Source organism: Lepisosteus oculatus, chromosome 11, assembly GCF_040954835.1.
Source record: "Lepisosteus oculatus isolate fLepOcu1 chromosome 11, fLepOcu1.hap2, whole genome shotgun sequence".
Taxonomy (NCBI): Eukaryota; Metazoa; Chordata; class Actinopteri; order Semionotiformes; family Lepisosteidae; genus Lepisosteus; species Lepisosteus oculatus.
In genome coordinates, this window is record NC_090706.1 from 5,154,225 (window position 1) to 5,442,582 (window position 288,358).

The window sequence follows — 288,358 nt, forward strand, 5'->3', positions numbered from 1 at the left end:
ACTTTTTCTGCCTTTTATTTCATATAGCCCTGTTACAAACACTGGAGAGAATTAGTTTCTTTTTTTTTTAAAAAATGAAAACTTGAAAACCCTTTTAATTGACTTAAGGTTCCCACCCATAAGATTACAACATAAAATTATCCTAAGCTTTGTTAGAAATGCAAAATTTTTAGTTAGAAAAGCAAATTTAGCATCAATTTTGTTCCAGATTAAAAGTATACATAAAACAGCTTAAAACAACATTTCATATTTCGAATGTAATCCTTTGAGTAAAAATAATTTAATTACTTATACCATCAGTTCTTTAATGTTGTAAGATCTTATGAAAAAATATGCGTATTTGAAATGGCAATTGAAGATTTGCCATAAGACACACCTTCAAAGATGTGTGTTAGAGGTTTGAATCTGCTTTTTGTGCTAATAGGATTATTTTGAAATATTTCCTTTAATTTATCCTTTACATGCTGACATGCATGGTGGCATTGTCAGAGTCATTCGTGTAGGAGGACTCTTTTCAAATAAAACTTCCAACTAAGCCTGACCACTGACAGAGAAGACACAGTATCCAAAGACTGACGGTTTTCTGGAATACCAAGAGTGATTATACCAAACAGTGGACTCTAGGTGGGATTTGGGGACAGAAGGTGTAGGAGGGGTTTTTGTTCTTGGAAATATCTGATTATATGTTTGAGGACCATGATGCCTTAAACTGTTATCATGACTAGGAAACTGCTTTCAATCTAGTCCCGGAGTTGTACTTAACGCCTGCTAAGGATGTGTTCAGCAGGATTCAGCCACATTATTTATTGCCTTGTTGGAAACAAGCTACTGTATAAAGTAAAACATTTCTCCTTTACACTAAGTACAAGAAATGAATTAAAACATCTTCAACAAAATTAAATTGGACAGTTCAGTGTCAAAAGGTTGTGTGCATCATACTTGGTACAAATATATGAAACAGCATTAAAAAGTGAATTGAATATAAAATAATATCTAAGAAAGGCACAGGGGAATACATCTTTGGCAAAATACTGTAGTTCAATCCTGGGTTTAAAATATTTCTCATCTTTAAGGAACACAAGGAAGAATTTGCTAATCTACAGTATGTGTGTCTATTAATCATGTACAAATGTGCCCCAAAAATATGTGGGGTACTCAATAAGCACACAGAAGGACTCAAAGTTTCAATTTAGATTAGATCTACAGATCTAATGATGCACCGCCATCCTTCATAATATGGAAAAGTTCACGTACTGTACAGGGTCATGCAATAAATGAAGGAAATTTTGTAAATGAGGCAAATTGAATATTCTGCTGAATTTGCGAGTTAACTGTAACTCATTGATTGCGTGAAATTTGTTTACGACTACAGAAAGAAGGTGTAACTTTGTTAATCACGTTACTTCTCCAGCATGATGTAGAAGATATTGATCTGCACAATGGTAGCTGTAGTTTCAGCAAGCGTTTTCTCTTCTAGGATCACCATATTCCATTTTAATGAGCAGCAATTTGTTCCTACTCAGCTAGCAAAGTAAAAACAAAATGACAAAGCTCCTTGTGTTCAGAGATTGCATTCTTTTCTGGTGCTTATATTGCTGTTAACCTTACATTTTCTACCATCAGGTTAATTTCGGCCAACTGCGGCAGCAGGATATGGCATATTGCAATCTGCGTTTTGCTGTGCTCTGTCCATGGTGCTGAATGCCTTGTTAAGACTTACACACATATTTCCTCGCCAGCAAAGAGTCCTTTCGCATTACTAATTTTTACAGGTTCTAGATGCAGTCCACTTCACAGATTTTATTTTGGTTCCACATGCATAGGAACAGAAATGATGCATGTCTTTAAATGTGCAGGTCTGTGATGCTAACCAATAATAATCAACACTATGGAAAATTCACAGCAGCGAAATTTTCAGAAACAGCTGCAGCAGCCTGAAAATGAGCAATATGGACTGGCTGTTTGGTAAAGGCTTCAGATTAATTTTACAAAATATTCAACTTACTGCTGTTCACATATAAATAAATGCAAGTATGTGTTGTTTCTGAATGTATTTGCTTTAGAAGCCTACAGTGGTCACCCCATGTAACTGTGATTTTTTGTAGCTGTAATAGACCTAACCTCATCTCCAGAGCAGAATTATAGCCAGGTACATGTACTCTACCAGAGCTCAGCAAGTGGAAATTTAGAAATCTCAAGATGCACTTTTGCTGTTTGGACTACAGATGACTATTATACAGCACAAGAGAAGTGTGCCAAAGATGAGATCAGAAATTGAATGTGTAAGAAGGACCTGCAAAACAAAGAGGAGGGTAAGGAACAAGTCATTAAATACTTTTTTTTTTTCAAAAAGGGAACATGAATCAGTTTATTTTATTGTTTAATGCATTTACTTTTTTGGTAAGTTAAAGTTTTTTTTTTTATTCATGGTGCATTACAATTTATACAGAAATTAAAACTGAAATTCCCCATCTTAAATGCTGAATAAAATACTCAAAAACATGTTTCATATAAGAAGACTATCCTATACCTTTGAGGGCTAGTCAGTGGAGGTGTAACAGAGTTCGTGGGACTGATCTGGTTACATAAATAAAGTCACCTTCCTGTGAAACATAGTGCAAAACTGTGCTTTGGCAGGGGACCTGATCATTGGTTGACAGAGAAATGTCCACTGTCTGGGAAGTGAGAGTTGTGCATCCCCATAGCCCACAAACCGAAGTCAGTGCCCCCTGGTAATCACACTGCCTCCATCTGGAATCTGTACTGTAGACTATGCAAATCCTGGTTCTGGATGTCTGGTGTGTCTGCAGGTTTTCAAAGTCTTTTTAAAGCGATGGCTGAAAAACTTGGAGAGGTTGAATGGTAAAATTCTCGTTTAACTCGTTGAGGTGGAATGAAGAATCACACTGGCCCACCAGAGCCCCTGCTTTAGGATCTCTAAAATAATCTCTTGTAACAGTCTCAGCTCGAAGACTGTTTAAGAAATGTTTTTGCTGCTGGCACCAGTGCTGGGCAGTGTGGTATAACATTTGGAAAAGCACTGCAATTCTGCCTACAGCCAAACCAAATCTGTAAGAGTCACATCTTAAACTTTTCTTATCCTTCTCCAGATTGACTCATTTCTGAGTCATTGAGAAATGAAATTAGAAATTAAATCAAATTAGTCCAATAAATGTCAGATACTTATTAATGCAAGCTAAAGAAGGTATTTTCAAACAGAAGGTATGGCATCCATTTTAACTTAATCACTTAATCACCTTAGATGTCAAGAATCCCATTTTTTGATTACATTGAAGGTCTGTAAAGCTCTAGCTACTTAAAAAAATATTAATTTCTTCTGACTTTGTAAAAAAGAATTTTGAGAGCATCATTTATTGAAACAAACACTGCTCTTCAAAATCGAATGTAATTACCTTTGAATGTGTGTAAATTAGAAACCAATAATATCAGCTGCTTAATCCCAGCTGCCTTCACTTCTGATTTTATCTTACATTTCCTCCCTCTGAAGTATCTGTGTTGAATTAATTAGTCATTTGTTACTGATTCCTAATAATTCACTAACATGTTTTACATATGGTGAAAGCTGTGGCAATACAATAAAACCATAGTACAAAATGAATCCATCTGATAACTTATATATATATATACAGATGGGAAAAAGAAACACAACATTTTCTGGAATGATAATACTATAGTTATAGCTTATGTACTTTCACAAGAATTTTTCCAAAAGCCCTCTGACCAGCAAAACATCTTGTGCAGGGAGGCATTGCGACTTGCCAATCACACAAAAGTTTGTCAGGTGCATTTTTACCCAACGAGGTCCAGGTGGAACAATGCCTGATCAGGTCACTTTTAAAAAGGCCTTAATTCAAAGCTTAGGTCACTGCAAGAAAAAAGCCACACACAGTTGGTTTTCTGTGCATTCTGTAATGGCTCGAATGTCACCAGAAGCAAGGGAGAGGGACATTGCATTGCTGCAGGTTGCCAGACACTACGGAGTAATCCGCTTCACTGTGTCCCGACTGCAGAGAAGGTTTCAGCAGACCGGCAGGACAGATGACCGTCCAAGACCCAGTCGCCCTCGAGTGACCACACCAGAGCAGGACCGACACATCAGACTGGTCCGCCTGAGAGATCGTTTCAGATCCGCCACCCGTACTGCTGCCGAAACTTAAATGCAATGCCCTCATCAGTGACAGGACAGTGAGGCTCCATGCTGCTGGCCTTGGAGCAAGGCGGCCAGAGGCCCTCTGCTCACACCTCCTAGATGTCACACCGACTGACTTGGGCCAAACAGACGCTGCGATGGACTCGTCAGCGGTGGCATCAAGTCCTCTTCTTTAAATGTATTTCTTATGATTTTAAGGTCACACTCAGTTGAAGTTTACAACACGATGAGCTACAGCACCTCACATATGATACAATATACAGAACAGTAGCAAGTCAATTTTGAAGAGGTTTAATGTCTGCAGTGGGCTATGGTAAGGTTTTTTGGGAAACTTTCTGGCTACTGTACAGTTGGATCTTCAACATTTAACTGTTAGCAAAGCTTTCAAAAACCTCAAGAAGCACATTTTCATTGTAGTATCAACTTAACTTAATATGACATGTATAGAATAGAAAAAGATTTACTGTATACTGCACATGTACAGCAAAACAGATTTAAGCCTTTCTAATCTGCTCTTTGGCTGTGGAATTTCAATATCCTGTTTAGAATTTAGTATATTTACTCTTAAAGAATGCCATTTACAAAACTGACAAAGCCCAAATTGAATTCCAGGATCTGTTGTAGCAATGACAGCTACAGAAAATGAAAATCATAACACAAAATTGCAAGCACTGCATTTTGGAGAACTATTCCCCTTGCCGTTCACCTTACCAAGACAGGACCTTCTAGTATTAAAGGCTAACAAGAATGGTGTGCCAATCTTCTGTTTGCTGGAGAGTGGTATGGTACTGTATATGTTTACAGTATGTGACTTAAAGTAGGTCCTGATTTCGTTAATCAGCCTGCGTGTTTATATTGACAAACAATAATAAAACAAACAAACAAAACAAAAAATGACAGCTATAGAATGGAAAAATATTTATACTGCACCGAAAAATATTTTGAGTGTGTACTTGCTACACAGAAACTGAAGATATTTGTTCAGCTGTAAATAAAAACAAGCCACTAAAAAACGGGTTTACTCTTGTTATTTTTTTTTTAATAAAGCAGGAACTATAGATAGAAAATCGGAAAATAATAGGAAAAAAATAGGAGCAAAATTTGAACATTTAACACATTAAAAATGAATAAGTTCCTTTTCAACTCGAAAAACAAGTTCTGCTGGCTTGTTCAGTCAGTGCTGTATTCTTAAGCTGAGTAGTAGTTTACAAGCTGTAATATCTGAAACACAGTACAGACCTGTCAGGTGGCAGAAGTCTGGATAAAGAAAAAGAATAGAAGCACTTATCTTAGCCTCATAGTTCTCCATAAATACAAAGCTGAACTATTGTGTAGAAGCATATAAAAAAACTTGGTAAGAGCTGGACGATAGATAGACAGCAATCCGATGATATAGATAGGGGAGATGAACTCCTTTTGTTTAAAGCCCTTCTTATATTCTTAGATGCTTGACAGCACAATGTTTTTGATGGCATACTTGATAAGGAAATGAATAGATTTAAAATGCTTGGCAATCCACTCAGTATTCATTAGGAATTGTGCGGTGATAGCGATCATCATCTGATTTTGCTGCAGGAATTTAGTCTAAACTCTTCATTCTGACAATTCTGAAGCTGAAAACAATATATAGCCAAGGCACCCTGCAAAGAGTGTCAATGATAGTTCTCTGTAAGAGTTACAGATACTGTAACTTAAATGAACTGCTAAAATGACTTGCATTTTATGTTGCGGCGTAGATCCAGCTATATCCCATGTGTGTGGTTTTCCAAAGAAAGGCTTTTATTCTCTTAATACCTTGTTACCGATGGTGAAATAAATAAGAATCTGCAGATATGGTTTAACTAATGCATTTTTTTTTGCTGGAAAAGTGCAGTATCAACAGAAAAGGCCCAAAGATTGCTTTGGGAGGGTGGGTTGGGAATAAACTGAAATGAATTAGTATTTATAGCAGTTAATAAACTTCATAACTAAAATATCCTACAGATGCATGCTGCACTTTGATGTTCTGTAGTTAAAAAAAATCACAGCAGTAAGTGTATGTTCTGCTGGACACAAAAAAGGCAAAACTGAGGAGTTGTCTTCTCTTTGTTTGAAATTCAAATACTGTCAGCAACAGTCCTGATGATGAAAATGAAAAAAAAGCCAAATAATTCACATTCATTAATTTCTGAAATGTAACTTGTTATGTGTTGTAAAAACACTGACTCTGCAACTCTAAAAATGTAATGTATGCACTTTTTATTGTTGTTCCTCGAGACCCAGCTGAATCAAAAAAAATGTCTACATTACATTTGCAAGAACGAAATGGCTGTCGACTTCATGAAAATACAGTTATTACAAAGGAGGTGTTTTAAACAAACACATTAGGGACATTCCTGGCTTCAGAGTTAAGAGGCTACTGTAACTGGATCTATGGAAGTTGTCAGAGGAAGTTGTGGTTCAGATTACAGCTTTACAGGAATGTGACACGCTTGTAAGATTCAGTAGTCATCGAAATGATACATGACTATATAAATGACTGCTGAAGTCCACAGCTTCTTTTAATTACTTATTAACCTTACTTTGCTGTTTGTCCTTTATGATTTATGTACAAATTACTCACCTCTTAACCACTGAAAGAGGGGGACAAAAACAAACACTTTCAGCAACAAGCACCAAGATTTATTCATTAACCTTTACACAAGTATAGTATATAACCGTGTAATACTCAGGGCCTTGATTTTCTGATATAACCCACTTGAAGACTGCCATATGTTTTTTTTTTCAATCCATTTCACTTTAGTGTCAACAAAACGGCGATAAGATTATGACTTCTGAAGAGTGAGTGATGACTCATTGCGATTTGGCTGAGTTATCTGCAGCATATGTGGAACAAAACAACAATCATACCACTAGCAGAACCAAATTAGAAGTAAAGTCCACAGGAATCCCCCCTACTGAGAAACAAAAAGCTTTCCCTTTTTATTATTTGCATACACACAAATTGTGTGGTCACAACAAAGAAAGGGATTATGATAAGAGATGACTGTGAAAAAGGTTGACATATTACAGTACATTCATCATAGAATTCTTGTCCTTAAAACACACCATGTTGAAAAGCCGACACTACAAATCTGTGCTCAATGTCATCACCAAGCTACTATGTGCAAGTTTTAATAAAGCATGTCCTGTTCACCATCATGTGAAATAAAATGTGTCTCAAATGAAAATCAACTGTAAATAGAAGAGCATAAAAGCATTAATAAGCATTTACAATGAGAGGCAATACGCTTCACAGAGACAACATTGGATTTACAAGAAGTAATTGCTAATTTAATTTAAGGTGACGTGCACGTCTGTGGTACTATGCAGTTTGTCAGAAAGAATACATTGAATGAATTCAATGCTAAAATGGAAATTTGGTGTATGCATGACCTGAGGTGGGATGTTTTCTATATTTTCAAAGTAGAAGAAACATTTTGCTTACTCTGATTTCAGTCAACTGATCCATGAAAAATGTCAAGGAGACAATCCATGATGCATTTTTCAATTTGTATGTTTCTCTGATTGGGCAGAAATCTTAGACACCCTGTGAATTTTGAATTCCATCCACCAAAAATGGGAATTGTGAATAAATATAATACATACTGTACAATACAATAGTTATGAAGAATAAATACATGTATAACACATTATACATGACGACACACAAGTCGTCTGATAATTCTTTGCTGCATGAAGGTTTCCTCAAGGTTTCTCAAGAACGTCTGTCTTCAGATATCTTCATCGAGATTATTTAATAACTAAAGACAGATTTCATAAAGTAGTTTCAGTAGACTCCAGACAGTGTGAAATATCTACACTGGTTTAGTGTTCCAGAATGTGCGTGTGATATGGAGAATGGGGACAATCTCATGTATTTAGTGTTTATTTAACTGTGACACTTGGAACTGTGACTTTTCCCCTGTCTTTATGAAACCTGGTTCCCAAGAAACAAAAGAGCATGGCCTCAGTTTTCCAAATAAAATGATAATTTTCAGATGCTAATTTATACAGCATTATACTTCCTTTTGAATGCCCACTGAACTCTTCAACTGCCTGATCAAAGGATTATTGTAAAGTTCCAGCATAAAGGTCCTTTCAACAACTTGGCATGTTTTGATTCATGTCTGACAGTGTAGATTTGTAACAATAAGTTTTGAACATTTGTTTGGAACAGGATGAAAAGGGAGCAGCTAAGACATTAATTGAGCTTTTGATGTTTTAATTAACTACATTATCAACGCTGCACATGCATATCATTTTCATTGAAAATGATAATTGCAACAACTTTCTTATTTGATGTCAGAAAAAAAAAGCATATGAAAAGAAGAAATCAAAGAGTTGACGTAGACTCCATTACTGAAAAACCTAGAGTATCCTTCTTTATACTGCTGTGTATCATACAGGATAAGAAAGTAGGTAAGCCACTTATTTCAAAATGAAAATAAACAAATGCCTCCCGAGGTGAGAAATATGGGCTTCATGACTAGTGCTATAGACACAGAAGTGTTCTGTTGCAGATGTCTGGCACATATTGCTAATATAGCTACTACACACTGCTGTTATTATTCAGATGTAGTCTAAGGGATTGTGTAGACCTTCAAAAGTAGCTAGGTATAGCTGACTCATTCTATAGCACCTTCCTTTAGTACTATGAATATAATTGCAGTCCTTTCTAACTGCTGTTGTCAAGTAAGGCATTCTGAATTTATACTAACCTAAGACAATTTTAAGTTTGAATGTTGTGCGAAGATTTATCTAGCAACACTGTTTTAGAGCATCATTTTGAAAAGGTGAGGTACTGGAGTGCAGCAAATAGCTATGTTCTATTATTTAGTACACAGAACATTTGCAAATCAGCCTAAACAATGTGCTAACACATTTTCCTGACTTGGGTTAGAGGGAATGTCACCACCTGACTTTTTTTATTCCATACTATTTCTTCATTCTGACAGATCATTTAATCCCTTATTTTTAGTAAACTTGTCAACACACACAGATTGTGAAGGTACTCTACTCACTGAAATGCGTGACATGGCAGTTGTATGCAAAAACATCCACATACTCTCACACTGGCCTTGTCTGGGGTCCCAGAGGGAACTCATTATGGTGCTTCACTTGCAAACATTAATAATGTCAAGACTGATTGTTTTTTAATAGTGCATGCATTTTCTCTGATTGAATATTTAACAATATGGAAGCTGTTTCCAAGAATGCTTATCCTTAAAAAACAGCTGTGAATAGAAGAATAAGATTAGAAGATACTTGTCCTGGCTGTAGTATTGATAAATTAAGTTTTTATTATAATAACAGTTCACATGCATTGAAAGAAAGTAGCTGTGTTGTTTTGTTTAACTCTAAAGTCTGTAAGTGGCTTTTTACATTGTCTCGATTCCACTTGTGTTTATTCAAATGTGTTTAATGGTCATTGTGACCATATTGTTTACCACAATAACACAATAAATATGGTGTTGCAGTTCCTTACATTGAGATTCTTGCACAGAGGGATGAAGAGTAATTCTCAGTTTAAATAGTGCAACAGATTTTGACTGTGAAAGGTAAGCAAGTGTTGATACAGGAAATTATTCTACAATTAATTAAAATATTCAAGTACTGTACATTTTGTTAAATGGTTTTTGATTTTTCTGCTGTAAGGGACAAGCTATAATTCTGCTCTCCCTGTGTTCTCATTTTGTTTCTTAAAAGAAGAGAAATGTCTGTGTAGGGGGGTGGGAGTGAAAAATCTTAAAAAAAGATAAGATTCTATTATTTTCCCTAGTATATGAAGTGGAAAAAAGATAACAATAGAAATGCCTACAGTATTTGACAGCTAATGAAATATTTACAAATACTGCTCTGTATAGTAAATACTTAATTGTAAAAAAGATCACACACACTTGACAAGCTCAACAATCTATCTCCCATTTAGAAATGTATAAAAGATTACATGCGTTATTAGCAATATATTCTGCCTTTTACCAGTGTTTGCTTAAAGGGATTTAGTTGCTCTTAGTAATAAATCCCAGAGTAACATGAAGATAAACCACAAGATTTAAATATTGAATTACTTTCTGAATCTGTATAATAGGGTAGCTCAAACACCTTGTAACACTGGTCTATGGTACTTAATTACTTAGTGTAGTAAATCATCACATAGAAAGCCACTTCAGATTCTTTAGAACAGGGGTGGGGAACCTTTTTTCTGCCAAGGGCCATTTGGATATATATAACATCATTCGCGGGCCATACAAAATTATCAATTTAAAAATTAGCCTGCTATATTTGGTCAAACATTTAATTAACTCACCCCTAATGTGATGGCTGGAACTGCCTCTCTTTGGTGACAGGTTTTCCCTTCACCTCCATGAACTGCTTGACTTCATCCCGCAGTTCGTAAAACACAGTGTGTTAACGCTTTCGCAACGTGTACACTCCCAGCCTGCCTGGCACTGACTGCCGTCCGAGTCACCGCAATACAGGCAGACGGGCCGCAGGGCAGCCGGCGAGAAGCATGCGTGTCTGTCCCGTCATGGACTCGTGTGCGTCCTGTCTGTCCCGCAATTAACGTTCCTAGCTTGTCCCTCAAAATTAACGTTATTATTATGATTCACTTAATATAAATTTATGTTGCTATGAATAAAGCTCCTAGATTTATTGAATTTCAAGTCCCGCCTGCGTAGGGCTGGGCGATATGGCCAAAAACATTATCACGATAAAAAATTTCATTTCAGTTGATATCGATAATTATCACGATAAATGTCAAATCATTATTTCTTTCAAGTTTAAGGGCAGATTTTCACGCGTAAAGCATGAACATTTGTCGAACTTTTGTTAAAATTATATCGAGGAAAATTATATCGCGATAATTATCGTTATCGAATTATTGCCAGGCTCTACGCCTGCGGTTGCCTTGGCAGGGCCAGACCAAATGATTTCAGGGGCCGGACGTTCCCCACCCCTGCTTTAGAATGTGTAATGTATATTTGTTTTCAATCTTTGTTGCACTTCCTGTGACACATTCTGTCAATATGTGATCTCTGTACTTCAGCCTTCCTGATTCCAGGATTAAGCTGGGCTGTTTTAAGCATTAACAGTACTTGACAAATAAACCACTAACGAGATAGTTATCAGAGGGCTTGACTCCAAAAGCAGGCTGCTGCCTGGCAGCACTTGATAATCTCTTCAGTTTGTTTCTCATGTTTCTCTTTAATCTGACTTCACATAATCCTGAAAGCTTTTCTGATCAAGTAGCTGCTTAATTATATCTAATTAATTCCATCCAGGATTGGGGTAAACAAAACTATTAGACAGCATCTTCTTTCAGTGACAATATCACTTTACAGCAGTAAGGTACAAAAAGCAGTATGTTAAAAATGTTTTTTTTTTTACTGGTAAGCGTTTCATCTGCTCACTGTGTTAAGTAAACACTTAATAACTTGGAACTTGTTGCAAAAATTCCAGGCAGTCTAAAAGATGAAAACTGTGCCCACGTTATTTGCCAGACTTCAGAAGCATGATTTTAGATACCCCTCATCCCATATTATCTCTAGTACGAGCGAGAGAAATCCAACAGCTTCTAAAGTATAATCAGTACTAGCTGAAGGACGTTCTTTCAAGTAAACATTCAGTATTTGAGATTTACTCAAGGGTAGACAGCCAACTCATACAATAAGTCGAGCACACTGCTGATGCTCTTCAGAAAATGTGCCATGAATATTCTGAGATTCTTATTTCTTAAACCTCTGTAATTTAATTGCAATTCTACGCAAAGTAAAATGATCCCCTATTCAGCTCATGATGAAGGATTATGAAGGTATGTTACATTTTTCTATTTTAATACCATTAATCACAATGAACTTATCATGAGTAGGTAATTATTATGAAGCATTATCAATACCTCCATGCTAGTTTCAAGGATGATGGAACAGTTTTCTCCATGATGGCATGCTAACATTTGTTAAGGAAGGACAGGACTAGAAGGAAATTAAAGTACCTGGATGGGAGACCATCCATCAGTACCTGGATGGGAGACCTCCTGGGAAAAACTAAGGTTGCTGCTGGAAGAGGTGTTAGTGGGGCCAGCAGGGGGCGCTCACCCTGTGGTCCATGTGGGTCCTAATGCCCCAGTATAGTGATGGGGACACTATACTGTAAACAGGTGCCGTCCTTCGGATGAGACGTAAAACCGAGGTCCTGACTCTCTGTGGTCATTAAAAATCCCAGGGCGTTTCTCGAAAAGAGTAGGGGTGTAACCCCGGCGTCCTGGCCAAATTTCCCATTGGCCTTAACCAATCATGGCCTCCTAATAATCCCCATCTATGAATTGGCTTCATTACTCTCTGCTCTCCTCCCCACTAATAGCTGATGTGTGGTGAGCGTTCTGGCGCACTATGGCTGTCGTCGCATCATCCAGGTGGATGCTGCACATTGGTGGTGGTGGAGGGGAGACCCCATTACCTGTAAAGCGCTTTGAGTGGAGTGTCCAGAAAAGCGCTATATAAGTGTAAGCAATTATTATTATTATTATTATTATTATTATTAAAGGTTAGACTATACAATACATTACTGGTGAAACATGCAAAAATACCTTGACAAAAAATATACACAGGGGATTTCTAAAAAACATGCTTTAGGAAACCCAACAACCCTTGTGGTATTTGTTTAATTTGTGTAAAAATAAAAAGCACACCAACTAGAAAGAACTTTTTGATAACTTTTCTGGTGCGGGGTGCCTAGGCAGTATGTTATACTGTTAAAACCAGCTCATTGGTTTCAAGAAGTAGCACCTATTTTCACTCAAACGCCATGTGGAATGTAATGTGCCATTATATACAGTAGAAGTCTTTTTTAGCATGGCCACATTTATTTGCAATGTTATACATATGGCCAAAGGTTCCAGTCTAATAGAATAAAAACGTTAAAAGCTACAGATTCTAGTTGATCAGTAAAAACACACACAATATTAAGACAGTAAAGGCAGAATACATGTACTGTACCATACACTGACCATTACCTTTTTCTAGGTGAGATTTACAATGAAGTATGAATTATATTACTAACCATTCTAAGCACAGGGAGTCTAAGCAAGGCAATGAACTTGCAAAACTGCAACCCTGGCATACAACCTTATAGAGACTCCTGGGTACTGTCTGTCCATACGTACATATAAAATGTAAGACATTGCTTTTGATTTTGTTTCCTAAGTCTAACAATAGATTAAATAATTCTTTTCCTTAAGTGCATCATAGCTCAAAGCGGTAAATCTCAGAGGGCTGACTTAAGAAGTCTTTTAAATTAGCATTATAATACTTCAACAAAGCTCTTATTAACACTAAATACTCTTAATGGGAAAGAAGTGAGGAATGGTAATGCTTAGCCTGTGGTTATATGACGAGACAGTTTCTAAAATGAGGGATTTGGTGCAACATTGGATCCCATTTTTGATATAAACAGTACACATGTAACACAAAGCCAAGAAAGGAAAAAATACTGAACACTTTAGGCTATATACTGTAACGTTATTTGAACAGTGACTAACAGAGTAAAGAAATTGATATGAGTTTGTCTCCGAGTTGGAGATTTTGTGGCTAGGCACTTCAGCCTCAGTTTGTTTAATGTGACATTTTTACACTCAGTTTTAATAATGTATTTACATAGAGTCAGATTAATTATATTACTCTACCAACCTCAGCTCAATAAAATCTCTTGGCTAACTCATTACCATTCCTATTCATTTTATATGCCCCCCAGGAATTCTAAATGTACAGTATACTGTTGCTTTTTTCTTTTTTATTCATATTTTGTCGTACTGTATATCACATGTAGTAAAATCCTACATGTAACTACTCAATTAAAATTTTATTTCACAATCTTTCTTGAAGGTTCTGTTCAATAGAACTGAGCACTAACTATATCAGTATCTTTGGATTTAACAATAATAATGAACAGCTTTGAAGGTCATCTGTGTTTAACATAAAAATAAAGCTATATTGTCGATCAAGCCCTCATGTGACAGTGTCCCACAAGTCATTTTTCCACTACCAAACAACAGCTGTGCCACACTAAATCTTTTACTATTGTGCTTATTAATGCTTTTTGCAAGACAGATGTTGAATATCTAGTGTTATAATTGTGCACCTGCCTGGTTTCAGTACACAGAAGGGATTGTGGCCTGAACTGAGAGGAATGAGACCAGCTCAGTCGAAACAAGGTGGTCAGACACACCACTTACCTTGGCATCTGAGGATCTCCTCTTCAGTTTTTCCATTAATTAATTAATTAATTAATCAGTCTGCAAACTGCTTATTCTATGTATTACAGTCATTTGTTACTTTATCCAGAGCTACTTACTGTTGTACTTGTTTTTGAAGCCGGGCATTTTACTTTAACAATTCAGGGGTGTGAGTTCTCACATGGGATTTGAGACCCCACCTTCCAATTACAAGGCTAAATCCCTAAACACAGCTCCACACTACTGCAGCCTAAGAAAAAATGGACAGCAGTATTCCTGATTAGGGTCACAAGAATCTAGGGCTTATTCTGGAAGCACAGGACAGCTCAAGGAAGAACTACATTTTGGACAGGACACTAGTCCATATGACAGTACTCAACAGAGACAACTGAGAGACTTCCATTCACTTAACCAATACATCTTCTTGAGGCAGACAGAACTCGTGGCATTAAAATTACAGACAGAAAGTACAGCAGTGTGGAATATAGAATGTATGACTGCGAGATCATTTTTGGATGAAGTTGCTTGGAACTCATGCTCATGAAAGTTGGATGGAGGGAAAGAAGCATCAGGTATTCTTAATAGGGAATGTTTTGTCCTGCTTAATTAAAAGCCTTTGATGAAAAAATCCAAGCATCCTGGGCTTGGATCATGTATCTAGGCATGTTATGCTGAGGCTAGCGTAACCCAGGAAGACAAGACCAAAGACAATTAACAGATTTAATTAATGAACAGAATCTTGCACCACCCTTTAAGGTTTCAAAGCAAAAGTCTAAGTCTAAAGTAACAAAATGCAGTTTCAAAGGACAAAAAGAATCAGATTTTCGAACAGTTTTTCCTGAAGTTCTAAGCGGGCCACAGAAATCCAGTGAATTGCACACGGTAGTTGGTGGTAGCATGCTAATTAAAGCAATAAACTAGTAATGTAGTTAAGCTACCAAATTCTCCCAGTGTACAGTACTGTACTGTTTTAATGTTTGGGCTTCCCATTCTGTTAATATACAGCAGCAACATTTTTAGTTGTACCATAGCAATTAACCATAGATTTTTATCAACTCATAATAAGGTTTCCAAACGAGAAGAGGGTAGTTGACCTGAAAGGCTTGTTTGGTAATTAATAGTTTGTTGATCAATACAACCATTATTTGAAAGAAGCCAAGATATCGGCCTGAACGACATTTCCATATAACTTGTTCCGGACACCCATGGTCATTTGCATAACGATGCGCCTGCTATTTTCGGTTTTAAATGCATTTCAGCATGCTCTCATGCACTTCCATGTCTGCCGTAAGCAAAATAAGGTTTTAGCCGATCTGTGTATTTCAAACCAACTCCACAGCTGGTGCTAATGTCTTTAGTTTTCCTTCATTAAGGAAAGAGATCCTTTGGGTGACATAATGCCTGCACTAGTCAGGACACTGATGTGTAGAGGAAAGAACGAAACAGGGGGAAAAAACTAACCAAATCACTTTTATTCCATGTCTGAGACTTGTAAGATATTTACAACAAATTACAGAATTGCAGAGGTAATTCTTTTTTCTTTAAAGGCTGGGTGATTTGTTTTGGCACCTTTGAATGGTTCCCTTAATGAGCTGACAGGAGAGCCATTCATTTGTAGGGAACCCTTCATGTGTTGCAGTTCAAATGTTAATCTCTTGGGCTACTTTGGCAAATTGATAGTACTCTATTGAGAGCTGTGCTCTGTGAATACGTCCACACTCCACAAAGCCAGGCTGTGTTTTCACGGAATGTTGGACAACAGAAAGAAAGCTTGAGCTCCATTTCAGCCCTTCAATAGATTTCTTTTTTTTGGTAACTCATAAATATAAAAGACTAAGTTTCTGATGAAATTGAAAATAATATCCCCAAAGACTTTTGCTGGAGCTACAGTATCATCTGCAACAGAAAAGGTTGCATCAGGGAGCTCTCTATCATTATGTCAGCCTCCATTCAAAGCTATGTCTGCTGGGCTTGTTGCAGAACAAGAGAGGTTTGTTCAGTCTTACTGTCAACTCATCGCATTGCATTGGAGGCTCATTTTAACAAATAACCTTAAAATATATGTGGAAGCTAAAGTCAGTGTTCTGAATCCATCAGAATAAGCTTGCAGGTTGAGAATTGTCATGCATTGTTCCATACTGGACCATTTGGTATTTTACTGTATACCTCTGAAAATATATGTACAGTATAAGCAAATATAGATTACGCAAAACAAAACTGGGCAGATTCACACATTTATTAGTAACATCCACATGGACCCAGTCCTTTACAAACATACTCTAGACTGTTGAGTCCAGCTTTATTTATTTCATATTCCTACAACATTTATTTAATACACAATCCTGATACTCACAGTTTACAATCTGCAAACCCTTTAAAGCTGTTCCTCCTTGACCTAAACTGGATCATCCCAGGATATGTGTGCCTAGCGGGACATACAGTACCTCTTTTTAAGTCAACAAAAATAAGGCATTTAGTTTTTTGTAGCATTTATCTGCTGGAAGCACAAATAATTCACTCTCTCTCATACATGGTCCATTTAGGTTATTCCGTTTCTTTCCAAAGGCTACCATGTGAAGCCTGCCACTTTTAACAATGGCTTTATGCCAGGGTAGAGCCCTAAATGTTCATAATGACCTGAAGCTGCTCTGCTCTCAATAGGCAGCTGAGAAGTTGCAGTTATATGAAACACTTCCTACTGCTAGGCCTAATGATTACTTTGCAAATGACATTTGTGTGCTTTGGGGTTTAAAAAACAAACCACAATTCTTAGAGCAGAAGAAGGAAAATTCTAAAGGAAAGTCTACTTTGCATTTGTTAATATAAAATATTTTTAAAAAACAACAGAAGTGCGTCAAGATCATGTACTGTAAATATACCACTACAGCCACATTAAAACGAGTATTGTTTTTGTTGATCCTGAAGATCTCTGTACATCTTTTCACAGATTTTGAAGAGTATTTGATCTGAAGACTAAAAGGAAGGCACTGGAGCTATCAGTTAAATGTAGTGTTTTCACTTAATTTGGAACATTGGGAAACATTCTTTGAATAATGAGTGCTTTGAAAAAAACCAAGTCTAGATAAATTGGAATGAACACAACAGCAGTAAAAATCAAAACTGATTGCCAGTGTAAATAGCCTGCCAGCATCTAATTTTAAGATAATAACAAATTAAAGAAAAGCTCACGTTAAGATTGTTTAGATGAATGTTGCAGTGTGGTAATGTAAATTGTACATGTACACTTTCAACAACATATAGAACACAGAAAAGGATGAAGGTTTGTTTTGAGAAAATGTACAGGAACATCATTCCACAAGCAAGAAAAAAAGACAACAGCAATATGAAATATCCATTATATCTGCTATTAGTAAAGTACTCGATCTGCTTTAAATGGAATAAAAACTATTCTAGCCTTGGACTCAATAGATTTCGCAAATCTCTATTTGTTTTTCACTTATGATTGCAACACTTGAGACTCCCCTCCATTCTCTGTCAGCAATGTTTTCTCTAAGCTCTTTTAGGCAAATGCAATACTACCAGGAAAATCACGTTTTCTAAAATGCTGAGAAAGCAATAACAGAAGTCCAGCTCTTGCAAGAAAAATGTCAACTCTTATATTCAGCATGAAAAGGGCAATTCCAACAAGAGGCAAGCTCGTTTTGTAACTAATTCTGTAAACAAAGTTTACCATAATGGGACAGCCCTCAGACAAATTTAATTTTAGAATTTTGTTTTGCTGACTTCAAGATCCACCTGGAGCAGTTACATACAGTATATGTCTCACAAAAAGAATCATTTGTTTGGAGTTAAAATAAGATAAATGCTACAAGGGTGTGGGTCAACATACTGTAGTACAGTATGCCAATTGTAAAATTTAATATACAGAACTGTACTGTATAAAAGAGATTCTGAAGAGCAACCATCTCTTGAAGCCTTTGTTTGACTTCATTTTACTCTCAAAAATCTTTTTTTTAAATCACTTATTATTAATGATTCTTAGTCATAAAATATAGAAATCCATCCATCCATTTTCTAACCACTTTATTCAAGACAGAGTTGCAGAGGAGCAAGATCTTATTCCGGCAAAGCAACCGATGCAAGACCGTCCGTCACTGGACACACACTGGACACAATCATGCTCACTCACATCAGGGCCACATTTCCCTCAGATATGTAGTTTAAATGAAACAGACTGGTGTCGATTTAATTAAAAACGGGCCACCCACGGGGGCCAAAAGCAATATGCAATTTCGTCACCAGGTAACTGTCATCTTTAGTCTAATACGTGCTGGTAATCAGAGTCTGTGAAGTTCCTGTTGCAAGGGAACTTGCAGCATTGTCAGTAAGGGAAGCCTACAGTCCATCATTGAGTGCTAACTGAACTGTGAGGGTCGCAGTGAAAAGTGTGGGGTGGGTCAGCAGGGAGTGTTAAGAGTGTGCTTAAATGAGATCTTAACATATGCTGGTAGTAAAGTAGAGGCACTAGTAGGCAATGGTTATAGCACTGAGCCTTTGTGATACAGAACTGGCAAATCTAAATTAATGAAGCAAACTGCCAATCCTATTTAACAAAATGATGAGCCAAGACTAAGTAAAGCTTAATTATTAGTGAACCTGCCATGTCAGGGAGTTGAAATAAATATCTTGTCAAATCTGAAACCAGTTTCTAGGTGGTAAAGTAACTCTGTTGACAATTGAAACACCTTAGAGTCCCATAATGTGTATAATCAAAATTGAAGCTAATGATAATCTAACAACATATGCTGGCAAGGCACAGAATAGGAACTTAAAGTACAGTAGGTATCTGTATTAGCATGCAATACTTTCTGCACCAAAATCCACTTCAATGAGCATAATTTAAAAATACATTTTTCTAACTTTTTCTAACCAGTTGCTTATTATGAAATTCATGGGTTGTATACATTGAACACAACACAAAAAAACAATAGGCTACAGTTTGAAATATATAATTATGCACTGTACAGTGCTTCTCTGTGTGGGAGGGTATAATGTAATAAATTATTACCAGAGTGATACATCAGTATTGAAGGTTGACAGCCCATGATTACAACGGCACTCTTACTATTCAAGAAAGGCTTCATGCAGTCACCTACAGACATCAAAATTGTTTCTGCTCAATTAAATGATCTTGTTAACAAAACCAAGGGGTGTGGCTCAGATTTAATAGCTTATTTTGTCTGGCAGCATATTTTATTAACTAGCTTTGAAATAACAAGGTTTAAAGGGCAAGGAGATTTTGACATGTTTTAATCACAGTGTTGTTTGCGTTCTCTCTTTCTTCATAATCAACACTCAGAGAATATTAACTGTTACATTTGCCTGTCAGACTGCTGACCCTTGGTTCATTAGTTTCAAGGTCAGGTTGTTTGCTGAATGTTTAATGGGGACTTCACAGATGCTAAAGTAGACTTAATTGCTCAAACATTGCTTCAGAAACAAACTTTGTCAAGTTATCTAGAATATATTACAGAACACCTACAGTAGGAACAGGAGAAACTGGAACTGTTGCAATTCGTTTGATAGAATATTTTATCACTTAGACACCCTTTTATTGAAAATAATTTAAATGATTTTAAAACAGAATTTGTGAATGAGAGTTGTTGACACTTTCACACACATATTATTATAATATGAACAGCAAATACTAAATCCCATGACAGAAATATGGATTTTAAACAATCTAAAATGTAAGACACCATAAATCTATAATTATTATACTTTTTAACTGAAAAACATTGTATAGGAAGAAAGGTAAGAAAAGTAAAACTATTAAACTGGAAAGCAAATGCATCAGAAAGAAAATCATGTGTCTTACCGATTCTTCATGCTGTATTTAATTCTCATTAACTACAAGAGACATCTCTGATGTCTTTAGATGCAAGTTAACTGGCAGAAATTGTTGTATAAAAGCAATTGAAAACATTGTCCTACTCCTCCAGATTTTTACATGTTTTCCGGGGTGAGAAGGCGTTTTTCTCAAAAGGTCAACACAGAATATTGCACAGATGTCCACATGTTTAAGTCTATGTCCACAGGTTTAATTTTGGCCAGAGAATGAATGCAAACTCAGTTTGCTGTTTGAAAGAATGAGAAAAAGAAAATAGCAGTTACTTACAAAAGTGGAACCTCACTGAAGGGTCAGTTGCCAGACATCATTATGTGACTTTAAAGAACACATACGGTGAAACCTATAAGGTGAGATCACTTTATTGGCCATATACAATTTCTTGCATTAGGAGTTTGTCTTTTCACATACCCCAGTTTGCTCTCCATGAGACACACAGACAGGGAGAGAAGCTTGGGGTCAGAACACATGGTCAGCCATTGTACAGCACCCCTGGAACATCTGGGGTTAAGAGCTTTGCTCAGGAACCCAACAGAGTAGGATCCCTCTACCAACTGCAGGATTTGAACCATCAACCTCCCAGCCACAGGCACAGATCCTTAGCCACAGAGACACTGCTCCACCCTAAATGTGATGAGGATGGGATCAAACCCACTCTTCTAGAGCACAATGGATTAATAATCCAGCGTCTCTTAACCACTCGGCCACCTCCTCTCTAGTTTGCAACAGGGCTTTTACTGTATGGAGGAACTATAAACAGTGTGTACTGGAACATACAAAAATGGCAGGGAAACAAGAACTTGCAGAGATTTGATGGAAACAGAAAAATGGGCTGCTAAAACACCCCAAAATTACCCTTTGTGCAGTATATGGGTATATGACCACATACCAGCATTGTTACTGCATAGTTTTTGAAAACCATATGGCTTACAGACCCAACCATGAAATTAAATGGTACTTTTTGTTTGTTTCCATAATCTGCCACTAAAATGTATGGAATTCCTTCTCTTGAGCCATCCAGATGGCAAGGTTATGGTTATGCTCCTGACACAACAGATGTGGCTGGATCTGTATTTTTTTTAATGAGCTCCCACACCTTTGTATAGGCAGAATCGTTTATTGCATTCTAGCAGACACCTTTATGGAGATTTGTGTGGCACTGTGCATCTGTTGTTTATTTCATTTAGCTATCTGGATACTCATTTCTTTCCATCAGAGATGCTGGAAAGACTGATATTTTCAGAGGCCAAATCCAAGCTAGACGAGATAAAGTGTACGTTAATATCTTTCCTCTTTCTTTGGCAATAAAAAGAAAGAGAGAAAGTGTATAAAAATGATTTTAAATTGTTCCCTTCACCACCACAACCTATATACTGTAAATTTTCAATAAAAATTCCAATTCAGTCCCAATAGATGTTAAATCCTATGCTGATGGTTTCATTACAAGAGTTACTAAACAAGTCTGGACATTTGCTTATTTCTGTAAAAATAAAAATTGCTTCACAAAACACTTTAGTGCATATTCACATCTTTCATTATTCTTTTCATTTATAAATGGATGGATATAATAGAAATAGTATATTATAAGCCTTCCCAGGCTGATCATCAGATCCCCGTTATATAATGGTCATTCCAGCTGAGTTGCAAGTTTCTTAATTTGTCCTTTAACTGACCTTGTGATTTAATTATGCCTTTTTCTCGTTCACGTCTTCAACAGCCGTAGATTTCAACATCACAATTACATCTAACATGCAACTTCACAGCTGCATTTTTAAGAGCTAAAATATGTCAAAAATGTCTTTATCCCATAATGATTAATTTTAACTAGCATCTTAGGGTTCAGTTAAGAAACCCTACAATTAGTTCATATATAGTGGTACAGTTAAGTATACTACACAAATACAATTTTTGACATTTATAGGATGGCAGGTTCAGACAAGATGGCAGGTCATGTCTGAACTACATTCCCCAGAAGGCTGTGTGGAATGACCTATTGACCCTTTTCAAATGACCAACCGGAAGAAGGCAGCTTTTCAGGTGATGATTTAAAAACCAGGAGGTTGAGGCTTCCAGTGTCATTACATACAGTATCTGCCATCTGAAGACAGAGGGAAGATCTTCTGTAAACTGTAAAATAAGGTTTATGAGAAGACCTCAGTGAGACACTTATTGTCACACCCAGTACACCTAGAGGGTGCTCTACTTCTCTCCTGTTCCTAGTTCCCTGTGATTATTCATGTCCTTCTGGTGTGTCTTGTTGTGTAGCCTATTTACTTCATGCTTCTGCTCTGCTCCTCGCTCAGCATTGACGTTCAGATGTCCTGAGACCCGCCTAGCATCCAGGTCGCCCCACGTCCGCTGCCTGAGGGTATTGGTTTCTATTCGACTCCTGAACTGCTGAGCCCTGGCTAATCCCCTATTCCGCCTCTACGCATAGGGTCTTTTTCCGCTCTCCTGCCTCTCCATGGTTCGTCCCTTCCGACATCCATGACACTTATAATGTTTACTGTGGAACAGTTGAACAGCTTTGCTGGCCCAGTTAGTTGTAAAGACAGAATCTGTGAAGAAGTGCAATTAGAGCTTGAAAGAAGAGTCAGACTTTAGTTTTTTTTATTTGGTTTTTTTTTCTGTTTCTGGTGTCCATTCCAGGGTGTAGCTCTGCCTTATGCCCGTTTGCTTAGTCTCCAGCTCAACATAAAGATAAAGTGGGCACTGAAAATGGATGGATAGCTGAAACATGCATCTTATTGAAATAACCATATTAGCAAAATTGTAAAAGCATCTCCAATTACTTTATTCCTGTTCTTGTCTGTGTGTAACATGTCAGGAAAAAATAATGCAGTGCTAAGCAGTCCCTTATTCTACCTACATACTGCTCATGTTGTGATTTATGGCTGTAATTAGTGAAGAAGACTATTTTTATTGTATGATGTATAAAAACAGACCAAATCCTGCAAGAGAGCCATTAAATCTTATTTATGATCTAATAAAGCTTTTTCATTTACATTTACTACAGATGGAATTGTTTTGTAAACATTTTGAATTTATATTGTATCACTCATACCTAATTGAATGTACTCATTTCTATAAATTATAAATAGTGCAATTGAATAAGCTCTGTATATTATTTGATAATGCTTTTCCAGACTAAGAGATTAAGTTTTCTACACATACATGATTTATTTGAGCTGTGGGCTTTCGTCAGTCCAAGGATGATGGACATTGGAGATACCGGCTGTTTGTCATGGCAAGGAATCATAAAGAAGCATGAAAAAATGTAATGTCAGTCATTAGTCAGGCTGCATTTATAGAAAAGCTGAATTCCATTATAAAATAAAATTGAAAGCTCAAAATGAAAATATTTAAACAGAAAGTGAAAACTAAATTATCTAATTAGACAAAAATAAACCAGATAAGCTTTCAACTGCTTTTGCAGCCTCATATTAAATTGTGTTCAAATTTAAATCCTATGTTGTAAAGCCAAGAGCAGATTTTCATTCCAGGATCTCAAGATTTTGATGAAGAACTTAGTGGCTCCATATTGAAATTGTGTTTTGTGATAATGGGTCACATTGTGACAATATACTGGAGGACATCACTGGTGACACTTGACTGTGTGTTACCCTATTTTAAGAAAAAAATACATCCTAGTACCGTACTGTATATCGTTGTGTAACCTGGAACTAAAACATTTGTACTCCTTTGCAAAAAGATGATTTTCTGAATATTGAATTGAAAATATTTAAATATCATTCACCTTGTTTGTACTGTAAATATTCACTGCTAGTGTAGAGATGGAAGTTTTTATGAGTAACTATGCTCTGCTTTCAGCTCCATGTAGAGAAAACTACTGTACTGTACATTAGAATATCAAAAATAACACTTGTCTCCTGGGACCAATAAAATTGTAGTGCATGGCCTTTGGCTTCAAGCGAATATAAGAGTATACAGAATATAATTTATTCTTAAAGATTGATAAATGTGTGAGGATTTCCCTTCCCAAAACCATATTATTAGAGAAACAATTAAAAATATTCAACTGATTTAAATTATAAATTTTAAACTGCAAAATAATACTTAAAATTCAACAGCCTTGTCTGTACTCATTAGTAAAAGCCTTAAATGGCTCATGCAAATAAGGCTCTGTGTGTGTCTGTACATATATTTAATTGGTTCTGAATTTTAGCCATTACAGCCCATTCATTAGCATTATGATTAATGTCTGGTGCTATAATTTAGATTAATTTATACCTGGGGGAAAGTGATACCAGACTGTCTCCCATAAGCATCAATTAAGTTAATACAAGCTTAAGTTCCATTATTGAGACACAGGCAGAAGGAAGACTGAAAAAAATCTGGAAAGTATAAAAGGTCAAACATGTCCAGGGTTAATATGCAAGAATAGACCATTTTAATTATGCAATCTATGTATTCGTATGAGACAATGTAAATAGATTCTATTCCCTAACTAACCATTGTATAATAGGTTCCCATTAAGCAATTCCACTATGATTTCCTTTTTTTTTGTACAGCAAATGGTTTTGCTGTTGGAATCGTGTGCAACTGTATACAACCCTGATGGACATTTTCACAGCTTGAAAATGGAAATGTTTTAATAATGTCATCATTACTGGTTATGCAGTATGATTGATATGTAAATGGAATATATCCACATATGTTTCTTAAATGCATTTCTTTCTAGTCATTAAAATTCAATTTCGACGAATGGAGTGACATATTTTGGCATTTTTAAAAGGGCAGAATACTTTACCTTTTTCTCACTGTGAAAGTAATCGGCAGATATTTTCTAGTTTTCTTTAGGTCTTTCATAGAGCTTAAGAGAAACATTCATTTCTCTTATTCTCTTATTCTCTTATTCTCTTATTCATAAAGTATTTATCTAGTACATGAAACATTCACATTATTCACGTAATGCAAAACAATTATACAAACCTTTCATAATGGAAATCTGAGAATTCCATTGTTTAGTACTGTATATATGTTTCTTTTGTTCTTCGTCATCCTAAACTTCATCTCTCCAACAGAGAAGTAAAAGTACCTAACTTACCTTACTTACTTATTGTGTCATACCTGGATATCAGGAAACTTTAGATAAAAATAAACTGTTATAAGTCATTATTTCTATTATAGTTTAAGGACAACTTTGAGCTCAGCTGTGCAATTTGCAGACATTCACACAACACTGCCATGCCCTGTACTTCACAGATCACTTTTCTTTTCATATTGTATGGATTTTGGTTTAACATCTCTAAAGGTGTTTGGGTAGTCATTCATTCTAGGACATGTCTATAGCAAATAAGGAAATCTGAGAATTAAGACACAGTAAGCATGTACAGTGATACTGTAAATGGGGATTGTTGTTCCCCCAAAACATTCTTAAGTGGATGTAAAAAAATACCTGGTATTGGGAAAGTGAGCTGGGTGACAGGCAGGACAATTAATCCTTATTGCAAAAAATAAATATGTTATTGCCAAGTTTAAAAATAAAACACTTACAGTAAGTCAGATATGCTGGTAAGTACAGAAAGTGTTTTTTTTTCCCAAGATCACTTGCTTTTGACACAACTTGAAACAACTGACCTTCTCTAAATGAAAAAAGTCAAGGAAAGCACAGTCAGTGCTTCATCTTGATCCCTTTCCAAGCCCTTCCTCCAAGTACATTTATAAAATATTAATTTAAGGATAAGCCTCCTCTTCATTTTAAGTGTTGGTGATCATTACTGAATCAGTCTCAAAACCGCAAGGAAACTCCACAGATTTTCCAGACAAAAAAAAAAGAAAAATGATTTTGTCATGAACCTGAATGGCAGCTGTCAGCTGTCCTGCAGGGACCGATGTTTGTTTAATTTGTTGGCGGAAATGAGAAACTCTTTTAGCGACATTTAACAAGCTTCATAAGGCTAAGGCCATGGTTTTCTAAGGCACTAAAGAGAAAAATCTTCAATGCTAGTCCCTTATGGCAAGCTGGGGATATACTGTAGCTAGATAAACATCAAAAACACAACTGCTACAGAAAGGTCATGAGAAAATGTTTTTTTAAGTGGCATTTACCAAATGAAGAGAATGAGTGCAGAAATGTTAAGGCATTCATTTAAAAAAAGACATGACAATTCCAATTCCAGCCATCACAAATATTTATTCCTGTTAACCCAACAAATTTTCATGACTGCTTGAATTTCGATAGTGTCAAGTGTTAAGTTCTAATATGTTAACTGAAGGAAAAAACTGCATCCAGCTTTGAAAGGAAAACAATTTGTGCATGTGGAACAATGGGTACCTACTAACAGAATACCAGAAGTCCAAAAATAATAAAACATTAAATAAAAGAGAGCTTTGAGAAGACAAAGACATTTGCACTTTCAATGGAATGTTTAAGTTAGTGTGTGCTACCTGTCTTAACACATTAAGTTTTAGCCTTGAAGTTTTATCACAAAAATGATATCAGGAAGTATAGACGAACCAAAGCAGCTTGCTTACAATTACAAGAAGAAAAAGAAAGAAGAACCTTTTAGAATATAAACAAGAACATGTTACACCATTGTAACATGAGTGAAGAGACTGACAGCAACTGACTGGACACATTGAATTTACAGATGAATCTTGGCAAATTAAGCACACAATCAATTGGTACATCCCTAAATTGAACACATCTGGATGTGTTACCATGTAGAATGGCACTGTTACTATTGAGGTTGAGAATGACAAAAGAAAGACATCGTAAAAAAAGTGTTGATGCAAATAATACACACAAGGCAAGTAATATCAATACTAAGGCAGGGGTTGTGCTCTATAAGGGGAACAAAAAAACTTACTTTTATTTCATCTCTACAGTATGTAAAACTCTGCGAAAAGATATAAAATGCTGAAACAGAATAAATTAAAACAAAACAGAGAGGAGTTCACCAGAAATGCAGAGCTGGAAGGAAATATAGACCCAGAAGAAAGTTGTCTCAAAGGCAACTCTCAAGAAGAGAGTGATCAATAAGGACTAGAAAGGGTAAAACAGTGATAAACACACCAAATGAAACAAGAGCTAAGTAGGTCACTGTCTGACAAGGAGAAATGATTCACAGAGGGGTTAATTTTTAATGCTTGTTATATGTTTTAATATTTATCTTGCTTCAAAAAGTCATGTGTTAGTAAAACTTCCATTTTAAAAGAGCCATATTCCAAATCAGTACAAAACTAACTGCGACCGACCGTAACCCAGTCAGAAGTGAAAACATAGTATAGCAGAAACTGCATACCAGTGTGTGTTGTAGCATTTATCAACAGGGACCTTTTTAAAGCATATGTTTAATTTGACCTCTACCACAACGAGTAAAGAAATTCAATATGTTCAAGCTCAAAAGCGAGACTAGTACTGGCTTGAAAGAGTTTTGACTCTTGGGCAGTAAACATGTTAAAGACATCCTTTTTAAAACAAAATACATAGCAATACATTCAAGCTTCAAAAAGAATTTTGTGTATGCAAGAAATTGTATTCCAGGTCCAGTCTTCACAAAACATTATGTAATTTTTTTTCTAATTGATCAATTTGTCCCAGATTTTAATCCAAGCTAGTAGTCACCTAGAACAAGTTTTTCCAGTTACCTGACAGGCCTAGAATTGAAAATTCTGACTTCTGAGGACCAAAACAACATTTCCACCTGCTCAGATGTTTGTCTTCTGAGTGGACACATTAAGAAATATAAGAAATTTGACTGTTCACAATCAAAGCCAAGGGGGTTAGCTTCACTTTAAGACCTGAACCAGGCTCCTGCTATGTTCTGCTGCAGAGATATAACAAAATGTTTAAGGGGAGGAAATTCCAGGCGGACATCAGTTGAAAGGGTCTTCGCCACTAATTAATTATCAGAAAATGATGTGGGAGATCAGGTGGGTAAGCTGGTTTTTCAACAAATTCAGTAATACTCAGCAACTAATGACATAATAACAATTAGAATTAAATGGTTAGGGGTGTCATTAAGTAAAACAGTTGTGTAGGGCGAAGATCGCATTGGAGTACGTCCAACCTGCACTAAATTGTTTCTTGGCGTTTGGAAGAGACCCTAGGCTGAATAATTTGCCAAGGCAGGGCTCCCTGTGCTAAAAGATTTATTTGTGGGTCCTTAATCCATTTGCCTGCTGTAATTAGCTCTTTCTGCACTTACAAAACGGCATGAAGTGAGGTACACTTGCCACGATGTTATGTTTCTATCTTTGATTTGTTTCAGAAACCCCTCTAATTGTTTAGTGGGAGCTGAAACCCTTTGCTGTCCCCTCCTCCCTGAATGACAATTACTGTACTTATGAGCTCAGGTGGAATGAAACCCACCAGACACAGACACAGTCCAGAACTGAAATACTGTAGCATGTCCTTCAACATGTGTGCTGTGCAAAGCAGCTGATAACATTCCAGTTACGAAAAAAGATATCCATACTAGAGCATTGTTGGGCAAAATGAAGATCTTAGTTTCCTGTTGGTAATTCCCTCAAATTAATTTACTGTGGAGATGAAAATATATATCCACATTTTGCACACGGTGAAACAAAATCAAGCTCAGAGGCTTCTGTTCAACTACTGTACCATTTAAGCCACTGTCTTCCCCAAGAGTCCATATGATCATTCAAAGAGTGCTAAAAAAATCTGAATTGGTTTTCATTGTACTACACACCATTTGCTGCAGAGACTAATATGCCCTCCAAGAAACCATCCTTGCTTACCCTGATGACCGCTAATTCACGGTCATTTTAGATTAATCTTGAAATGACTCAATTTAAGAAGATGATATTTATGAATTGGTTTAAGTTTAAACCTAATGACAAGTAAAGATTTCAAAGTTATTTGTCATTTCCTCTCTGGAACTAATTTCTTTTCCTAGCGGCGAAACATCTTTAAAAAATTCGGAACCACATTCTTTAAGTAGGTGAATGCTCTTCATGCTACAGCTCACCTGGGGACCTGACAAGAACCTGTTTTATGGTTCTGTAAGTCCCTGCTTGTACAACACTTGAGTTAATAGAAGTCTTCATCCCTGACCAACCTCATCAACAGCTTACTGCCAAGAAAATTATCTGTCTAAAAATGGTCACACTGCTTCTGAGAGATGTCAGGCAGGACAGAAGAATATCATTACAAGGTTAGATGAGATGTGATATTAGAAATGGTAATCAGAGTGGTTTCAGGATATAAAGACGGCAAGGAGTACTGAGAAAAAAGTCACAGGTGCCCATATTTTTAGAAATGTAATAAATATACATACATTTTATTATCCCAGTGACAAAATGCATTCAAAATGCCATAATTTGGCCTTTGTATTAGGAAGAAGATATTTAGTTGGCACATAAGCCAAGAAAATATATAAAATTAAGCATAAGTAATTTAAAAATTAAGTGTATTAATACTTGCATCTATGTGAATAATTTCTTTATTAAAATGTACTGCAGCAGCAAGGCTGGACTGAATATAACTTTGAGGAGAACTTACTGCTTTATTTATATCCATTAAAATGCAAAATTCTCCTTTATGTCCAGACCTTGCAGAAAAGATGGAAGCATAGATAGACAGATTGAAACACAATTTTCTCTCCTCAGCCATTCTCCCACACACCATCTGATGGACCAGTCTGAAGTTCAGAGACACACGATGTAACAGACAAAAAGCACGAGCATATGTGCAATAAAATCTATATTAACAAAATTAACGGCTTTTATATGTGAAAAGATGTATCCTTTTTGAGACTTCTTTCGCCCGCAAAGATTTGTATTACAAAAAAATGCAACTCTGCACCTGTCATACCATAGACAAGATGTATTGGTTGGAACAGGACCACACTCGTCCCTAGGCCAGGACCTTGTACTTTTAGTTCTATCTAAGCAAGAAGACACAGTGTGTTCTGTCTTGCTGTGCCTTGGGACACTGTACTTGTGGGGATTCTTTTAGGGACTGACCCATTTGTTTTCAGTTCATTATTTCAGCCAGATTGCACACGCTCACTCCTTTTTTTCTCAGTCAAGTGTGTAAGCATAAATCCTTCAAATGTTATTACAATTGTTGTATGTCCTATCCTACACTTTCATCTTAATATCAGTTTCATTGGAACAACAAATCTACATACTTCAGTACACATGTAGAATCGCCATGCGCTTGTGGATTTAGCAATTACTTCTTTGTTTCAGGAACGAACGTATTCCCCTACTTGTGATATCTGTCTGATATAGTTGAAAACCTTAATGATAAAAACCTTACTGGAAATGTCGTGCTTCAAAATGAGTTGTACTTCTAAGTAAAAACAATCTGCATAGAGATAAATTGTCAGTGCACACTCTCTGTTTGGCTAATGTCTTCTTTAAAAATCTTATTTTATAAGGATCTTTTGAAAACGACATCACTTTCTTTCCCCAGATGTGGATTGTAAATTAAACTTTTTTTGTTTTGGTTTTGGTGAAAGTTTCCTTTACGTGTGAGGTTCAAAGGTTACTCTTTTCTTCTGTAGACTCAAACAATCTTAAAAATTTCAAGCTCAACAAGCAACCAGACCCTTCACTGCAAATTATATTTAGAAGGAACAGCAAATGTGTTGCTCATTCTCTCTCCACAATAAAATCGCCAATTAAATGTTGTTGGGACATTGCAGATTTATCTTACAAAGGATAAAATTGTTTCCAATAGAATCACATTAAAAAGCAATAACATTAACTTGTCTAATAACTATAAAATCAGACTCTAACAGCATCATCATTTTTTACACTCCCACAGTGCAATAACAGCTCTATCAATTCATTGTCTGACCATATGCAATAATATGCCATTTTTATACAATTCACATCAAGTAATGCTGCTTATTCACACTATTATCTGCATTTTCTGATAGTCATAAATAACATGTAAATGCCTCAGGGACTGCTCTGTGGCTCTCTTTGCTAGTGTATTGAAATGCACTTCATTATAACAGATCATCTTTAAAATAATAAGACCTGTTAGGCAATTTAAGAACCTACCAGAGCAGAGAAAATTGAATGCGGCAAAATACTGCATCTCAGTTTGGAAACTTTCATGGTTATCAAACTTTCTCTTACAACACCGGTTTTGAAATTTAACTATTTATCTCAACTGTTTTGGGGTTGCCTGTTGTTGAATCGATGTTTAATTTGGAGTCTGCCAACACAGAATGTAACCCATATAAACCATATGGTGCTCTTTATGAAAGAGATAATGAACTACACTGTGAACTCCAGAGGGATAAAGGTCAATCAAATTATAAATGGAGATGATGGAGATAGGCACTGTTAATTGTAAGTAACTGTGGGTATCTTGTGACTGCTGCGTCTGGGTAGCCATACTGAATGTGTAAATGACTATCGATGCACCAGTGTCTCCCCTTAGTTTGCGTGCCTGAAAACTATTAATTTGCTGTTGCTGATGCACCATGGGAATTCAAACCGATGCGTTTCACAAATTTGTTAATCGCCTTATCTTGGCCACAATAGTGTAATAGCAAACAAGGGAGAGATAAGACAGCAGGAGCAGAGAGAGTGTGCCTGTAGGTGTTTAAGCATTTTACATTCAGGTAGGCACCCTTCATCAAACACAATCAATAAAGATGGGGGCAGCTGCACAGCAGAGCAGTGCTAAAAAAACTCTATGAACACTGAAATGCAATACAAGGGTGACCTTACACACAGACAATTTACTATACCTTTATCATTGAGGCGTCTACAAATTCTTTACCCCCTTAAAGAAAAGCATTATCTCTTTGAGCTAACATAATTCTGTAGTGCTTTTTGCAGTATTACCAAATCATGCAGGAATTTATCTGGGTGACGCTCAGATGGATGAAGATCAATACTCTAACGCATTTTTGGAATGCACCGAAAAATATAAAGTGAAGTTGCTACTAAATATACCATTTAAAGAAAATGCAATTTGTCTTTGGGATTTAGAAGTGTGATTTTTCAGGCATTGGGTTATACAATGCCAACTGTAATATACTGAATACTACGAAATACTGCCAAGAAGTGAAGGGACCCCATACTGCATATTAATAAGGTAAGATATAACTTCAGTAATTAAAGTAACATTAAAATAAAGGCAACTACAGGAAAATATTCATATGATTCCATACTTGGAGTTTCATATATATTTTAATTAAAACAAATGGAATGAAAGCAGCAAAACACTTACCGTAGATTTTGTTTTAAAGGTCATTGATACACAGTGGATTGTGCAGCATAAAACATTCTGTCCTCGGTGCAAAAGATTAATAGGTCCTGCTTATTTACAGTGCATATGTTCTAGAACTGGCCATGAATATCAAAAGACACCAACACTGAAAAAGAGCTCACCTACTGTATATCCCCTGTAAGTAAAGGTTAATTACACTCTGAAAAATCGGACAGAAACTAGATTTCAGCCATTGAGCCTTCTTCATGTGTGAGAGGCTTCATACTGGGAATTAGGACCCACACAGATGGCAGGTTGAGCGCTTCCTACCCGTTCCACTAACAACTCTTACAGCAGCAGCTGTAGCTTTCCCAAGAGGTCTCTCATGCAGGTATTGACTACACTCATACCTGGTTAGGTTCAATAGGTTGCCAGTTGTGAGTTGCCAGGTGATATAGCCTTGGGTGTAATACTGTACAGTAGTTCTCTGCTGAACCCCCAGTAAAGAGAACCCAGGGGATAGTCAGGGCCATAACAAAGTGAGACTGCTGGTCACCAGTGGGGGTGATGGTGATTGTGTTCATAGGCCAGCTTGGTAACAGTCTTGATCTTTCTAGCCAGCTGGTGATTAAAAAGAGCCATACCTCACCTTCAGCCTCTACAGGAGAGACAGAGCTGGTCCAGTGCTTTGAAAGGCGCTGTCCTTCACATAGATATTGAGCACAGCAGATGGAGACTCTGCTGGCACCCAGACACAACCCTGTCTTTTAGGAAATGAAGGACAGGGCTGGGTGATGATGGAGGATTCGACTGCAGAACTTTGATATATGTACCCAGTGGAGGGCCAGTGACAGGGCCACTTTCCAAAGAGATAATGACTGCATTTCTCTTGAAAGGGAGCTAACTGTTTGTTTCTCTATGCTACACACTAATGGGCTATATTTCTAAAATTGGTACTGCTGGTTCCTTATGAATTATGGACTGCATCCCTACACAATATTAAAAAGCAGAGATCCATTATAGTCTTGGTATATTCACAACATGCATTCCTAGTTATTTCGATATAATTCTGGCTGTCTGATTAAAGGAGATACACCTTCAGATAGTGCTTACATGATCAGAAGAGTTCTTAATATAAATTAATTTGACTCTGACATTATACTCGCTATTTTTTCTCCTTCTTTGAAATACTAATTTAGAGTTATACCTTCGAAATTGTTTTTCATCCAATTTGTCTAATAATGTTCCAAGAGAAAATTAGCAATGAGCTCTGAATCATTAAGAACATCCAATTTAAATTTGCAGCTTTTATCTTTTAAAGTTGATTTATATATACACAGCAGTTGTGTGCAGTTAAATATTTTGTTCATCCCCAGAATGCTCTTAGGCATTGAGCACGGGCTAATGGAACCATCACAAAAAATGTTGTAGAATCCAACCATTGAAGTCTTGTAAAAAAACATCACATACAAGCATTTAGCTCAGCTCTCTAGGTTTAACATAGAAAATAACAAGGGCTGAGTAAGTGGATCAAATAAAAATAAGCATTGCATTGAAAAATTTAAATAAGTAATTGATTTTAAAAAATTACTATATTTCTTCATTGCTGCATTCCTTTCTTTTTTCTAATCTTTGAACATGCCTATCAGATTTACAATCCACTGTTTCATTAATCATCTTAATAACTGCTGTAGAGAGCAGTACATTTCTGCTCCAGCATTCATCTACCTGTTTCCTCTTGAGCTTTGAGGTTAATGGAGTGATTTACAATAGACTTACCCCTTGGAAAACCAAGATGAGAAAGCTGGAATTAATAATAAGTACAGTAGTGTTCTCCTGTTATGTTATGCAATGGAATCATTATGAATGAAAGTTTATGTTCTCACATCAGATTGAAGTATTCATGAGTTTTGACCTTGCATTTATCACATTTATGTAGTTTTACAGGAATTAAGTAAAATGGCCAACTTAAGATGAGAAGTTGTTTTTTAAGGTGAATAAGTTAAGATCTCGTATTGTCCCATGGGCTTTAGGATCTTTATGTTGATTACATGCTGCCTGTAAATGGGTACCTTTATTGAAAAAGGTATTTTCATTATGCAAATGTGGCCTTGGTTCTTTATAGTACCTGCTTACCATGATATACAGCCATCAGAAGTCAGCTTCTAAACCACATGCAGAAGTTAAAAAGCATGCTGCCACACTGAATACTCTTTCTCCCAGGGGATGGGGGCATATGGTAGAGAAGGAGCAACTTGTTCCTATAAAAAGGGGTCTCTGAAGACCAGTTACTCTGGAATAAACTGACAAGGTCACATTCTCACAGGCAGTTCACGTGTGAACTTGTTAAAGTTACGGATAGTGTTTTATATCACAGAGATGATCTCATCGCTTAACAGCAATCACACTATTGTCAAAAGAACAAGATACAGTACATTTTCTTTCTTTATAGATCAGCCTGTAGTATAAAAAATTAGATGAACCTTCATTATTTTTAAAAAATGAAAAGATTGTATGCAAACAAAATTATGGGCATAAAGCATAAAGACTACTACAAATGTGGAAGAGAAATTAGAACTTCAAGAAAACTTTTGAAAACTTAACCAGTCTTAACAGAACACAAACATGGTGGGATCAGAAACTAGTATTTTTATTACTGTGTGGAAGTCATCACATTTAAAGAGAGGCTACCAAATATTTAAAACAAATGCACAGAAATATCTTCTACCTGTGAAAACAGAAGTTGGCACACTGTTCCCTAAGTTTTATATATATATACTTACTTACAATACAATATTATTATTCCTCTTGTTTTTGGCACTTTCAGATTGCTTAATTTCATCAGTCTGAGAAAACGTTCTAATACCACCATTATCCATATTAATCTTGATGTGTGGGGAGCGTTCTGGTGCACTGTGGCTGCCGTTGCATCATCCAGGTGGATGCTGCACATTGTGGGTTGTGGAGGGGAGTCCCCATTACCTGTAAAGCACTTTGAGTGGAGTGTCCAGAAAAGCGCTATATATGTGTTAGCAATTATTATTATTATTAATTATTAATCCACAGTATGTAGATGAGTGCCAGGTTGTCATTGATCTTTTGATATCTGGAAGAAATCTTTCATTTTAATTCACTTATCCTTACAATAGAGAATTGGTTCTTTATACTATACAAGTGCAGAGACTTATATTACCAGGGTATCCTGACATTTTGAACAATTTTTATCAGACACATTCTTCACTTCAATCTTGTGAAAAGGAGCTACAGAAATATTCATTTACAAAGCCTCCCAAGCATGGTTATCATTTAGCTGTTTATCATCCACAGACTGTTGAAAAAGAACTTTCAACCTGGGGATGTTAATTACTAAACACAATAAGAGTAAAAAAGTGAGGTCTGTGTGCTGTAAAAGACTTTCTGAAGTGCAAATAGGAAAGAGTACAAGAAGGAACTTCAGTGCTGTGAGAAAGAAAAGGTGCAAATAAAAAGTACTTCAAAAGAAGATGCCTTTCTTATCTGTAAAACCCAGTTAGGACCAAACTTACTTATTTGCACTTCAGCATTAAGGGTTCAAGCAATAAACAGTCTTCAGCTTAATGATTAACATCAGAGCCTATCAGTGAAATGCAAACAGATATCCCCGAATTACCCTGAGTTTAGTACAGACTTTTAATCACAGCCAGCATGAAATCCATTACTTTCTGTCAGTCTACCAGACCTGTGGAAACAGATTGTTATCTGCATTTGAATTTCGTAAGGTTTCTCCTTTTGTCTGAAACTTCCTCAGCCCTGCTCAAACAAAATAACATCAGACTTACAATCTGCTTTATACTGTATATGTGTCTGAAAGTAACCAGAAGAAACCCTGAGGCCCGTGGTTCAACTCTGTTTAAAAAATAGCACCTGGGTTATTCTGTTATGTCTCACACTGCATTGTTTATTTTAAAAGGACACAAATTAATTTTCACTCAGCAATGCCTACTGCTGCGTGTCCTCTCTAACCTCCAGCAGAACACTGTGTTTTGTGAAACAGTCTCAAAACCATGGGTTCACATGTCACTTTCCGTCTTGCTAGCTCCATCATGAGATCATTCTGCCTTCTGGGTTAAAGGATTGGTGCTTAATTATATTAATCTAATAAATTCCTCCATGGCATCCAGGGACATTTTTTATATAGTAAATATGCCTTCTGTATGAAAAATCCTTTTCATCTTACAACAGTGTACAAAATGGGAAAAGTTCATCTTTTATATAATATATATAAAAAAAGGTTTGGCTCTTTCATAAATTGTACATTAGGTTACCTCTCCATTCAGCCTTTGCTGCGCGCTTCTGCACAGGTCACCTTCCCTTCTGGTCCAGCGCTCCTATCACCAGTGCATAGCTGACTTGTTTCTAAGCCCTTGTTGTCTAAAGAACGGGTCAGCTGCCTTCCTTCTCTTGACAAATCTTCCAAGTCACCTCTCGCTGTTTTTTGTCATGCTGAAGCTTGGTGCTGAAAAGCTCGCGGCCGGCTGGGGGGGAAAAGAGCCCACCCACCAGGCACAGAGCCGGGGTGGGAGGGTCAGCAGGCCATGGAGATAAACGACGGCCCGATGGAGATCACCAAGTCCCATGCAGACGAGGGGCGATGACGATGCCGAACAGAGTTGTGCAGACAGAGGTTGACAGAAGAGATGCTTGGGCGAGAAGAGAACTGACCAAACATGCTGGACTGGCTGGCGAGATCAGTACAAAACGCGATATACATGGACTGGAACAGGCAACGCAGACAACAGAGTTCTTGGTATGAGATCAGTCCTTGGAGCACAGGGGAAGTGGCAAGTCGGGATTCATACCTGGCTGGTTGCTTATCTTTAACAAATAAGTTCAAAGGAATTATAAATGAGACACATCACCTCTCCAGACAGGTCTCCAGGGCTGGGCATCTCTGACGAATCCTGTTGCGCCAGAACACGTTGTTGAAAGTCTCTGAGATGAGGTACCTCTCAGCCTCTTAATCACGGGACACATTGAGGTATAATTTCTCCAGGACTGAACTCAAACTTTTTTCTAGGAGTGAAAGACCTACAAGTAAACAGGAGACATTGATTATTTCTTTATCAGTTTGCATAAACACATTTGTAAAATGACATAGTGGAGACATTCAGTGAACAACACCTACAGAGTGACAGTTCTTTATTATCAGTGATTTCTTCAGCAAAAATGACTTTACATGAGAGCATGATACCAGAAAAGCATAAAACATTAAATGCAGGTGACAGAACACATTTAAGACACCAAAACTGGACTTCTTTTTTGTACGAAATTGATGACAGACCATATTGTATTGTTACCATATATATCCACACTTATAATTATGGTTCATGAGCTTTATTACAACCTATAAACCAAGTCAGAAATCAGATTTGCATTTGTCTTCTGCTGAACATACTGACAATTACAACAAGATTCCACACATTCAGACACTGAAGTTCAAACACTGAGAAAATGGAGAAAAAAAACTTTTCCAAAGACATCACCAGGTTGTCAGTGCTGCCACATTTTTGTTTATGCTCTCTCACAGACTATTTTTTGCTTATAGAAAAATCAATAATGCTTGAGTTATCAAACTCTATGTGCAGTGGGCGAAAAGGCACAAAATCAATGCTGAAATATTGCCTTATTTAACAGCTGCTGTAAATAGTTCTGATATGATGTTAAGTATTGGTGAAATTATAAAAAGGACAGCAGAGGTCAAGTAATGTATCACTTTTTTATTTTTCAGGCTATTTTCCAGAAAGAGAGAGCCTGTGTTAATCTATCTTTGCTTTGCAACTTAAATTAAATTTTGTTATTATTATATGATGGCACCTCCGATTATTATTCTGTCTTAGCCTCAGTAATAGCACAAAATGAAAACACCGAGGCGAAAATCAGTATTCCCTAAGTGCAAAGAGCACTATCAATTTATATACATTAGTTAGCGTACATGTACAACGGCGGTCATCTCAAATTTCATGGCTGTAATTTCATGTTGTGATCCAAAAAAGTACATCATGGAGCCTATCCACTTAGCTACCCATCTAATATCCCAGACCCCTCAAGCCATGTGACATAGGGAACAAGACTACACCTTGCATTGGATGCCAGTCCATCACATGGCTTGTACACACACAGACAAGCACCTATTCAGTGGTTTTCAATCTAATTACCTCTTTTGTGAAGGTTTTTTGAGCACGTTTTTTTTGTGTGATCAGCAATTGCTGTTGTAAAAAATATAGTCCAGTGGGAAATTTAATTGGTCCAAAATTAATGTCGCTTTGAGAGAAAAAGATTTAGGAACCATATGGTGCTGTGAAATTGTTATGGTTTGACCTGAAAAAGTATTTTCTGGCAATGATTGATGACATTTCTGTGTCCTTAACAAAACAGGCGCTTTCACTGAATGTGAGTGACTGGCACCACTATAGATTTATAATAACCATTTGATGTTTAATATTAAAGCTTTAACAGCATACTGCCAATAGGATCAGAAACAAATTCAACAGTTTGAATGACACATGCATAGCAGAGGCTGGCTTAAATATTAGTTTTATTATCCAATTATAGGGATTTTTAAATTATTATTTTAAATGATTTTTAAATTTTAGTATCACAGGTGTATAAAAAACTAAGAGTTTGTGTGACTGGTTTTATTAAAATACGATCTCTCACTCTACATTATACTAAAAGTATTGATGATTCAAAAACTGTATAATATTAGAAACAGGGGAAAAGGTAACAAAAGAACAAAGAGAAAGTAAAAGAATGTCAATGAGAAGAAACTGTCAAGTGTCAAGTGCTCAATGAAGAAACTGTCAAGTTCCATCATGCTGAGGACCAATTCATAAAGAAAACGATCAACAACTTGGCTGACTCTTCAAGGAATTCACTGCACATCTAAATGAAATGGTATGGGTGGGTCAAAAGAAAAAGTCCTTATTGTAGAGGACGTGAATAAAATGGTCTTAATGTACTGTATATGGCTTTCATATACTGTAGATACACTAAATACACTTATGTACCTGCTTCATACAGTAAGACAATATATAAAGTAATTTAAAACATTGCCAATTTCTGTCTTTGCAGAATGAGACTTTGTTTTGTATTGCTGTCAGACGACAAATTTAACGAAGGACATTGGTAATTAGAGTCCCAGTTTTCATCAAAGAAATTAATTAGTGCAAATGCAGGTAGTTTACAAAACTGATTCAATTAATGAAGATAACATGTTTTTTTACAGCAAAATGAGAAAAGGCTAAATAGATCTCAGTAAGTAAATAAACTTGTAATCAGCATGATTCATTTCATGTCTTAGGAAAGGATAGATAGATTTATGGTCAAAAACGTGTAATGGATCTGGAGGGACGATATGAGAACCCATTGCACGAAAGAGAAAAAGGATATCTCATCAATTGTATGTACACTGACACAACTATTTAGATAAATATGTGAAATTTCTTTTTAGTGTTGTATCCTAGGGGTTGACAAGCTGCACATTCAAAAAGCACACAGCTTTTGAATGGTGTAGTTTTTTTTACCTTGATTATATCCTTTTTGTTGCAATGAAAGATATCAGTCTACAGTTATTATGAAGTTGAAAAATAATAAACCAATTGCAGGAACAGATGAAGAAGACATCTGAAATTAGAGATGATTTGTTTGTTTGATACATGGCAGCAGTAAAACCAGACCCGGGTTGTATCTTTGATCTCACATTTGAAATCTGTCTCCAAAGATTTTGCTGGCTTCTGATAAAAAAATGGTGGCTGGAATAGATACTGTAGTTTACCAAGCCTGGCCTCAATGCATAACAATCCATCGTCTCCAGCCGCCCATTGCTGTGTATGCCATCTTGGCATAGAAAGAGAGAGATTGTCTCAATCAGAAATCAGCTCACGCTTCGTGTCTGTAATTGCTGCTTAACAAAACATTTTAATCCTTATTTATGAGACAGAAAAAATACTGAACTACTCACTGGCCTACATTAGAATGCAAAGGGGTATAATAAAAATAGCACTTCCATAAATAAATGTTCGAACTCTTGAGAGTCTCGACGACAAAAAAAAAGAGGGGAAAAAATGAAAAATTACTCATGATGTGGCTATTTCCACAAGCCAACTTCCTGACAAGCTCTGCGAGCTACTGAACTAGTGGGTACTGGCAAGAAAAATTGCACCTGTGTATTGGTACTGTTGTTTCCAAGTACAAACTATAATCTGCCAAATACACAAAAGGCCTGTCATTTGGAGAGGAAAATTGAGAACAGCAGCAGAGAAGTAAAAGCTGAGGCTGTTTAATTGTGTGCTGTTTTCTTCAGAAAGTACTGTTAGTAAGAACTACAGTAAGTAAGTCACTGGGACTACAAGCTGTGTTTACCTGAATGTCAAAATAAGATAAATATTTCTTAACATATTTGATTAGGAGAAAAACAGGTACACTGTTCACACCAAGGAATTCTAAATCACTAATACATTTACCTTACACGTTTTCTGATTATTTTTTAAAAGAATTCCAATACCATTGGTTTTGTGAATCAATCTGCTTGAAAATGAGCTGAAAGAGAATATTACAATCTTTGCTGTAGATTTACTTTAATGGTGCCTTAAAATTGCATCAGAGGTATGCTTTCAGAACTCATCCCCTTTTAGCTTTTTAAAAAAGTTTTTTTTTTCCCATCAGAAACTATTGTTTTTCGGATATACTGTATTTATATACACTGCACAGAACAGTAGAAACATTTAAATTGCTTGTAAAATTACTGTAAATACACATACAGTAAGTCTTGATTTAAATAAAAACATATAAAAAGGTCTACTCTATAGCAGTTTATATACTGTAGCAGGTTTGCCAAAATGTTAATTTTGGGTGTATGTTTAGATTTACTGTATGAAAAAGAATTAGCAAGAGATAAGCATATCAAAGATGAAACTTCTTCACAAAAAGAGAATGGGAATGGTCAGTTCACAGTGTGAGGTCAGTCTTCTGCATTTTGTTTACTCTACCATACTAGTACACACTTGAAATTCAGAAAAGGGGTAACATTATGGTCATTAAAGTCATTGCAGGTTTTACTGTCTGCAGCTACTTTTGTTAGGGGAATGATAAATTGAATCCCCAGCCTTTTAAAATAGTGCTGGAATAAGGTGCAACCAATTCATGACTAATATGTCAAGATGAACATGCTGTATATATAAAAGGCAAAAAAATAGAAGTAATTTATAAAGTTTGAAGCAATTACTGACAGCATTGGAGTGAGGTCTATAATATTTGAGCAATTTTGGCTTTAAAATCAAGATTTAAAGCATATTTTGCGAGCCAGTGTCCTCCCTTAGTCATTTCCATAGACAGCTTAAGAAATGGTTGCTACTTTCATGAAACATTCATTTACATTTCTATACACAACAGGCCAAAGTAGAAAAGGAAAAATAAATGGAACGTTTTGCTTCTTCATTAGGTACTAATGTACATTAAAATGTAGTGCCAAGTACTTTCTGTCGCAGTATAATACTTTTTAAAAGCACATTCTGATTTCCATTACTTAAACTCAACTCTATTAATATGTATCTAAAGAATATGTTACAAAAATGTGATTAAGGACAAAGCATGGAAGGATGCTCGCACTGCCCATGGAAGAGGATGTCTTAAGACATTATGGTTTGTGTTGATATCAGCCCCACGTTGTGGATAACTGAAATACTCAGAAAATACTCAGAAGTAAAATACTGTACAGCCATGGAAGAATGTCTGTAAAACAATGAGAAATTTGTTCCGAGCTTTTAGACTTTTGATTGTTCTAAGTGAAAAAATAAGTTCCTTTTCATATTTTTTATTTGTATAAACTATGGAGATCAGTTAAAGAGCCTTGTTGCCTATATAGACTTTACAAAGAAGCTTTATTGTGCCAATATTGTAGTTTATGTAGTCTGACAAAATGTCCAGTGAGGTAATAGTGTAAAACTTGTGTCTTGCATAATGTATCTATGTCAGTTTTTCAGTTAACCAAAACATGAAAACACTGGAGGTTCTGCCTCCAAATACATTCATTTTTGGAATTTAAAATTAATATCTTGTTTATGCAAAGAAACTCTGTCACTTCGTGACATTTGAAATCTCAGAGGAAAGATACTCAAAGGTTGTTCCTACACTTCATTGCAGCTCAACCCTCTTCACTAGTTTCAGGAAATATTATTTACTATGCCAATGAAAATAAAAAAATTTTAGAGGTGGTAGGGAGGAAATTCTGCAAATGTGAAGGTTAGAGCTGAAACTAATTATGCCTCCCAAGAGGCATTTAAGAAGTTTTATTTGAGAAAAAATATGTGCACATCTAGGTCTCAGACCTCCATTAACCTCAGCATACATGAATCTTCTCATACATTACTAATCAGAAGGGTTACTGAAGATGATTCAAGTTATATGTAAGAAAAAAAGAAAAAGCAGGGCACCATTATATTGAAGAAATGATTCTTTTATACACTAGTTTGCTCTTTCCATTGTAAGAAGTATGAGTTTGCTCCATCACATATCCAAAGTACAGGCTTCTTTTGGTACTGAATTATAACAAAATGCACAGCACTGTGCAGGAGGTCACGATGATTACTGAATTACAATGACAATGCATGGTATTACAGATCTCTGCTTTTGCTATATTGCAACTATAATTCAGCACAGACCACTATCATTAAGGAATTACAGCACCAGAACAGTACACTATAGATGAATATAATTTGTCAATTACACCTCCAGTAAAGACAATTACAGGCCAATATCATTACTGAATTACAACTATAATGCATTGTACCACTGTCACAGTAAAATTGTATTGACAATACAGAACCCTATACCACATCACAACTTTTATATGTTATGTTTTGTAGTATATATGTTGTATGCCTTTTTATATATCTCCTTAATGAATTCTCATTATGATGAATGTGATGATGTGAATACATTTTATCTATACATTCCACAAATACTGAATTGATGTAACTACAACTATACAGACTACACAAACCTTTAGGCTTCCCAGTGTTTTTTTGGACACCTCAACAATGTGTTTCTGCATTCAGAGTGAGCACACAAGTACGTGTGATCTAAATCGTTTTCAAAGTTTGTGCTTGCTGAAGTTAATGGCCTTCTCTGCGTCAACAGATGATTCCCTCTTTGAGCAGCTGTTGCAGGTTATTGATGACCTCGTTAGAATACTGCCTGAGGCAGACCGGCACACTTTGAAGGACTTTCCATATGTACCAGTGCGCACCACTGCTGTCGTGCCACTTTAGACTTCTTCCAAACTGTGCTTTAAGCCTGGCATTTCATAGAGAGCACCATCAATACGAAGTATTTAGGAATGTCAAATAAGGAATACAATACAGAAAAAGAGACAAATTTTGTTTGTCAAAATGCAAAAAGTGCATTTTCCATAGCACTGTTTGCAACGTTTTTGTAATATACGGTCAGCTATAGTGGCTAAGTGGACAAGCCCAACACTTGCAAGAACATTGTGCTTGCCAGTCTTTAAAGAAACCTGGTTGTGGAGGGTGTGTTTTGATAGCCTCACACTCATTTTATAGAGGTCCCTGTTAATCATATAATAATATGTCCTTTACTTCCCCTGCTTAATTAACCCAATGCAGCAAATAGGTTACTATCCTCCCAATGTAGTGCAGGCAGGTCTATTTTCAAAACAATTGAAAAAAGTTTCCTACAATTGAAAATGTAATGCTTCAGCCCGTCCAGTTTAGGAAATGGATAAGTCAACCATTTATGCATTTTATAAATAATTATAGATTACACAAGTTACTTTTCTTGAATAGCCCTCCAGTTAGAATTAGGTATATGGTTCAGTATATGATCTGAGTGTAATTTATTGTTCAGAAGTAGAGCTATTTACTTTATGTGATTTCCTTAACAGTATTTTGTCTAAAATGTCACAAGAGTGGTCCTGTCTGCTCTGAGCTGTGATTCCAATAGTTGTTTATGAAGGAAATGATAACTGTTAAAATCCCACTGCAGCATGAGAAATAAACAAGCTGCGACTTCTCATACATTTTAATTCAACCTCAATGCTAATTAAAATAAAGCAGTTAACTGGGGTATAAAGCATCTGGCTTCTGCATTTTTTAAATGCAGATCTGGATTTTTAAAGTTTTTTTCATGAATATGTTCACAATACAATACCAGAGGGTATTTTTGCAGAAAACAAAAACTAAAGAACTTCAAGCAAAAGAACCTTATCTTGCCAGTAAAATAACTAAAAGAAAAGGACAACTGAAAACCTCCACATTTTACACACCAAAAACGAGTACATCTTATTCATAGAAATATCCTACTTTCCCAAATGGAATAGTAATAAAAGCTTAAATGTTACATAGTTGATAAAAATATTAATGAATGGTGTATAAACTAAAACATTCTCCCCTCAGAAAGAGCACAGACATCACATACGTTTAGAATGTTATTTGTAGAACATTTGTAGAAAAAAATTCAAAGCAAACAAGGACTTTTTTAAAAGGACAGATCTAAACACTTTACTCAATATTCCCAATGAAAAATCTCTAAAGTTAATCACAATGATTTGATATATGCCAGCTATGCTTTCATGCAAATTACATTACCTGAAACTATAGTAAAATGACAGAAAACTAATATAATTACTAATCCTGCAAAAATAAGCTATCTGAATAATTATGTATTATCTTCCATGAATGTCACCATATATGACCACAAATGTAATAGCTTTTTGAGTATGATGAATAAACTCATAAGTCTAGTACAAATAGAATCAAAATTAATATGATTATGTTAATTATGTCAGTCTAAGAGGTTTGGAGTGATAAATGTTCTGGGCAGTGGCTTGGATTAAATCAAGAAAACAAATCACTTTTTTCTTCAAAATAATTTAACAATTGTTTGCTTCTATGAACATTATAATGTCATAATAAAAGATTAGCATTAAATCTCAGAAGTATGTGTTGAACACTATATTATCAAGACTAATTAAAGTCTTCAAAGAATGGAAAGGCATCACTGTGTTTTCCTAATGTACTAGTCCATATGATTTTATTAACAACAGTCATGAGATGATGTTTGAATTGGGATTGGGATTTTACTTGAATAACTGAAACAACATTTTTTGAATGCAGAAAATATATAAGCAATTTTATATAAAAAAACAATACATCCTGGATCTTCAACACCACTTATTGAAAAAAACATATATAGTATACAGTATTTACGTTTCCTATGGGTTCCTTCAAAATGTAAAGCATTTTATATTCTTGAAAGGAAGATGCAAACAATGAATGGGATTTTTCAAAAAAACATTTAATGTAATAGCCCTGTAGAAGATTTCCAAGATTAAAGGGACAGTGTTAGCCCACTGATAAACATGCAAAGAGGTGTAAATGGCCTTAAAAGGATAAATGTTTTTAAATTACTGTAGCCTCCATCAGTTCTGAAAGGAGCCCATAATGAAATGTGCCCAGTTGTGTAAGATAAACATTACTTCTCGCAAAATCTGTCTAGGTTTCCTTTGACAACTTGACAGTATTTACAAGTGTTAAGTTTCTAAGAGAACCTAACATTACAAAATATATAAGAAGGATAAGCACTGCAATAATTCAGAAATGAATTCACAAAAGAGCAAAAGTATTATGTTCCATTTAGCTCAATTGCTTGGTAGATGATAATTGATCCAAGCATCTCATTACATCATTGCTGTAAACAACTGGTATTAGCTTCTACATTGTGACCTTGCAAACTCCCACAACTCATTATATAAGGAAGCTGTTCTTGCTTTCAGCATTAAATTCCATATCAATTTCAATTTATGTTCTCCAATTTGGGTTTCACTGTTTTGAAAAAGTCCATAAAGTCAAAAGGACTTAATTAAACCTGGCCTTAATTTCAATATTTTTAAGGTCTGCCTTAGTGCTAGTTACTGTACATTCTATTCCATTTTTAACTCTCTTCAGTATTATCTATTAATTTGATGTCTTTAGGATTTTGAATAATTGAATCAACTCAATGCACATTCCTCTGTATTCAGTACAAAAGTACTTATTTTTGCTTGTCAAAGTAGGACATCCCTTTGAGCTGGGGAATATACTTGTTTGCCATTTGGTGCACTGATTTCCAATTAAGCGATATTCTAAATGAAGTCCTATTTGCTCATTGTACCACATACTGTAGCATCCCTTTATTTCAATTCTAGGCTCTTAACTATATAGATGCTAACGCTGCATTTGTCTACATTAAAGTCATGTGTACAATAACAGACCCCTTGTGAACAGTGCAACATCTTTGCCAAAGAAAGCAAAATGACAGCACCAGCTCCTTCCTTCTTTTAAAGGTGTTAATATCAATGGACCACATTGTACAAAATCTCATCCTTGCATCAACAGCTGAGCTTTTCATGTTCCCTGAAGACACTGCACAGAGCGCCAAAGCCCACCAACTGTCACTTCCTTATGCAATATTAATGAATGATTCACGTTACAAACTGATTGTGTAAAACTCTCTTCCCTTGAGGCAGCGAAGAAGTTGGGCCAAGTCATTTCCATACATAGTCTGTATGTCATTAACAATATTGCTCCCTTAGAAGGGCTGATGTGAACAGATCGAAGTAGTGACACTACAAGCTTGAATGCCGTCTGTGCTTAAATTCAAATTGGCCTTCTCACCTCATACAAATCGCATGCCAAACGGCTCTTTTATCCAGAATTCAAACTACCCTCTCATTGTAAAAAACAAAGATAAAGTCTTTCTAAATCCTAAGCCAATTTACAATTTTGAATTCAATTGTGAGAAATTCAATCCTGATTTAGTGGCATGCCAGCAGTCTCTTTTATATACTGTTTATATTAAGGTAAACAGACAGAAATCTCACAAAATCGTCCCTTAAAATAAGCAATTTGGTGCTGCCATCTGTTGAGCTCAGTACGTCCTAATGACAGCACTTATTTTTTGACAAAATAAAATAAATAGGAAAAATGAGATCAAAAGGCCCAGGAGTTTTCATACTGTAAAAAATAATTCTGGGAGATGAAAACTGTTACCGGCATGCAGTTGCAGGGAGGGAATGGAGTCTAGAGATGCAAGGGTAACATCTCATCACTTTGAAAATGTACTCTTGAGCGTTTTGCAAGTGAAACAGGTAAGAAAAGTCACCTCAATTAAACAAGATCAAAAGCAAGAAGAATAGCATTCAGCAAGTGGAATGACTAGAAGTTAGTTTCAAATTTTTGAAATGTTTTCAAATGCTGCTGTTAATAAGTCAATTTCTCATACCTCTTTATTCAAGTTTGCAAAAGGCTTGGAAATTAAATTGGTCTTTTTGCAAATGATAAAACTCTCTTTAAAACAGTGGGGAAAGCTTTCTTATTTTTAAGCTTAAAGACCATGCTTTATTTTTGGTTCGTAAGAAATACAGTATTGGATTACAACAAATGTGATACCTGCCTTTTGATATTTGTAATTCAACTTTCTTTAGCTTTCTTCTATACATTTAACAACACTTTGTTAAGACATAATTAAAAAAAAATTGGATTACATCTTCAAATTCTTAACAGCAACATTTTTCTAAACTTTTTAATCATTTGTATTGGCAAATAAACGGGTTATGGGCCACACACCATTGCTATTACAAATCCAAATCTAAGCCACCTTTATGAGTTTTGTTTTAAAGATTCTATTACTACAGTATGTAAACTATGGTGGATGCAACGAGTGAGTAACATGGAAAAGAATTGATTCAGCTTGTAAAAGAAATCATGCATATCCTCCAAGAGTACAATCTGATTTATTTTCAAAACATAGATGACACAACAGAAAATGAACATGTGAAAAATGAATGATACACTTTTAATATAATACATGGCAATGTTAAAAGGAAAACATTACAAACGTACTCATGAGTATGATCTCACTGACACAATCCTGATCAACCTCTTTAAAGACTGCTGAGGGTGGCTGTGGCCACAGTGATGCAGTAAATCCAGTTGCATTCATGGTATTCATGGTAGGGAAAAACTATTTTATACAGTTACTTACTGTATGTTGGGTAAGTAGCAAAAAAGTTTCATGATCCTGAGATGCATACTGAATAGATTTAAACAGACTTGCATTTCTGCAATGCCCAAGAACTATCAAGTTAAAAATAGGAACAGAATTCTCAGCACGAAGGTAATGACAAAAACACTGTCTTGTCTAACAAGCGTGATACGAACTCCAAGCTCAAACGGTACAGCAAGTAGAACATGTTAAATTGGCCCTATGCACTGAACTAGCAGCTGTGTTCATTTTGCCTGTGGTTGATTGTCCATCACCATATGCGTGAAATGGTGAGCAGTGTCATTAAGCCTGTGATCAAATCTACCATGGTAATCAATGCTCCAGGTGTCTGATTGCACTGTTCATGCTGAAACATTTCATGCATATGTGTGAGTCAGCTCACATTCAAGCAGCTTCATAAACCTGAGGCCGTGCCTGGTTTCTCCCAGGTTTCTGAGTCTTGGACATTTGCAAGTATTAAAATACACACAAGTGTGTTTTTAAGGATATACTGTACTTGTTATAATCAACATGTACTATGTGGGCAGGGTTTGGAATGTGAAAGACTATGATGTGTGGCAGAGGCACAGCAAGGACATAAAAACAATCATGAAAAGGCAGAGACTAAGACATAAGATGTACAAGACATAAGATTGTTACATTTGTAAAAATGTTGTTGGATGAAAATGAATTAATATACTGTACCCATGGCCTGTCTCTTGCCTCCATAACCCAATACAGCATTAACATGAAATTAAAGACCAGGAAAACAATATCCTTTTGGGAACGTTGTTTTTTCTAAAGTAAAACAAAATGTAGACTTACTATAACAATCAACTTAACAGGCGGAAAAGAACAATTCTATAGTATTCTAAAGTTGCCTGTCAATATTAACAAAAATCAATTTTCCGTTTGTATAATCACTATTTATTTAGCGCCCAATCTTATCTAGAGCAATGTTATCAACATTTTTACATTAAGAGCTGCTATAAAAAATATAAAATAAAAGATCCACTTTATTTCAAATGTCATCTGGTTTAGTTTCATTTTCTTTAAAACTAATGTTGATTTGATGTACTCTGGGTTTTAGAAGTGATGCTTTAGGAAAAATAATATATATATATATAATTCTAATTACAGTACATGCCATCTGGTCTTCAAGAAAGACCTTTGCACAGAACCAGTAAAGCACTGTCTCTGTGAGCCACTCTCAACACCCATCATCAGAAAGATGCTTATTCCCGGAAAAGGTAATATCAACAATGAACCTAATCAAGAAGCACAGTGTACAAGTTACATAGGATCCACGCTTCCTACAGGGAAGACACTGGCAATGTACAGACACCAGTTCAAGCTTGTTTATAGTAGCTGAGAGGAAACTGGAGCCCAGAAGAAAACCCATGTGCAGACTTCACACCGAAGGCACCGTAGTCAGGAATCAAACAAAGCCCAGCCTGAATTTGCATATCTTTTAAAAAATACAGTACATCTTTAAAAGGCACTTCAGAAACTGTTAAGTAGTGTTATCCAAAATACCTTAACAGATATTTGTTTGAGGAATTTGACTTTGTAAGTGCTCGACATAATGCTAAACAGTTGTTAAAAACATCAAGAAATTGCACTCATCTATCGACTTCAAGAAAGTTCTACACATCTATTAATTAAGATATTACTAGCCTCCATTAAAAATACAATCACAATGCTGCACTTTCCTCAGCCCACTTAATTTTTGTCAATGTAAGCTGTATCAGACCTTAAATCTAGAGCATAGTACTACAAATCTTGGTTTAGTTTTACTTGATGTACTTTCAATACTTATTTGTTTGCATTAATATGTTAAATCCATTTTTTCTCTAATGAATGATATTTAGTTTTAAAATGTCAAGTTATTCCACCTCTGATTTTACAATCTCTCTTTGTGGCATTTTTACTGTGGGAGGGACATCAATCAATATTAAAGTTCCTAACTGGCAAGCTGACGCCTGAGCTACTGATGCATTTTCAATGTCAGTTTTCTAATTTTCTGAAAAGCCCTAGAACAGCATTAATTGCCCTTTGAAAAAGGAAAAGAAGTTGGAGGAAACGATGTACAGATTAATTTATACATACAACCATATGGTTTCTGTCAATACGAAAGTGAAACATGTTCAGCTTGACTCATTAGAAAGTAAAAAAATTAAAGTCCCTCCAAGGAACCATTTCTTGATGACTAAAGTGAACAGTAATTAAAGTTACATCAATAAACCCAGCTTGCCACCCTTATTTGAGAAAGCAATCATTACCTTCCTATCCTTTTCTGTTTACTCTGAACTGACAAATCTTTTCTTGAACATCTCTATGATAAACTGCTATTTTCCTACCCTTTCCTTCTGTTGTTCATTTTTGGCCCATTTTTTAATTTGCAATAAGAGAGGTGGAAAAATATTTTCAAATGGGATAAACACAACTACATTCTCTGCACAAAACTCAGCTTGCAAATGTTATTTGAAAGCTGTGCTACTGTGTTTTTCAGAAGACACTAACCTGGGTGTAATTTCTGGATATTAAAATATCAGAATCTGAGCAGTAGGCATTTGAATTATATCAGTCAGGTTTAATTGATTCCATAATCAGACTAATTTTACATCCTTGCTGAATGTCAGTGGTTCAGTTTTTTAAACACTGTTACAATACATTTCACAGTTTGGAGTATTGGTAGTAAATCTGCAATTCCTCACTGACACATTATTTGCAGCTATTGAATTGCAGTGCTAGTTTGGTTTTATTCCCATACTCTCATGACAGTTTTAGATTAGAATACCAATCCTTCCCCTTCGTGTTAGGGCTGTGATGATATAAATGTCATACACTAGAACATTAACTTGCTGATATATAATGCACATCACATATCTTAGACTGTTGTGGCTATGAAGTATTTTTGATGTTAGGTACTTAGCAGCTAAGAGCGCCATGCTGGTTTTATTGGTCATTTACTTTTTTATGTAAAGATTTCTCCAGTGGGAGTACAGTAACTCACTGAGGTGCATCTTACCGTGGAAGTTATTTCACTCCATCTCCTTCTCTCCTGGATTGAACTGCCTGCTGTGTAATTGATCCTCTACTTCTGTCCAGGACTCAGCCATCAACGTAAGCCAAAGAGAAACATCCCAGCTGTGTGAAAAAAGAACACAAAGTTATATGAAGGTCTACCAAAGGCCAGTAGTGTGAGCTCAGCAGGTGTGAGCCTGGCCAGTACCAGGATGGGAGATCTCCCATCTCCCTCTCCCTGTGGTCTGCGTGAGTCCTAATGCCCCAGTATAGTGATGGAGACATTGTGCTGTAAGAAAGGTGGGGTCCTTCAGATGAGACATAAAACCTACTGTAGGTCCTGACATTCTGTGTCATTAAAAATCCCAGAGTATTTGTTGGAAATAGTAGAGGTACAATATAACCCTGGTGTCCTGGTGAGATTTCCCTCAGACATTTTTCATTCGTAGCCTCATAAAAAACCCCCTCTCTGAACTGGTTGATGCTCTCCTCCCCACTGATATCTGGTGTGTGATGAGCATACCAGTGCACTATGGCTGATGTTGTATGTTGTATCATTCAGGTAGGTGCTGCACATTGATGGTGGTGTAACAATTGTACTTATGGAAAAAGTTATGGATATAATATTTTTCTAGTGTAAATACTGTAACAGTGAAGTCAGATGCTTTTGTATTAACTTTATATTTTCATTATTCAGCCCCCTTTTCTCACCCTCCATCTTATTTCATGTGTTGTATTGTCTTTTAGTTCCAAAAACATGCTAAAAAGTTTGTTCAAATCAGTCAAATCAGTATTGCTTTGCTGAGTTTTGGGAGACCTCACATTTTTAACTTCCGTTTCAAGGTTCATATTATAGCACTGATAAAACATTACAGCTCTTTCTTGTGTAAACACATGTTTGGCAGTTCAAAGGCCATAGGCTATTGCTCTTCCCAAAATAACTAAACATGTTAAAGAATGTGACCTTGTGACTTCTAGCACGGATGAGACCAAAACCAACACCTTACACAACACTTTAGCAACAAATTCATGTTTAATAAAAAAACAGAAAAAGATCTTTAGATAGACTACAATGAAAAGCTGGTTGCTTTCTTCCCCTGGCAATATATTATGTATTTCCTAAAGAATTGTCCTTCAGAGGATAAGTGTTGCTTTTCCTTATGTCTAACAATCTTAATTCCAAGGTTTCACATCATGTCTTGGTGTTATTAAGAAGCAATGTTCTTTACTGTTATAGCAGCAGAGAATATGTGAATTTGTGACATGAAACATACAATCATGGATACACAACTCATCAAATCTGTCATCAAACAAAGAGTTTCTCACAGGGTGATAGTGTATACAAATAATCCATTGACTTTACTATTGAACATGAAGCTTCACAAGCAAACATGAGCTAGTGAGGAAATTTCAGACAGTTCCTATCAACAATGGAATAAAATGAATCTTTTACTTTTTACAAAGTTTTGGATCCTCACCACTTTTTGGTTAAATGCAACTAATACCAAACAGCACTGTTTGTAGGTATGTAAAAATAAAAAAATCCCTTTGCATTTTTCAAATAAGGTCCTGCCCTCTCAATCTATAGAGTTGTGAAACTGCTATTTTAGTAATTCCAGTTCTCCAGAAAACAGGAATGATGCATTGCTCTTGTGGCTGTGATTTTCAGGCATAACAACTGCCTTGGATTGCAAAATCAAGGTGTTTAAGAGCAGAGCTTGACCACTGACACACAAGCCACACTCATATGCAATGCAAGATGCTATACTCTGCTCTGGTTAGCAAGATGAATGAACCCACTGCTTTGGCAGACCTTCAACCACTGTGGTGTGACAAATGTTTCTTCAGTCTGCCAGAAAAGAAAAAACACAAGAAAACTTCACAAAAATAAATAAGAAATGCAAGGGATTTACATGTCTAGCCTTACAATTACCCAGTGCAATTTAACTTCAAAAAGGGTAGGCCTCTTTGTGACAGTATACAATAAGATTTCTGGGGCATTCCAGGCACACATTAGGATATAATTAAAAAACAGCTATTTTTGCACACTGAAGGGTGAAGACAAAAGACAAAAACTGTAAAAAAACAACAAAGAAAGGCAGATATTACAGAATTTGTAAACCAATGGATATTTGATAGGACAAGAAAAAAACACTAACAAACTGCAGCAATGAAGTAAAACTTTAAAGGAAGTTTTCAACAATGGTTTTGGAAGAAGGAAAATAAGCAAACTCATTTTTCCAAGAAAACAGTCAAAGGGAAAGTGTAGCTACAATAAATGCGAAAATACATTAAATGCATGGGCACAGGTGTAATTCTGCGATTTAATGAACGTAATCTGAGGCCAGATGTATTTCTAGTTCTGCTACTTTGAAGATTACGTATTCATACATTGAGGTTCGATCTTATGTTTCAGGTTGAAACCTTAACAGAGTAATCTAATTTTCATATTGTACAGGATGTTCCTTTGTATAGAGGGTGTATAATTTGAGGAATATGTTCAGCAAGAAATGTTCATGTCTTATAAGGGGATTAGTTTTCATTGCAATTCTTGCTCCAGCATAACTAAAAAAGATTGTTAAAATGCAGAATGTTCTGCCCCCAAACTGTAAAAAGCTATGACCCAGATTCTCCCTGATTGTTATCTCTGTTAATGTGCTATCATGCCTTCAAGGCCCTATAAATTAAGAAATACAGTCTATCACATTTTTAAATACTTGTGTTACCTTATTCTAGCTTCAAGATAATCCTTAGGGATTAATTGATAATGAAAGATAATAAATCTTCATATTACGAGAAAACTCTGCCTTTAGATTCATTATTCATGCAAGCAGCCTGACTGACAGCTTTGGGGTGCCGCGTTTAGTCAAAGTGATATGATCTTCTGAGTGGCAAGGTTAATATTTCTCCACCATTGTCTCAACTCGTCTTGTAATGATTCATGTTGACAATCTGCTATTAATAGTGAAAGGCACAGCCTTCTCCGCAGAGGAACCAAAATTATAGAAATGGTCTGCTGTGATTTAGTTTGGATTATGATTAGGAGATTCACTCCTAAAATTGTTAAATAATAAAGATACAGGCAAAAGAGAGTTTAATAACCATAAGACAAAGCTGCAATACACCAGGGATTAATTTATTGAGCATGACTCGGATTAATTAATAGTTTTAATGTGAAATGTCATATTTAAATTCACAGAACCCCATTATGTTATCACACACTTTCAGTTGTTGAATACTAAGACTAAGGGCAACCCAATGAAAGTGCACTTTGAAATCCCTTTCTTGTGCCAATTCATTGTGAGGCACTCAGCTTGAAGTGGGACCTTCAGTATCAGAAAGTTAAGTTCCACTTGTGCTTCACTGTTGTTCCTGAAAAACTTTCTATGGACTGATTCCAAAGCAACCATATCTTTTTTTTAACATGGTTAACAAAATTGTGCGATTTTTTAAAAAGATGTCTAACTAGTGCATTGTACAAGTTTATATTAACATCCCTTGATTTAAATACTACACCTTTAAATAATACTACACCTTTTATTTCCATGCTGATTAAAATAAATATTTTTTCATAGATCGCCTCCTGCAACTCAGCCTTTTCAATTTTATGTATATACTGTAGTTTATGTTTTTGTTACCCGCGTGTAATATTGCACACTTGTCTTCATTACACATCTCTACTTTTTCTTGAATTTTAAATTCTTTTCATTTAATTCTGTTGTGGCTTGCATAGTGTTTGTTATTTTTCCTGTTCTGATATCATCTGCAATCTCAACAAGTTTACTAACTATACTATACCAGAATCTAGATCACTTATGTGCATTTGGAGGAAAAGTAGTCAACGGTGAAGGGAAGGGTTCTAATGAAGACACACAGGAGTGCTCAGCACACAGGAGAGCTGACATGCCAGATTACAATTTGACCCCCTTCTAAACTTCTGTTTAACAAATACATTTCTTAATCCAGACATACACATTTCCCTAAATGACTACCACCTGTAACCTCAAGCCTAAAAATCTAAATACACCATCTTCCACACATGCATTGTGTAAGTCCATTACTGTTGTTGCTTGTTCAAAAAATCTAACAAATTTATTAAGCGTGATTTATCTTTAATAAATCCATATTGAATACTCCCTAAAAAATAAACTAAAAATATAATTTCGATTTGTCTTTATTATTTCTACATTATTCACTGATATTGGTTGTAGGTTTCCTTTTTTTAACAAAGATATAAACTACAGCAAATACTTGTGGAAAGTTGTTATATTTCCAGCACAGACAGTAAACACGAAGGTTGTGAGTATAAATAAAGTTCTCTTCAGAAATCATTGTGTGTTCTTCATAATAATCCTAGCTTTCTGACTTTTAAACAGTTTACAGAAATGTTATTCAAATGCTTTATGTGTACATCAACCAATGCAACTAAACTGAAATCAGCTAGTGATCAGACTACGGGCCTAGAAATGGGATCTGTTAAGTGCATGAACTGGATCCATTTTATGTGGAACTACAGTATCACATCTGAAAATATTATCTCTTCTTTAAGGGTACCTTGCAATAAGAGGTTTAAATTACATACATATATGTAATGTTCTTTTGCATTTTGCTACACAAGCCTCTTTGAAGTATCTGTGAAATGCACTTACCTCAATATAAGTATGTTCTTGTATTGAGGAGGAATCTCACTTCAAAGACAGGCACCTTGGGCGAATTGATTCATTGCAGTGGATGACAACAAACATCTTCTGGAGACAGCTCTACAGACATTTTGGTTGAGGAGGTTGAATATTATTTCTGCATTACAAAATAGTGATTTTCTCACATTCTAAAAGGGTGTGGAGTTAATGCCCCAGGCTAACATTGGTTCTGATAAGTTCTGCATACAGATAGGCAGACATTCATTTGGTATAAATATGCTGTGTATAACTACCATACAAATCATAGAAGTAAGACAGAATTTAAGATATCAATTTTCCATTATATATAATGTGAATAAAGTTTGTTTTCTGACTAGAACATAAAATTAAAAATCTAACATTAAATTGCAGTGCTTTTAAACATAAACATTGTTGAGATGAATTAGCAAATAAGGGGGATATAATAGCAAAACATTTGTCCAATTCAATTGTGTTTACATCAGTGCAGTTCATTTGTATACATATTATGCAAATAAATACATAGTAAAAAACCCAAAAGAATCAATACTCTTTCTTGTAACAGGAAGCATGAAAAATGACTAAGTAATGTGTGTCACTTTTAGAAATGAAAACACTAAGAGCCAATCAGCTGCCTTATTTCAACTGATTTCCAATCCTGTATAGGTAAAATATGGTATTCAATTTTATTTATGCAGGTCACAAGCCCCATCTTCACTCATGAGTGCAGCTGTGAAGTTCATGAAAGGGGTCTAGAAACTGCAGGCCTCTTACATATGTGCCTGTAGCTATATACTTTTCCTTATGCACTTTCATGCACTGACAGTCTCAAGAGAACAGAAGAAAAGACTGATTTCAGAATATTGTTTTTATCTGTTTCTACTATTGATCTATTTTTCCATTTAAATTTTTTATCTTTTGGGGGCTACATACCTCAGATTCTTACTTTTTTTATCTCCACTTTATTGCAAGTAAGATTTGGTTTCTTTAACTTATACCACACGTTTTAGGTGCTTAGTCCAGTACCAGTATTGCAATTAAAACCAAGAACAAAGCATTTTACACACTATTTGCTATAGATTAAAAAAAAAGTCTTACTACTGTATGCTGTAAGAACTATGTGTAGAAGAAATTTTGTGAGTCAAACATGATCCAGATACTGTATTTCCCCTAGATCACCATTTAATTGTTTAATTAATTCATATTGTTTGGAATAACACTTTACACCAAGTAGTTTAATTCATTGAAGTTTGGAAAGTCTTATATTGTAAATATGACTTGAGCACATTATGACAAAAATGCTATTCATTCATGTAATTACTCTACACATAAATATACACACATAAATAAAACTATTACTATAAATAATATGTATACTGTATTTTTTTATATATACTGTAGTTCAGGCTTCACATTATCGATTAGCTTTAAATGCATTTGTGGACACGAAAGGCAGAGTACCTACATACACTGTAATTTCAAATTTGTTAACATGCAAGTGAATGATACTTAGAGCCTGATGATACCTTATGTGTTGAATTGCAGGGGATCTCCGTTGTGGCCCACGGGGAACATGCTAACGCAGGTGTTCTGGGTCTCCATAAATAGTCGGCAGCGTTAATCATTAATAATGATGGTTTGTTGAGTGTGGGCGAAATGCTTTTGTTTTGAAATGATCTCTACATTGGTGGTATGGTGAGCACTGGTGAGCATTTCTGCCTCACAACGCTGAGGCCCTGGGTTCAAGGTTGGAACTCAGGTGCTACTTGTGTGGAGTTTGTATGTCCTCCCTTTGTTTGTGTGGGTTTCTTCCGGGTGCTCTGGTATCCTCCCACAGTACAAAAAAAATAAATAACACACTGGTAGGCGAATTGGCTTCTGCAGAAGTTGGCCCTGGTGTGAGTGTGTGTCTGGGTGTGCCTGCAACGGACTGGCGTACTGTCCAGGGTGTACCCCACCTTGCGCCCATTGATTGCTGGGATAGGCTCCGGCTCCTTTGCGACCCTGAATTGGAGGAGGTGATTAGAAAATGGATGGATAATCTATACATTGCTTAATTTATTTCACGATTTGTCCTTAGAAACAGATGGTTTAATGGTGAACTATACAACATACAGTACTGTATTAAAGGCACAAGTAATAGGTTTATTCCATGCTGAAAAAAAGAAGAAAGAGAACAACGTTTCGGCCGTGCAGCCTTCTTCAGGTGTTGACACCTGAAGAAGGCTCCACAGCCGAAACGTTGAAAAAACTAGGATGCCATAAACATATAATGGACAAAATGTAAGTTTCAAAATAAATACTGTTTTCTTTTATAAAAGCAATTTAATATACTCATCCAAACCCCATGTTTTGTCTCGTTATCCACGGTGACCTTTGCTTCTCATTGACCAGCACTCTGAAAATGGATAATATTCTCTTTAATGGGCATGCAGTCCGCAGGAAAACAGTTGACACCTGAAGAAGGCTCCACGGCCGAAACGTTGTGTTCTCTTTCTTCTTTTTTTCAGCATGGAATAAACCTATGACTTGTTCCTTTGCAGCCTACGCATGCTGACGCAGCTACCCACCTGAAGTACTGTATTAAGTCTTGTAAGGGGTTAACAAGACTTCTCAAAATCTTTGATTGTGAACTGATAAGCGGTTCTGACATGACTAATTATAAAGTGCTACCAGGAACTTTTCACCATGAAATACATGCAGGTTAACTTGAACAAAACAAAAACATTCACAGAAGTAAGGCGTTTACAAAGATGGGGATTATTTAAAGACGTAATTTTTCACCATAAACATTATAAATAATAGCCATGTCACTCTCACTTAAAAAAATCAAATTCTGGAAACAGTTATTAAAAAAAGTTTTTTATTTAAAACTTTAAAACCAAATTACCCATACAGCAAACTGTACAATTGAATTCCTCACAGTGTGTTAAAAAGAAAATAATTCATTTTTTCCAACTTGAACTTCAATTAGTCTAAGAGTGGTCAGCAAGTAACACGTACAGTTACTAGGAAAACAAAATTGTTACAAAACATTACAAAAACTATATTTATAGAAATTCTGCATGTCCACAAAGAAAACCCTGATTGGCACAAATATATTTATCTTGTTTGCAAGATGAATTAATAATGCTAAAAAGTGATTGCAAACAATGAAACACGAAAAATTTGAGGATTTTAGCTGCTAAAATAAATTTCAACTGAAGAATTCAGATATAATATTTATTAACCAAATATTTTATACGATTTGCTAAAATAAATATTTAGGCTCTGCAAATGTAAATTATTTTTTCATTTTAAAACACAGGGGGGAAAAGCTTTTGTTTTTTAAACCAGGGGTAATTTATTTTGTTCTAACTTTTATTGTATTTTCATATATCAAGTTTTCTAAATTAAAACAGGTTTTTATCTTTAGTCAGCAACATTTTTTGTGGTCCTGGAGGGGATCTAAAACAAACACTTCATTAAGGAAAGTTGAAACCAAAAAAATGTTTTGTTGGTTTACGCAAACACAGAAGTTGCTTAAGTTAAAATTTTGCATTACTGCTTTTGCCCAAGAGGTAAAACTTTTCAGAATCCATTTCACCTCTTTTTGTTTTGTCAAGAAATGTACATAAGGAGAAAACATTAGGTATATATTTAAAGAAACAGGTGAAGGAGTAAGTTGTCATCAAGTGATTTAAATAAATTATCATTTTTTTTAAGAAAAAACACAATAACAAAGAAATCATAACCAGAGAGCAAATATTGACCTTTCAAACAGCTCTCTTTCCTTTTACCAGTACCCTTATATTTTATTTTCTTAAAATATTACATATACTGAATAGATATAATGTATACATTTGTGTATTAATATATGTAATATATGTTTTTGAGACAGCATTTTTAATGATTCCAAGACTTGATAACAACCTACTTAATCTATTTAAAGGATATGCAGATGGGAAATATTAGGGGGGAAAGAAGATTCATGCATTATAGCAACTGAATTCAATGCTTTCTTTCAGAAATCTTTCTTAGCAAGTGTCAACTTAACAAGTTCAATGTATGAATACCTATTTAGAGATTATTGTACGTGATATATTTGCATTTACAAAAAGAGAGTTGTTCTTTTAAGTCTTAACTGTACCCAGGTAGCACAATAATAAGGGTCAATGCTAATAACACTTGTAATTACAGAAATTATGTTTAACCAGTGGAAAAAAAAAAAGTATTATATAACAAAATATCAATGTTTTTTATACGAGGGCTTTTTAATTACATGAACCTTTTAGAACATTTATACAATAGGATTCTTCTGAACCCGGACTGACATTCAGACGCATGAATATAAAGTACAGTACATGTACAGTAATTATACAGAATATGAAAAATAATTTTCGAAGCTGTCTTAAACCCAAACCTCATAGAGGTATGCTGCCTTTAGAGGCTCCCTACTAAAAAGACAGCTTTATTCTCGAACTTTTAGCATCTCAGAAAAATATGCTAAAAATTTCTCCCCAGTCTCTGTCATACTTGGCATACCCACATTTACCAGTTTCAAGGCAACTTTCCATCCATTCCATGGTTATTAAATTTTTGATTACAGAAAACTTGTCATTGGTTGAAGTACTTTAGTGGGATCTAAAATGAGATACATGTACAATGCTGTTTTGGGAATTCTACAAAACAGTACAGGAATCGTTCAATACACAGAGCTCAACATCTTTTTCTCAGTCCTTATTTACAACATGGGGTTGAATTTCAAAGAATGCAAATCAAGGGGTATTTTGTGATTTTACATAATCAATTGACACAAATGAGCAAGGTATTATCTTTTTGCCACATTTCTTTTGTTGCTAAATCAAAAGAGAAACAAAAGAACTGCACATACTGTATGACATAGGCAGCAGAACAAGAGACACAAAGAAAATAAAGAGAGGTAAGTAAAATGAGTTTACAGTTAAGTTAAAGTGGTGTTACTCTAAGTTGTAACACCATGGCTTCCAAGTGCCTTGCTATTATTGGTCAATAACACTTACCTGTTTCAGCTACTGTACACTACTGTAAAAGTTCACATTGTTTTTTCAAACAGTTTGTGTGAATTCTTCATTTTAGACCCTACCATTTTTGGGGAATTGGCAAATTGGCTTTAATCTCTTGGCTCACAGCAAAGGCTAATGCTCTGGATAGTTGACAAACACCTTCTTTTGACACATGTGAAGCTCCACAATGCCTTATGGGAGAGGTATCACTGATTGAAGAAGCAACATGCCTTGCCAGTTGCGTACCACTGTTTTGGAAATCCTATTACTTTGTCAGGTACTGGTCAGTCTGTAAGTTATCTTGACCTTACTGTGAAATGCATTGTTGGCTGACAGTGTGTAGTTAAGGAAAGGTGCTTTGAAGAGGGATCATTCCAAACTGACAAAAACTGAATGCACGCCATGAGTATACAGCTACTGTACTGTAAGTAACTTTCCATTCTGCGAAGTTTCCTTAAGGTGGCCAGGTACTAAGTGGGTAAGATTGTCTAGTCTTTTCAATGTTACATGGTTTAATGTAAATAATCTGTAGACATTAAAATAAATGTTCCACACTAATATATAATTAGAATGTTATATATGAAGTATTACCAACTATTACAATTATTACAAAAGGCAAATAAAAAGATATAAAAACAAGCTAAACTGCATGTGAAAAAATACAGTTCTGATAGTTGCAGGGTGTCTTCATAGGATAATTATATCTAATTTTATTTATATATAATTTTGTTATGCTGGGTGAATAAAGATCTCAGCTTTGACCATTGACAGTTGATGTAAACTTATTACAGTATATCTAGGTTATCATGATGTGACCAGAGTTATGATCCAAAACAATAATGAATCTGGTTTTCAGAAATATGTGGAAAGTCATAAATATAATGTGCAATTTGAAACTATGACATATAGAATATAGTTTCATGAACATATGTTATGTGTTTGCTTTTTTTAAGTTGCACTTTTGACAGAGGGCTAAAATGCTTTACAAAATGTAAAAATTGGATGGTTGATATGAAAAGATAAATAAAGAATACACTGAAATTAAAACTGCATTTTAGGAAGACCCAAAGTAACTTGAATACTAACTTGATTAAAAACAAAATAAAAAACACGTTAAAAAACAGGAGACATCTTTAATAAGTTTAAAAAGCTATAGATCAGTACAAAGAGAAAAAGTGGCAGGTAGTTCCATAAATCCATTCCTTACTGAGGTAATGAATGTAAAATATTGTGGAAACACAACGTGAGACAAGCATCTTAAAAAATGTCCTCAATAAAAGTATTCACTGGACTTCCAATTAAAGCTTAAAAACAATAGTAAATCACAAATAGATACAGCCTACACTGTTGAATGATACTATGTCAAATTTATGGATTGTTAGTGGACAAAAAACACAGATGTTTATATTGATTTTTTTAACTTCCAATGCTCTATGTTCTAATATTACACACACATTTTTGAGAGGACTGAATATCTGAGCTGCTTGAAGATTTCTTAAAAAGTATTGTATCATGAGTTATACCAGTTGTCAAATTAATACTCTTAACAATAGATCTGTGTCTGTACTGTATAGTTTTCCTTTTCTGCTCAAATACTTGAAAAACATCTCCTGAAGAACGGATACCAGTTACAGTAATACTCCTAGTCCATGGTTTGCAAGAAGAAATGACTTGCAACCTGATAACAGAATTTGAAAATTAATAGTCAAAAACACTAACCGGATTCCACACGGAATGCTTGTATATCAGGGCCACATGTTCAGTATCAGCCACTGAGGCAATATATTAAAATCCAATACAAGGTCAAATCTCTTCAATGATACAAGTAATTAGTAAGGTGAAAAGGAGGGTATGGGAGCTATGAACCTTTAATCATGTTTGCCCTTTAAGGACTGAAATTATAGCTGTTGTGGAACAAAAATGAAATCACCCAATGATCAAAATACAGTAGAGTCCCTGACAGACTAACACATACTGTACATTCAGTTAAACATTCTGTTGAATACGACTTTTGTTCTTGAAGTATAAAGCATGAACATGAGACTTGAGACATGATGGCATCTCGATAAAACTTGATACTGATTTACTCAGCCACTGCTTGTCTTGTTAACCTTTTGAAACAAATCACTCTTGTTTGAACAAAACATGACACACATCAGAGATGTACCTTTTGTGCTTTTAGAGGCAGCTCAGTTGGTACTTTAAGAAGTGAATGACCTGACAGAACATTACTACACTACAAAAATTCTTAGCAGTGTTGACCGGAAAGATCACACTATGGACTAAAATATCATTACTTAAGTAACTAGAAGAATATGAATAATGTAAAAAAGTCAAATGCAGTATTTAAATGTTCCCCAGTAGAATATAAACCACAGCTACTATTTTATTAATAACATTAACCCTTTTATGAATTTAGAATGAGGCCATTTTAAGAATCAAATATGTTAAAATTCTACTGCAGACTACTTAAAAAGAAAACCACATGTGATTAAAATTCATTGGCTATGAAGCCAGAATTCTAATCAGTTTTGACAACCAGTATAAGTCATGATTAGAATGCTCCAAGAATGCAGGTCAAATTCCAAATGTTTTTGCACCTATAAAGAATAGAACATGAATTGACCTTTGAAGACTACTTCTATTTTGCAGACAGATCTTTGGTAATTGTTGAGTCACCTTGTACTGCAATTTACTAATACGTATGAAACATCTGATAGGAAATGATTTAATTGAGCAATTGAACTGCATGTTGATTTTTTATCTTTATTTCTTCCCATAATTATAAAAAAATAAGACAAAGTAAGAAAACATTATTTGTAGTTCTGTTTAGGGCTGGGAAAAAAGTTACTTCCAACAGATGAACCTCAGCACACAGCACTGGCTTGAATTATGTCAACCCTGTCTGATTTGTGCATTCATTTTGTCAAAAAAACATAAACTCCAGAATTTACTCAGACTGCAGATTGCGGTCAAATGCATCTGTGTGAAAGAAGTCTGTTTGTCATGGTCCCGCCGCGCATTATTTCCACTTGTCTATAACCTCCAGAATTTCTTCCTCTTTTTCAGACTAAAACTGGTCAAGTCAGGTATTCCTGAACAGGAAGTCTTCACAGCATTGAGGTAACAGGTCAACTTTGAGTGTCAAAGAATTTCTGCAGCTCTCACTGAAATATTAAATGTGCTATGTGTGACTTCTCTGGTTCCACACTTTCATACCCTTTGACCTTCTGTCTGTAGTTCTTTTATTGCCATGCTTAAAGAAGCTTTTTTAATATATATTCCACATTTTCCTTAGTTTGGGGTCTTTTTTTCCTCTGTGGTGTTTCTTCATTTCCCACTTAATGTGTTTGTATTTTTGCACGTAAACATCAGACTTGGAAACAGATTGTTTGGACACTGACAAGTTGGCTGAATTGTGTTTCAGAAACTGCGGTTTCCTCCCTTCTCACTGCTCTCTGAACTGCACTGTTGTTGTCGTTTCTTGTTGCTACTGTTGTCACTTTTTATGTAATACAGTACCACTGCGAATAACTGAAAACTAATTGGTTCTGGTCAATTGCTTTGTCTCTGAAACAGCCCCAGTTTGTTTTTTTTCCACCACGCACAGTCCTAAGTATTGATCTTGATTCAGAGTCATGTTATGGGAATACAGGCGTCATTCCAGTGTTACAAGTCATGTTGTCTTTTCCCGGTAGCCTTCTGTCATTGAACGTGTGCATGTTGATTACAGCATCCGTCTTCACCATGACTGGGGGCTGAGGTTTGTGTTTTACACGGCGCTCACAGGTAAAAGACAGTCTGATTTCATTGGCCATGGCGCTGCAAAAGGATCTCTGAAAGGCAAGAAGGGGGGTGGGGAATAACATGTAGTTAATTGTATTTATTTTATCTTAAAAGAGATTGTTTTTCCTACAATGAGTTTTGATTTTCAGCTGTCAGTCACAATAGGGAAATGCACTTTTTCCTTGAGCAATCTGAAAGGCCACTGTTGTTTGTTCTTGCATGTTCAGTTCATGTAGATTTGCAGCACTCGCCATGAACTTATTTGTTTAATGAAAATCAAACTTCTTAACTGGTACCTTGAAACTATAACTCAAACCATAACCGGCTGCTATGGTATTTTGACATCATCTATGACTAATAAAGGATAAATCCTACATTTTATGCTCCAATTCTTAATTATGTCAATTTACTGAGACAAAGATTGGATACTGTAATCAAGTAATACAGTATGTGGGATAAGCTCTGCACATTTAGATGAGGATTGAAGTAAACACACGATATGGAGGTAGAATAACTATGAATTATTTGTTCCAGAGCCAGATTGTCATGTATAAGACTCAAAAGCCTTATACAGACCTTCGAGGCAAATATAAGCAGTTCTCCACATATTTACCTTCTTTTTAAAGCCATTTTACTGCTGCCATCGTCACACTCAGAAATTCTAAACCCAGAACCCTGAATGCCAGTGGGCAAGGGGATGTTCGAGATACTCTGAGATCACTCACTTGCAGAAGAGTGGAGGTTTATAATAATGCATGATGGCTTTATCTCAGACACAATGCACAGAAAATAATGTTCAGATTACAAATGACTGAAGAAAGGCCATAAAGCAAAATTGAAAATGACACGTTGAGGCAGACCAAAATGTTATTCAAAGCACCCTTCTTTGTGTGCTTCACAGGTGAAGTTTTCCGCTCCTGTAATGCAATGTATGGGATTATTTCAAGATCTGAAAGGATATTCACTGAGCTGCATGCTAAGCAGCAGCATGAGAAGCATTTGCCAACATGGCTAATGACTGCTATCTGTTAGGCACACAGCAGAATATCTGAATAATCTACAGCATTGTGCTACAGTATATAGGCTTTGAGATACCAGTTACCTTTCATTTTTATTTAAGAGTCACAACAATGGAAACTATTCAGAAGATGACAAACCAATTTTTCTTGCACAGATCCAACTTTTCTTGCACATTCATTTTCCTGTACTAGTCTCTGATCCAATCAGGATGCACACACATGCATTTAGTTTGAAGAACTTTCAAAAAAACTCACAGACCTGTAGGAAGTTTATTACCTGGTGCTTACCTGCTCACGTTCGGCCGTTTTCCTCAGCTTGTAAATAAACTCCCCGATTGCCACGAACACGGAGAGTACCAGTCCTGCTGCAAGCACGATAAAGATCCCTCCAATGTTTTGTATGCCAAGGGCTCTGATTTCCTTTGTGTCATCATCAGGGCAGCCATTGCCTCTCCACCACTTTTCCTTCAGCACATGCAACTTGCCATCTTCTAGCAGATGCAGAATCGCAATGGAAATTTTGTCCCTGTATGGAGAACCTACAATAAAGTGAAACCCACATGGATGTTTTAACAGATATGCATAAAATACAAAACAAAGTTTTCTTATCCCTTTGAAACAGTTACAGTGCATCTCTGGGAAAGCAATGTTAAAACTACAGATCACACTTCATTTCACTCGTGTGCAAAAAAGTGTCTGAGAGTAATAGATACAGTATTTTCATCCAATGTGTTTCCGCTGCATCGTGGGAGATGTACAGGATGATGTGTATGGAGAATAGCCGATTCTGAACAATTACTGTAAATTAATCATGCCATCTTTTTTTTTTTTTTAGATACCTTCTAAAGTGATCCTATGTGGCTCATCCAGAAAAGTATTCCTACCACAATGGGACAAAAGTTGAAGCATTGTGCTGTCATAAGACCTGTATATCTTCTCTGTTGGCTTTTGACTTGTACGAATCCAAATCATAAAGAAGATGTACAGTATTTGCATGGAGCTCAAATAGCTTCAGAATGTCTGCATCTGTAGTAATACATTGCAAACCTCTCGATTAAATATAACTTAAGAATGAAATAATAAATAATAAGTATACATTTACCCTTTCCAACTAAAACTGACAGAAACTGACAAGAAACTGAATTTTATTGAATGGGTAATGTATGTAACATTTTGTACTGCATGGTGATATACTGTAGGTCATACGGTGCGCCAATTATATACTGTAGTTAGATTCATAATGAAGGAATGATAATAATCCTTACCCATGGGAGTACCAATTCCATAGCCCTTGGTATCTATCAAGCCTCCGATTTGGGTCAGATTGCAGTTCCTTTGAGTGACATATTCAATAGTCGTTGATTCCATTAACAAAGCGTAATCTGCTTTCAGTACTCTCTGAATACCTTCCTCATTATTTTTGACAAGAGCTGTGTTTTGCTTGCTGCTCATAAATGCCCACATCTTTTCAAACGTGGAAATTTTTGATTTCTGAAACAGAGACAGCATGAATATTTTTTGTGCCCATTCACCAACACAGAAGCTGTTTCGCACAAAATCAAAAACAAAAAGACAATGCAAATAAACCAAAATAATCATTCCAAATTGCTCCTCTGAATGAAATCCACAAAGGTGTAAATCACAAGAACTATTTTCAATGACGTCTTTGAAATTGCACTTGATTTCTTTTGGTGGCACTCATATTTGTTTTAAAAGAATGCAAGCTATTTTGGTTTGAAAGAACCTTTTTTCCATCGTTTTCTGAGATGCAGACATGTGGAATGATGCCCCTGTGCCAATGTCTACAATTTGACATAACTTATTCCACATTCTCTCTTCATATGCAATGACAAGATAAATATTTCTTGTAAAGAAAGAACAGCCAAACCTGTTTGCTCTCTTTGGCTTTCATAATACACTCACTCTGGAAATTAATTTTAATGGGTGAAACCATTTCTAACGTTTAATATCACACCCCCTGGAATAGTGAAATCACAAGTCTGCAAACAGCACCACAAACGTGCACCTCCGATTACCCATTTTTACTAAACAGCTTCTTACTTTTGACTACTGTACATCATTTTGAAAATGATCAAGTAAATAGATCAATTTCACCCTGAACCTACTACATCCAGTGACTTGTATAGGCAGAAAAAAAACAATCTACTTAGTCCAAGAGAAACCATCTGTTTAACACAAACCACTAGAGGCATGAAATGTGCAATTTCCCATCAAAAAACACTGGATCAACTATGCAAATAAAATACATAATTTTGCACTACAAGCAGTTAATTTTGACAGTCTGTCACTGACCTTGGGGAGAAGTTAAGACCCCCCCGTCTTTGCTACTAATTTTGTTTTCTGGAATCTCACATGATAGAATAGAAAGTGGAAAAAAGATGCTTGTGCCCTGGACCCTGAGTAAATATTCCAAGCAATAAAATAAAATCGCCTTTTTGGATTCTGATATACACAGTAAATAATCTGGGCTGTGGTTTTCACAGCAGTTTACTGGGTCACTGCACAAAGTAACAATACATTATACCATGGAGAACAGAGAGAACAATTTTCAAGCAAAAAAACAATTGTATGGAGTGTGTGTTGTATGTGACTCATGAAAAATGCAAACTCAAGCTCCAGAATGTTAATGCTCCTTGCCTTGGGAGTGTATGTAATTTCTGTTTCTGCTACCTTCAGAGATCTGGAATTATTATGACTTGCCTTTAAAGCTACAGCCCCAACACTTACACTTGATGTACTGTAAAACTTGGCAAACACTGTACGTTTCCTCGGATTAGGACAACAGTTAAGCAAAAACTAAAAATACAGTACCGACTGAGAGAAAGAGAACATGTGGACACAGTCCTCTAGTTCACCTAATGTCACAGCCATTCATTGTTGGACATGCTGCAAGCATACTGTAGAGGACACTTTGCACATTTTAGGAGAGTGCCACATCTCTCACTGTAGGCTTGCAGGGGACAGGCCACAGGAGTCACCATTGCATCTGCAACCAAGAGTACTGTGGGCGACTGGTGGCTACTCTATCTTGGAGGCCCTTGTCCAATTGTGAGCCACAGCTTCAGGAATCCCTATCACAGTCCAGTAATGGCACACCCCAGTACTGCACTGGCAGAGTCTGGTCCGTTGCAATTGACTTGCACTCAGAGCGAGTACCTTTGAAGGTTGAGCCATTCCAAAGGCCCTTGGAGCTGCTAATTCTTATTAACTGTGCTCACCAGAGCAGCACTCATCCTTGGAGAGATGAAGACTATTAATGGCCTTCCTGCACTTGTTCACACTGCGGGGCTCCACAGCACGGACAGGAGAGCTGGAGCGCCAAAGGGAGGGCAGATGGAGCTCACATTGATGACACATTAAAAATTAAGAATTTGTAGGACATCAAGAGTTACCTTTAAAAATACAGTGTACTTTAAACTGGAGTATTTGGACTCCCTAATCCCTCCTTCAACAAGGGTCAGGACAACAGGTTTTGATACAAGACGAAAAGCATATTCTCATGAACATTGCACTTGTGCTTTTGCCTTTCTTGCTGTAAATAAATTTTATGTGCAACCCATCCTGCAGAAATTGATATTTTTCCTCATATACAGTACAGCAAATGCTCACTTCAGTCCACAAAGATATTTTGTGGCTACAAACATAGCCAAATGTGAATTTCAGATTGGTCGATGTAATTTGCTATATCAATTCAATAGACATATTTAAATGATCTCTCTTTAATTTGGTTAAAGGATTTTAGGAGGAGTGAACAAAAAACAACGGTCTCACACTGACACTCAAGACATCTTGTTTAGACATTTAGGAACACTTAAGAGAACTTTTGTTTCCATTCCAATTCCGAACCCTAAAAAACAGGGCACTACTTAGGATGCCTCTTGGTGAAAAAATGCTTTTCAAGGGCTTGATCCATTTTTCCACTACAGATGGCTTTCAATAGGATTAAAGTGGATCTGTACAAACCCCTTCTGTGACACATCACCTTTCTTTACTGACCTGAGTCAACTGCAGCTGTGACTCATCACTTTTCTTTCCTCACCTGTGGGTTACAATGGTGAGCTGAAGATGTTTTATTGCTTTCAAAATAAAAACCTCTTCAAATAACCCTTCTACAAAATGATGGAAACCTTAAAAAACATGGGGCATTTGTGAAGCAATTGAAAATGTCAGGTTACACAGATACAGTATATTAGGCAGTGTACTGTTTATGTCGAACATACAGTAGGTTAATGCAATTTGCTATATCAGTTTAATAGAGATATTTAACATAAAGGTATAAAGGACATAAAGACATAAAGGATCTCTCTTTCATTTGGTTAAAGGATTTTAGGAGGAGTGAATAAAAAATAATGATCTCACACTGACTTGTATTAATAAAAGGAATGAAGATACATACTGTATGTAAAAGTCAGGCAATTAACTGGGCCCAAGATACAGGTCAGCTTTAAGGAATAACAACATTTTCCAGTTGTCTTAATAAAGAAAGAAATTAGTATACACATTATGTCATTACAAAAATGTGAATTGTGATAGTCTCCCACCTAGCTCAGCTAGTCAAGGAGCTTACTTGGAGCATAAGCCTGAGTCACTAGCTGACTATAACTGTGTGAAGCAATAGAACACCAGATAGGCCACAGACAAGGAGAGGCCTTTCATCCAGTTTAGATCTAGAGTGCTATTGGGGTTCAGTAGGAATTGGCTTTCTGTACTTTTAGTGGAATAACAACTCCTGGCATTTAATGGGTACCTTTGGGCCCTCTTGCAAGAATGTCAGCTTGTCTTGTCTTTCTAGAGGGCTAACCCTCCTATAAGGCAGCATTTCAAAAGATGAACAGATGGGTATATGAGAGGCTGATGCCTACAGGTCTTCATTAAACCCATGCAGGTACAGGAATTGTTACAGGGGAGCTGAGTCTTAAGCAGTGACCCCAAATCTGGTGGTCATGCAACGAAGATAATTGCTAATCATAAATTCAGAATACAAAAATGTGGTGTGTTCAACTGCCAATGTGAACAGGTGATCAGCATGGCCTATTTGTGGGACAGAAAATGACAGATTGGCATTTTACTTAACAGAAGGAGACAGAGTGTTCATAACACTGAATACAATACTTAATAATCAAAAGCTAAAGGCTAAAAGAATGATGTTTATCATTCATATAAGGAAATTTAATGTTCTTGCTTCCTCATGATAGCATTGCAATAATTCAGTATGCAAAGATTTAGTCTTCTATTTATATATTAAATCATTTGAAGTTGTAGACTGCTCGTGAAACCTCTCATGTCTCAAAGTGATAGGTTAATCAGTGCAGAGGCAGCAGTCCTATGTCAACCCCTCACTCGGTTCATTCGGTAAACTCCTTTGCATAATTTCTTCCTGCTCATATCAAGATGCTCACCAAGACATTTTGTTAGCCTGTTGATTTGCAGCAGCTGCATCAGTCTTGTTGTTTCAGATAATGACAGTGAGGAACTGACAGCTCTCAAGATAGGCAGAGCTGATGAGATAATTAGTGACACCTGTCTCTTTTTAAATGAAGTAGATTTAATGGCATAATAATATTTGCTTCACTAATTATTTTTCTGTTTGTATGACATGTCCCAGGCATGTTTACATCAAATGGGAAGTCAGAATGTCAGCCCTTCCTTTGCCTTTTGAAGAGCCTAAGGAATGCACGGGAAGCAAATTGTTCACAGTACAGAGAAAGTATTTATATTCATTGTTCATCCTTTTGCTAGAATACTATATTCAATCAAAGTGAGAAGCTGCCTTTGCATTTTGCAGGTTGCTTGTCCAGAGTTATTTCTTTTTTCCTAGAAAAAAATACCACACCCCTGAAACACGTTCACAATTTACAGCATTCAGTGTACACTCTGCAAAGCATCAGTGAAGATCTTTTATTTTTACAAAACAGAAGAATCAAAATGATCAGTACCACAGAAAATAGAGAAAATCTAAATAAAGTTTAAAATTATTTTTACTTCAAGAATCTTTCAAAAAGAGGCCATGCGCCATGTTCTTAGGCTTTGAAAAGCATCAATAAAAACAGAAATAGTCCAAATATTTTTAGAAGCATATTTAACTGCCTCCTGTGATTTGGGATGTGAGCTGGTGATGCCACTTTTCAGTCTTTGATCGTTTAATAGGTTCAGTTTAAAAAGGCAGGTGCGAACGTGAGTTGGGGATTAATACTGTACATAAAACTAAGACAAACACCTACAGTCAGAATGGAGCCTACTAACAATAGATACAAACTGAGCACCAGAGGTTTAAACATTGTATCAGTCATATTTGATTCTAACTTTGGTTCAATTACTTGACTGTTAAGAGACAAACAAATGTGCAGAATCCTGTTAAAACCAAATACATCTTCAAATCTAAGGTGAAAGAAAAGAAAACATACTGTATATAGAAAATCCATTTACCAACATTTCTCAACATAACACAATATTGATGACGTTACAAACTTCATCAACTGAAATTAAAGCATCACAAATAAAGAATGAATAATTAATAATTAAACTAAATAATAGATGCGCAATTTAGAGGAACAATACTTCATTTTTTATATTTTTAAACATTTTATTAGATAGTCATATTCGACATACTCTTACCACTCACAAATCAATGAAACGAGCTAACAGCAGATGATTTCCATATTATACAGGAAATTACTTTGCCATTGCTCTTTAGACCTTTATCGTCCCTGGTGATCTAAGCATGGGCTTTGCCTACAGCACTATCAGGCAGCCTAGAGAAGTCTCTTCTCTTGGCTCAGTTCTAAGAAACAGTAGTAGCGTTAACAACCTCAGTAACACATTGATGGATCTGCTAGGTCATGCAAAGCAGCCCTTTACTGAGATTTTTGTTTATGAGTAGCCAAGGGCAGCGCCCTGTCTCGAAACATCTTAGCATTCAGCCACCAGTTCAGATCAAAGATAAGCTAGAGTCTCATCATCACAGACCCTACATGTCGTGGATCACGGCAAAATGGCTCCATAAAAGCTGTGAATTTCTACACAGCTGCTGTTTAACACCTGGGTAGAAGAAAAAAGGTAGTTAAAAGACAGGCTGAGCCATCTCTCTGAGGAAGCATTTACAGCTGCAGTACCAATCTGGGCCACTGTAGTCATTTGGAACCACACAGAGTGTGACTGTGCTAATGTGCTGTGCCTGCTCAAACTGACGATTATAGATCATGAATTGTAAATATATGGCTTAATACTGGTCAATGTTCCTATTCCTGCTAGAGAGTGTGAAAACAGCAATAAACCTCTTTGGCTAAGACTGCAAAAATCAATAGTGATGCTGAATGATACCAGCCACCTCCCATTAGCTCATCTCACTGGCACTTCATCATCTCAAACAGCAACTAGAAGTTAGGAGAGAAACATTTTGCTGGCGTATATTTTACTTTCTATTATTTTATCCCAACTGGTTCCTGTTTGTTCAAACTATTTGTCCATTAATGGATTCTGAGGAACTGGAAAAAAAGACAACAGCAGAACTAAGGACAACAAAATCAAGACGAAAATCACACTCATCTGTTATTCTGCACAGCAGCACAATCAGGAGAATCATCTGTCTCAAAATAAAAACCCTGCAGCCAAGCTGAAACTTTTTGAACAGAAAATCATTATGGAGGAGCACTTCAAAAGACCTGGTGAAATGGAAGAGCCAGAGAATATGCTTTTGTATTGGGGATAAAGATCTAACTGAAAAAAAGTCCTTTGTGGAATAATATTGATTTTCACACATAGTATAGAAAATGTGAAGTTTTGAAAGCTGACTGCGGCTGAAGTTTAATATCATGCCTGATTTAAGATCCATTATACTCCCCAAATTTCTTTGATTAGAACAGAGGCAATTTATTCTAAGGAAATTAATCAACAGGGTCAAATCAAACTAAATGTATTGACTTCATGATGAAACTTGAACGCTTTTTGGTTTTGTTTAAAAGGTGGTTTCATTCAGTTAAGCTTTATTTAAAATACATTAATTAAAGAAAATAAAAAATAAAAGCTGATACAAAAACAAACAACAAAGTTTGTAGGTTTTCAACGGGTTGTTTATGATCTGCTCACCTTAAAGAAAGTCATGGTGGCTCCATCTTTCACTACTCCATACTCAATCTTAGTTTGTTTGGCCAGATCATCTGCTGTCTCAACAGGGGATTCCATTCGCTCCACTGTGAGGAAAGCTGCTAGGTTGGCAGTATAGGATGATATAATGATAAGAGTGAAAAACCACCAGATCCCACCAATAATTCTTGTAGAGAGGGCCTTTGGCATCAGCTCAGAGCCTGAGGACAATAAGAACAAGAAAAAAATCTGTTAGTCCTGCAGTTCCGGTCACCATCTTAATTGCTTTAAAAATATATACACTCATTATGGAAAATAAAGGAAGGTGCAATTGAATAAGAACAGGCATTTCTTTAAAGGGTTGTAGGAGTCTAGTCTAAGCTACTCAGCAGTGTTGTCAAAACCGATACCCTGGTATCATTCAAGAAGTGGGTGGATGACTTAACTTAGAAAACTTAGCTATTAGCAAACAAAAATGCTTTAAGTGTGAAATGCCCTCCCTTTGCTCATAACATTTCTTATGTTCTTAAAATCTACAGCTGTTCTCAGTCGGTGCTGTTTGCTACACAGCATACCCAGCCTTACAGAATATGAAAAACCCATGCTGAGCTTGGAATCTTGATGCATAAAATATTAAAAACAGAATCATTGTTTCATTGACAAGTGTAAAATGGAGCAGCTGAATCTCAGCATGTTTGTCTAAGCCACTAAAGAATGGCTTAGGGATGCTCTGGGGAAGAAAATAAGTAGGAATTTGTATATTTCAATTAGAGTTCTCTATAAATACTGTAGGTAGAACACACAGGGTGAATTGTTTAGTCTTGGGGTGAGATCAAACTAATCTAGTGTCATGGCAAGACCAATCCAAGTTTCAGATTAGGTTCCAAAGTGGGTCGACTAAGGGTTAGATACCCTAAAACCTAGGCTTTGAAACCATTTTTAATTAAACAGTTTAAAAGGTTCAACTACATCCAGTGAGCTCATTCTGCAAGGACCAGTGCTCAGCTAGGAAAGGAGGATAAAGCTTTCTAATGAATGGATCAAATTCAGCTGCCAGTTCGAGCTGAAGGAATCCCATTAAGATTTGGACCAAGGGGAAACAGGATAGACCAGTAGGTTATAGATCGCATTCTGGCGGGAGGGTGGGAGGGTGGCTTCATCCCACCAGGCCTGGTTTGGTCTCAGCCACGGCTCTAAGGTTCCCCACAGGTCAGGAGGGTAATGTGAGTAGTTCCTCCTCTCTAACGGTTACTGGTTCTTAGTCCTACCAGTTAAGAGGATCCTAAGGCACATTCTTTTCAGACACCACAGCATTTTTGTAAACCATTATTGTGAATGTAACAGTTTACCATAGTGAGAAGCTGGGCTGGGTCTTCTTTGAAGAGTGAAAAAGTTTGCAGTTCACCAACACCCTTTCAGAAAACTGTACAACCTATATTGATTGATAATTATTTATTTGAATTGGGTAAAAGTGAAAACAGAGACAATTTAAAAAAGAAGCACTATCTGTGATGCACGTTAGCTGACACATCTGCTTCCACGATCTAGAGGGTGGCAGAGAGAATGCGTTATTCTATTCTTTCCTTGAACACCAGGCCACATTTTAACACTAAAGTTTCTTACCAAAATCAAACTGTTATTTTTATCTAGCAGTCCACTGTACCATGCATTAATCCACCACCCACTCTCTGCTTCACTACACAGATGTCCAGACATAAAAATCAGTGAGAAGTAATTACTCTTCAGAAGTGACTGAAATTATGTCAGTGTGTCTGGATCCCTGAACCTTAGTATGTTGGTAATGCTTTTACTAGATACATAATTTAGTCAGTTGAGGAATAAGCAACCCAATTTGACTTTTCACCCAAATTTAACTTTATGCCATATCAGATATATAATGTATTTTTTTAAATTCTCAGACATATAAGAAGAACATAAGAAAGGTTCAAATTGAGTGGCCACTCAGCCCAACAAACCGGTTTGGTAGTTAATAGGTAACTGACTCAAGAATCTCAACCAGGCATTTTTACACTTCCACGTACTGTAGTTTCCATTTGTGTCCTCAATTGTGCATTTAGAGAACCTTATGGTGTCCCTCAGGATCTATGTTAGGCCCCCTCTCTCCATTTATAACCTGACCATCCTCTGTTTACATACTGTACTGCATTATACAAAACACATTTATAACTCTATCTGCACTACAAATTAATTTCTCTCCAAATATACAGTAACAATGACTTACATTCAATACTACGTTGTCTTAATAACAACCACTTATGCTTCTAAACAAAACTAGAATTAAAATAGAATTAAAGTATTTTAAACCTCCTTATTAACATTTATCAATACAGCTAACCAACCTCATCCTTTAACAGAAACATACAGATGCTTTGAAGTTCTGTAATTCTCAATTTAACTTTGGCTTCACTCTTTTCCTTTTGTTTCTTGCTTACATTCTTGCCTTTCAACTTTTTCTTACTTCTGTATCTACTCTGCAGGATAGCAGCCCACTTTAAACCAGCCTGCTAGATAAAGCAATGGTCCAATCATGTCTGTATCTTCCTTTGTCTTTAATTGTTGTCTTATTTTCCATGAATGCACAGATACAATGTTAAAACACATAACACAAAGGCTCCATGTGCAGGTGCCTCAGTAGTAGCAGAAGAGATTGGAAATGAATACAGCTGTTGCCAACTGGAGAAGTGGAATTATATTGCAACACAGGAGCAATTTTTAGTCTCATGAGCAAAAACGGTTCTCTAAAGACACAAAGGCAGGTTATCGTCACATTCCTTCCCCCTCACATATCCCAGAGCTCTAGAATGACAAAATATCTGTTGATAACATGTACAGTATATACTGTAATACTGTGCTGCACACACGTTCAAGAATAACCTTTTTACAACCTAACATGACAATATTGACACTCCATCTTATGTCTTTCCAAAAGACTAAACAACAGCTCTAAATGACTACTTATTTCACAGAGCTCCTGCCCTCACAGCTAAAAGAATAACCTCCCTATTGAAGTGAACATTTTATAAACATACAGTACACACATGTAATTTGCTGCAGAATATGATATTCACAGAATTTAAAACTAATTTTAAGATTTTACACATAATTTTAAATTTGATCCAGCATTTCTCCTCCATGGTGCTTTAAAAACAAACACACCAAGGAAATGGTGATTTAAAGATATCTATAGATGCGCTGAGCCACTAACATCATTCTTACCAGAGTAATGAAAAGTAAATTATAGTACATTATTTACAGTGCATTATAGAAACCAAATGCATTTGTGAGAAGAATGTTTAACCTTGAATCTACATCATGAACAAAAAGGTGAATTAAGGTATTAAGACCTCTCGGCATAATGTAATACAATAAATGGTGCACTCATGGAAGCAAAATAAATCTTGAAAAAGTAACATCTTTTAGAAATACAAGACTAGATGGTTAAAGGAACATTTCTGACGCAGCAAACTATTATAAGACATGCAAAGGCATGATAATGTTAAGTCCAAACACCATCAGTTTAGTGTAAGAGAGGTGTTTTGTGCTTAAAGTGCTTGTTCTGTGAGCTTATAATTGCTCATAAAAATGATCTACACCACACTCTTTAAAATAGTCTTGCTCTTGCCAAAAAAGCTCAAATTTCAATACGGTAATGAATTTAAGCCAGAAGAGGCAGCATGGTTTTGAAACCATACAGTATATCAGCTCCTGGGCTACTCTGAAAGCCATAAATATTTTAATTATAACCCAATGCAGCAGTAGTGGACAGAGACTTCAAATAAATTTTGAGGTCAAAGCTAATTTTTCAAAGGGTTTGCCATTATCAGACAACAGAAGAAATACTGTATTTCAAGACTGTTATTTTAACTTTTTATAACGATTACAATGCTAAAAGATTATAACACAAGATAAGGACTAAGAAGATTAAAAATATATATGTCTAGAGGAAGAGAAAAATCAGCTGCACAACTGTTAGTAGCTGCTTTTTTTGTATCCTTTATGTAACCATACTGTATGTGCATTAGTATGCCATTTGAAAATACATTTCCATTCACAGCCACAACCTGGAACATACCCATTTATACAGCATGGGGTTTAGTGGAGAAATCTCTGTAAAGTACTTTGCACAAGGGTACAAAACCCCAACCTATGACCCTGAAGGCCAGAGTCCACAGTCCTAATTACTACTGCCTCACACATCTGAATTGGCCTTTAACCATCAAGAGAAAGACACCTGCTGTTAAGGAACAGAGCAGTTAAAGAGTAGTTAAAATACAGTTAACAAAACAAAGACTGTGAGTAAGAGTACTAACAATGTCAGATATACAGTGTGATCAAGGGACAAATCAAGAGAACCAGTTTGCTCCCCTCTATCTGAGACGTCATCAATTTAATGGCTCGCAACAGATATTTATAATGAAAATCACACCAATGGTTTCGTTTGGGCTAAGTTCCAGCTATCAGTGTAAAACAGCATGGCAGCAGGTTTACTCTGTTCCTACCTCCCATGGCTCTCTCCTTGTCACTGGCCTGTGTTCCCTGCTTCCATTTAGAAGCCAATTGTTTGTATTTGCATGAATCACTTCCTGAACCTTTTTGTGCTAACTTCCATTTTTTTAAACATACAAGCACAATTCAGATGTTTCAGGCATTTTTGCTTGAAAGCTGAATTTGCTCCTCCTTTTCTAAAAGCAGCTCTTAAAAAGTAAATGTTAATCTAGTCAGATAAAATGTTGAATATGAATAAGAGAAAACAAATTACTACTTCCGAATGGTTTGGGGGAAATGAGGTCGCCGGAGTGGGGGAAAGAAGATTTATGTTAGGGAAGAATTTGTGAAAGTGCTCCTATACAGTATATTGGAGTCTAGTGAGTCAATGTCTACAGGCCAATAACTGGGATTAAGCTAAAGGTGAGAAATAGGCATTCACTCAGGCTGTTGATCAGATTAAAGGCAATAGTATGACATGTAACTAGAAAAGCGAGGGAAAAGGACAGGAAAAATTAAAGTAATGTTTCCATGTAATGTTTCATTATTGTGCTCTGTTGCTTAATGAGTAATTTATGATATTCAGTGCAGGAGCGAGACTATTAACTCTCTTGGCAAGATCAACCAATTAATCAATCACACGTGAATTATTCAATTAGGTAATGTGAACTTGCATATCATACACTATTCATGTGTGATTCTGCATTTTTAAGTGTAATTGTAAAGTGAATAAGTACAGTCATGTCCAGTACATCCTTACTGTGAAATGACTACACTGTTTAATGTAGCCAAAGGGAAGCCAGCCCTACCGACCAAGCTGTGGTCTTTCCCACCTGGCGTTACTTTGTGCATGTCATTACAATCAGCAAATGAATATCAGAAAATGTGACTTTCTATACAAAACTGGAACTGGGCCATTTTTCAAACTCTGTGCTGACTCAGCTGATTTAGGTCATTTCATTATGCATTATATTATATAGAAATGTATAATATATAATTGAATATCTATTACATATAAATATAGCTTATATCAATATATCTACTATACCTAGTGTTATGAAAATGAAAATGCTACAGTACACGATTTTAAATTCAGCATTTGACACATACAGTATGCCAAACTGCCTATCTTTTTTTAGTCCAAAGAAGGCTGGAGTACAGTATCTCAGATATTCATTTAATTTGATTTCTTTTGTCTTATTTATGCAATTCATGTACAATCCTTGCAATCCTATGCAATCCTTTCACAACTGCTGAAAATTTGTATTATTTGGTGTTTTTCTTGGTTATACTTTATATATTTTTTCCTGTTTTAAAATGATTTTTTTTCATAGAATGCTTTACATATTACTGTACCTAAAGGCACACATTCAATATTTTATTAAATTCGTCTTTCGTCGTATATATAAATTGTGTTTTTCAAACAAAATACATTTATGTCTTTTAATTTAGCACAATATTTTGCACTAATCTATATTCATTTATGGATGAACCTCCAGTCCAGGATCTAGAAGAATATATTTTTTTCACATTAATTCAGAGTGAAGTTTATGGGTCGTATATAGTAAGCTTTTGCAGCAACTTTCTTCCATCTAATGCATATCTTTAGCTTATCACAGAAAATAAAAACCCTGAAGAAAATTCCATCAAAACCTATTATGTAATTTTATGCAAATACGAACAACAGAGAATAATGTTGCACTTTAAAGAATGAGTTTAGCAGAGCACCAAGACAGAGAAAAATACCCAAGCTTAGGGATTGGGAACATTCTAACAACTCCTTTAAATACAACATTAAACAAGTGTTTTAATGTGATCCTATTATCATGGTTTTAAAAATAAGCAAAATCTACCTACAGTAGGTACCTTCCCCTGTAGCTGTGAAAGAGAGAGTTAGAAGCCCTGTACAGCATCAGTACCGTAAACAAAGGGATAAGCACATCGCTTAGAATTACAAAGCATTAGAGAGTGTGGAAAAGGCAGGGGCAAATTGGAAAGCTTGTTAAAACATAGTGAAAAAATGAACCACATTTATAAGCAGCGACAGGTATTTTCAAGCTTAAGGAAGCATGCTAAAATAAAGCAGTTTCAAGCTTAGGGAAGCATGTCAAAAAGTTCTGTGCAGTCAAACAGCATTTGGCAAAGCATAGTGCAGAAAAATTAGGAGTATTGTGTACAAGCATGGAGGAAAAGATGGATTAAACCCCAGAATCCCAATGCCTTTTCTCACAGGGTACTGCAGCTATATGGGAACAATGAAAATGACTGAGGATCAACACCAGATTTAGGGAGATTTAGCTGATGTGTACTAGACTGGGAGGTACATCAGCGCATATCACATAAAAAAAACGTCATGGCCTAGAATAGAGATGTTCATTTTTGGAGGCAGAATCCTGTAAAAGGCCTGATGTCCGTTACGACTTTAAGAGTTTTCTGCATTATGTACCTAAAGCCTATAGATGGCACTACTATACAGATACAGATACTAATACTGCCCCTGCACAGGGTATACTGTAGGTAGTATAGGTAGTATCGGAACAGTAGTTCCTAATCCTAAGGCTATATTAGAAATGTTTTCACCCAATTCTGAGAGATATCCATGGTAAACACCTACACGTTTTTAACCAGTGCGATGTAATCTAAACTGGTATACTGTGCACCACAATTAACAAGATCTTAAAAAATCTTGATACAAAAACAGTATAACTATATGGTATAACTATATTCATATGGATATGACTCTAAGGTATGAACATTTTTACATATTTGTTTTAATGCTCGATACAAATATGGAGCATGCTGGCTCTAACTAAAGGGGAAATTATGTTACTTCAGTTGAACAGAAGATCTCAACACTTGAAGAACAGCTGCAGCTGTAAATCATTCTCTGCTTTTGTAATGTTGGATTTTCAGCAGTTTAAAAAAAAGGCATTCTGCTGCTTTTTTATTTGGCTCATTTTGTAATGAATTTTGAACTACAAAGCACTGAAATAAAATGTAACATTGTTCAATTCTATTTTAATCCTTGGTCTATTCCTACCCTGCATGTTATATGATGTTCTCAAATCAGCTGCCAGGCTAGACAGAGATCTTTTCACAATAAAAATATTTTTTTAATAAATCTGCTTAAAAAACCTTTCAAAGAAGCACAGCTTCATAATTCCAGGTGGGTAAAGTACTACAAATATTTCCGTTTCAAAGTTGCAAGGACCTATAACTAATGAAAATGTTGAAAGCAACTGATGGCTAAATTAACAGAAAAGTGTGTGAAAAGAGACCTTGAATTCAAGCGTACTGTAAGAACAATTCTCAAGATTGAGATATGTACTGTAGTGTCTGGGATAATTCAACCCATGTGCATTTGATTTAAACCTCGTTTAATTGCATAGCCATGAGCATATGGTACATTGCTCGCAGAACACGACTTTAGGAATGCACAAATGAGAATGAAACCTGCTATGCACAGCTTTAAAATATTAATTATGTTCACCTTGGTTGCATTTGATGATTCTGCTTCTTCTAAAGGAGGCTTTCCATTCTGTGGGCTTTGCCAAAAATTCTGTAATGCTCTTAAAACAGGTCATCCACAACGAACTTTCAATCATGTTTAATTTTTAGCGGGTGACACTTAACACTCTAATGCAAGCTTAACATTCCAACACATCAAAATGCAGAGCTGCTGTAACAGTGTTCGCTGAACATTATCTGCCACAACTTCCCTGCTCTCCTGCTTTTCCAACCTATTTACACAAATGCCATTTAATTGCTCCCTCATGTCAACACATTAGTGCCACAGACCCTGTTCCTAGCTCACAAGAGACCTGACTTTTTCTGGAAATGTGGTAATTTGATATTTAAATGTGTCAGCTCTTCTCAGGTTTTAAACCACTTGTGTCACTTGGTATGTTATCTGGCTAGATTTTTTTTCTTATCCATTCACACAGCAATGAAAAGAAAAAACATGGGCCTAGAAGTAAGCCGGCTAGTTTTAACAGAAATAAAGCAATCACAGACACAGTTTCTTCTAGATCAACCCAATTATTAAAAGTGGAATATTAAAGAGTGTGTAGAAACTGAAAACAAATCCATTTCCATCTGAATATGTTAAAACACAGCATTTGCTTATGTCATTTATCCTTACAAAACTAATATCACAGACTGCAGTTTTTGTTTTGAACAGTTCAACAAAAACCACCCCTTATACCAATCCCTTTATTAAGACAGCCCAGATAAAAGCAATATTTCAATGCCTGTCCCAAGACTTGGTGATCTGTGCAAGAAGCAATGTAGAACTAATAAGATTTTTAATCGATTTTCAAACAAGCAAAGCTTCACAGAGAAATAGATTGGTTTGTTCCACTTGGTTCTGGTAGTAATCCGAACAAAAGCCTTCAACAGGCCTTACTAATATGAACGCGCAGTATTATTGAGATGATGCAAATAGTTTAAAAAAATGGTTTTCCTACCATTCTCTTCAGGTGCCCTTAAAAAGCAACACCTGTTCCCATTTCCATTATGAGTTGCATACAGTACATTAAGCTGTTTACCTTGCTTTACTAAATTCAATATGAATACATTTACTTAATATACTGTACAGTAACATGGCTTAAAACATTGTAAATAATAGTTTTTTTACCAAATATATTATTGACAATGTTACTGTAGATCAGTAGAATAAAAGCAAATTAGAAAAATAATTAACATTTTTAAGACACTCAAGTCATTAAGCCCCTTTTCACAATTTACTGTACAGTACATCAGTTATAGATTGATAGATCACTATGAATATAATTTTTGTTTTACAACCTACTCACAAGGTGAATTTAATTCAGTTTTCGTTAAAACAGATGTTCCTCTGTTCTTCCACAGCTCATATATCTTGCAGACAAAATTGTTTGCAAAATGTCATGTTGTTGAATCAGATAATCTGGCTTCATTCAAGAAACAGCTGGATGAGATCCTTTTATCAATTAGCTACTAACTATCAAATGAGCTGGATGGGTCTAATGGCTTGCTCTTGTTTGTAACTGTTCTGATTTTCAACGCTAAAACAAGTAAACATATCAAGACTCGACATGACAACAGAAATACTGTAACTGAAATGTTCAGAAATAACAATAATTGCTTTTTGTACAAAAAGGATCAATTTCCTTAGAGATGACTTTTTCAATTAAATTCTCACCCTGAATAATCTAAAAGAATTTTAAAAATGTAAAAAATCATACAATATTAACATTATAGTATAATGTAAAATCTTCCCAAAACTGACTATTAATTTGGTATTTATAGACCTATTAAGCACAATCTTCAGATCTACTTACAGTATGTTAAAACAAAGGATACTGTAAGTGAATGAAAGTTCTGTAAAACTGACAGACTATCAAGGCTGCTATACAGTACAAATTGTTTTCTCAGACTGAAGCTCAAATGTCTGAGGGAGGAGCTAGATGCACATGTTGTATTACCTTAGGTATCAGTAAGATGTGAACTGATAGTGTTATAATACAATAATGTTTTATTTATTCCATATCAATTAAGGAGAAGGAGTATCCTTTTTGTAATATGTAGCTGTCAGAGGTACATTATGCTATTTTATTTATTTATTATTTATTATTTTTTTAAGTAGTGATATGACAGTCTGTTGCAGACATGTTTGAAATGAAGTACTGTACTTGAAAAGTTGTTTATGTGACATGACTCTCACATAAACAAATCACATAGGAAACTTGATTAGTTGTTAAAGACTTCATAATCATTGTATAATTATGGTAATATGGATGCACCCAAAACACAGTGAAACCTGACAGCAACAGACACCCTGCCATGCAAGATTTCTGAGGTCACTGAATCAGGATTTCAAGTCTTCATAACATCAACTAGTCTGTTTCAGGCAGTACAGATTTAGTAAACAATTATATCCCAGGGCCTGTTTATTGTCTCCTTCAATATAACTCATGTGCAATGATGATTTTTTTGTCCTTTGAATCAAACATTCTTGTTCTTATGAGAGAAAAATACCTCCCAGATAGAAGATCCATCCTGCTATTGTGGTTAATGAATTGTGCTCTATATTTACTATCCTACAGGCAGGAATCTGACATGCAGTCTCATGCACTGCCTTGTTACAGTACATGAGGTTAAACATTTCAGTATCTACAGATTTTATGTGCAGCATCTTTTCAAAAGTCATTTGCATGTGCCAGCCTTCAAGGAGGCGAAGATGACAAAAGTGCCTCAATGTCTTGTAAAGAACTCTGTCTCATAAGCCGGGGACCCAATTTATAAAACACAGGACATGCTATTGTATGTATTTTAGTAGAGGAGAAGCAAAACCACAAGTCACCTACGTATTTTGAACACAAGTCCTACTGGTAACTAATACCTAATAATCAAGGTAACAGAAGCATGAAAGTGTCAGAAAGTCTGTCTGCTAAGAATTAAGGAATTAGAAATTAGCACAACAAGTATACAGTCGAACTGACACAGATGGATATGGGTAATGGTCTTAAAATTAAGATTGCACCGAACATTGCACACTTTACACAAACATTACTATTATATAAAAGATTAAATACCTCAATATTACACCAACTGCTCGTATCAACATTTGATAAAAAATATATAAAATATATAGAAATTGATTAGGCAAGAACGTCTGCACTAGAAAATAATGATATAAAAGGTAAAATATGGATGATAATTTGGAGATAGCATCCTAGGAGCTTGGAATAAGTTTAGATTACAATTCCAGGACAACCTGACATTTGTTTTCAGTAAAATCACAATTTCATGCATGAATGTACAGAACACTGTAGGAGTAACTGTAGAACCCAGACTGGTGAGATCCATGACTCACCTTATTGTGTTCAAAAGGAAAAAAAAAGAGTTCTCAATAGACACATTTGTTGTGATTTTTGGGAGACAAATGCTTGCATTTTGCACCTGCTGTCAGATTCTGACAGTTCTGTGACATATTTCCTCTTTGCTGTGCTTGTTTTGTATGGTAGAGGGTGACAACGTTATTCTTTGTAATATGTGTCTAAGCTCCACTTGCTCCTGACAAGCACAACACCTTACAAAAAACGTACAGTAGTGCTGTCAAATAAAAAAACAGTCGAGTGAGTGTATGTTGAAAAGCATGGAAGAGACAGCCCTACCTTGCTGCATCAGCGATCCAACACCAAACCAAAAACTGTTCAACAGTGTGAAGTTGTTCTCTACGATATCAGAACCCGGGTTGCAAGGATGGGCGTCATACCATTCATAAGGACTGAACCTGTGAAGCATCACAGAAAAAGTCAGTGTTTAATATCATGTGGATTCACTGAAAGATCAATGTTGTAACAGTTTAAGAAAAACAACCCTGAAATGTCACAAAGTAATTTTTAGTTACATGATAGACATTTCCGACATGTTGGTTGTGTTGCTGCATTGCTGGAGAAAGATAATGAAACAGGAGGCTGGTAAGCTGCTAACAGTGGTACAGAGCTTGCTCGGCTATATAATCCTATATTCCAGCTTTTCTGCTGTTCTTATTTGTGAGCAGATTAATCAGTTAATTCAACAGCCTATGCTTTGTTCACATGGAAATATGTCCAGAAAAACATAGCTAGTTAAAATTGTGAAAATGCAAATTCCTAGCTAAACTAGTCTGAATACACAGCTAATGAGCCAGAGCTGTAAAGCAAACAATAGTTTCATTATTCGGATGTTTCAAACAAGACAAATAGAAAATGTTCTTCTTTTTTGTAAGACACCTTCTTAAGGCAGAAACCCTTCTAAGGGTTAAGGCAGAAAGCTAAAGCTAAATGAGATGTATCTCCAAAGTCTTATGAAGACATGTTCTGCATTTTCCTGTATCAGATCAACTGCAAATGCCATCTTTTGAAGTAAAAATACCACTTTAAAATAAAGATCCCACCATAATTAGAATGCCATTCATTTGAGAAAATAAAACATGAAAGTTGTATTAAATATATGGTTATAAAATATTTATGCTTTAATTTGATTCTCTCACATGCATATGAGACTAACCAAAACAAGTTTATGAAATACGATAGGCCACCACTTTATTCCTCCGCTCCCCTTTCTTTTGTAAAGTGCACAGTAAATAAAATCACTCTGTTGCAGTGACAAATCAGTTGATCACACCACAAGATAAATAAAAAGAGATAAAACATGAAAAATTAGGTTGTTTGCATCTATTTCTGAATTTGATTTGAATAATTCCCTCACAGGGATCAGACGATTTTGATCTGTGCTGCTGGTTCGCCTGCCAAAGGAAGATCAACAACAAATTGAGATGTATCTTATCTGGGTGTCAATTCCTCGGAAAAAAAATGTCAGACATCCTGTAGTGATGTAAAATGAAGAATAAATCCTTTGTTGTCCTTAAAGGCTGACGCAAAAAAAAGCCTATTTTAAAAGCAAATAAAATTAAACAAAGACTTCTAAAAAACTGCTTCAAGCTATCATTTCAAAGTTGTGTCAGGATAACTTATCTTTGATTACTGTGATTTCTGAACAGTATTTCCTACTGTTCGACTATAGAAAATGTATTTTTTTTTTCAAAATTCAGCAATACATCTCTGAATGTGTTTTAACTCTTCTGTCTTAGCTGAACTGTTGGAAAACAGAAAAGGAAAGAGAGTACTAGCCCCTCTGGGAAGTTCTTTTTGTAATATTTTTACACGTGTGTGTATGTCTTCATCATCATATTCTTTTCCAACATGTTTTCTACACTTCTTTGGGGTCTAACAAAAATATTATTTGATAAACTGGTGAGATAATACCCCCAAAACCCAGAAGAAAGTAAAATGTTGTACATGTATGTATATGTAAAAAAATACCAGATAAATAATATGTGATATTTCTGTATCACTGGAGTAGGTTACAGCAAAGGTACTTGATGCAGCACCTCTGAAATTGAAACCTGGCCAGTACTTTGGTTTCCTGGAAGATAACAGCACAACTCTGTTATTACACAGCTGCTGGAGCAGTAGTGCTTATCCATACAGCCATGGAATTGGAGTCTTAAATTTTAATCTGTATTCGATTGCTTTTTTATCAGCTAAATTTCAAATTTATATTTTCCAGATTTCTGAGTAGTTTACTGAAGCAAGAACCTTGGTGGTTTTTCAGTTACAGCCTTAAAGTGATCTTTGGATTTTAGTTGGTAGATAAAACACTATAAACTGTAATGGTATATAGGATATATATATAAATATATTTATATTAAAAGCTTGGTAAGCTATGATTTATCTTCTTTTTATGGTCCTTTGAGTATTCTCGGCAAGGTTTAACATGGCATTGACCTACAATGATGGCTTAAACTATGTCTCTAGTGCATAATACTAAGGCCTTGTATTTCAAAATAAGACATTTTTATATCGGCACACAGCTTTTCTGGTGTGTTCAATGAAACAGAAAATCAAAAGTGGAAACATTGAACTGAAGCATTGAGCCATGTTTGTTGTTCAATCCTTATTAACACAAAAATCACAGATGTAAAGGTCATTCACCTCTGAAAAAAAGATTTTGTGAATAAACGTACACATACTGTATGAATGCCATATAACTTTATAGTATCTTACTTTTGTTTTCTAGAAAACAATGTGTTTAAAAACACTTAACACTAGCCTACTGATAAAATGTCATGCTAAAATAAGTAAATAGGAGAATCTATGCTGTATGTCTGTGATACAACAAGCACAAACTGAGCAGACTACTTCTTTTCATTTGTGCTCTCTGGTTCATGTTTCACTGATGAGTCCAATATGATGACTTTGTCAATATGCTTAAGAATAATACTTAAATCAGATCCCCTGATAGTCTTCTACAGTCAAGATTATTAAGAGAGATTTAGTTCTGTCCGCCTACCAGAGTAGGATATTCCAGTAGAACAGCAATATACTTTTTTGATGTTGTGAACAATGATTGTACACAATATTCAAAACAAAGTCATGCTAGTGCTTGATACAATTTTAAAATCGCTTGGTTTGCGATTTGTTGAAAATATGTCAGAACTCTGATGAATAACTGCATAATTGGTAACAAAAAAGCTAAGTATGACAATCTGCATTTTGCTCCAGGTAGGTCTATAGTATTTTTGACCTAAGACTCAAGAATACAATAGGGTCCCCAAGTTGCTCTAATGGTAAAGACTCTCAATCAGACTATAGGCCAAGCCTCAGAGTCTGAACTACATCTTTAGTTGACTGTGTGTCAAGTGATGGAACGTTTGACTGAGATGATGACTGTGATGGAGAGTTGGCAGAGACTGACTGAGAGTGCAAAGAGTGCTTTGTCAGTGAGAGCAACCACAGTGGTCCAATCAATGCAGGCTCTTCTGTAGCTACTGCAGGACTTAAGATGCAAAATCTGTCAGATGGTTCTGATGGTCCACATTTCATCATTGGTGAGCCTAATTATTCATGCAAAATAAGTTCTACTCTTCAACGGGTGACATTACACCTCATAATTGGTTTGACAGCAATGTGCAAGCTGTGGATCGGAAGAGAAGGCTTTGAGTTAATGTTTGAGTATTATTCTATACTGTGAGCTATGCTGACCTTTCTTTAAGGGACTTCAGTGTGCACCTGCTCCACACTTTCAGCTTCCTTTTGATTCAAATGGCATGAATAGAGCAACACTTAACCATTTTTGGTCTTGTTTCTCACAATTTTTATTGCAATTTGAGTAATTTTAGATTTTTTTTGTTTTTATACGCCAATTGAAAAGCAAAAGGTTTCAAGATACAATGGCGTTTAATGAGTACAGCTGCATCGGCTCTCATACAAAATGTCAAGTGCAAAGTGCCTCTTTCCTCTAAACTTGGAAGAGCACCACTTCACATGTGCGCTATTGACAAAGACAAGGATCAGATGCGATATCAACAATGCCAAGGGAGAAAAATAAGAAACCTGACAAACTCATTCAATCATTTTGATGCAAACATACTTCATAAATGTGTCTTTCGAAGACATGAAACAGGAGGGCTCTTGTGGAAATTTTCCAAACTAATAATTATATCGTTTAAAAATTCCTCAGAAATTAGTAAAGCATGTTTCTTGAATGAACCAATTCAGGACCCATGTGCTGCTGTGAGATATTAATTCATGAACTCTGCATACAAATATAGAACTCACTTTTAATCTCCTTTAGTGTAAGTTGTATACTGTAGAATGGTGTGTCATTCATCAAACTTACAGTACTATATGTACAGTATATTGTATTCTTATATAGAAAAAATTATTCATTGGCCAGCATATAAATAAACGATTTTTTTTAAATGCAGTAACAGCGCTGCTAACATTGTTTATGGATTCTGGATCTGAACTAGCCCTGAAAATAAATCTAAAGTGATACAAAGCAATGCATTTTGACTCAGTCAGGAGTTACCTGGCTATTACAAAGAGAACACAGCTGACTCCCAGATACGCTAAAAGGATATACATCCAGATATCTGGAGAGAGGGGATTCAGAAAGGAGAAAACACCATTGTTGGTTCCGTTGGGTTTCCGGTACAAAATGCTTATTCCCAAAGTCATGAAGGGCTTGGAAAAGTCAATTACTTTCTCTCGTACATAAGAAATAGTCAGCGGAGCAACTGCAAGGTCAGCTTTCTGAAAGAGAAAGAAGAAGTACATTCAGTCTAACAGTATTCTGTTAATAAAATATGTTTTCTTCATCACAGATATATCATAGGGTAAGCAATGGCTAATACAATAAAGTGTCAAGAAACATCAGATCTTGCTTCTCTGTTTTAGAAAAGGCATGAAATAAATATGGGTGAGAACTGGTTTTGGAAATAAATGACAATAACATTAAATAGATATGTTTTAAGCAGTCCATTCTTCATGCTTCATGGTGCAATGTCATGTAATCATCTCCATTGCTCTCATGAGTCGACCACAGGCTTTGAGCCACACATAACAGTTCATGAAGTCATCTACATCTTCCATCCTTTAATCACCAGTAGTTTCAATATTATTTGGAGGTAACCAAGAAACAATTTTGTTTGAGAAGATGGAAATAATGCTTTTTGCTGATGCAGTTTGCTGTTTTTCCATTGCAAACGGACAATAGGCAATAGATAAAGAATTTTGACCATTACCAGTGAAAATTCTGGAAGATAACCAGATGCTCTTTTGGATTAAAAAAAACAACAATACCAAAAATAGTAGATAATAGAAATATGCAAGTACACATTGATACATACAGTACAAATCATTAATACATTCTGGAGTATTTCATACTACCTTTAGTTAGCAAGCAGCTTTGCAGTACAACTGATAGAAAAAATAAACCCAGAAGACATCTTGAAGCAGCTAATGCGATGTCTTACTGAGGGAGTAATTCTCAATTATACACCTTACTGGGTATTTAGAAGGTCACCATTTACATTGCTTCACCCCCGCAACTCTCTCTGGTGCTGAATATGAGGTTAATGAAACCAGCTGCTTTCAATGCCTGGATAACTAATTTTTTACACATTGTAACTCACAAAGGGCCATGTCTAGTTTCTCTACCGCCTCTACAGTAAAAATAAAAATCCTCCCCTGCTAACACTTTAAAATAGAACAATGGCAGCTCTTCTGTGGCAATAGCTATGGTTTAGCGCAGTTATTATGGTCAGCCTCAATTGACAGGCCTGGACCAGTTGACTGATAGATACAACTGGTAGTGCTGATCACAAAAGAACCTGTTCAAGGTGGAAAAACAGCTTATTTTGAAAACCAAATAAAAACTTCTAAGCACTACAACCCCTTTCTCCTGATTTTGTTTTAAATAATGTTAATTTATTAAGTATTATGTATGTATTTCAGCCAGAATTTGTCTATTGACTGCATTGTATATTTGTAAATAAGACTTATTTTACAGTACATGTTAGTTATTGTTCTATTCTATGTTCTTCCCAACAAAGTGGGCAAATATCAATGATTAAATCTGAGAAACAGATGTCTGGCATCTGAAAATAACTCACATGTGTTTCACTAGCTTACCTGCAAGGTGCAAATTACACAGTATACACACTGTCAGTCAAATACATTTATGGCAACCTATCAAGAAAAGACATCTCTTCAAAAACAGTTTTCCAACCACCAACACATACTGTTTACTGTAGAGCAATTTCAATGGATGTTGTTTGTGTTTATTGTCCTTCTTTCATTCATTTGCTTTTTGTCTTTTAGAAAACAGACCTTTAATTGGTAAATTCCTTAAAATGAAAGGAGACATATTTTGTAATTTCACCAGTTTACTGAAATGCATTCATGATTATTCAAATGTTGCTGAGCCTCAAAGTGATATAATAAGTCTCCAGATTTGCAGTAATCACCATAATACCCTTATTATTTTACAGGGAAATATATACATACAGTATCTGTGTCTTATTCCTTACCATAAACCCAAGCTTTCCTGTGTATTGCCATTAATGAAGCCCGGGTTTATTACAATATCATTTGAGTCACAAATAATGCTTCATTTAAATGATGAAACAATGAAGCAATATTGTTCAGTAACCTTCCTTTGTCTGAGATGCAACAAGGATTAATTACCATAAGACAGTAACAAATGAATAGCTTAGCTATTATTAATAACAGCATCGCAGTACGATTAATGGGACCATCTATTGTAACTAATCAAGTTTAACAAGGCCTATTGCTTTCCCACAATGCCCTTTAGCTTTTTAGTGGGCTTTGTATGTGAATGATAGAGCAAAATAAAGTGTTCAGTGCGACATGATAAAAAAGCCCTTTTGAAATTAATCAGTAATGCAGCACATTCATTCACATAAAGAATTCTAATTTAGGTATAAAAGTCCTCTTTCTGATTGAAAAGAAAAGAAAAAAACATATCCTCAAAAAATTATTGGTGATTATTTTTTTACGCATTCTCAGTTGGATCACATTCTCACAAATCAATTCCAGTATACGGTATTTCTCCTGCACCAGGATTGTGATACAGAGAACAGCAAAGAAATCTTGTTATATTTAATAACCCACGTAACTGTGATACAGTTAAACAGACAAGCCAGGCAAAGAGTTTTCGCAATTCAGTAATGAAACGATGATTTATGGAGTACCGATGTGACAGATTTAATATATGGCCCTTTGGTTTAGTGGCACTTTATCAGCTTAGATTCACCAAGGACTAGGACAGCTCAGCTACACAAAGCCAGACCAGACCTGTTTTTTACATGCTGCTGGTAAAACCCATCTATTAATACATACAAGCCTTTTACACCAGGATGAACAGATAATAAAAAATGAAGGGTTCATGGAAAGGTGTAATCAAAATAAACCAAAACATAAATCTGACTATATACAGTATATATATATTAATATGCCTTTGTTTTCTCATTTACAAAACAAACTAATACGAGAAACTTGTGACTACAAGGAAAACACCAGATTTAACATTTTCATTCTGAAGGTTAATTCTTTCCAATGTGATTTAGCAACACTAAATCATCATAATATTTACAATAACAATTTTTTATCCTTATAATCGGTTTGGATTTTTAAAAATTCCCAGAAAACTAGCAATGAGTAGCCAGAAAACTAATGACTGGACGTCAGCCAGATTTAATACCATTCCTGCCACAGATAAGACTAGCAAGTTCATTCATTTAGAAAGAGCCATCTACAGTATCTAAGTTCTTATGGCAATCAGACCAGCCTTTCTTATGTCATGCCCATTAGTTTGCTTTTCAAGGTAACTGACATTAGTTAAGCTTATCTTCATAAACAGAAGGCTTCTGCTGAGATACTGTAAAATAATATACAATAGTGTAAAGCAAGAACTTGCCACTGGTTACTTCAAAAAATAAGTGCATGTGCATACAATATTATATGAGAAGTGTAGGCTAGAAAAAGTAAACTTTCAGACCCTGTCATCTGGTTGTGGGAACCGTGAAAAAAGAATCAAAATAGTATAAATTTTAAGACTCAAAAGTGAAGAACTGATCCACGCCATTTTTTTTCACACGGATGACCAGCAATATTTGGCATAACAATATATTTATTGCCAAAGTGCACATTTGATTATCACACAGTTGGGAGCTTCAGCCAAGAGCAGTTTAATGAATACTGAATCACATTTTATTCAAGGCAATTGATCCTAGAAAAAGAAATAAAAATGCAAATACTTCAAGAACTAACTGAAACAAAAAAAGCAATAGTAATAGTCAGATTTGATGTCTAGCTCGGTGAAACTATAAACTCAAGTCATTCACATGCACTTGAAGAAGGAAAATAAGGTGTCATATTTTATCCACTCTGTTGAAAAGATATACATTAATATGGTTTTCAGTTTGTGCATTTAAATCCACCACATACAATTTATATTATAGTGAACTGCATATTTATTCCTTAAAAACATAAACAAAAAAAAACTTCTCAAAGGTGTTTATTTGGCTGACCTTTATGCGAAGTTTTGACATGCACATGTTCTTATTAATCACAGATCTTTTGTAGAAGCTCTTGACACTCATGATACAGAAAAGAAAGGGCCTTTTTGAATTAAGACAGATGACTGCAAAACACAGTTGTTAAAATACATTACTGGTCGCTCTTCAGAAGCCTTGATCAACTGAGACTTACAAATTACTTGCACTGCTGTAAAGGCGGTAAACTCTAGATTGTGACTGACAGGAAAACTTGGCAGAAAAATGAAAGCTTAAGAGGTATAATCAAAGATCAGAGGATTTTGATTGCACTCTACTGTACTTAATGTCTTTAGACCTACTCCTGATGCCAACAGCTCGTAAAGCATTTTGACACAAAGCAAAGATCATAATGGACTCATTTTAGTTTTAAAAATGTTAAAAATCCATATGTGATATTGCACTTTACCATTCTTCAGCAAGTCTATTTTTTTCTCTTTGATTTTTCTCAGTTATGCCTCTCTTTGAAAAATACATTTTGTGTACAATTAAAAACACATAACACAACATTTCACTATGATCTCATTAGACAAGCAGCCTTTTAAAATCTTACACTTCTCAATCTTTGACGTGCACTTTGAACTAGACATAAAGGTCTTTTGCCTCTGAAGTCAGACATAACATGTTTTGTGGTATTGTAAATACAGAAATGCCTAATTGGATTGTAAAAAAGGAGTCCCTAGCTGTAATTTCTGAAAGCACAACCTAACAGGTTTTCTCAATTTTGAAAAGCTTAAAAATTCCAATTAATCTTAAATGTTAAATTGATTGGTGTTAAGCTTAATTGGACTTATTTGTCTTTTGTCCACAATTTTAAAACAGATTATCATTAACAGAGACCTAGAAAACTAGCAGAACTACAGCCCTTAAGGATCATGACTATAGACATTTTGTGTTAAAGGGGTTTCAATATATTTTGAAAAAAAATACCAATGAGTAGCCCCTGTCCATGTGAAAAACAAAACCAGAATTCTCCAGTATACAGTAAATAATATGCAAGCACCAGCAATTTCCAAAACATTAGAGCATATAAACACAGTATCATCTTTTTACAGCTGAATCTAAGAATCTAAGGAAACTCTTAATGGGATTATTTAACTTCAAACAAGAAAAATAATGAGTTAAATCTTAGTTTTAGTCCCTTAATCCTCCTCTCCTTCTCAAGGTTATTTATATCTGTCCAAATCTTGCTAAAGCTTTGTAAAGATTAAATGCTGCCCCTTAATTCACCTTTACCTGCTCCTCCATTGACATTGATCGTATGACTTCGTTCACTAAATGCCATTTAGGCTATTGCAGCCTTCTTCCAAGACCTGCTTTGTCCCCTAAGGATGTGTTTTGGAAAGAGATACTGCAGGGCCATTCTATAAATGCCAGCATAGCAGCACCATCGCGATAGCTAGTCATCTGCTTCCACAACGTTGATTCTTTAACAGCAATGGCTTCCACATTAGTCACATTAGTACAGAAGAAGCTTTTTACTGCTTTTTTTCCAAATATGGATTACCAGGCAAAGTTACTTTCTGCATTGTCAATGCCTACACTGCTTGGCAAGGCTGCAAACAACATCAATGTGCATCCTCAAAGCTGCAGCAAAGGATATGCATTTTACAAAACATACAGTACATAGTTTTGAAATATCACCAGAGGTTTAATACATAGCATTCATTTATGTGTCCATTAGCCACATGAGGAAAAAATGCTGTAGAACAGAGCCTCAGTCTTGAACTGTCTGACGTTCCCCCATTTGATGTGTGATACTTATGTACAGCCAGAAATACAGTAAATTTACTGATGGGTACTGCCCAAAGATGAGGATAAATGCAGTTTTAGACTGTCTTTCGATTGGTTCCTATGATTATTATGCGGTAAAAGCGGCATACTTATCGCATTATCTCACTTTCAAAAGTGCACAGGATGTAGAAATGACTCATTTCACCAGATTAATAAAGTGCAATGCTTACATGGTCCATTAGTTCTTTCACCATCCCATTCCATTGTCCCTTCTCATCCTGTGATCCATATTTTCCATCAGGCACCAGTCGAATCTCGTACATAAATCCTAGGATGTTTGCCAGTTCTTTAAGAAGGTCAATACAAAACCCCTCAAATCGGTCATTACCAGCGAGCGCCTTGTCAGACTTCTTAAACATGACATATGGCTCCTCCTGCAAAGACACAGAACATCAAATATAAACCACTGGTAAGGTCAGCTTTTCAATTTGTTTTAAACACAAAACCAATTAAAGTTAAGTGATCTACCCTGATAACTCTCGTAAGCATTTACTGCAGCTAAAACCAAGGATGTATATGCCAGCTGATTAAATAAATAAAAATGTGTTTACCTCAAGTGTGTTTCCACAGCACACAGATAGAAACTTTCATGCAGATATAGTTTCGTTTGCACAGCATATTTTATTTTTTTAAACTGATGGCTTGGGGAAAGGCTTATTTTAGAAGGTGGGTTTTCTAATTTAGATTGCCAATGTTATTCTAAAGTGTTTTACACTGCTCAGCATATTCAAATGCTTAGGTATGTTCTCAAATACATCATGTCAACTGATCTTATAAACAGTATAATATCATAACTACCACTGCTATAGTTTGTGTAATTTAGCCTGAAAATCAGAACTAAATAGCTTCAGTATAAACACTTGATGAAAAGTATCTTGTTTAATGAAAATTTAAGTTCAGTTCTTTGATTTAAGCAATGCTACACTCAGCCCCCTGTCCCAGTTTTGTAAAAACATTAGTATAAAGCAATAAGTGAAGGAAATAAAAGTTGTTAAGAACTCAGTTTTTATTCATTTTATATGGATTAATGAGCAGCATTGTACTTCAGGAATCAACTATTTGCAGCAAAGGTTAAAGCATGTATTTTTTTTTCTTCTGGTGAATAATGTAAAAAGTAATAAGTGTTCTTTTATTATAAATGTAAAATCGGAGTTTGGGACCTTGAGGTGACTATGACCCTGTTCTTCCTCTATGATTCTGCATTACTGGTAGAACACCTCAGTGATTCAGTTGAGCTTCAGCTGATGTTACAGTCGCGTTTTCTATTGAGACAATAGCTCAGGCAAAACAAGTGTCTCAAATAAATGTGGTAGTGTATACATTCTTTAAATGTTGAAGAATGTTTTTCATGGACATTAAATAAAACATTGTCCTCTTGTTAAATATACTTACAGTAACTCACATTGTCAGATTCAGCTGCAAATACTCCTTGGATGGGATTTCATCCTGAGGGACACTTTATGACAAGGTAGACCACTTATTCATGCACTATTACACCATTTATTACTTACAATGGTCAGGCATACAATTCACAAACACTTAGCTTGCTAATCGATTTCTCAGTCAAGGTGCCCTCAATTTTATAACTACACAGCCCACATATTGCTATGGGAATGCACTTAAGCGTGTATAAGGTGAAGGAAAGGAGTTGCAATAATATTTCTTCTGTCGTGAAACATTTTAGTTTACACAAAGAGGCTGTCAGCATTCTACAGATTATAGGACTGTCTGCTCGAAACTGTTCCAAGTTTGATTTTCTTAGGGTTTTCTTTTTTAATACCTTTCACTTTTTGCACAGCAAAGATGCCAGGATCTGCCCAGTTTCTCAATGGTGGGGCAGGGGCAGAGATTGTTTTCTGTGTTCTTTCTTTCTAGGGGAGGCACAAATCACAGATTCTAACCCCAAATGTGTAAGATCATCTACTGTAGGTACAGTATATGTTCTTCGTCTAGTATCTCAATTAAATTTAACAGTCAACGGACACAATTATTCAGTCTCATTGGCACCTGCCACCCCTTGCATCGACTTCGGCATTGCCACTGTTTTTGCAGAAAAAAAAAGGAATACAAACATTTTCCAAATACACGTGCAAAAGTACATTTTTTATTTTCATCTGGTGTGCTTTCAGGTCAATAACTTAAGAAGTTCTCAGTGTAGGTCTGCAGTCTGTGTAAAAGTGCCAAACTGTACTGCTAAGTATTTGGCAAAATAGAAAATCTGCATTGACTGTATTTGGACTCAAGGCTGTGATTATCTTTTAATTCTAGCTATTCAAAATTGTATACACTATTTAGATGGTCTTAATTTAGATAATCATGAAACCAGTATGAAGAGACATTTGAATGAGTAGCTCTTTTGGTAAAACTCAATGAAATCTGGTGTAGCGAGATCAGGGTCATCCACAGATTGCAAAAGAAAAAGTCATTCATTTTAGCACTGTATTGAAGACACAAGGACTACACTGAACTGAAGAATGGGCATTTTGTTTTCCTTTGTCGCCCTTGCTGAGTGTAATACAGTAAGTGTCTTGCACATGGGTGATATGATTAAAATGTTGAATTTCAACCCCATGCTTGCTTCTCATATTTAGTCATTTGAATTCTAAGGAGCCCCATGACCATTATTCCTTGAACATAATGAGCTTTTCCTTGCATTAGTGAGATTAAAGGAAAAGGGTCCCCCACACCTTCTTAAGACACTGAAAGCTTTGTCGGAATTTCATTTGGCACTGATCAACACTGTCTTCAGGAGTTTTGTGAGCACTGTGATGTTCTCAGTGCATCTAATTAAAACATAACCATGGGTAGCTATGACTTATGACCTCATATGATTGCAAATGTGCATGGGAATTTGTAATTTTACTATGGTTTTGTTTGAAATTTTGACTTCACTGCTTGTTTGTGCCTGTCCTGTGTTTTGTAACTTTATACCCTTGCATGATACTATGGTAATGCTGACAGTGATTCTATTTAAATATTCAGAAGGTTAATATTGCAATGCCTTTATTGTATAAGAAATAAAGAAAGCTTTGATATAAGCAAAGACACCCTAGAGCTGACCTACAGGAGCCTGGAAGACTGTGTGCTTTTTTTAACATCTCCATTTGGTATGGGACACTTAGTGTCAAGGGTAGAGCCAAGCTCTCATGGAATATAAACATACTATAGGCAGCAAACGTATTGGTCAGAAACAGAACCATCTGAACCACATACAGTATATACTAGGAGTGTTTACAGGAAAGCAGTGTTGATAGTAAAAAATGCCTAAAATCCACTACACTTCCAATTTGAAAAATTACCATCCAGGTAGTGTTTCAGAGTACCAAAAGGTTACAAAAAACATTTTTAAGAAGTCATTAATTCAGAGTGCCATAACGCTTTTAAATCTAATGTACAAGGCCATTCAGTATATTGCACTGACAGCATCCTGTATATATGCATAGTGATCACACTTGAGTCTTATGCACTTTTTACTGAAGTCTTTCCGTACTCTGTAAATACACTGTTTTATTGTTGCCTAGGTGAGGCCAAAGAAAAATTTCTGTATGAGGACAATAAAATGGATTCTGATTCTGATAAGTAAAGCACATTTGTGTATAATGTGGAAGGGCACCATGGTAAAAAAACATTGACTGGGAAAATTGTCAGTAGGTGAGACATTCATTGTAGTTGCCCTCATCTGAAGAAACAGAAGATTGCCTTTCTGCTCTGTGTTTTTTCCTGACAGTTCCTGTTTCTTTTACACTTGATTTAATCAGTAGATGAAGGAACATAAGAGTTTGTGCACACCCACTGTTATTGTTTTAGACTTACAGTACCCAGTATCATATTGAAATTACTCAAGTATCTGCCAGTGGGGAAAAAAGAATATCACCACCAGACTGAATCTACAAGATTTGAATCTATTCCAAATCTTGGCTTCAAACCTTTTCTTAGTATGGGGACTGTACATCTACTGGAGATAAAAACCAGTACAGTAATTTCTTCACCTGGGGCTTTTAAGTCATATGTTTTGTCCTTCTATAAAGTTATTAAGTTACAAGAAGTGACAAATCATGTTGATCAAATGATACTTGGTTGTATTCATGTGATAAGTTTGTTTTTGCATGTACAAAAGAGAAGGCAGATGACTTTACTGTCAGTAACCAGCTTTTTTTTTCTTTTTACTAACAGTTTTCTTTTCGAGCCATGTTATCCAATTCAGGGTCACACAATAGCCAGGGCCTACTGTACCTTGCTGAGCAATGGACACAATGTGGGATGTTAGACCTTTGCAGGGCAGACACACAGACACATGCATTCTCACACCAGGGCCAATTTTTCCACACACCAATTAACCTCCCAGTATGTCTCTGGGAGTATGTGGGAGGAAACTGGAGGAAAGCCACACTAACAAAAGGAGAATATACAAACTCCATTCAGACAGCATCAAAGGTGTGAAATCGAACCCAAGGCAGCAGTGCTGTAAGGCAGTGATGCTAACCACTGTGCAACCCTCAGAAACTTTTTATTTCTTTTAATATAAAGACACTGCTGGGTACTTTGTAAATGTGTGCCTTGGTAGAGAATACATGACTGATTTTTCTCCATGTCCTTCCTTAACAATATCTCACTGACTCAGCAAATGACGGCCTCTTACACACCAGAATTCTCCCTGACAGGAAGCACATTAATCATTCCAGACTGCCTCTTTACCTTGCGGATGTCTTTCACTCCACTTTAAAAACAAAAGACGTAAACTTTTGCCTGGAAAACTAATGAGCTTGTTTGCAGGAGCACATGAATAAAAACGAAACAAAACATATCAATAGATGTTTATATATTTGGACTTTAAAACTGGTTCATGCTCCATTTAACTGCATGTACATCTGTTACAAACCACAGCATAATTTCCCAGCACAGAATTTTGTGGAATTTTCTAGAATGTTAAAGGAATGAAAACATTAATACTAAAATCAAGGCATTGACTGAAAGCAAGTTAGCCTTACCAAAGAACTTAGTACAGGTTGTCCAATTACCTTGATCTGAAAACCACAATTTCTAAAAAATTACCATCTGCTCACAGCCTCCAAGTAGACCAGCTTCCCTAAGGCCTGGTTTAAAATCAGAGTGATCAGCTCCATTCAAATGCATTTCAGTCTAAGACTTCATGGGAGAACAGAAACAAAAGAAAAAAATGTATGGCAATGCTTACAGCCAATGAACTGGAGACAATTAACATGCAGTACATGAAATGCCTTAATCTGTCTTTGGAAAAGAAATACTCATAAACATGAAACTGTCAGGCTTTATCTCATTTATGTGCTCAGAATATCATATAATGCAATGAAACTCATTAAAGCCACAATATGATTTTTTCAGTAACTTGTTGTTTTTATATGTTATTACTCAAGAGATCTGAATTTTGGGGTTCTGCAAAAGGCTGCAATCATCCCCAGAGCACTACACTTTAAATAGGAGAAGTGTAACTGAAGGCTTTAAATGTTGTCCAGGTAGTAATTGTACACATTCCAGGTCTGGTCCCTGGTAACATCACCATCATTTAGAAATCAGACAAGTGCACAATGACACATTTTGTAATAACCTCCTCTCACTTTATAATCAATGTTAATTGTTTGTTAAATTTGATCAATCTAACACTACTAGGTTTTACATTGAGCACTCCTAGACAGACCCGTGCTTTTCAAGGGCTGGGACTTGGCCTCCCAGAAACACTGCTAAAAAAACTGGCCCCCAAAATACACAGAAAGACAACTTAAATTAGCATACTGTGTGGAAAGTAAAAAAAACAACAATCTTAAATTACATGCTGTAGTACTGTTTTATCCATAAACACCTCCCATAAAGGCCCGAAAAGGCAGTAAAATATTCACGCACAAAAACCAGTGACGAATTCAGGTTTGTGATCACACTCCTATAAAAGTTCACATGCCAACTGCCTTCATACTTCACACATGGCCATGATAGTTATTCCATCAGCTCTTACTTCAGTGTAAACTGGCACCCAAGAGGGCTTGATTATAACCCTTTCTGCACATCCCTTGATGATGATTACATGCTTCTATTTCTATCTCCACTTAATTACAGTGTTTTTGTTGATCAGTCATGTACCCTTAGGCAAATGATCCGGTGAAGGCAGTGTGCTGTCGCCATCCCTGTGACAGCTGTACCAGACATGTCCCTGTATTTCCTTGGAGTGGGGATGCCCTGACTGGCTTTGGTGGAGGAAATCAGGGGGGATCTAGACCACTGCTGGTGAATTAGTTGACCGTGGCTGCTGACTGGCTTTTTTAGTGTTCTAAATCGGAATTAGATGGTTCTGCATCCTGCTGCTCTGAAATGGCCTGAGATAATGCTTGCACTCCCTAATTCATAGTGACTAATAGCTTTTACACGACATCATAACCCCGAAAGGTGTTCCTTGTAAGACACATACTATATACGCAAGCTTCACTGGTCAAAACTAGGTATGCAACACTGATGAATGACACCTACAGTTTAAGGGCGCAAGCTAGCCGTGACTGCTAAATTTGATTGTGTATAGGCAAAGCACGATTAGAAGTCTGTTTAAATGGCTCCGCTTTCTAGCATTGTGAAACAGCCAGAGATAATTCATTTTCACATTTTGATCATTTTATTTACCTATCTATCCATCTGACAAGTATTCTGTATATACAGTATTTCAGACCATCACCATCAAACATCATAAAATGACATACTTTAAAATAGAAGGATATAGTTAAATATAGAATATTGGGATTTCTTTGGATGAAGAATGGAATAGATAAACATATTTATCGGTTTTAAAGGATTTATAAAGAAAATAATCTTACTTCATTTAAACCCAAATAAAATACACATTTTCAATTTCTATTTCTAGGGCAGAATAATTGTCAGTAATGTAATATTTAATATGGGATACATACTGTATGAGCCAGGGCCAGGAAAATGGATATGTACATTTATATAAAAGTGAAAGCATATAAGGTTTTACTTCTTTCTCATCTCAATTTGTGTGCATTTTTATTGTCTTGGATACTTTTATTGTACTGCCTGTGAAATACACAAATGAATATCGCCCAACAGTTAGTAAATGTTGGTTTGGAATTACAGTATTAACCTCACCACATGTCAAGTTACAAAAATGCCTCAAAGGAGAAAAAAAAAACCAACATGCAAAAAATTCAACAAAAAATACTATGTCCTTCCTTTTAGTGGATGGTCTTACTTTACTCAAATGTCTCTTACTTTTTTTGTAGTAATTGACACAATTGTCTTTTCTCAAGGAATAAGATAAAGCTGTGTTTCGGGCAACCTAAAACCTGACCAAAAGAATGCCTCTCGTAGGTGATACGCCTTTCTGTTCTGACACACCTGCCCTTCCCTAAAGATACTGTAATATCGACTATCATACCCAACGTAAATGATCTGAAACACAAGGTTTTCAAGACACTGTAATTCTATTAATTAGTTTCCGCAGTGCTGTCTTACCAGAATGACTCCCCCAAACAAAGTTCATGCATTCCAGGTTACTTGGTGACAATGTTTTTAGACTGCATGGCTATATACTGTATAAATATTTATATCACACAGCAAAATACAACAGATCACCTGCCTTATGCCAATAAATGCCAGTGCTTGCAGTTCACGTTGTTCAATAGAATTTCCAATTGCTTGTACAAACTAATTCTGTTTATATTGCCTCTAATGTGGCCTCATGAAGATATTAATAATGCATTTTAGTAATCAAAATGTTGCTCAATAAAAACATCGGCTAAAGGGGTAATAATTTAATATATAACTGGTTTCTCAGTTTACTGTAAGAATTGGACATCAAACAAAAGGAAAATTACAATATGCTGACAAAACAGTCAATATCTATCGGAGGAGCCTGCTTCCATTTCTTTCTTCAGAATTACCAGATAAGCATCGGTACTGCCAAACTCCAGGCATCATGAAGCGTTTAAAATGATTTCTGCATTATTAAAGCTGCATACGAAGAATTGCACACTATTAAGTCAATACAGAAAGAAGTAAGAACAAAGACATGAGCAGATGTATCTATAATACCATAACAAATGTATGGAAAAACAGAAAATCTACATTTATAGAAATACAGAAGTCTACATGTGATAGTTAACATGACAGGACCCTTAAAGACCCATTTAATTCCTCTAAATATTCAGGAGATTGAGGACACTTTCAATTTCTTATAAAGGAAAAGTTTTTTCTAATTTAGTAAATTTGTGTATCTAAAGATTATGAGAGAGGTGATAAAGTTAATCTTCAAACTTTATTGCATGAGCAGGCCACAGTTTAATATTGGTTTCTGTTTTGAAAAAATGACATGAGAATTCATTCGAAAGATGTCTGACTTTGCTTTTTTTTAATTTTCAATTTCGGTTTTTGAGCTTGAGCACTCACAAAATGAATTTTCCCTACACTTTGGGTGGAGAAAATTTACAGAATATTGCTGAGAACATATTGTTTTAACCCTGTATTGCCCACCCCTTGTACCCCCTCATCAGTTGTTCCTGACCAATAAATTGAGTGACCTACCAGAATTGTAGTGATCACTAGCGAGCGGTTTGAAAGGGAGTCTGTGATGTTTACCCCTCTCGGTCTGGGGACCTCAGTAATATTCAGGCCACCTGAGGGACTCCACTTGCCAACCTGTAGAAGGTCAAAAACACATCATTACTGCTTTGTATTTTTCAACACTGACCTTGACTTTCACAGCATTCTGTCCTTTATTATTTTTGGAGGACAACCTAAATCAACTTCAGTAAGACTGAGACGGTTTTATATATTACCATTAGGGAAGACATCATCTGTAAACATTAATGCATGACAGAGCATCTACGTACACTATACAGATAAATCTTTTAGAGACTACTGTATAGTACCTTTAGATTACATGATTTACAGTACATCACTGCATGATACAATGTCGATAGTTCTGTATTAAAATTATTTAAACTAATATATTATCACTACAGGTATATGTAATATAGACTACAGTTCTTTATACCATAGGCTTTTAACTTTGTTGGTGAATTTTGTATAAATATTGTATTGACTGTTCTCTTTTGTTTATTTCATTCTGCATTCTGGTCTTTGCACTTTAAATTTTCTATGTAATTTTGGATAAAGGTGACTGCTAAAGGAATTAATGATAAAGTTAGTCAATAAAATTTTATTTCCAATATCTCCATTTTATCTCATTCTTTTATTGATGCAGACTGGCTAAGTTACTTTGAATGTGCCAAGAATGAATCCATATGAATGTTTTATATGATTGTCTTTAAAACGTAATTTATCCTTTCAAAATTCACAGAAACATTATTTAGAGTTCCTTTATACCAAATGTTTAAATATTCAAGTCATTCTTATTTTTGGAACATCATTTTCCAAAAGTATAATATGGCATTTATACCCTTTTTGAGATGTTGGGATATACAGAGAACTATCTTAACCACACATAATATCCCAGAAGCCATTCATAAACTATTTTCACATATTGATAAAAAATACAGAAAGCTGGAATGCTGTATCTGAAACAAGGTCATTAACAAATTAAATGGAACAAAAGAAAAATCCAAAGATCAGAGAAGACTCTCAGACATTCTGAGACAACTCATTCTGTGTGAAAGAAACACGTTCTGTAGATAAAGGATAGGCATAAAAATCCTGTATTTAAATTGGAATTGTAGGTTTACTCTCCAGCTATTAAAGAAGATAACAGTGCATCTTTAGACTCTCTACAACCTTGATCCAAAGCAAACGCAGTATATGTAAAAAGATTAGCTAAAAAAGGATCATTACTGTTCTGTGAACAGCGAATCAAATTGCAAAACCACTACATTATGCATCAAGCAAGTCCACTAAGGTCAGTTGGAAGATCTGAACAAATAAAGAATTTTTTGCAAGTGAATCCCCTCAGGTATACTCTCTGCAATGAAATACTCCCAAACAAATCATTATTTTGAATACTGCTGTGACTGCCTGTACAGATCTAAATTCCAAACAGAATATCATCGGTACTGAATCTCTATATCATTCCCTAAAGTGATATTCAATATTCATGTAGCAAACATTTGTAATAATCTCCCTCATTATTATATACTGTACACAGTGCAGTAATTACACATTTAAAGTGTGGCAGATTAGCTGAAAGACAAGCCATAGATACTGTGAAAGGCTGTCAGGGAGTGGCATAAGACTGTCTTGATAGCCAGGTTCTAAAAGACTAAGAATGACAACGTAATGATTTTTGCATCAAGGGTTATTGAAAACACGCATTCCCACAAGGAGTTCAGAATGTCACCAAAAAAAGGGTAAGCTAAGGTTAAGATCCTTTAAATGTAAACTCTACCACAAGGCTGCACAGGGTCTGTGTTTTCCAAGATTCTAGCTGTGAACAGATATTTCGGAAAGACTACAGTACATACAACTAGTTACGGACCACAACCGACACTTAATCTCTCCCAGCTCTCAATGCCGATGTGTGGAAAACCTTGAGAGCCCACAATAAATAGTTTTAGCGACAGGGTGAATGTGGAGAGTTCAGTTCAATGTACTACTGATTCTATTCCTCATCACCTACAGGCAAAGTATATGTAAGGTCAAGTGGGTGCACCATTCCAGCAGGGGAGCTGCTGAAAGGCAGAGCAGGTAGGACTACGTGCCACGTGCCACACTGAACACTTAATATGACTGTTATCAAGGGGAAATAATACAGCAGCGCTACAGAAAATAACCACACAGTCTCTGGTTTATGTTCAAAGGCTGGTGAATCATTTACCTAAGGCACCATGTTGTCCTTAACACTGGACATGATATGATCTTTACGCTCCTCTTTGCATATACAGTATGTAGTATAAACTTCATGCCTCATGGGAAATGTACTCCTCATACAAAAATTAAAGAACCTTATTATAGTAGTTATTTTAAAAATTGTAGCACATAATGTTTGTCTGTGCATTGGGTGAGAGTACAGTGTCTTAAAAAAGCCCATAATAGCCTCCACTCTGCATGTTACTCTATTTCACATTAATTGCATGCAATCAACCTGTTCAATTGGTTAAACATGATTATCCAAAGTCGTTTTTAAAGGGTTTTTTTCTCCTTTTGACAGAGCTTTCCAACTTTTTAATGATGCTACAACTGACATTAAGCAACTTCTCCATTCCGAATTTATCACCATTTAATAACAAATTAAACTAACGATAATATTCAATTCACTGGGACTGCTTTGTACTGTAGCTCTCAAGTCTTAAAAAAGCCTGAAGTGACTGCCAACTTATCTTTCTGCTGTAAAAGTCAACTGATGCTATACAATTCCTTTAATTCTCTGACATGAGGAAGCCTGATTAAATGAGTATTAGCCTGATTTTGTCGAAGGCTGCCATGTCTCTTACCTATTTGCTTATTTACAAAACTGAGACAAAGAGAGAAAAGTGACAATGAGGCCTGTTCCCAAGGCTATAATTCATTGTGAATGATGGTTATTGGTTGGAGCTTCGCTTCTGTCCCTCTTGTGCTACAGCAATTTAAAGAATAGCTTGCATCTATCTGACAGTTTAAGCCTAAAGGGATTTCTTCAAATGGCAAAAAGACTTACTTTGAGTTTATGATGTGTTCAGGGTTACAGCCTTTTTCTATCAAATACAGAATTAGGCTCCTAGACAGTGTTCTGTAGTTTGTACAGTAGGCATTCTTATAAAATCTATCCTGTTTATAAATAAGGTTGATTTAAAAACCACAGTAACATATTACACTGTCTTCCTGGATTATATTTTTCTTATCTCCAAAACACAACTGTCCGAAACGGAATGCATTTTAACCATAAGCACCTGCTGGGTCCTTCATATGATCGGCCACTTTTATTGACTTACTGTATATTTAGAAAGACAGTGTTGCCTTTGTACAAAAAAAGTGAGACAAAGTCAACATCAGCACAGCTACAGTAGGTCTCCCTCACTACGGTTCAAATCCAAAACAGCTCAATTATTGGTGTACATGTAAATCTTTCCTCTGTATGAAACTAGTGCAGTTTCTCTTGAGGAAAAGCACAGGGAACATTTGATCTGTTCTCATAAAAATGTTTTTCCCAGTTTTATGTTTTTTAATGTTTCAATTTTTGTATTTCAGGAGGAGACAGGATCTTTACAAATTTACATTGTGACTTGCATGTCTTTTGCTTCTCAGTTAAAGACACAATGCAAACATACTTAAGGCCCTCATTACAACAAAAGCATTAAAGAAATAACCTGAAAACATCATTAACAAAGGCTGCAATTAACACTAAAGTACTTTAATCTAATTTACTTTATGACCCAATAACTAACAGTTTTGTTTAAAGCAGCCCATTAGTTCCTTGTTAGGAGGTAAATTATATTTTCATATGTGGATTACAGAACAACAGAAAGGTACATTAGAACTACAGTATATCTGTGCAATCTTATCAATGAATTCCAATGATGAATATTTATTCAACTGCACAGCAGTAGCACTGAGAAGACACAAGACACAAGATTAATATAAATATTTTTCCTTCCCCTTGACCAAACCACTCAGTCCCTTTAGTACATTGGAAGAGAACCGTACCTTTTCAAGACCATCCTCCTTCAGACTGATGATATCAAGATCAAAATCTGTCCGTAGGCCACTAGTTTTGTTAAACACCAGCCTCCCCGTTAATCCTTCCCAGTGGGACTACAGAGTAAAAACAACGAGACAGCAGTTACCATACACCATTAATCATCACTCAGTACCCCGTTTCATTTTAATTAGATTTAACATTGAAGCAGTTCAAATACTGTCTCCCCCTGGACTGTGATTAATTAACAATCATCGCCATCGTTACTGCTTTGGAGCCACACTCTCATGATTTCTTACAAACCCCACTGTAACCCTCTGTCCTGAATTACAGACAAACCTCCGATGCTGAACAGAGCATTTGTTGCAAGGTATAATAATTGTGGCTGTTACTTTCCTATGCAGAGAAAAAAATAACCCTGGCATCTATGAGTTTGATCCTGCGTGCTGTTCTATTCACAGAACAAGGCTCATTTGTGTTCCGACATGTAGCGAACATCTCAAAACTCCAAAGCTTACTTTTACTGTACAGTATGTGCTAGAGGATTTAAATCACATCCCACACTTCTTAACTGTTACAATCTTCATATGTGGTAGACTAGATCACTAAAAGTCTGTTTGATTCTCTGTGAATGCCTGATGCGGAAGACTAGTTCATGCTTTTATCCCAAATTGATTATTGCAATGCCCTGCAGTATGTTCTCAACAGTAAGAATCTTAACAAAGCTCCAGTCAGCGATGCTTATACTGTAATACTCTTTTCTTGGCATCTTGGCACGGGCTTCCGGTTCAGACCAGAATTAACTTTAAAATCCTGCCTAAAACTTTTAAAGATTTGATTAATCTTTTGAAACTGTCAATTTCTTTTGTAAGTTTCCCCCCACCAAAAGAGGAAAAGAGGGTGCCAAGAGCTGACAAATGCCCTTTGCTTTAAAATAATTACATTGACATTAACAGATCACTTATTTCTGTGGTTATTTGATTTAATCATTAATCATTTTTTGGGACTTCAGATTATATTACAGTACCCCACCTTTGCAGTCAATGTGGCTGGAGTATATTTGTAAACTGTGACAACAGCTCAATACAGATTGAATGGAATGACAAATGGAAGATCACCATTCCTTTGGAAAACAAGAATGCTGATACGCTGAACCACACGAATTCTAACAAACTGGCTGCACATCAATAGCAATAAAATAAGAACGGAAGTTAAACGTGTTCATTTCTGAGCTGCATTTGCAACACTGGAAATCAAGTTTTAACAGCATCACTGTATATCTTACTGGCCTGCCAGGTTCGGCTCATGCTTATACTGTTGCAATCCTCTGCGTCCTTTATTAGACTAAGTGATTATTGAAAATCAATGGACTATTAGTCATCTAAAAAAATGACCTCAAACCATCAATAGAACTTCTTGTGGTGTTACTGCCCTTGATGTTACTCTTGAAAACTCTTTTGTCTTACTATTGGAGGTTGAAATGTTTGAGTTACCTCTTTTATGAAATTCATGAAACGCCCTCCGAACCTCCAAGGTTTGTGGCGGTGGCACTGTAAAGAGTTGACAGTCATCTGAGGGGCTCGCTGATAGGACACTGACACAATATGAACTGCATCATATGTCAGAGCAGCATCTGTCTGGAATAAAGGGGAACATTATTTCAGGAGACAGAAGGTGCTGGAAGGTAGACAGACCTTTTTGTTTCTAAAACGGGCGCCAGATACAGCAGAGGCTTCCTTCTCCAAAGAGAAGGATTACTTTTATTTTTAAATGGTTGAAATTAATGGAAGATCGCCAAACCAAAGAAGCAAACTGGGGAATTGGGACATGTTTTTAAATCAAGGAAATTGTAGCATACTGCATATGGGTTCATAAAATCGCAAAACATAATTCAATGTACAGTATTTAGAAATGAATAACAGGAGATTACAGCTTCCTAAGTACAGTATATTGTCTCAACCACCTAAGTAAAAATGTTGGCACACTGCGTATACTGTATATGTCTGAAAAAATTCTCTTCAACACATACTCAATTCCTGACGATGCACTGTGTGTTTCTCTTAATTATAATTGTTTTAAAAACTGCAATCTGTTTTGCTTGTTGAAGACAGTTTATTTAGTTTTATTATTTTTAATTAATGAAGCACACATTCTTTTTTTAGTTCTTGAAACAACGCATAGGGATTACAGCAAGTATTTCAAATGTGCAAAGAAAAAGTAGTAGGGGTAAAGCACAATAAGGCTTAAGATTTGCTGGTTCTTTGTCTGAATTTGTTTAAGATGCTGGAACGTAAGTGACTGGATTTGTCAAAAATGGATTTAGTGTGATATTTGAAATTCAGATGTGTACCTGAAAAATATGTCTTTAAGGATAATCCCAAATCTCATAAAAAAGCTTCCAAAATTGAGAAAAAAAAACTTTCAATCCCTCATTTGTCCAAACAGTAACACCATTGATTAAAAAAAAAAACTTTATTAACCTTTTTATACACCTCTGTCATTGTGTTGAGGGGAAAATGTAAATACTTCACATCATACTTTGGAATAACCTGGATAGATCCCATTTCTTATCCAGTCAGTTTTGTAGCAGGATTAAAGCAAAGACTAATTCTGCATGCTGGGAAACCACAGGCTTATGAAATTGCTATAGCAGGCCTGAACTGAAGGGAGAGGAGAAAAATGACCTTGTATATTATTTTTATTCTTCAAGCAGGGTTTTTGTGAGCTCTAGAAGAATAACAAGCCTCATCCCTTTTGTTATTACTTCAAACTCAAAACATACCGAGTCCCGAGTCCCCATCTGCTGGTAGTAATGTACTGTATGATCATCATTAATTCCATTAGCAAAACATCACTACAGAGGGGAGGTAGTGGAACTATATTAAGGAATACTACCATGCAGCAATACTGGATAAAAATAGAAACTATCTACATCACCCTAATAAAGTCCATTTCCCTTCTTCCTTGCCTTTCTTTACTTCCCTGCAAGCAGGCTTGTCCTAGGTTTTCCATCAGAAAAGGCTCAGTCATAACTACTGACTGCTAATGAAACTGTGCCCACTAAAAAAGACAAACGATACTGTAAATTGTGTACTGAATATCTGTGATTGGGACACATCAGTTTCATCCACACAGAAGAGAAGCCTTTTTTTCCATCACAGACTCAGCCTATGAAAAAATCATTTAAGCCATTCAGCACTCCACAAACCCGGAAAACAACGGTCGCATATTCAAATGCGCTTGATGGTAATAAATGAAATTAAATAAATATGATTGACTCCCAGCAATATTAACTGGCAGACAAAGAGCCTTTGAAGTTCTAAGTGGATATGTCATTGTGTCCCGTATGCATTACAAGGTACATGCTTATCAGAATCCCTGAATTTCACACAATGTATTGTAAAAAAATAAATTTATAACAAAAAGAAACAACTGCCATACCGTCATAATTCCATCCAGGAGTCCTGATTCTGGCTTTGGGGCAGCTTGAAGTCGTTCCATTGACCATTTTTCTACAATGGAGGCCACCTGGGGGTTGTCAGTATTCAAAATCCGGAAGCCAGTCATATTAACCCCACAGTACCGATACGGCTCTAAATCAAGTGCAAAAAGGTCCTTTGGAAAGAAAAGCTCTAATTTAACACAGGAATTGCATTTCATTGTTGCTGCAAGAAAAGCCTCAAGTCTTTTTGTACTTCTGAAGAAATCCAAGGGGATAATGCTCAGCTACAAGCTCAAGAGCATAGGGGATAAGGCATCTCAGGCCTTGTATTTATAGGCTATGAAAACAGAGCAACATTTTCTATTTGAGGTCTAACTCAAATAGAATTTGAGGTTTGGAAGTATGGAATTGAAACAATAGAATGTAGTTTCAAATGCAGAAAGTGCTCTTCTTGACATCTGACATGAGCAAATATTCTTTCACATACATTCACTATGCTGAACGTCCCCTTATCCACAGCATCCAAACGTGAAAATCCTTTGTCGTATGTAATTTCTGATTCAGTGGATGATAATAATAACAACGAATGCATTAGTATTTTAAAAAATGAATGAATACATGGCTGCTTTTAACAGCAATTTGCAATTTGGCAAAACGTGGAAGTGCTCTTAGCCAAATGTTGACACACACTGCATTCAGAATAGACTGGGGACCTTTTAAAAACATTCAGTATAACATAATAGACTAATTCATTAGCACCCCATGGGTCTGATGCTGCAGAAGCATAAGAGCACAAGACACACGATGGAGAAGGTTTGCCTGCAGAAACAACAAATTGAACCTTTCACCCACCAGCACATAAGGTTTTACTACCTAGTTGCTTTCTTAATGAAATCGCTGGAGAACAAAAAAATCCCTGCAAAGAGTTGTAATAGAAAGTCTGATCACCTCCAGGTTAATTGCACGATTGTCAAAAAGAGGAATGCTTAAGAACAAATTGGTACTTAAAAATGAAATTAAAACTGTTTTTTTCCTTCTCTGTAATAGGAAAATAAAGTTTAAAATGCCTGTGGTTTGGAATTAATGAGATTTTCCCCCTATGGTTTCCTAATGTTCTCAGATGGGAAGAAATGCTGTTTTGTCCTTGTGGAGTAAAGGCAAACCTGTTTTCTTTCCTCAAAAAGAGCATAAATGCTAATACAACTAACAGTTGCGTGAGGAGAAACATGTAGAATGGTTCCTTTTAAATGTAAGTTCACCTATAAGCTTCATGACTATGTAAACTTCTCCAAGGACGGTAAAGGAGAAGAGATGAGGAACAGGATTTGAATTTTTGAAATCCGTGTTGTGCAACATGACTGGCGCAGCTCTGCAACATACTCTGAAACATGCAGTACCATAAGAAATGAAGCAGTAGCATACACACTGTAACATTCTCAAACATGTCAATGCACTGTAAGGCAAGGAGATGAAAGTTTGCTGTTTTCAGCAATGATTCAGCTTTATGCAGAAACCTAGTGCAAAAATACAACATGCCAAATGCCCTTTGTAAGAGTATAACAAGTGCATGTCACTTTGGTATTTGTTCTACAAGTTCTGAAAGATAACCCTGTAGGTGCAGAGGGAAAGCAATGACAGTGTAATTTCAAAAGACAAGGCAGCAATTACCCTCCAACTCTTTGCTGTTGACTTTTTCATGCTCTGATAACTTGGTCAATTTCTTTGTAGATGATAAAATAATACCATTAACACAGAAGCAATATAAGGATGAACACTTCTACAAGAGCCATTTCGTGTAAAGGAATGCAGAACAAAAACCTGATGGTGAAGACTCAAAGGGGAAACGTTTAAAGATCATTATAGTGGTGTATCTTATTTTTGCTAATGAACAATCTTTGATGAAACTATGGTAAAGACCCTTGCTCATGTTAGACTGTTTGTCTCACTGTATGCACTGTAAAGCACTGTTCTACGGTGTACAGTATGTCTCTGTCCATTTCTGGTAGTACTATTTTTCAACATGATTTTGACATCTTTCGTTTTTACAAATTAAACCAACATTTGGGGTAGGTTTCACACATAGAAAACAACATACTTTTCATTTTACATAGCACTCAGCGTTGTCAACTCTAAAAACCTTTTAATTTGCTCAACATGATTACTTTAATAAATGCTTAGGGTCTATAATGAAAAAGCAAATAAATACAAGCATTATCTGCTGCACTGATAAAAGGGGATTACATGAGATGTGTATACAGATTTCTAGGTTTACTTCAACAGTAGTATGTAATGCAGTTAACTTGCAGGATAATGCATTTCTACTCCAGTACAAGTGTGAGATGTTATTAGTTATCCTTGATGTCCTTTTGCCTCAATGCAATCTCTTTGGCTCCAGTGTTTCCTGCTGTTCTCCTACGGGCTGACAGGAATATATGATATAAATTTATGTGATACGGAGGATGCAAGTAGAAGCCTAACAAAATAAAAAGCAGAACAACTTCGGGGGAGGGGAGGATGCAGCAGCAAACCTGCCCTGAGGTGCTGCCCTAGCCTGAAGCTTTATATATGACACTTAAAGCTAGATTAAATTACTGCCGGCTGCCTGAGAATCCTATATATGGAGGCCTAGCACTGTAAGAAGGAGAGAGCTACATTCACTCTAAAGTACTGTGTATGAAACTATCGGGCTAGGCTGAGAACTGAGCATTCAAAACGAATCATATTAAAACAGCTCTCTGTCCGGCACTTTTTTTTTAAGTTTATATTGTTCGTATGTGATCTAATGTCAAAAGGAAAAATAATGAATGGCACTAAGTCTGACATTTTGAGGTGATGAGAATTTGTAATGCAATTCTCATATCCAAATTGACATTTTAAATAATGGTAGCTGCATTAAAAATGGATTTAGAACACTGGTATGACACTGACATGGAAAGCAGAATTCTCCAGTTGAGGTTTGAGAAGAAAATGAAATGTCAACTGCCACTATTGGCTACATATTTAAATGTTGCTATTATCACCAGATTGCCAAAGCTTCATCTATCAGTATTTTATTAGCACACATTAATTTGAGGAATCAAATTGTTTTAAAATCTGTTCCCAATTGCTTTACAAAATGTGTTCAACCAGGTGCTCCATGCTTCTGGAATAAACAAAAATGATTACAGCATGTGATTCCTTATTATACCTCATGACAATGTGGACGTTGACTTTGGAACTGGAACCGTAATTGTGAAATCAACATGTAATTTAATCTAAGGACTCTTGGGTGTATGCATTTGCATGTTCATAGTTATACATCACTGAATGGTGAGATTTTAAGTTTCAAAAAATTGTTTGGATGAGGCAGCTGATTAAAATGACTGGGAAGATTTCAGGCTCCACTGTATACCGCCATCAAAGACCTCATTAAGTTCAATGAGAATGGAAGTATTAACACAAAGATATCAGAAATTGTATTAGGCTTGTATAAGAAATTGATATAATGGATGGGATCCAGAACTATTTACAATCAAAGTCCATTCATCAATGCAAGACAAGAGCAAATTGCATCTCGTTTTACGTAAAGAAGTGAACAGCTTCATTAATACATTACCAGAGTTGTAAAGATGTAGTGGTAGTATTCTGTCATCATACCCATTGCCAGTGCCTAAAAGAAGGAAAAGATAAAAAATGAAATGGTCACTTCCAGGACTAGATATCAATAAGAAAGCAGAAAAGACTTTGGTGCTTTTTTGTGATTTTTTTTTCTCCAAAACACAAATCACTGGTTTTGTCTCATTAGTACCACAAACAAAATACATATTTTAAAAAATCACTATACAATAGACTGTAAAAGCTTGTGCAATTGTGTACTTTTTTTCCATGTGATGACTTTCATCGCTCTGTAATATAGTCTTCTTATTCCATGCCTGGAGTAATCTTCTAACCTCTATTGTTTTATTCAATCTACATTCAAATAGTTTTGCTCCCATGGTAGCGATATTTCATTTTTATTGTACCATCTGTTGCAAAGAATATGCAAGTTTATGTAAATACTGTAGGTGGTGTGTCCAACAGTAGTTTCCCAATTTTAACGTTCCAGAGGAGTCAGTATCCACTGTTTATTTAGGTTATTAAAGAGGGCATGTACTGTATTAAAAAAAAACATTTGACTTTACCCCTCCTCCACACTAACACTTAAAGCCCAGTGGTAATTTAGAAATTGGGCTAAAACTTTCATGTCAATAACAATCAAGTCATCACTAAGTAAGCTGTGTAATAAGTGCAAGCTTTTATTTGAATTTGACTCACCCTCTCTTGCTACAGTAAGTAGTCCAATATAGTGAATTTATGTTTACAATTATTCTGAGTGGTTCTGCATTCCATTGCCTGCACAGTTACTTTTTTCCATACATTTACATTAACCTGTCTTTGACCCTGGGTGAGATCTGAGCAAGGCAATAATTAGTCTTTTTAAATCTTAAGTTAATTTAGCTTCAATTCAGCTTCCCTCCCTCATAAGACTTTCCAATGGAAAATATTAATAACATTTTGTTTTGCTTAATCCTTTGACAGCTACATGTTCATTTATGAATTTGATCCTGGGCTTTTCTCTTTTTTAGGATTTTGCCTGGGCTTTGTGTAATTATCCGCTATTTGTAACTAAAAAAAAGTTGACTTAAAAGTAAATAGTTTTAAACCATCTCAGTCATAAAAACAGCTCTGAATCTGAGAGATTGGACATTCGAAAAGGGCAGCCCTTCAGAATCAAAAGATGTACTTGTAACTCGTTACATAGACTTGCACAATTTCAAGTGAATTCAAAGAAATTTCAGAAAAAAATCATATGGAAAAGTACAGACCTCTGTTGTCAATTGGTGAAGAATTACAGGGTAGAGGATGGATACTGTCTCCACAGCCTTCTGAATGATTGCATACACCATGATCTTAGTGGAGTCCTTCATTATTGTTTTAATGTTAAAATGTACAGAATGGGCTTGTGCTGAAAGCAGTTTACACAGCTCCTATTCTCTTTGTCTTACATATCATATTCTCCTCTCTAATTTCCATCTTTCAGTTTGCTTCTGTAGGATGTGAACTAATACCCAGTTCTCAATAACACAAGGGAACATGTTTGTGACAGGCCCCAACCAAAGTCAGGACAGTCAAGATCTCACCATCAGCTACTAGAACAACCCAGCCACCACTACCAGTGTGAAAAGCCTTTAATATACCAAACATTGCTAACTGACCATTGAGAGAGAATGTGACCTAAAGCCTTCACTGAACATTTAATTATTTAACTAACATTTAATTATTGTACATATGGTAAAGGTCTGAACTGGCCTCTAGTGGCGGGTCACCTGAAAAAATGGGCTTCTCTAAGACTGGATGCCATAATCTTTTTCAAAATACTGTGACACGCATGTACTTATGCATCGCTTATGTCACCCATTACCAGATCTACAAAGTCAGCATCCTATTAAGCATAAAGAACAGTACTAAGGCACATATAAGGAATTCATGGTTCTACATAGTGGAGGCCAAATTGAATGAGACTGGAAGACAGGCTCAGCCTTATGCAGCGTAAGGCTTCTCCCTTGAGTGGTTGACTGACTGATTCCCTGTGCAATAAGAAAGAAGAGAAAAGACTATTTTCATGCCAGTCAACGGGCCAGTCAGAGAGTTCTGGGGAACATTCAGGTCAGCTATTTATTTCATTAATGGAAGAGCAGGTGGTCTCTCTGCCACACCCCAGAACAATGACATGCTGAAGAAATGATTCCTCTGCTATACAAATAACAACCCTTTAAAGTTCAAAACAAAAAATGATTAACACAAAGAACAGCAAAGAGAATTACTTGGCAAAGATGTGTAGCACATATTCTAAGCTGTTACCCACATTCTTTGGTTGTTAATGATGGCACTGCAGATTGCTGCTGCATTTTGACCATGACAACCACCCCTGCAGCCAGAGTGCTCAGTGTGCTTAGAGCAAGCACACAGCGAGGTCCAGAAGTCATGGTGAATCTCACACACAAAGGCCATGAATTCTAAGGGGATCATTATGAATAATTATATCTATCAAAGGCCCTGCACACACATACTGTACATATTATTATTGTTGCTCTTGTTCTTATTATTCTAATTTTAAAAAGAAACACATCACCACATTGCGAGGTTTGTAGCAAGATGATAACGTGTCACTATTTCATTGTCGTGCCATCACTGCAATTCCACTCCTCATGAAGATTAAAACTCACCTGCTTCAGAATCTGAGCCGCCATAGTATGGCTACAGTCAAAGATGATCCGAAACTCTCTTCCTCTCTTCATCTCTTTAAGCAGTGGCCTAGTATCATCTGTATCTAGAGGCAGCTGCCGGATTTTCAACCTGATGTTGTACCTGGAGGGGGCCATTATCAGTTCCTGTAGTCTAATAAGACCTTAAGGGAACAAATGTCAGAGAGCTAATGCTAACTTAGCACAACATAATCACACCATGTGGTTTCACTATATTCAAATACTATTGTGCATTTTTTCTTTTCAAACTTCTCTACTCCAGAAAAAAATTAAATTTCTAATTTAATTAAAGATCCTATCTCTTTACAAGACATTGTAGATTAATGTTTTTAAGGCTGTGTATAAAAAGTGCCTTTTCTTGTAACTAATGGTAACCACATAAAGCTCTTAATATACTGTACAGCATGAACATAACTCATAACCTTGAAAACTCAGCAATAAGATTTGATAGTCACTGTACCAGGGCAGTAAAGGCTTTATACTGTCATTTTCATTATGCAGCTACTACTGCAACATATCTGTATTCCTTCTGCGTATGTCATATTATAATGCAAAGTAGGTGGTGCATTTGAAAATGTGAATTGAAAGCTGTAAGTTCACAAATTCACAAGTTTGTACAATAATTTTAAACTATTGTACAGTTTAAAATTATTGTACAAACACAGCAGTGACCCTTACCTGTGCTATCATCGTATACAACGGTCGCAGTCTTCCACTTCAGAAACTGTACAAGGTCCAGAATGGCATAACTAAGGGAGGAATAGTCAGGGTACAAGTTGGCATAGAATGTGTCCCTGTTGTCCATTGGGTGGTGCTTCCATCTTACTTGTATATGTGGCACTTCCAGGGCGTTACAAATGGACTGAACAGCATTTGACGAAGAACTATGTGATGGGCCAAATATTGCAACTACGCCTAAAGACAGCTGATCGCAGGCTAAAAAAAAGACAAAAATCAGTGCAGATTAATACATTCTTGGCAATGCTTATTGGCGGAAACAATCCAGATCCACTACACTGCATGCCATTGTTTGCTGCCTTGCATAAGACATATGCACAAGCAGCAATGGCTGCAGTATGTAGTGTTAAAATGCAAATATTAAAACAAATGTTAAAAATATGAGCAATACACTTGTTAGCATTAAAAGCTGAGTGTTGGTTTCTCTAGTTTTCGTGACAGTATACAGTATATTGTTGATAGTTATCCCGCATACTTACTCACTTACTCATCAACATTACTGGTTTCACAAATGTTTTTTCATGTTTTCTCTTCATCATTGCTGCAACACATTTCTTTTCACATAAACCGGTTAATAAAAGCTGTTTTGCTTCAGCAGTGGCAAATATAATTTCAGAGAAAATCCCATTCTGGACACATCTGTATCCACATGCAAAGCAAAAACATGTTTTAAGATGGGAAGGAGATTTTCATCAAATTAGTACGTATTGGAGTTCATCTGTACCAGTCATTCTGCATTTAATCCAAGTAAAGACCAAGGAAGATGCAGAGAAAGTTGCCAATGAACACAGACATGCATCTTGAATAGAAAAAATAATTCTTATGCTGGCAGCAAAACCATCACTTTCAATAAACACACAATTCAAAATATATAAACTGTCCTTGTTTGCTTATAAGAAGAAAATGAACAAGTAGCCTATCTTTCCTTTTAAGACTTGAAGTAACAGTTATGGCTCTGTTCCTATTATTGCTGTAAGCCATCTTTCAGGCACATTCATAGTCCACTAGGAACATGTTATGTTATAAAGTAAACCATGCAATGATCTGTGAATTATTGTTTTAAAATGTTAACACTAACATTTCCCCAGACAGCATAAAGGACAAAATGTAATATAAAATAATGAAATAAGTAAATATTGGAGATACTAGTTTTATTGATTTTTCTTGTATTCTTGTATAGTTACAATAATGTGTGTTCTTTAATTCTTTGCTGTACTTCATACTGTACATCTTGGGGAATTTTTTCACCTTCACCTTTTGTCATATATTGCTGTAATCTGTGTAAACCCATGTCTGGAATTACACCATACTGCATCCAGAGACATTCCCGTCCATCTACAGTACTTCCCAGTATTGCATCCTTCACACGTACACAATCAGCTACTTACCTTTTCTTGAGGCTTCAAAACTATCATAGATATTTATCCTTTGAATGTCATATGTTAAGGTGGTATTGGGTAACAATGTCCTATTTCTGTTAATATTATTAACAGCAAATTTAAAGGCTTGTTCCTCTGCGCTTACAACTGGGCCAGGAGAACCCTCCGTTTGTTCAAATATCCCTCCTGTAAAACAAAATACATTAAATGTAGAATCATATGTAAAGCAGACTTGAATGCTCAGCAGGGGTTTGTCATAAGTATAGTACGGCCTGTAGACTGGTTCAGCACACTTCAATGTGTACTTTAGAACCTGCATTGGATTTGCTAAGTAAATAGCAAGTGATGTACAGTCTCATGCTTTTCATAACAAGCACTCTAAATACAAAGAGTGGCTTTGAAATTCCACATCTTAATGGACCATGATGTACCAAAGATGTCTATACCATTACAGCAGTATCTCATTCTTCCACCTTTTCATCTTATTTTATCTTTATTCTGATGAAAAAAAAACTTTTAAAGGTATCTTTTGGACAAATGAAAGATTTCCATTTTCTGCCCCATCACTATAAGGGCATATTACATGTAGAATGCAAACTGAGATAGGGCTGCTGCTATTTAATTCTCCTTCTATACTCTGTTCAATACAGTAGTAGAGTAAGAAATGTAGTCAACTTTTCTTCAAACACTTATTTTAAGTGAGTGTATTAAATATTTTTTTAAAGAGAAACACTAGGATATATCAATTGTCAGTTAATTATTACCATTTAAAATTTCATAATGTTTTATATTTTGGGACTACAGAGAGTCATTTTTAACTGTTACCAAGAAACGTTTCTGGGGAGAAACTGTTCTCCCCAGAAAACAAGTGTCTTTCACTTTTCACAGATTCATGGATTATGCATCTTCAGAAGAGAAGAAAAAAGAACAATAGGGTATTAGTTATCCCATTTTGTCTCTTCATTGAATCTAGCCCTCTTATTTTAGGACTCATGCAGTTAGCCTGAAATCAAACATGACAATTACATTAATAACTACATTGCCAATGTGCAGCTAGCTCTGATGAATGACTGCTTCACATTCACAATGTTTCTGTGTAAATCAGATTCCATTGTCTTTTCTAAGTGGTTTCATTTGCTAACTGACTTCAGAACAAATGGGATCTCGGTTATTAACTTATGATGGTGATCATGAGTGAAAAGTATCTGTTTACATTAACCAAGCACTGCATGGAGGAATGGGGCTAACAGAACATAAATATACAGCATTTCACTCCCAAGCAAGAGACATTAAAGGGTTTTTCAGTCATAATGTCGGAATTCTTAAACTCTATACTTATTTTAAAAAGAAAAAAGTGCTGAGATGTTTTACATTTGTACTAAGCTAAACCGCGGAACAAATAGGTCAACTGTGGGACAGCACTGCACAAACAAAAAGGAAGAATTGTACTAAGACTGTATAGCAATGCTAGGAAAGATGTAAATGTACACCCCTGGTAACGTCACATATACTCCTTGGAGCAAATCTCACCTCAGAGTGCTATCAGAAGATAAAATACAGGAAAATACAGAAAAAAACCCACCAAACATAGTACTGATTGTCCCTGCCTGGCCTGGTACTGTATACTGTGATTATTGTAAGAACATTCACATTGGTTTGAATTGGTTTATGACCACACAGTGATCAAGGCTGACTTTCCAGCTAACGATTGTGCTTGAATCAAGACACCAAGTTGTTTTTCTGCTGTTGGGCACCTTTTAAACTTTAATTATATGTGCTAGTAGCTCACAAACACCATCAGGCACCAAAATATCTTTGACAATGTTCTGGATCTCTTCGTAATTTTGTGGGGAGGGAACTACCAATATTAAAAAATTAAGTATATTGTATGAATAACATGACAAGTGTATTACTATTTTTACTGTGTTCTTTTTTAAGTTATACAGTATATAATCATTTATAATCACCTTCATTTGTTCATTTATGAGTCAACAAATTTGCTAAGGCTCTATTAGCCTTGTTGTCAACATTTAACAGGCATTATATTGTAGAAGGTTATTCTACAACAACTTAGCAATGATTTCCCTGTCTGTCAAATTATTAGAGCAATAACAAATGGTCATGTTTTTAAGGGCATGTAAAAATATGTAAATAAATATAAAAAAGTAATTATAATTATTGTAAATAATACAAATAATCTGAAATAACTGTCAACTGAGAAAAGCACATTGAACCAGTGACTCTTCCATCTAGATCACAGACTTCAGCACAGAATACTTTCCAAGGTCATGAAAGCCACTCATGGCTCTTCTACAATTCAGTTTGGGGAGTGATTGCAATTTTTACGTATTAAACACCTACTGACAGAAATAAATAGAAACAAAATATATTAGTTATGACTCAGTAACTATGGGCCCTGAAATCCTAGGGCCCTAATGCATAAACTCAAGGGAAGAAAGCACATTAAAATAAATTAATCCCGCTGTTTCATGGGGAATCTCATTATAGTACATTAAGTAATTGCTCGAGTATATACTAATTTGACTGTTAAGAGGATAATATGTGTATAGCTCAGAAGCACTTGAACAAATTTAATAAACACGAACTGCTTCTCTCAGGATCCTGGAATAATTTACATTGCTTTTTTCAAAATCCTCTCGTAAGTGTATTACAAGGCTTATTATATATTAGAATTTTTGTCTTAAATCAAACAATGGGGGATCAGCTTTTTTAAACAGGCATCAAAAATACAAACACATATTAAAGCGCTTTAATACTTTAAATTAATTACGTTGAATTTTTTTTTTTCATTTACAGATGAAAAGTGTTCTACCCATTCAGGAAGAAAGGAAAAACGAATCCACAGACTAAATAAAAGAGGAAATGCAAGCTGAAGCTCATTTTGGTTTGTGGTTTTATTTTCGATATCAATCAATTTCTCAGCTAAGTATGTTTCCTGTTCTTTTTGCACATTACAAAGAAAGCTAATTAATCTCTGGTGTTTTATTCTGTTGCGGGGAATAGAAATGCACTAATTAGCACTGCCGCTTTTTATCATTTAGCATGCAGTGGTAAGTTGGCAGTATTTCCTTTTAACCCTTTCACAAGGGGTTGGCACAGACCTGGTTAAACATATTATAAATATGGCATGTTTCACATTGTGAATTAAATGTACAGTACGGGTTATTGTGTCTGCTGCAAGTTACCAGAAAATGAGGGCCTCTGTGTCATTATGATAATTTTGCTGATGTCTTCTCATTCATACAGAATGCTGTCTTTTACATCTTACACAGGTGGTTAACAGGTGATTAATAGCATTAGCAATACTTACATTTAAACCAGGACTGATATACAGTAAATGGTGTAGAAAAGAAGCTGATGTATGTGTCATCTAGCATCACAAACTCCTTTTCCCTTTGTTGCACTGCAGTTAGCTTATTACAGAAGATCTGCTTGTGAAAGGTTAGGGTACAGGTCATCAACAGGAATCCAGTATCTTTATGCTACTTGATGCATTCTCTAAACTAATAACATACTGTATCAGCACATGTTCAGGTTTTTATCATTTTCGTGTTCAAAGATTAGTCTGGAATCAGATTTTCTTAGCAATTAAGGGACAGTGGAGTCAAAGGTTGTTGTTTTTTTTACACCAAATAATTACACAGGTACTGTAGTTTTGACCTTCTGACATCAGACTGATGCTTTAGCAGTTTTCCTTAGTATGACACAGGGTTCAATTACAGTGCTCATTCGTGTGTCATGCACACAGACATTATTCTAAGGCATGGGCTTCAAAGCTACAGAAATAACAATTGTAGTGCCATCAGAATGAAGACGGCTCACAGTATTCAACAATGCCGCCAACCTTCCTGAGCACAAAAAAGTCAACACAATTTAGTGAGGCGAATCAAGAAACACAAAAGCCAAATAAGATAAAATTCCCTCCAAAATATTTCTGTCATTGAAGGCACAGCTGCAAGTTGATGAGGCGACTGTCTCTGTCACACTCCACTTTTTGACACTTTGACCAGTCATAATTGAACTGGAGTAGGGTGGGCTGTTTTGACCCTCGCAACCGGGTCAAAGTGGACCCCAACAAAAGAGATTGTTTTTCACTTTCAGAAAAAAAATAGTTGATTTCATTTAATTATTTAGGTCAGACCACATAAGTAAATTAATTGTCCGAATACACTGTAAAAATGTAATAGTGTACACTGATAGGTGACTCTGACTGAATCATAATGTGGCCTATATCACAGGGAAAACTAAAACCATTGTTAGCTGGTTTTAATTAAACCTGGAAGACATTTTCTGTTTGGAAAAAAGTCTTTGATACAATTTACATAATTTATGTTCCACAATTAATAAAAGAAGCAGAGTAAATACAGTAAAAATAGCTCATACAGCAGTAGAGATGCTGAAAGCATGCAAAGGTGAGGGTAATCTGTTCTTGCCATTGTGCCACCTCAATCTGTCAGTTCACTTGCCAAGAGTAAGCAAGAATACATGTCCTTCCTCAAGCCACAGTCTTCTCTGAAACAGTCCTTTTGATGATATGTGGATGCTATACTCAGCTTGACATTCCTCCTTACTTGCTTAACTCATGCATGTGTGAATTCACATCTTCAGGAGACTCTACTGCAGTTCAAAGAAGCATGCAAAATAATAAATGTTGTGTAGTGTGATGAAACAAATTATTATGGCCCCATTCAGTTTCACTTGTCTGCTGTCAATATTTCTTTCAAGAAGTCCTTGAATTTGAGGGTCATTTACATCACTTGAGGACTTCAGGTTTGTTTGAGCCTTTGAAATAGAAGTCTGAACAACTGGTTCTCAATATGAACATTTTAAAAGGAAAATGTCTGAGTACAACCTCTGGAATATACGCTCTGCAATGCTACAACTGTGTGGAAACCAGTTAAAAACTCAGTGTGGATACAAAAGTCCAATGGGAAGTAAAAAGAGGAACAGACCTGTGATGTGTATCACAGCCCTGGTCTTAAATTTATGGTCGAGCTTGGCCTGTGTTTCGTTCATGGAATATTACTCAATATTTGAGACATCATTGAAGAACGCTCCATAGACAAACTAATAATAAAAATACATAAATATTGAAAAAATATTGAAAATATGTATATATCTATAAATACGATCTTGTGATTTCAGAGGGTGATCTTTTACATGCATAATTCAATATCAAGTGTGTATCAGTGGCTTTCAAGCTTAAACATGTCATATGAATATTTCTTGTGTAATCTAAATTACTGTAAAAATTACCAATGACTCATGGCATGAATCTTCAGCCACAGTCTCCCTGTGCCCCCATGTCTTCCAGTTTTTAATTACTTCATTGAACCCTTAATTCAACTAATAATTTTCCTAATCAGGGAACAGAAATTATTTTTAGCTCTTACACAGAAGGAGCTGTAAGTTAAACATATGTTTTCAGAAGTAAAATATTCAGCTTTATAAAATTAAAAGAGGGTAAAATTAGACACATTTTAATTAAGCCACTGAAGAGTTCAATTAAGAAATTGAGAGCTCAGTTACTGCAGAACCAGAAGGCACAGGCTCATTGCTGGAGCCACAGACAAAAATAAATATATGATATAAAGTATGAAAAAGTTCAAACATATCAGATTCTAACATGTTGCATATAAATTCAGATTCCAGTGCTGGATGTTTGTCTTTCCAGATTTCTGTCTGTAATGTCACAACGAAGGAGTTGGGAATTTGTGTCACATTTTCATGTTTCTCAGCCTGATTCCCAGGAAGCCACCTCTTGCCAGGTTTTGCGTCCGGTGAAAGCATGATCACTTATTTTATAGTTTTCACTGCGTCATACTGCAATTGAAAACACTAATATGTTCTGGGACCTACATCATCTGGTGTACCACCAGTCTATAAAAATAAAGGACTGGGCTGTTTCCCCAGGTAAGAGGGCAATGTACTGTATGGAGGAGAATATTGTACACCTCCTATGATCCTCTCCAAAGTCGAAAAGAGATATTTTCTTTCATACTATTTCAGTGAACTGAAGGTCATTCTCATATCTAGATCAAACCAAGAAGAACATGAGCAGTGTGCAGGGGCAGTGTCACTTGGAGAAAACCCAATCATTTAAAAGTGGTGTTAAAGCGAAGGTGAGTGGTTGATCCAAAGAAAGTCAAGAAAGTCCTCCGCAGGTTTAAAAAGCAGCTTGGGCCCATCAGCAAACCAAGAAAAGAAAAACAAAACACAACTTCACTTCTTTTAATTAACAAAACAGTCGGCTCAATACAGTAAGCCAATGTTGAGCTACAATATGAACCAGGGCCTGTGGGTTGCAGGCATTTTCTACACAAAAGGATCAGATCACAGACGCTAGTCTTCTGAAGATGGGAGCCCTCTTTGATTGAAATTTGGAAGAAAAGTTTGTATTGGCTATTCCACACACAGAGAACAAACAAAATAGGTACAGTAGGTCACAGGTTACATAGTATCTGTTATTCTTAAAACAAATTCCAGAATTGAGACATTTAAATTTCATCTGGATAAAACCTCTTTATTAGTGCATTTTTATTTGAATAACCTTAAAGGCCTGCTATCCATACAGTACAAACACAAATCAAGTCTGCACAATATGCAAGACTTACTGTACCCCAAGATCATCACACTGAAGCATTGAGATCTTCATTTTTCAAAGCTACAGTACTACAGTAGATTAATGATCCAATGATTGCTAGGGTCTTATCTACAAATGTGTTAGAGTTGCAGAAATTACCTTTCCCTGCCCAAAGCAATTACACAAAAATACAAACAGGATTTTTTTTCTTCGCAAATGTACTGTATGTTTACAATTCAGACTAAATAATCTATCTATTTCACCTGTTATGGGTTCTTATTAGACCTTTATAGAGGAGAACAGTATAATTACATTTTCTATGTATAAAAGACATGTGCATTAACCTCTTTTGGTAGAAAAAAAAGTTAAGGTCTGTTATTATGGCATGCCCATTTTATATACATATTCATCTTTAAGATTAATAGTCCTTAACATCAGGCAGAATTAAGTGCCAATGCTTTTTAGTGCAGAACAGCTGATCTGGGAGTATTCTAGTGAATTTTGCCAAACACATTTGCTAAGATCCAAATCTAATCCAAACTATATGCAATAAAAAATAATTAAGTATTTATGTAAATAATGTTATTTAAATAATAAATATTTAAAGCACTGCAAATTATATTGACAATTAATTCAAGATACGAAAGTATTCTCACCACAGAAACGATATACAGTACAATATGAATATAATAATTAGACACAGTTGCAAAAACATAACAAGTTGATTTAAAAAAACATAAGGTAATATTTGCATGATACATCATCTTTAATGCAGCCTAATTATGCAGTTGTCCCTAAAATTATTCAGTATTACTAGGGAGAACTATATTAAAACTATTTCACAGAATACTAGAATACTTATAGCACTTTAACAGGACGTTGTTGCATTATTTCCTCTGGCATACACATCAGCACAAATTTGAATTACTCAGTTATTTGCAAATGTATATTAGTACATTTTTCACATCCACCACAAATATAACAATATTAATTTGTAACAATGCTTTGCAAGGCCGCTTCAGATAAGTGTATTCATTTCTCATTTTGATAGCTGTGTTCTTAAGACAATTGCCTGTACAATATATTACTTAAAGCTTTGCCAGTACAGTTTGTCATGTCATTAGAGTGCTTGTTTCCTTCTGTCTTTCTGTCAATCTGTTATGATCATGTCTTTCTTCCACAGTAAGAGATTTACAAGATTAACATTGTTAATATTAATACTTCAAAACCCTACTAAAAAGCATAGCATTGTCTTAAACATTAATTTAGTTACTACAGTATATATACTGTACTGTATATCTCTAGTGTACTTCTCTACACTGAACAATTTAATATTTTTACATGGAAATATTGATATTATAGAAGGAACCATCTTGTGTTTGTGCTGTACGGTAGAAAAACCAAATATGAAAATATAGCATTTTGAATTATTTCTGTTTGATCTGAATGCTAAAACACAACTTCAGAATCTGCTAGACTATTGTTTCCAGTAATGAAAATCAAAATGTGGTTTCAGATATTTCTCACGCAATTTTATTTTTTGACATCGGTAAGATTTCAGTTTGCTGGGAAATCCTGCATTGCTTCATACATATTTATCATAAGTGCAGAAACACCACAAAAATTTAATGCATCTTTTAAATTATGCTAAGCTCATTTACTGTAACTCCTTATTGCATTGTACTGTACTTAATTTCTTTGAATGCATTATAACAAAATGCTTAATCATGATCAAATAATGTTTTGTCCTTCAACTTTTATATCAAGTATATCCTGGGTACAATACAGTATATTGTATTAACACCACCCCCTTTTAAAAGTGTGCATTGCCTACAACTGTTTCACATGACATTCTACAACTGTCATGTACTGTAACAAGGAATTCGTAAAATCTAATTTTATGCTCAAATGAGTCTGCTTCTGCAATTCATTCTTTCAACTGCTTAGCCTACCTTTATACATTTATCTCATTATCATTCTTAAAGACATTCAGAACATTATCTAACGGTGCTGGCATTACTTCATAAATTCCAAGACATAACATACAATTCGCTAATTAACAGGAGACTCATTTTTCACATACCTGTGCAACAGAGCTTTTCAACTCTGAATGACAAATATTTTGCTTCTTTTGTGCAAGAGAAGGGAAGTGTATGCCTGCTGCCAAAGAATGTTAAGTTCAATTTGAAGAAAAAAAAATAATCTCTCATGCCTTATAACTTACTGTGAGCATTGCATTGTGCACACAGAATAGAATTAATTATCACGCTGAGTTGCATTTCACAGTGGGATACGTTGCTATCTTACTTTAGTAAACTCATACTAATGCATTTAAATGTCAATAAGCCAAGAAAATCATCGGCATTTAGAAGAAAGCTAGGTCTAATGCGTCCTGTGTTGGGTTACCTTATCTATTATCAGTTATCATAATAGCAACTTCCTATGTTTTTCCCCAAGGTCATTGCAAGATAAATTAAAAACAATATATCCACAGCAGTTTCCATAGACGTTGACACAAAGCTGGTCCAAAGCCTCCAGCACAGGACACAATACTCCTATGAACCCACCTGCGCCGTCAGATGGGCTGGGGCCAATTTACAGCTCATGCCAAGCAGTGCTTAGCCCAGAGTGGTGCCAGGCTGGAAGCCTTTTATCCACAGACAGTGGTAGAAGACCGCTGTGTTCCTGCAGCCTGTGCATTTGTGAGGGGACAAAGAAATGCTGGCAACAGAGTGACAGTTTATGCCCGCTCCTGATATCGCAGTCAACAAAAAACTAGGGCAAGTTCACAATAAGAAAGAGGTTCACACATTTCTATAGGAGCCTTAATCACTTTTATGTCAAAGATACAGTAACCTCTGTTTCTGGATTTGTTTTGTCTAGGAGCTAAAGACATATTGTCCTGATATATAAAAGCAATATATTATTAATAATAGCAATAAGCTAAAAAGTTGAGAATCTAGTATTTACCATTTGTTATTCTTTCATACAGTATACTACATAATGGTTTCATTATTACCAACAACATTTTTAATTCGTAACTGAAAATATCCATTTAGTCTTTTGAAGATACTGTATGTACCTGCTAAAAGTGCTTCCATCAAGTAACTTTAACAATGTACTGAAAAGATTACATGTTTTTCAGCTGGTCCTGGAGGGTCGGTATCTTTGCAGGACTGTCCAGTCCTATTCCTAGGGGGGCGGTGTGTCTGCAGAGTGTCCAACCCTGGTCCTGGACAGTGTCTGCAAGGTGTCTTTACATATGCTACGACAGTTCTGTAGTCGTTCTAGTGATTAACAGTTTATTTCAATTAGCCTTTCTGAGATGCGGCCCCCAACTATTAAAAATGTTTAGACATGGGCCTACAATGGGTCTGACAAAAAAAATTGCAGGCCCTTGTCGACAAAGCCCCAGTAAGTCCCTGAAGTTGAGTCTCACATCTGTTCAGAGAAGAAACGCCGCAGTACCCACAGCTGTGGTCCAAACGCTTCACTGACTCCCTCCTGCTAATCACCACGCTCACCACTTCCCAAAGACACAGGCCATGTAATTAATTTACAAACCACATTTGGGAAATGTTACATGTCTGCAACTTACAGCTAATTTACTGTACTCACTTAGAAACCTTTCATCTTCAACACCCCTCCTCCTTCTTTCAACTTTTCCTTTTGGCACGGGCAGTACATGATGGGATTTTCTAATACCTCCTGTATTGACTTTGCCTTCTTGATGGGAGAGATTATTAATAAATATACAGGACTTTTTGTAAGAATCTGCCTCTGGGATAGAATTTCTACACAAATCCCTCTACTGTTACACTGCCTCCCTGCCACGGGACATGTGTCTAGAGATCAGCAGCAATACTGCGCCTGTTACTGTCTGAGCTCCCCTGGTGATACTCTTGAGCTGTTATATACAGATTGGCTGAGCTTTCTTGGGTGTATAAATCCTAATTTCTTTGTTCTTCAGAAGGTTCATTTGAATAAACCAGCTCGGATTGCTCTGATTTTAAAGTATGATTTTCTTTGAGGAGAAAGAGGAAGTGGGTAAAATTAAGAACAATATATTGAACTGTCATCTGGTGGTAATACATACTACATTAGTAGTTAAAGTTAATAATTCTCTCACTGCTAAGCAATGGAGGCTTATTTATCTTATTATATATCATCATTGTGGATGGATGACCACAATGGGTTACTTTCTAAGTAACCCATTTTATGTCCTGAATGCCATCTTTGTCAGTAGAAGATCATTTTAGCAGTGAGGTTGTGACAGAAATGTTGTACTTTAGAACTATTTCTGGTACAACAGAAAAATAGCAGCAAAACTGCTTCTACTATAAAAAGCTGAAGTCTCTGAACATAGTTTTCCATTCTCCCTTCATGCCAGGATTTCTGAATCTGTCAAGCTCACAGTTGCCACCAGAAATAGCAACAAGAAGGGGCTAAATCATTGTCTGCATTTGACAAAGCTTACCAAAAAGTTCAGATAAAAGCACTACTGTGTCTCATTGTCAGGAATGGTGAGTAAAGATGGATGAAGATGAAGCAAACTGTGTATATCAGAGGAAAATTGAATCTAATTTGTTTTCGTAACAACAAATACATCAAAGGATGGCATCTGTGCACATACATAGACAACCATTCAAAGACATGGAAGATTTATCTAAAGTAATTCAAATTGTGCCAAATAAAAGCAGGCATTCATTCCTAACATAATGTAAAAATGCTGCCAAAAAGTGCATTGATGCTCAAATAAAAGGAAGTACTGTGTCTTAAAGGAGATCAGGGGAAAACAAATACAGCTAAGCTAAATAGGATCTGATTCCAATACCAAAAACAATTGCTTTGGTGGAGTGCATTCTGCCTGCTTTTTCCTTCTGAGCATTTATTAAACCATCTTTCTATCCATCGATAAAATGATGCAAAAAGGCACTGCTTCAAAACATGGAGAAATTGCAGCACATTTACCAGGTAGAGAGGAGAACAATGATGTAAAAAAAAGAATGGCACATTTCATTTGATACGACTTTACATTATCATTAGGATACCTTTGTCTTAAGTTTGAGAACATTATTGCAATTATTCATTTTTAAACAGGACTCAAGAGAAGCTTTTAATTCTATAAGCTTCCTTTCTAGAACCTGTTGAAAACACTGACATTTCCTGAGGGTCAGCATTTCCTAGAGGAAATGGATTTTCAAATAGGGGATTAGCCTGTTAGATCACTACTCATACCCCCGGACTACTGTTATTGTAATTGATATTGATTTTATACTTTCGGAAGCAATTAATATCAGGACTAAGTCCACAGTGTATACAATTTCAAATTATATGAGAACCTGGATGGTAGCTGTTTATTAAATCGAGATAGTTAGTAAACGGTTCAGACACTAAAAGCACTCTTGATTTTTTATTGCTTAATTAACTCCACACAGGTAATCTGTTATGTAGCAGACTATAAACCAGACAATTTTTGACAGAGTCATTATCTTTTTTTTGTTACTAGAATCCTTTGTTGAACCTTGTAGGCATAATAAATGCTGTTCATGCAGGACGTTTTTTTTCTCTCCTTAAGGCATCATAAATGGGCATCTCAAATATGAAAGAGACTGGGAATAACTGAAAATAGAGCCTTTCCCAAAAAAATATAATCTGCAAAATAAAGAAATTTTTAATTTCATATAAGCAGATCAAATAAAGGTATCAAAATTATAGGTACAATTCTAAATAATAATATTGAACCTTCAAAGTCCAATGATATATTTACTTTAATTTATTTAAAAAAGGACTTTGAAACCATCTGTTTTCATCCATATCTGGACACTGAGAGACAACAGTCAATGCTCATTTTTTTTTAACAAGATCACATATGCATAGAAGTAATGTGATGAATCAGAATGCCAAACATTCTGCAAAAACAATGTACTATAATGGTCACACCTTATTATACATACTTACTGTAGATAAACAGTTTACATGTACTGTATTCATGTGATCATACACATTAGTGCTACTGTACATCTTCTCTACATAAATCAACTTCATCTACAGGCTCAATATATTCTCTTCTAGCTTTAACATACAGATTCAAAAATTTCAAGTGGTTGCAGTGTTACTGTATTTGCAGACAAGTGAGAACAATGTGAACATTCTTTGAGGTGTGAACCATGTGCTAAAAGTTTAAACATAGTGTTTGAATGAATCAATAAAACCTGACTGGTACTATAAAATTTCAAAAATCAGTACAAAACGCCATGACCTAAAGCAATTAAACCCTCTTGTATCAGTGAAAAGTTAAATCACTGTGTATTAAATAATAGAGGGACACTGACTTGCCTTGACATTGACTTCAGGTTCCATCATGTCCTGTTTCAAGGTGCTTGCGTACACAGCTAAATATAAAATTGCCCCAGTTATTACAGGACCACACATGTGATGTTAATGCAGATAAATGAGACAGAGTCATGGTGCAAAACATTTGGGACTTAACTACTTAATTTCTAGGACAGAAGGCACTAAAATTTAAATTGACTGCAGTGCCACAGAGCTGTCTCCTTTTCCCCTGGAACAGAATCAATCACAAGGACCTGACTTTAAGTCCAAGAACTTTTTTTTTCTTTCTGGATTTTGGGCCATTATCAAGAAGATTGTTCCCTGTGGCCATCTAAAAATGTAAAATATAGTCAAACCTCTTAACCTCACAGCATAATATATAAAAAAGGCATTTGCCACTTGAAGAAGAAGTAAATTAAGGAAATGCATGCTGAAGTGCTCTGCAGCTTCACTTTCATAAAAACACAGGCACCAAAGCACGTTCAGATGCTAATAAGAATGGCTGTGAAATATTGCACATGCAACACTGAAGGACATTTTGCAATACACATTACTGGTGAAAAATAGAAAAGCAAGGCTGGTTAAAAGGCATGTGACCAAAGTAAAAAATACCCCTCATATTATGAGACATATTATTTTCTCATTGAAGTCTAATCACATTTTTGGGTATATTTCTTCCAAAATTAAACCTGGTATTTATGCGCTATTCATGTAGTAGCATGAATGAACTCAAAAGGACTGTAGAACAGCATGATACAGTACGTTTCAGAATTTTTGTGACAAAGGAAAGGGGAATGGAGCCTATTCATTTTTTTCTTTTTTTCTTGAGATGCGGCATGTTATAAGAAGTGGCAAAGAGAAAGAAATACAGGAAATCTCATTCAAAAAAAACGCTGAGCTGGAGCTTATAAAACAATGTACTTACAGCTTACAACATAGTCCTTTTCAGACAAGCCTGGATTTTTGCATCATGATCAAAATCCATGTTTCATTATCATACACTGCTTTTATTTCTATAGATTGTGAGCAGTTGTTTTAAAGCCTGTTTAAGAACTACTCATCATTGTGGAATAAGGGTATTTACATTTTAGAGAATGCAAATAGAATTTTAATTCCTATTTAGTAATTGAGCATCTTCGGTTTCTAAGAGCTTCTACCTGAATGCTAATAGATCTGAGTCCCCAGGCACCAGACTGATTACCTGTTATGAACAGGTTTGACAGATGTGTTCAAATTCACTGCTGATCACTGATCACTCCATAACGAACTAGCATTATGTTCAATTGCAGGAAGACAACATAATCAAACAATGTGGAAAAGGCAAGGAAATATACCGCACTCTATACCAGGGATTCTCAGTCTCGATGTTGGAAGATCGGTATACTTTCAGGTTTTCTGTCCAGCTGGGCTCAACAACCTGTGCCAGCTCATTATTGGCTTATCTGAACCAGATTAACTTCTCCAGCTGCTGGTGTTTTAAAGAGGCCTAGAAATCCTGTTGACTCTCCTGCCCTTCAGGACCAGAACTGAGTACCCTTGGGCTATACTGTAGATCTGTGCACACATATATTCACTATAAAAGAAAATACTTCTGATAACTCTGCCCTTGAAAAAATACACCATCTTTAAAATTTAAATTTGAGTTATTCTGTGGTGGATCCCTTTGGTTCTTTTGGATGACTACCAAAAATACCATTAGACTACTTTAAGAATAAATCCATTAAGTATGAATTACTTTTCACAACTGCTAAAAAAGGTTCACGGCTGTCCTTAAGAGGAAAATGTGGCCCTATCTTTCCACAAAGAAATATTTTTTATGGCATTTCCGATTTTTAAAAGCAATATATAAAAACAGTAACATAAGACAAATGCTTTTGGCATTCATTCTGGGACTGGGCAAAGATGGGTCGATTTGTCTCCATTTATCTCATATTCATCTTAATATCCTTGCAAATTTAATGACCAATAAATCACAGCACCATAATAGGGGCTTATAGTAATTCATATCCAAAATTATGATAAAAAGGGGCAATGGAAGAGGACTCACCCTTGGGTCTGTTGTAAAATTGGTGTAGCAAAAGACAGTTATGCTCAAATACTGTAAATCCTCTCCACATGTGATGCTTTTAGAACCAGACTCAATTACTTTCTTTATAGTACTGTATGTTACTAATAGCTACATCCTTCTCTTTTCTTGCATTCACTGCTTCCAGATAATTGAGACCATGCAAATTCTTAAATAAAATATACTGTAGTAATGACTATGCATGTTTAGCTTACAGCATGACCCTATTTGGCCTTAAATAACAAGATGGCATCCAGATTTTTCTCATAATGAATTTGTGTATTGTATTGTGCTTATTCTCTCAAAAAAAAGAATTGTTTACAAAAAGAAAAAAAAACAATTCTGTGCTAGCTCAGTTAAATTCATTACATTATATTAGTGTTTCAATAACAACCATAATGTACAGTTGAAATACAACAAAAATACAAATGAGTTTGTTTAAAGTATCCATCAGTTACCTAAGGCATGTGCAAATATTATAAATGATAGATAAATTAATTCACCCCAGAAGCCTATCAATTTGCAGCTAAAATTGTTTTGTTTTTTTTAAATACAGAGTCACTGCAGGAAATTTTCAAAAGGGTCATTCATCTGAAAATCTGAAAAAATAGCTACATTGTATCGTGTTAAAAGAGAACTTTGTGCTTCTTATTAGATTTCGGCTACACCTTTAACACCAAATGCCAACAAAATCATTTTTACATGAAAAGCACTAGAACAACAAATTCAAATAGATATGGTGGTTTTCCAGAAACCTGGAAGCATGAAAATAAGATTCCATCTTTCTCAGATACGTCTCCATTGTCAAGGCCAGGAATTTATTAGCAATCATTCTCAGTGTGCTGTTAAGCATTATTGAGCTGACAGATCTGTTTATTGGAATACATCCTAAACTGGATCAGACACTGGAAGGAAAATCTAAGGATTGGCTCAGAATCACGAGCAATCACTAACACCCTTGTTTCCACATTCAAAGGGAATTATCCTTTAGTTTTTATCTCCTGGCAATTTGGTGGTAACCTTTAATGCTCCCTTTTCCAAATGCCGTGTTGAGGCCAGTGGAGGGATTTGTGAGATGGCGCAGACCGATGAAATAAAGGTTTTCCAAATCACATCAGAAAAAAAAAAGATAAATGGCTTCAGAGGGATGTTGTATGTCAACATTAAACTCGTCCAATGCCTTACAAATGTAGCTCTCCAGGGTTACTAGATTTCTCATGTCAATTGTTCAGCATTTCTTATGGAAACTGGTCATGGTCGTTGCCCAGCATGAATTGTTCATTCTCCTGTTCCCTCTTTTCCTCTGATCTCTGACAGAATCAGCTAGCTTTTGACAGTTCAGTGTTGATGCCTGATTTTTCTGCCAGACTGCCAAGGTTTGTTCACACCAATACTGGGTTCCTAAGCCCCTGCTCTGTTTCACAAGCAGTGCCTCACTCAACTGTGCTCTTAGATGAGTCTTTCCGAGATGTTTGTCAACTTTCCTCTTCTTTAGCAATGCCTGCACACAAAAAGCATACTCATGAAAGTTCGCACAAAGAGGAGAAAGAACTGAGGTGGATTCATGAAGAGCTGGTGTTTTTCCAATTAACATAATAAATGTATAAAGAGAAATTTAAAGTTAGAGTACTAGGAATTACTGGAGTCGCTCCTTTGCTAACAGTGTTTAAAATGTTTCTGTTTCAATAAATGAAAGTAAAAACTAAAATGCATTCTGCAGAGTAGTAATAGTTTCGAGGTGCTGGTGAATCTTAAACTCTTACAGATTTTTGTGTTTTTTATATGAAAGAAAAGCTAAACCGATGATGAAATTATTACATCATTGATACTGTTCTCTGTGATGAGGAATTTAATATTTCTGAGAAAACAGATTGCCATCTGGTTACTTTAACGTATATTGTTACCACTATATTGTATTTATATGTAATGTACATATCAATACAACACTCAGAGTTGAATGCCAAATAAATCAAGCTGAATACAACACAGTTTAAGAATAGCATCATGACTTAATTAAAAGAAAGGAATGAATATGCACTGTATATAATCAAATTACACTAGTTCAGTACATGTAATTTTCATTATATTTGATTAAAAAAGAAAATAACATTTTCAAATAAGCAAGTAACTTCAGCAACAGTTATTGAGTTGCATCCTATTTAAATGACCTGCCTTGGGAGCAGCCCTGAGTGCTACAGTTTTAGATACACTGATACAGAACACACCAACGCACAATCCCAGGAAACTGCTCACTGCATTTTTAGCCCGAGACCTGAAAAAGGAGGAATAATGTAAAAACTCTGGAGGATTAATCCCTGTGCAGTTTTCTGCTTAAAGTCATTTTACCATAAAACATACTGTATAAATAGAATGAATAGTTAACTGTATATCCAAAATCCATTATTGTTGTTCTGATTCTAAATCCTGAAAATATATACTGTACAAAATTTTAACCAAAAGTTATATTTCAAACATGTTCATTGGTTGCTTTTATATTAACTTTATGATAACACAGCATAACTAGTAGCGTTCAGATTGATACTGCTGAAAGAAAACAGCATGTCAGAGACATCAATATAAGAAAATAAATATAAGGGATCCATATGAATATATTCAAGTCGAACTGCAGTCCCAATTTCTCAGACCAGTCATTAAATCTCTGTAATAAAATTAATAAATTGACAGTATAGAAAAATGTTACAAATTTCAAACGAGGCACAGAACTGTGAACTTTGTGAAAGTACTGTAAGTCGCCATTTTGTTGCAAACCCCTGGTTTTGCCTCAGGTATCTTACAGCATTTTCATTGTGGTTTGAAATGCACTCATCAATGACAATTCTCTCTAACTCCAAAATATGAAAATAGCACGTCTGTTTCCCTTTAATATATGCCAACTTCAGGTTATTTTTAAAGTAAATTAAGTGAGTCTTACAAAAAACAATCCATTTATGTTGTCTCCAAGGATTCGTCATATTAACAATAGCTCCAGAGGAAATTCAAGTTCTAACATATTGCTATTGTATGAATCCATAGTAATGGGTGATTAATTTTATGTGAATTTCACCATTCTATTCTAGTAGAAAACTCAATTTCCCAAAGCAGAGAAATAACCCTTAAGTAGGATTATGAGGTCAATAATAAACAAATATGTTCTTTTTTTTTGTTTGGTAAAATGTAAAGTTAACAGAAAAAAAGAAATGTTTGCAATTTTAGAGTAAGTTAAAAAAGGGTATTTTAAATAATGCAAGCAAAAATTACATGCATTTAACAGAAACTCCCAAAAAATAAAATCTTGCTCTCAGTTGTATTTGAGAGCAAAATGTGTTTTATTTACCAAAGCAAAGGCAGATTTCTTAGAACAAGCAGAGCAGCACATTTTTGGATGTACTGCTGCTGCAAACTCTGAAGCTGATACTGTACGTACACCATACTGTTAATTAATAGCAGGGTTAAGACCTCAAAGATGTCTCTCTAAAAGTCTGTAAACAAAACTTGTAAAACATAAAAATTAAGATTTATATCCCCCCCACAGTCACCCAACAAACCAGTAAATTCCCCTTTTATTGTGAATTTGTTTTGTATCCTTTTTCTCTTTCAAAGCTGGCTGATCGCTTGCATGAGGGACTGAAGCCATAATTGTTTTCCTCACCTATCTGACACAGTTAAATGAAACTGGCTATACTGAGGGCAGCATTACACCAGTGTGGCAGCTCTTAAAGGTGCTTGTTGGAACAGGTGACAGAGGAACAGCGTGAACATTGGTCAAGAGGTGAAAAAAAACAGGGCTAAGACAGAGGTTATTAATGAAAAGAGCCACTTGTTCTATACATCAGAATTCATTACCAAGGAACCATGGAAAAACAAAGCCTTTTCACATATCTTGCAACTAAATGGAAACAACTTACCGAACACATAAAATCCCGTGGCTTGGCTCACATTTCATTTAACTTATTTCTAAGAAAAAACACAAAATAATTCAAAGATGCCTTACAAAATTCATTTAAGCTGAGGTGATAAATACACAGGGGTAAAGTGAAAGACTGAAATCTGAGGGCTAACATAATTCTCAGACTTAAAGACACTACTTATTTATTAAAACAGGTTTGGATAAATACTCCTGGGCCCAAGTGTGTGTGGCCATCTTCCAGAATTACACCGTATCTACTTTCATGAGTATCTGTCTACTGTTATTTGTGGACCTTTACATACTGTAGAGTAGGCTGCATGAACACTTTATTTATCCAACTGCATCCTACTTACACTCTCATCCGACACAACACATGCACACTATTCTATAATCTCTCTAGATTTCACTGCCATATTTTGGCAGGTGTGCAAATGTACACTGGCGACAATAGCTTGCTTTCTCTGATAATAAGCTTACAAAGCAAGCCAGCGTTGTGCATTCTGCATCGTCATCTTTATCTGTCTACCAGAATGTGTGGGTGTGTGCACACATGTACTGTAGCTTTTCACATTTCTCATTTAAGCCCAGCTGCAGGGAAAAAGAAAGTTAATGTGAGAGTTAAATGTGGTTGAGAATCTTGTGCAGCAAGACTGCACTGGGTCACATAATTGCATTATTTTTGCCAAGTAGAAGATTCACAGAGCCTCATTTCACACTAGAGTCCAATATAATAAGTAGTTTAGTAGTAGGAAATGAAAAAAATATTCAAAGTTTAGTTTAGTCAGAGCTCTATCTAAATGTACTCTCTACATGTACTGTATGAGAGCAGGTAAATGAAACTACAATAACAGACATATTTTGTGTTTTTCCCTCTTATTGCATTCTCTGCTTCCAGCATTCAAAAAAGCCTGATCTATTTTTTATCAAACATCTATTTACTAATATTTGGTATGAAAGTGTAGCTGGCATTTTACTGTAGGTCCTCAGCTGTAGGGACAACCCTGCAAGTCTCAACAAAACACAGAGACAAACTAAAACTAATCTACAGAAGCCATGTTATGAAACCTGAATCTTGGAAATGAACTTACACAGATCTTCATTAAGAAAGTCAGAGATGAGGTTATAGAGATGCCGCTATGCTTGAAACTCACTGAGCCTGATTTTATACATTTTGAAACATGCAAAATGGTCTTATTTGGATGGCACAGTGGCATGGCAGTTAACACAGTGCCACCTCAGATCTTTTAGGCCCTGGGTTTACTTCCAAACAAGGATACCTTTTCCTAAAGACTTTGCATGTTTTTACCCTCTTAGCTCAGTGCTCCAGTTAATACTGTCTATTCAGTATTTATCCTGACAAGATTTTCTAGTGCTTCAGAACATGAAAACTGATCACACAAAGAATAAAATACACTGTAATGCTTTTTGCAGGAAGCAATACAAATGGAAAAGAAAAAGACAGTGCAAACCTCATGTTTGTTTACTCCAGGAATTCTATGCGTGTGAAGGATGGAACTTTATTTTTTGTAGATGCATGACCTGATGCATTCTGAACACTTCTTTTTTGAGTAATTTCTGTATATAAATTAGGAATATGAGTAAAAAAAGGTTCTTCATGGTCACCAATGTTTGTAACAGCATAAGAGTACATTTTTACACATTTCCTATTAGACATTTTAATAATCAGACTATTGTACTTTCTTTCAAATAATACATTTAAACAACACACAAGTACTGAAAACTGTCAATAGACATTTACTTTATCCAAGTCAAATTTGAAAAAAGTACATCCAAAATATCTGTTCTCCACACAGAAAAGAGGACAAATCTTTCTGTTACCGTTGTATACAGTACAAATGTCTCTATTAGAAATTGAGCCACAGTTCTTTCCAACAATAACTAAAAAGAAAGCAATGAAGTATTTAATTGGCACCAAATAGATAAATTGTCAACGATTTACTGTAGTTAAAATACTTGAAATGATCCAGTCCATTGTATTGTTATCAAGTTCTCACTTTTTTATATCTGAAAATCTGCTTTTTGATTGGCACCCCCAATTAATTGAGACTGTGCATGTTAAATTCAAATCTCCATAATTAGAACTTTCCCATTGCATTCATCATAATCAGCCCTTCTTCTTATGTTCATACTGTATGTATAACACCTCTGCGCACAATAGTGATGTCACCCTCTTAAACAGACTGTTTTTCAACAAAACTTCTCCATTACTGATGGAGGGAGAGGATTATTTTCTGCTGACTTCAACATAAGAAGGTGAAGGATGCCAAAGTCAGCAGTTTGTCAATGCTTAATAAACGCTCCTTTACGAGGTATTCGCTGATGATATTAAAATTGTAAGGAAGCTGAAGTTAATTAAACGGAAAACTGTGCAGAGATCAATTGAATTGTGTTTCTTACTTCAAACAAAAGGTTTTGAAAAAATCGTTTACTCTATAACTTGCCTTTCAGAAAATAAAAATGTATAACAGAAATGAGTCTCTCTGGGAAGGGGCAGACCAGAATCAAAAGGGCAAATTTATCCATAAGCACGTATTGACACAACTGCAAAAAGCAAGAAAGTCAATACGTGTACTCATATCTAACTAATTAGCCAGCAAAAATAAAGACACTTTGAAAAACAAATGAGAGTGTTTTTGGGAAGGGATAATCTAGAACTATCAGAACAAGAGATGCCTACTGACAAGATAAAACTCTTCAAAGTACTGGAAAGCAATTAGTAACTGATCAAAAGTTGTGTTTCCTTAATAATACAGTGTCACTTCTTTTACTGTCTCTCTTACACAAGCTCTTTTAGTTTAATTGCTAACACTTTTCTTGTGGCCAAAAAAGTAATACTAAATGTTACATTTTCCAAAGCTGAGGTCCTGCCTAAAGCTGAGGAAATAAGGACATGATGAATGACATCTAATGACCTCCTAATGAAAACCCTTCAGCATTTGTTAAACTGTGGGGAATATATTCTCCTGAATAAACCTGAAGATCAAACTCACTCTCCATTATTATATATTGATGCACAATAAAAACATGACAGTCCAAACTCACAAGCACCTCTGATTTGTATGTCATTGCTGATCCTGAAGAAGACTATAAGGATGAATCATCTCCCTTTGGTAACCCATTAACATTAGTTTATCATTTCAAATTCCGAATGATGGAAATAGTAGGTAGAGTTAGGTCAAACTTCCCCTGGACATATTTTTAAAAATTCAAGTAAATATTCTATTTTGCACATTTTCCATTTTTAAAAGCCTGGGGTGATATGCAGAAGCATTGAGGAGGGTGGCAAAATTATTAGCTCTTAAGAAAACTAGAAATCAGAACCAGAACCAGAACCTGGTAAATTCATCAGCATTTGCTGGAGAAGAGCAAAACCAACACATAAACATAGTTTGGGGTCAAGATTACGGCAACCCAAAACCAGCCAATTAAAACTCGGCTTCACATCCTCTATGGATATCTCAATTCAACAGTCTGACATTTACAAACTATTTCTCATTGTGTTTTTTGTCTCGGTCACACAGACAGATTAACAGATGGCGCAGAACCACTATAATTATTTCAAAAGGCTAATTTACCAAGGAAACATGAATTAAAAAATGCAAAGCATGCTGTTCTTGAGTAGGTTCACTCAGCATTGACCACATAAAAGCACAGATCTGGACCTCGCTATCAGTCCAATTACCCAAAACCACACCTAAACTTCCTAATGTTATTTATCTCACTGTTATTTATTTTATTACTAGCATGTTTTGGGAAGTTGGGTTGGGATGCATTCTGTTATTGCCTTTAATTTTGTACATTTGTATTGTGTGTCTTTAATTGTACAGTATGAGCTAACCAAACAAAAGTCCATACAACTAGTTGTTACGATAATAAAGTATTGAACCTGAACCTGAAAAATGGCAGGTCCTGTAATTAGTGGATGGTGAATGGGATTCCCCAGATAGACACACAACTGGCTTAACACCACTAGGTTGAGTGGATCTCATCTGGTCTTATCATCATCAGTCATCAAATGCCTGAAAGCGTGAGTGCAATTAGAGATGCAAGGAGACTGGTTCAGCATTGCAGGCATGGCCCTCATTGTTCATGTACAACAACCCTCGTGGTCACAAAGGTGAGCCAACTGATTAACAACTAGAGATTCCAAATGTGTGGAAGAGTTAGAGAGGTGTGGAAATAAAAATTCAGCGATCCTGATATTCAAAACAAAATGAAAAACTGAGTTCAATGAGTTCACTTCAAATGCTATTTGTGACAGTCCAAGAAAGGCGAGTTATGGCGTGTGCTGCTACTGTAGCAAGCCAATCTCAATATCATGAAAACAAGAGAGGTCCAAGTGAAACATTAACAAGTAATGGGCTGCCTGCTTATTTTTTAAACCATGTGCTATTGTGACAAAACCCTGTGAAGACAAAGGGTTACATACAAAAAAGAAGAAAGAAAATTAGTGCAAATGACAACCTCGATCGTAAATGGCCCATTTAATATCTGAGGGCTAATAATAAAAAAGTAAATTGTAAGCATAAATAAAACCACATCTTCTTTGTAGGAAGACTTTATAATATGAAGATGCTGGTGTTGTTGTCATTAAACTAGCTCATTTTCAGCTGTGCCTCAGCTGATTCAAAATAAACAAATGTTACAGTATTTGGTATACAGTCTTTAGAAATCTGTTCATACAGTAGATATTATGACGAGCTTTAGCGTTTGTTATTCATTCAACAATGTCTAACCATCAGACGTGATGGAATAGACAACAGATTTTCCTAGCAATAGTACTATGTAACATTTATGGATATGGATAGACAATTCCACTTATAGCGATATTCTTTAGGATTTGTTTTAAAACTATTTAGAAAGCTGTATGGAAGCTGTTGTTTTAAACATGCTTGGATGGCCACTACTAAGTTCTGACAAGAATGAAATTAAGCCCCTAACCAGTCCATATGGAAATACCTGGAATCAGAAAATAATACAACCATAGTCTCCCAAACTTCACAGCCATGTGGAACATGTCTAAAGCACAATTGGTATAAAATTCCTTTCCTTTCAGACTTAGACTGTGAAATGGTGGTTAGAGGTGTGAACCCATAGTTGGAAACCAGGTTTAAGAGTTCCTAGGTGGGTACTGTAACCTACAACAAGGTACAGAAATCTACCCATTTGGGCTTGCTCAAGCAAAGGATACCACACTGAGTATGTAAAAAGACATACAAAAGGTACATTTGTATCTCTTTGAGGTGCTCAGGATAAATGTGGCAGCAAAACAAACACAGTAATATTGGCTTACCATATGGAGACACTCAGAAACTCTGCATACTGAATAAATCTGTCCTGTGACATTTTAATCTAATATACTGTAGTAGTGTATTTGGGACTGACATAATAAAATGTAGCATAGGATGCTATTTCAGTATAACAACACAGTAATTAGAGTATACTTGTTTTTAATGGAATAAAACAAACTTTGCACTATACCGTAGACATCCACTGAAAACAGCAGGTCAGACTTGCTGAGAGTTGGCTTTTCTATATTCCTGCTGTGACAAAAATAGCTAGGCAAATGGAAAGACACCATCTGTCAAAGCTATGGAGCCTTCTTAAGATAAAGCACTTTACACTGTATTTTTTCTTATTTAAGGGTGTTATTTTTGAAGGATTTTGTACAAAACTTTCCTCAATGTCCAATGTATCCTGCAAAGGTCATGATGTTTAGAGAATAAAGGGGAACTGGGATTGGCTAGTTTTAGATATGGTTTTCTGCAGTGAATCCACCCTGCATACTGTAGCTTCTTCCTTGAAAACAGGAAGGATTGCTTTTATGATGTGAAGTGAAGTCAGCACAATTTGAACCCTGGAAGCTGTAGATGTCACTAAACGAAATGCATGAAGCTCTCCTGCTCTCAGCAGTCTCAATTCCATTAAATTGAAACAGACCTTCCTCCTCTCCAAAATAGAAGACATCCTTAATTTTCTAATAAAGTTCCCTGTGTGCCTTGTCAGACAGGACATAGCACTCTGTTTCCTACTGTTAATTGTTTCTGTCCAGGAAATTCTCTTGCTGCTGACAGTAGTTCAGTAGTTTGAGGGTTTTGTTTTCTGTTTTTACTTGTAGAAGACGTGAAATTCTGTTCAGAAGACATGCCATACTGAAATTAATTAAACACTAAAGGTAATACAGTTGTTACTTGTATGATGATTGTATCTTTATACAGCTCAGGGTAAGGGTAAGCAGGTTCAGCTTTAAAGGAGAAATTTCCATTGATCTCCCTAAAGCATGGATATCTGCTCCAGAGACCTTGCTATGCAATGGTGAGTTAATGTGTTTTCTGCATCAGTGGGTTGCAACAAGTCCAGTTTCTTTTTCATTAACTGCCTAAAGGAGTCAGATACTGTGAAGCAGGCTCTGGGTACGCTGTCAGAATGCAGTGTGCATTGCCTGTTGCAATACACATTCAGTCTAGGAAAAACTGGGCATTTAAAAATTGGGTAACCAATTAAAACAACTATACTGTTTTATTTATATTGCAGAACACTGTGAAATGTTTCTGTACCAATACATAATTGCAATGGATTATATGAATGCATTTGTTTATTTACATATAAATAATTTTACACAGTCTTATAATTAATAAGAATAAGAAGAATGTTAAAATGTGGCTTCTCATTACTCTGATAATTAAAAAAACAACTGTTACGAGCTCCGTCTTCTGCTAAATAGGGAAACGAACACAGTTCTGATAGGGAACAGCAGCATCCTTTAACTCCATCTGGCCTTCCATTCTACTGAGGGCTAATTATTTAAATCCCAGAATGCATCATGTGTTAAGAGCAGTGACACACAATCCCACGATGACAGTGTTGTGCCTTACAGTTAAAATAAAAATTAATTAATAATTCTCATTTTTCCCTGACATATGTCCTCATGATCCACTGGCATTATGGTGTTTGGGAAAAATGGATTCTCAGAAGACCAGAGGGTGATAAGTGGGTTTAACATTAGAAAGCTTTCTATCTTTGTGGCAATCCACTCCACCAGTAGGGACTTTATGTGAACACGCTGGTTTTTCTTACCTGTTCCGCTAGCAGAGCCTGGCTCTTACAAGAAGGAGCAAAGCGCATTAACATTTTTAGCAAATCTGACAACTTCAGTTCTGAAGGAAAATTATTAATAAAAGCAAACATCTGTTTACAAATGGATATCCCACTCCTGTAACTTGATTAGGTAATAGCAGCAAACTCTAAAAAGGGTTTTACATGTAGTAAGAAGCACAATACAGGGAATGCTTCAGGCATTTTTGCTTCAATGGTGTACGATTGAAACCTTAATACAGTACTCGGAACTGTAATGCTGCTATCCTACAGTGCTTCAGCTAATATGACAATCCAGACGCCATGCAGCTACAGTATGTCAAAGTGAATTCTCTGACTCAACCAAAAATAGGTTAAAAAAGTTGTTTTTTTCTGAGTAATTCTATCATTTCTGATAGTCATTTAGGATTGCAGCCATAACGTTGCCCAGCAAGAGTCTTCTCTCTTAACAGAAGAAACCCATTTTGAAATAACGTGCTGATAACTGTGGGAAGAAAATCAGCAGTGGAACAGAGAGGCTATCAACTGTCAAGAGGAGAGAAGGGTAGACGCACTAACATATAATTAGAATCCATGCCAGTGATTTTAATTGCTGCATATATACTGTACCTGCAGTCATTGCATAGCGAATCAACGAAAAGCTACCAGTCACAACAGGACAGGGATTTAAAACAATGTACTTTGATAACCTTGCCTCAGGAAGAGGGGGAGGTGGGGACGTTTAAGAGTGGATATAAAGAAGACCAAACAAAAACAAAATCAGATCAGATCTGGACGGTCTGGAGGTAAAAGACATCAGGGCACATTCATATTAGGTCAGGAAAACAAAACTCAGGAGACTAACAAATGTGTACCAACCTTTTCAGAAAGGCACCTATGCTCACATTTTGGATGTACTGTACTGTATATATCACTTCCAGCTGTGTGGATAAGGATGCGAAATGAGATGGGCTGCCAGGACTACTGGCGTGGGGGTGAAGAAGAATCAGGTGCCAGTTGCATAAAATACCATAGTGCAGCAGATACAGTAACAATCACTGGTTACAGTAACAATTTCCATTAACAAGGTTAAATGGAAAACGTGTCCCTTAAACAAGGTACTGAACTCAATTCAGTAGCTTTGTGCAAAACCCTGAAAGTGCTTGAGGAAGAAACTACAGGGAAATGGAATTTACATGTTTTGCATAACTAAACTCAGGCTCCAAACCCTAATCTTTACAGTGCTGTTGCTCAGACTAAGTGGCTTCACCCAGCCTACTTGAAAATGCATGCAAATACAAAAATAATCACCTGTTTGGGTGGTATATCTATTTATTAAATACTCAATTTCAACGGCAACATTCTGCTGTGGCCCCAAAATATACGATCAGCCATTTGGAAAGGCTAGTCTCGTTATTCCACCAAAAACACCATTATTCTTTTCCAGCTCCGTGTGGGTATGAGCTCAATAGGAGTCGCTGTGACCTGGTGAGACAAATCAGCTGTGACAGATCTTCTTCTCCTTTCTCCAGTAGGAGTGCACACAGCATGACCTGTAAAAAGTAGAAAGCCAGTGGGTCTGGGATTGTAAATGCCAATTTGCCAATGACATAATTAACCCTGCTGAGTGAGGTATGAGCTCCCTTTACTTGCCAGATCCCAGATCAGTGTGAGTCTTAAACAACTTAAAGAAGAACATGTACATCATGCTTTGACCTTATCAAATTTATTGAAAGGACTGTATTTCTTTTCTGATGATCCTCTCGATTGACAAGTTGATGAAAAAAAATATATAGGGTGGGCAAGCAGCAAACTAAATCAACCTAGTATTAACATTTAACATTTAACTGGAAGAAACTCTACCTTTTTTTGTATCAGTTATGTGACTAGAAAAAGTGGCAAAGGTATGCATTTTATGCAAGGTTCTCAATAATGTCTGAACACATTTTCCTCTCATGAAATATTTAATAGAAATAATTGCTGTATATGCAGCTGTGTAAAATGATTCAAGGAGCAACTGGTACTATTTAATTCACTGAGGGTTTATATGCCACTGCATAGTGTTAAAGTGAAGTTCTCGAATGAGGTAGCAAAATTAACCACATTTATAGCCTTTATGAATAAATAATTCACATAGCAAATAAAATAGCAACACGCATAGGCAGAATTCCAGCTGCAGAACCTTTTAATTAGAAAGCTTTCCAAAGACTCTTTTGGGATAAAAGAGTGAGCAAAACGCAATATATAAATTAGAACCGGCCAAGGATTTGTTTTTATTATTTTCGTTAGAATACCCACTCTGTTACAAGAGAACTGAATGTTGCACTAAAATCTATTTGAACAAAACAAAACAAAACCATCACATTCTTAAGCATAGCCTGTTTGTGTTTTTCAAATTTGAAAAACTTTGGTTGAAAACATACAGAAAGAACACATACTGCTTTTTGCAAAGCTTTACTGCTTTTTAAATTAATTAATCTAATTAGGATGCATCACTTGTGAGATTAAATTCAAAGAAATCTACCAAAGCATCGCTGACATTCACTAGGTGCAATCTTTGAGATGTAGCTTTAAATTCTACCGCCGGTCCATGCTATGTGCAGCTTTTTATCAGAAATAAATCTAATCTTTTCTGATTGGAGACTGTCAAAGACACCTGACATCAAGTCCTACACAAAAGAACCAAGACAGGTTTTAAAAGTATCTGTCAGCAGGTTCTCCTTCTGACAGAAGACAATCAATTAGGGTGAGCAGGCACTGAAGTCCATAGTGACTTAGGACCATTTCTGTCCACCATCGAATGAATTGCCCGGGCCTTCGTGCTTTATATTACCCAAGCAAGTCTAAGCACACACTCTGGAAGTGCACTGGAAGCAGACAAAGTTAATGGGTTGAACATTTTTTATGTATTTATGGCACAAGCCAATTTAAGACCAGTCAAATGGCAGATTAGTAGAACCCATTTCAGGAATCTATGTGCACTATAACAGACGCAATACTTAACTTCAGATTATCCCTTCAAGCATTTCCATTAACGTTTTAAAACTGTTCATTAAAAGTAAATCTATAATGTGATGCACCAGTCAAGTTTAATATAATTTGTCAGAACCTTTTTTTTACGTTTTAAAACTGATGGGTGTTCAAAATTTGAAATTTTATACATGCTAATGGTAAAGTACTTTAAAACACTGTATAAAGTTCATGTTTTTTAGACAACACAAGTGCTGCTCTCAAAAGTTTATCTTCTTTCAGAACCAGCAATATTTGGTTATACAGTATATTGACACTCTCATGAAACCAATGATAAACATCAGTCTGTTTTGCACTGACATGAAACCCCAAGATTGCAACAAAACCAGACAATAAATATCAAGATGTTACCACTGGTACCTTTCATTTGAAGATGCAATGAGTCTGGAGTCTTTATTTTCAAGCAACGTACTGTCATCAAAGAAATCCAATAACAGTGGCATTACATGCTCCAATGAGTGAAACACTTCAGCAAATACAAGCATACTGTAAGATTTTATTTATTTTCATGGCCAGCCAAAGTATTTCTTCCATCAATGTTTGTGTAACAGCACAGTGAGCCATCCCTATTTTCCAGTAAAGTTTATTTGTTGCACAAGTCAGAGTGGTATGTGACTAGTTTACTTACAGTACAAGCAAACCCCCTGCTACAGCCAGGTCCTTGACAATTAGAGAGCAATAAAGACTTGAGCTTTCCAATATAACAGTTGACACCAGCTCTTCAGAGGTTGTAGTGGGGATGGGAGGCAGCCTTTAAAGAGGGTGCATTTGCAGATCTCAATGTTTTTAGTTCTGTTCTTGCTTTTACTATTTTCTTGTATGTTTACGGGTAAAAAGCTAACAGCTGGATTCGTTAGCAAACTGTGCTTATTCCATGCAAACCAAGATGTCTGAATGACAGTACCTTGTGTGGCACGTGATATGTTAAAAGCCATGCTGAAATGGAAGAAGGTTAACGCGATGAAAAGAAGACGGACAGGTGATACCAGTGTACTTAACGCTGCGGAAAATGAGTACAAACCTAATCACCTATTGCCTTACACACTAAAGACATATCTCTGTGTTCCTCAGTAATAAAACAACCACAGACACATTGGAATAGATGGATTTTTGTCAGGGTCACTTAACTACAGAATATACTGCACAAGAAAGCAGAGTTCCAAAAAATGAAATAGCTGAGGTTGACAAAATGCTTTAGGCTCCTTTTGTTTGTTTTTTTCCTTTAAGTATTCATACTTCAAATATCCTATTGGACTTCTTAGCATTGGTCATTCAGCCTATTTTTCTTTTTGAATCATGTGCACAATTGAATATTGTGTATTACACACAATTCCAATTTTAAATAAAAATAAAAATCTAATAACAGTATCCCACGTACATTACATAATAATAATTTTACTACAGGCACAAAAGCTCAAAGACAGCTCTTTGTTTCTGAGGCGTTCGATGGTAGAGAAACAGTATCTTTAGTTCAGCTTGAAAAGCAAAACAATGGTAATAACTGCAGAAATAAACAACCTTTTGTAATGTGATAAGTCAAAAATAAATAACCAGCACCCATACCACACTGCAACACACACCTGGCAACCCACTGAAGCTAGGCAGGTGTGAGAAAACCTAAGGTTGCTGCTGGAAGAGGTGTTAGTGGGGCCAGCAGGGGGCGCTCATCCTGTGGTCAATGTGGGTCCTAATGCCCCAGTATAGTGAGGGGGACACTATACTGTAAAAAGGCGCCATCCTTCACATGAGACGAAAAACTGAGGTCCTGACTCTCTGTGGTCATTAAAAATCCAAGGGCATTTCTCGAAAAGAGTAGGGGTGTTACCCCAGCGTCCTGGCCAAATTTCCCATTGGCCCTTACCAATCATGGCCTCCGAATATAATCCCCATCTACAAATTGGCTTCATTACTTTGATCTCCTCCCCATTGACAGCTGGTGTGTGGGGAGCGTTCTGGCGCACTATGGCTGCCGTTGCATCATCCAGGTGGGGCTGCACATTGGTGGTGGTGGAGGGGATCCCCATTACCTGTAAAGCTCTTTGTGGAGTGTCCAGAAAAATGCTATACAAGTGTAAGCAATTACTATTCTTAATTAATAATTAACAAAATCAGGACATGCAGAATGGCAACACTGAAATAAACAATGGTACAAGTACATTATATCAAATATCTGTTTTTGACCAAAAAAAAAAACAGAGCTAACCCCAAAGATAGTCAGTAAAAACACGTTTTAATGAAAAGCTCTAAAGCTGTAACCCATTTTTATAATAAATGTCTTCTTTTATATGAAATGACAATGACCAACTACTATAATTATACTGTATAATGAATTTAGGCTATGTTAGTTTAAGATTTTAAGTGTATTATTAAAATGTAAAGTTTTCTACTTTAAAACATTTATTTACCAGGGTTACACAGAAAGAGCAACATTTTGGGACTGTTAACCTTCTTGATGTAAAATATACTAGTCAGATAGATATTTAGTCTTTCATATTTATAAAAAAGAAATAAACTTTATAAAGTAACTGCCAGTAATAAACATAACTTACAAAAGCAATATTAATGTATTAAGATGATTATTTTTGGGAGTAAAGACAACCAAATAACAATAAAATGAAAATCTTCCGCAAAGATGTCCAGTAGAACTGAGGCTTGTGCTACATCACAAAGTCACAACACCTACAGTAATAAAATAGCATTCCATTACACAGAACATGACCTCTAGAATAGTTTGAAATACCACTTTTGGCCACCATCTTCTGAAATGTTTTCAGTACAGTATGTATGATACCTAATTAAAGGGAAACAATGCTTACTAGTGACTAGCTTTCAGAAGCAAAGAAAAGAACAACTAGGGCAAATGTCTTAGGGAGATATTAACCTCAGATTTCAGATAAACATGAATAGTACTGTGAAGTTCCCTCTTCCTTTTCAGTTCGGGTTAATGGGGAGTGATGCCTTGCTACAGTAGCTATTAATGGACAGAGGTGCTGCCGAAAGACAGCTCACCTTAAAAGGTGTTTGAAAACAGCCCACATTTAAATGAGGTCATCACACTAGGTTAAACGTGTATGTGATAATCTGAGCCAAAACAAGCATTCAGCAGGCCCCTGCATGTTCTATTTCCTTTGAAGTAGATGCAAGTATTACTTGAAATCAATCTCACACGTGAAATGTATAAAACACGGATGACGGTGCTGAGGGGCCAGGAGCCATACAGAATCTTGCTTTCACCCTCTCATATTTTCTGCAGCCTCCTTGCATTTGACCGTTTTTCTACTCAAATTGCATCTCAACCTGATTAAAATTCCTTCATGGTATAACCTCTTATTTATTCATTGCTTTTCTCCCCACATACCATTAAACTGAATGATTCTTTTTTTTTCTATGCCGCAGCCCCATTGTGCTCAGTCAACCGATTTCATGTTCCACCAAAAGTATCTACGGACAAAGAAAGCTTGCATGGATATGACGTGTTTAACACGGACAGAAACTCCCTGTGGTGAAAAGAGAAATCCGTGGCACTCCTTTCTATTTGTGTATTTCATCATGCTGACCCCACTGTCTGTAGAAACAACACTGGTTAGCCTGTGCGCAGTTTGGGCAATGCTGGTAATTGCCCAATTACAAAGGTACATCTCAAAACTGCCTTTGTTTAGACTTTACTTGCCCCCTGTATTATATTGTCTGCTATGCTTGACAAGAAAATTATGAAAAACCCTTCTGCTGGAGAATTAAATGAGGTTTTGCATTTGCTGAGGCAGAACCAATCTGATTTTCATAACGGATGATTTATACTGCATCCACCTTTTGCGGCAGAATGATAGAATAAACTTTGGTAATGCAAGGTATCATTCACGTTTAAAGGGGACAGTAAATCAATGAGCGAGCCTTAGTGAACACGTTGCTATGAAAACTATATGCAAGCAGCACCATAATCTCAGCCCTGCTTATCTCAGAATTTCTTTCTGTTTTTGTTGAAGTTTCTTTTTTTAAATTTGCAGGTATTTGACTAGTGACAAGGGAAACCATGGCATCAGATTGATAAATGTTCAGAGAGACAAACTATCATCACGAAAATCAATATTAATTGCTTTAAACAAAGGGCCTCAGAACAGACTCTCCTACCAATAAGATATGAAACATTAAAATGTGATTAAAATGTTAAAACATTGATATTTAAAAAACTAATCTAACCATAACTACTTATAATTAACATTTTCAGGAGAGTTGATGTTGGTTCAGCTTGGTGGCTTTATTGTAAAATTAATTCAGTGAACAGTAAAGAAATACATCTAAGCATGCTGAGATCGAGTGAGCAGCACTGTGGAGTTCACAGATCCTGGGTTCAAGTACTGTACAGTATGTGACTAGTACTAGACCCCTTTTGGGTCACTAATTGTTCCTGCGTACTGTACTGTACAGTATGTGTGTGCTGTCAAGGAAAGCCAAGTTGGTGCTGCGTGTATAGCTGATGCACCAGTAGGTGGCACTGTTCCATCTGGGGAAAATAAATTCCCACATCTATTATAGTGACCATAGGCTGTGCTGTAGGAGGCACCATCCTCTGCATGAAACTTTACACTCAGGTCCAGATTACACCTGTCCTCGTATATTCCACGGTGGGTTTGTGCAATAAGTTCTTGCAAAGTTTTCCTCTTGATTCAATGCGTGAACTAATTTCTCACCTCTGCACCTGACCTGCTGTGTAGTGGGGCTGCTGGTGCAGAACCCAGATGGGCTCTTTGCTTCTGTGAACCAAACAATCTGTCTTTCCTGTAATGAGGTGTAGCCCAAACTAGTGCTTTCTGATAGTGGATGATTAGAAACAATTGAAATGTACAGATTGGGCAAAGGACAACAACAATAGTTCCAGTCTCTTAAATGTTGCCTGAAATACTAGTTAAGCAAAGCAGAGATATAAATTTGTATACAGAAAAAAAGTCTCAAACTTTTCAGACACAATATGATTCGTGGCTAATATATAAAATTAAGATATATTTTTTATTTTAAAATATTATGATTACAGTAAAATAAGAAAGTTAAGTAAGAAATTACCTTCATCCGATGAATCTGGTGAAGGAACTCAAAATTCTACTTCAGAATTGCTTTTTTTAACAAAGATAATTTGGTATTCAACAGAAAACATAAGGAATCCACAGCTATTTTTGGTATATCTGCCAACAGCGAAAGTGCCCATACATTATGCAACAGTAACTATTTGCATTGGGCAGTCAAATAAGCTAGACAGATACAGTGTATGCTACAATATGACAAGCCTGTTTTTCTGCCAACTGAGGGCACTTTGGGTGCAAAAGAAAACAAATCAAAACCTTGCACTGACCCCACTTATCGTCCACACAGGCTAAATATTTATGAATCCTTGGAAGTAAGAACTCATTGTAATGGGCATGCTTAATGTATTAAGAGCTTAGCAGATAATAATACTTCAGATCCAGGTGAGCAGTTCATTGTCTAGTTTCCTTTCTCCATTTGTTACTCTCATGTATCTGTGTGCCACTCAGGAGTGTGTCTGAATATGTAATGATGAGCAGTGTGCCCCTTTTCTCTGAAATTCAAGTGCAGGAGTTGGAATTTAGTCCTTATAAGATGTCACCACTACAATGCCTACAGTACATCATAGAGAATATTCTTTATTGCTCATTTCTGAAATACCAATTAAAGCTGTTGTAATTTTGTGGGGAGCCATGCTGACCCAGTAGAATTGACTTGTGAGAATGGTGAACCATAGAGATCAGGGGACCACAGTCCTGGTGTGTCTGCATGCTGCATGTACTGTATCTGTAAAGCAGCAGCACCTGAAGAGCTGGGAGAAGCTGTTAATTGGTAACAATTAATACAATAGTGAAAAAAACAAGAGACAAAGTGTTTGAGACAAAAATTAACAAAATCTCTAGCTCTAATATAAACGTCTTCTTGCATAAAATACTGTACACAAAACAAGGACCACAGAAAACCCAGACTAAGTAAAAATCCCAATCTTGTAGTAAACTTAAAGAATTTGCTGTAGCACTGCACAAAACAGACACTGTAACAATATGACCAGATTACATTTTATAGCCTGCTATAGAATTTGTGATATTTCTGTGTGTTTCCTTAGCACACACTCTAACAGTATCTAGGACGACTTTCAATACAGAAAAAAACTGCATTAAGACAAAGATTCATCATGCTGGGGTGCAATATGCTAAATATCAATACAAAATAAATTAAATGATAAAATGGCAATAAGGCTAGCGCAAGCTGGAAGAGCCATACAAGCAAAATGAAAGAGTAAAACTTAAAACAGCATGCAGATCATGTGGATATAGAGAAGTAGTGTAAACAGACTCTAAATATGATGTTTACAGACACTAAATGCAATTTAGAACAGTGCAATATCAGGTACGAGTTACTGAAACATGGATCTAAGAGATCACAGATCTGAACAGATTAAACCTGAGCGAAAGAGGAGAATGAAGGGGCTCTGGAAATGGAAGAATGGAGAGGTGTGGAAAGTCTTGTGGAACAGGAGCAGACAGGATAAGCAGGATTGTAGGAAGAGATTAGAGACCAAAGACAGAAGATAGACAGGAATAGAGTGGTTGAGACAGAGGTACAGTAGGTGATTGGAAGTGTGTAACAAAGAGGAGCATTTAGCAAAAGGTGAAGGAACTGGAGCAACTGAGGAGTACAAGAAAGACACAAGTCAAGGCATTCTGGATGAGGTGGAGTGGGAGAATAGCATTCGGAGGAAGAAGTTCTAATAGCGTACTGTAGGTGGGAGACTACCAGGGTCTGTCCCAGGAATAAAATAGTTGAAAAGGAAAGGGCAGATCCATAAAGGACGAAGAGCTTGAAACATGCCAGAGAAGCCTAAATGTTTCTTATACACCAGGTGGTTTGATTTGCAGGGTCTTGTACTATATGTAAAGCTACCCACAGGGCAGGATATGTTATGCCTGATTGATTATTTTGAGTGAAACTGCGTTGTCTTGTACTGTCCTGTACAAGAGTAGTGGAAGTAAACTGGTGCAAAATAAAAACCATCTAGGTTTTTTTGGGCTTCAGCCGAACAAGCCTGCAGCAGATAAAACCTGAAATGGAACAAATCACAATAGGAGATCCACTGTTTTTTTCATACCTGAAATTGAGATTTTAATGAAAAATACAAAAATAAACAGCTGAAGAGAAACAGCACAACCCCATCACCCCTCCTTTTCACTTTGTTTCTCCTTGACCCGAAAAGTAGTCAGAGCTTAATCACTAGTGCCTCTGACTATGGTCACATTAAATCATAACGTTCCTCGTCAAAGTGCCCCCTTCCCAGCAGTTTTGTGTTGTTCCACATTTCTCATCAAAAGCTACCATTTGACAGGGTCTTACAGCAAAAACAAATGCACTTATGAAGTGCCAAAGATTACATGCCACTACCTCTTGCTCCCCAATCACATACCCTCTTGCAAGCTGTTTTGTTCTGCATAGATTATGTAACAAAAAGGCATAGGAACAATTATATTGTAAAGCAACAGATATTGTACATTGTTAAATATTACTAGATAAAAGCAATTTAGAATGTACGTCACACAATACCATAACACACACAGAGTAGGTAAGACTCTACTGATAGCTAAAAAACGTTACACACTCAGCATTTTGCAGCATTTAGTCTGGTATTTCATTTTCTAATGGATAAGGCAGAAGAAAGCATGATATTCAGTAGAACAAAAACAGGACAGCACATTATTGAGAAAACAGTAATGACATTAATGGGGTTTGAATGCAGTACTGTATGTGTACACACAACAGTGGATTTATTGTTGTTTTTCTTGTACTGGTTGCTCTGGTATTTTTTATTGTTTACCTACTCCCAGCACTCAAAGGATCGGTTAAATGTGTCTAGTTTATTTTGGTTTATTTTGATGTGTAGCAACATTACATCATTCTCTTGACAAAAAGTCATCTTGGCAATTTCTATTTCTCCCAAACAATTCTGTTGGCACCTCTCTTGCTCACGGTATAATGTGAGGCTGCAGCAGCAACACTCAAAGACAGGGGAGTGTGACAGTGACATTTAACTGGCTGACAATGTCTTCAGCTTTGGGTGATATTTACAAATCCAAAGAGGAGGCTGGAATGCTTTATTCAAAGCAGTTAATAGCTTTTGACTCCTTGCCACAACATTTATCTTGGGTTTTTCCACAATCATTACAATGTTCACTTTTTTTTTACTTGCAGCACTGTCAGCTCTGCTTGCTTTTGTAGGTACTTAGGATTTTATTATCTCCTCCAGTATATATCAATTGCATTTAAATGCATAGTTTTATGGGGTAACAGTCATTTGTGCACATTCAAGGCCTTGCAAACCTTAATTAGAGTCTACATTTAAGTTTTGTTACTGCAGCTGATAAGCCCAGGTACCAATGAACAGCAATAACCTCACAGCAGGTGACATTTCTTGTTTGTTAGCTTTGATTTTGTTCCTTGGCTAAAATGAACAAGAACCCTACCTAGTCTGTTACTGTATGTCATACCTTTCTTCAACATAGGGCTTGACATTGGCTTGTAATGTCTATGAAAACTCTTGAGTTTCTTAACACTGATTAAGGAATTAAATTGACTTTGGGATCTAATATTCTTCTTTGTTCTGTTAAATATCAAGACAAACAGATTTAAATCTCTACTTTCTCTTTCCATAGTATTGGTGTTTACAAACAAAATAATATATTTTACTTGTCTCCCTCACCAGATCTGTACAAAATGCATCACACTGTAAACTATTCATCTGCAAATGCCTTCCAATTATTATGCTAATGGCTTACAATATATTACAAGGAAGGTCTTTGAAAATGCTTGCAAATTCATCTGCACGGAGTTCTGCTGTTCCACCTTCACCGGACTATCAACAAAACACACTAGGCCTAGATTGTAATGACTGCCTAGTAGGTTATTCATATCTACAGTATATGTATAAAACAATTCAGTGCTACAATTTCAAATAGTAATACTAGGATATTCTTGTCAGTGAGGACACAGTAATATAATAGTTTATACAAGGAGTGGGACTAAAGTGATTCACAACAATACATACAGAAGAAACCACCACAAAGAAAAATGCTAAAGAATTAATCAAAACCTACTGTTTTCTGAAGAGGCGTAGTTGAAAAATGAGTACATTTTTCACTGTTGTCTTCCAATGTAAATTCAATGACTCACTCACACCAGATGCAAACAGGCCTTGAGCAATGCTTGTCTGTGCTGTGTGTCTGCAGAGATAGGAGTTGTTACTGCTCACCATCAGGCACAATTGCACAGAAGAGGAAGAGGAGGAAGAAAGTGCATTGTGTCAAGATACTTTTTGTTTCCTTTCAGAAATTTTAGTACAAAGCACCAGTTTATCTGTAAAGATAGGCAATTAAAATCTCTCCAAAGGGGCTTTTTATCAGTAAATTTAAAAACAGAGGTGGTGGAACTGAGTGCCAGATTCCTTTTAAAAGAAGCCACTTACACTACATCAGAAATGTTTACTGTTTAGTGTGTTGTTATAACAGGCTGTTGTTATCAATACAAAATTATCTGGACATGGAAGCATATTCTTAAACTCATAGATAGCCATGCGTACTGTACTGTACCGAGTGAATGCAGTAAGTTATGAAGGGAGGAATGCTTGGTAAGAGTGGCCCCTACAGGAAAAATGCAGAAGTGCACCAAGGTGAACCTTTTATGATTTTGGTAGCATGCTCACTTGTGGTGTTGGCAACCAGCACTTTCAGTCTTGGTGCTACTCACAATATTGTCTTTGCTTTGTGATCATGGCTGGAATTTCACTGAGGACCAAACCACATCTCAAGTGCAGGATGGCTAATATGCGAAATCAATAAGAACATTTTTTTTTGTTCTTTAATGATGTGCATCACGTTACTAGTGTTATACAGTATCACAAAGGACAGGCAGACATAAAAATCCATTTCATTACTGGCTGATGCTAGACTGCGTCACGCTACTCCACAGCTAATGGCTCTGTCCTGGTTTTGCAAATGGAATGAGAAGCATACTGTACGAAGGCTAGCTCCAGGAATACAGTGAGATGTCTAGCACAGACATGAGGTCAAATTATAAGTCATACTGTATGTCTTAGGGTGCTGCAACTTAAGTGGCTCAAAGATGGCAATTAGCTGAATGAAGTTAATTGCATTGGATGACATAAAGAGTCCAGAACAGGGCAGGATCACAACTGGTTTCTGTGCACATGTAAGCAGAACAATTGTAAAGGAAAGTTTTCTTATACCACCAGGAATCATTAAGAACGAGTGCCTACAAAACTTCAGCACAGAGATCAACCCTCTGTCAATGGATGCAACTGCACAATGGAAGCCCTGTCCTTTTGCCAAGCATGGGGAAGTGATGCAATTCAAACGGATCTATAGGTTAATACACCAGCTCTCCTTTTTAGCCCTACCACTGGAACTCCAACAGGAAACAGATGAAGACACAGACTGAACAAAGCAAAGCTTCTCACTAATTCTAAAGCACATGTGAAATAAGAAAATAATGAAAGGGCAGGACGCCATTCTCACAAACACGTTGGAATTGGCAATCTACTGCATGTTCAGTGTCACAGAATACTCATGTAAGGCTGAAAAAGAAGCAGAAATATATTTTGAACAGCATTTGACTTTTGGCATTGCTCTGAACAACCACTGCAGGGGGCATACATTCCCCCACCCTACCCCTCTTGATAGAGAAAAAGAGCTGCTGTCATCCATGTCATCCAACTCTCAGTCTCTGACAGCCAGATTGAAAAATCTGAAATTATTCTTTATTTGAAGTTATTCAGGTGACACAAGCATTTAATACACTGTGTTCTTGGATGTTCCAAAAGGTTTTGATTACAGACTGAAGAAAGAATGCCACCGCAATGCTTCAGACTCTAGAACATAACAAATTTGGGAAAGCAATCCACGTCATATCCCACACCCCAGACCCTACAATGATCCGGCACGTGATTCTCCCAGAGTAGTATTTTAATGTCAGCTTCAATCAACGTTTAATGCCAGCAAATGAGAATCAAAAAATACCTCAGGTACTAGTGTTGCATTTAATGTGAAGCTTTCAGGTTGAAATGTATTCAGCTATAAAATATATATATATATCAGCCTTCACGGTTTCTACTAGATAAACCTATCCATGTACCTTTTTATTTTTATGTTCAGCAGCTACCAATTTAGGAATACTGTTAAAATGCACTGACAATCCTGTGGTTTTTCATAATCAAGCTGCATTCATCATTCAAGGGACAGAAAAACACTCAGAAAATGACTGCCTTGGAAAGACACTTTTTTATTAAAACCAGAAATTCATTCTCTGCTGTGACTGAACGTATTCCCAGTGTGGTTTAATCTCCCCGGTTTCATCTTTCCTTGTACCTAAAAATGGTTCCCAGTATTACAATCTTTTGGCGTGTACAGTCCTGTACATGATCCTGTTACTGTAAATCCTTGCACCCCAATTTCAGACACAAACTTACTTCAAGCTCATTTAAAGGAAAATAACCTAATCATTCCTACAGTGATTTAGCTCTCACACGAGTTCTCTATCATAAGCGTAATGAATGTTGAATTTAAAATGAATTAAAACTACTTTATCTGCATTGTGACAATTGGGTCTCAATGAAATATGAAAATGTTTCTGTTTTTAATCATTGATTTACACATGTCATATTTTTTTAGATATGCAGTGTAGTTCTAGTTTAGTAACATTATTTGATTTGCTGTCAGAGCGGTGACAAGAAAAAAAGGGACAGGGGTTTGACCTTGTTGACAGACCCAGGTGGTGAGCTGTTAGGGTGATTTGAAACCCTGGGAAACTCCTTTCAATTATGGCCTTTGACAACCTCACAAAGCCACACATATACAGTACCTTCTTCCAGAGCCTGACAGCTAATCAGTTGTGAAGATGTACAATTTCCGAGGAGAGACCAGTGATCACCTCATTTATCTTAAAACAAACATTAAGCAAAGCAAAAACAAAAACAAAGGGTAAAAAAACAGAAGATGAGCAAATGCAATTTACAGTACATGTGTATTATACACTGATCCCACAACGACCCTGCAAAATTGTAACTGCTCATCTGCTCTGTTGAGGAAGAGAAGGTGGCTTCTGCACAATGGTGGCGTTCTAGAGGAACTGTCACTTTCATGAGTGGAGCATGGTTTGCCAGCTCCCTTCAGGAAATACCATCGGAAAAAAATAAATTTCTTTACAAGCAGATACAAGGCTGTAAGTATTAATGAAGCATGGAACTGTGTGAAGGATTGAAGTTAATAATGTACAAGAAAGACTCAAGATAAATGCAGAAGCCTTGTCAGTACTGGATTATTTGGACGTTTACATTAGAAGTGCGACCCACTGCAATCTCAGATACAAATGCAGCAATTGAAAAGTGGCAGGAAGGAAAGGCAAAGTTGACCATCACTCCTTCAGAATTACCAACTTGTGTACATGCTGTAGGATTAAAACTGTAGTTTCCACACGGAAGAGATCCCAAGGAAACAAATGAGCCCTGACAAGTCTAGTGTTGTTTCCTTGACTTGGAAAGAGAAAAGTCTTGCAGTTCTGTGTCACTGATTTTAAGGGGGAGAGGAGAGAACAAGTAACCCAGTTGATAGCTTCTTTTTTTACACATAAAAAAGTTCTAAAATCTCCACCATTTTAGCATTTAGCCCCTTTCAAGTGTATATCCTATTACTGTAAGTCAGGCAAGCAAATGATTGGAAGTAAAGTTTTTTTTCTTTCTATTCTTAACATTGGTTGCTCTGTTCTATGTACTGTAAAAGGCACAATCCTGTATAGTGTACATGGACTCTTTGCCTTTGCTATCCCAGTGCACTTTATTAATATTAATACATCACAAAGTCAAGTAACGTAAGATTTGGTAGAATAAACCTTCAAAGCAGAATGGCTTGGATAGCCTTTAATTGGAAGAGTTTATTTAATTTTCAACTCAAAAATCCAAACTTAGTATGTCCTTTGTTTGCAAATTACAATCTACTCCCTGGGAGAGATATTAGAAAAATTAAAATAATAATTTTCATACTTGTAAGATTGTAAAATTGATTAAAGAATCATTGCTGTAACTTCATTCTAAAGCAAAAAAAAGGAATGTGTGAATATTAAAATGAAAGAAAAAGATTCAGCACAGAATTAAATAATGAAATACACAACAAGGCCAACCAAAAGATCAAAGGGTATACCAAGAACAAAACTGAGTTAATACAAATTCTTAACAATATGGTGTTAATAGTAGAATGTTTAAAACAATTCCAACAACAAGTTACAAAAATCAGAATACAAACAATGAAATCCCAAATACCTAAACATTTCAAAAGTCTTGTCATGGGACTAATGCGCTTCCCAGCCCTGGGACACTCATTGCCTCCTCAGACAGCAGTGAATTCTGCCAGGCTAAAATGTTGGTCTCCCATCAAAGAAGTATCCAAATGTTCAAAGTCCTACATCACTTTGCTTAGAATAAATTGTGTTATACTCTACCCTTCTAAATTCCTTCCCCTCAGTCAATGACATTGAGTGACCTATAGGAATCTCTCCTGCGGATTGACACCAAAAGGGATGACATTCTCTCCCCTTAAATTATCCTACTCACAGCAACATGTACAGTAGCTTGTCCCTTTCTGGGACAGACTACTGTCTCTTAGGCACCTCCTAGCCCTGAGCAACACAGCTTCTCCTCCAAACAGCAGTCAGTTCCCCTAAGGCAAAAGGCCAGTCCCCCGTTACAAGAAAATTCAACATTATCCAGTTTCCTAGGTGATGACATCACCTTGTAACAGGCTCAGAATGAGCACTGCTACAGTCAATGTGTAAAATGGACTTTATGCATTAAACATCACTCATACAATTCCCCAAAACAAGAAATGAATTGATTAATTAACACTGTACCCATATTACATTTTTTTTTCAAAAATACAAACTAATTTAACTTTGTTCAAAAAAATATTGTAAAAAAATTGAAAAAGTATTCTAATGGTCAAAGCCCTGGGTCTTCTAATTTAGCCCGCTACCCTGCTGTCTGTGAAATGTATGGTTTGCTGGGATTTTCACTACCTTATCAAATAAACAAGAGCAAATAGACCATTCACAAGCAGCTCCAACATTCAATGCTTCTCAAAGGAAGCAATTTAGCATGGAAATTTACATATACTGAAACTATGCCTTTCTGCATACAGTCAAGTTATAGTGTAGATCAACTAAAGTATGGTTCACAAATCTGAAAACACAGCTACGCGGGCTTTTACTTTTAATGGAACATGTTGTTCAAAGAGCAGAAAGACATGTTTGGCTTCTTACAGTCATGCCTGTGAATACACAGCATCATTTTGCTACACATGGTCAGTGTTAGGGTGCCTGAAAATGTAATGCAATGTTTAAAAATAACGAAATTTCCAGCAAGATAATTCTAACAGAAATGAGAGAATTCAGAGAGCTTTTCAGAGTTGTAACTCCTTGAATGGCTGCTCTGGAAAACACCTCCAAGCAAATCTGTGGTTGAAAGTGATTTTAAATGTGATTTTTACTCTCAGTGTTTAAATCAGCTCAGTAGGTATTTTACAACGGTATGCTATATAATCTATTGTAAAGGTGCACGCTTGTAATTTTGCTGTGCTTGAGCATGCTTATTTATTGAATCCTTTCCCACCCCAGGCCGAGGTAAAATAAAAGAAAGGAGTACAGTATATACTGTAAGTAAGGTTCAGGCTACTGCTGAGGTGAAAAAATAAACTGATAAAGCATAAATACTAAGATATAGAAAATAATTTGTATACTCCTACCATTGGCCTTGAGACATTTTAATTTGATTAAATTAAATGGCTTTTTTCTCTTCAAATACGTACATTAGTTAGCACGGCCCTTAAATATACCACGTACAGTGATTTCAGTGGTTAACAAGGTGAACAGCCCAGGTGAAATGCATGTGAATTCTTTCTCTACACTTGAATGGTAGAACTGATTGTTGAATTTCCAGTGACACCTTGGAAAACCACCACTGTTTCAGTAACATGTATAGACCACATCAACTTCTATCTCTCCAAATGTCTAGTTCTTCTGAGTACCAAAAATCTTTAAAAATCACAACAACATTTATTTTTTATTGCTCAAACAATATAGAAAGTGTTTTCTATATATTTATATCAACATTTTTGTATGCCATAATTAACTGGCTATTAAAACAAATTATTTTGGAAAAAAGACTGTGTATTACTTATTAAGGTTCAAAGGTTTTATGCACACTAAATAGCGCATAAAGTAAAGATAACTGAAAAAAAATGAAGCAAATAACTTGTTCCACTAAAGAGTTCTTTGGTTATCCATATCTGTAACAAAATACCTCACTAATCATGATTGGATGACTTTTAATTTAGATCCCAAAATAATTGCTACATTTTAAAAGCAACAGGAATGAACTCTCAATTAAGATTGCTGGGTCATCCTTTTCTTGAGCACCACTGCGAGTACTGGGGTACAGTTCTGACAAGCTAGTATATGTACTACAAGAAGGCAACATTAATTGATTGTTGCAGAAGGCATACTGTAATTCAAAAATATCTTTCCAAAATAAATATCACACAAATTTGCGATTTCACTTTTTTTCTTTCAGGTATTTTCACATATCTGAGGGCAGTGACAAATTTCACAGTTGACACCATTCAATAAGGGAAGGAAGAATGATAATGTTCCTACCCTGCACCAGACATATCAATGTAGCCACTTCAACTTGCCAGTCTCAAAGGCGTAAAAAAATCTATTTTCTGTTTGGTTCAGTGCCGCTTTCATGCCCTCCTGATCACTGTGCAGCTGACTGTTTAACTTTTATTAAATTTCCTCACCTGGACTTTACACTTACACCGGAAATAAAATAACAACTTCGCAATCAATCAAAAAACCCATGTAAAATTTACCAATTTCCTGCAGGTGGATCTTAACTCAAACACTTTGTTTAAACGCTGAAACTGTTCTGTGCTCTTTCTCCAATATTGACAGGGAAAGGTAAGGTAATATTTTATTTAATAGTGTTCTTAATGTATACAGCCACCATAACATGCCAACATAGCCTACTGTATGTATGATTCTATAATCCTTTAGCACCGTCTATCAAGAGGACAGAATAGAAATAAATTCTAACTATTACCTCACCCCTCACCCTAGCTCCAAACTACACATATTATTATTAATGTTCACACACACATTTGGTCATTTGGAATCACAAATAATATGACTGTTATTATAGCATCAAATGAAACCTATGTTTTGCTGGCTGAGACCATATTCAAATTAAATGTGACCCTATAACAGTACCATGAAATAGTATGAATACCATACAGTAAGAGCCTGAGTCCACAAACAGTCCAAAAGCAATTTCATTAGACAGATGAACTTATTATAATTAATTTAGCAACGGGCACACAGACCAACCATTCAGGTTGCTCAACTGGCCAGTGGCCAGGCACATAATTAAACTATAGTCCCGCCAAGCATCTGCACCTTTTAAGCAAAGACAATTAGGCTCCATGTTTGCATGCCATAAGGTTCTTTAAACTTTATTCTTAGAACCTGGCACTCCTCTCCATCCTCGATGTTGGTCTACATTTGGAGACAGAGGCTCCAGGGTTTAGGGGTTGGCATTGCTGTCTCGCAGTGCAGGAGTCCTGGGGTGCTATCTGTGTGGAATTTGTACACTCTTTCCATGTTCGTACAGGTTTCTTCTGGATTCCCCAGTTTCCTCCCACAGTCCAAAGACATACAGTACATACACACACAGCCCAAAGAGCAAAGCGGTGGCACTGTGGCTAATGATCTGCGCCTGTGGCTGGAAGGTTGCCAGTTTAAATTAAATTGCTGGCAGAGGAATCCTACTCCACTGGGCCCCTAAGCAAGGCCCTTAACCCCAGCTGCTCCAGGGATGCCGTATAAATGGCTGACCCTGCGCTCTGACCCCAACTTCCTCTCCCTGTCTGTGTGCCTCATGGAGAGCAAGTTGGGAGATGTGAAAAATCAAATTCCTAATGCAAGAAATTGTATATGGCCAGTAAAGTGATCTGATCTTATCAAACTTGTAGGTTTGTTAATTGGCATTTGTAAAATTGGCCTTAGTGTGAGTGTGTGTGTTTGTGTCTGTGTGTGACCTGCGATGGACTGGCATTCAATCCAAGGTGCATCCCATTTTGCACGTGTTGCTCGCTGGGATAGGCTTAAGCTCCCCCCTGTGACCCTATACCAAATGAAGTGGTTTAGAAAATGGAGGGATGACTCCAGGGCCTAGCCAGTCAAAATAAACCAAAAGATTCCCTTTCTTGTGAGGTCAAGCAAACACTGTGTGACTCAGACAGCACCTTATATTTAAAAACATTGTTGCGATCTCCCAAAAAAACATTCATGCAGTCTCTACACCACTGCTATGGCAACCAGCCACAGAAGCCTGACAAGACTGTGCATGTGAGCAATTTCAACAGGTACACAAGTGTAAAACAAGACACTATTCCTGCTTTCAGGGCAGATTTTAAAAATAAAACAGAGTACCCTTTAAATGTTCATATCATAAGGGCCATGTTTTAAGTTGTTTCTAGCGGAGAGGCATGTACAGCAGGTTAAACTGTCAGGGTCAGGGTCTCAGCAGCAGCTGGTGTAGGCACATTGGGAAATTAATATTCATGCTGTCATTATCTGTTCTTAATGCAGTCCATGCCAAACCTTTGTGTCATCCTGTGTGTTATTATTAAAAGCAGTGTAAAAACACCCTAATATATTTCCTTAAACAAGCAGTGAAGTCACACCAAGGGGAAAAAGTTTTTTTCAAGTGTGAAGTCTTTCAAAGATTCCTGGAGAATTCCTGAATAATAATAACATTATTATTATTCGCCTTTATGGAACCTAAAATATTCATCCCCTTTTTAACAAAAGATATTTTTTATTTGTGTAAAAAAAATTTCATGGCTCTGTAGTTAAAAGAAATGATAAATCAAAGAATGCACTCATTCTGCATTAGTTAACATTCTGATGTTTTACAATGTGACGGGGGGTGAAAAGCAAAGGGCTTCAGTCTCTTTTATTCCCATCTTCATCAAATCACAGTAGAGCATCTTGACATTTGAAGTCTGTGGTAATAATGAAGGTCAGATTCAATATGGTATAAAGTCATATTACACTAGATAATACCAAGCTGTGGTGTAGCACCAACTTGATTTCCTATTTATTTTTGAATGACATTGCTGTAAATTTATATTTTAGTAATTTCCTAGTTATTCTGAGTTGTGAATAATCCCTTGTCAACATGTGTACCAAACAGCACAGTAATTTCTGTGTAGATAGCCAGAAATGCATTAAAGATGCTGAATGAACAAGCAACAGATGAGCTCAAAGTATCTGCAACATACCAGTGGCATTGTTTTACATGTCGTACATGAACATGTGTCAGAGAGTCTGAAAAAAGACTTGTCATTGCCACATTTCCAAAGTTGCACAAGGATTTGCGCTCATTAATGCAAAAGAATCAAGACAGAGTTGTTAAACAAATATTCCCAGGAAGATTATGAACGCATGTGGATTGTTTTCAGATTTACTAACGCAGAGTATTTGGTGAATTCCAAAGCTCAAAAAAAAAGGTTTTGATTTCAAAGGTAATGTTAAAACAGCAATTACTAGGTTTAGACACATACAGTACTGTATGCAAGTCAATCCACTTTTACTTCTGGCACTGACTCATGTTACAGAATAAAACCAAAACAAGAATTTATTGTACTTCTCCATTTGCTGCATCTAATTGACTGGTCTTTGCTGTACTGGCTGTCTTGTAATTTCGAAAAGTGCAGGACCTATAGTAGGATTGTAATAAAGACAAATGGGGAAGTACAGTTGAGTAAATATGTTTTTTCTTTTCTAATTTAGAATTGCAGAGGGCATGCAGAATATTATATATTTATTGGTCAACAAAGTGATACTGAACCATCAAATATAGAAGGATACATAATGAAAAACATTCTTTATTGTTGCAGCGTTCTTCAGTACAACACGCTAATTAGTTTAGCTGTCCTATTCAGGCTTCACAAACTCAATTGTGAAGCCTGTGTACTATAAAACAGTGAAGTTTGGTCCACAAATAGGACCCAGATGAATACTTTCTTATGGACAACAACAGTACCAAAACCAATGGACCAATTCAACAGACCCCAAATTAGGGCTGCTGTCACATTGCAATGCCACAAGAAACCTGGAGCTAACATGAGTAGTTTGAGAATGCGCATTTCTCTGCTGGAATGCTGTCCCATCGCACTACAATTCTTTTATAGGTCTTCACATCTGTGCCACTCTTGTCGATGTCTATCATGGTGGTCTATGGAAAATAATGTCATTGCTATAGATGACCACTGCTGACCGCCTGAAGTGGCTACGTTCAGCCTCCACAACCACAACATAACTAATGATAGACAAACTTGGTATATACAGTATAGAGAGAGATATTGTTGTCAACATAGAAGACACCTATTGGTTCATTTTTGTGTTTTTCTTTATTGATTTTCAGCATGTTTGACATAAAAACATCACCAGGTTAAATCACCTCATTGACTGTACTCAAATAGCTCTCACTAATGAGGTGATTTAATTATTTGGCATGAATGATCTTTGATATCAAATCATTTAATTAATATCCAAGATCTGTATACTTTAATTTTCTAATGTTCACTATGTGTTTCTAATATCCCTGCAGTCCACTGCTCACATCTTAATTCTCAACAGTTTATTTGGTCAATGTGGGGCTCTAAAAGTGAAACCAAACTGCATCAGCACAGTCAGACTGTAGCATATTGCCACCTCAAAAGAAAAGTGACTGGAAAAAGTGGAACTTGTGGTTAAAAAAGTTAATCCATGGAAGAAGTACTTGCTTAGAAAGTAAATTTTGCTGAATTCTACAGTTGGCACATCATTTAACACAAGTTAATCTGCAAACTTTGTTAAGAATTTTTTATCACATAATTTGATCACATCAAAAGAAAAGACTCCCCCCCCCCTTAAGAGTTATGTCTGAGCCAGAGATTTGCTGAAAACATTAAATTTTGTTTTAGGAATACTTCATACACATTGTTAAGTTGGGATACGGTTGCAGCTCAACTTATTAAATACTTCCTTTCAATTTACCATGTGTCCCTAGATCCTCTGTTCACAATTAAATCTACATTCTGCCAGTCATCTTTCTGCTGTCAGCTTATAATCATGATCAAAGGGAACCTACTGTCAAAGTTTAACAATTTCATCTTTCTTAAACTAGAATGGTTTCCACATGTCATAGCAATAATAACACTCTGGAATGTTACTCTTCTAAGAAAAGCTGCTGGTGATCTGCACAGAACTTGCAGGCAGAAGAAGATGGTCTTTTCCCATGGGCTGTCTAATTTTGATCCTGGACTGCCATAGAGTCAGTAGGTATACATTCTAAGATTACTCTTAACAACTTAAATCAGCTCATTATTAGTTAGTATGGCTCAAACAGAAACACACAGAAGGTATCCCTTACCATAACTGGATTATCTCTACCCTGTTATCACTGTCAATAGTAATGCTAATTAATGTAGTCATAGGTTTTTTGTAATAATCTGTTTTATTCTGTTAAATGCTTTTTTAGAAAAGACTGACATTCCTAAACTGGAAGCCGACTTGCTTTGAGTCAGTAATACATGTAGTCCTATTTTTCAACCTCGCTTTCCAAAGAGCTGAATTTGTGCTGCATCACTCCCAGTCTTGGAATAACTTGAACAGAGCAGCATGCCTTGTTAAGAAATTCAATCTCGTACCATCTCGGTTGGAACATAATGTACTTTTATAGGCTTTCTCATGGAAACTGAAGGGTGATTTGAAATGGTCTAGAATTTGCTCTTGATGATAAGTGAATGAAACAAGGCATTTGACTGCGATAAGTATTCCAGTTCAGATAGGCTGGATATGGACATGCTAGGCCTCAAGACAAATAGAATCCCCAAGCTAAAAAAAAAATTAAAAGAGACATAAAATCAAACATGGAGCCAGCAAATGCATGCTGAATTCATTATTGCATTAGTATTGTTAATACAATCAGCAAAACAGTTTTTGCAATGGTTCCTAACACAACAGAATATATCACCCAAAAATCTTTTGTACAGTATGTTGCATACAGGTATATTTCTGTAATAGACCAAAAAATAAGAAAGGGATGATTGTAAATCAATAACCTTCAACTAGACAAATTGATTTTAAACAGACACAACAAAACTATCCATTATGCTACAGGAAAAAAGCCCAGACACAAAACATAGTCGGCTAACCACTGAATATAGGGAAACTGTAATTTAACATTTCCACAGTTTATTTTATAAGAGAACATATGTTCCAATCCAGGTTCCATACTGATGTCCACACTTTTGGAGAGATATGAAAACACCATCTGTGTTAAATTGGACCCTGAGGGTAGAGAGAAAAGAAGAATACAAGTTGCTCTGTTGCAAGGGTTTGATTTTGGATAGGTATGGTATGATATCTAACAACTTACAGTGAATAGTTCTTAATAACCAATTGTGTTATTTAAGTGGGTAAGACACAAATGCACTTGACTGTAAAAAGAGACATAGCTTATCAGTGTTCCCCACTCTGCAGTCGTGCTTGAAAATAAATCAGCAGTGAATTACATCTGGCTTTTAAACTGTGCTGCCATATATCAAAAACCTTTGTTGCTGTTCATCTAATAGTGATCATCCTCCAAGGAGTTTGTCAGCAAAATTAGTCTTCTTTTTAAAGGGCTAATAAAAATGTCGCATAGTGACAGCTGTCCATGAAATGTTTCCAAAACAACAGACAATAAGAACAGGCGTAGATTTCATGTTAATGTTTGACATTGGCACAATTTAAACAACACTAAGTTTGAGACCGGGAAATCCTGTAAAATTTTAAAACCTCTTTGCCAGTATACTGTAGGTGCTTTGTCAGAAAGCAAACCGCGTTAGCACAAAGATTTTGTGTTGTAATGTTGTAACATTAACAACTTACAGTAATACACAGCTTACAAAGTGCAAAAGGATCCCTTGCACACCTTTTTTTAAAATCATCCATTGATTGGACCTGACGAGCAGCACTATTTCAACTTTCCGCTCTTAAAAGGTGCATGGCGCCAATGCTTTTGATAGCAAAGGAGAAACGAAATTAAATATCACATATCACAAGTATCATATGCAGTTTTGTGCAAAGGCCATTACACTGAAGTTTTTGTAGGCACATTCACCTGTGAAGAACAGCTTGTCCTGGGGATAGGAATATGCTCTGAGGATTACAGAAAAAAAAACAATGTGGGGGCAATAATCAGTACCTGCTGTTTTTCATTATAAGTATTCAAGCTAATAGTCCTGTAGGTTATCAAACACACTGGCCAGGCAAATGAAATTGGAGCATGTCTAAAGTGCCTCTGAGAGCCGAGGTCTGTGCAAGAAGGAATCTGGCATTTGAATTTCGGTAAAACACCCTTGGAACCTTTTTTCCGCAACATTGGTGCATTGCTTTTCACCACATAAAGCCCCTGCATTATACATCACAACAGCAACACTAGATACTTTCTTAACTGGCTCTCTCCAGTCTTTCTTTGAATGGTAGGAACAACGAGAAACAGCGAGGCTCAATTCTGATGCGCTACATTTTGAAGACTGCCGCTGCTGCAATTACATTTACATGAAAAATTAAATCTAGTATTTCTATAGCGAAATAGATAACCATCTAGATTCATTGTGATCCCCACCCCCCTTGAAAACACTCATCACCATAGTGAAAAAAGTCATTGCAGATCTGATTTTGCATAAAATTAAGGGTCATAATGACCGATTTGTAATTATTATATTTTCACTGAAAGGGAAATAGATTAGCGTTCTGAAACGCAAAGAGCATGCTTTAATGAATCGTTAAATAATGATACTGCTAAAAGATGCATCCAAACTGACTCCAATCATTTTGGAAAATGACGACAATGTACAAAAACAAATGGCAAAGCCTACATCATTATAAAGGATTAATTATGTGTTCGTTGTTGGTCCTCCTTTGAAGAAAAAGCATCAACTCTTCTTCTTTAAGAATACACAAAAGCATTTAGCCTCTCCACAATTAAAAACTTTTTAAATATTCTTTTGGAATAAAGCCAAGTACAAATTACAGTTTTTTTTTTAGTTTCACATATTATCTGTTTCAATTTGCTTAATAAGGCATTTGCAAATCTTTGTAAGTACTTGTCAGCACGTTATTAAACTGCTGCTTTTTTTCAATGTAAGGTTGAAATGTAATGAAATATAAAATCCCTCTGTTGCTTAACACTGACAAAACACAGCAAGCAAGACAAAATACCTACATTAAATTACAAAGTAGACTCACTAGACAGCAGTGATGAAGCACTTTAAAGTATTAGGTAGATAAAGTAATTGATTATTCAATAAATCCTTGTCTGTGCTAGAATTCCTATATTCAGAAAGAAAAGACTAAAGATTATAAATCAGTTTCAACCATATTAGGCCATGCAGAAGCTCAAAATAATATTTTTCTTAATATGATGAATAATTCTAATAAGCAAATTAGATTTAAAAAAATATAATAACAAATTAACTAAAATATAATAACGGTGAAATGCAAATCTTATATTATCTTTTTAAAAGCATATTCCATAGGCTAAGATTTGTTTAAAATACAATGTTTGACTAACCACAGTGTTAAGTATTATCTGTATCCTATTTATCTGGCAGGTCACAATGTACAATTACTTCTAAAAGATTATTGTGAAACATTTGAATGGAACCCTCAGATTCCCAATATAGCTTTGGGGGTTTCCGTACAGTCCATTAAGCAAAAATGAATGGAGCAAAGTTTATGCTTTCTGCCTGAGCCACCACATTCAACACAACTGCATACATAAAATCCTTCACGTTATGGAAGATCTTTACAAGTAACTTCAATTCATGAAGGGACACTTCACTGTATTTGTACTGTACATATTGCTTTTCATGATTGCTAATACTTAATTATACAGGTCTAAACTAGTGTCACCACAGCTTGCATAAAAGTTTTTTTATATTACCCCAGACTGCTATCCACTGCCCTAAATCCTTTCACACTCACATTTTCTTTAGGATACTGTGCACATAAGTGATAGAGGCAGGGAATGCTTTTTACATGCAGTATACAGGCATGTTCTGCATGTTGTACAGAGTGAATCTGTCAATCGGATGAAAAAGTAGAATTATGAACAGCTTTCATCGGTTTTTGTCCTAGCTCCACCCTACCACCCTGCCCAGTTAAGGGACTACACCTTTCTCCAGTAAACCTTGAAGCAACAGTCACCTCACTGCGTCCTGCTGGTTCATCACATACAATTTTATCTGTTATTGTTAAAGTGCCTGCGTGCTTCCTCGTGAAACACCAGCTGAATTAAATGGTGTATCCCATAATGAGATAAAGTATTATCTCATAAAGTATTCTTAGAGCATCTCCATTCATAAGAGGGGGAAATCTCCATTGTCACGAAATGCAAGTATACTGTAGTGTACTGAAGAGACAAGGGAACACAGGGACAAACAGCGAAGGGGTATATTATATTCCAAGATATTTAAATACATTAAATCACTTGTAATTGGCTGACCTTGCGGTTGCCAATACGACGTATTTCCCTGATTACTAAAATCAATTGAAAGAGGCTGTTTTGGTTATACACCATTAGTTTATAGCTGAGAAAATATTTATGTTTTGAAGAAAATGCTGAAATTGAAACGATGCACAAATAATGACTCTCGGTCTTGTGGTAAACAAAATAATTTCATTTCTGCTCGGATGAAATGCAAGCGCATATCTCCGGGTCGGCCGGAGCCATCTAGTGGTGAAATGTTTTCCTAAAGAGAAGCGGCGTTGCTGCTTACAAAACATATCCCCCACTCCAAACGAAAACAAATCCAAATAAACATATGTTACCATGATAGCTTTTCTAAATCGGCATAATTGAAACGATATCTTAAAACAATGCGCAAAGGCATTACATACGTTTAACGTTTATTTTACAGCTCCCTGTAAGAACTCTTCAGATTCAACAAAGTGTAAAAACCAAGCCGAAGTGTTACGCCAAGAACTTAATCCAATGATTCAAAATTGTAATTTATGGGACTAGTTTTGCTACTATGGGACTGTGAACAGGTGAAAACGAGAAAAGAGAAATTGGCATTGTTGCTACCCCCCTTTCAATCAAAACAATGACACTGGCACTACCATCTTCATCGTCTAGTTTATCATCTTAAATTAATTATTTCCTTGATGTAATACATTATATAAAATTAATTTAAATGTCCAAAATGCATGCAGTGAGCTAAAAAATTTAAATCGTTTAATTTTTGCCAAATACGGCTTTTACATTCAGACCTGTTCTGTAGGTAACAGTTTAGGAATCTAATAAATGTACAGTATTGTGCTTCTTTATAACTCCAAATACCACTTCACTAGCTCATTTAATAAAATATTCGAGACTATTAAGGTAATTGTCAAAAACAACTCAATAATACACCTGATCCAAAGATCACTGATTTTATACTATCCAGAAAATTTAACCTTGACAACTTTTAATTCTTAGCCTTTAGCCATCCTTGTGAAAAAGAACTGTTAAGTATATACTGTACAGTATTAAGAATGAAAATTAGGCTGTATTTCCTTTGATATAATGCTAAATTCCAGTGAATTGCATTTAAACAGGTTAGATATCTCAGATTTAACATGCATTTAACAAATTTAATTCTGGGCTGAGGAATACATACAAAATATAAAAAAAAATGCTGAAGACGACGTTGTATGAACGAAAAAGTCATAGTGTTTAAGAAGAAACAAGCAATATAGTTTCAATATTAAGTACTGTGCATGCAAGAAACTCGGTAGGGGAATAATAATAATAATAATAATAATAATAATAATAATAATAATAGAAAACCTAATTTCCTTCAACTTTGAAGTAAAATTGACTAAATATCTACTATCAAGTTACCTAAATCTGTTACTTGCTTAAGTACGCAAACCAGCTCGGCTTGTATCTTTAAAGGAGGTACTGTAGGGCTCAGAGAGTTGAACAAAAGTACTGGTCACGCATCTTAAGATTCGTTTCCTCATGTTAATGTTTTCTAATTCCATTCTGAGCACTTGTCCCATGTGGCAGTAAGCCACTTGTCAAAAGCTATTTGCTTCTAGACAAAAACGTATTGATCTTCATTCAGCTTCTGTCTGCTCCAGACGAACAATGTTTCATCGCATCACCAGTCACCGAAAGGGAAATTTCTCATCGTTTTTCACCGTGATTCCCAAACAGCTCGACAAGATCATAAGCAGGCTATTGCAGTTCAAATTTACGGTCACATTTTAGGAACGGGCAGTTACTGGAGGTGACATGTTGCCATGAACACGAATCCTGAACTTTTCTTTAAATCAAAAATAGACTTCCACGAATCACCTGTTAAATGTAGCATCTGCAGAATCATTTGTACTTTGACTCTTAAAATGTGTTAACGTCTTACTGACCAAAAGATAAGCTTTTCCAGGCTGTTCTGTTTTTTTTTTCCAAGACGGATGAAAATGAGCTGCATACCAAATATGTGATTCTAAACTAAAACCAGGAGAATAAAACGTTTTCTGAAACCGATGACTATGTGCTAGTCCTTATCGAACAAATATCGATAACTGCATAGCCTTCTGCCCAACTCTATTTTTCGTACCTCCTCAGTTTATACCTAGAAACACCTGCTAGCGTTCAATATTATTAACTTACAAGAATCAAGCTCATTAGTGCTGTTCAAAGCTACACGACGATATCTTAAAAGCAAAACACTTCTCATGAAAAAAAAAACAGCACGAATATGACTCTGGGCTTGCGGTCCAAGTTCTTCCCCTTAAAACTTAAAGGATTTGTTAGCTGTTGCGGTAAACCTCAATTTACGTTAAATGCTCGCACTTTTTTTGCCGGTAGCTTTTATAAGTTAATTGGCATTTTAATAGTCCAGTTTCCTCCAGCAATCTTTCCAGTCCATATTCCCTCATGCACACCCCAAAGAAAGAGTTTTATTTTTGGAGACTACATATACAGGTATACATACATTCAAAAAGACAGAAATTGCACTGAGATTCATACTTGCTTTTCGAATATCACTGAAGAATTTGGATGTCTTCTGACTTCTTGGTATCAGTTTAAGTGTGATTTCAAAACGTCCTGCAAATCCTCTAAAATACGCAAGTGAAAACATGTATATTAAGTTGTCCTTACCTATACGTATGACATGTGGCATCCCTCGAGAATACTGAATCCAAAAAAGGCACAAAATAAGTGCTTTCCAGTATTCCAAAATCACACTCCGGGACGACAACCAAATATTTCTCATGATTATGAAGTAATGAGATCCACTTTTTTAAAAAAAAAATCCAAAGACGCTTCAAAATAGCTGATCTATTCTGTATTCGCTGAAGTCATATGTGAAATTGTGTGTCCAAGATAAATGTGTGCTCATTGTACAACGTAACACATTATCCAGTTTACTCTCAAGTCACAAAACAGCTTGCCTAGATTAAACCCAGTTCTTCATAGACGGATCAGTGTTACACCTGCAGAAGCTGGCTGTTAGGATTAGCCTGCAGGAGTCTCTGTATCCCCTCCTACTACTGATGCTATCTGTCTCTTCGGAATCTTTAATACCCGGGACGGATTTCTTGCTGAAAGTGGAAGAGGACTGTTCCTTTAGCACTTCTCCTGAAATAACATTTTATTTCTCCATAGCAACTATAATTTTCAGATCACCCAATAGAAACTGTAGAATGGACGGCATTAAGCTTAGTAATACATCTTAAGATCACAATTTATAGAATACTTCATGAACAATTTAAGTGCATCCGTTGTTGTTGCTGTAGCTGAAAGCACACACCAAAAAGAAGGACCAGCTATCCATATCTTGAATGTGTTAGTAGTTTTAGGCTGCAGTGTAACTGATCCATTCTATTCTTGAACGGTTTATTTGGTCATAATTCCATTTTTTAAGTTTATACATAATACTGTACACCTTTAAAGTGTGACTAGCCATCAAGAAGCATGGTAAATATGAATCGTGGTATTTTTCAACAGTTGGATGTTGGTAGTACATCATTCTGCAAAAGCATGACAAACGTTTTTACATTGAGATTCTAGAGCACAATAATTGGTTGCTTAAACTTTCGTGCCTAATCGAAAAAACGTTATTGAAATGGATCTGTGACTTGTATTATACCAAAAGCTAAGTAATCAAATTAATATGTTGTGAAAAGCAATGCATTTCAGTGGGAATATAATATAAGTTTTCCATGACTGCTTTTGTACACAGTTACGCATCAGAGAAGTCATTGATTACATTTGGCTCTAATTATATAATATTTAAGCTTAAGTGTGAGTTCCAGGTGTAAGTATTGTATTTCCTACATTGTATTGTCCTTTTATTCTGCAAGTGCTGTTCATTCAATTAAGAAAAGTTGTATTTTAACTAAACCCTCACATCACACCATTCCTGTCTGGACAGGCTACAAGTTCTGTGGTGATGTACTGTACAGTATAGTAGGCTCATTGATAGGAGGAGGAAACATATTGTAACTCACCTACAGTGTGTCAAACCTGCAGGCACCATAGAATTGCCTGTGGTACAGTACCTCTTTCTCGAGGAGCCAGCAGGGCCCTGGCAGACTATCCCACTCGACCTCCAAACCCACTGAGCCAAATGCAAATTCAGTAGCTATAATATAAAACATCTGTACCCTTTTCACTTATTTGTCAGCAGCTAATAAGTCCATCACTTGAAATTAATTAATTAAAGACAATCCCAGGTAAGTGCATAATAAAACCACCCAACACTGTTTCTGTACTAAACTTAGTACAGAAATACTTAGTTTTTTAAACACTTAGTTTCCCTTAATAAACTAGCACCTGCAGTGTGTCTTAAGAGACCAGGCTATTTTATGAAGCTAGTGTTTTGAATTAGGACTCCTGAGCCATGAGGCACAATATTGACAAGAGCTGTAAAAAAAAAAGGTAGACGTTGATTCTTATTAGTGTGCCCCAGTCACCCCTACCCAATGGAGACAGTCTCCAATCATCCCTGGGCTTCAATATCTCTGTACCCTCCTATAGTCACTGAATAAGGTAATCTGGTCCAAAAGGCTATGGGGCTAAGTGTGACACAGGCAAAGACTCACCAGTTTTGCTCTTCCTTATTGACACAGAAAGGCCTTTGATTCTTATAACTTTCAATATTCTTGATGCTAAAAATGATGCATTCATTTTGATCTCAGTTACATTCACTGAAAAATGTAACATTCTTATTATGCTGCGACTTCTTAGGAGAGAAATTGGAGTTATAATTGAAGACCCCTTATAAACGTTTATGGTATTACTGTATACCAAAATAAAGCTGTGTAAAATGTGGTAAAGCAAACTGAAATCATGCTAAAAAAGCATAGTACCTAGGGGAAGGCAAAGCATGGTATAACAAAAAAAATCACGCAAACCATGTGAACCTTCATCAAGGGACAATTGATAGCCATTTCAGAACATTTCTAAATTCAGTTTTATTTGATTTCTTGTTGAAATCATATTCCTTTTAAATACTGCTGAGAGTTTTATCATCTACAGTATTTATAATAAACTCAGCTTGGCTTCACCCAGCCTTAAAAATAACAGGAAACATATTTTGCAGTAGAGTTTACAAAGCTTTACTCAGACTCACACAATGCAATTAAATTTTCTTTCAATGGCATGTAAGTGTAGCGCTTGCCTTTTACAAGATTACAAAACAATTCTTGGTAACATTAGTAAGTTCTTTCCTTAACCTTTTGTCTTGGATAGACTGCCACCAGCAAATACTGTAGTCTCTGGTCATTTCCTTTTGTGGGAATTACTCAAAACATGATGTATCTGATTTCCAAGAAAAGAGGGATTTGTAAGCATTGCACGTGTTGAGTAGCAGAAAAACATTTAGAAATGTCATATCATTGTGTACTGCTGATGTTACGTGAGGGACTTCTCAGGCTGAAGTGATAATTTTTGGGTTTTGCAATCATACCCTGTTGACAGACCCATATAAAGCATTGAAAAATAGACAGGCAGATAGGCTACAAGCAGTTATGCAGGCTTAATGTACTCATTGACATAGACAAAGTGCTAGAAATAAGGAAGATAAGTACACTGCTTTATCAATTCTCTGTGACTAGACTAGTAAGACTTTATTTCTCTCATTTAAATAATTTGGTCTATTTCATCATCTCTCTCAGCGTTCATTTAGCAGCTGTCTTGTAAAGAGGCTGTACCCTATGCATGTCAACAGGTCTTTAATTTGCCTTTTAACGTATTATTCTGTCTCTCCTGTTTAGTGCAGTACAACCTCTGCTACTCACCATTAATCTGTGAAACACTGCAAGGTATTATATTTTAGTGAGACAGCATTGACTATTTTGTATGGATATTGTTCACATAGTACTTTTTCAGTGTGCACTATAGCCTAAAATTGTTTCTGTTTTCAACCAATATAAGTTTCCTGTCACTTTTTTTCTGGAGTGTTAGCACACACATCTGAGACTGGCAATGATCTAAAAAGTAAAACAGGAGATGGACATTCTTCATGAACACGATGCCAAAAGGCACTGTTTTAGTAAGCAAATAATCTACTGTAAATGTTGTCACAGGCAATACAATATCTAAAACCATTTATCCTTTAGCTGTAAAGGACAACCAAAAGCCAATATAATTCCCACAATCCTTCTCTATCATTGTTGTCCACTTGCTTTGGGTAAAGTAGTAATCATTGGCAAAGTAGCAAGCAATTTCCAAATGCATCAGCTTGTGCTAATGCAATTTCTTCCATTATTTGCTGGAAATTTCTTCTTCATTATACAAATTCTGAATTTGTGTTAAATTAACACATACAAATTTGCAGGCCTAACCTTTCTGAGGGGTACAAAATACCCACGATCACTTTCTGCTATTTTCTCCTATAAAAATGCACGAATATACCTGATGTATACAATAGTGTGATTATTGGTGTAACACTTCCAGAAATGTACTGACGTCAGTCATTCTTAATCACTTCTATTTGTTAGTAAGAAAAAAGCGAAAAACCTCTTGAAAGAAAAGGGGGCTTTTAAATTGATGGATTTGAACCTGCTGCATATTCATGTCCCCAGATCAGATTTATAGTGCTCTGGCACAATATAAGGACTATCAGGGTGAATTATGTAGCCCGGCTCTCACATTATCAAGATTCATTGACTGTAGCTCTCTCAAATACAAAATATACACTGTTTGGCAAACAAGGATTCTTGGTTTTTGAGTGCCCTCTATTGAAAAACCTTCAGCTTTGCTTGAAATCACTGGACCAAAACCCATAATTAATTAATGATATATAGACTTGACAAAATATTACCCATGCTAAACTGACATGAGTACAGTATGTACTCATATATATACTCATGTATATGGATAAACTTTCTCATTCAAAAATAAGCAAAAGGTCAACATAAACCACCAGAAATACCACAGTATTTTTGCTGTGGCCAAAATATAAAAATGATAAATGTGACCTACAGTATACTCGTTGTTATTTAATCCTCTAATAAAAGTATTTTAAACTGAATACAATGTCAGTCATATCTAACCAATGTACCAGCACTAATTATTCCCTCCTGCAAATACTTTAGTTCATTAACTCTCCTTATGTATCAGAAGTGTTCCAAAAATGAAAATAAAGCAATAAGGTACAAAACTACTAACTCCTGCAGTCACTTTCCTAAATTTCAATATTTTACTTTATTGTACAGTATATTATGATGAAAGATAATTCAAAGGATACTGTATAAATGCAGTTGTTCTCCCCTATACTCTGTGAGACATTAGTTGACTGCAGGTCCCTCCCCATTTGAAGTCTTTATTTAAAATGCAGGTTATATCATTTAATGGTTAAATTATGTAATACAGTGTAGAAACAATGATGTTTCTGTTTTCAAGTTCATGCAGTAAAGAGGAAAGCTTGTATATCTTTAACTGTCTGGAATTGTTTGACTGAAGTACCACTATAAATAAAACAGTAATTCATACCGACACTTTGATGCAAGTCATACACTGAGATTTGGAAGATGTGTGTGTCTTTTCTGATATGATTGCTGGTGCATTTACAAGGTAGCTAGCTCAAGGATCAATGTATCGTCTGGCAAGTCACTCATGGCTAATGGCTCAGAAAACACAAAACCCTATTGTAATACTAGAAACATTAATAAGTGTTGCACTTAGTTGACCAAATTGATCAGCAAATTTAGTTTATTTTAGAATGATTACCGCAGGGTAGAAAAACGCCAATCAATTCTGAAAAGAAACCTGTAAGCAATAATGCATGATTGCGGTCTTTGATTGGCCGACAGAAGATGTACCATCCAAGATGACTGATTGTTCATAATTGTCAACAAAATTGCATTGTTGGTATTGAGCTGAAAAATGAACCATGTGAAACATTTTTGTATTGATTCTTTTTCTTTTGAAAAATATAAAAGGCTGCTCTGTAGAACAGAAGATAATGCTGTAATTGCATGTCTTCCCTTTACAGTAGTCAGAGGGAACTTTTGTTCTCCTCCTAATTCAGTATATATGTATGAAAAATAATATTTTTAACCACTTGGAAAAAACTTTTCATCTGATGGAGAACTTTTAGAGGTTTAATGTTAGGGAAACCGTTTTAAGACTATTACATACTATATGGTAAAGCCAGTTTCATTAAAGGTTACAACAAAATATACTTGTTGATTTAACCTACTGTACTTAAACAAAACAATATATAACTGTCTTATTTCTTTACTAAGAAAAATGTGTGCATATTCGTAATAGAGTTCTACAACTAAAAAAGTTTCATTTCTTTAAGGGCTTGTAAAAACTCCAGAAGTGTTCAAATTAATGTGCTGTAAAGATGGTGTTTCTAAAGACTTCATAAGATTTAAATCAAGTCATTTATTCTACTAGAAAGAGGCACATGTACAGTAGGCAATAGCATTTATAAATTATCACCTGCATGCTCTGTGACATGTGCCCTTATAATCTCAGCATTGACTCCTTCAGAAGGTGCAGATGGGCATAGCAGCACAGCACTATGGAGACATGTCGTTAAAGAAGTAGATCATGTTACCCTGTTAGCCTTTCCTGTTACTAGTCACTGATAGTCTTCCCTTCTACATGTCTCTCATCAATTTACATTTTATAATTGCACAAACCACTTAAGACAGAACATCACAGTGATTTACCCCAAATTTTAGTTTTATTGCAGACCAGACCAGATGGTCTGCAATATTGGGAATGACCACCTCTGGCTTATACAGTAAATATTGATATATTCTTACAGTATGTTGTACAGTACTGTATGTTTTATTTCGACAGAGTCAATGTTGTTTTCTAAGGGCTTGCACTAAATGCGACCTGCTAAATCATGAATTGTATCATTAGCCTAGCTTCAGTTTACAAAAAACGTTGTAGTTGATGTTTAACGATTAAAGTAATAATTCTTATTGACTATTTTTATTAGGTTTGCATCTTATCAGCTAATGGTGTTACTAATAAGATACACATCAGATATTACACCTAGTTCAGTTAAATGGCATGCATGCAGAAACAGAACAATTTACACAAATCAGAGCACAAAAAAAGAGGAAAAGGTGTATTACTAGTTAATACTGGAGTATTGGGGGTGGAGCAGTGGCTCTGTGGCTCAGCATCTGTGCCTGTGGCTGGAAGGTTGCTGGTTCAAATCCTGCAGCCGGCAGAGGAATCCTACTCCCTTGGGCCCCTGAGCAAGGCCCTTAACCCCAACTGCTCCAGGGGCGCTGTATAATGGCAGACCCTGTGCTCTGACCCCAAGCTTCTCTCCCTGCCTTTGTGTCTGTGTCTCCATGGAGGAAAAAAAAAAAAGCTGGGGTTTGCAAAAAGATGAATTCCTAATGCAAGAAATTGTATAGGGTTAATAAAGAAACATTATTCGTAGTAAAAGAGAGGGAATTTTATCAGATTTGATAGAATTAATATCATTAGACAGTGCTGTATTAGTTTTATGATTTCTATGTAACTTTACTTTTTTTTTCTAAACTCAGAAGCCTAGTACTGTGGGCTAATTCATTCAGAGATTATACTGATTAAGAATTTCTAACTGCTGTACAGTCTATTATATTGGTTTGAGATGATTTTAGGACTTTTGGTTAATTCGATATAAGTAAATATTTAAAAAAAATACAGCTTTCTTTTAACAGAACCCTTCTTTCTGGGAGTTACAGAACTGTTGAAATTAAGTCAAACTTAAACTGTCAAGCAGAGCAAGAGAATAGGTGTGTGGGCCTCTGGCAGTGCAGAAACCTTCAAGATGCCAGGAAGTACTCTAATCATCCCCAAGGCACTCCAGGTTGTTTGATAAAGTGGAATTACTATATACTGTACATGCATACATCTGGTATATAATATGTGAGGATTGTCCAGAAAGTGATGTTCAGGTTTCTTATAAATACTGTAATTCTTACAGAAAAATGGTGGACCTTTCCATGCTATACGTTTGACCTTTCCTGCTTTTTGTTACAGGGTTTAGAAATACTCCTTTTATAACTGTCTGTAGCTAAATAACTTTCTGGCTGAGAAAAGATAGGTAGGTATTACTTAATGACGATATACAGTATGATGATACTCAAAGGCTATCATACCAGGAAACTCCACCAAAATAACGTGTTGAAGCACTGTGAGCAACAAGAGTAGTTTGAATAAGGTGTGGTATGCACTGTACTTCAGTACTTACTTCAAGGCTTTGAAACATCTGCAAGCTTTGAAACATTTAAGGCTTGTTGGGTCCATATATAGTTACTTGCATTTTAAATATTGAGCAGAAAGGCTTATTAACAATTCCAAAACCGGCGTTCCTTGGTAATAACAAAATACTGTGCTGGAGTTAAAATTGTCATAATGTATTAAGAAGCTGTGTAAACAGACATTAAAAAGACATAACTTTAACTTGTATAAGAACAGGTAAAGATACAACCATACCCTGCTAGAATGATTTGCTGGGTCCTGTTTATGAGAGCCGCTGCCCTGAGAATGAGATGTTCTTTTACAACAATCAGCAGTCTAGTCCAGCAAAACTAGGAAAACTTGCTCTGTGATGGATAAGACACATCCTGGAAGGCAGAGTGCTACAACACAGGCCCATGACTGTCATATCCGTCACATCAGCAGAATGACTGGAGCTTGCCATCAGTGTAAAAATGATCTGCATTCTCAGAGACCTTTTGGGATTAACATTGACAAGTGAAAGAATAAATTGTTTCTCCTGTAGGCCAAGAGAACGTCTGAAATGGTGCCAGAGAGACTGGTGGAGTGTTTTATTCACTAATGCATACAGTTTTGCCTTTGACAAGATGTGATAAGACATCGTATCACATCTTACCACACTTGCATGTGGCGACATGCTGACCGTTGTGTTGTTAAAGCTAACTGTTAGGGCTGTAAAAGCAGAGAAGAAACTTCTTTACTACAAGAACTCATGTGATGCAAATTGAAGGCAAAATTATTACGCAATAATACATCAACAATGTCTTGGAGCAAACTGTTTTCTTGTTCCCGAAAGCCAATCCAGAAGTCTCAGTTCTAGGATTCTAGGATTCTAGGCCTCACCACTGGTTGTTTTTTTTTCCTGATGTCTGTGGACCATCTTGCCAGTGCCATTAACAGCAGATAGCCGAGTCTAGTTAACTGACAGAAGCAGCTCAGGAAGAATGGCAGAAAATCACACAGTGGTCTGTCCGGAGGCAGTTCAGGCCATATGTCAATACTGCCAGGACAGATTTATTTATAGAAAGAGATGTATTTGTAATGATTTTATTTTGATAGTGCGTCATTCTTTATGCTGAAAATTTATTTTATCTAATTTTCCTGTTTACTATTTCTGCGTTTACATGCTGTTAGTCTATGTTTTAAACAGTTATAAATAAAATAAAATAAATAAAAATAAATACATTTACCTACATCTTGGTTGTTGCATTAAAGCCTTAGTGCATCTGGTACAAAAGGGATTTTGACATTTTCTTGTTATTTTGTTTGTGATTCTGATTCCATGCAGTTACAAGCAATCTTTTTTTGTTCAGTGTATAATGTTGAGATATTCACAAAGGGTAATAGAGTACAAGTAAAATTAAGAGAGAGACATTTCCAATGTTTTAAATCTTTTAAAAACGATGGTGCTAAATGCCTAAAATACCTCTGTAAGGTACAATAATGCAGCTCTGTCAGATTCTGCAGAATCAAGTCCAAAACCTTAGCACCAAAGATTCAATTGAGATGTACTGTATGTGGAAACCCAAGGTCAGAGATGGTCAGATGGTAGGCAAGACACTGAAGAACTTTGAAGGCTAACAGTTTCATACAGTAAGCCATGGAATTCAGCTGGTGCTTGAGTGAAGCATGGATACTTGTGTCAAGCTGAGTTTATGAATGGTTATTATTGGAGGCTAATAGCTTATAGCATTCCAGGAACAATAAACTCTTAGTTATTTCTAATACAGGTACCAACGTGTTTTGCTACAAAATAAAACGTGGGCATTTTCTGGTTTCTGGAATTAAAATAAATGAAACAACTGCTCTGAAGTGGTTTATATTGTCTTAGCATTTAATTATAATGTAGAACATGTGTTTTTTTTACCTTCTCTGGAAACGTGATTGTCACAAACTGAATTCCTGCAATGCTGGTGCTTAACACTTCAGTGTTCAAACATTTTTTAGATATAATCCAACTCCTACCCAAAGCATTCAATGAATGCTAAATTACAGATATATAGTATACATTTATCCAGTCCACATTCTCCCTTAGGCATGAATTCCCTGGGTTTTAAATCTCTGTAGAGGTGGATATGATTGACTTTGACTTTGCAGTCACACAGATTCATTTTTTTAAAATATGAAACACGTGACATGTTTTCTCAAATAGGGTGCTTTGTAGTGCTGTTGAGACACACCACTTTTATTAACGCTCAATTATTTACAAGAGCTTATTCCTGTTAAAGCTACAGGAACCTAATCCTGTACAGCAGAAAGTGGAGTTATATTAATTACCCTTGTAATTTTAGACACCCATGATGTTTAGTATTTTTTTAATTGCATGATAAATATTCTGTGATGTATACAGTTACTGAAAATATTCTATGTGAAAATCAGTAAGAAAAAGCAATATTTAATGCATGTAAATCTAACTGTTTTAACCCAGCTAAGTTACAATATTCTGTGCTTGTTTAATCAGTGACAAATAAGTGTTCGGGAAATCTCTTATTGTTTTAAAGATGTTCTGCTGTTGTTCCAGAGCTGTCTTCCTTCTAAGAGAGAGTCCTACATGCAAAATATACTAATCTCCTATTTGGAGATGAAATAAAAAACATTCTAACTTTGGACTTGAGCCCTCAATCACACAGAAGTCGGCTCCAACAACCAACTTCCTGTAGTTTACTGAACTGATTCAAGCTCTGTAGGGTTCTTCAGAGGAGTGCCTCTCTCACCACCTACAACTCCATAGATTCTTTCATAGGGGTGCAAGCACCTTACTTCCCTCTGCATCCTGGCTTCCAGCTCCATCTCTTTGCATTTGTTACACCACCACTGCAACAGATAAAATGATGGCCTGAAAACAATAATCTTGTTCTTCGATAAGTAGTGTGCTTACTTAAATGCTGAATTACTCACAAAACAATGAAGCACATACAGTACATATTATTCATAGTTTGTAAAATACTTGTTATTTTGTATGCTTATAGTCTTCACTTCAGATAAAGTTGGAGCTCACTGTCTGTTTCAAATTTATTTCTTACACTGAACCTCTCTAAGCTGTGTGACAAGAGAAAGAAGTCATGTAACAATATAATGTAGCATCTAGTTAATTATACTGTAATCTCTCCTAAGTGTGTCACGCAATAAGAATAATACGTTTTGTAATTTTTTTTTCTGTGTGCACATCATTAGACTTATTAGGTTTATACAGTGGAGATATTTATGTATTAAATAAAAATGATGTACAGTAAATGCAAAGCACATGGCCTGAGGCCAGTAATTTGGACTAAGACACAATTAATTTGAATCGCACTGCCAAAACCACACAATGCAAAATTAATTGCATATATAATGTATTAGAGAAAAACTTAATGGTCCACAAAGTATCTTTTGAATTGTTTGAAAGATTTCTATTCAATTGATTTCTCTATCTTCCACTACTTAAATTTAGGAAAAATTGATAAAAACAAAAAGAGAAAACAAGCAAAACACCAACCATCCTGCACCTGCTATTTTTTCACAATGGATACTCCAAACAAATGTCTGAACTGCAACCATTAAGATCAATTTCAGTTTAGTGCTGCTCTTTTCAATCCAGAATGCCAGTGGGTAAACTCTGAAACACCCACAAGGAGTGGCAAGCTCTGGAGAACACTGAGTAAAACCGATTATAATGAAACATGACTTAAAGAGCTGAACTAGGCCCACCACACACAGCATGCCTTTTGTGTCTGAGCTGCAGTGTCTTGAGACATTTCATCTGCTTTAGCTACAACACAATTTCTAAAAATATTTTTCTTATTTTAAAGTGAGTGCTAATGCTATTCAGTAGGTAGAGACAGTGCCTGGGTTTGCTGTCAGTTTTTCTATACAGTGCTTATAGCAATATTCCAGCACACAGACACTTGACCCCTTGCGCTCACAGACACCCTCTAACTAGACAAACTCAATAAGCAGACTCCCTAAAGGGAATTCCTATTTAGGAAAAAGCACACTGGCAAGTCGAAGTACCACTGTTACAAATGTCAAGTGGGAATGCTACAGAAAAGGAGGCAAACACCAAATGTGGTATATACCGTAAAGTCAGAATAAAGTACTCCCCCTCCTGCATTAACGATTCAGAATGAGTACAACGGAGGTCACAAATGCTCAAATACATGCTTATGTTTAATTAAATAAACAATACAGGATGTATAGCACAAAAACTATTCAAAACATTTTCAGACTATGACAGGCTTCCTGGTTAGATACTGTATGTTGTGGGCAATTATTGAAACAAAAAACACAGGTACATAAAGTATTAAATCACGTTCACAATGGATGAGACTTCACAGAGCAGGACAGACAGCTCACACATCGGGTAGGGATTTAGTAAGCCCTGTAGCGTATCGATAAATACTTTCAGGTTCTGATGGGAGAGAGAGAAGCCAGCTGTTTGGATTGAGCTTAGTTCTTTGTACTGCCTGGTTTGGCATGTCTGACAATATTACAAAGTGAAAAGAGGTTTCCTGTATCAAATGCGTTTTTTTTTCCTCATCTTCATTAAGAGGCGAATTATTTTGATTATGCTGATGGCTCTGAAAACTCACACTACTCAAAATATCTTGCTGCAACCCAGCTGCAGAAATGTATGAAATACCTCATAACAGTTGTTTTCAGAAGAAGCGATGCATCTGCCACCTGATGCCTGGCTATCCTGGGAGCAGCGCACATTTAAACTTTCAAGCAAGCAGTACGTTTTCTGAGCTTTACGTGTGAATAACCAAGACAAAACACCTCGGATGTGCTAAAAATCCCATTCCTGGTGTCTGGTCTCATTTACTAAATTACCACTTCATTCTGTTGCTTTATTTTCTCTCTTTTAGTTGTGCTTCATAAGTCTTTGATTTCCCCCCTTTTATTTTTTTGGTCAATCACATTAATGAGACCAGCAATCAGACTCATTCTGCATCGGGACATTTAGCTGATTACTGAACTTGCACAATCAAAACTACCGTGGCTGCAAAGCAAAGCTCAGGCAAAAAAGCATAAGGGAAGAAATGAGATCAACTATAATGACAAAAATTATATAAATGCCTCAAATTCACCTGTTATACACTTGAACCTAATAGTCATTCTGAACTATACTAATAAATTATTCCTGTGTTTAATGCCAGAAGCAAAGCATGGATAAGGGAAGTCAAATGTTTAGACTTGTAGATCTTTGGTTTATTTTGCTTAGATTTATATATTTTAGATGAACTGGTTCCAATGCACATGATCAAGAAATTCATGGATTTATTAGCAAAATGACATATAAGCCAGTATACTATTTCTATATCAGCCACAAAAAGGCACTTTTTGGACTCTTTGGCTAGACATCTGGTAGTGCCCATCTTCAATCACTTGCATATTAGCATGCAGTTTATGCTGCCAGCAGTTTAGCAATGTTCTTGCAGGGACATGTATTTTCATTTTCAGAAATGACGGGAAACTGACCTTCAGAGCATGAAAATGTGTACAAGTGAAGTACAAGATGAAGTCTATTCAGGTAGCTGATTATATCAGAGATACAATTATATTAGTGATATTTAAAAATTCTTGAAATGCATCTATGGGATGTTTTAGCTAGCAATCTCAATGTTACTAAATCTAATACTTTTCAGTGTTTTGCATTTAGCCTTAATTAGCAGTGTTAAAGCTACCTTTGAGACTTGTTGCAAAATCACTGTACATATTCCACTACGGCTTCTGCAGAGTTTATGACATTTAGCTATAACAGCAAGGACCTCCTGTCTTTCTGAGAAATGCCACATGTAATTTTAAATATTTGGTCTGAAGGTGATCATCTGGATTTCTAATGCATGTTGTCCTTTCTGGGTCAGAACAAATATGTACAATATTTGTGTGAGAGCTACGAACTGGTGTGCCAATGGATTGTGGAGCCAAATTGCTTTTTGCACTGCGGGCGGCGCGGTGGCTCTGTGGCCAAGGATCTGTGCCTGTGGCTGGAAGGTTGTTGGTTCGTATCCTGTGGCCAGCAGAGAAATCCTACTCCGTTGGGCCCCAGAGCAAGGCCCTTAACCCCAACTGCTCCAAAGGCACCCTATAAATGGCTGACTGTGTGCTCTGACCCCCAGCTTCTCTCCCTGTCTGTGTGTCTCATAGAGAGCAAGTTGGGGTCTGTGAAAAGACAAATTCCTAATACAAGAAATTGTATATGGCCAATAAAGTGATCTTATCTTATCTTTTTCAACCTGTCAAATTTATCCCTTTTCTATAGATCTACAGAATCCCCTAGATCTACATACTGTATTTTCCTTATTATAATTAATGAGATATGAGATTATACTGTAGTCTATAGATAGTTAAGACCATTTTATATGTCATGTATGAAATTGTTTACCCTTAAATAGATTATATGAGAAAAGAAACATTATATTATATTCTTTCCTGTTGACTTGAAACTTTTGACACAGGTGCTCAGCTTAAGAGGAGTTATGTAAAAGCAATATCAATACACAAGAAGCTATTCTTCACAAAAGCTTTTTCTTTTTAGAAAGGAAAGTGAGCTGCATCATTAAACAAGAGTTTCACAAAGAATATAAAATTATCACACATGTAAAGTAAATGAATTAACTTGACCAGCGTGATAATTAAAAGGAGAAATATACCATTCACTTATTAAAGTCACAGCAATAACATTAGATTAAATCAAATGAAAGGGCAATTTCAACCAATCTGATCTGAAGGAGGTAGATTTTATAGATTGGTTGAGAAAGAAAATACATCTCAGTAGAGGGACGTTCTATGAGAATGACATGAGACATTTCATTCATGAAATGTTGTGGGTTTTTTTACCAGGAATGAAAATGTTATGGTTCTCAATAGCCAAACTAATGGGTAAAAAACATCAACTACTGTAGTTCACATGACAATGTTGGTTTCCATTTCAGGAAACCCTTTTCTTGGTGCAGAAGCAGGTGAAAGGGTACCAGGGGTGCCAGAGTTAATAAGCACTGCCTGATCTTAATAAAAAGTGAAGATGAACCCGCATTTTTCATGAGTCATGAGGTATAAGGTGAATCTGTGATTGTATAAAAAGAAACCTGCCCACACAGGGTTAAAAAAGGAAGACCAGAATTCCACACTGAGCTCACTGAAACAAAAACATCTTGAAATCTACTTGTGTTTTTCTTTTCTGTAAAGAGTTCTGTACCTTTAGGCAGTTTTCACAGCTGTCTTCAACAACAAAATATGGTACGCTGATAATACCCATGGAAAGAAAAAAACGTTGCAGAAGAATACTTTCCCTGTAGGTAACCAATAGTGTCTCTTGCCATTTGAGGCTTCATGAAAGAATCAAACCATGACTAATAAAAACAATATATTATCCTTATCATTATATATTAAGAAAGGTTATCATCGTTCCATACAATACATAAAGTATCCTTTTAGTTAAGATCCTAATTTTGCCTACTTATACTCTTCTAAACAAATATATACAATATATACAGTATCTCATCTTCTGGACTTTCCTTTTCTCTTGGAAGAGACTACCTAATTAATTTGTCCCTCTATCACATTCATTACGATCAAACTGAACTACTGAATATATTAAATCAGTAATTTTATGTGATAAATGCTTTTGGTTGTTTAGAAACAGATGATGGATGGTTGAACATTCAGATAAAAAGACAATTTACAGAGAACTGTAAAAGTGGAGCATAAGAATAATAATTGTTTAGGTGGGTAGCTGCGTCAGCATGCGCAGGCTGCAAAGAAACAAGTAATAGGTTTATTCCATGCTGAAAAGAGAAGAAAGAAACCACAACGTTTCGGCTGTGGAGCTTTCTTTGGGTGAAGAAGAAGAAGCACCCAAAGAAGACTCCACAGCCGAAACGTTGTGTTTTCTTTCTTCTCTTTTCAGCATGGAATAAACCTATTACTTGTTCCTAAGATTAATAATAGCACATTATGAATGAAAAGATACAGAGAATGTAACACTAAACAATAAGGCTTAATGTCACGTCCTCTGCAGCCAGAGGGCGCTCCTTCTCTGTCTTGTCTCTTGCTTTCTGTGCTTTGCTGTCCTTCCGGTGTTTTACTCTCTTTAGGGCTATATATTTCTGGGTCTTTCATTTGCCTTCGCTCAGCATTGACGTTCCGATGTCCTGAGACCTGCCTAGCACCAGGTTGTCCCACGTCCACCACCTAAGGTCATAGGTTTCTATACGGCATTCCCTGAACAGCTGAGCCCGGGCTAACCCCCGTCTCGCCGATAAGCATAGGGTCCCTTATGCTGTCCTGCCTCTCCACGGTTCGTCCTTTCTGACATCCGTGACACTCAAGTGATGAATGTAGAAAGTTCAACAGTGTTGAAGCTGTTATTCAGCTTTTGTGTCAAACATTAAACTGAGCTGTACATACAGTACAATGGGAATGTTCTTGGCTGAAATGATTCTATGTGTTTTAGAAATGAAAGAAAAGCCATTTTACAATATGAACTCAAATTGGTTTAGAATGCAGCAGTATGCTTCTAATGAAATTCTTCTGATCGATGAACTTGATATCAAAGCTTGAGGGGCCTTGCATTGGAGTTTCAAGATCAGTTAATGAATTGAGCTAATAAGTATTTCAAAATCTAAGGTGATAAAGGATAAATACAGTGTATCTACTCAACCACACTGAAAAGAGCATCAGCTCTTCACCCGGCAAACATGAAGTGTCCTGTACAGTATTTGGAATTCTACAGTTCTACTGTTGATAGACAATTTTTCTGTTTGTTCTCCATGTACTTGTGTTGTGAAAAATACTGAAATTATAATTTAGATGGCAACTCAAAAGTAGAATGGAATTTTAAAATGGTCTACATGAGCAGGTTAAAGACAAGAAAAGCACTTTTAATGTTAAGCCTTTTTCCTTTGGGCTTTTTTTAGTCTATTGGTAACAGCCTTTTAACTATTTGTTTTATAGTTAGCCATGAACTGTGGATTTCTTTGATGATGAATAGTCATTCAGATGCATCAGAAGTGTAATACAGATAAGAATCCTGATATAGATTATAAAAACATATTTGCATGCATATGCAAAATCATAGAAAATTTGTTTTTAAACGCTATAAAGATCACAAAGTGCAATATACAGTAACTTAAATATGGCAAGCAGAATTCTTCATAACAAGAAATTGAAAATGTGAGTAGTCTGTTAAATTGGAATTACCCAATATTGATCAGTTCTGTCCATGGTAAAGTATGTTATTCGTACCAGCAGTGGGGTAATGATATTGCATTTTTTTTCCCCAAAAATGCATGTTGCCCAGCTAGTCACCATCTGTAAGATCTATTATGCCTTACAAGACAGTTGACATTGCTGGGAGGAGTGATGCGTCTCTTAATCCCAAACACTGCAAGCTTGAGGCAACAAAATCACATTACAATGCTATAGACAGGGATAGCTGACTCAAGCCCATGAACCCCAGTGACACTCAGCAACTAAGGGAGTTCTACTCACAGCCAGTTCATGGCACAGCCCAGGCTTAAATGTGAATTTTCTGGACTGTACAGATCAATCCACAAACAGCAAATGCCTTTACTGTTTGAACCTCAATTGTTGAATCAAAATGATTGGTGTTTACCTCCATAAGTCAATATCTCAGTCAATGCGTAAATATTCTATATATAGACAGATCTTTTGGAGTGTGAGCTTGTACCGTTCTTTGAACCTGAGCTCATATGGTTTTCTGCACAATGGGAGGGAATATCAGAGTCAAAATCTGATCTGCATTTCAAATCCAGTCATAAGCCAGCACCAGCTTTCAAATCTAGTGAACATGTTGTGCTCACTAAACCTTTCTGTTCAACCTGCATATTTGTTACTGATCATTAAACCCAGCTGAGACCCGTTCCAGTTTACATCAGAACCTTTTTGCAAAATTAATGTTTTAAATGCTTCTGACACTTTGTTTATGGTCTTCAGATTTGATTTCTCACAGTTACATTTGTTAACCCAGAAGATTCAGAATTTAGTATTTTCTCAGTTTTACGTTTTTATAGTTGGCTGGTCCTCAGCATCAGGGAGAATCTTATTAGAAGGATTTTCAAAAGAACTGTAACAACAAATATTTCTTTAGGGATCATGTAATATTTCTGGTCACACCAGGTAAAAATGGGCAAATGGTACTTCAATGTGCTGTTTTAGTGGGTTTCAAAAAAGGTAGATGAAGACTTCGCCCGTTTTTCATCACATGAAGAAAAATGTAAATGAGAGTGATGAGGTGCATCTATATAAATATAATATATATTAAAACCTGATCAATTGCAGAAATGGAGATCCAATTCATTTCATAGTATTTTTAGATTGAAGCTGTGTGTAAGAGTATGCCTTAATTAGCAAAAGCAGAGCAAAATGCAACATTATTAACATGAATCTGTTAAATTAAGTCTCACATTGTCAAAAGTTTTAGAACTTTTGTTTCCAGTCATCATTAAGCTTTGCATTTTTCTTGTGCTAAAAAACTCTCATCATTCTCCTTCAAACTGCAGCAGTTAAACTACACTAATTACTGTCCTGTGTCAGTCTGAACAGCAGTCCAGTTATCAGAAAGAATTCTTGCACATTCATTCATGCTCGAGCTGTTATTTTCAGTGTCTCACTGAAACAAGGACCTGCATTTTCTGCTAAATTGAAATATCTATTTAATTCACTTTTATTGACTCCCCTCTTTTGTATCCAGTACTCTTTGAGAGAACTGTAATTACAGATGGCAATGCAAAAGCTGAAAGCAATTTGACAAAAAAAAAGAATAGGTGCATCTAAAGGAATTGAAAAACATTGAACGACAGCTTTGTGATCTAAGTTTTCATTGCACTTGGCGGTGGTACAGGGGTTTTCACACATGAGGTATCTGCAGTCGAATTTCAAAAGAAGAAAGGTGTATGTGTAAAGAAAAAGTGAGATAATAAACACTAACCAAATCTTTAACAATAATAAAGTAAAATTAGTCAATTTTTATATTACAATACTACAGTAGAGCAGTTCAGGGCTCTGCCTAACCATAATCGTAAGGGTTATTTCATTCCACATTCTATTCATCAATCAAATTGTGTTACAATAAAGGCTACATTCTAGTCATTCTGTATAAAATCAGTCAACATGCACAAATATGTATCACTAAGTATTATTATTAAATATACTGGCTTGAAGCTGTCTGTGAGGCCTGCATATCAGCATCCAGGCCTTTAAAATTCACTCTAAGGATTTACAGCAAATAAGAGAATAGGTATCGGTTAAAGATCCATTATCATGCCAACAGGGAAGATGTTCTTATTCAGCTGTTCCTGTAATTGAAACAATTGATTGGAATTTAATAAAAACCGCTACTAAATTATCAGACACACGTTTATTCCTGGTATAGTCTGCAGCTACCCAAACCTATCCTAAAGGCACAGTGAGCAAGGCAGGATTATACCCTGAAGAGGATGCCAATTCATCACACAGACCCAAACATACTGTATATGGACATCTTAGAGATAGCAATTAACCTCAGCAGTTCTGCCTCAGGAAGCTGGGAGAACAGCTGGGCACCCTGAGAAGATCCATACTGTACCAACAGGGGGAGAACTCAACTCAAGAAGGTGTCCTAGTGTGGATTTGAACTCATGACCCTCGAGCTATGAGGCAACTCTGCTAACTACCATACCACTGTGCTGCCCTGCAAATAAACCAGATGGAGTAAAAGAACAAATAAAAGGTTCTGTGATAAAAGAGCCATTTATATCAATTTCACATTAATGGATTAGGCCCCTGGAGCCTACATTGCTCTCTCTCCAAGCTCCATAGTAAGCTATTGAAAACTGTCAGATCAATGTGGAAGGTTTCAAAGAGCTTGGTTTTCAGAACTGAGGGGAATCATTATTTAGACCAGCCTGACGACTTGAAGTGCAGCATCTGACCAGACAATTTCCTTTATCTTGTGTACACTTTCTCCTACCTGGCTAGCGAGATGGAGAAAAGGGAAACCACTGTTATTTGAGCTGCTCTCGTATGCCTGCTGACCAATTCATTTTCCCATGTATTGAAGGCAGACAGTTGCATGGGTTCTTCATAACAACTATAAATATTTCATCTTTGACAGGTATGTGCAGCATCCAGAAGCACACTAACACCTAAAATTACTTTCTAAGCACACATTTTGCACATTTTGAAAACAATTGATGTGAAAAGCATGGGAATTATTACACATTTCTTTCCTGGAAGATAAGATTATCTAAAAAAATACTTTCCTATGTAAGTCTGGCAGTTCCTTCTCATTTTTATGTCTAAATATTCCCCTCTCTGATCTCTACTGCTGGAACCAAGCCTCATGAAGCTGTAGTTGAAAGCTTTAAAATCCTGGATATGTCAGTTATAGCCCTCAGAATAATTTTCACTTGGAGATTTCTTTCATTTCTCATTCTAGCTGCAGATGGTTCTTGGATCAAGCCCTGTTTTAGTCATCATAATGCAAAAATATTGACAGATCTATGATTTCTGGGTATGTATTCTGTATATATTGATGTTCTTTCACTTCACTTCATTGACAATGGTAGGACTGCAACTCTAAGAAGCCAACTCACCAACTCACTTGTATTCTACAAGTACAAAGTTTCCACTCTGCATCAGATCATAGACTTTGCATTAACATGGCTATTTAAAATAATGCTTTTTAAATTTAACCTAGATAATTGGCCTATTTTGAAACAAATTGAATGACCCTTTTCTGATGAATAACTTTTTTACATCAGCAAGCTTGTCCATCACAAACTCACAATGTTTTATTTTCGACTGAGAGGCTTGGTGTGCTGTTGAGGAAGCTTAGAATTGGAATCATAAAAAACTGAGATTATCTCTAATTACCTTTCACATTGGCAGGCTAGTCTGCACTTTCCTATCAAACTTTGGGCCTATTTCTCTCTGACTTGTCACACCAAGAGAAAAACAGTGGGAAGCACCATCATGCTGGAAGGCACTGTTAATACGGTAAAATGCAAAACCTTAATAGGTCTGGGCTTTGATATGTTACCTCTTTACAATATGGAGCATCCTTAATTCAGAAATATGGAGCGACAATTAATTCTGAAGGGAGGCATGTATGCCAAGATGCCTAATACTGATGTCAAATTCAGCTCTGCCACATCATAATTGGCATCAGTGAGATGCTAATGGTTCTGCTGTGTGCTCATACTGTACTGTATATAGATAGAAAACATTCAGCAAGAGTTGATGAAAAAATAATAATGAGCACAAAAAAATTAGCGGAATGAACGCATTTCTTTCAGCAGCATTGAACATAAGCAGGCAGTATCAATTCAATGGCAAGCATCCCACCACATCAAAGCAATGGACAATTTGGCAGAGTTAAATGTACGTAATGTAACTGCAGTACCGTAAGGATCACTAGACAAAATGTTGCCATTGTATTACTTGTAACGACACAGATACCACATGTTCAGCTGTGTGTCTGAACTCTGCCTACTCCACCACATTGTCATGTAATGCCAATTAATTATTGATTGTGAGCCTTGTAAAATGAGATTCATGAGGAAATGTGCATGCATTAGTGTCCTAGAAAGTTGGGCCTCAGATATTCCACTGTTTACAGCATTTTGCAGTATAAATGATGCATGTGCAGAAGCACTTTTAGATTAAAGTGATCAGGGCTGTAAACTTGCCTTACTAGGAAATTATAACCATACAGTAAATGAATGGCAAAATGGTCCTTTTCTGTAGAGATGAAATGACCTTTAAATTAAAAAAAAAATTTTTTGCTAGACTCAAATTCAAATTTGCTACATCGCAATGCAACTGTTTTGTTTGAAACAGCCCGAACAAAATTATTCGCAGGGCCAGTTTTCCCAGAAGTCAATTAACCTACCAGTATGTGTTTGGCCTGTGGAAGGAAACCCACTCAAACATGGACAGAACGTTTTCCATGCGGATAGCATCCCAGGAATTGAATCCTGGACTCCAGGGTGGTGAGGCAGCAATGCTCACCACTCCTCCTGCCTGCTGCCCACTAAAAACAACTTTTTTTTTGCTAGAATTTCAATGACTGCAGTGAAAAAGTGAGCAGGAGCATAAGGCAAAAGTAAAGTAAGTCTTTTATGCAAAGCTTTTGCCGCTTTTGAGCAGCTTAGTCATTTTTTGGTATCTGTAAACTACCCCTTTGAGAGAGGAGTTTAATCAAAGCTGGCCATACTGTGACCCAGCATAGACCTTAGAAGTTCTCGGGTTAATTCAAGAGCCACCAGTCGACATGTTTGAGACGAGATCAGTTAGAGGAAATACATCAATGCATGGTAAGGCACTTGCCTATAATGAACCGTTCAGTGTAGGAAGGTCCTAATAAAGAAAGGGAGATTACTGACAGCATCCATCCTAATGAGACCTTCCTTTACCCAGCTAAACCCTTCGGCCTTAACATGCAGATTGCTGCCAGCCAGCATCTGCTCGTCTTTTCTGTGAGTCCCCGCTGTGCTGACCTGGGGCTGATTCATTGCACCTGCTTGAGATAAGCACCATCAAAATCAGGCAGGGCTAGGTAAGAGATAAAGTAAAAAAAGGGGCCCTTGGGGATCTGGGAGTTAACAATGGAATCAAAGATTTATCCTGCATTTGAGTGTAATGGTACATTATACCCATTATTGCACAATAAAGATAAAGGGTAATACAGGTGCTTTTCTTTCTCTCTTGCTGTTGCATGCAGGCTACATTTCTCAGCATAATGCCCCAGCAGGGACCTACCTACAGTATGTTGCATTATCTTTTCCTTTTGTTTCAGTGATTCAGCAACCAAAGGATAAGAGCTGCTCCAGTTTGCACTAGGAATGTGTGTGGGTGCCAGCTCTTAGTGATCCATCATGGAAATCATGCACCAAGGTGTTTCTTGTACTTCCTATATACCTGACTTCTCAATGACTCCCCAAGCTCTACTGATTTTTCTCTTGACTGAATGCTCCCTATTGGTCTTTCAGTAGGCTTTATTACAATTTACAGAGTAAAGCAGAATGACCATTATCATTAAGAAAGTGTAACACTACAGTATACTTGCTCATGGTCATTATCTACGCAAACACAAATGCAAGAAATCAGAAGAGCAGGTAATTTAAATTGGAGTTATCCTTTATATTTGTCCATTTTATTTAATATCCACTGCCAGGGTTATTTGTCAAACAAGTTTACATTTTGTACATTTGGTACATGATAACCTGAATACAAATTCTAGAGCTCCAGACCTTTAACATCTCCTTCAGTGCATCCTAGATTACTTAGAAATTACTCTCCTCTTTGTGACCTGAGTCCGTCTGGGCATTCTAATCCACACACACACTCCAATTACACTGCAATATGATGAAGCTGATGGGGTTTGACAGTACTAGGGTTAACAGATGCAAATGCTGTATTATACCATTCTCAGGTCATGTAAATTCCTCCTACCAACAAATCAAAATACATTGTGCTGTAAGTAGACAGCAGGATACATTTCAACAAAGGCAGAACTAAGCAAGCTACAGTATGGGCTAAAAAAATAAATAAAATAAATTACCGTAAACACTCCACCGTATGAAATTAAATGCTACTGTACATCATAGCATTAATAATTATTCTCTATTTCAGAAGCACAGATTGAATTACAAAAATAGAGTGTAAATAACATTAAAAATAACGATAATAATGTTTTCAATTAGTATTATTACAAATAAGTGTTTATTGTGGAAATGAATACCTCCATCTCTATTTTACAGAAATATTACATGCAAAAACATAAATCATCCTTTAGTCAATTTAAACAACTTCAGCAGAGGTAAAATTGACATGTTTTGCATTGTGTAATATCAGCCACCAGCAGAGCTGACAGGGAGGATGTTAAGTTAGATATGCCATGAGCTGTACACACATTGTTTCATAAATCATAAGCCATTTGTTGTGCCTTAACAACTAATTGTGAAACACACATTTAAACCCTGTTCATTATACACATTTATAGTAAATTAACAGTACCACACAAAAAACACTAAAGTAAAACACAATATACAGTACTGACACATCAACCAATTCCAGACACTCACTCTGGTTAAAAGTGTCATTGTTCGTCTGATCTGTCTGCTGTTAGCTAATTCTGGCACTCATTTAAGACCTTTGAAATGTCATTCCACTTATCTTAGATAAGTGCTAAATGTTTTTTTCTTTAAGGGGGTCACTAGCTAAGAACCCTCAGGAGATGGGCTCATAGGAGATGTACAGTAGTTGCCCTTCTTTTGGAGGGCACGCAATTACTTTGTCTAGAACTGTTTGCTCATGCCCTGCTGAGAGATACAGGTCATATGTTCAACACTGATCCCTGCAGTAGTGCAGGGAGAATGCATCACAGTGGCATGCCCATGTTCTGGTCTTTGCGATGTATACTGTACCTCTGCCCATTCCAAGAAGTGATCTGCAATGAACAGGCTCAGTGCACCTGGACAATGAAATCAACTTGAATGTTCCTCCATGCATCAAATCAAGCCCAGACTCTGGCAGGTTTTGTGATATACCTCCAGGTACCACATAATTGTTGGCTATTATTTATTTCTGTTCTGATGCGTCATCACCAGTGAAGTCAAGGGTATTCCTTTTGTCCCATAATGACTTCCACAAAAAAAGCACTATCCACCTTGTCTCACCTGACTCTAGTCTTTCAGTGTCTATCACAGACACCACACAACTACTGTATTGGGTTATGCCTATATTTATTTAGTGATCAGTTTTAATACATATTTATTGTATCATTTGTATCATTGATTGAATCATATTCAATTATATAAGAATATTCAATTATTCTTATTAATGAGTTTTCTTCCTGCTCTAAGGGGTGGTACCTTTTCTATTCCATACGTATCTCTTTCACTTATGTACAGTATGCTCACTATTCTCTCAGTGGAAAAATTTAACACTCACTGCCTCCATCAACACATTGTTTTTGATTTTGCATTTCAAATAACTTTACTTTAAATTTACTTTTTTATCCCATTATATATTAGCATATTTTCCAATGAAAAGATCATCTAATATTTTCTCAATTATATCATAGCCATATGACCTTTTCTCTAATAATTTTGTAATATTATGCAATCTTCTAGGAAATATGTATCTATATGTTTACAATTTACAGCTTTGAATTAAACTTCAAGAGGTCTCCAGAGGTTTGCTGTTCTAACCCCAAACCATGCACTGGTTCTTATATACCTGATACACAAGTGCCTGCCTGAATGCAAGCTTATCCAATATAAAAGGCCCTAAGCTCACTCTGTGATTCTTTTTAAGATCACTCTGTGATTTGTCTGAGCTCCTGGCTTGCCCTGGGCATATCCTGCAAAGTATGGATCTCAGTGCACCCTGCATGGAGGTAGCTTTGTCACAGGGGCTGTCAAACTAGCTCTGTCTCTGGGCTGCAATGTGCTTTTACCACAGAAGCTTCCTAGTTCACTCCCATTGAGGCATCACGTTCTAAGGGACAATCACATTAACACTTGCACTTGTACATTAACCCTGGAGACCCCCATATGATGAAACTCTCCCAACTCCATGTGGCGATTTGTGCTTCCCAATTCATTCTCCCATTGGAAAACACTGAAATACCTAATAAATTATCGTATTCTAGGATTCCAAAGAGTAGTAACACAGGCAGGACCTTCATCATAGGGCAAGCAGTTAGCTCTTATAATATAAGAGATAATCTCCAGCTTCTCTTATAGGCTTTTAGGTATCCAGCTGGCAATGCCAAAGTCCGTAAGAAAAGGAAACCACACAGAAAAGACAGCACTACAAGGCAGCACGTTTAACAACAATGTCTGGCCTTAACCCTCAGAACTTCACTCAAAGTTAACACAAAATGCCTGTTTGTAACTCTCAGAGCTTTACCTATTCAGACACACAGCAATGAACATTGGAAGATCCCCTCAGAGAGACTCAACATCTTGTGTAATTCTCCTAAGAATATATACAACTACAAAGTCTTCCTTTATTACAGACAAGCCCCATGCTATTTCTCCCTTTGGAACCATTTAATCCATGTATACAAAGCTGGGAACATTGAGAGACAAGTATTTTTGGATTATTTGCTTTACTTAGACTGGTCTGGCATTCGGAGACACAGCAGCAGGAGTTAAAGCCGAACTGTTTTTTTGCCACAGGTAGCTTAACCAGGCATGCAACCTGCTGGTTTTGGCTTGCAGAAGGAAGTAGTGTCACTCATTGTGCCCATAGACTCTTTGAAGTCCTTTTAATTACCAATTTATTCTTTCATTACAATCTACTGCCCACACATACTGACCGAACTTTTAGTTCAGCCAGCTGGGAGTTGACTGTTTGAATATGTCAATAAATAAGGCAAATTCTAGACTTTTTTCAATCCACCCAAATTCATCTTTGTATCTTGCATTTATCCCCATTTTAAAAAATATCAAAATGCAACAAAATGTGAAGTCTCCAGATCATGGTGTATAATGATTCCTTATAATATTGTCACAAACAAAATATGGCATTGTCTGGTTGCTATATTATTTACTAATGTATTATATACTTCCACCCCCTAGTTAAAAGCAGCTGTATTTAAGAATAGATTATCCAAAGTGTGAAATGTTACTGCAAATTGATCTATGGGGCCAGCTGTGCCCTGTGTTGTTCCCAGACTTAAGCTGGTACTTCTACACAGATGTTCTGTTGCTCTAGTCTCGCGTCAACCCCAGGACGCAAGAGATGTGAGGCAGCAGAGCTAAAGGCCACAGTACCATGCTGTCCTAAAGTTTATTTCTGAAAGGATGTATAAGCTGCAGTGGACATGATATGTCAGAAGTAGTTCAGGTGGGTAGCTGCGTCATCATGCGAAGGCTGCAAAGGAACAAGTAATAGGTTTCACACCTGAAGAAGGCTCCACAGCCGAAACGTTGTGTTTCCTTTTTTCTCTTTTCAGCATGGAATAAACCTATTACTTGTTTCTTTGCAGCCTGCACATGCTGACGCAGCTACCCAACTGAACTACTGCATCTATGCATCTATGCATCAAATACAGTGCAGAGTAAAAATGTTTGAATCCCAAATATAATGTTAGAATTACAATTTCTTATAATGTTACATTTGCTTAATCAAAAACAGCCTTTCCTTAAATAAACAAGAGGATTTATATTTACCATTTAAATGCTCTTTGAAACGCAACAGTATATGAATGACAAAATAATGCATAATAAAAAACTCAGTGTATGTGAAATAATAAGTGAACCCCACATTTACCTAGCAAAATGAAGGGGGGCCATCCACTGTCAGACAGATCAAATAAAAAATATTCAAGACCACATTTGTGACACTACTCGGAACTGGCTGTCCTGCTAAAATTTCATGAAGATCTAATTATTGTACATTTTAAATCTAAAAATATATGAGAATACAGACTTACTGTACATTGGAGGTTCATACAGTCCTTAGCGCTGCCATTTCGCTATCTTTTGTATAGACTTATAAAGTTTAAAATACAACAGTATTTTCTCCACAATTGTTTAGTCAGCTCTGAAGAGTCCTTATGCTATACAGTAAACTATGCAGAAACTCTCTTAAGTGAGTCAGTCTGGCATTCATAATATTTAATGATAATGGTGACAGCACACAATTTTATGTTGCATTGCAAAGAAAAGAACCAACGAAAGTACTGTACATTACTTATGACCACATAAAATGTATCCTTTTCCATTTTTACTTGAAGCCATAAATGTACATTCTATAACCTTGGGAAGATAATTATAAATCCTCTAATCCAAAGCAATGAGTCATATATATCCATGTTAAATCATAGATACATCATTTAATTTGAAAAAAGGTATGACTCATGTTAAGATTCACTCGCAGGGATTTATGCACAAATACGGTACACTTGTGGAGTACTCATACAAAATGAAAACTACATCTTTTTGAGGTGGAAGATGCTGTAGAGGAAAGTATGAACATTTTATTGCATTTTACCCTAAATAAAGCTATTAAAATTAAAAGCTTAAAAGGCCACTAACAGACCATTAACAAAACTCTTCCAACAGTCACTCTATACATACAGTACAGCACATGTAACATTGTATATTTGGCATTACACTAGGCTTTTGATAAATTGGAGGCAGTAGACATTTAAAATAATACACGTTTCATGCAAAAGTGAATACAGATAAGAATGTTTAAACTGGGGTGAGCCATTAGAGAAGCAACACAGAGATCTGTATCAAACAGAATACTGTGTAAAATATTGGATACCATAATTGATGCTCTGGAATCATACCAAAGAGGAGAATCATTTCAAATAGGAGAACCAGATACTATATGTTTCCTAGTTTAAAGGAAGGTCCTACTCTGACTGGCTGAAAGAACTGGGGCTTTATTGGTCTTTTACAATGAAAGACTACTGTACAAGGGGACCTCATTTATGTATTCAAAATCCTCACTCCAGTCCAAGGACCTTTTTCAGAATCATCATTGAAGCAAAAACTAAAATTAATAAATACTCTCCACCTAAGAGAAAGTGTATTTAAAAAAACAGCAAATCTGTTTTTACAGGGCTGTGGGAAAACAAGCTGATACCCTACTTTTTTTCAAGAAATGGATGGACCTACAGTATACTGACTGGATGGCCTCCTCTCATTTGTCATATTTGTTGGATAGGCTCATTATCAGATGTACATTATTAGAATTGTTTAATGAAATTACAGAAAATTTTACGGAAAATTATTTTTAAATGAAATTCTTGTTGAACTTTCAAAATGTGGAAATAAAAAGCTGGCATTTAATTTTAATGAACTGTAAAAAATGGGAAAATTTACTTTGCATTATATGCTGAGATCTAGATGTTTGGCTGGTATCTATCGGAGTTCACGAGTAATGATTAAAAGTGGTGACATTTAAGGCTTAGCTCTCAGAATAAATTTTGTCTACATAAAATTTGATTCACCTTGCCCTGTTCACGAAGCATGTGAAACTGTCTGGGAATAAGAAAAGAAGGTTTTCCAAAATTCTGATATTTACCTGGAAAAAAGAACCAGAACTTTCCAACATACAGTACAAAGAAAATGCAGTTTACAGTAACTACCATACAAGACATGAAAAAAAGGTAATTATTATAGTGTCACATTTTCCCGCTTTACAACAGTTGGTAGGCTGCTTGAAAAGCAAAGTTAATTTTTCAAAAGGTCAGACTTTTCAAAAGAACATTCTTTTTATATCAATGAAAATAATAACAAAATCTGTTTATTCTTTGGCATTATTTTTAGCATTGAGTTTTTGTGCACTTACAATACTTGCTCTTTATCCAGCAATTGCTAAACAAAAATAAATTAGTTCATACTCATTTACAGTAAATAATATACTTTATGCACACTTATATATAAAATATTTGCATTGCATATACCATAGCTGGCATACCTTGTGTTGTACAGTACATTTCAGTATGAAATGCTAGTGAAAAGGGATACACAAGGGAGAGAATAGATCATTGATGTTTCAATAACGGGTATAGGCTGAAGTACTGTATTTTCTACAGCTATCCAAATTCTATTCTTTTCTTCATTAAACTGTTCCATACCGGATTTGAAAGGTAATCTTTGAGGTATTTGTTTAACAGATTTACGCCTTTGAGTTAATCCACTCTATCGAATTGGGGTCTGATCTATTTGTATAGCAGATCAAAGGTCTGTAAACACAAGTCCTCCTCAGTGGTCATTCAGAATGCACAAAGTACTGTAATTATATAAATAACCTTTGCCTGTTATACGCTATTCCTTTCATTAGCTAAGTGGTTTCTTCAGCTCTCAAGTGACCGTTCACTGAACACCAAAAGGTAAAACTGCCTCACACGTTGATGAGGAGGAGAGTTTTTGTAGTAATCTAAGGATAAAGGGCAAAGTTTAGTAAATAATGCATTAAAATGATAAAATGCCAATTAGAAAAGAAAGAGTATACTGTATTTCCCATTGGTTTAAAAGGAAAAGATAAAGGTTTGTGCTAAAGCCAACTAATCCAATACTATGGTTCAGTTGTGCCTTAGTCCTAATCTCTGTGGCCCTGGCCTGCCTGTAGAGAACATTTTAACATTCTCGAAATCAATTACCATGCTGTCAGAGAACTGGCACCAAGATATCTCACCGATGGAGTCGCTGTGTGCCTTTGTCAGAGGGACAGAGACTGAGATATGTAGTTGCTTCCCTGCTGTTTTTTTTCCCTGCCTGTCTGTAAGTTGTCCAAAAGCAGTTCATTTTCGGAAGTGAATTTGCTTCTCCCTTATCTCCTCTTGTGGGATAAATGGTGCCTGCCACCTCAGATGATGTCTTATGAGCAACTATGCACTTTTCACAGCAAAAAGAAACAGCAAACTAGTTTAACTGCTTCCACGAGGAGGGTCCAGAAGGCGTGCAGGTCCTTATTCCTTCCCAGTTAGCGCTCTGTTGATAAAACTAAATTAACGAGAAAGTAAAATCCACATACAAATTATTAACACCATGTATCCCTTGGTTTTTTAGCTGGGCCTTGCTTTGCCATAAATACAATATCAAAGGCATCAAATTAATTAGGGAAAGCTGCAAATTCTAATCTTTTCACAACATTGACTGTAATTTGCATTCTTGCTCTCATTTTTACACTTTAATGTCAGTGGATGCTGAGAGCTCCCCACTTATCGTGGGTGAGGCTCAGCTCTTAATGAGCCTTTTGCTGACTGAAGCACCTACTGTCCTGAACAGCAGGGCTGAGATAGTCTGATACAGTGTCATGGACATCTGCTGCCGGACAAAGCCACCATTCCATTTCCATCCATTTCTTTCCTCTAAATTCCAGTTAGTGCAAAAAATGCCAGTCGGCACTGCTAGAGAGCGAAGATAAACAGCCGCTGAGCGTTGATTTAGAGTAAAAACTGACAAGAATTATTTCTGTAATTTAAGAAGTGAAATATTTGACATAGATATTCTAAAAACACATTGCGCTGTCTTTCTAAATAAGAATGCAATAATAAAATTTCATTATGCTAAAATATATTTTCAACTGCCTCTTATTAGCATTCCAAAAAGCTTTTATTAGATACATAACCTTATCTATTGACATTTAACCATTACTGACATTATCACACAAAAATAAAATAATTGTTTTGTTACTGATGCACACAAAGTGCTGAGTCTATAACAAAATTTAAAGACCAAAGCCACCATCTATGAAACTAAATCACTAATACAATCACATTAGGCATTTTCAAAAGGACAGCTTTGTCCTATGACCTTATACTAATATTCCGAGAGAAAAGAAATCATATATTTCTTTCTTGTTACATTGATATTACAATTGCTCAAATGTGGTTTCCAGCTCCCAGCCTGAAATAATCGGTGTTTATTGCTAGTTAAACTAATGAGTATCAAAAAACCCACAGGACTGTGCTCAACGTGGCAAAACAAGAAAAGAACAAAAGAAAGGCACATCGAACAATCCTAGAATCCTAGAAACTGTGATAGAAGCCTTCCAAACAGGCTCCAGGAGGAAGCACTGTGGACAGGATTTTATGTAAAAATGGCACCACTTGACAGATGTCTTCCTGAGGCCTAGCCTAGAGCAAATTCTGAAGGTAGGATAGGGAATACCCTTACTACTTTATAATGTTTTTAGGAAACCTGCCAGATACTGAAAGATAAGACTATAATTACTGTATAAGTTCCAAAGTTATTCTGAGAAACAAAGTTAAACAATTTTCTTGGAAACGTTAAAACATAGAACTACTTGGTTTCACTCAGATCTAATGTTGCAACTTTTGCTAGCTTTCGTTTATTTTGACCATGTCATCAAAGAAAATTGGCTTTTTATTTTATTATGCTCTCCAGAGGCACTTTATACGAATGTTTCTATTTTACATATCTCAGAATACAACACTTTCATTTTAAACTGCAGACACACCTTTTAATTTGATTGTGCCAACCACAATATCCCAGTTTACTTACCGTATTCGATTACAGTTTTATCTTCAACATCAGCCATTTCTTTGGAATGCTGTTTTGGAGTATGTGTTTTAGTCTTCCCACAATAACAGCAAAATTCTTTTTGACCAATACCAAATTAGACGTGGCTGATAAATGTGATGGATTATCTACTAGGCCGTATCCAATATGCACACTTCATATGCACGATCCCGCTCAAGTCTGCAAGGGCTTAGGTGTCCCATTTCTAGATGTGTGTTTCACAAGCGCCCCCAATGCGCCCTTCTCTGACATTCGCATCTGAACCGACTCCGGTGAAGGGAATCACGTCCAATTCTTTGCGGAATGGTGACGTTCCATTTTCTAACTTACCCAAGTGGAGAGGAGATACCATGGGGAATAAAATATTCGAGCACGAGTACAATTTAATGTTTTTTTGTTACAGTTTTACAACTCATAATATTTTATGTAATAACAAAACTTCAGTAAGCTACTTTAGATTCAGACTGTATGTACTGTATTCTTCGTACGAAGTACTGACATAATGCTTGTATTTTGTCATCTCATTTCCTTAACTTACGTAGTATTTGTGCACAAAATATTTAATAGTATAAAGCTTTGAGTTATTGCCAAGTTTACCTTATTTCGTTTACTTTGAATGAACGTGGATGAACGCATTATGATCCTCGTACTGTCATTTTCGTACTAGGACCGATGAGATGAAGTGCATTTAGCAGTGCACAGCTCTGAACAAACAGAGTGATATTGACAAGTTTTCCTTCGTTTACTTCGACCGTTTCGAGTCGAGCCTGCTCAACACGAATGAATACGATGTGTCACTACTTTTGTGCAGGAATAGACGAGGCGAAATTAAATTTCATTCAAACTGCGAGCGGAGAATGAAAAATTATTTCAAAAATTATCTTCCAACACACACTTTAGCCATTTTGACCCTGAGCCCTGTAACCAGCGAGTGACGTCACGGTTTCCCATTACCCTCAGTTCAAGCCCTACATCATAGAAGTGCAAACTTGGAGGAAGGTCTTAGGGTGCAGTGCAAATAATAATAATAATAATAATCGGGACTTTAATATAGATGAATATATACAACATTGTAACACTAGGGGGGTTCACGTGGGTATGCCCCCTTGCCGCTGCCTCCTCAGGTCGGCCCCCACCGTCGGGGACTCGAACCCAGGTCTCCGGCGTTACTCAACAGGGACCCAGCCACTTGAGCTAAAGGGAAATCTCCCGTCAGCCCGGCGGCTGCGGTCCCTGCTATTCACAGGGAAGGGCGATGACGTCACCGCGCTGGTAAGCCGGCTGTCCCAACCAATGGTGGCCAGGTTTTCCTAAACTTGCTCCGCCCGTTTTGAGTCAATGCTGCTCAACGTGAATGAACTCGATGTGTCACTACTTGTGTACAGGGATAGAGGGAAGAGATGACATTCAATTTCAATAAACTGCAAGCAGAGAATGAAAAACTCTTATCTGCATGCTTGCACACTAGAAGTCCACAGTTGCAGAAGTGCGACTTGGAGAGAGAGCTGAGGGCTTAGGGCAGCATTTCGGACAAGGCCCTACAATACTTTTCACGTGAGGTCATGCATAGTTTACCCCGAGTTGTTGAGATATCGTTTTTCTAAGGTATTTATTAATGTGAATTAAAGATTGTTGGATGGCAAAACCGGTTTCTACACTTCCAAACCTACCATGCAGTATATATAGTAGCTCTTCCTGTAACTTTCTAAATAAATGTGGAAGTAGACGGCACTCTAGTAATGTTTGTAAAACCAAGAGGAACAAGACAATTGAATTGGAAAATGAAGCGAAATATTGTTGTTAGCATAATCATTACAATAAAAAAGAGAGGAGGGATATACATTTTCTTCTATTTTAGATGCAGAGAAGCATTTTAAGATTCAGTAGTAACTACTGACATGTACCATTGCTCTTATTATTTTACCAGGGGCATCAATTTATGTTTTATTTAGAGACGGTTGTTAAGTTGTTTAACAGGTGCCAGCAATTTTACTGTTTTCAATTACAGATATGGAACACTTGTGCATACCCAAAATACAAATTCTGTCATTTGTAATTATAGCAAGTGACTACACATGCAACACATTAAAGTACAGTAGCTGTAGTTTCAGGAGAGCTTTTAGGAGATTTGCAAGCTTTCCCTCTGCATTTCCAGTTAAGATCCTGCAGAAAACAATAGCATATGTCATTTGTTCTCTTTTCGGAGAAGGCAAGCACTGTGCGTGAAGCACTAGATAATTGACACCCTTGGGCTAGATACTTGGTATGCTTATCATTTTTATATCCATTATGGTTTAGATTTAACGTTTAGAGCCATAGTTAGTATTTGGACTGCTTTCCAACGATGTAATATCATGTATAATTTATCATTTACATTGTACACCATGTCATTTCCACTAAACAATGCGCCATGTTTCAGAATAAATAAAATAACATGGGGTCAGAATTTGTATTTCTGAGATTTTAAACTCTCTGTTTACAGCTTTACATTATTTCTTTGAAATCACAGTATAACAATTAAAATCAGTGTGAGATCTATACAGTATGTTAAATTGAATATGCATAGAAATATTAAATATTCATATACTGTGAGATATCTATCATTGTCAGAAGTTACAGCTAAAACTTTAAATGTCTTACTCTAGAACCTGCCACAAAATATATGGATGTATGGATATATCAAAATAAATGTCTTCATTGACTCTTGCTGCATATCAATTCAAAGCTAATCAATGAAAAAAAAGGAACTCGTACGTGTTTTCTGAAACAATTGTCTCAGTCAGATCACTCGAAAAGTTTCTTCCGCATCGATGAGTAGTTACGAAAGGCTTTCAGAGGTATTTACAGACATGAAGAGCTACTGTAACTATGAAGAGTGTATGTTGTTACTTCTAACAAGCCTCAGCAGAGTATGTTACACAGTGTGCTGTTTGCAAAACATCACTTAGACATATAAATGACAAGTGGTATATGTAATGACAAAATTTATGAGAAATATGCTTTTGATGGATTCCCTGACTGCATTTCCCTCTTTCTGAATGCTAATTACATGAGGGCTTTAGCAGATACATCAGCTGTGCAGTTGTTAGTGATAACTGTTTTATTTGACTCCAGCAGAAAAACTGTGTCAGTTTTCTAGAATGGATGTTCCCTGATGACTTATTTCTGTCACCTGTCAACAAATCCTCTGTGCAACTAGCATTAAAGTTATTAAAAATTAACTGATACAGCCCGTTGAGCTAAAGCATGCTGCTGACAGTCTGTGACTTTGATAAAACCAAAGGCATAGCAGATATCTCCTGTGGAAGTCAGCTAGTTCAGCTACCACACAGGCACCCAAAAAAGAGCTCTAATACACCAATACATTAACCAAAAATTAAAGTTTTACAGTGTTGTTAGTGTTTGCTAATAAGAACATTTCTTGCACTCCAAAGAATAAATTGAATTGCCAGGATAATGAGTGCACACAGGAACTGTGATAAACAGGAGTCATTAAAATACACATTGTGTAACACTTTCTTCACTCGTGATGATAAGATAGCTTCAGCAAAGAAATAATCTGAAATTATTAATCATTATCTTGTTACAATAACAATTTTTTGGAGGAAAAAAAACTGCCCATTTAGAGGAAAAAAAACCCATGGTGCTTTTTGCAGTATGAGGCTAAAACATGTGGATGATGCTGTTGCCCTCCCCTACAGTCTCTCACACTCTCTTGCCTTACCTAAAACTCACCTGTGACACAATGCAACAACAACAATTGAAACAACAACAGTTATAAACAATAACCAGTTCGGATTTATGAAGAAAAGGCTAAAGAGAAACACTTTTATTTCTATTTTTGCTTTATCGGTGTAGCTTTTCCTTCCTATGTTATTTGCTAATTGTCATTACTTTTGCTGGGTACCCCATTACAAGTCTAACTGTATACGCTGGTATATCCACTTTTTCAATGGAAATGCTTCTTTTATAGTAATAATAGCAATAAAAGTGTTTTAGTCTCAATCTTGTTTGTCTTTTGTAGCACTGCCAGTGCAGTGGTGTTGCTGCAGAGATGCTTTTGTCTGTGTAGAGACCACCTGCTTTTCTGGTCTCCAGCAGCTGACAATTAAACAGTTATTAAAGCTGAAAACCCCAGCGGTCACCATCACACTACTAATCACTGACAACACATACACCTCAGGAGGCTCAGAGACAGGAAAAATTAAAGATGCTCAATAATATTAAATTAGCAGCAATTCATAGTAAATTAAAGGATTCAGGGTCTTTTCTTGGGGGCGGGGTAAAGAATGTTCATTTAATAAAAACAGATTGAGACAAGATCCATTATTTAAGATAATACAAAGGAAAATAATATTGCACTGGAACGTGTTGAACGTAAGAGCCTTGGTTATACAGCAGAGCAGCTGAGGAAGTAGGAAACAAGTTAGGATGCAAATGTACAAACAATGGTGATTTTGAAACAGTTAAAGAGTTCAATGACAGATATAGGAGAAAATGTCCATCTGTAAGAAATATGCTGGTCACTCCACAATTGCGAGTTTGAATGGAACTGAAAAAAATCTCAAATTAAATTGTGGACTTTCCACAAAATAACTACAGTAAATGATACTACTGTAAATGAAACTGGAATGTTTTGGGTCTAAATGCAAAGTGTTACATCTGATGCATGAATAAGGAAGAAAATAAAAGTAGATCTGGACTGTGTTATTTGTTCACCCACTTCACATTAATACTGTTCAGGAATTTCTGTTTAATGATTCCGTTTTGGTTCAGGGAACTCAAAAAAATTCCTACAAATGTAAACTGAGAAAAAACATCTATACACACAGCATACAGAGATACGTCTTAATAGATGTTACAGCAGGGAAAGGAATGGTGCTGCCTGAGATTTTTGCTTAATACATCAGACAACATTTTTACATACAACTCGGTATTGCTCCTCCCTTTTTTATACAAACAATATACAATAATGCTTTATTATTTAATATAATAATATTTAATTCTTAATTGCATATAATTAATGAATAATGAATTGCATATATCAATAAAACAAACAGAAGACAATGAATAAAAACAATAAAAAACTGCAGTTCTGCAATGCAGTGTACTGTAGTTAGTTCATTATTAATAATGTATCTCTCGCAAGCACTGGCATTTCATAAGATAGGACAATAACAGCAATAATAGAAAAATAAATGAATCAACTTATAAGGATAACTGTAATACAATTTTATTTATGAGAGCTTATGCATAAGTGAATATGTACAATAGTCAATGGAATCTAGGTCTGAGAAACAAATTAGCTACTGGGTGTTTTTGTTTAAATCTAAAAAAAGAGATGTGACTTGAAATTTCACCTACAGTAGTTTCACAGCCGTCTTTTACTCTCCCCTTAAGGGTTTGTATGCAGCAAAATATATTAAATCATGTGCACTGTGACATATTATGCAAAACAGTCAGACAGACGGACTTAGACAGAAAACTATAGGCAAAGATCAATCATTTATAGACAGTGTGCAGTGCTTGCTTCCAGAGGCACGTTGATTCTTCTGAAATCTGGACATGCTAAGCCAGGACACATGCAAAATAAATGTTGGAAGAAGAAGATGGCTAAGAAAAAAGCTTTGCTAGCTATGCTTTGAAAGGGAAAGATATGGGCACACAAACCTACAAGGTTTAGTCCAAAACAATCTAGAGCAAAAAGTTAACTGAAACAACTCATTAGGACAATATCCAATGTCCAGCAGACTGCTGGAGCGAGGGAAATACTGAAAAACTACAAACAGAATTTTTAAGAAACCTTTCTCTCAAAATAAAGTGAAAAAAAATAATTTCTAATACTGAATGGTACTGCTTTAAATCAAAGAAGTGGGATGAAGGTTTCTAAGAGACCATCTGCTCTCAAGAGCCACAGTATGAGAGCAGTATATCTAAGATGGAGTTGTGCAGAACACAATATTTGCAGTGTGACTTTTAACTGGTCAAAATGCATCAGTTGTTTTTCAGAGCAGGATTATTTTTTATTACAATACAGTGCTTTAATCTTTGAAAACATGTTTTGATTTGCAATGATAGATTGAATGAGTTATTACACAGAGTAAATTTGAAGGAAATGGGACATTCGTTTTTATGTTGTAGGTAAACTTCCTGTGCTGCCTCTTCGATTTGGTTCGCAAATATTTTTGACAAAAGCTTCTTCCATCTGTCACACATTTCAAGAAATACCCTGCAGAGTCCAACAAGCTGTCGATGTGGATTCCAGATCTGCTGTGTTTAGCCTTCGAACACTTTGTTTTTTGCTATTTTTCCTGTCATTTACCAAACTGGCACTCTTGAAAAACTCTGTGTTTCCAGCAAGAGCTGCAGTCCAGCAAAGCAGTTACTGCTCTTCCACACAATTTTCTCTGTGAATGTTTGTTGCCATCTCATTCTCTCTTTTCTATTGAAAAGAGGATCCACAGCTGGGTCACCTAATGAACTTCGGAGTTATTTCAGGAACGTTTCTCTAGTGGCTCTAGTTTTGGCTGACCGAACGGCTGGACTCGTGCTCCCAATTGTGCCTCTCAGCAAGATGGCTGGATATGAGAGAGCGCTCTCTTATTCAGAGGCAGCATGACCATCCCCACACTGAGCATTTCACTAACTGGTGCTGCTCTCTTTGTCTGTCTGGAAGCTCTGTGCTGTCAACAAGCAAATAGAAACAGTATGATCAGTGCTGAAAGAGGAGAGTGGATGTAGAAGAAGATTTTTCGTTTAAATTATTTTCTTCGGATTCTTAAAATGGGCAAGAAAAATGAGAAATACAGGCAATAATGATTATAATATACAGGTATAAAATCAAGGCTGTATCTCAGCATGTAATAAAAATACTGTTCCCTTGGAATGACCCCAGAGTCATGCAGTGTTCATGTTTATGCTCCTTCTTAAAGAATACAAACATCGCAGACCACTGTTAGGTGTTTAAGAAACTAGCGTAATAACTGGGCACAGGGCCAAACAGTTCAATGCTGTATATTCTAATTAACTGTTTTGACCCAAGCTAGGGTGTACCAATAATAGCACTCATGATGCCAGAGTCTTCAGGTTTTTGTTTCCATCTGAACTCTCAAAAACATCAGAATTCTCTGCTGAACCAGAACCTTATTTATCCTGAACGCCAGCAATTTACTGAGTTCAATTTATGAATACTTTACAGGTATGTTCAAATCTCCCAACAATGAAATAACATTAGGTCGTTGTTTGGTTGCTGGCCTCTTATTTTAACTGAGGACCTCTTCCAGCACATTCTTGAGTAAAACCAAAGTATCAGTTTGGTCCAGACTCCCAAACCTCTATGTGGAAAGCAGTTCCCTCTGTTCTCAGTTCTAAATGCACTTTCCTTTAGCTTCCTTTCATTTGTGTCTTAGTGTTGATCTTGAAGAAGTCCATTGGGCTGACTTAAAGGAAGTCCCCAGGGATACTTGAATTAGTCCCAGAAAATCTACATGAAAGAATGTGACAAGATAAGTTATTTGAGACCAACATCACACATGGGCAAATAAAATCTTCCTCCAAATCAAAAACACTGACGATATGAACACATACATGTAGGAACACACAGGACATCCATCCATTTTCTTAATGGCAGGGTTGCAGGGTAGCCAGATCCCAACCTGGCAAGCAACAGGTGCAAAGCAGTATACAGTCCAGCGCAGGACACAAGCAGACATAAACACCCTACAATCACACCAGGGCCAGTTTTTACAAAAGCCAATTAATCTACCAGCCAATGAATCTGTCTTTGGACTGTGGGAGCAAACTGGAGCACCGGGCTGAAACACACATGAAACCACAGGCAGAACAGACAAACTCCATGCAAATATCACCCCAGCAGTTGGGCCCCTGGGCTCCAGAGCCGCGAGGCAGCGACATTAACCACTGCGCCACTGTGCCGTCAATGTCAAGGAAATTTAAAATGAAATGACAAAGAGCTCTACAGTCGGATGTGTCAAAGGAATTTGTTCCCGTTTCATTCTGTCCCAGCAGTAAATAAGTCTTTGCAAGAGAGTCAAGTCTTCAGTGAAAATAAGCATGGGGCTGCAATCCAATGATTGCCCAAGGCTAATTTTGTGATACCTAACTGCATTATGGGTATAGAGCATATTTAAAAAGAAAGACAAATTAAATGACAATTGCAGATTTTTAATGACAAGATGTGCATATGAAGAAAATACAACAGTATAAGAAAACTGGTCAGATGGATTCTTCAGCAAGTAGTTTCCTAGAACAAAAATGCATTGGGTATCATAGTACCTACCTATTATAAACAATTCACTCTGTCATGTTTTCTCTTATAGAGCACCTTGTTAAACTGAACAGTATCTCAAAGCATTTTAGAAATAAGAATGAAATCAACTATGAAAACAAACTGCAAAACATTAAAAAATAGATAAATGTTTTACAGTATTATTAATAAATGAACCAGTATTATACTGTTTTATAATTGTCTGTTAAACCTTATTTTTTAAAAAATGTTTACAAGAAACAGGGTATCTTAATCAGACTTCATAGTTTAGATAGTTGAAATGTGTATAGTCCGAGATTTGCTGCACTTGCTTTGAATTATGCACGGCCCAGGTGTTACAGTAATTAGTATTTCACTAGATCTTTTGCACAAAAACCTGTACAGAAGCTTACGAAGCTTAAAAACTCACATATTTTTAATGGAATATTAACTTTAATTATTAAAAGATTCACAGATAATAAAAGATGTTCTTTGTGTCATGTTTACAAATTGCTCAGAATGTATTCACGCAAAATAGGGATGCTCATGATGTGTGGAGCAACAAGCAATAACAGTAAAAGACATTAAATGCTTGTCTGCCCCCGGTAGAAATTTATGTGCCACAGTTAGAGCACTGGGTTGCAGTAGGGTTGTGCACTCAGTGAGGCCATGTTCTGTCTGTGTGGGCTTCTGCAGCTTTAAAGTATCACTTAGTTATGATAAGTACTCTTTGACATTGTTTGTCATAAAGAGAACACAGGGAACAAAGGCAGTGTGTTATGCAAAAAGCAAGTATAAACTGGAATGACAACAGAGGTCATCTCACTGTATGTACCTCTTCAAAATGAAGTAGTGTTGCAAGAGCTAGTCCACGACACATACATACTCTAATAGGCTGTGACTCAAATGTCATTGACGTATGTTATATTTATAAAATTGTTTTAAAAATTGACTCACCTTGATTCCACAGGTGAGTTGTTAAAAAATATATGAACATCTGTTTTAACACATACCCAATTCCAGACACAGGGCATATAGAAACAGCTGCTTTCCACAAAGGGAACCAGACGGAGATTGAACCCTGATGTCGAAAAAGTACATTAGTGTTCTCCAAACTGTAAAAAGGTTCCATTTGAACTCCTGCCTCTGAATCTGAAAATTAAAAAAAATAAAAATAAAATCTAGAAAGCTTATTGTGATATGATTATGCACATGGTGACATAATGTGATGCTCATGTAGCGTGGTTTGGATGTGACAAATAGGCTGAACAAATGTTTAGACTGTGCAGTCCTGGTTAATCTTTAAAGTAAGTCTGGAAGAACACTTAAGAAAGGATAGCCGCAGGATCATTTCAGAGCATGAGAAACGCAATAACAGGTAGGGCCTGCAATTTAGGTTTATTTTTTACCGCAATGTAAAAGTGCCATTTGTCCTAAATTACAGTTTAACATCATCCAGTTATTATCAGAAATATCACTTGGCCTGCTGGGAGTTGAGGCAACTCAGACAGCACAGGGTGCACGCTGGGACTGAGAGCATAGAACTGTCTTTGCTCTGGGCAGGATGTCTGGCCATTTCAGTACCAGGGAAAAATTGACCACGAGAAAGGTGACAAACAAGAGGAAGCTTATCAACTCATCTTGCATCTTTGGCTGCCAACATCTAATTGATCTAATTAAATGGATCAATAGCTCCAAAACAACTAAATAAAAGAAAGGCTTCTTCTCATTTGTATCCTTTCTTATCTTTTTTTAATTTCATCCAGCCCATCTTCTTGAAAGACACCATGGCATACACTTTGACAACACAGCTGGGTAGTTTGTTCCAGACACCCACAAACTCAAATTATTTTGGAGATTGGAGTTTCCACTTCTGTTGTGTGGTTTGTTTCTCACTTGCAATTTGAAGAAGCCCATTATAGTTTAATAAATAAAGAGACAGTTAGGCTATCTTAAATGGTCAACTACTCAATTTAATCAGAATTAATTTGGTGAGAGGAAACTGGAGACAAACACATACTGTACAGAGAACATGCACATTCCACACAGGAGGTGCTTCAGTTTGGAATTGAATGCCAAACCATGTACATCAAAAGCACACCCATATCATAAAAATATCTTACCTGACTAAAGAAGTTTAGCAAATTTTAACAATTTCCAGAACATTACCAATTGACAGTTTAAATACCCTGGTGAATTTATAACAATTCTCTGGTGTAAAAAAGCAGAAAAAACGATAAACAAGCAGACAGACAGCATCAGTTGAAAACATTTAACACTAGAAGCAATAAAAAAATGAAATGTGCTTTTATCATTTATTCATTTGAAATGCAAAAAAGGAAATAGAAGATGCTGTCTCAGCATTACCCAAACAAGCTGTCTCTTTATTTGCAGTGAAAGACCTGCAGAGATGGGATTTATAAGAAACATAGTTGTTTAATTGTTACAAACTAGCTTCACAGTCCAGCTCCCTAGCTACAGTACATTTCAGAAAAGCCAAAAGCTGTGAGAAATCCACTCAGAAATTAATATGGATCCAGGTATCGCATGAGAACACAGCTTGATACCTGGATTAAAGACAACATCACTCTTTATCACACTGAATAGAAACTGCAGGGAAAAAAAACATCCCACACAGATCTTTGTAATAACTGTGTTTATTCCGAACATCTGGTGAAGGTAAAAATCTAAGAGTGCAGATTTTATTGGTTTATGGCTGCATGTTAAGAAAAGTCATGTATATGCATCTACATACTTTATAAAACAAAATTTGGGACCTCTATTGTATTATTTTTATTTTTACTTGTTTTTTATTTTTAAGGACTCTTTCCTGAGTTTTAACTTCTATTCCTATTTAATACGTACACTATTCTAATTAGTTGTTTCCACTGTCAGGAAATGCATTCTCTTGTTTCAGATTAGATATTAATGAATGTTTTGTTCTCATCATTTTTTTTTCTTTTACATGGGACATCATAAAGAAGAGAATCGATGTTTGGATTATTTGATTTTACTGCTGATTTGTTTTTGACAAAATAAACTCTAATTACAAAGCATAGTCTTTAATAATCAAAATTTCAAAAGTTACTTCCACAACCCAAAAGGCTTCTTGAACAGGCTAAAAGAAGAAATAACTTTTGGTGTCTTGGGAGATGCCAACAGAATAATCTTCAAATAATATTACCTGTAATGTGAAGAAGACTTCTTGTCCCAAGACATTGAAGGTCCCAAAGAAGGATTCATCTGCCATGATGTTCTATCAGTGAAAAGGAAGCTTGGAACTTCCATTCAGAGATTGCCCAAGGCTGTTCCAGTAGTGAAACATTCTTTGAGGATGTTATCAATCCCTGATAATAATACTGATTGGCGGTAAAGATTCAAACCATCTGATGCTTATTTTTCACCGACCTGCTGTAGATTTAAAACAATGCATGATCAACTTTAAGGGCTGAAACAGTTCGGTTCCTGGCTACTTTAGTGAACTGTTATCTCCCTCTATATTAACATGCCACCTGCTCTCTTTGAGCCCTTGTCTTCTGTCATTTCCCAGAACTAGACTCTGAACTTGGAAGATGATACTTTACATTCTCCAAGATTGTGGAATGATGTAGTCTTGCCAGTCAGTTAGCAATTAATAACCATTGATTAAAAATTACAGGTACCAATAATAAGTCCTTTTGAATAGCACTTTTCATTTCCAAAGTGCTTTACACATCAAAGTGGACCAATTTCATCCACCACTGAAATGTAAACACTTCTTATACTCCACTGGCAACTCTACACAACAGATCAGGTTGAGAAGTGAGAAATTACTTCACTAATAGAGATGTAGATTTAAAGAGAAAGAGGTTTAAATAAATAAAACCAGAACAATCAGCAGCCCTTTTATGTTCAGTATCTTCTCAGAAAAAATATAACTCAATGAATGTGAGTTTCAAAACAATCACCATATATTAGAGTTGACCAACACATAAAAAATTTCAGAAACATCAAAACACTCAATAACGCATGTAAGTCACTGGTAGGCATCCAAAAAATCATTTTCATTTTTTTAGTACATTGACTGGACTTTCATTTGGCCTTCCCTGCCTAACTAAAGAGAACTTTGTGCGAAACAAGAGAACATGCTGACCGGCACTTTTTAGACTGTCAGAACTAATCAGCATCAGATGAGTTAATGGAGAACACAAAACCTATTTAAAAGCTACATTTACCACTTGGCTGATTCCATTACATGGTGTAATTTCCAGGTGTCACATTTCCTCTCAACATGTCTGTCTTAATGCTCCCCCAAGCTGGCCTGATTAGTTAGACTCTACTGACTTCCAAAATCTTTTCCCCTAAAATGTGCAGGTGCCGGAGCTGCAGACTCATGGCTGGAACAGGAACATACAGTATAACATTTCAGTGATATCATTTTCATTATTTAATTCTTGCCATCCCCATTGTTTCAAACAGTAGTATTAACAGCAGTACAACAAACTCAGTGCATGTGTTTCAGTCAACCATTAACAGCTTGTGCTAGCATGATGCAATCAGTCATCTTTACTTGGACTACAAACAAAACAGTCACTAGGGATTTTCAGTCTGGTAGATCAAAAATACACCTCATATTTCAAAGAGGCAAAAGATACATAATTCCTGACCTTCCGTTGTCAGGCATTCAACTCGGAAACTGTGGAATTAATGAATCATCAATTCTACTTATTTCTTCAGTATTGTAAGTTGCAAGCATTAAAGTGGAAGTTTTGGAGTATATCAAACGGTATTAAAGAATTTTAAAGTGCCAATGCAAGATGAAAAGTTGAGCTCCATGTACTGTGCATTGGAAGAGAAGTGCAAGGAGTATTTGGATAAGTACCATACACTTTAGAAACCAAAATCATAAGTGCAACTTACTGTAACTTCCTTCTTCAAGGCTCCACAGCATACAGCAACCTCAAGAAGAATAATTTATTATTTTGCTTAAGGAAGTCAAAACTATGAGAAAATGACATGACTTTCATACAAAATGCATTTGTAACAGGGGAATATTCTATCAGTGTGCAAATGCATTTTTCATGCTTACAGAGCATGTTTCAAAGTGCTTATAAAGTGCATCACATGTGTCAAATTTAGAAAAAATAGAGTATTTGATTGTATCTTCTTGTATTGGTTTGATGTAGCTGTATCTGAGTTTCATTGCCATCTGGATATAATGTTATATTCAAAACTGAATCAGACAAAAAATAATGTATATTTTAAACTTAAATGAATTAATTCCTTACATAAAAGGTCACACATTATTTGCTTCTACACCCTGTAAATCCAGGAAAACCGCTCTAGGTCTAGGTAGCAATGGCCTTTAGATCTTCTCAGATTTCAAGATTTACATCCATGGGAGCATTTTTACATATACTGTATTTTACAAAATTCCCAGCTGGCACTTAGCTGTAACTTAGGCCATAGAACAATTACTGATTAGTCAATAAAGGAGAAGCGAGAGATTGAAACTGACAAATAAATGGAACAGGGCTCATTCTTTATATGAGCCTCTTTTTTGTGCATACCGTATTACTCTGGAGTTTGAAAACAAATTCAGTCTTGTGGATTCACAATACATTTCAGTATGGCGAGATGGCAAATAGAATTTGAGATGAGAACGAGCTGTGGCGGAACAGTGGTGCCATGATTCTGATCACTAAGACTAATGCCTATTTGTTGCTAAATTTGTTGCAGAATTTGCAGTAAAAGAGTTATTTGGGACAATTGGTAATTGAACCAGTTACAGTGACACAAACTAATCCTATGGAACTTGGAACTTCAAAGCTATTCCAAGACAACTGAGCCATCTGACCAATCTTTTGTCTCGGTGGATGTGACGTTTGTTATGGGCAGGCATCTATGGAGCTGGGACATGCTTGAGAGCAGACAAGACAAGACAAGAAAATCACAGCTGGAGATGACCTACGCACACCACAGACCACACTTGACATGCCCTGTGAAGTAAAATCCATAGCACACAAGTACCTTCTTTCAGAGGCTGACTACAATGAGCAGATGGACACGTTCTGTGTGCAGTTGTGTGACAATTGCACAATGACAGCTTGAATTAAACAGCCACAAAAAAAGTTGGGGATAAATTAAATTGTTAATTAGTTGCTAAAGTCCCTCATTATATTTATTCTGCTAGTTAATAAAGAGGATTACATGCTCATATGAGAGATTACCATTTCAATTAAAATAAACCACTTCTACATTTGTTCTAAATGCTTCTTTTTAATTTGCATTTAAATAAGGAATTTAAATATTTGATTTCCAAGATGTTTTTTTTTTTGTCTGGTATTATCATTTTCCATCCAATATCTGATAAAGAATGAATCTTGCTTTATAAATATAATAAACGGTAGTTCTATCTTTCTTTGTTTTCTTTGGATTATTTTTAACAAGAGAGTATTTCATTAAAAGAAGACAGAAAAGGTGATGTATTGTTCTCAACTACAAACAAGGGACTTAATGGTATCTTTCCTCTAAGTATACAAAGGAATAGATTTTTGACCGAAAAATGTGAATTACAAATTTGCAAATTTGGTTTTACATTGCTTTTTTACCTGTTTCACCTATCATTCAACTGATGATAAAAAAAGAAACAGAATATACAGTAATATGGTCTATGCTATAAACATAATGACATTCTCCATCAGAGTTCATGATCGTCCTACAGATTTAAACTAGATCTTCCAAAACTGGGAACTCTTAAAATCTAGAAATCACCTTTGTTTCTGTAATCCTTTTTACATTTATCAGACCTGTCAGATAAATTAGCAACCCAACACCTATATAATACAAGTCCTAACCTAGCATGTTACCATGGTCCAGAAGGATGAAGTTTCAGCCAGATAGTGCTGTGTTTTAATGTTGATGTAGGCTGGCAAACATGGCCATGATAATGCAGTTATCCATCGTGTTTAATGTGCCATTTCTAAGTGCATCCCTATCAATGTAGAACATGTCCAGCACTCCAAACCCTTTCAAAAGGTCTCTATTGACTTACATTAGATTCTGTAAAGACATAAAAAGTTCATGAAGCATGTAGTCTTTTCACTAGTCTAAGTTCTAACTCATCCAAGGACAATTACTTTCTCTACCATGAAAGGTCAGTATTTTTATAGGCTTTATGCAAGCAAGTGTAGCTGGCTTTGTTTCATTTCAAGACAGGCATTTTATGAATGTTAACTAGCATTACGTTCTACAGTATATCTACAGAAGTCTATCTTCTATTTTTAGTTACATTTTTTTAGAAATGGTGTCCAGCTTGTTTTTACAAGAATAGCTTGATTTTAGTGTTCCTAATCCTTCAAAAAATCTAACATCAAGCACAAACCCCTTGCTGACCCTTAAAAAGCCTGGAGAAAAGGGAATCCATCAATTTGCCAATGCTTACCAGTATCGTACTAAAAGCACAATTGATCTGAGAGTGAGAAGTCATTTTATTGAGCTCCTCTGGCCTTTAGCAAGAGTTTTAATTTCAAACCCATCTAATTCGCAATACAGATCTGTGCCAGAAGGGCAAAAGAATAACCTTTGAAAGAACTTAAAACTTTGAGCCAACTGCCAGTCACAAAGAGGGTGCTTTTACCCAGTTGAAGCCCATTATATTCTGTGATCAGCAGATTAGCGTTGCCAAAACAAACTGTATGTATTGAAATATTAAAATCTAACAATTTGGTAAGTGGACAGTATAAGATGCAATCTACATTTAAATTCATACCAGATTTAAAAGCTCAGCACCACTATACAAAAACTTTCTTTTACGATGGGCAACTAATACAGTGCTTTCATTTATTAGGTCCCCATACTTGGTGTTTTATTTTTATTTTAACCGAGCATCCAGAAACCTCCAACATGTTTTGAACTAAAAATGTTCAAACTAAGAAACTAAGAGTTCATTTTAACACTATTATTGACTGAATGAGGAGTCTCAAGGGCGTACCTGTTGAGCTTAAGCATAAACCAGCAGAAGCAGATTTCCTGATGACTGAAAGTGAGTAACATTGTGATTGAATAAAGACAAATGTGCCCTGCAAGACTAGATGTGGACAAAAGCATGTGGAACCTTTGACTTTCTTTATCGATTCTGCCAACCAGATTTGACTGCATGATCATTATTAGTGATTATTTTATTTTTTAAACATCTGAAAATAGTGATGGATCTAACAAGCCCAGTCCTCATGGCATTTCAGAAGATGAAGGGGAAAAATGTCTCGTCCCACTCAGCTATGGTGATTATGGAAATGTAACTTCCTATCCTCAAACCATATGCTTCTGTTCCAGTTAAGAACACCATGCAACAGAATGCTGTATGACTAAGAGCAATAACTGTGAAACACATTTCACACCAACAAAAAAAAAATAAATAAAATGATTTTCTCATGGAGATTTGTTCACTCTGAAATTTCAGAAATTTCACAGATGCTTCCTGAGAGCCATATAGAAAAAAAAATATACAGTAGGTATGAATGTCATAAGAGTACATTACTAGCAAAAAATGTAGATGGGTTAGAAATCCCATATAAATAGACTAATATGTAGGAGTAAGAAATCGATTTTAGAAAGTAGCTCAGGGGATTTGTGTAAATTGTATTTACAGTTAAATTTCAGTATGAATGTAATGTAAACTTGAATCAAGGTAAGAGGAGACAGAAATCAAGATTGTGAAGCAAATGTCAGCAGTAACAATGTAGTATATTTTCTTGTGCTAGTGTACAGTATTTGACTGATATAGCTCATATGAAATGCTCTATTTGCAACAGTCTTGACATTTGAACTTCCCTGTATATGTATCTGTGTGTGTGAGATCATGAAACATAAAGAAATTTAAAATAAACACACAGGTGTACAGTATACATTCTGTACATCCCAACACAGGATGCTGCTTTTTGAAAAGTTTTCAGTCAGACAATCTCTGATGGCAAAGGGTCTGAATTCTCTATGACTCTCTACTGTATATCGTAAAAACCTCATCCTGTAAATTCCAAAATGTACACCCCATGAATACAGCACATTAATAAGAAAGCAATTGCCTGGCCAGGTCAGCCAAAGGGCACTGATAAAAGATGGAGGGAAAACATCCTTATTAGGGAATGAAAGTATACTCAACCAGAGGTGAAAGTCGCATTTGCTATGCTCTCAGAAGCTGCCCTTGTGATGGTGATTAATGCACTGTAGCACTTCCTCCTTTTCATTAGGGCCAGCTTTTATTGTCCACTGGAGCTTCATAGACCTTTGGATTAGTCGCAGCAGTGGCAAAAAAAAGACTTGCTAACCCAGTTTGAAGCACCTAGGAAAATATGTGGCCCAATCATTTTCAATCATGAATGACGAGTACCATTTCACTCCTGTCATTTCGGCAATTAAATCCTTTTATCATCTAAACAGCCAGGTGATGTAAAGTGCATGTGGGTTTGTGCTATAATTCTAGGGGACATTCTTGTGCCATGTATATCTCCCTAACACCTGTACAAGGACATGAAGCAAATACCAAAGCCCTCATTATCTTGCTCTTGCTTCCTCCAATAAACTTTAGTAGTAAAGGTTGTGTTACAGTGCCTTTGCCGATAAACTGCTTGTTGAGTGGCACGGGGAGCATGCTTTGTACTTTATTTCTGAAAGGAGAAACATAAATGGGTAACTATGCTAAGCACCTTGAATGTGACCAAAACTGCATAAGCACAATTTGACCACAATACAAAGTTAACATCAGAATATCCGTTTCACTAAGGAAATCAAGGCCCAGATTAAATGAAAATCCACTAGTCACAAATGTTGATGAGATTTAATTTGTCTGGATGACTAGAGATGACTCTTAGTTTTGTGAAAAAATATAAGTGCTTTTGGGAACACATGCATTAAACGTATTTCTTCCTAGAAAATGTTTTTACTAGAAGTAAAAGCTGTGGTGCATTGATAAGTGTGTGTCTATTTTTTACGTTATTACACATAACATATAGAATGTTATTAATACAAATAAACTATATCTAGTGAAATATTAAGACCTGGATAACATAAACTTTTGACACCCTTTGACAAATTTTGAAACTGCTTGTCGAGGTCCTTATATCACAACAGCCAACAAACCAAAGGAGGTTCGGGGCCAAATAACCTTCCTTGCTTTCAAAACCTTAACCCACCCTTAATTACAAATTTTAAATCCAGTGACTGACAATACCCCATCGGAACAAAGAGTCCTGTGGTTGATAAAAATCTGGATTTATAATCCAGTAATCAGATGATAAAATTAATCATAAACATTGTGATTGTCATGATTCATTAGAGTTTTTCAATCTCAAACAGAATTGTTATTCATGATCATGATGGACTAATTTATCATATTAAAGGACAGTGAAAGGACACTATTCAGTTTTAACATTATTATGTCCCAAATACCAAATTGTCTGTTGGCTTTCAATATGACCTGCAGTGTTACAATGTAGAAAGTGAAGTCTCTTTTCTTTATGACGTGTAGCACACCAATAAAGCAGAGATATTTTTGGTTTAAATAGATCGAGTCCTGGATTTTTATTGTTTCAGATGTAGTCTGCTTAAAGCTGATCACTCAGTCATGTTTATAGATTCTTTGATAAACCTGCTCCATGTTAAAGAGTGAAATATTTAAGATTATAAACCAAGAACAGTAAACAAGAATTACATGATGAGGCTTTACATTATTTTTACTGTACCTACAGTACAGCTCATTTTGTATCTTATAGATTCAAATCGCAGTTGACAAATTTTGTTGATCTTTCAGATAGCCCCTGAATTTAAGTTGAATGCTGAACTGTTCTTAGGTCTATTAAATGTCCCAATCTAAACAGATTTAATGATCTGATTGATTGGTAATGATCTTTGCATTTACATGGTATTTCTCTGGAAACGCCCTGTGACTTAATTAACGACTTTTAGACTGGTAATCAATGTTAGTGTATGTTAAAGAAATTAAACCAGTCATTCCCTTTAAATGTAACTCCAGGCTAAAGACCGCAGTTGTTATCATTATTGATAGCTAAATACATTGTAAGGCAGACCAGGCCATCCATATCATTAACAAACTAATTGCTAGTTCTGTTGTGTCAGGAGGCATACTTTTCTCAATTTCATCAAACCAGATCCTATCCCATGTTATGTGTGTTAATGTTCTTAGCTCTGAAAAATTCCAATGGATCTGAAATCCAGAGACCATTAAGACTGAAACTTCTTAGTTAATCTTCAAGAAGTATGGCTGGAATACAGTAGAGCTTTTATATGTTTGACCACTCTCTCAAAACCACTCAAAAACGCCTGCACATTCAGCTGCATGAGTTACAGAAACAACATCCCTTTTTTGCCCGTTTCGAGAAAAGGAAAAATAAAGTTGCTGTTAAAAAAAACAGCCTACTTAATCTGTCATAAATAAATGATCTGTATTAATGGGCACAGAGGAAATCACTTTAAATTGCAAACTGTTGAAAGTGATTTTGCTGAAATAGATCCTGTTCCTAACAGTCCTGATGAGTTATTTATTTTTAAACTAAGCGACACAATCTATAGCGTAGTCACGTAGAGTTTATGAGATACATATTAACTACTGAGGATTTTTTCCATTGCAGGTGATGTGTAGTATTTATATGATTAAAAAGTTCTGTACAGTATTGTTATTAATGATGATGATAATATCTAGTTTAAAGAAAGTTTCATTCACTAATAGAAATACCAAATTGTCAGGAAATACCTTTAAAAAGTAATATATTTATTTGGTACATTTTTTAGTAGGGGTTCATGTGAATACTTAGCAAGGAAGAGATATTACAATGCATTATGGCAAAGTAGTATCTTTAATGGAACACTTGGAGGTTTACCATGTTCTTCCTAACAATAATTGATCACGACAAGTTATCTTATTTTTTCCTTAAATATTATATTGTACATGATTTATCGTTTAACACAGGAGTCACTTCCAAGTATATTATTTCAGGATTATTACAAAAATAAGCTGTTTGATGATTCATGTATGTTGAATGCAATATCTGCCCTCCAGACATGTTTGTCTCCTTTCTGTTGTCATTGCATCTTGCTCTGGCTGTAGCATCTTTGTGTCAAGGCTGCTCAGCTCAGCATGACAGGGCTGTGTTAAACATGTAAACAGTTATTATTTCTGTCACCTTATCCCCTGCTGGATTCCCTAAACCCACAATATCTGCATTCCAGTATGGATCATCACCATCACTTTCTTTAACCAATCCAGGTACACTCTGGCCCACAGCCTATCCCAGGAAGCACTGCCCACAAAGCAGGATACACGCTGGATGGGATGTCAGCCCATCACAGGGCACACACAGACAAACACGCACTCACACCAGGGCCAATTTTTTGGGGGGGCTGAAGCCAATTAACCAACCAGCAGGGCTTTGGACTGTGGAAGTAAAACTCCATGATATGCATTTCACTTCATCACTATTCCACAAACCTTTGTGGAGATCTTTCAATCCTAACTACAAGGCATGGGGTGGAACTTGAGGATATTGACAGAGGTTCTCCAGTTCGCATGCTATAAGATTACACAACACTGTGCTGTTAAAATCTTGCAGATGTACATTCAGACACAGCAAGAAAAGCTGTCAATCTAACAGTCGATCAATCTAACATAATTTTATATAAATAATTTCAAAGATGACAATCATCAAAAAGTACTATACATTAAAACAACTCATACAGATTATTAAAAACAGATGAATAAATAATAGCAAAAAGTAGATAAAAGAGGATGGTTTAAAAAGACATCTAGTCTCTGTACCCTTAGCCTCTCTCCTCCTCTCACTCCTTCACTCTCCCTGGTGAAAAGCACACCTCTGTCTGTGTTGCTGTCCTGCACCAAAATGGGTTTGGAACTGATATGCCACATTACTAGAGAGGCAGAGAGGGAAGAGAGAAAGGGGGAGGACGACCCACTTAGCTTTCCATGTGGTCAAATAGTTGCACAAATTATAAATAAATAAATGATAAAAATAATAACAACAATACAAGCCCAGAATTCATCCTATCTGAATTTAAAATTGCATACCACAATAGGAACAGTTAAAGTCACTGCTCCAATTCAGATGTACAGTATTTGCTTTCCACTGTAGAATTACTAGGGATAATCTGCATGTATAAAACAAATATGTTATATGGTGTCTATGTATACATGTACTGTTTCCAAGAAAATATGTTTTGTGGACTTGTTGGCCCATGATAAGACAACTCTTTCTGGAGAATAAAAAATATGGTCACACATCAATGCTTGTATAACCTGGCAATTTTCCAAGTCCCATTAATTTACATAAAAAACCTTGAGCCTCAAAATACATCACTTTATCAGCTTGTGTCTGGAATGCCATGTTGCATTGCTTTCATGCAGATGATTTTTTTCCTGTTGTCAAAAATTACAGCTTTTAAGTGCTCAACTCTGAGCATGGTCTTTCATTTGACTGAATTGTCTCTTTCTGCACACAGCCCTGAAAACAAAAAATGCATTTATTTTCAAAAACAAAATCCTTAAATTCTTTCTAAATGTAATGAATAGGTTATCAAAATAATGTACTAAAATTAAGCACTGTTGGTAAAAAGGCTTTAATTGAACATCTATTCATTAAAGTGTTTTGGCTGTGTTTCTTAAAAGCTTACAGTGACACACATGCAGTACATCCATGTCTATCAAGGTACTTCAGTTCGTTAGGCAGCATTGATAAATATAGCATTGTGAAATGATTTTTATGAAATCTTTATGTGCTCAGTGATCCTCCGACATTTTTGAACAATGAGCAATCAAAGCTTGACAATCACGTGTCGCATCTGTGACAAATGTACAGTTTAGACAAGAAATCAGAATTAGAAAGACAAAAAGAAATTGTTTTTCTGTGCAGTTTTTTCTCCAACAGCTTTACCCAGAAAGAAACAGTTATAATAATTTTCCCAGAACAGACTGATTGACTGAAGAATTGATTACTGATGTAACATATTTTTAAAGTTACCCACTAAGAAAGGTGTCAATATATCTCTTCATTATGAAATACATTTTGTAATAGGTTAGATTTGTTTAATACAAATCTGTTAATCAAGACAGCCATTAAATCAATTTTCCACAGTTAGATGACATTGTTTCTGTCATTAACTTACAGACATGCCAATTAAATTAAATTAAAACATCATTACAGTATCAACTATTAACATAAGGAATGCTATTGATGGAACACAAAAGAAATTCATACTGTATGAGAGTTAATCTTGGCCATTTTTCTCAAGCAATCTATTATTCCCTTCCATAGAATTCAGCTGCAGTGTGAAGACTTAATTTTAGCAGAGTGAGTCTAATGCAGCATTTTGCAATCACGGGGAACTAAAATGTGATTGAAACCTTTTGCCCTGAGTGTCTAGCTTTCACTAAACAACCACACTAGCTCTGCATTACTGTTTCATTCAAATTTCAGTGAGTTTAATGTGCTAAAGTGGCCTGACCATAAACTGAAAGAGCTTTACTGCAGCTGTTCCATTCACTGTGAAAACATCCCATGTTCCTCAGGTTTGTATTGCAGTAATGTATTTAATTCATTATCTAAGTCAACAGATTTCTAGAATGATAAAACACTGGTGACTGGTGTCGATATTAACTGTGCATACTGTACAGTAAATCATCTCTAATGCACAGTGTCTACTGACAATTCAATCAGGTCATAACAAGAGAGCTGTTTAATTCTTATATGATATCCTGCTTTTTAGTTTACACATTTATTCTAGCTGGGAAACTACGAAAAGCTTAAACTATTTCAGCAATATCCAGTTGTGGGTTAGGGAGTGCTTATTTGTATTATTGTGTCACAAGAGGAAGTGCTCCACATGTTTCACAAAAGTAATTGTATCAAACAAAACTAATAATTAAATAATTTTACTGAAAATAAGTCTTTGGCAAGGTGGTACCGTTTTATCAAACTCAAAATTACGAGTAATACTGTAAATTAAGCTTCGAGTTGAAATGTCGCACTAGGCAACTGTGTATTTCACAACATTTGCTTGTGACTTTTAAAAAGACTGAAATAAATCCTGGCCTGTGGGAGCAATTCAATTCACCTGGGAAATTTAAATAACTAGAAAAGCATGTACTTGCGTATAAACGCTGCTTTTAAAGGGTATGCTTTGCTCTTTGTGACCACAGAAAATGAAAGATTCTATCCCCCTCTGTAGGATCGGAAGTGTAGCCTTGAAGAAACAGAAATCATGTTTGAAGCGATTATACACACTGTAGAAAACAAATGAATTCCTGCACTTGATGAACTGTATCTTAAGGTTGATTTAGCAACTGTGCTGCATTCTTGAGGCCCAAGTAAGGTTCATTAAACTTTACCAGGATGTTTTAGGTAGATGTCTTCAGTTATGAAGCACAAATTTGACAGCAACTGAATTCTACAGTTAGTAGCGAAGCTTTTACTTTGTTTTTAATATTTTAACTGACGGAGAAAAGGGTGGCTTTCTTAATGTAAATGTATAAATGTATAATAATGGGAATACAGTGTATACATGCAGCACTAGTTAGCGCACTGGTTAGAACGGTGGCCTCGCAGAGTTGGGGCCCTGTTTCAATTTCTGGGCTGCTGTCTGCATGGAGTGGGAATAATCTCCATGGGTTAGCATGGGTTTCCTCCAGGTGCTCCAGTTTCCATAGCCTAAAGACTGGTAGGTTAATTGGATTCTGAAACAACTGGCCCTGGCGTGAGAGTGTGCATGTTTGTGTCTGTGTGGGTTCCCTGGGATGGACTGGCATCTCATCCAGGGTGTATCTCTCCTTGTGCCCACTGCTGGCCAGGTTAGGCTCTGGCTCCCCCTGTACTAGATACAGTAAGTGGATTAGAAAATTGAAGGAATGGATGCACTAGACAATTCATTTCAGCACAAGGAGACTTAAGTGGCTCATCATAGTTTTCCAAAATCACTCAAAAGAATAAATAAGTGGGTAAGAAGATTAAGTTGGATATTCATTCAATGTGTGGGCATACACGACCGTTCCCGTTTAGAAAAGATAAATCTAGGTTAAATAAACAGATCAGCTTTCTGTTTACAAATGCTGAAGTATCATCATTAATCTATGAACATTTAAGATAACGTGGCTAAATCTAAGCAGAGAAAAGGTGTTGAATCATTGTTTTAAAAATCACAATTTTTCAAAAAGATATTCTTGAAATAATATCATGATGGAAATGCATTGTTGGCATTTAGCCTTCTGATATTGCTTCCAGGCGTTCAATTAGTTGGATGTACGTTCAGCCACCCCAACCTCCTTACAATGTGCAGCAGCAACTAGAATGGACACACAGCAAGCAGGAGCTTCATCAAGTGTCACTTCATCAATCTGAATTAGATACTACATTAACAACATTAATTGCTACTGTATGGACTGAGTACAAGTGCATACAAATCAGTGTTCCTGATTGATTATCACTGTCCCTAGACAAATACAAGACAATCACATACAATACAAATTATGGTAGGAGGTGCCTTTAAACCTCTTTAAATATTTGAACCTGTTTATTAAAGGTCATAGGAAATACCTCCTCAAGGTTATCAAAGTTAAAAGACGGTTAACAAATATTCTGACTGCTTGGGTAATCAATACCATACATGCCATATTAAAACATGTTTCTCATGAACAGCAGAGATTTTTAGATATGGATGTTCATTAATGACTGCTTTTTAATGTGATTTTTTGGCAATATTCCTAATGTAAGAGGTTAAGTTATAATTGCAATGGAGATAGATCCGCTGCTTTTCCGAAAATTATTAAAATATAAAAGCAGTGTTCCTGTCTGTTACTCGAACTTCAAATTAAGTTTTGAAAAGTAGTGACAGAGTTCCCTGTACCTTTCAAGGTGTTCTGTCATGCTAGTTGAAACATTATCTGCGACATCCATCACAAGGTGTCACACAGGTGGTTAGGCAATCTATTTCCACTTCCAAGCCTGTCTGTTTACAATGTACTAAATACCTTTCACTACATGATCTTTTCAAATTTTTCCAATGATACCGTTTCTTCTCCCTGACACTCTGTCTCTTTCATGTTCCTTACACAACTGGAAGTTTGAAGTAGAGGATGTGTTAGACATAGTCTGACAAAAAGGTAAGAGCTCTTGCAGATTGTCACAGGTAAGCTATTTTTATCGCTGTACAAAGGGAATAATGATTCCATCAGTTGAACGACAAAAAAGAGAACACCACTGCATGTTTATTTGTCTTTTGCCTCATAAAGAAGCATTGTGTTCCTTTGTTTTTCTTTTTCAAATCATTGGCTCATACTGAGATTGGGTTTTAAAAAATAAGTAGTATTTATACAGCTGTTTGTCACTCATCAAATGCTACAACAGCTCTTCAGAGCAAAAATATGCCCTACTGTGATTATGCTCAAGTGGTCAAGTACTTCTAATTTCATGTAATTTGTGTTCTTTGGCTATCCACAAGTTATGAAAAATGTTAGTGGTGAAGTTAAAACCAACTACATTCTGTAAAACATAGCAAAAAGAGACAATAGCTAAGGCAGGGATTGCTCCAATAAGAAAATGAAAGGCCTCAGCATTATAAAGACTCCGTTCTCAATTCTAAGTTCACATGCTTCACTCCAAAAATATAAATAGATATATTTTTTTTTTTATTTTAAAGCTACAGTGTCTGTTTTTGATGATGAATTCATGAGGTTTTTCATTCCTGGTGATCAATTTCAGTGCACGTCTCCTGAACTGAGTTTGACAAAATGGCCGTTGTGTCCATCTTAGCAACGCACACCATCCTACTGCACTTACAGTACAAAGCTTCTGAAAGTCCCCCCCGCCCAGTGTACGATAGGAATTAGAAACAAACCTGTTAACGCAAACTCACTCAAATCAGTCAAAAGTCTCTGAGTGAAGGGGCATTTTTATCATTTCCATTCATGCCTCAACTGGATTCTGAATCAGGAAAAACAAATGATAAATATCAGAAACGCATACAACTCTGTTTGAAACGCCAAGTTAAGCCGTCTTTACTCAAACAATTGCAGAAAGAGATTTAGGGAGATTTATTGATTTTTTTAAGTTCAATTGATTTTTTCGTAAATATACTGTAACCCTAGCTAGTATTCCGATATTGGCTATGATACTTTTGTACTTTTGCCTGCCAGATCTACTAATTTATCTTAATGTGTTTACGGTGAATTGGACCCCCACATCCCTGCCTCTAAAACATGAGCAGTGCTGTTGAAGCAATTTTGAGTCACATTTCTAACGCATTTGCATGCAAAGAAAAGAAACAACTTTCGACCACCGTTAATGCAGAATAATTGTTTCCATCAGAAAGCAAATAACCGTTTAATTTTTAGGTACAATCAATATTTTAAATCTCAATTGTATTGATTCTCTTCAATTGAACATGATCGAGACTAAATAAGAGAAAATGAAACTTTTTTCGTCCTGAATCTGAATATTTTTCAAAAGACCATATTGCACTGAACCATGAAGTGGCCCTTCAAGAAGCACTTGATGAATGGAAGCCTGATCAAGCGGAGCAGGTTGCCATAACGACAGGCAGTGGAACAGACAGAAGAGCCACTCTCACACTACCCGAAACAACTCCGAGCATTGCTTAATTGAAGTGTAACTTCCAACTGTTGATGGGACAGGACTTCAACACTAAATGCTGTCAGGTGGTATACATGTGCAAATTTAATCTTTGCACAGCAAAAAAAAAACTCAATAACAACAGAAAAAAGAAAAATATTGAATGATGAATCAACTCCACTGATTTATATAGTGATAGTATTAATACAATCACTTTAGTTGACTGCAAGCTGGGTGGCACCGACCATTATTCATGCATTCACCATAATACACCCATGCGCACGGATTTTTCATTTATAGTGACAGCCTCCATTTATAGTGAAACCTTAACATCATTAATATTTTTTGTCTGTAAAAAAAAAAAAGTTCTTGCAAATCTATCAAACAAGTCTTTGCTTGGTACCACTACTGCAACAAAATAATTTCCAAAGGATATGTCTCCTGTACACAAACACAGGCTTTAAATTTGTATCTTTTTATTATTATTTTATGAATGGAAATTCTTCTTTTTCATATTAGTAGTACTTAAACAGTGACCAAAAATATCTGCTTAAACAGGCTTAAACAATCTTCCCTTACTCCTGAATTTTTGGTGAATTTCTGTGAGCTTGACGGAGTTTGACTGTAAATCACAAACAGGTGCTATGCTCACAGCACTATGTACTCATTTTCAAATTCCGACAAATCAATAAATTTCAACCATGTTTCTCAGAGCATCTTTGTACCATACAGTATCTTTTTCTTCTGAATAAACAGACAAAAAACCGATAGATATTCACAATCGGTATTCCATTTCCACAGGTGGAGAAGGCAGGTGTGCTATTCACTCCCTGTCACCTTTGTATTATGCCACATCATATTTCCATGTCACCCAGGTTTGTTGTTTGACAAGATTTCTGTCTTTTTGTTAACTCTTCACAGTCCAGGCACGCAAAAAAACAGATTTCCAAAACATTTTTTCCAATGAGTTTATATTTGTGAAAATATCAGTTTCTGGTGTCCCTTATAAAAGTAAAAATGTTAATTTGCACATTAAATCTACATTTTCTTTCATTATCACAAAGATATTTCTAGCTTGAGAGAAAACTGTTTTGAGGGAAAAAAATCCATCAACTATAATGTGTACTTTTTTCAATTCAAACTTGAAAATCAACACTAAAGTATAAAGTGTTACATATACATGTTGATGTACACTGTGTGAAAATCCATTGCAGTTATTATTAACATATTTTGTAGTTTTGTCTTTGCTTGGTATGCCCCTTCTTTGGTATCACCAATTGTGTACTGTATATACTGTAAGTAAAATTAGACTCTCGTTATGTAAAGATAAAAAAAACCCTGCTCAGACTCATTATCTTTATTCTGCTTATGTGATACTGCTTCTGTCACCAACCTCCATCAGACAGAAGTCCTGAAGAAGATATTAAACATCAAAGCTAGCATATTGTCAAATTTAACAAAGATCCCATGTGAGGGAAAGAGAGAGTGGGTGATTTTTAAACTACTGATAGAAGATTTGTTTAGAAGTATTTGACATGAAAATGAACTGTTCAAGTATTTTTAGCACAAAATACCAAATTTACTCCACACATTTGGACAATGTCCTTGTTTCTTTTACTTGTGATCATGACATGTATACTAAGCAGTTTCTTTTACGAACTGTATACCTCTCACTAAAACCAGAGATTGTTATTGAAGTGTCTAGAGTTCTCAGATCTAGAATCAGAGTTTGCAGGAACTGGGACTTGTCCTGAAGTAACTTTGTAAGCACAATGATTCGCCTGAAGGTATTAAGACCTCACTTTATTTCAGGAGGGCTAAAGAAGCTCTACTTTTCGATACATGGATAACTCCTTCTTCTTTGCTGTCTAATCCTGTCCCCGTCTCTTTAAGTTGTGTGACATACCTGTGCCTGTGCACATGTCGTAATGGGATCTTTAAAATAGACTGATAAAAGACTTGTTTAGAAGTGCAGTATTTGACATGAAAATGAACTTGTCATGTATTTTTAGCACAAAATACCAAATTTCCTCCACACATCTGGACAATGTCCTTGTTCCTTTGCTTGTGATTGTGATACAAGCATATACAAAGCAGGCCAACAAACTCCCAAACACACAGATGTAAGATTGAAACACCCTGGTGCAATTTATTTACATTGCAGGGAACTCAAAACAAATTCAAAACACCACAAGCAAATACATTAAGCTCTTCTGGGAGCCTCAGCCTAAATGTCTTCATGAAGGCTCTGTCTAATACAGGCCAAGCAGCTAAACTGTTTACTGGCCAGAAAAAAAATCTCAAGGCTTTGGCTCAAGTTTCAGAACCCAGCTAGTTTAGACACCTGCCCCTTTTCCTCTTTTACTCACAATGTTCACAAATACTTTGCTCCTCTTTCCAGTCCACCTGCCCTGATAACCTGGGCTCTAACTCCAATAAAGTTACATCATCACCATTTCCTGTAAATTTCACTAGAGATTATTCTGTTCCTCAGTCTTCCAATTTCTCTTAAAGCTTTCCTTTTAAATTCTCCTGCCTACTTTGCCTCTATCAGAGTTTTTTCACAAAGCACAAATATTTACTTACTTATTTGTATTCACTTTATGTAACATTGTGTATTTTAAAGATGCATTGGATAGGGCATCTGATATGCAGATAAAAATAATAATCTGGAAAACATCAGTCTCTTCACACTTTCTTGCCTGGGAAGAACTCAACCAACTGAATTTGCATTTGTGTATACAATTTGAATTTTTGTATACAAGTTGAATTTTTTGTACCATGTAAGAACAATTTTCTTGCTTTTTTCTTGTAGGTCCAACCTAAATATTGATATCAATAACAGAATACTCTTTCTGCAATAGGATTCTAAGGGCTTTTAAAAAGTCAAGCTGTATCTGTATTTTCACTGTATTTCATAATGCTAAAAAATTACAATTGCTCCTCTAGCCCTTATCTAAATTATTAATAAGAAATGCACACATTCTGCTTTTTTCCAAATTGAGTTAAAATTGGTAAACAAGTTCCTTTTTGTGTAGAACCCAGTTATCTTCTTAACTTCAGCTCTGCTTTGTACCACAACAAATCGCAAAGCAATAGGTTAAATTGAAGGAAAAAAATGAGTAAAAGGAGAATTTTGAGGCACATTAGGAAACAAGCTGTCCAACTTCTCAGTCACAAAACCTACTTTGGAAGAAATCAATTAAGACAAATGCCTATTGTGATGAAAATTGCCTTCTGCTAAGCTATGTCATTTAAACTTTCAATTCTCCAGAGGAGATTGATTAGGGAAATTAGGTGCCGCAGCCTTATAAAAATGTGCTTTTGGAGCAGAGGGAGGGAAAGATTGGAAATGGCAAGTTCTCATATTGAGCTGACATATTTACTCCTTCCAATTCCAGGATACCGGTGACAGAAAGAGTAGGACTATGCCAGATCAACACCAACAACTGCTAAACACGCAGTGTTTGAATGGAGTATATTGTTATTCAGTTTGACTAAGATCAAATATCAGATTCTAATGAATGCAGTTCCCATGGTGTTTGCCCAATGGCTGTGCTTGTAGTTTGTGCTTAAAGGTACACAAAACAGCATTGTTGGTATTTATAATGGGCCTGGACTATTAATACAAGCATCAGAACATGGCAGTCCAAGTCAAAGGTTCTTATCATATGTGACATTACATCACCTATCGGCTGCAGGAATATTTGCACCCTATGATGAGTAACCTAGAAAGAAAGGGCTCTTATAAAAATGTTCATGTGCTTGAGCCCACTCAGTGATTAAGACCAATATCCCTGCTGTGGACTAATGTCCTACAGGCTGATGTGTCCTTACATTTTCTTCAGTTTCAAGGCCACCACTATGCCCTCACTAATACTTACACTGTATGTGGGTGAAACACAGCTTTTTCACTGCTGATTGAATCAGGTAGGGTAACTAACAGAAGTCATTTTTAGATCCTCTCACTAAGAAAAACTACTGACGTAAATCTTTTATGTAGTGGTACTGAAGAAAAAATGCCTGTTCAAACCTTTTAAGGTATGGAGTTTGTCTTGTGTTGCCTGGCATTTTTTATCTTAAAAAAGTAATAGCAATTAGATAGCCATTTCATTCAATTTTTTTCTTTTCTCCCCTGAAATGCTTATTGTGTGTAACAGCCATCACCACCTCTCCTGTCCTGATATCATAAAACACTGATAAAGGTTAATGAAAACTAGACCTGGAGACTTATAGCTGGAGATGCCATTTAGTGAATAATGCCACCAAGCTGTTTTTAAATGGGGCTATGTCCTGTAATATGGAGAACAATGACTGCAATTCTTCACGCAACTGTCCATATAAGCCACTCTGGATGCTGGCAATTGGCCAGCAAATTTGCTGAGAAGAAAAGAAATGTGATTTAATTTAAATGAATATGTGCGTGTACAGTACAGAACCTAACAACCTACAGTATAACATTGTTAGCATTCAGCATATCAGAATCTCTTAGGTCTTAAACAGTCAGTTTTCACAGACTCATACATTAAAGAGTGGTCACATACTGTACTCATAGGTTATTGAAAGGAATACAAGAAAAACAACCCCCTAATGTCATTTGAATGACATGCAATCCTCATTGACACCTGAAAAATTAAGCTTAACTGAATGATGACCCAACAATAAAGTTGCCTAGGAACAGCTTCTAATCCACCTGTTCAAGAAGCTTGCCTTTTTTTCATTGTTTTGGATGGTCACAGTTAATTATTTGTCAGAGAACTCTGTACTAGGATATTTTTTCAGTTACCTCCAGAAGAGTGATTGAAAGACAAGTATAAGATTTCTTCTTCATTTTTGTGCCATGTTTTGATCAAAATATGCTCATTAAATACATTATACAGTATATAGTCAGGCAATATTCAAATATTGTTTTATGTCAAAAGGTAATAACATACTGTAAATTCAGCAGTTCTGTTTCCATATTCATCATGCATGCTGCAACTCTGGTTAATTTAAAAAGTCTAAAAATGAATGATTCACTGATTAGATTAGAAAATAGATTTTGCAATATGGTAGATGTGAGCATGGGGTGTTTGTACTACATGGTAATCTCTTTTGTAACCTGCAGTATATGTAAGCACTTCCACCCTGTTGCCAGGCTTTGTGAGATGGCAGAGGATAAGTGAGAGTGTGTTTTGTCTGTACTGTGATGGGTGAGTGCCAGTGATAACCAGGTCACAACTGTAAGTGGTGCAGGTGGATTCGTGACATACGTCTCTCTGGACTTCACAGTTTCCAAAGCAGTTCCCAGCACACTGACTGGGGACACTTTGTCGTAGGCCTAATCATCTTTTGGTTGAGACATTAAATCAAATTCCTGACTGTTTGTCCATCATGCTGATGAATATCAAATTCAATACTGTAGTGCACAGAAAGAAAGACAGCATAGAAGTGGTGAATTCTGAATAATGAAAGTTGAACCATGAGGGTACAGGCAGTTTAGATTCTACATGGGTTAGAATGGAAAAAAAAGTTAAACTGCAATAGATGTATCCTATAGACCACATAATGTGGACTCAAGTATTTTCATTATTATTATTATTATTATTATTATTATTATTATTATTAATATTAATATTATCATTATTATTCACTTGAAACCAAATTGGGATTACAGTATAAGAACATAAAATATTGGTTCTAAACTCATTTTGTAAATGCATCAACAAGGCAAGATGTTTATACCGAGCTGATCTCTTCAATCAAGATAAAATAAAGTCTTAAATTAGGGTTTAAGATTTTAGAAGAACAGCCTCTGTTCAGTAAGAACATGAATCCCCAGCTACCTTATAGAACTGGCAGTCCGATCACTGTTGTTGCTGTTTAGAGGATGTTATGGGAATAGATATCAAATTAATTAAACGTAATTATAAAGCTGGTAGCAAATTTAGGAAAAGCAAGAAAGAACAGATGCTTTTTACAAGTTCCAACATAAGGTAAGAACATCTTAAACAGTGACTGACATAGAGCTCTAGATTGAGGTTGTAATAGAGTTAAAAGAACCTGACACTGCTGAAGGAGTTCCTCCCTTTTACACTTGGCTGGGCCTATGGTAGGTGGCATGTCATTTCTTACTCGCTAACCCTGGTACCTGCCCCTTCCTCCTCCCTCCTCCACACCTCCTGCAAGCATATATCAAAGTGAACTCAGAATATCTTATTCCAATGTCAGCATTTAAGAGTAAGTACTAACAGCTTCTGACAAGCTAGGAATAAAACCCCAGTTAGGGTTCTTTGCAAGCTTATAAAACCCCTTTTTCTTTATCTCTTATTTATTTTCTCCTTCAGTTTAGTTTGTAATAGTTAGCAATATGTGATGACATAAGAGTTACATTTTGAACAGCAGATAGCAACATGAATTCTTTTTCTCTTTTTATTTTTCTGATATGCAGCATGAAAATTTGTCACCTTATTATACAACTAAAAAGTCAGAATACATTGATATGTTGTGCTTTAGATTACCAGATTAATTCATGCTTCGTAAGGGGTTTACTGAGCATACAAAGCAGAAAACATTTGTGTCTGTTTTTCCTGCTTCTCCTGCACTACAGAGCTAAGCTGAATGATGAAAAAATAGGTGGAAGAAAATCAGACTAGATTTTTTATCCATCCATCTATGTACTTTAGGTGTATCTACTGTAACTGTTTAGCATTCCCATTAACAACAATCTCATCATGCAGATCACATACAGAAATAACTTCAGGTTTTTGATTTGCCAGTAAACAGTAGGACAATGAATCACCATAGCAAAGCAGCTTTTGCTAACAATGTTTTTTTTCTACTCTCCTATAAATACACGTGTAAAAACACTGTACAATATATGGCAAAGATTAATTCCCCTCATGGTATCCATTCAGACTTTCAATAACAGTGCCTGACACTGATATGGTGTGGGTTATAGTACTTTTCTGTGAGAAACATACAGTACAGGGTATGTCTACAACATACTGTTTAAAATTATCAAAGGCAGTTATACCCTATACTGTAGTTTGGTTTGTTGTCATTGCGGTTATAAAGGAACAAAGAGGTTAACAACATTTGAAAATAATTTGTTTGGGCTGTCAAGCCTTCTTGTGTGTCAGGGAATGGGGTAGATGGAGAGAATATTAGGGTAAGGAAAGCAAAAGAAAGATAATGTGACAATGCATGGTCTCCAAAAATCTATACATTTGAGGGATGAATTCTAGGTGATTCAAGTGAGGATGGTGAGATTTAGAAAGAAATCAATCAATTCCTGAGAGCTGGAGGAAGCTGTGTACCTAGATTTAGGATAATTTGGGCTTCTGACGTCTTGTTAAATCACTGTGAAAGGTTGCACACCAAGTAGACAATGTAATCATGTACAGGAGGAATAAAATGGGGAAAGTATCAGTTTGAAGAGTTCTCAATAAAGAACTTTGGATGACGTATGGCTGACACAAAATAAGGTTCTACTTTTATTCTTGAATTATATGGGCTGTAGGTACAAGGTTGTCAAACAGACAGCTATCACAAGCGTGAGCCCCACCTGATGTAGAAGCTGGAGCACCAGAATAAGTGAAACTTTCAATCCAGTGAATTCCTGACATAATCGGAAATTATTATTTTTGTGGTTGTTTTACAGTCACAGAGAAGCAAAAGCATATCTTAGCCTTATAGTAATGTTAGATGAATATCCTTCAGTACTTCTAAAGCATACACTTTAAAACTTAAAATAAGAGTCAGAACGTTCATTTGTCACTCTTGTTTTGCTATCTACTATAGATTTCATCCATTATGTTTAGATGTTAGCCCTAGCTTTATTAAATCAGGATCCTTATATCATTGTTATATAGTGGTGCCATTTCCAACACCTTTCATATTCTTTTTCTGAAGCTTGGAATTGGATTGGAAAATCTTCAATTATCTTTTGATACGTTGGCAGCTGGCATCAGCTACAATTCTGAGTTCTATAAGACCCAGCAATTCACAAACAGCTATATCTTGAGAGGAAAATTTTAAATATATTTTTTTTAAATCATGACCGTGTTCTCAATGTTCATATTCAAGTAATCTTCTTCTCTGATTGAACTGGCTGTCTACCTCCTTTCTTTTTTACAAAAAGTCTGATGTTCAGTCAAGTCAGCTTTGGCAAAATGGTTCGAGAAAAGTTTTTAGCATTTTCAGAATAGATTTTATAGTGATTCGCTCAGTGATAATTATACAAAATTGCAACGATGCAGTTTTCCTGTCAGAAAAACAATCCTTCAAGTGGAAAATGACCATATAATACAAGGCTTTTACAGAAATTTTATATGAAATGCTTCTTCTTTAGCAGTCTGTCTGTTACCAATGGATTGATGCTGCCTCACTATTGAAGTTATTGTACAACTTAGATTAATGCATGTGTTGGCTTATTATACAAAAGCACACGTTCTTAGATCTGCCATAACAAATTAGCAAGTACACCTAATTGCAGACTAGAACGTTCTCAGCAAGATCGTTGCATACTGACGAAATACATGAACCCAGTCTAAGAATAATTTCGGATTCTGATGTAATTTCCAGTATAGGATTCTTTGAATACCTATGAAAGGACACAGACAAAAGTCAGTGAATAATGATCAGGAGATGTAAATGGAGAAGGGATGTTGGCTTGTTGAGGTATTTGGTTTGGACTGTTCTGACAGACTGGCTGGTCTTGTTACTGGTTGCTGCAACATATGCAATACATGATATGCTTGCTACACAAGCACAATGTCTTCTGGGTGATCTTGAAATTGCCATAAGGACCATGTATATGTGGGCTGTTGGATATATGTTTGCAAGTAATAAAGTGGTTTCTGATGCAGCAGTTTAATAAGATTGGATTCCAATTTTAAAATGTTCACACAGATGGAACATGTTGGCATTTGAATGTGAAGGCTGAGCTCCAACTCAAGACAGGCTCAATCCTACAGAAAAACTCTTCCCAGGAAAGTTTGTCCTCCCTCAGAGGACCATAAAGAACACGCATCTACAAACATATAGTTATAGTTATAGTTGCTAACTTTTCAAACTGTTGAATGTAAAGAGACCAGTTAATTGGTTAATTTATTTACAGTTTGTTGGGTGGCTACAGTATATTTAGTTTGTTTCAATGGCCTTGTTGACATGGAAAAGAATACTGTATGTTAGAAATTAGAATTCCTCTTACAGCTCAGCCCACTTAACATGATTCCGTTAAAATAAACTGGCATCACACTGTGCATAAGACCACATACTCCAAGGATAGTCTTAATTGTATATATAATTGTACATGCTCTCTTCAAGACAGAGATTAATGGAAGGAGTGGACCAAGCCAGAGACTGTGAGGGACAGAATGCTTCATACTGCATATTTAATTGGAAATGGAACAAATATATATGTTAGTTGTAAACCCAAAACTTACTGTACAAGGACATTTACATTTTAAAATCTTTTAAGTATTCTCATTGCCACAAATATTGCATTTTTAAGTGTTTATATTCAGTACAGGACAATATAGGAAATAAAAACAACATTTCCGTACCATTATATTTTTAGCGTTATCTTCAATGACACTTTGCTATTCTTGAAATTACAAATTATTGTATTAATTTTGTGTTACCTTTAATTACAGAGCGACAGATCCTTGCTTATTTTACTGTAGGTCTACAGTGCTGTCTGGATGGAAATAAGCCTTGTGCTTCCCTTTTATGATTAAATGCAAGTTACTGTATTAAAAACATGAATCCCTTGTATATTTCTATTGTCAGTGTGACAAGTTTCAAACGTCTGACTGCTTTTCTGGCAGTGAGGTATTTCTAAAAAAATCAAATTGTTGAAGACCTCTGACCCACTGCTATAATGAAATGACCTAAGAACTTGTTTAACTTAATTAGTGTGATTGGCTTTAGGTTAGGGCAGTAAATGATTTAAAAACTTAATTAAAGTGTCTGTCAGTAGCTGAAGGTTTACAGCCTGCAGTCCTGTTGTTAGATTTCAGCAATATCATTGTGTCTAGATAGCATCCATAGTTTTGAAACATTGGTACTAATCCAGCACTGATAAAATCATTCATATTAATTTGCTGAAGCTGCAGCAGACTTCATGTATATTTTTAAGCATAGGACACTTCAACAGCATTAGAATAATTTAAAGTTAAAAGTATATTGCAGTATTATTTGAATATAGTTTTATTACATGCTTTTAAGTGCAAAATATAGCTTGGTAATGTATAAGTAGTTCTGCATTAAAACAGTCCAATTGCTAATGTTTCCAAAACTAAATAAAATAAATTTGAAAAATGTGCTGTTAATAATAAGAAGGCTATATGAATGCATATTCTTTTGTTTTTGAAGTAGATACTGTATGTATGAACTTGAACAAAAGAACTGTTCTGTGCTAGAAGCCACATATGGTGGCGTTTTTAGCAGCAACAAGCAACTCTATATATTGTATCTTCATAAGATGACCTACAGTGTCAAGCTAATGAGTTCTATTACTGTTCTATCCGAAATTACAATGACTTCGTATTTAAGTTGCTTGGCACCTGCTTCACTTAGTATTTACCAAGTCTCTTGTAGTTGTTTTGAACCACTCTCACGCTTTTTTCTCATAATTTTCTTATTTTTTAGATGTACCTTCCAAGCTTTTACAATGATTTGGACACTACATTATGCACCCAGTGTCTTAATGCTTGGAAGTTGGCACAACTATAAAGAAACAAGTTCACTTTCTTACAACAAAGTCAGAAATACCCATTAAATTCATAGCTCGTGGATGTGTAGCTGTAGGACATTTTGCCCATCATGATCCATAAAAGGTGAGATGTATCTCTACAGTAGATGTATCAAAGGGCCAACTCTTGCACACCAACATGAAGGAATGAAAGCAATAGTATTTAGAATAGTAGAGGTAAAATGATCCAAAGTACAGCAATAGTATTGTTTCTGGCCAAAAAGGGAAACTAATTAACTTAATTAACAGACTATACATTCTGAATACAGTAACAATCTTATTTTTTAGACTGAAAAACAAAGCCATAAACATCTTTCAAAATCTAAATATTGCTAGCTCTGTACTGGCGTGATAATAAAACCGATTGAGCACAAAATTTCAAAACAAAGATCCATATTCATCCAGCAAACCCATTTAACATTTATTGATTAAGCAATTTAGTTGTGGCACAGAGGAAAGGGATATATTTTAACCATGCAACATTCATTCTGCAACCAACACTTCAAATTGATCACTCCTTTGTCTTTGTATTTTCATATATAGCTTATTTGCTAGCAGTATTTATGAAAATTACTAGTCTTCAATGCATACAATCTCTTTTCCTTCAATATTAGTCACCAGAGAAAATTGCATATGAATATATGAAAGATATAGAGCTTTAGAAACATGTCTGCATGAATAATGTCTTTTTTTCAGACACATATTATCAGAGCAATCAGTGAGTCCTGACCTTCCTAAAAAATGTAGTGTACAATTACATACATGAAACTGCATTTCATTAGAGTCCAAGGCAGATCAAAAACTCATATAAGAATTCAATATCCCTGAAATATTAAAGCTCTTTCATGGGTGCTAAAGTCAGTCTTATACAGTTGATTCTGGAAATGAAACTGATCTGAGCTTTATTATGTTCCTGGGAAACATCCTGCCTGGTGGATTGAAACAAACCCCTGTATTCTCATCTTAATAAGTCTAAACTGACCTGATGTGAAGGCATTTATTTTCAATTGCTTCTGGCAGAAGTTTTTTGATTCACTGAAATAAAACATTTGTTTTCTTACTTGTTGTCATTCAATAAAAGGGAACATTGTTGACAGCATTATTAGCAGCGTTTATTGTCTGTTATAGAAAAATAAAGATTGAAATGATTTTTTAAACATCAATAGAATCCAATGTTGCATCACATATATTAGAAAAAAGCAAAAAAGAAAACGGTCATTGTTCTCCCTTAAGTAAAGAGAAAAAAACTGCAATGTACTCTTATTCTTAATAAGTATTCTGAACAAGAATCTGTTTATGTGAAATATACAGCTCCTTGCTATCTGTAACAACCCCAAAGCTATTATCTTATTCCTACAAGTAAGGCACTGTTCTGCAAAATAAATGTTTGGTTACATGTTTATTTTTAGGAAACAATGTTATTTATCATTTTATCATTTATGAATATAAAACGTCTTTATAAAACAGTGTCCTTCTATTAAGCAAGGTACCATCTTTCCAACAGTGTAAAATAAATAAATAAATCAGCTGAGAGCAAAAAGGTACTGTACCTTCCCCATTTTAAAGGAATGAAAGAAATTTTAAAGGAAGTGTATTAAAGAATCTTTTTAGTCTGAAAGAGAGGATTGTGAAAACACCAGTATCCTCAAAAGCACCGACAATGTCAACCAAATGGACTTCTTCAGAACCCAAGTCGGAACAACTGTATGTGCAAGTGCATTTCAGGCTTAAATCAGGATGATTTAATTGAGCAGCATAATCATTCCTTATGTGGAACATCTGTGTTCTTATTTGTGCTTTTAAATTGTTTTAAAACAATTTCAGTCACAGTAAACTGATTAATCTCTCTCCTGATAGAATCCCTTCTGTTAATGTCCGTCACTGTTTGCTCACTGCCACCTCAAGAAAATATAATTCTAAATGGAAGAGTCTTTCTCTTAAACTCCCATGGAATACTGGGTGTTGAACGACAGATGCATTGTCTCTGAAGACGGCTTAGTAAGTGAAAATAGTAATAACAAGAAACAGTACGGTAGTTCTTCAGAATCCTAAAGAATTATTCTTGGATCTTGTAGGAGTAATATAAAATAGTTATTATAAGGTATGTGTACAATGTGATTCTGACACGATGTTGTGGGAATCTGGAACAAGCTATCTAGACATGTTGTTGAAGCAGACACCCAGGCTTCTGCCAGGGAAATGGCTGGATGAGTTTCTGAGATCAATTAGCCACTAGCAACCAAACAAGCTTGATGGGCCAACAAACCCCTCATTCAGAACACTTCTTAAGGTCTCGACCATAGTAAGGTACATAACACTTTGTTTAATCAGAAAAGGCGTCATCAAAATTGATGTCACTAAAAATGCATATATCCTTGCTTGCAACGGATTGTTAATAAGGTACAGAGCTCACTGATTTCACACACAGTTTTAAAACCCTCAGACACATATGGAAATGAAAATGGAACAAATTGGTATATAAAATCTGGCTAAAAATTTCATTTAAACACTATAATGTCATTATCTAATCCCTATCTGGCATGACAGTAATACTTATTTGGATATACGCTTGCATACAAAAGAGATTAATTTATCTGTAATAAACCTGCTATGTCAGTGAAGGGAATGAGAGGGTGTGCAGTTGACCTATTCATACTTAATATTAAAGAAAGCTGGCTGAAATCCCAGCGTTTTTATAATTACTTTCAAAAATTGGCTTAGAGGTGTTTTATTTTGAAAATAAAAACAAAAGTAAAGAATACTATACATGCATGTACAAGGACATAGGATGGATAAAGAATGAATACATGTATAGTTATTTTAGATACCTCAATGTTTTTAACACCTAAACTGTTGCATACCATATGTGTGTGCAGATTTGCTGAACAAAAACCCAGAGTCTGAAGGAAACTATTTCCTCTGGGTGATGCAGCTGAAATAAGGCAGTTTTCATATAATTTGAAGTATGCAATGGTTTTTATCTACATCCATAATTTTGGAATGATAAATGTTAACAGCAAAAGGTAAACAAGCTGTTACAGATATTTTGTTCATTTATTTTAGATTTCAGTGGATAGCCATACACTGGGCACAATGGAACCTGAAAAAAAAAGTGAGGTATTTTCTTAAGGCTTTAAAAAGCTTTTTTGTTCTTTTGATCTAATTGGATATCATTGTGTAAATTAAATTAAAGGAAGTGGTATTTGTTAAAGAATTAGCCTTAGCACTGACCTTTAATCAACACCAAAGAGGCACAGCAGAGGATGAATTGAAATGAGTAACAAAACATTCTGTGTTCAGCTGCAGAAGAGTCGCCGATGAGAGAGTTCCATATGCTTATGGTTCTAGAGGAAGAATTTATAGATCACTTCTAAGGGGTAGTGCATTTGAAACTAAGAACAGAAATTACTTCTTTAGGTAAAAGGGTTGATGAAATCTGGAATAAACTGCCCCATCACAGTGTTGAAGCCGATTGTCCTGGATTGTTTGAAAACATGAATGGATAAGTTTCTTTGACTTGGTACTGAAAAACCAGAAGACTGACCTCTATCCCGTTCCTGTGTTTTCTTTCATGAAAAGGCAAGTGCAGACCTTACAATAATGGGCTGCAACTTCCAGCAAACAATATTGTTACTACTAAGAAAATATTGAAAGTCCACCATGCTTGTTTTTAGGATCTAGAAACCATGTTGATCAGGTGACAAAAGAAAATAAAAGTCAATAGATGAAGACAGATTCTGGAATCTAAGAATGGGCCACTTTTTGAACTCCGAGATATAAGCCTGGAACACAGAACTAATACAATGAACAGAAAACAACATGGTACCTGGTACGATGTTGCCCTTTTCACTACTTCTCAGATTCCTTTAAAGTACTAAGTGCTAAGTGATGCAAATTCGTATCAAGGAAACTGTTAGATATACATTTTCATCAATAAATCAGTGTTAATTTAAAAACATTTCCTTAAATGTAATGCCAGTTAAGCCCATATTCTGCATCTGGAGAATCAAATGAGCAAGATGGGGCAAATGGCCTCTTCCCATTTCCCAGTAACTTTTCAGACATGTTTATGTTTAATGGAAAGACTAGGCCAGAATACTGGGAGATCATTTGTATGTCCACACTGGAACTGTAAACAGAAGCACTTGACCTTGAATAACACATAATGACAACTAAGTGTAAGAAGGCTGTGGGTGAAGCCACTTAATGGAGGTTCTTGCCAGAACAACATTTCCCAGAAGGCAGTGGGGAATGCCCCGACCAGTTGGTAGAAGACAATTGATCGGCTATCAATTATAACACAGAGAGCGGAGGTTTCCATGGACCTTTGTAATAGAGGGTTAGACCAGAGCTGCAGATATGCACAGCACAGGAAAAGGCAAGGAAGAGAGCACCCAGCAAGACGGTGGAAATTTCCACACGCTTTATGGGAAAGAGTCTCTTGTTGTGGATGCCGGCGAGCAGCTTGGCTGCCCCGTTGCAAGTAGGGAGGAAAAAAGAGACAAACTCTAGCCTGCCAAGAAGAGCTGAGGTTTTGTTTTGTGTTGTTTTCTCTCATTGTAAAATAAAGGGTACTGTTTTTTTTTTTTACCTTAAGGCTGTTTTACACTAGTCGCATTTTGATATGGTTTTTGCAGGTCCTGTTACATGTTCATCGCAGTAAAAGCTGCAGTCTGCACCAGCAGCATGTGCAGGGTTGCAAGTGAGCAGCACAGCAGAACGCAAGGCCTCTTGTCCTTTTAAGCTTTTAAGTGATGCATAAAAACACATAAATTAACTACAGTACATAATGCAATGCAGATTTTTTTTTTCATTATACCATCTCAGTATTGTATACCAGGTCGAAAACCTACCAGTGGGTAAGGTCACCAGGTAAGCAACAGATCATGCCCTGCATCCAGCTTGCTTTCAGTGAGACATTTACTTCAAAGAAGGGCAATGTCAAACTTACTGTTGAAGTGGAGAAGTACAAAAAGCTCTATGCCCCCCAGCAGTCCTTCATACAGTGACATTACGAAAGATGTGCAGTGGTTACAAAAGATATGATCTGGATGTCATTTCTTCTACCATTGGTGTGCAGTGGGAGAAATGTATTTATTAAACTAAGCAGGAGTAGTGAATTAAAATAGAATTTTGTAACAGAGTATATTATGTTGTAAATGTATAGAAAGTGTTGTTTGGTTACAGTTTTAACAAAGACAGAAATGGTATTATACATTATACGCTGCCGTTCAACAGAATGTGCTACAGTGGTAAGTTCACCAGCTGTGTACAAATATGCTACAGGAGTGGGAGTACATGTGTATTTAAACATACCTGCTACCACACTGCGTCCTCAGTGGTGTTATAAACAGATTGATGTTTGAAGGTTTCGCTAAAATAGTCACAATAAAACTGTCTTTACTGTTCCTTTTGTCTGGCAGTGTGTGAGTCTTCATTAACGTGCAAAAACATCTGAGCTTAGATTAAAACAAAATTTACAGTACAGACTTAATTGTTGAGGGCATGAGTTTTCTTCCTTCAATCTAGTGGAATTCCCCTATAGACAAACAATAAGGCTGCAAATTGTGTTTGATAGCTAACAAAAAGTTTGATTTAAACTCAGCCTTAGTCATCTTAGTAGTTCTCCATTGACTTTACAAAATTACCAAATATTATTCCAAAATCTACATTTTTAAAAGGGAAGAACTCCATGATACTATTTCCGTGGCTATAAATAGTGTAACTCAGAAATATATTTAAGGGCTATATACTATGTCTTCACATGGCAAGTAAGTTGTTACTAAAAAATATAGTGCCCAATGTCATTCCGCAGTTTTTCTTTTTCAAAATAAGGAGGATGTTTGCTGAAGCATCGGAAAACATCAGTCACACAGCTTCCAGCCTGATGGAGAAGGCCAGCGAACCTGAAGAAAACCAGAGGCAAGTCCCAGAATTTGAAGGAAACAGGTTTAGTAAGCACTGATATGAACCATTATTATTCAGATACAACGCGACAGCTAGGCCCAGACAAAAATACCCCTCGCCCTTCAGGCGAATTAGGAAACAGAAATTGTGCAAGAGCGAATGATTTGAGGATAGAACTGTTTGTGATCTTTTCTTACATTTGAAATGCTGCAGAACAATCAGCTTGTTTGGACAAAGCCCCTTGTTTGGTGAAATGATCATTTTAAATGTTTTCCTAAAATAATTCTATAGAAACACATTTTGCAGTATTTGAAGTTCCCTTCAAGGACTGTGTTGTAGATGTACAGTATTGTGTCAGAATGTCCTGGTGAATACGAAGTCACTTTTCTCAGCTGGATTTTTATCCACAGAAAAATTATTCATACATTTCTTCCTACACAGTTGCTCCCTGTTTACTTGGCATCACAAAACAAAAAACTGGATGGCTCACCAAGGCATGTTAATGTAGCAGAGTAGCACAGCACTATGATTTAATACAATTTTAATAGAATCAACATTTTAAATGCATCACAGTGACAAAATGGAAATACCAGAAGTATTGATTTGCAGCTCAGATGACAAAGCAATACGTTTCTTCTACTTCATTCTTTAAAATTCTAATTAAAGTATCAACTAACTTGTTAATAATCCTTATAATACCCTTGTCAGGTGTAAAATAGTGTAAAAATTGTTAATCAATATCTACATTTAAAAGCCATAAATATTAAGTGAAATGCAACTATGATGTCTACTTCTGAAACCCTGCTACTGCTTCTGAAAGAACTTAATATTTATTCATCTTTATTCCATAACAAATAAATTGAATCCTAAACTATAGTTGCTCTTAGTTTTTCATCGCCCAAGTTCAAGGATTATTGAATTTCACCTTGTGATTAAACAATGACTACTACTACAAATTATAAGAAACAGTATGCCTAACAACACAAAAGAACAGTTTTGATCAATTGTAACGTGTTGTTAACATACACTCCTGTCTGACTTCTATATCTATTGTGAATTGAAATGTTTCCTTAACTCACAGACAGTAGAGTTATCAAATTAAGATATACACTGTAAATTGCATATTCATGACTGAATCAGAAATAAGCCACCACAGAAAATGCTAGGATATATCTCATTATGGCATGGTGTTAAAAGTGTTTGTTTTCTTACATCACAGGACACGATGGATAATGTTACAATCCTGGTGATAGAAAACAAAATACAATAATATTACTTTCCAAATTTGGCTCCGTACAACTTTGGCTTACGTGTGAGCACATGGTAATGTAAATTGGAGCTCCAAATCTGATGAGTTTAAAATTATTTGTTTAAAAATAGCTTTACAAAAACATAATTATACAGCACACTCAGCTGACATACTATCACAGGTGGAACATTATTCCCACACAAATTATTCATTTTGATAATATGATGATGACTTCTTTTATTGATTATTGCCCACACTTCATGTTGTTTTTCAAAAGAGAGGTTCTGTTGTTGTTATACACAGCAGTGCATGGTTGTAACTTTTACTAGCTATCAAGCTGTCAAGGTATTAGGCAACCCTGGGATTAAAATGAAACTTGTATTGTTTTTATTATTTTTATTTTTAAAACATTCTTAATAGTATCCTACAGCACTACCGTAATAATAATATGTAAACCTATATAATATTTAGCATAAGTGTGCTAAATAAAATACAGTAGTTATCCCAGTTAGTCAGTAAAAATAGGCACTGGTTTTCATTGTGAGGTAGATTTTAAATGGAACACAATGGATGCAAAGATGTCTAAAATGCTTTGCTATTTGTAACTTGTGCATTAATTTATTAACAGCCATTGAATCGACACCAATTAAATTCACTGAGAATTCTGAAAAATAAATAGGGGAAAAAAAACAAAATTACAAAACTAATATTATAACTATATAATACAAAATATTTGCCTGGCAATGTTAAATATAAATGCCAATTATCATGCTAGGTCTCTGATTTGTCTTCAAAATACTTAACCAGTCTAAACTCTGAAGGCATTTGAAGATCTGTAAATAACTTTGTCTAATAGGCTCAGATTGGAAAAAGACATGACATGGGTCATAATTTGCTTTAACATACTCTACACATTATGCATATATACATCCTGTATTCAGAAGAAAGGCTAACATACAGTAATTATCTGCAGAGAATCTTCCCTAGGCTGGAATGACATCATAAACAAATGACAGATTTGCAGAAGAATAATACAAACACCTGTATAAAGGCAGAGTATACATTTAATATAGATAATTCTAAAAATAAGTATTCAGTTGTATTAGAAATAATAATACTCTAAAATGAAAGCAATTTTAGTTCCATCTATACAACAGTATATTTCTCTTTGGTCAGTGTTATTTTCAAGGTCAGATGGTCTTGCAGTTTAGATCAGTTTAGTTTTATTGCTTATCTAACAATACCATGTGTCTGTCAGTCATTGCTATTACTGGGTCTACCAAGCGTGCTCTGTAGTATTTATGAGGATGTGGCTTAAATATCTGTGTCACAGCAGAAAAGAACCCTAATGCAATACGGATACAGATTATTTTTTGAAAGTTAGTGGATAGTGACAATATTCCCTAGGCATAAGAAAGTAAACTATTGACCGTTAGTTATCCAAATCATGCATTAAATTCAGAACACATTATTTCAATTAAAAGTTGGAAAGTTGCATTTATGCTAAATGTAGTATCTTGAACCAGGTTTTTAATACAACAAAAGCTTGCTTTTGCATAGGCTATAATTGCATTTTGTTTAAGGATTTAACATGAAACATATCCTCCAATATGAAACCAGGAGAAAGGAGTTCCCTATTGTGATATGAAAGGCATACGGTAAGCAAATAGTTGTTATGATAAGTTCATAGTTTTCTTGTTTTATTGGAGGTCACAGACACCAAAATGTGCATCACAGGAATTAAAGTCTACTGTGTCTTTGATACAGGGTCGTTACATCAGCAGTGCACCATGTGTATGTGTGGTCAGGTTTTGAACCCTGTAGCTCTGAACACACAGCAACCCATCAGACAGCAGTGAATTCTACTATGCCAGAAAGCCTGTCTTCCATCATGAGAGAACTTACAGCTATCAAATAGCACTGAGTTGCATATGTACAGTATGTGTGTACATATAATAGGGATAGAATTAAAAAATATTACTTTAAGTTAAGTTATCATTACATATCACGGTTTTTGCTTTTATACAAAAGGATGGATTTTCTTCAGGACACATAAAAGGAACATCCACATATCAAACATGTTGTATTCTGTCTGAAAAAGAAGTTCTCCTCAGAACATCCTAAACACAGTCAGTCACGAGCCAGTACAAGTTTTAACATAAAGTCTGTCTTTAAGGCAAACAACAGTTCACTATTTATTATTCACTTTTGTATAAGCATTTTTGAACAGGAAACATATTATAATTTATCTTTTCCCTTCCACATATGTCTTACGCTCCTGGACCTGGGAGTGGCTGTGATGAAAGCATTTTCTTGAATAACATGTAGAGGGAGACTGAGCATTGAGCAACCTGCTAGTCTACTGTACACGAGGAGCATTGCCTTTATCAACACTGTAGACGAATACACTGTCAATTGTGGAGTATCCAGGTTACTCATCCAGGCTTTAGAAGAACCAGCTGCATTCTTCTCAGTTCTCTCAGTTGTACATTTTTATTTATTTTTTATTTTTTATTTAGGGCCAGGCAGGGGCAATAGTGACCCTCAAACACCATCCAAATGAAATATATCAAGGTCCAGGAAAACATGATCATTTATCCCTGGTCCAACCATTGGCTTTAAAAAACACAAGGGTTAGCAAGTAAGAAAATAAAATCACAAAGCAATTTCAATGTTTTTGATGAGAGTGGGAGAGGACTGGAAGTATCACTTTCTTTCCCAAGTATCGAGGAGATGCAATCCAAACATTTCCTCACAGGCTTTCGTAATGTAAATAGAAATAATGAAAATACAGACATGTACTCATCCCTCCTGTAGAGGGCGCTCCCACCCTGTATGATTTATTGTCATTACACGTAACTGTCCCCTGTTACCCTCTTATTTAAGTCTAGCGTTTCCGGTGGTCAGGACTCAGTATTGGAATACCGACGCCTGGAAGCCCGCCTACCAGCGGGTCCAGGACACGGCGACCTGATCATCTGTGTCCGGGGCTCGGAGCGCCTGGCCTTATTAGGGTTTTAACTTCTGTCTTCCTGTTCCTGTTTTTAACTGTACCTGGATCCTGGACTGCGCCCTGTGTACCCTTATTAGACTTCTCGTTCGCCTGCACCGCCCCCCCTGTCCGTCATCCCATCCATCCCTCGCCAGGTCTTCCCTGATGTCCTTCTCCAGTCACTCCCGGATTATACCGTCACTCCCGGATTATACCGTCCCGCATAGGGTCTCAAACTACACGCTGGGCTTGATTCTGGACCTAAGATGCTATCTGCATGAAGTTTGTAGGTTTTCGTTGTGTTCATCTGTGATTTCGCCAGTTGCTCCAGTTTCCTCCCACAGTCAAAAACCATACCAGTAGGCATCCCATCGAGGGTGTGTCCTGCCTTGTGCCCATGGCTTGCTGGGATAGGTTCCATCTCCTACGTGACCCTTTATTGGTTAGAAATTGGATATATACACATATATATTAAACAACATTAAATATGTTTGTTGTCCAATTGTATTGAAAATTGATCCAAAACAATAATTATACAAACATAATGTAGCCTATATATTTTTTGACAAATTGATATTTTTAGCATCAATCCTTGAACTTTTACATTGTACGCCTGTTGTCTGTTTCTACAGTACCTACTGTATTTTCAGTAATACCATAGGTCCAGAGACACTAAGAAATATGGACAGCATTTGAGCAGATCTGATTGTTTAAAAATGTCCCCATCAAAAGACTGTTTATAAACTCAACATTTTACTAATTTGTTCTTTAATAGGCTAAAACTGTATGAATATGTCCCGAGATGCAAATGTGTTGCTGTCATCATCATTGTTCCCTTTGTGGTTGCCCCCTGTCAGTCCACATGACTCTCCAAGGAAGCTACAATGATCTTGCTAATGAGATAAAAGACTTAGTAACCAAGGTGACAAACACAGAGAATTATGTCAGAAAAACATTGCTGGAATATGCATGAAAACAGCAGGAAGGTGAAAAAATGTTCTGTTTTATTGGAGAAGATTCTGCTGCGAACCACAATAAGACTACAGAATGTATATGATACATTATGAATATAACATTGCTACTGTATAAATTATTTGTGAATTTCCATAAGTTTGTGTGAAATGTATAGTATACAATAATAAAGTAGCTCAGTATTATTAATTTCTGAGGAATTAAGATCCAACAGTGTGCTACAAGCTACAAATGATATTTTTTGGGCACAATCAATTCAGATTTTTAATAACACTGTTACAGTATTAATATTAATATAGTTTAATATTTATGAAATTTTGTATTTTAGGAATAAGGATACCCAGGTACAGTATTGTAATTTTCATAACTATTAAGAAATTATTATAGAAAAATAACAATGTACATTTTAATTACAGTACAGAAAATCTTTCAGAATTATTAAAACCATGTGGGCTGTGATCAAATCTATTTGAAGTGTTTTTCATAAATTTTGTTTCTTACTTTACAACCAAATACAATTTTCCCCCCCAAAAAGGGCAAAGTACTGTGATGTTCCTTCTTCTTAAGCAGTCCCTAGTTAATTTGGCTGCACTTAAATCATGCATAATCTGAAAAAGGTAGTGTCTCGCATTTACTGGAATTGTTCAAGTGAAAAACGAAGCAGCCTTTGTAACATGACAGTAATATGGCAACCACAAAAAAAAACAACAAAGAACCTATCTTGACATTATTAGATTTCTTCATATAACTGATGAGTAATTCATTTACACCTATTATGAGACTGGCTCGCTAATGAGCAGAATTCAGGTGAGAAGGCTGACACTCCATCTTTTTTCTTAAATATCAATCACTATGTATTATGTCCCAAATGGCCTACAGCAGAGTTACTGCTAACCTTGACCCACAACCCATGACATTCTAATTGCAACGTAAAAGGTTGGAAATCTTCATCTCGGAAATATCAACAGCCTCAGAGGAAATAAAGAGATCATTCTGGACCAGCCTGATTGATTAAAAAGCAGATTTATGTGTTTCACACTCCCTTACAATCATAAAGGAAAATCTCATAGCACAATGGGAAATGATTTTTGGCTTCTGACTTGCTGGGCTCTTACTCTTCCCACTAAACGTCAATGATGCAATGATTGTACCTGTACCACTACAATTACGAATATTCACTATTATTAGAGTTAGGATTATCACTGATATGACAGCATCATACTGTAAGTAACCTCTTTTAATGTGGCATGCTGTCTACAAAATACTGTGTTTAAATTAGGCGTGACCCATGTAGCAAAAACATTTTAAAAAATATAAATAATTTTGCTTTGTCCTCAAAGTTTCACTCATTTGCACATGACCAAGAATCCATGTTGCAAGAATATTAGCACATACCTTAGTGGATCTTTTACCCTCAACCAGCTAATTACAAAATATTTATGTTTTAGACATGAACATTGTGATTTTTTTCGTTTGCACCATGAGGCAGAATGTACTGTATATAGATACTGAATCAAGATAATACAGGTTGCTGACGTCATGCTAAGATTCGACTGGCATGCAAGACTGGCATGCAAGAAAAACACTTTGTTTAAAAAAGACGAAAATGTACAAACCAAACATCCAGAATTAATCAAGATTTTGGTCTAGTAACCACATCCTTTGAAGTTAAACAACACACGTCCTAAGAAGACAATTGGATAAACACTACAGGATTGTGTGGAGACTCTAATCAAGAGATGCCTCTTAAATAATTGATTTTTGTAGTCCCTAGTCCTTAAAAACATATATTCCCTTCTTCATCCTTAGCCTTAATTGTCACTCAGAGCATACTATTATCAACCCAGCAGCAGAATATTTTGAAACAGATCCAATTAGAAGCCAGCAGACGAACAGAACTTACACCGTATATGATCTTTTGACTTTTGTCTGCAGCCGTAGGTTTATTGTGGAAATGGATTAACCCTTCCAGGCAGCTTCTGTTTATGATTCTGAAGTCAATGAAAATATCATGAATTACTTCCTGTGTGGGTGGGTCACATAGCGGCATTGACTATTGTTTAAACCTGATCGACAGATTTTGACCTATATAAGCCTATTAGTAGTTTGTGTTTGCATGGTAAGCCACCGTAAGTCATGTCTCATGAGGTTTCTACCAAATGTCACCAGTTTTGTTATATTCCACAAGTTCAAAATGCCACCTAATGCTAACAATTTGTAAGGAATCGATCATCCACATGTAGTGTTACAGATAACTGGAAACATATGTAGGTCAGATGCAATGTTCAGTTAAATTGGGTTTGTCTAAAATTGTAGGTACATTACTACTGTATAACTGACAATGCATTTGCCATCATCAAATTACTAATTACTTTTTTCAATAAATATAATGTAGTTGGGGCTATTACAAGCTGCTCATTATCAGGTTGCGCTTATAGTGGCTGGACGTAAATTTAGTGGGTTGGTTTAAAATATGTTAATGAAAGTAATAAATATACCGTTAGAATAATTGTTAATATTTCTTGCCTTTCAGCTTTCACTCTATCTTGAAAGAAAAAAAAACCTTAATAAAGCTGTACTAAAACGAATGTGTTATAAATCAAAATCCTCAAGACCAAAAGAAGTCTCTTCTTCCTTTGCAACAAGTGTAATTAAGCTGAACTACTCTCCACTGACCATCACAACAAGCAGTGCTTTGTAGCTTATAGTTCTGCTAAAAATGGAAATGATTTTCACAAAGAGAAGGATGCATTTTGTGGGAGCAAAACCTTGAGTTTTTCCCTTAGTTAGATTTATTGTTGTTGTTGTTTTACAGGTAATTGCTATTCTGTGCTCTCCAATCCAGGTCAACATAGGGGAACTCATGACAATATTCCCAAACACCAGAAGGATAGAAATGGTGCTTCTGGAGTTTTTCCACCATCTCTGCACTTTGAACTGTATTTACAACCCCTTTCTTGTGCCACTGTTTGGAACCTACAGGAGGTGGACCAGGGTTAGGAATATAACAAAACAAAAAAACGATTTCGCTGTTCAACTGTCCCATACATATGTTCTCAACGAATGAAACATTGACAACAGTCACAGTCTTATTTCAATTGGTGCTCACTGCAAGGATTGCCTGCTTCCTTTCTGGTTTCCTTCTGAAAAATACTTCAGTTTTTCTTCTTAAAAAGATTCCACACTTTCCTGGGTTTAAAATGCCACACTCTGCATGCACAGTTTAGGAACCACCTTATTTTTTTCAGAAACAAGTTCATTATTTCATGCATTCAGGTGGCAGCACTTGTCAACCGGGAGGCAAGGCCTGTCTTTACCGTATCGATCACATTTTTCTGGACGTCACACGCCCAAGAGGTATTTTTTCTTATCCACTGACACCAGCCACAGCGATATAAAGACAGGTAAGCTTCAGGTACTGTAGGTTGTTTTGATAAAGCTACTTGATATGTTTTGTTTCCATGCTCAGTTCATCTAGCAATATGGACTTACTCAAGAGTTATTTACATAGATATTGTAGTTTTGTGAAGCAGGAACAATACACTTTTGTGTTTCAGCACTCATGAAGGAAGAGCAATTGAAAATGTAAAACCTATATGACAGAAGAGCATTTTGAAATGAAGTAGATTTGGATTCTCTAACACTTGTACTCCACTTTGCTGACTGCATGAACATATTTGTAGACTATCTATTTTCCCATTTTTGAAAGTGAATCACGTGGGTTGGATGCTTTCAAGGTAACAACCCAAGCTATTAAGCATTACGGCATTACTAATTAATCAAAAACCACTCAGAAAATAATAAACCAATTTACCCTTCACATATTACCCTGGACGTTATGAAATGATTATTGCTGTTTTCACGTTTTTCATTCCTAACCATTTGTTTTCAGTTGTAACTGGAAGTTGAAGGGAAGAGATGAAACTTACAAATGCTTATCAAACGCCAAGCAGGCTGACACATCAGAAGATTTAGCTTAACGTGATGATCGAATCAGTGTGGAGAGATGGTAGGGGAATTCTAGTAAATATTGAGGTGTATGACAAGAGGCCTTCAGAGGGAAGAGTTGGACGAAATAAAAAAAAAAATACTCAGGCTGCAAAACAGTCATTTTTATTGGTAACATGTCAACCTTCACAGCACATATCTCTGTGGATTTTGTTTGGGCATGTTCTTCACTTCATCTACTATGGCAACTCTGATATATAGTATATTCTAAAGAATGTATGTACTGTATACTGTATGTACTACATAAGAGTCGGTTTCCAAAAATGTGGAATGTTGCTGCATGTTTTCTGTCATTGTTAGAGGCTATTTTGTGTTCCATAAACATTTCCTTGTAAATCTTGCTTTAATAAGGTAGTAAAAGTACTGAACTATAGATGTAACTATTAAGGAAGAAGAATAGAATTTCCATAATCCTTTGTATTTTCCCAAGCAAAGGCAAACCCATATTCTGATGGATGGATACACAGCTGATGGATACACAGATTTGCTCAGAACAGCTCTGCTTTGTTTCACATTCATAAGGCCCTTCCTGTCAATTGTTCTTTGCCCCAAATCCTATTTTCTGCCCTGGTAGAGCTGACAGTGCTCGATCTGTCTGTATAGAACACAAAACGCCAGTGATGATTCATAATATATTCATAAACATGCTGAAGAGTTACCCTTACAGCTACACTGTTTTATGTTTTAACATGCTATATTTAAAAACTCAAGCAGCTTGATTCTAAAATACTGTAGCTGTGTGTAGCTATAACCAGCACCTGTATTATGCTGCTCATACAGTATATGCAACGTAAATGAGCAGAGTTTAACCATGTCAGGTATCTGATCTATATCACTGGTGTATCAGCATTCAAGAAAAACAGTAAGTTAGTCACAACAGCATGTTGTTATATACAGTATAATACAATCCACATGTGTGATACTGGTTTCAGTAACACAGACCTTGACAAACAGAGCCCTCTTCTGGTTGCTTTCCCAGTACTCAAACATTAAAATCATTCAGCAGACCCTTTAAGATCAAATTATTTATGGCAGTTAATATTGCAGTTTAAATACCAACCAGGGTTACCGACTTTACTGGAATGTCTCGGATCAACATATGTATTTTCACGTCTTCTTAACAATTAACTACCACAAGTGTCATCAGATTAGCAGAATATGACCCCATCTGAACTAAGCTTGGAGAATCCAGGCAGCTCAACAGATAGACCTTCTGGGTTCTAATTTAAGGATCAAGAGTTCAAGGCCATGCCCGTGCTTACTATTTTGTCAAACTCTATAGCTTGGTCATGTGCTCATCCTGTAATCCAAGGTTCATGAACGCTGGCTGGGCAAAGTGAGGTTATTTTGCAGCTGGATGAGATTTTGGTACTAATTATCTACTGGCAATTGAAAGAGCGAGATGCTCTGCTCTCTATATAGTGCATGTTTTCTGTTAAGAAAAAATCTTTCTGTATGATATTGGGTTTGTATACATAGGGAAATTATTAAATTTCAAAATGCAGTCCTTTAGTATTAAATAACACAGTTTTAGTAAGTGTCCATACTCAACCTTTATTTCGTAGAGGCTACTGTTTTGTGTCTGCACTGACAAAGCATTTTATCTCGGGACTAAAATGTTATCAATAAGATAGATGATCATGGCTGTGGGTATATGTCTTTACACAAAGGGTTGTGGGAGTTTGGAAAAAGCCACCCAACCAAGACTGTTAATCATCTGGCACAGCTTTTTTCTTGAACATCCTTGGATCAAGACGATACTAGCAATCAACAAGATTGTTAGAATCAACAAGAGAAACTGCTCTCTTTTCTTACTTTCTTATGTTTTCACGTGGCACGCATGAGGAATTGTGAAATGTACAGGAAACTTTGCTTCACAGAACTGTCTATGTCTTGTTGGTACTTCCGGACCTGCAGTGTTATCAGTGACAGCTGCATTGGCGCTCTCTCTAAAACCGTACTTTTTACACAGATTTGTGTGAATAAGAAGAGTTGGGACTTTTATTTCTGGGTTCAGCTTGTGCACTCTGCTTCTGTCCCATGCTGGTACAATGGTTAAGTCTGTACAGTTCAGATTAGTTTAGTTAATGTAAATAAACTTTATGCTTATTTGCATGTATGCTCCAATACAGAGACATTAAGGAAACACCAAAAAAACAAACACAGAACAGCAGCAACAACAAGTTAAATAACATACTGTACGACTTAAAAAAAAACATCAGTGTGAGCCAGTGGTAGGGGTAGAGTTCAGTGACATGTAGATTTGTGTTGTCTGTCTCCTACAACACTGCCTAATGCTATACTGATAGCAATACAAAGCATAAAAATTGCATAGTGTGCAAGCACTTGAGGAACAATCCCTGTTGTCTGCTTCAAGCTTCACTCAATTGAGATCAGCTAAACTTCATAGCTTGCTCAAAGTTATCGCATTAACTCCAGAGACAACCAAAAATGTGTTCTGAATTCATAACTGAGTTGTCCAGGGAATTTTGATGCTTTCAGCTACTACAGAAAAAGAACATTGTTGTTTTGGAACTACTTAATTTCAACTTATTATTGTAATGCTGAAAAACATGTAAAAAGATCCCTTAGGAATATACGTCGCATAAACCATTGTACAGTACTTTATTAAACTATGGCCTTGTTTAAATTACAGTGCTTGAACTATTTTTTCTAATTGGATAATACCAGCCTGGTATTGAAAGGAAAATTGTGTGCTGCCATTAAATATACACTACATAAATATTGCAATAATCTATATTTATATATAGATATATCTTTCCACACTAACAATGGGTCATTTTCTCTCCAACTATCTTTGAGCAAACTCAGTAAAACCCCATACACAAAAGCTTATTCAAAGACAGGAACAACACCTTAAAGAACAACAACAGCATTCTGACTCTTCATCTCCAGGGAAAGAATATATTTGATACTAAGAAACAAAAAATTCTCAATTCCAGATATAGCCACCTGGAATATGAAATATTTATCATCCTGTGTTTAACTTTTGAGGCAACTCGGCACCCCAGGGAAGTTGCTGGGCCCAGGCCATGTGACTCTGGATCAAGGTCATTCATTTTGATTGGCGATGTGAATCACTCAGCTCAACACATATTCCCAGGCAGTTCACTGCTGCCTAGCCTGCAGTCTTCTGTAGCCTCCCGTGTGCAGGATGAGTCAGTTTGCAACTGGAAAAACAGAACGGAATATGAAAGAAAATAGAAGACGTGCCGCACTCCTGGACAACCTTCCCTGTTGCACTGCTGACATACACCTTGATTCCACCCAAAAAGGCTGCAGTATTTTTCCGAGCTTCTTTTCAATGTATTGATTGTTGTTATATTGGTCACGGTCGAAGAGAAGCTCTCTTACAAAACTAGTTTCTCCATTTAAATGCCAGCATCTGATGGAGCACTTTGGAAATTTCTGTCTGACTCAATTGTCTGATTAAGATCAACTCTATACGCCTGATTATAATCCTCACACACATACAGTACACACAGGTTTTACATCAATTACACAGAGCTTTAGTGTGCATTTCAGATAAACACTCCAAATCACAGACAACAGAAAACAGCAGCATAAATGATAGAATATACACTAAATGCATGAGATTGTTCAGCAGACTCCTTATCAGAAAGCCAAGTTCAACAAGTAGAGGTACTGTTCTCATATACAATTCAAGTCCAGTAGTCCAGACATTGCTATTAAGAACCTAAGACACTGTATATCATTAACTTTGGTAACGATTTCCCAAGCAGCAATTAACTTATAGTCTTGAACAGGGAAGACTGTAAGAAGTTCTGACTGAAGCATTCTAAACCCTCCTAGCCAGGACTTAATCAGAATCAACAGTGAAATATGAACCATGTGACACAAGTGGAAAGCTGTAGAGAAGTACATTTAAAACTGAAGGCAGGAAACAGGGACGTTTGTGTGACATTTCTTTTATTCTTATCTTACACTTGAGTCTACCATGTCACAATGACAGAAATCTGTTGCTGGTACTTGTGAACTTGAAGTGTTATCCGTGAGTTATACTGGCCCTCCTTTCAATAACATATATCCCACGTGGTTTGTGGACATATTGTATGAATAATAAGCAGATGGCTTGAGATTTGCATGATTTGGAGATGACTTGGAGATAGTACTCTGCCTTTATCATGTGCTTGTATAAACAGTTGAAGCATATTAATTAAAAGCTGGCAATTCTAGTAATCCATTAAAGTATTTCATTTCCTATAGTGTTGTTTACTGTTACATTGATAGTAATATAAAACTTAAGCAAGAGCTAAGCTAATATTAATTCACTTGATTTAATATTAATGTCTAGAACATTAAAAAAAAAAAAAATATCATTAAGATTTAGACATTTTTAGTTTGATTGCAGTGCTAAAGTATCTTGTAGATTTGTAAATTTGTAGATTATTTTAAAAAGGACAAAAGCAATGCAAGTTTAAGAATGATTTTCAATGCTAACCCCTGTTTCTAAAATCTGACTATTTTTTAATAGAGTACTTCAAGGATACAGAAATTTTAAGACTACAATTGCACAACAAAACAATTAAAGATATGATATTATCAATTCTGCTGACAAAAATAAGAAACTGACAAGAAAACATTTTCAATTTTAGATAATTATTTGGACTCAGGCTTGCCAGTTGCTTTTCAAATCGTCTGCATGAATACCTTGAAAGATGATAATTCAGGTGTGGCCTGACAAGAATCTCACTGACTTTGCAAGTCAAAATTTGACATTGCCACCAGAATTTGACATTGCGCCAATTGCAGTCATTTAACACCTGACTTGTAAATCCATGCCACCATGGGGTCTCCAGTGTTTTTTGTCGAAGCTAGCATTCACAGCGGCAGGGCTACGGTGTCAGCACACCTTCTTGAAAGACAGTGTTCTAACTTTAAGAGAAAACTGAAGCTTTAACGGGTTCAACATTATTTTCATAAGAGAGTATATGAATGATTTAATAGCTCACTTCTCAAAGTGATCCTTCTTGTTCCACTGATTGCTAATTTAGAAATTTCCAGGCTTCCTGCATAGCAGAATTAGAGGATATAAAATTATAGTGTTAACTGTTCATTTAGTACAATTGATGGGATGATTAACTGTCAGTCATGAAATCACATTAACATCTGACATTGTATGCATAACAATCACCCCCATTAAATCAAAAACCCTGCATTCTGAAGACTCGCCAGCAAAAGACAGAAATTCAATCAGCGTAATTAGCTTCATCACAATTTCTTTCACTTGGAAAAAAGGCACACATACACACACAGAGGCAAATCTCGAGTAGGCTATCTGTGTATGTTTAAATGTCACGTCAGACAAAAATATTGCAGTGCTCTACCCTGCTGATGCCAGCTGCTCTCTGAGAACTCTGTAATAATGCTAATTAATCTCACATACACGATCTGTCCTGTGTTTCTTAGGAAGATTTTCTTGTCTCCTTTACCTCCTTTTATTTGTCTGTCACTCTGAAACAAAAGTCTTGAACACAATGACCTCATAGTGCTCTCCATTGCAGTTTTCGCAAAGCTGTTTACAAAGTCCAAGAATCACACAGATGGGCACTTATGCCTTAGAAGACCCATATTTATCTGTACAAAATGCTGAACAGACATTACGCTGAGATGAGGAGGAAAAAAAACAATCAAATACAACCTGTGTTTACTTGAAAGAAGAAGATGTGCACAGTGCTGTGTTTTGTTAAATGTTCACCATTTAATAGCACAAGGAATTTAGTGAAGTGATGATATTGTACTGTATTGTAGCTCCATTAAGAGCTCTGTGTGGACAAGGGGAAATGCTCAGATAGTCTTCAGCACTACTGCCAGAGATTTCTGTGGCTCAGTATCACAAAATTATATAAAGACATATGGTCAACCATATACTGTAGTGCAATGATTGCATTCTTGTATTAATATCAGCATATGCTAATGTAATAAAGAGAACTTTAAGAAAACCCTTTCACTGTCATCTCTGAAAAATATTGCAGTACTGAAAATTGGAGCTTGGTCCATAATCCATAATTGCGTTCTTTAGCACCATGAGCAAGTGCTTCAAGAAAAAGCATGACAAATTCCCAATGACATCACAAATCTTTGGCAACGGACAGTATTAAATAAGCCTAAACAGGACTTCTAAGCATTGCTATCAAAAAAAGAAATATGTAATAGGTAATATTCTCAATATATGAGATGCTCAATATTGACAAAACTGACAGTAAAAACACATCAGAAAACACACACACCAGAGCACAGAAGCATTACAAAAGCCATCAAACTGTCATCTTTATGATTGTGCCTATCAAAAGAACTTTGGTAACCTGTTAGTGACATTTAAAAAGATTGCTTTACCTTACCTTTTGATATTTCATACAGGGCAGAGTTAAAACACATCACCGTTTGAAAAATCACTTCTTTAGTTCATTTACAGTACATCCTAGCAGTAAGGAAAATTATTTTATGTTTTTTTCAGTCTTAACAGATCTGCTTTGAAGCTGATTGAACTACAGAGGTGACAACCCCTGTATTAAAACGTATTTCAAAGAACAAATTAAAAATCTGCTCTTTCAGCTATTATTCAGTGATCTGCTACTTTCAAAAACACAGTAGTTGAAAGAAAGCTGAACAATATACCCCGTTTCAATAGTAAAGCTGTGAGTTTTGTTCAGGTTAAACCTCTGATACGAAAGATACATGCCTGCACTCAGAAACAATCGTGTACAATGCACTGCTTTAATTTGAAGTTGTTAACTGTGCAGCTGCTGAACTCTCAGTCTTTTCTACTGAATTATTACTTAAAGCGATCTATAAAGCATTACCATAATGAGTGTACTAATACGCACTCATTAAGTTTCCTTATTGGTTTAAATGCCAGAGGGCAAATAATGTTGAATCATTTGGCCAAATTTGTAATATATGGCAGTGTGCCCTAAAAATGAGCAGTGTTTTAGTGCAGCAGATACCTAATTACAGCTTGATATCTATTATTATTATTCTTTCTGAATGATCAATATTCTTTTTGATTTTGGATGAGCTTTTTTTGCTTAACACACTTTACCAAAATAAGTGATATACTGTATACAAATTTCCGAGCTGTTTACACAGGGGTCTGGAATTTGTGTGCCTCTGCACTTTAATAATATTGCTTGAATGAATTCCTTTGAGACATTATTTGTAGTGCCTAAAGCAATATCACTTATAGATTCTGATTTTATTGTCCATCATTACCTCAAGCTATCTACAGTTGTGCTTAGAAAGGTTTCCTAGAAGAATTAAAAGATACCAAAAGGTTACTGATGGCTCAGAGGGAGGTGCTTTAAATTCAGCAAATCCCCCTAGCTATGGTGTTGCAGATGCTGTGGTTTGGATTAAATATTAATTCAAGGTTCCTTATAAATTACAAGCACTGATGCATGTGCCGAAAAAGCAAGTTGGGACTTCCCCAGCATGCATGTGCTGCCAAGTGCCCAACCCTTCATCATGAACAGATGAGATTTTATCAGTGCATCAGAAAGTGTATTAAAAGACTGCACATAAGGTCCCAGCTTCATTAAAACCCGACTCCGTCACTTCGAAAGATCTTCTGATTAAAGCGCACATTGCCACTAGAAAATCTGCAGAGTAACCATGGCAAGATTTATATGCTGCATTTTTTTCATCAGTAAGTAGATCAGACACACTTGTGCTTAGAGTACCAATGAACACAGTTGCTCAAGACAGCGCGATGCACTTTGGTCCACTAACTGCTACAACTGGTAATAGATTAATTAAAGTAACTTTATCATGCAGAACCATGGTGGAGTGAGAGCTCTACCTTCAGCCTACATCAAGGTCATATTTCTTTGAACCCCTGACTGGAATACACTGCAATTCTATAAAGCAAAACTGCCAGAAAACTATTGGGGTGTGGGTAATTTGATTAGAAACGAATTTGGCTAAAGCCATGGACTATAAAATTTAACAGATTAGCTGTTGTTTATGTTTATCTGTACAATAAAACCAAAAGGTCACAAAGGTGTCACATACTTGTGAAGTGAAGCACGAGAATGAGAGAATCCGCAACAATTGTTCTTTAAAAAATAAAGCAATATAAAGTAGCTTTGAACAGTCTGTTTTTGACCTCAGTGAGTTTCTGATAACCTGTGGAGTTAGCCTGCTTTGGGGTTATTACAGCATATACAGTATGCACATACTGTTGAAAATATTTTTAAAAGAGAAAAAAAAAAGTTCTGATCTGATACAGGAACTTGTGCATACCTTAAGCTTAATACATGTCAGCTGGGACTGCTTACAACTCATTCTGAACTATAAACGTGTAATGCAGGTATTTTAAAAGACTTTCACAATCATTTCGTCAAAGTAAAAAATATTTATTCACTACAATACTGCCAACAATCATCTAACCCAATATCTCTGTCGGTGTGGCCAAAAGTTATGTTAGTTTCTGATGCCATTCAGCCGTCATTGAATTTTCCCCTAAAGTATGAAAAGCTTAAAGTTGTTATTATATATTATTCATTTCAAACTTTTAAATATACCGTATATTTCTGCTTCAGCAGAAAAGAAGCATGCAGCTTTTGAAACCTAATATTGAACCAACTGCTGTGTAATGGGCTCTTTTTGTTTCCCCTGTGTTCCTGTGGTTATATGGCAATGAACAAGAGAAAAATGTGTCATTTCTGTTCTGTGTGATTGTATTACAGATTTAGCATTCATGCGCTCTAGACTCGCATTTCCTAATAAGATCTTGATAAGAGGCAATGTTTGTTTAGACTTCATTTACTATGCACTGTGTCAACATATTATTCTAAACTTCTGGGAATACAACTAAATAAAAAAAATAAAAGAACTAAGCATACATTTTTTTGTTTGTTCAGCCAATACGTGTATGACTATTCCAAGACTCAATTATCTAACTCCTCTTTGTAACAGGTTTGAAGAGGAAAAATCTTCCAAGAAAAGTACCTCTGTGTAAACAAGACCCTGTCCTTAATTCTTCATTTTCCAGCTTTCAGGATTTTTGTCTTAACCAGTGTAGCGTAGTCCCTGGACTCATAACTGGTACACTAAGTTTTGGGGTTGAAGTCCCTGTTGCAAATTCTGCTGTTGTACCTTGAGAGAGGTACTTTGCCCCAGTTGTCGGGACAGTAGACAGTGATCCGGTGCTTAGGGAAACAAAAGCTTACTAGTCCAGGAGGACGTCCAACAAGGGGAAACAGGGCACAGTCCAAGGTCCAGGTACCAAGAGACCCATCCAGACAAACACAGGAAACAGAGATCCAGAAACACAGAATACACGTATTGGCTGAACAAACATATTACGGGACCAGGGGCTCCGAGCCCTGGACTCAGATGGTCAGAACGCCTGGGGAAAAGGCCTTGCCCTTGGGCTCCTCCTGAGCCCGGTGGATAGGAGGGCCTTCAGACGTCCGTCTTCCAGTACTGAGCCCAGAATAGCGGAGACACCAGCCTTAAATAGTAGAAAAGGTAACGGGACACAGGTGTAGGAACTAAAACTAACCGGAATACAAAAGGGTAGGAGCACCCTCGAGAGGAGGGAAGACGATCGTGACACCAGTCCACCCAGCTATATAAACAGGGACCAGCATTGCTGGGAGGGGTAATTTGTGCTGGAGAATAGACTAGTGACTCATCCAAGGGGTAGTCATGTGCTCTCTTAATCCTTAATCCTACATAAAATAGGATAAACTCGGGTCAAATGAGCCGCTGTGATTGAAATATGGAAATCACCAATTTTGCTTACACTTCTGCATTCGAGTGATGCCCTGAATTATCAGTCCTGGCCATAGCAAATTGTTAACTTGAACGAGTACAAGTTAACACAAGGAGGTGTGTCACTCCAACGCAAGGATGGATGCCCCTCACCAAAAAAGATACTCTTACAGAAAAACAATTATACAGTGTTCAATTACACATCTAACATGCCACTCTGCTGTGAAAAATGAACAGACTTTACCATCAAAAAATCTTCATGAATTAAAAGTTCTCTCCTTTTCTCTACAGTTGGTACAGTACGTATCAAATGTCATGTAAAACATTATTGCTGCTCATGGAATAAACTACACCCCTTCCAAAAATAACCAGAATAAGATCTCTACCCCCTCACAAGAATTACTCGTGACCCATCTGAGCCAGTGAATAAAACATTTTCTTTGGGGGAAAATCAAGTATTTAAAAGCACCATTTTCAACTAGGTAATAAAGAATAACCATTTTGACCATTTTGATGAGAATTCTATCCTTTATTAGTGCTCAGAAACTCACACATACTGTACAGCATGCAATTATTGTCCTGACTAAGCTGGCACTTAAAACTATTTGTTTGGGCGAGAGGAGGAGGTTTCCAAATTAAACAGGGCCAGCTAACAAAGCTGGCTCTTCTGAGTGTTTCTGAACAACACCCACCCAACGCAACGCCTGCCACATCAAACTCCGACAGTAAGATCCACCTGCCCCCGTAACAAAGCACCGATTACAAAACAAACAGGTGGGAAATTGTTTAGTCCTGTTGTCATGCAAATTTCAGAGGATAATCTGGGCAGTACCACCAGAAAGTTCTGATTTCATCATATACATTTCCTTACCATTATGATATTCTATCTGTATAGTGTTTACATAAATTGATTTGGTTAGGTAATTTAAAAAATGACCAAGACTGTAAATGCATGATAAATGGTTTAAACTTATAATTAATTGTCAAGCTGCTAAGCAAAAAAGCCTTTTGAAGAAAAGCATTTTTTTATTAATCCATATACATTACAACATCATAGGTAAACTTTTAAATGCAATTATATGGGACTATAGGTTACATTTAAAAATGTGTAAAAATTTTAAAAGTGCAAAGGTGGAAAGCAATTTTCAGTACAGAGAAAACAGTACAATTACTCTGCAAGCCTACTCAAATAGCATTTAAAATTATAATACCATAGCATTCTGTATAATTGCCTGCATTCTCACTGTATAGCAAATGGTAACTTTTTTTTTTTGCGAATTTCTTCTAACATAATGGGTAAAATGAGACAACAATAACAAGTCCAATAAATTCTGCTGTTTTATCTTGGAATCCAACAAGAATAGGTTTGACCCTATTCAGCTGATACTTGGCTCTTCCATTAACTGAAAACTAATTACTTGCTGGGAAATAGGACTGTTACCAGTTACAATAATAAAAAGCGCTTGGCTTGGTAAAAGATCTTATCTGGAAATGTAATAGAATCTGAGATCTAATCAGAGAGCAGCACATTGTCAACAGTGATTTAAAACACAGAAGGCAAGCTAGTTCTTCCAATACCAGAAGTTAAAAGAAGAAAAGCAGGGGAGTTTTATTATTTTTTTAATTCATTGAAACATAATATCACAACATTTCATTAAAAAAATGACATTCCGAACATTTTAAGTAATTTATCTTACAGTGACTTTTGAAGAATAGAAATGATGGGGCTTGACCAAAACAAATGTTACAGGATAAAAGAAAACAGAAATAATTTAAAGTATTGGATATCATGGGTAATGCACATCACTTGCAAACATTCAATTTGTCAATACAAGTCCCAACTCCAATAAATCTTAAGAAATGAGATACACATGGGGTGTGATGCCAGTAACTTGGCTTTCCAAAATTAAAGAGTCACAGATTGAACAAGTCAAAATGCTTTTTGCCTGTAGTAAGTATTGTCTATGAAATCTTCATGTTTTACCACCTTTCTCAAAGACAATTGGAAATAAAGTGCAGTTAAAACCTGGTTACCTGCTGGTGCTAGGAACCATTGATGCCACACGGACACTCATTTATTCTCTTTCTAAAGATTTCCTGAATTCAATGCCACTGGATGTAGACAATCCAGTGGGATGCTGCCTTGATGGATGGCACATGGAAAGGATCCAGACGCCCATGTGTTAAATATGTCTGCGTTTCAGAGCCTGACCTCCGGTGGGCTTATGGAAGCTTAGACGAGCCAAATGTTTAACAAATTTGGAACCTGTAGTGACTTTTACACTCAACAACTGGTGCCGAGGCAACGAATCTAAAATAATCCTGCACATTTAGATTACTTTCTAGCAAATAAAAAAATAAAATAATCACAATATTTTTACAACATGCTTTGGTGCTGGTGAATGTAGCTGCACATTTCCATTGAAACTGTATTTATATATTTAGATATATATATATTAAATGCAGGTTGCCTGTCTTCAGAGAAACAAATGACCAGCATGCTGCTGGCAGAAGTCTTGCTCATCACAGCCAAAGGGGGGACAGATGGACTTAACTGAATGGGAGATTTTTGGTTAGAAGCCACTATGTTTTCCTGTTGGTTCATCTGGAAAAAGTAAGCCGATTCTTCTTAGCATCTGTGATTTCATCATGTCATTTATTCTACCCTAACCCTTTATCTCCAGGAATTTAAACTTCCTCAGGCTCTCTGCTTTGTCTGCTCATGTCTCTACTGTTCTGCATCATGATTCCTACATAAGACACCCAAGCTTGCACTCTTACTGGAAGTTCTCGGCCCAATCAATTTAAAACTTCTGCCTTCTTCTACAGCTCAGCTCAGCGATGGGTGCCAGGAATCCCACATTTCCTTCCATTCTGTTGCCTGCCACACAGTATAACTGTGCTACCCTAAATAGTCCCAAGCCACATTAATATTTTACAGACTGGTAGATAAAAAGGTCTAGAAAAGAATTATAGCAAAGTATTACCAAGAATAAAATGATTCATAAACAGTGCAATGTTCATTTCAAATAAAACCTCCAAATAAGACAATATAAGAACAAAAAGACCTTCAAAGAGTCTGAAATCTTCTGTGTAAGACCTTTATCAAACTCCCCAAACTGAAAAAAAATATATTACTCATTTTTTATATGGTTTGTAACACGAGACATGTGTTACAGTATGTATATGTGAGGTCGCACAATATTAATAAAAAATAAATGTTTAATTCAGAGTCCTGAAAATACAAATAAAGTTATAGGGAAAAATACACCCAGGTACAATAACATTCAAGTGTGAAAAAGTTCAAAGTGATTCGTTTAAATAGTGAACAAACCCACGTTCGGTATAGAATACTGATGCAAACAAATTAAATTGCATCTGTGAAAACCCAAAGATATGTCAAATAAAAACAAACGATTATATACATTAAACCCATGTGATTATGTCGTATTAACTTTAAATAACAATATTACAAGGTGACTAAATGCCTGGCTGCGAATTTATATTGTAACGCAACGGGGGCTCAGGCGGGCGCCCTTGCCGCATTAGGTCGGCCCCTGCACCCTCCGGGGCTCGAACCCGGGACTTCCGCGTCTCTCTGCAGCGACCTAGCCCCGTGAGCCAAAGAGAGATCTCTCTTTGGCTCACGGGGCTAGGTCGCTGCAGAGAGACGCGGAAGTCCCGGGTTCGAGCCCCGGACGGTGCAGGGGCCGACCTAATGCGGCAAGGGCGCCCGCCTGAGCCCCCTTTGCGTTACATTGGTGTCAGAAGTGGGATGCGGATGGGCCGAGCGTCGCCGGTGTTGATCTCGTGTTGGACCAGGGCAGTGCGGGTGCAGTCCTCATCCCTCGCCGCAAAGAGGTCTTCGTTCTGGGCGAGTAGCTCCTGGAGCCGCTGCCGCTGGTCCTGATCGAGGCCCTCGCAGCTCCGCTGGAAGAGGTCCTCAACGGCACGCTTCGCTTCCACGCAACGCTCGGCCCCCGCCGCCGCCTTGTCTGGCCCCCCGGCCGACTCAGGGGCAGGATCCGGCACGCTCGCTCCCCGGCTCGCAGGCCTGGTCTGCCCCGGCGACTGACGCCGCCGCCGCCGCCGCTGCCTCTTGTTCCCCCGGCTCTGGCAAGCCCGCGTCCCTCGGCCTTCGCCGGACCTGCCCTCCACCAGGTGCAGTCGCTCCCCCTGCCACACCAACTCCTGCCGGTCCAAGTCCAACCTGGCCCCCACTCGCTGCAGTAGGTCCAACCCCAGAATGCAGTCCTCCTGGATGGGTGCAAGGTAGCAGGGGTGGCGCACCGTCGCTGCACCCAGACGGAAGGCAAGCACCCGTTTCCCCCGGACTGCAGCGAGCTGTCCCGTCACGGTCCTCAGCCGCAGGCTGGAGGCCTCCCATCCTGGGGGGTTGGTGCCCTCGGTGTCGGGGAGAACGCCCGGCCGAAGTAGGGTCACTGATGAACCGGTGTCGAGTAGGGCCAGGCAGGGTTGGTCCTCAATCCGGCAGTGGAGGTACAGGCCCCGGCTACAGCCGACTCGCCCCACGGTGGCGTGAGGGGCGCCGGTTTTTACAGCGCTCTCCGGAGCGGGGGTTGAGGTGTTCAAGGGCGGCCTTCCCCGCGCTGAGCCGCCCCGTTCCCGTTTCCCGACGCCGATCGAGCGAGGTTCGGGTGCCCGGCAGAACCGGGCTCGGTGTCCTCTTTTCCCGCAGCGGTCGCAAATCAGCGTGCGGGGCTGTTCCGCGGCGGTCGCTGCACGGGCTGGCTCCTCTTCCCCCTCGCTGGATTCCTCCGTCGCCGCCTCGGTCAGCCGGCAGGGCGCACTGCATCTGCTGGCGCTGCCAGTCACCCCGAACACTACCTCAGCCCGTGTAGCAAGGGCCAAGGCCTGCTCCAGCGATGTTGGCGCGGCCAGCTGCACGTGGCGCCGCAGCTCCTCGGGCGAGAGGGCCTTGAGAAAGGCCTGGAGAGCCATCTCCCGCTGCGCCTCCCGGGGGAAAGTTGGGTATCCTCGGCGGGCGAGGAACATGACATCCGCGGCGACCGGGCCCAGTCGCTCTCCTGGTCGGCGCCGCCGCAGGGCCAGCCTCTCCCGCATCAAGTCCGGCGCCTCCTCTACACCGAAGCGCAGCTGGAGGGCTGCTGCCAGCGCCGTGTAGTCGCCTCTGTCCTCCTCCGGGACGTCCAGGAGCACCTGGCAGGCCGCTCCTTCCAGCGCCGCCGCTAGGTGGCCGGCCATCTCTGCCCGGCTCCAGCCATTCGTCCGGGCCGCGAGCTGGAACTGCGCCTCATAGGTCTCCCAAGGCGCCTCACCATCGTAGCGACCTGGTCGCACCCGCGCCGATGGGTGTGGGAATCGCTGATCGGCTCCGGCAGGGAGGGCATCCTCTCTCCGGGGCGGCCGCCCCAATTCTACTGGCGGGACCACTACTGGGTAGCCCTGGTAAGGGCTGTGGCCACCTGTCGCACCCAGGAGTTGCTCAGGCTCCCTATGTGCGCCGCCGATGGGTTCTGCGTCTTCCAGCGTCAGCCGGCGCTTTATGGAATCGGGTAGTGTCTGCCACGAGTTGTTCATTCTGCCCGCTTCTGACACCAATGTAACGCAACGGGGGCTCAGGCGGGCGCCCTTGCCGCATTAGGTCGGCCCCTGCACCCTCCGGGGCTCGAACCCGGGACTTCCGCGTCTCTCTGCAGCGACCTAGCCCCGTGAGCCAAAGAGAGATCTCTCTTTGGCTCACGGGGCTAGGTCGCTGCAGAGAGACGCGGAAGTCCCGGGTTCGAGCCCCGGACGGTGCAGGGGCCGACCTAATGCGGCAAGGGCGCCCGCCTGAGCCCCCTTTGCGTTACAATATGATATTAAAAAGTGAAAATCCAAGCAGTGGCAGTCAATTCTAATGGGACAATAAAGGAATCTACTCCGAAAATAAACAGTGCAGTACAATTAAAATTCATTTATGCGTCATGTTCCAAAAATATAACGAAAAAATCTTTGCTCTGAGCGCTGGAATGGTGATGCCTCTTTTTTTAGGTTACTTGAATGTGAAGTGAGTGTCCTTCAAATTCTCGGATTACATGAAAAGAATATGCCCTCTCTTTTCATGCTCCTACTGCTTCGTAGCAATTCACAAGAGAAATTAAAAATTTAAACTGCAACTCGGTTTAAACTTAACCTTTTGTGTGTGTGTGTGTGCTTATAGCAAAGGAGTAAAGAGCGCTCACTACGAACAGCAAAACTGAAGCTCTCACTCCAGTGCCAGTTTCACTCCGCTTTAAGTTATGACACTTCAATGGGCTCTAACGCAGGTGATCAGAAGATATTTTAAATATGTTCAATCACATTCAGACCACAATCACCATGCAATGATAGATTGCAGTTGTTATGATTAATGGGACCTCCTGTCAGCACCTATCAGAACCAATCCACTTTTGCTACTGCAAGCTTGCAGCTACAGGAGTAAATCATAGATTAGCAATTCATGGATTCTGTGACTTCAAAGCCTACTGTATATTTGTGAATGGCGTCATATTAATGTTACTTCATCAGTCTCGGGTTCAAGGCTGCTTGTTTTATTTTTACTCTTACTGCAAAATTGCAGTAAAATGGATTTCTTGGCTGTGGGAAAAAAAACGCTTCCCGTTCAAGGCGAATCTTTAAAACGTGGAGCAGGAGGGTCATTCCAGTCATCTGAAAAATAAAACGTAAAAAAAGTGCACATCCTGCACGCCTTCAGCGGCTTTTAGACTTTTCCCTCCAGAATCCTGTTCTCCCTGTCCTCATAGTCACATTACTGTCTGTTACAGGTAAGGTAGACCCTGTTTTATGTGTTGCTGACAATCATGCAGCAGCGTGTTTGCCTAAAATCGCGTACAATGAGAAAACACCCCTTAAACCCTTAAACAAATCAAATCAAGCGTAAGCGTGTTATTAAGAGTATGTGTAGTTAAGCCAAGTATCATGAAAACAGAAATATAACTTAACTTTTTGACTTGCCTTTTCCCCTGTACCCGTCGCATTCATATTTGTTCTCGGTTTGCGAGCATTGTTGAGGGTGATGTCGCATGATTAAAAAAGAGGCACATATAATGAAAGTCCCGACGTGCTACAGGTTCTGCAACTAGATCCCAAAGTTAATCTCAGGTGCGTGTCGCACCAGAATTCAATTAGTGAATTTTGCCGCGTTATTTGAATTACGGTGTTTGCGTTTTTCGCCGCCGACCGCGTATACACGAATTTGCGTAAAAATATTTAGGCGTAAATCGCGGGTCTGCTGTATGTATTGCAGGCTGCAGCAGAACAGACCCTTCTCACCCATTATTTGATCCCAGATACATCATTATTATAGAGTATTTCTTTCAGTAATTCGTTTTTAAATTTCTCTTTGCGATATCACACAAAAAAAAAACATCATTCCACGTGTTGGAGACACAACACTGGGAAAATGAATATTTATTTCCAGAGGAGAAACAAAGATGAAATTTCCCAAAAATTATACAGTATGATTATAACATCTATTTTCTAATTTTATTTCTACATAGCTAATCCTAACACAATTATTTGCATTGCTTAAAAATGTCCTTTAATACAAAGGAGCAGGGCCTAGTATATGTAATCTGCTTGCCTAGTTGAAAAACTAATGATAACAGTCATATGATTTTCATGTAAAATCAAAAAAAGATACAATTACCAAAGATTAAATACAGTAATCTGGAAACGTATTATAATGTCTTTCACTGTTCCATTACTTCCTTAAGTTGATAAGGAACTCTGGATAATTGATTTTCCATAAACTGGATAATTGTGCAGTGCACACCATCTAGTTTTGCTTTGTTGCGTTATAAAATACTTTGACTTGAGCCATGTCACAAAATGAACCCACCAGGATGAAGTGAAATAAGGTGCAGTTCAATTATTTTCTTTAGATACTCAGAAAATAAATGCCTAAAGGCTAAAAAAAACAGCTCTTTAAATATCAAAAACAGTATTTGTCACTCTTTTCACATTCAGACTATAGAGACACATCAATTCTGTGTTTTATTTAAAATTACAGGGTAGAATGTGTGTCTACCATTACTGCAAAATGAGAATTATATAAAGAAAAATTAAATCACTGTTAAACAGATAACATTTCTTAGTTTTGTTTGAATTATTTTTGTTTTTCCAAGTAAGTTTAAGTGCAAGATACTACTTTGTGGTTTGGTCGTGGCAGAGAATCTTGGGTTCTCCCATGTTCTCAGCAAGAGCTGCAGTTCTTCTGTGACACTGCCTGCTGCACTAGTTCCTCTGTTTTCGCAAAGCTGTTTAACATATTCACTGCTTGACTTTTCCGCTCAGTGAATGAGAAGAATTTGAATTTTAACGAAAACGTTGTTCAGTTGAGGTCGAAAACATACACTACAGGTGTATGCACTGGGAGTATTGGTCGACAGAGCAAATCGCAAATTTTGCCTTCTGCTCAGGTGTCAGCCTGCTGTCAGATGTGTAATTACAGTACATGAATGGCACCAAGCTATGGATACTAAATGCCTTGAGGGGGAAAAAACACAACACACACCAACATTTCATGGTCACCAAACCTATCCATGTCCTAACCCCCTCATCCAGTTCAGGGTCGCAGGGAAGCAAGCAACAGGTGCGGCTTACCCTAGATGGTATGCCAGTCCATCGCAGGGCAGACACAGACAGAAACACTCCCACCAGAGCCATTTTTTGCTGGAGCCATCTAACCTTCCTACACTCTTTGGGTACCCCGGTTTTCCTCTGGAGGAAACCCAAGAGAACCTACAAACTCCATGTAGATAGCACCCCAGGACTGCAATTGAACACAGGGTCCCAGGGCTGCGAGGCAGCATTGTTTTCCATCGTGCCGTCATGCTGCCCGTCACCACACCCATCTTGAAATATTCTTCTTGACCCCCACAAATCGGGGACTCAAATGAAATCCATCTCGAAGTGACTCAAAGAAAAATGGACCTGCTCCCTTTGGTGAAGTCTGGATGCACCATGTGACCCAGGCTGAGTGTACAATCAGCATTTCCCATTCCAGGAATTCTAATGGGTCTTAACTTAATTAACTATCCTATTAAGAAAATAGCATGCAACAGTTTGGTGGCTTGCAGTCTAGATACATATCATGTGGTAATGATTGGTATTGTATAGCTAAAAATTACACAGCAAGCATAGGGGCAACAACAATGAAATTGTAACAATATCGTAGGGAAGCCATTATTTTCTGTTTTCTCCGATATATATTTCAGTAGCTTTGTTAGGTCTTAAAGAATGTGATAGTTTGACAAAACATCCATACTGTAGTTGGTGTGACGCTTTCAGGTGAGCAAATGACAGTATAGCTGCAAGGATGAGGCTGACCGAACCCCTCCTCTCTCTGCAGAAGGCAGCTAGCGAGCTGCTGCAGGGCTGTAGATGAGGTGGTGGGAGGGGTGCAAAAGAGATACGCATACTGGTCATCGAAAAACAATTTTAGGCAAAAAAAATAAACAGAACAGTGATGCTTATCACCGTCTCTCATTGGTCCGTATGGTCTTGTTATTTACAGCTCAGTTTAGAATTCAGTCTCTACACAAAGGGACATTTGTGCCACTGTAATATCAGTCACTTTCAAAACAAGTCAATATTAATGCTAATAAGAGGAGAACTACACAAGTCGTGGAGCCAATTTGTTTTTTTATGCCTTTCTCAAAATCTTCCTGTAGCTCATAATGCCTCACTTGCATGCTATCTGTCTTGGAAACAGGAGTAGCTAAAGGGCTTTTTCACAGTTTTGATGTTCACTTCAGAGTCAAGTCATGAGGTATTAAATGGAGTCTTTGTCATTGATTTATAAACTTAACTGGCAAAAGAAAAGGGATTTGAAAAATCCAGCAGAGAACGTATAAACCCTGCTGGTGGATTTTCTGGCACACCGTACTGTAAACTGCAATAATCCTATTTCCTGGTGTGGAACCTAGATGATTAAAACATGCCATTTTGGCTTATGCTTTAAGAGCATGGCTGAAGCCAGCTACAAGGTGTGTTTATTGTTTTCTACTCTGAATTAAAAACATTAACCCAGACCAAAAGCCCCCCACAAGCTGGAATAGATATGGCACCTGGGAGTTTCCTGGAAACAAAAAGAGAACAATAGAAGACTTCTGAAGTAAGTCTTTTGGAAAGAAAACAAGTTTTAAAGAATATGAAATATGCTTATCAGTTTTCTGGCCTGTTTGCTGCACATTCGCATCACAAGCAACAAGAAACATTTATTTTTCAGGATGAATGCAGTGAACCATTGACTCAAGAGGCACAAAAATCTTCAAACATTTTCTCATGGAAGCACTGTAAGTTCTTGTACTTAAAAGAACTTGTCATTAATTCAGGAAATTCTTATCTAGAGACAAAATGTAAGAACTAAATTACATTTTGATGCTTCATTCCTTTAATTACAGGTGCAGTGGTAGGCTTCATGTTAAAAAAATATCTAAATATGGAATATGGATTACTTGATTACATCTTATTGATTTCTTGATTACGTTATTTATGTTATGTTATTACGTTACTGTTATCGCTATTGTGTTACTGTCTATTGTCTTATCTTCTGTCCTATTTATATACTGCACCTGAGTGACTAATGAGAAACACTTTTCATTATACTATGCACCTGTGTAAGTTTAATGACAATAAAGTTGAATTGAATTGAAGTGGGTTTTCTGAACTGACGGGTTTTTTCACGTATGCTTACTTAAACAACAATTTTTTATTGAGCAATTTATTGAACGAACTCAATTTACCTCAAGCTCCTTTAAGCTGTGCAAAGAAACATTGAGCACTTGTTTTTTTATTTTCTGAAGTAAAGGTTCAAGGCTTGTTTGAATGATTTTCTGCTGTCTGCCCGTGGTTCAATATTTAAACTATTGTGTTTATTGATCCTCTCAGTGGATCTGCCATGTAAACGATTCCGTAACTTTGTGAGTGGTGAGTCAGAGCTAAGATTTCATACACACATGGGATACCACTTACTTTTTCAACACTGGAAGAGTATTCTTGCTTCACATTCTTAAACATCCGTCTAGTCCAATCTATTTGGCCATCGAGAACGTCACCATTTCCTGTCTGTGCCAAGTAATCCACTGCATGCAGGTATCCCCGGGACTCTGTAGGTTTTATTCAATAGCTTCAGACATGGTAGGTGTCCCTGGAATAAATAAGAAAATAAAGGTGTTACAAAAACTGAGACGGCAAACCAAGCAAGATGGTCGCCTGACTCACGTATCCAAAAACGCCTCTGAAATAATTTTGGGAATCGGCTGGCCCAATAGTTTTGAAACACGGTAGATGTGTTTTCCACGTGAACATGTAGGTTCTTCACCATTTAATTTTGTGATGGTTCATAAAGTGTACAGACTGTGAAACTAACTTCGTCTTATTAAAAACTGTTTGGCCAAAATAACATGCGACTGGTATTTTGCAACATGTTGATTTACTGTTGTGTCATATTGAATTTATATTAGAGGTTTAAACAATAAAGCTTCCTGCCTGGAAGATGTAACTTTTTTCTGTACTATTATAATTTTTAGATAAAACACAAATACACTAACAAAAATAATAGGATATAACATTTATTGATAGTGATTATAAAGTGATTCCCTCCAAACAAATACTTAAAATATCAGTAATAAAATGTTACCCCATGTATCTGCTCTGTTCATTCGGTAGTGTGTATTTCTGCAGGGAGAGGGAATCTGAACCCCTTGTGGGAAATTCCATGGTAACTAAATATTGAATTCACAAACTCAACTTGATGAAGGTTAAACATTTGTCAGAGGTAATACTCCTGAAGAAAGATTGAGACTTTCAGGATGTAAAGCTTGCGTTGTTGTCCAGTATCAGTCTCTATGGAAGAGGTAAAAGAGGTTAAATAGCAACTTATAATTTGTGTAAAATTTTAAATGAAATAGCTGTTATTAGTTCTAAATATTTAAAATTGTACACTACAGACTTAAAAAATTGTATGTGAAGTGCATTAATGAAACGTTTCAGCTCCTGAAATGCCTCCTGGAATTGGCAGTATATTAGTAGAACCTAACTATGTTTTATATGCTTACATTTTCAATCTATTCATTTTTCAAGATGGAGAACATTATTTAAACAATATTTAGATAAATGTTTTGAAAGTTAAAAAGAATGAAAAACATGGAAATGCGGTTATGTAAAGGATAAACATAAATCTGTTCAGATTCAAGGGTTACATATGATATATATAAAGGACAATTTTAATGCATTTTAAAAAGTGCTACACTAGAATGTTTACTCCAGACTTGATTCCATTGCTTTTCTATTTAATTAAAAGACAGATTCACTGCTACCTGGCTTCTGCTCAATGTTCAGTGCAATTCTGCCTGGGAGTTCAGAAAAGCCTTAATAACCTTTATAATCTGCTTTGTTGTTTCTCATATATTATTCCCCATTGATTTCTACCATACTCCGTGTAAACCAACCATGAATCATCATTAGCTGTTATACTCGCATATGTGCTCACTTCTTTTCCATCACACAATCAATAACAAAACAAATTCAGTGCTGAAGCATTGCAATAACTCCTCAACAACAGCAGATTTGACCCTGTTGAATACTTTAGAATAATTAATTAGGAATTCATTTGCATTTGATTTCACAGTCTGCATTTCAGAAAAGGAGTTTCTACCAAGCCATGTGGTTCGATTTACATACAGAAGCTCTTATTGACATCAGTCAGTGCATTTTTTCAGGCATGTCTGAGCTTGAACATCATTCGCTCTCCAGCCCCTCCTGCCATCCCCCTCCCGCACACACAATCAAAGAAATGACCTTTCATCATGTGAAAGTGCTGCATGCCTTATTTGACCAGAGGTCCAAAAGGTGTCTTCATCTTAAAGAGGACTTCATTAAATGTCTCCTGGGAAAGAAAGATTGCCTTCATATCTTAAGTCTTAACACTGTCAGTGTCACCCTTGTCTATCAATACATTTGGAGAATCCTGATTTTATTGTATTATTTTTCCCAGTGACATCGTACTATTTTATGTACACAGAATGTGAACCTAATAATGTATATTAGCACAAGTGTTTTGGAAATGACAGCTATTGTGCTTTATGTTGATTGTTAAATAGAAGCATGTCCAGTAGTCCACTAGTGATTGTGGAGATAAACTGAGTGAGATTTGTTTCAAGTACATGGTAGTTTCAACTATCATGTGGGATGTATGGGATGGTTGTACCGGCAGGCTTTAAAGCAGAAAAGGACTACTGAAGTACTTCAAAACGTCTCTGGATTAAGAACACAGAAATCTGATAAAAGTGGCTGTACCAACATCTAACATCCCCAGAGACTTAAGCTAAATCAATGTACTCTATGCTGTAGGTACTTTAGAGGTTATGCAAATGAATGGAGCTGGATGTGACATTTTGAAAGCAGAGGATTGATAGCCACTATTAGTTAAAGGGTTTGGCAAATCCTAAAAGCCACTTTTGCACTGATGGAACTTTATTTTTGAATTTTTTAATAGTTGTTTTCAAAGTGTTTTGAAGTCTCAGAATTTCTTAAGATAAAATCAATACATATTCATGTTTCAGATCACCTGTGGGAAACAAAAAAAATAAGAGTCTCCCTGTTTTCCAGAATTAGAAATAGTACATTTCTTTCTGCTACATTTTCGGAATGGCTATAATACTGCCCTAAACAGGAATAAATGTACAGGTTGTGTGTACTTCATACTTTCCACTGCATCAATTCATGATACAAATATCTATAGCCTAGCTTTGCCACTACTTACATCGCCATCTTTAAATGTTCTTTCTATGACATTATTAGACTGTAAGACGTTTCTGTGCATCTTTAAAACTTTTGGATTAGTCAGTACTGTACAGATTTATATAGCATTAATATATTTATATATAATATATTAATTTATTATTTATTAATAATGATTGTATACCTCCTTTACATGCAAAGTACTTTTCATATAAAAAAAAAACAGTTTACCAGCTCATATAAAATACATAAGTATATAAAGTAGATGTGTTGGCTTCCATTATTGATATCTTGCTGCACACACTGTCCATAGCAGAGATTATCACAGGTAGGGTATTCAGGTATTCAGTGCTGCCACTAAAAGGCCAAACAACCGTGTATTAGTAAATGCTGAACTCTGAAAAGGCACACTCTTGCCTATAGCCTTAAATCTTCACCTGAGCAAATAGGCATTTCTCAATGATCCTTTCTTTCCCCCTTGTGAAAGCCTTTCAGAATGCTTCTGTGTGACAGGGTCAGTTATCGAAATGCAGCCTTTGCAGTGGTCAAAGCTCAATCTCCCCACTTTCTCATCGAATTGGAAATTCAGCTAAAGGTTAAAAATGCTGCTCAAGTCAGGGCTGGGAGAGAAAAATGGTGGTGGCTTCATTTAGGAAAGGTTAATTTTCTATTCACATGTGAAATCTGATTCCTCTGGGAGGCCTTAAACTCAAACCAGTAGACAGGCAAGCCTGATGCTGCTTATTGAGGGCTTGAAATCATGATTGCAAAACCAAATTTGCAGCCAGGAAAAAGCTCTGTACTCCAAAAATAAAATCTGCAATTAGAGTTGCAATACACTACGTGGTACATGAAAAAGAGCATTTCCTTACTTAAAGTTTAAAGAAAGGAAACATTTTAATACAAAAACAAAACATCTTATTTGCACTGCTAACTCTACTACATCAGAATGCTGTTTACAGCTCCTTTTTATTTTAAGGGGCACCTGCTAGTTATTGAACAGATGGTATTCTGTCATTTTTGTTTTTTTTCTGTTAAATTATTACATTTTACTGTGTATTCAGTGACTGTAAGGTGTTCATTATTACTTTTAAATCATTTTAAAAAAAGACATATTTCCTCACAAACATAGTGAATCTTCTAATGCCTAACAAAAGTATTCATACCTTTTTTCACACTGTTGCTTTATAATTTATTATATACACCAACTGTTCCACATACTCAACTGTTTTAATACAAAAAAGTAGGTAATAACTATTATGAGAGAAAAATTGAAAAGTTATGATTAATCATTAGCTGTGCCACACCAAAATTAATATACAGTAGGTGCACAAAATTACCTTAACAAGCCACACAATCAGTTAAGTAGCCTGTCAGCAAAATAATAGTGTTTCACATGTTTTCAGAACAAAAACACTATCTCTGTAAGATCCCTCACTCAGGTACTGAATTTCAAGCAAAGATTCTATCATGAAGGCCAGGAAGCTTTCAAAACCACTCAGGGATAAAGATGTATAAGGCACAGATTAGGGGAAGGGTATAAAAACATTTCAAAGACCTTTAATATGAATGTCCTTGAGTGGCCCAAAGTCAAAATCCTGACTTGAATCCCACCGAGGATCTGTGGAAAGAAAATAAACTGCTGTCCATTAGCAATCCCCAAGCAACCTCAAGAAGCTTGAGCAAATCTGCCAAGGTGAATGGGCAACAATTGCACCACACTGGTACATAATCCTAGTAGACACCAACCCAGAAAGACGAGGGAATGATACTGTACATGCACTATATCAGGGGTCTGAATAATTCTGCAAATAATACATTTCAATTTTTTCTCTTTAGTCTTTGCTGGCATTTACTTTGTAACTTATCTAACACTTGGGCGTCTTCAGTAGGGACAGTCAGATTTTGAATAATATGTTCAGATTAAAAAATCTGAATGCGTTATTTTGCAAGTCCACAAAATAGACACCTTCTAAAGAACCTGAAGACTTTGTCCTGGCATTATACATGCCACAGTCCCAGGGAAAACAGTTTGTAGTTGAGAGCACTTCTATCGACACCATATGCTACTTACAAGGAAACATTTGTATAAATGTGCAAAGACATAAAAAAAGAGTATGATCATGTGAGTTGCAGTATTAATATTTCTCTTGAATAAAGAAATATTTATTTTTCTCTCTGTTATCTGTGAAAGTGGAAACCAGCAGTTCTGAAAGCCAAATGCTACAGTAGGTTTGCAGTCAATGGTGCTGTTGAATCTCCAACCACACAGCAACACAGTACACAATTGTACACAGCAACACAATTTCAAAGTGTTAAGAAATTCTACAGTACATATTTATTCTATGAAACTCACTGATTATACACATAGACAATAGTTCACACTTAAACCACCCAACCCTTCAATTTTTCTACATTTTAGAAATCAATGTACAAGAAAAAAAAAAAAAAAGTATGATTTCTGCATGGCACTAATATCATGCACTTCTTTAACTGTCAGCACTTGTCAGATATATCAATCTGCCCAATGACAGCAACAACAACAACAGAAAATTAAATAGGATCCATCATTAAATGTAATCATCATCTAAATGCAAGAACTCAGTCAGCATCATAGCAGATAAAAAAAACACCCTAATGCAAAACCACATGCCACTTCAAAAATAATTAAATGGACCATTAGGGAAAATAAAAAGCAGTTGTCAGTCTAAAAAGCAAACCACATGGGCATTATAAAGCCTAGCTTCCATTTGAGTGCAATGAGAAATATAAATAATTAAGAGAGTGCCATAACAGTAAATTCCAATTAAAGAAAACAATAACATTTGCAAGTAAAATGAGCATACCCTGAAAGAGAGGACTGAATGTGGTACTGTACAGTGGAATGAAAGTAATTTGTCCTTTCTGTAAATTATTATTTGACCGACAGCCTTGGGTGAAGTTTCTTATTTAGTGTACAATGTCCTAAAGAATGCATAAAAAAATATTGAAATGCAGTACTCATAATACCTGTGAAATTAAGATCTATAAAAGCTCTTTTACTAAAAACTATCTACAGTATCTACAGTATGCATAATTTTCACAAGATAAATCTGAAAATGCATGGGAATTAAGCACAAGACAATCAGCAATTATGCAGGACACTAATGGTGACTCTAAACAAGGAACAGGATAAGTTTTGTCACAGAGGGTTGTGTATAAAGCGTTTCCAAACACTACGAACTCTAATATAAGCTTCTAACATTGCCCTGTCCTCCCATTCACAAAACCAGATGTTCCATCATATCCTTTTATTTGAATAAGCTTAACTACAAACGTTTACTTAATTTGCTAAGGGGGAAATGTTTGTCATGAAGATTCAGTATAATTGCAGATTGGATGTAATCTTTTGAACACTTTTGAAAGAATGGGAACACCTTTATTAGAAAGAGGACCTAGCAGGGGTTAGTGACAAAAGTAGAATAAAGTGTTCCGCCTTTTCAGCCTTCAGATAATCACTTTGCAATGTGTATTCTGATGCAGCTTCCCTCTCTAATTCTGTTTGAACTAGTACATACAGTTTCAGAAAATTATCACGATTCTATATGGAACAAGTCAAGACCTACTGTATGCGGTTAGTAGGCTAACCTGCACATTAAACCAGTTTTGTCTTAGAAGAGGTCTTATTGTGTTTTACTGCTAAATCTCCATTTGAATTCTGTGGGTGCTTTGTACTTCTGTCATTTGTAGGTCTGGAGCACTTCTGAAAC

The 288,358-nt window shown here is 36.3% G+C and overlaps 1 protein-coding gene across 2 annotated transcripts; it reads right to left on the reverse strand.

The window, feature by feature from the left end:
- Positions 1 to 59,100: 59,100 nt before the first annotated feature.
- grik3 (glutamate ionotropic receptor kainate type subunit 3) lies at positions 59,101 to 177,100 on the reverse strand. 2 transcript variants are annotated; one of them, XM_006631254.3, is made up of 16 exons: positions 176,734 to 177,100; positions 120,354 to 120,530; positions 118,906 to 119,163; positions 118,189 to 118,370; positions 115,539 to 115,592; positions 111,943 to 112,116; positions 109,995 to 110,138; positions 108,510 to 108,617; positions 104,460 to 104,573; positions 96,071 to 96,274; positions 90,059 to 90,282; positions 85,816 to 85,934; positions 74,156 to 74,373; positions 67,315 to 67,540; positions 66,338 to 66,588; positions 59,101 to 65,080 (listed from the first exon to the last, which is right to left on the reverse strand). In XM_006631254.3, the coding sequence occupies exons 1-16, from the start codon at positions 176,846 to 176,848 to the stop codon at positions 64,886 to 64,888; spliced, it is 2,763 nt and encodes a 920-aa protein (XP_006631317.1). In that variant the 5' UTR covers positions 176,849 to 177,100; the 3' UTR covers positions 59,101 to 64,885. The 2 variants fall into 2 exon arrangements, with proteins under 2 accessions (XP_006631317.1, XP_015204303.1); XM_015348817.2 differs by having other exon boundaries at positions 64,920 to 65,080; positions 66,327 to 66,588.
- Positions 177,101 to 288,358: the final 111,258 nt, after the last annotated feature.

Coding starts and splice junctions, on each gene's coding strand:
- grik3 (XM_006631254.3), bottom strand. CDS start 176,848: ATGAGAAATATTTGGTTGTCGTCCCGGAGTGTGATTTTGGAATACTGG. Junction 108,618..109,994: donor TCATGAATTTCATAAAAGAG/GTAACTCAAACA, acceptor TTTACTCTGTAG/TCCCACTGGGAAGGATTAAC. Junction 66,589..67,314: donor TGGAATTGGTACTCCCATGG/GTAAGGATTATT, acceptor ACTTTATTGTAG/GTTCTCCATACAGGGACAAA.